At 42.4% G+C, this 244,424-nt stretch overlaps 3 protein-coding genes across 3 annotated transcripts; 2 read left to right on the top strand and 1 right to left on the bottom strand.

Annotated features, from left to right (window-relative positions):
* The first annotated feature begins 45,408 nt into the window (after positions 1–45,408).
* Positions 45,409–62,577, top strand: LOC121545953 (large neutral amino acids transporter small subunit 1-like). The gene is made up of 12 exons (XM_041856898.2): positions 45,409–45,865; positions 46,702–47,099; positions 47,243–47,414; positions 47,809–47,934; positions 53,061–53,166; positions 55,206–55,250; positions 55,658–55,781; positions 55,968–56,071; positions 56,244–56,340; positions 58,299–58,448; positions 59,856–60,030; positions 60,416–62,577. The coding sequence occupies exons 1-12, from the start codon at positions 45,787–45,789 to the stop codon at positions 60,523–60,525; spliced, it is 1,686 nt and encodes a 561-aa protein (XP_041712832.1). The 5' UTR covers positions 45,409–45,786; the 3' UTR covers positions 60,526–62,577.
* Positions 62,578–72,088: 9,511 nt separating this feature from the next.
* On the top strand, positions 72,089–73,350 carry LOC121546510 (ladderlectin-like). Its single transcript, XM_045209378.1, has 5 exons — positions 72,089–72,101; positions 72,309–72,418; positions 72,553–72,687; positions 73,062–73,176; positions 73,280–73,350. The coding sequence occupies exons 1-5, from the start codon at positions 72,089–72,091 to the stop codon at positions 73,348–73,350; spliced, it is 444 nt and encodes a 147-aa protein (XP_045065313.1).
* A 1,291-nt stretch (positions 73,351–74,641) lies between these two features.
* On the bottom strand, positions 74,642–175,256 carry LOC121546509 (thymocyte selection-associated high mobility group box protein TOX-like). Its single transcript, XM_045209415.1, has 9 exons — positions 174,643–175,256; positions 136,627–136,722; positions 122,981–123,040; positions 107,250–107,510; positions 90,816–91,043; positions 82,180–82,260; positions 78,747–79,118; positions 78,198–78,334; positions 74,642–76,301 (listed from the first exon to the last, which is right to left on the bottom strand). The coding sequence occupies exons 1-9, from the start codon at positions 174,730–174,732 to the stop codon at positions 76,259–76,261; spliced, it is 1,368 nt and encodes a 455-aa protein (XP_045065350.1). The 5' UTR covers positions 174,733–175,256; the 3' UTR covers positions 74,642–76,258.
* Between the last annotated feature and the right edge of the window lie 69,168 nt (positions 175,257–244,424).

The following is a 244,424-nucleotide window of genomic DNA, read 5'->3' as shown; positions in this document are numbered from 1 at the left end:
CCTGGATAAATTGAAATCTCCCTAATCCTGAATAGCTACTCTGGATTCAGCAACACAATGTGGGTGTGTTTCAATACTGGAAAGGGGCTTCCTTTCCTTCATAGCTATTGTTTTGGGATACTTTCAGATAGGTGCTTGTACCTTCTGTACCATGAAGGAAAGAATGTACAAGAAAATGACAATAGTTCAGACATTTTTGTGATACAGAGTACAGCCCCTACTACAGGAAACTACAAATGCAACATGCTAATTTCATTACGTGACATAAGAGTTTTGACTTCATTATCCCACAGTGTGTCCATTCAGACACTTCCAGAGAGATCCTGCTTCATCATGTATGAGTTCTGGCAAGACCGTTTCTCCTGGATGAGGTACATAATTTATTCTGTAGTCCCAACAGTGTCTCAAATGAATTAAGTCAAATTGGTGAATGAACTGTAATGGTCATCCATGTGAATGTTGAGTCAACTGCTTTCTGAATTGACTGAATGAAAATGGAATTGCACCTAAACCTTGTGAGAGACTATGATTTAGTATAGCTGTTCAGAATTCTTCCAAAATCAGTTTTCCTGCCAAAAGCCTTGATATAGATGGGATATTACTATGCTGTTGGGCTTGGCCATGATTAAAATACCTTCTACGAAGCCTTATTGACGGTCTGACAGAGCACTGACAATGCAAGGCCACCCAATTGACCCCTCCCTCCCCTTTTCCCATCCCTTGCTCCTACAGTTACTTGCAGTCCCCCATCAGCAAGACATTCCACCGCTGCATCATTGACGTACTGGAGGACCCGGAAATGGTCTCCACCATGCTCCTACCGGGTAAGTGTTGCATGGGCGGATGGGGTTTTTGGGGAGTGGATGGAGTGGGGATGGGCGGGAGAAGACATGATGAATGGCTATACAGTGAGGGAAAAAAGTATTTGATCCCCTGCTGATTTTGTACGTTTGCCCACTGACAAAGACATGATCAGTCTATAATTTTAATGGTAAGTTTATTTGAACAGTGAGAGACAGAATAACAACAAAAAAAATCCAGAAACACGCATGTCAAAAATGTTATAAATTGATTTCCATTTTAATGAGGGAAGTAAGTATTTGACCCCTCTGCAAAACATGACTTAGTACTTGGTGGCAAAACCCTTGTTGGCAATCACAGAGGTCAGACATTTCTTGTAGTTGGCCACCAGGTTTGCACACATCTCAGGAGGGATTTTGTCCCACTCCTCTTTGCAGATCTTCTCCAAGTCATTAAGGTTTCGAGGCTGATGTTTGGCAACTCGAACCTTCAGCTCCCTCCACAGATTTTCTATGGGATTAAGGTCTGGAGACTGGCTAGGCCACTCCAGGACCTTAATGTGCTACTTCTTGAGCCACTCCTTTGTTGCCTTGGCCGTGTGTTTTGGGTCATTGTCATGCTGGAATACCCATCCACGACCCATTTTCAATGCCCTGGCTGTGGGAAGGAGGTTCTCACCCAAGATTTGACGGTACATGGCCCCGTCCATCGTCCCTTTGATGCGGTGAAGTTGTCCTGTCCCCTTAGCAGAAAAACACCCCCAGTTCTCCTCTGAATCATTCAGATGTTCATTGGCAAACTTCAAACGGGCCTGTATATGTGCTTTCTTGAGCAGGGGGACCTTGCGGGCGCTGCAGGATTTCAGTCCTTCACGGCGTAGTGTGTTACCAATTGTTTTCTTGGTGACTATGGTCCCAGCTGCCTTGAGATCATTGACAAGATCCTCCCGTGTAGTTCCTGGCTGATTCCTCACCATTCTCATGATCATTGCAACTCCACGAGGTGAGATCTTGCATGGAGCCCCAGGCCGAGGGAGATTGACAGGTCTTTTGTGTTTCTTCCATTTTTGCGAATAATCGCACCAACTGTTGTCACCTTCTCACCAAGCTGCTTGGCGATGGTCTTGAAGCCCATTCCAGCCTTGTCCCTGATATCCTTGGAGAGCTCTTTGGTCTTGGCCATGGTGGAGAGTTTGGAATCTGATTGATTGATTGCTTCTATGGACAGGTGCCTTTTATACAGGTAACAAGCTGAGATTAGGAGCACTCCCTTTAAGAGTGTGCTCCTAATCTCAGCTCGTTACTTGTATAAAAGACACCTGGGAGCCAGGAATCTTTCTGATTGAGAGGGGGTCAAATACTTATTTCCCTCATTAAAATGCAAATCAATTTATAACATTTTTGACATGCGTTTTTCTGGATTTTTTTGTTGTTATTCTGTCTCTCACTGTTCAAATAAACCTACCATTAAAATTATAGACTGATCATTTCTTTGTCAGTGGGCAAACGTACAAAATCAGCAGGGGATCAAATACTTTTTTCCCTCACTGTATGTGACCTCAGAGAAATATTTTTATAACAATATATAAATGAAGAAAACAACTCTGAGGTACAGAGCCTCAAATCTACTGGAGAGGATGTGATAATGCATGCCACTTTTTATGATAATTTATTGTTGTCAAGGCCAAATATCTAAATGATCAGTCTATTTATTTTGTTCATTTGTTTTTTCAGCATCGTGGTGGATTATGAATAACAACTGACAGAAGTAAAGTTCCTATCAATAACAATAAGAGGAGAAAGTGTTACTTAATTTGACTGTTTTGTACTGGTATGTTTTACTTAATTTGTTTACTTCAGCATACTAAGGACTGTTTCCTAGACAATATGCTGTATTTACTGTATTGTAATATTTTGAGATACATTTATGCACGACTTGACTATTTAGTTAAATCAGTCAAAAAACCTAATGCGTTAGAAAGAAAGTTTTTAAATATTGCAATAACTATTGTGTTATTGAAATCCATATCATTATAATAAGTATTTGTTCCTGTGCATCTTTCGATACATTGACATGTCATGTATGATTTTAGTTGTAGAAATAGACGTACAAGATCAAAAATGTTTGCATGAATTTGAATGATTTCCCAATGCTACTTTGTTACTACTTTCTAAACAAACATGTCACGTGAGTTGCTTTAACATCCCATTATGTACTATGTTAGTTACCTCTAATGCATATACATATCGATTATGGTCTATGGTCATTCGATACTCATACTGCAACTAAAATAACAGCAGATAACTAACTAGAGGTAGAGTTTACCAGTGTCCAATTGTTCTACCTGTTGTAGTGTGCAATGTTGAACCTAGCTCATAGAAAATACCACAACAGTGATTTCCAATAAGATGGTTCTTATATAATTTACTCCAAACCCTGACTTGGATAGATTATATCGTATTTATAGTTACTGTATGTCACTCCTGCACTTTAGTTGTGAACAGTGGTTGAAATTAATGAATGGATCTATATGTTTATTTTTTTGATGCTATGTTGATGGTTAAGTATGTGAAGGGACAACATGGCAGGTTTTCAGTCACTCCAAAGTGTAATCTCAATCTAGTGAGATAGCACTAACTAAAGTAATATTCATAAAATAACAATATGGATATGGAACCTGTACTGCTATCCCTCAGCTAAAACAAGCTAATCTAAAGCCATCAGTGTTTGTTTATGGTAGATATTTTCCATGGTGAAAGGAAATGCAACCAACATTATATTATGAATGGAGAACAAAACAAAAGCAACATAGGAACATTGCTTACCCTGTAAGCAGTCTATGGACAACGTCAAACAGCAATCATTTTGTAATTTGGGTGAACTATCCCTTTAAGAATATAACAAATGTCTATAAGAATCTTCGTGAAACTATAGGTAATTCACAAATGGTAAAGGATCATTAGTAGATAGATTTGATAGCAGAGTGTTGATCATGTCAAATGGAGATGAATGAATATGTCCAATCTCTTCTGTACTGTAGTTGTTCTTCAGTGATCCAAATAATTTTTAAAATCATTGTTACAATATTTATGTGGATGCTATGTTTCTTTTTGGCATGAAATAAAATGTATGCCTTAACCATTTGACATCATTATTGATACATCATTATTGATTCACACTAATACAGCTAAGTGTATGTACTGTAGGCTATAGGTATATGGTGCAATTCACAGACAGCTGTAACTAGAATTTCAAAATGACTATAAATATACAGTACATAATGTGTCATATTACATGACATAATATCAAATTATGTCCTATGAGGTGACATACAGTATTTGACGTCATTGAGCTGTTTAGCTTACAGTGATGGTTTACATGATATCCCTGTCTGGAGGACTGAAGTACAGTACCAGTCAAAAGTTTGGACACACCTACTCATTCAAGGGTTTTTCTTTATTTTTTTACTATTTTCTACATTGTAAAATAATAGTGAAGACGTCAAAACTATGAAATTACACATATGGAATCATGTAGTAACCAAAAAAGTGTTAAACAAATCAAAATATATTGCACACTCTTGGCATTCTCTCAACCAGCTTCACCTGGAATGCTTTTCCAACAGTCTTGAAGGAGTTCCCACATATGCTTAGCACTTGTTGGCTGCTTTTCCTTCACTCTGTGGTCCAACTCATCCCAAACCATCTCAATTGGGTTGAGGTCGGGTGATTGTGGAGGCCAGGTCATCTGATGCATCACTCCATCACTCTCCTTCTTGATAAAATAGCCCTTACACAGCCTGGAGGTGTGTTGGGTCCTTGTCCTGTTGAAAAACAAATGATAGTCCCACTAAGCCCAAACCAGAAGGGATGGCGTATCGCTGCAGAATGCTGTGGTAGCCATGCTGGTTAAGTGTGTTCACTGACAGTGTCACCAGCAAAGCATCCCCACATCATAACACCTCCTCCTCCATGCTTTACGGTGGGAAATACACATGCGGAGATCATCCGTTCACCCACACCGCGTCTCACAAAGCCACGGCGGACTCCAGACCAAAGGACAAATTTCCACCAGTCTAATGTCCATTACTTGTCTTTCTTGGCCCAAGCAAGTCTCTTCTTCTTATTGGTGTCCTCTAGTAGTGGTTTCTTTGCAGCAATTCGACCATGAAGATCTGATTCGCACAGTCTCCTCTGAACCGTTGATGTTGAGATGTGTCTGTTACTTGAACTCTGTGAAGCATTTATTTGGGCTGCAATTTCTGAGGCTGGTAACTCTAATTAACTTATCCTCTGCAGCAGAGGTAACTCTGGGTCTTACATTCCTGTGGCGGTCCTCATGAAAGCCAGGTTCATCATAGCGCTTCATAGTTTTTACAACTGCACTTGAAGAAACTTTCAAAGTTCTTGAAATTTCTGGATTGACTGACCTTCATGTCTTATAGTAATGATGGACTGTTGTTTCTCTTTTCTTATTTGAGCTGTTCTTGCCATAATATGGACTTGGTATTTTACCAACTAGGGCTATCTTCTGTATACCCCACCACCCCTACCACCCCTACCTTGTTACAACACAACTTTTAAGAAGGCACACCTGTTAGTTGAAATGCATTCCAGGTGACTACCTCATGAAGCTGGTTGAGAGAATGCCAGGAGTGTGCAAAGCTGTCATCAAGGCAAAGGGTGGCTACTTGATTTCCTTTACGGTCTATTATCAACCTCATGTATTTAAGGAAATTTACATTTTACATTTTAGTCATTTAGCAGACGCTCTTATCCAGAGCGACTTACAGTTAGTGCATACATTTTTTTTTCATACTGGTCCCCCGTGGGAAACAAACTCACAACCCTGGCGTAGCAAACGCCATGCTCAACCAACTGAGCTACACAGGAACTCACGAATATCATGGATATATTGGAACTAGTGGATATATGGAGGCTTAAATATCCTGATCTATTGAGGCTCAATCAAGCTAGTCGTCTTGACTACTTTCTTATGTCATTCTCACTGGCACCAAATGTTTAAAAAGTGTTGATAGGGGACAGAACGCGGTCGGACCCTTACAGAATTTCCACGTTGGCAAGGACATTAGAAATGTAATCAAAGCCTATTGGATGACAACTTGTTTTTAACCAGGACAGAATAATTTATAACTGACATAGCATAGGTACAGTAGATCCTGTTATTGTATGGGACACTTTTTAAATGTGCCAATAGAGGCCATGCAAAACAAAAGCAATTTAGGTCATAATAATTCATATTAACAAAGGAAATAGAGGGACTAACAGTACAGATAGATAGCAATAAAAACTTAACCATAGAGGCACAGAATACGTTAGAGGAAAAACAAAAAGACATGGAGGTACTTATTCAAGAAAGATCAAGTGTGTACTATATAATGAAAATAAAGCGAACAGAATGGCACATGGGGGGAAAAGCAGCAAATTATTTTTTAAATCTTCAACATAGATATGCTACCAAAAGGAATTTACTGAAACTTGTTACAAATGATAGTCACCCATGATTCACCAAACAACATTTTGAAAGAGGAAGCAAAGTACTTTAAGCATATTTTTTCATTTCTGTCTCCTCCATCTCCACTAACCAAAGTTAATAGCAAGGATTTTTTTCCCATTAATAATGTAAAATTAAACAGCTGTACAATAACACTCATGTGAAGGCCAAATTACAGAGGAGTAACTTCCTGATGCAATTAAAGCCTTTAAGTCCGGGAAAACTTCAGGGCTGGATGGCATAACAGTTGAGGTATACCAAATATGTTTTGATGTACTCAGAGGACTGTATTAGCATGTTTTAACCACTCCTATAAAAATGGTAGATTATCAGGTACTCAACAAGAAGGTCTGATTTCATTATTACTGAAACAGGACCCAAGTGGTAAATAAAGTCCAGTCCATAAAAAAATTGGAGGCCCCTTACACTTCAGTGTTGTGATGCAAAAATTCTAGCAAAATGTATAGCGCATATAATTAAAAGGGTATTGTCGTATATTATTCATCCTAATCAGACAGGTTTTTTACATGGACGATACATTGGAAATAATATAGGACAAGTACTGGAAACAATAGAACACTGTGAATAATCGGGGAAACCAGGCCTGGTATTCATAGCTGACTTTCAAAAGGCTTTTGATAAAGTACAAATTTATATATAAATGCCTGGAATATTTCCATTTTGGAGAATCTCTTATACAGTGAGGGAAAAAAGTATTTGATCCCCTACTGATTTTGTACGTTTGCCCACTGACAAAGAAATGATCAGTCTATAATTTTAATGGTAGGTTTATTTGAACAGTGAGAGACAGAATAACAACAACAAAATCCAGAAAAACGCATGTCAAAAATGTTATAATTTGATTTGCATTTTAATGAGGGAAATAAGTATTTGACCCCCACTAGATCTGAAAGATTTCTGGCTCCCAGGTGTCTTTTATACAGGTAACGAGCTGAGATTAGAAGCAAACTCTTAAAGGGAGTGCTCCTAATCTCATCTTGTTACCTGTATAAAAGACACCTGTCCACAGAAGCAATCAATCAATCAGATTCCAAACTCTCCACCATGGCCAAGACCAAAGAGCTCTCCAAGGATGTCAGGGACAAGATTGTAGACCTACACAAGGCTGGAATGGGCTACAAGACCATCGCCAAGCAGCTTGGTGAGAAGGTGACAACAGTTGGTGCGATTATTCACAAAAATGGAAGAAACACAAAAGACCTGTCAATCTCCCTCGGCCTGGGGCTCCATGCAAGATCTCACCTCGTGGAGTTGCAATGATCATGAGAACGGTGAGGAATCAGCACAGAACTACACGGGAGGATCTTGTCAATGATCTCAAGGCAGCTGGGACCATAGTCACCAAGAAAACAATTGGTACCACACTACGCCGTGAAGGACTGAAATCCTGCAGCGCCCGCAAGGTCCCCCTGCTCAAGAAAGCACATATACAGGCCCGTCTGAAGTTTGCCAATGAACATCTGAATGATTCAGAGGAGAACTGGGTGAAAGTGTTGTGGTCAGATGAGACCAAAATCGAGCTCTTTGGCATCAACTCAACTCGCCGTGTTTGCAGGAGGAGGAATGCTGCCTATGACCCCAAGAACACCATCCCCACCGTCAAACATGGAGGTGGAAACATTATGCTTTGGGGGTGTTTTTCTGCTAAGGGGACAGGACAACTTCACCGCATCAAAGGGACGATGGACGGGGCCATGTACCGTCAAATCTTGGGTGAGAACCTCCTTCCCTCAGCCAGGGCATTGAAAATGGGTCGTGGATGGGTATTCCAGCATGACAATGACCCAAAACACACGGCCAAGGCAACAAAGGAGTGGCTCAAGAAGAAGCACATTAAGGTCCTGGAGTGGCCTAGCCAGTCTCCAGACCTTAATCCCATAGAAAATCTGTGGAGGGAGCTGAATGTTTGAGTTGCCAAACGTCAGCCTCGAAACCTTAATGACTTGGAGAAGATCTGCAAAGAGGAGTGGGACAAAATCCCTCCTGAGATGTGTGCAAACCTGGTGGCCAACTACAAGAAACGTCTGACCTCTGTGATTGCCAACAAGGATTTTGCCACCAAGTACTAAGTCATGTTTTGCAGAGGGGTCAAATACTTATTTCCCTCATTAAAATGCAAATCAATTTATAACATTTTTGACATGCGTTTTTCTGGATTTTTTTGTTGTTATTCTGTCTCTCACTGTTCAAATAAACCTATCATTAAAATGATAGACTGATCATGTCTTTGTCAGTGGGCAAACGTACAAAATCAGCAGGGGATTAAATACTTTTTTCCCTCACTGCACAATGTGTTAAAGTTATGTATAGTAATCCTAGGTGTAAAATAGTAAATAATGGCTACTTCTCAGAAAGTATTAAACTGTCAACAGGAGTAAAACAAGGTTGTACACTATCGGCATATCTATTTATTATGGCATTCAAAATGTTAGCTATTAAAATCAGATCCAACAATAATATCAAGGGCCTATAGATAAAGAGCTTAAAACCAAAGGTGTCATTGTATGCTGATGATCTTTTAAATCCACAATTTGGATCCCTCCACAGCCTCATAGAGGATCTAGATAATTTTTCTAACCTCTCTGGATTACAACCAAATTATGATAAATGTACGGTATTACGTATTGGATCATAAAACAATACATTACCGTGTAGTTTACCAATAAAATGGTCTGACGGTGAAGTGGACGTACTTGGTATTCATATCCCGAAAGAACGAAATTATCTCACCACAATACATTTGAAAAGAAAGTTAGTGAAAATAGATAAGATCTTGCTATCATGGAAAGGAAAATACCTGTCTATTTGTGGAAAAATCACCCTGATTAACTCTTTAGTCATATCCCAGTTTACCTATTTGCTTATGGCCTTGCCTACACCCAGCGACTTGTTTTTAAAATTATATGATCAAAAACTATTCCATTTTATTTGGAACGACAATCCAGACAAAATTAGATGAATATGAATTCGGAGGGCAGAAATTGTTAAATATTAAAGCATTAGACCTCTCACTAAAGGCTTCAGTCTCACAAAAGTTATACTTCAATCCGAACTGGTTCTCTAGCAGATTAGTAAGAATGTCTCACCCCATGTTCAAGAATGGCCTATTTCCCCTTTATTCAGATTACAACCTCTCACTTTCGGTTATTTGAAAATGAAATAATCTCCAAAATATCTCTATTTTTAAAAAAAGCAATAGAAAGTTGGTTGCAAACTCAAATATAGTAATTGATAAAAAAAAGAAGGTATAATCTTTGTAAATTATATCATAAATAGGACTGGTGTAGTTATGTCACACGTGCAGCCAACAAACATTTATGGAATTGTGTGCTCTACTCAAAACTACAACCAAGTAATTGCAGCATTATCGCAAAAATGGAAGAGGCAAGTGGAAGGGGGAGAAAGTAAGGAACTTGTCTGTCGGCCCTGCATTAAAGACCAACATTTGTTAAAGAAAATTGTGATAAATAAAACAGTATACCAGTTTCATTTAAAGACCAAAACATTGACAGCTGTGCCATATAGATTGCAAAATAGTTGGGAAGAGATTTTCGATGTACCGATTCCATTGCACATGGTTTATGAAGTCATACACAAAACGACACCAGATTCAAAACTTAGGATTTAAATTTAAATTATTATACAACATTTGTGCAACTAATAGAATGTTTTATATATGGGGGATACAACCATCCCAGCTCTGCAGATTTCGCTGTGAAGAGACAGAATCATGACATCATTTGTTTTGGTACTGCCATATGTAGCTTGTTTTTGATCGCAGGTTCAGGAATGGCTGAAGAATTGCAACATTTACCTGGAGCTAACTCTGCAAATAGCACTGCTGGGTGATTTAAAAAGTCATAGTCAATTAATCAATAATTTAATAATACTGTTGGCAAAAATGTTTATCTTTAATTTACAATCTGTAGAAACTATGAGAATAAAAAGGTTCAGAACCTTTGTGAAACATCACAGCACAGTTGAAAAATATATGGCTAATAGAAATCAAAACTGGATGGTGTTCAGAAATACTGTACAGCTAAGGCCCAAGCAACAATAGGGACTGCGCGGAAAATCCATAACAATTAGATACATTTGTTTGTCATTTGTGTTACTGATGGGTTTTACTCTGCTGTTTGGGTGCATCAGGTCTCATCGTTTAATAGAGACTTGCCTGTGATAGGTCACACAGCTATGGGGAATGTTGTGTTATGCCCGTCCTGTGGGGTGTTTTGTTATCATTCTCTCAATAACCAAAGTAAATGTCTTGGTACGGTTTTACTCCCCCCTTCCTGGTATAAATGTTTCGTTTTCTCTCTGCTTTGTTTTTTTGTTCTCTTACTGGATGGTTTCAAATGTCATCGCATCTGCTTGTAGAACATTATGGGACCCCTTAAGGTATTAAGCTTGAACTTGAAAGGCATTCATAGCCCAATTTTAAAAAAGAAAGTACTCTATCAGTTGTAACTATTTGGATGCGAGATTGCATTTCTGCAGGAAACGCACTTGTCAGATAATGAACATGAAAAATTGAAGAGAACATTGGCTAGTAAAATATTATAGTAATCACATATCAGGATGGATAAAGGGGGTTGTAATTCTAGTACACAGGTCAGTCAATTTCACTGCCAGCTCCTCTCATAGGGATACAGACAGTAGGTTCATATTAGTAAATGGAACTATAGATGAGGTGGATGTAGCCTTGCTAAATGTGTACGCTCCCATCGAGGATGATCCAGGGTTTATCAAAAAGATTTTCAACCTCATCTTGGAGAAAAGCTCTGGCTTACTCCTAATGGGGGGAGACTTTAATTTTGTTATGTCTCAGACTGTAGATAGATCTCCTGTACCATCAACTCCACCCTCTAGGATGAGCAAGTCATTGATTAGCCACTGTCTAGAAGTGGTATTGGTTAATGTATGGAGATATCTTTATCCAAGTGGGAGAAACTTCACATTTGATTCAAACCGCCATTTATACTATTCCCGCATTGACTACTTCTTTACCACTAAGTCTGAATGATAATGAATTGTGAGATACAATACACCAAAGTTATGTGGACATCTGCTTGTCGAACATCTCATTCCAAAATCATGGGCATTAATATGAAGTTGGTCCCCCCTTTGCTACTATTACAGCCTCCACTCTTTCCACTAGATGTTGGAACATTGCTGCAGGGACTTGCTTCCATTCAGCCACAAGCACATTAGTGAGGTCGGGCACTGATGTTGGGCGATTAGGCCTGGCTCGCAGTCGGCGTTCCAATTCATCCCAAATGTGTTCGATGGGGTTGAGGTCAGGGCTCTGTGCAGGCCAGTCAAGTTCTTCCACACCGATCTCGACAAACCATTTCTGTATGGACCTCGCGTTGTACACGGGGGCACTGTCATGCTGAAACAGGGAAGGGCCTTCCCAAACTGTTGCACAAAGTTAGAAGCACATAATCATCTACAATGTCATTGTTTGCTGTAGTGTTAAGATTTCACTTCAGTGGAAATAAGGGGCCTAGCCCAAACCATTTAAAACAGCCCCATACCATTATTCCTCCTCCACCAAACTTTACAGTTGGCACTATGAATTGGGGCAGTTAGCGTTCTCCTGGCATCCGCCAAAAACAGATTCGTCCATCGGACTGCCAAATGGTGAAGTGTGATTCACCACTCCAGAGAACGTGTTTCCACTGCTCCTGAGTCCAATGGCGGCGAGCTTTACACCACTCCAGCCAACGCTTGGCATTGCACATGGTGATCTTAGGCTTGTGTGCGGCAGCTCGGCCATGGAAACCCATTTCATTAAGCTCCTGATGAACAGTTATTGTGCTGATGTTGCTTCCCGAGGCAGTTTGGAACTCGATAGTGAGTGTTGCAACCGAAGACAGACATTTTTTACATGCTACGCTCTTATACACTCGGCGATCCCGTTCTGTGAGCTTGTGTGGCCTACCACTTCACAGCTGAGCCGTTGTTGCTCCTGAACGTTTCCACTTAACATTAACAGCACTTAAAGTTGACCGGGGCAGCTCTAGCACGGCAGAAATTTGACGAACTGACTTGTTGGGAAGGTGGCATTCTATGACGGTGCCACATTGAAAGTCACTGAGCTCTTCAGTAAGACCATTCTACTGCCATTGTTTTTCTATAGAGATTGCATGGCTGTGTGCTTGATTTGTATACACCTGTCAGCAACAGGTGTGGCTGAAATAGCCTAATCCACTAATTTGAAGGGGTGTCCACATACTTTTGTATATATAGTGTACTTCCAATAACTTTGTCAGACCATTCACCATTGATAACGACATGGGATTTAGGACAGAAATCTGTCTCACGAAGATGGAGACTAAACATGTCCCTCCTTAATGACACTACATTTGTGGACTTTGTTAGAAAAGAGCTGCAGTTCTATCTTGATCTTAACATAAGCCCTGAGGTCTCCCCACTTACGCTCTGGGACTGTGCAAAAGCCTTTCTAAGAGGTCGCATTATATCATTTGCAAGCGCAAAATAAAAGAGGAATGAATCCCAAGCATGTTGAATTTGAAAACAAAGTAAACCATTTAGAACAGCACAAAGCGAAATCACCCACAGCTCTGATGACATCCCTTAAGGAAACGCTCAGAGCTTTAGATAAACAGCCCTCTATATTTTCAGAGAGCAGGCTAAGGTTTGCTAAGCAGAGATATTATGAGCATGGCAACAGAGCAAGCCGCTTATTAGCATTCCAGCTAAGAAAGCCGCAAGCATCTAATGTAGATAAAGAAATAAAGTAACAGACGCCAAATCACTTCTTAACTAAACCAGAACAGATATCTGAGGCATTTGCTGACTATTATAAGGTTCTCTATAGATACTCTTGCTCAGATGGGGAACAGTTAAAATAATTTTTGCAAGGGGTGGGAATGACAGAGCTACCTGAAACAATGGCTAAATAATTAGAAGAACCTGTTGGGAAATTGATTAGGAAATTTAAAATCTTAAGAATAACAAAAGCCCTGGACTAGATGGTTACCATAACACATTTTTCAAAAACACTTAAAGATGTGCCACCTCCTCTTTTTTTCCAAGCCTATCACCACTCCCTAGAGACTGGGAATCTTTCCCCCTCCTGGATGGATGCAACCATTACAGTAATTTATAAAGAGGGGAAAGACCCAACCCAGTGTAGTTCGCATAGGCCTATTTCGCTTCTCAACGACGACCTCCAAAGTCTTAACAGCAATCCTAGCCAGACGGGTGAATAAAGTAATTACCTCTATCATACACCCGGACCAGACAGGCTTTATCACAGGCCGCTACTCGGGTGACAATATTCTTAGGCTCCTCAATGTCATAACCCTGGCCCGGGCTACTGGAGTGGAGGCAATGATCTTATCTTTACATGCAGAAAAAGCGTTTGACCGCGTGTTTTATATTGTATTTTTGTGTGATTTTTTTGGGTATTCTTTCTTAAAACTGCATTGTTGGTTAAGGGCTTGTAAGTAAGCATTTCACTGTAAGGTGTACACCTGTTGTATTCGGCGCATGTGACAAATCAAATTTGATTTGATTTGAAATTGCTTTTAAGTTGCCCAGCGAGGGCATTAAGTACCTGGTAATCTTTTTTCCGCCATCACTACAGAGTTTATATGGGGCGAACTATAAGATAAGATAATCCATTGCATTAAAAATGACCTAGACAGCTGGTCGACACTGCCCTTGTCCCTAGTGGGGCGAATAGAGACTGTGCGCATGAATGTCCTCCCCAGATTGTTTTATCCGTTTCAAATGCTTCCTGTACAAATCCCCAAATCTACATTACATTTGGTTGACCGCCTGATTTCCAGAATCATATGGAAAGGTAGACGCCCGAGAGTATGATATAAAACACTACAGCTTCCTAAATCAGTGGGAGGCTTGGCACTTCCAAATTTAAGGTTTTATTTTTGGGCAGCGCAGTTAAAACCAATGACTGCTTGGGTTAGTGACAGCATGGAAACACGCTGGCTAAGCATATAATTGTATGACTTTTATGAATATGTCTGTAAAGAACTATAGAATGAATGGACTGCACTTACTATTAATGTTTGGAAAGAGATACAGAAAAAATTTGGTCTGCCAAGGTCAATCTCAATCCTGTCTACTATTGGGTCAATTAAAGGATTTCAGATCTTCCCTTCTTGATGTGGTCTTCAGAAAATGGTCAGAATGGGGTCTTGTCTATGTACAGTGCATTCGGAAAGTATTCAGACCCCTTGACTTTTTCCACATTCTGTTACGTTACAGCCTTATTCTAGCCTAAGCAGGTAGCTTAGTGGGTAAGAGCGTTGTGCCAGTAACCGAAAGGTCGCTGGTTCTAATCCCCGAGCCAACTAGGTGAAAAATCTGTCGATGTGCCCTTGAGCAAGGCACTTAACCCTAATTGCTTCTGTAAGTCGCTCTGGATAAGAGCGTCTGCTAAATGACTAAAATGTAAATGTAAAATGGATTCAATTGTTTTCCCCCCTCCTTAATCTACACACAAGACTGCATAATAACAAAGCAAAAACAGTTTTTTTTTTTAAGTTGCACATTTATACAGATATTAAAAAACGGAAATATCACATTTTACATAAGTATTCAGACCCTTTACTCAGTACTTTGTTGAAGCACCCTTGGAAGCGATTACAACCTAGAGTCTTCATGGGTATGACACTACAAGCTTGGCACACCTGTATTTGGGGAGTTTCTCCCATTCTTCTCTGCAGATCCTCTCAAGCTCTTTTAGGTTGGATGGGGAGTGTCGCTGCACAGCTATTTTCAGGTCTCTCCAGAGATGTTCGATCGGGTTCAAGTCCGGGCTCTGGCTGGGCCACTCAAAGACAGTCAGACTCCTTCTTTGTCTTGGTTGTGAGCTTAGGGTCGTTGTCCTGTTGGAAGGTGACCCTTCGCCCCAGTCTGAGATCCTGAGCGCTCAGGAGCAGGTTTTCATCAAGGATCTCTCGGTACTTTGCATCTTTTCCTTGATCCTGACTAGTCTGCCAGTCCCTGCCGCTGAAAAACTTTCCCACAGCATGATGCTTCATCGTAGGGATGGTGCCAGGTTTACTCCACACGTGACGCTTGGCATTCAGGCCAAAGAGTTCAATCTTGGTTTCATGAGACCAGAGAATCTTGTTTCTCATGGTCTGAGAGTCCTTTAGGTGCCTTTTGGCAAACTCCAAGTGGGCTGTCATGTGCCTTTTACTGAGGAGTGGCTTCCGTCTGGCCACTCTAACATAAAGGCCTGATTGGTGGAGTGCTGCAGAGATGGTTGTCCTTCTGGAACGTTCTCCCATCTCCACAGATGAACTCTGGCACTCTGTCAGATTGACCATTGGGTTCTTGGTCACCTCCCTGACCAAGGCCATTCTCCCCCGATTGCTCAGTTTGGCCAGGCAGCCAGCTCTAGGAAGAGTCTTGGCGGTTCCAAACTTCTTTCATTTAAGAATGATGGAGACCACTATGTTCTTGGAGACCTTCAATGCTGCAGACATTTATTGGTACCCTTCCCCAGATCTGTGCCTCGATACGATCCTGTCTCGGAGCTCTACAGACAATTCCTTCGACCTCATGGCTTGGTTTTTGTATTGACATGCACTGTCAACTGTGGGACCTTATATAGACAGGTGTGTCCCTTTCCAAATCATGTCCAATCAATTTAATTTACCAAAGGTGGACTCCAGTCAAGTTGTAGAAACATCTCAAGGATGATCAATGGAAACAGGAAGCACCTGAGCTAAATTTTGAGCTCATGTAAATAAGGTATTTCTGTTTTTTATTTGTAATACATTTGCAAAAATTTATTAAAACCTGTTCTCTCTTTCATTATGGGGTATTGTGTGTAGATTGATGAGGGGGAAAACATGTTTAATCCATTTAAGAATATGGCTGTAACGTAACAATGTGGAAAAAGGGAAGGGGTCTGAATACTTTCTGAATGCACTGTACATCACTTATTCAGGGGATGCACCTTGAAGTCATTTGAGCAAATTAGAGAGGAGTTCAACCTCCCTAGAAGATCTTAGGTACCTACAGATTAGGAATTTCCTTAAACATAAGGAAATAGACAGGGTTAATTATCCAACTGCATTAGAGAAGTTATTTGTAAACCTGCAACATAGGAGGGAAGGTAATATCTTGCATTTATCAGACACTGCTATCCATGGAACTGAATAGCTCCCTCTATATAAAGAGGAAGTGGGAAGCTGAAATAAAGCAGGAAATACCTGTAGAGACGTGGGATGAAATCTGCTCTGAGACCCACCTAGTTGCCTGTTCAAACACTTGGAGGGAATTTAAATGGAAGATTAAAACACCACATATGACAGGCAAAATGGGTCCTTCATTCTCTAGTAGCTTTTGGAGGAATTGTGAGGAACAAGTAAGGAACTATGTACATACAGTGGGGAAAAAAAGTATTTAGTCAGCCACCAATTGTGCAAGTTCTCCCACTTAAAAAGATGAGAGAGGCCTGTAATTTTCATCATAGGTACACGTCAACTATGACAGACAAAATGAGAAAAAAAAATCCAGAAAATCACATTGTATGATTTTTTATGTATTTATTTGCAAATTATGGTGGAAAATAATTATTTGGTCACCTACAAACAAGCAAGATTTCTGGCTCTCACAGACCTGTAACTTCTTCTTTAAGAGGTGCATACATTATTTTATATTTTTCACACTGGCCACCCGTGGGAATCGAACCTACAAGCCTGGCGTTGCAGGGCAGTATGAAAAAATAATGAATGCACTCACTAACTGTAAGTCGCTCTGGTTAAGAGTGTCTGCTAAATGACTAAAATGTAAATGTGTTTACAAAAAAAATCTGATCATATACAATATGTTGTGTTTATATTACTTTTACAAATAAAAATATGTGAAAATAAACAAACAAATCTAAACTAACAAATATCAAATCATATTTGTCGCCAAGATGGCCAGTCAATTTGAGTAACGTTATTGTGTATTCTACATAGTGATGCAGTTTTACGTTATTACGTAATGACATCATCACGCGATGACATCACAACGTCATTTAGCAACTTTTAGCAACAAATCGACCTGCCTCTAGAAACTTCCCCTGAAAATTAGTTGGCAACAGTGGTTGCTACCAACCTTATTATAACACCAAAATTAAATATTTGTTCACAAATAATATTGTTCTCACACATTAGTGTTATTTAACACTGTAAATTAAAGGAATGGTTTTGGGTGGATTTTTCCTTTAACTGTTTTATAATCACCAGTGGCCTCTGGGACAGCTTAGTTAGGAAGGATGGCTGTATCTTTGTAGTGACTGGATGTATTGATACACCATCTTAAGCCTAATTTAATACCTTTACCATGCTCAAAGGGATATTCAGTGTCTGTTTGTTTTTTTACCCATCTACCAATCTTTGCGAAGCATTGGAAAACCTCCCTGGTCTTTGTGGTGGCAAAGAAATGAACTTAGTCCTGAATACAAAGCGTTATGTTTGGGGCAAATTCAATCACTGAGTACCACTTTTCATATTTTCAAGCATGGTGGTGGCTTCATCAAGTTATGGGTATGCTTGTCTAGCAATGATCAACAACCAATTTGACAGAGCATGAAGAATTTTAAAAATAATAATGTGCAAATATTATACAATCCAGGTGTGCAAAGCTCTTGGAGACTTGCCCAGAAAGACTCACAGCTGTAATTGCTCTCAAAGGTGATTACATTTACATTTTAGCAGACACTCTTATCCAGAGCAACTTACAGTTAGTGCATACATTATTTTATATTTTTCATACTGGCCCCCCGTGGGAATCAAACCCACAAGCCTGGCGTTGCAAACACCATGCTCTACCAACTGAGCTACATCCCTGCCGGCCATTCCCTCCCCTACCCTGGACGAATTGTGCGCCGCCCCATGGGTCTCCCGGTCGCGGCCGGCTACGACAGAGCCTGGATTCAAACCAGGATCTCTAGTGGCACAGCTAGCACTGCGATGCAGTGCCTTAGACCACTGCGCCACTCAGGAGCATATTCGGTTTTCTCCATGAGAAAATTCATTAATGTATTGACTCTATTGAAGATGTACTGTATGTAATACTTTCTGAAGGCAATGTAGGATGGGACATAAACCCAACAACTTCAATGACACATTTCTCAGAAAAAAAATATTATACAAAAAATATGGATGTTATGTAGTATAATTATTGAATATTATATGAATCCTATAAGTTAAAATGGACAATTTGGGTGCAATCAATTAGGTTAATTTCTCAGAGATCAAATTATATTTCAACAAAATAATGTTGCAGGAATGATAATCTTATCTGTTTCTAACAGAAATGATTTCAGAACAATCTGAGATGGTGGGTGTCAACCTTTATCTTGTGCTTTTTGAAATGGAACGACCCAGTAGCCTAATCAGATTAAAACATTGTGACTAGTTGTGTTTATGCCACACATATTGTAAGAGGTAATACATTTTCAAAGTTAAATTACAAAAATGTAGGCCATATTGAAGCGTTTTACGTTGAGTAATACAGTGGGGAAAAAAAGTATTTAGTCAGCCACCAATTGTGCAAGTTCTCCCTCTTAAAAAGATGAGAGAGGCCTGTAATTTTCATCATAGGTACACGTCAACTATGACAGACAAATTGATAATTTTTTTCCAGGAAAATCACATTGTAGGATTTTTAATGAATTTATTTGCAAATTATGGTGGAAAATAAGTATTTGGTCACCTACAAACAAGCAACACTTCTGGCTCTCACAGACCTGTAACTTCTTCTTTAAGAGGCTCCTCTGTCCTCCACTCGTTACCTGTATTAATGGCACCTGTTTGAACTTGTTATCAGTATAAAAAGACACCTGTCCACAACCTCAAACAGTCACACTCCAAACTCCACTATGGCCAAGACCAAAGAGCTGTCAAAGGACACCAGAAACAAAATGGTAGACCTGCACCAGGCTGGGAAGACTGAATCTGCAATAGGTAAGCAGCTTGGTTTGAAGAAATCAACTGTGGGAGCAATTATTAGGAAATGGAAGACATACAAGACCACTGATAATCTCCCTCGATCTGGGGCTGGGGCTCCACGCAAGATCTCACCCCGTGGGGTCAAAATGATCACAAGAACGGTGAGCAAAAATCCCAGAACCACACGGGGGGACCTAGTGAATGACCTGCAGAGAGCTGGGACCAAAGTAACAAAGCCTACCATCAGTAACACACTACGCCGCCAGGGACTCAAATCCTGCAGTGCCAGACGTGACCCCCTGCTTAAGCCAGTACATGTCCAGGCCCGTCTGAAGTTTGCTAGAGTGCATTTGGATGATCCAGAAGAGGATTGGGAGAATGTCATATGGTCAGATGAAACCAAAATAAAACTTTTTGGTAAAAACTCAACTCGCGTGTTTGGAGGACAAAGAATGCTGAGTTGCATCCAAAGAACACCATACCTACTGTGAAGCATGGGGGTGGAAACATCATGCTTTGGGGCTGTTTTTCTGCAAAGGGACCAGGACGACTGATCCGTGTAAAGGAAAGAATGAATGGGGCCATGTATCGTGGGATTTTGAGTGAAAACCTCCTTCCATCAGCAAGGGCATTGAAGATGAAACGTGGCTGGGTCTTTCAGCATGACAATGATCCCAAACACACCGCCCGGGCAACGAAGGAGTGGCTTCGTAAGAAGCATTTCAAGGTCCTGGAGTGGCCTAGCCAGTCTCCAGATCTCAACCCCATAGAAAATCTTTGGAGGGAGTTGAAAGTCCGTGTTGCCCAGCGACAGCCCCAAAACATCACTGCTCTAGAGGAGATCTGCATGGAGGAATGGGCCAAAATACCAGCAACAGTGTGTGAAAACCTCTCACTCTCCGCCACCCTGTTGCGCCCCTGGTCTGGTCTCGACCTCGGCGCGCTGCTTCCCCTCTCCTTCCTCCCACGATACGCCAGGCCCTGTCTGGACCCTGGTGTGGGAGACCCCGAACCTGGAGAGGGGCTGACGTCTGTGTCTGGACTGGAGCCGCTGACCGAAGCTGGATCAGGCACCGGTGGAGCGGACTGCTCTGGCTCCGGAGTGGAGCCGCTGACCGGAGCTGGACTGGACCCCGGTGGAGCGGACTGCTCTGTCTCCGTAGTGGCGCAGCTGACCGGAGCTGGATCAGGCACCGGTGGAGCGAACTGCTCTGGCTTCGGAGTGGAGCAGCTGACCGGAGCTGGATTAGGCACCGGTGGAGCGGACTGCTCTGGCTCCGGAGTGGAGCCGCTGACCGGAGCTGGACTGGACCCCGGTGGAGCGAACTGCTCTGGCTCCGGAGTGGTGCAGCTGACCGGTGCCGGACCAGGCACTGGTGGAACGGGCACGCGCCGTGCCGGACTGGACAAACGCACCACTGGTCTGGTGCGAGGAGCAGGCACGGGCCGGACTAGGAACACGCACCACTGGCTTGGTACGAGGGACAGGAACGGGCCGGGCCGGACTGGTGACTCGCACCACTGGCTTGGTGCGAGGAGCAGGAACAGGCCGGGCCGGGCTGGCGACGCGCACCACTGGCTTGGTGCGAGGAGCAGGAACAGGCCGGGCCGGGCTGGCGACGCGCACCACTGGCTTGGTGCGAGGAGCAGGAACAGGCCGGGCCGGCGTCGCGCACCACTGGCTTGGTGCGAGGTGCAGGAACAGGCCGGGCCGGGCTGGCGACGCGCACCACTGGCTTGGTGCGAGGAGCAGGAACAGGCCGGGCCGGGCTGGCGACGCGCACCACTGTCTTGGTGCGAGGAGCAGGAACAGGCCGGGCCAGACTGGCGACACGCACCACTTGCTTGGTGCGAGGAGCAGGACTGGAATCCTTTATTAACCCCCGCTCCTTCTGCTGCCTAACCAGCTCCTCTCGCCGTGCCTCTACTCTTTCCTTCTCCTTTTTAGCCTCCTGTAACGCCTACCTCTGACCGAATAACTCCTGCTCCCTCTGAGCCAACAGCCCTCGTAACATGGTGGCCTCCTCTCCTAACCTGCAGATCCGCCCTTTCACGGCCTCCTGCTGCCTTGTCGTCCACACCGTATGCCCCCACAATTTTTTTTTCTTGGGGTTGCCTCTCGGGTCTCCGTCGTCGGCACTGTTGGCGCCGTTTCTCCTCTCCTACCTGGGCATCCTCCTTGATCGCCTTCCGATAACGGACGGCCTCCTCCTCCGTAATTCTCCCCCAACCGAGGAGGACATCTACTAATGTAAACTCCTGTTGAGTCCCAGGCGTTTGCTCCTTCTCGGCACGCTGCTTGGTCCTCTTTTGGTGGGATCTTCTGTCACGTTCGTTGAATGACGGGTCAGACCAAGGCACAGCGTGATATGCATACATTTTTATTTAAACTGAATAAACACACGACAAAACAATAAACAAACTAAACGTGAAATCCTAAGGTTTAACACACAACAAACCTTACCGGGAACAAGATCCCACAACTAGACAGTGCCAATAGGTTGCCTAAGAATGGTCCCCAATCAGAGACAACAAGCGACAGCTGCCTCTGATTGGGAACCACACCGGCCAACATAGATCTATACATGCTAGATCCCACACATAGAAAAAGCACAACAAGGAATATACACACCCTGACTCAACATATAAGCGTCCCCTGAGTCAGGGCGTGACAGTACCCCCCCCCCCCAAAGGTGCGGACTCCGACCGCACAACATAAACATAACAGGGTAGGGGCCGGGTGGGCATTCCGCCTCGGAGGCGGATCCGGCTCAGGGCGTGACGACCTCTCACTCTCCGCCACCCTGTTGCGCCCCTGGTCTGGTCTCGACCTCGGCGCGCTGCTTCCCCTCTCCTTCCTCCCACGATACGCCAGGCCCTGTCTGGACGCTGGTGTGGGAGACCCCGAACCTGGAGAGGGGCTGACGTCATGGTCTGGACTGAAGCCGCTGACCGAAGCTGGATCAGGCACCGGTGGAGCGGACTGCTCTGGCTCCGGAGTGGTGCAGCTGACCGGTGCCGGACCAGGCACCGGTGGAACGGGCACGGGCCGTGCCGGACTGGACAAACGCACCACTGGTCTGGTGCGAGGAGCAGGCACGGGCCGGACTAGGAACACGCACCACTGGCTTGGTGCGAGGGACAGGAACGGGCCGGGCCGGACTGGTGACTCGCACCACTGGCTTGGTGCGAGGAGCAAGAACAGGCCGGGCCGGCGTCGCGCACCACTGACTTGGTGCGAGGTGCAGGAACAGGCCGGGCCGGGCTGACGACGCGCACCACTGGCTTGGTGCGAGGAGCAGGAACAGGCTGTGCCGGGCTGGCGACGCGCACCACTGGCTTGGTGCGAGGAGCAGGAACAGGCCGGGCCGGGCTGGCAGCGCGCACCACTGGCTTGGTGCGAGGAGCAGGAACAGGCCGGGCCGGGCTGGCGACACGCACCACTGGCTTGGTGCGAGGAGCAGGAACAGGCCGGGCCAGACTGGCGACGCGCACCACTTGCTTGGTGCGAGGAGCAGAACTGGGTTCCTTTATTAACCCCCGCTCCTTCTGCTGCCTAACCAGCTCCTCTCGCCATGCCTCTACTCTTTCCTTCTCCCTTTTAGTCTCCTGTAACGCCTACCTCTGACCGAATAACTCCTGCTCCCTCTGAGCCAACAGCTCCCGTAACATGGTGGCCTCCTCTCCTAACCTGCAGATCCGCCCTTTCACGGCCTCCTGCTGCCTCGTCGTCCACACCGTGTGCCCCCCCCCAAAAAAATTATTGGGGTTGCCTCTCGGGTCTCCGTCGTCGGCACTGTTGGCGCCGTTTCTCCTCTCCTACCTGGGCATCCTCCTTCATCGCCTTCCGATAACGGACGGCCTCCTCCTCCGTAATTCTCCCCCAACCGAGGAGGACATCTACTAATGTAAACTCCTGTTGAGTCCTAGGTGTTTGCTCCTTCTCGGCACGCTGCTTGGTCCTCGTTTGGTGGGATCTTCTGTCACGTTCGTTGAATGACGGGTCAGACCAAGGCGCAGCGTGATATTCATACATTTTTATTTAAACTGAATAAACACACGACAAAACAATAAACAAACGAAACGTAAAGTCCTAAGGTTTAACACACAACAAACCTTACCGGGAACAAGATCCCACAACTAGACAGTGCCAATAGGCTGCCTAAGTATTGTCCCCAATCAGAGACAACGAGCGACAGCTGCCTCTGATTGGGAACCACACCGGCCAACATAGATCTATACATGCTAGATCCCACACATAGAAAAAGCACAACAAGGAATATACACACCCTGACTCAACATATAAGCGTCCCCTGAGTCAGGGCGTGACAGTACCCCCCCCCCCAAAGGTGCGGACTCCGTCCACACAACATAAACATAACAGGGTAGGGGCCGGGTGGGCATTCCGCCTCGGAGGCGGATCCGGCTCAGGGTGTGACGACCTCTCACTCTCCGCCACCCTGTTGCGCCCCTGGTCTGGTCTCGACCTCGGCGCGCTGTTTCCCCTCTCCTTCCTCCCACAATACGCCAGGCCCTGTCTGGACGCTGGTGTGGGAGACCCCGAACCTGGAGAGGGGCTGACGTCATGGTCTGGACTGAAGCCGCTGACCGTAGCTGGATCAGGCACCGGTGGAGCGGACTGCTCTGGCTCCGGAGTGGAGCCGCTGACCGGAGCTGGACTGGACCCCGGTGGAGCGGACTGCTCTGTCTCCGGAGTGGCGCAGCTGACCGGAGCTGGATCAGGCACCGGTGGAGCGGACTGCTCTGGCTCCGGAGTGGAGCAGCTGACCGGAGCTGGATTAGGCACCGGTGGAGCGGACTGCTCTGGCTCCGGAGTGGAGCTGCTGACCGGAGCTGGACTGGACCCCAGTGGAGCGGACTGCTCTGGCTCCGGAGTGGTGCAGCTGACCGGTGCCGGACCAGGCACTGGTGGAACGGGCACGGGCCGTGCCGGACTGGACAAACGCACCACTGGTCTGGTGCGAGGAGCAGGCACGGGCCGGACTAGGAACACGCACCACTGGCTTGGTGCGAGGGACAGGAACGGGCCGGGCCGGACTGGTGACTCGCACCACTGGCTTGGTGCGAGGAGCAGGAACAGGCCGGGCCGGGCTGGCGACGCGCACCACTGGCTTGGTGCGAGGAGCAGGAACAGGCCGGGCCGGGCTGACGACGCGCACCACTGTCTTGGTGCGAGGAGCAGGAACAGGCCGGGCCGGGCTGGCAGCGCGCACCACTGGCTTGGTGCGAGGAGCAGGAACAGGCCGGGCCGGACTGGCGACATGCACCACTGGCTTGGTGCGAGGAGCAGGAACAGGCCGGGCCAGACTGGCGACGCGCACCACTTGCTTGGTGCGAGGAGCAGGACTGGGTTCCTTTATTAACCCCCGCTCCTTCTGCTGCCTAACCAGCTCCTCTCGCCGTGCCTCTACTCTTTCCTTTTCCCTTTTAGCCTCCTGTAACGCCTACCTCTGACCGAATAACTCCTGCTCCCTCTGAGCCAACAGCCCCCGTAACATGGTGGCCTCCTCTCCTAACCTGCAGATCCGCCCTTTCACGGCCTCCTGCTGCCTCGTCGTCCACACCGTGTGCCCCCCCAAAAATGTTTTCTTGGGGTTGCCTCTCGGGTCTCCGTCGTCGGCACTGTTGGCGCCGTTTCTCCTCTCCTACCTGGGCATCCTCCTTCATCGCCTTCCGATAACAGACGGCCTCCTCCTCCGTAATTCTCCCCCAACCGAGGAGGACATCTACTAATGTAAACTCCTGTTGAGTCCTAGGCGTTTGCTCCTTCTCGGCACGCTGCTTGGTCCTCGTTTGGTGGGATCTTCTGTCACGTTCGTTGAATGACGGGTCAGACCAAGGCGCAGCGTGATATGCATACATTTTTATTTAAACTGAATAAACACACGACAAAACAATAAACAAACGAAACGTGAAGTCCTAAGGTTTAACACACAACAAACCTTACCGGGAACAAGATCCCACAACTAGACAGTGCCAATAGGCTGCCTAAGTATGGTCCCCAATCAGAGACAACGAGCGACAGCTGCCTCTGATTGGGAACCACACCGGCCAACATAGATCTATACATGCTAGATCCCACACATAGAAAAAACACAACAAGGAATATACACACCCTGACTCAACATATAAGCGTCCCCTGAGTCAGGGCGTGACAGTACCCCCCCCCCCAAAGGTGCGGACTCCGTCCACACAACATAAACATAACAGGGTAGGGGCCGGGTGGGCATTCCGCCTCGGAGGCGGATCCGGCTCAGGGCGTGACGACCTCTCACTCTCCGCCACCCTGTTGCGCCCCTGGTCTGGTCTCGACCTCGGCGCGCTGCTTCCCCTCTCCTTCCTCCCACGATACGCCAGGCCCTGTCTGGACGCTGGTGTGGGAGACCCCGAACCTGGAGAGGGGCTGACGTCATGGTCTGGACTGAAGCCGCTGACCGAAGCTGGATCAGGCACCGGTGGAGCGGACTGCTCTGGCTCCGGAGTGGAGCCGCTGACCGGAGCTGGACTGGACCCCGGTGGAGCGGACTGCTCTGTCTCCGGAGTGGCGCAGCTGACCGGAGCTGGATCAGGCACCGGTGGAGCGGACTGCTCTGGCTCCGGAGTGGAGCCGCTGACCGGAGCTGGACTGGACCCCGGTGGAGCGGACTGCTCTGGCTCCGGAGTGGAGCAGCTAACCGGAGCTGGATTAGGCACCGGTGGAGCGGACTGCTCTGGCTCCGGAGTGGAGCCGCTGACCGGAGCTGGACTGGACCCCGGTGGAGCGGAATGCTCTGGCTCCGGAGTGGTGCAGCTGACCGGTGCCGGACCAGGCACCGGTGGAACGGGCACGGGCCGTGCCGGACTGGACAAACGCACCACTGGTCTGGTGCGAGGAGCAGGCACGGGCCGGACTAGGAACACGCACCACTGGCTTGGTGCGAGGGACAGGAACGGGCCGGGCCGGACTGGTGACTCGCACCACTGGCTTGGTGCGAGGAGCAGGAACAGGCCGGGCCGGGCTGGCGACGCGCACCACTGTCTTGGTGCGAGGTGCAGGAACAGGCCGGGCCGGGCTAGCGACGCGCACCACTGGCTTGGTGCGAGGAGCAGGAACAGGCCGGGCCGGGCTGGCGACGCGCACCACTGTCTTGGTGCGAGGAGCAGGAACAGGCCGGGCCGGGCTGGCAGCGCGCACCACTGGCTTGGTGCGAGAAGCAGGAACAGGCCGGGCCGGGCTGGCGACATGCACCACTGGCTTGGTGCGAGGAGCAGGAACAGGCCGGGCCAGACTGGCGACGCGCACCACTTGCTTGGTGCGAGGAGCAGGACTGGGTTCCTTTATTAACCCCCGCTCCTTCTGCTGCCTAACCAGCTCCTCTCGCCGTGCCTCTACTCTTTCCTTCTCCCTTTTAGCCTCCTGTAACGCCTACCTCTGACCGAATAACTCCTGCTCCCTCTGAGCCAACAGCCCCCGTAACATGGTGGCCTCCTCTCCTAACCTGCAGATCTCCCCTTTCACGGCCTCCTGCTGCCTCGTCGTCCACACCGTGTGCCGCCCCAAATTTGTTTTCTTGGGGTTGCCTCTCGGGTCTCCGTCGTCGGCACTGTTGGCGCCGTTTCTCCTCTCCTACCTGGGCATCCTCCTTCATCGCCTTCCGATAACGGACGGCCTCCTCCTCCGTAATTCTCCCCCAACCGAGGAGGACATCTACTAATGTAAACTCCTGTTGAGTCCTAGTTGTTTGCTCCTTCTCGGCACGCTGCTTGGTCCTCGTTTGGTGGGATCTTCTGTCACGTTCGTTGAATGACGGGTCAGACCAAGGCGCAGCGTGATATGCATACATATTTATTTAAACTGAATAAACACACAACAAAACAATAAACAAATGAAACGTGAAGTCCTAAGGTTTAACACACAACAAACCTTACCGGGAACAAGATCCCACAACTTGACAGTGCCAATAGGCTGCCTAAGTATGGTCCCCAATCAGAGACAACGAGCGACAGCTGCCTCTGATTGGGAACCACACCGGCCAACATAGATCTATACATGCTAGATCCCACACATAGAAAAAACACAACAAGGAATATACACACCCTGACTCAACATATAAGCGTCCCCTGAGTCAGGGCGTGACAGTATACAGTGGGGAAAAAAAGTATTTAGTCAGCCACCAATTGTGCAAGTTCTCCCACATAAAAAGAGGAGAGAGTCCTGTAATTGTCATCATAGGTACACGTCAACTATGACAGACAAAATGAGAAAAAAAAATCCAGAAAATCACATTGTAGGATTTGTTATGAATTTATTTGCAAATTATGGTGGTCAATAACAAATGTTTCTCGATACTTTGTTATATACGCTTTGTTGGCAATGACACAGGTCAAACGTTTTCTGAAGTATTCACAAGGTTTTCACACACTGTTGCTGGTATTTTGGCCCATTCCTCCATGCAGATCTCCTCTAGAGCAGTGATGTTTTGGGGCTGTCGCTGGGCAACACAGACTTTCAACTCCCTCCAAAGATTTTCTATGGTGTTGAGATCTGGAGACTGGCTAGGCCACTCCAGGACCTTGAAATGCTTCTTACGAAGCCACTCCTTCGTTGCCCGGGCGGTGTGTTTGGGATCATTGTCATGCAGAAAGACCCAGCCACGTTTCATCTTCAATGCCCTTGCTGATGGAAGGAGGTTTTCACTCAAAATCTCACGATACATGGCCCCATTCATTCTTTCCTTTACACGGATCAGTCGTCCTGGTCCCTTTGCAGAAAAACAGCCCCAAAGCATGATGTTTCCACCCCCATGCTTCACAGTAGGTATGGTGTTCTTTGGATGCAACTCAGCATTCTTTGTCCTCCAAACAAGACGAGTTGAGTTTTTACCAAAAAAGTTATATTTTGGTTTCATCTGACCATATGACATTCTCCCAATCCTCTTCTGGATCATCCAAATGCACTCTAGCAAACTTCAGACGGGCCTGGACATGTACTGGCTTAAGCAGGGGGACACGTCTGGCACTGCAGGATTTGAGTCCCTGGCGGCGTAGTGTGTTACTGATGGTAGGCTTTGTTACTTTGGTCCCAGCTCTCTGCAGGTCATTCACTAGGTCCCCCCGTGTGGTTCTGGGATTTTTGCTCACCGTTCTTGTGATCATTTTGACCCCACGGGGTGAGATCTTGCGTGGAGCCCCAGATCGAGGGAGATTATCAGTGGTCTTGTATGTCTTCCTTTCCTAATAATTGCTCCCACAGTTGATTTCTTCAAACCAAGCTGCTTACCTATTGCAGATTCAGTCTTCCCAGCCTGGTGCAGGTCTACAATTTTGTTTCTGGTGTCCTTTGACAGCTCTTTGGTCTTGGCCATAGTGGAGTTTGGAGTGTGACTGTTTGAGGTTGTGGACAGGTGTCTTTTATACTGATAACAAGTTCAAACAGGTGCCATTAATACAGGTAACGAGTGGAGGACAGAGGAGCCTCTTAAAGAATAAGTTACAGGTCTGTGAGAGCCAGAAATCTTGCTTGTTTGTAGGTGACCAAATACTTATTTTCCACCATAATTTGCAAATAAATTCATTAAAAATCCTACAATGTGATTTTCTGGATTTCTTTCTCTCAATTTGTCTGTCATAGTTGACGTGTACCTATGATGAAAATTACAGGCCTCTCTCAACTTTTTAAGTGGGAGAACTTGCACAATTGGTGGCTGACTAAATACTTTTTTGCCCCACTGTAAGAGATTCTCCAAAATGGAAATATTCTAGGCATCTATATATAAATTCTAGTCATACTTTATCTAAAGCCTTTTGAAAGTCAGCTATGAATACCTGGCCTGGTTTCCCAGATTTTTCATGGTGTTCTATTGTTTCCAGTACTTATCTTTTATTATCTCCAATGTATCGTTCATGTAAAAAACCTGTCTGATTAAGATTAATAATATCCAACAATACATTTTTTATAATATGCGCTATGTATTTTGCTAGAATTTTTGCATTACAACACTGAAGTGTAAGGGGCCTCCAATTTTTTTAACGGACTGGATATTTATTTACATCTTGGGTCCTATAATGAAATCAGACCTTCTTGTTGAGTACCTGATAATCTAAAATTTTTATAGGAGTGGTTAAATCATGCTAATAATGGTCCTCTGAGTACATCAAAAATGGTTTGGTATACCTCAACTGGTATGCCATCCAGCCCTGAAGTTTTCCAAGACTTAAAGGCTTTAATTGGATCAAGATATTCCTCCTATGTAATTTGGCCTTCACTGAGTCTTTCTGTACAGCTGTTAATTTTACATTATTAATAGGAAAAAAATCCTTGCAATGAACTTTGGTTAGTGGAGACTGAAACGAAAACATATGCTTAAAGTACTTTGCTTCCTCTTTCAAAATATTGTTTGGTGAATCATTGGTGACTCATTTGTAACAAGTTTCAGTAAATTCTTTTTGGTAGCATTTCTATGTTGAAGATGAAAAAATAATTTGGTGCATTTTTCCCCATATTCCATCAAGTTCACTTTATTTGATAATATATTACACTTGATCTTTCTTGAATAAGTTCCTCCATTTCTTTTTGTTTTCCTCTAACGTATTCTGTGCCTCTATGGTAAAGTTTTTATTGCTATCTGTACTGTTAGTCCCTCTATTTCCCTTGTTAATATGAATTATTTTGACCTAAATTGCTTTTGTTTTAAAGATGAGTACTGAATTGCATGGCCTCTAAAGGCACATTTTAAAGTGTCCCATACAATAAGGGTGTCACGCCCTGGCTCTGGGGACTCTTTATGTTGAGCCAGGGTGTTCGTTTCTATGTTTAGTTTTCTATGTTTCTGTTCTAGATCGTTGTTTTCTATGTTGGCCAGGGTGGTTCCCAATCAGAGGCAGCTGATTCTCGTTGTCTCTGATTGGGAACCATACTTAGGCAGCCTGTTTGGCACAGTTAATTGTGGGATCTTGTTCTGTATAGGTTTGTGTTGGTGAACCTGTATCGTTTTGTTGTTTTGTTGTTCATGTATTAAGTACTCATTCAAAGATGTACGCATATCACGCTGCGCCTTGGTCTGCCTCTTATGACGATCGTGACAGAAGATCCCACCAAAGAAGGACCAAGCAGCGTGTTCAGGAGCAAACACAGGGAAAGGAACTGGAGAAGTTGGCGATGTCCCAGGTGGGCGAATGGTGGTCTTGGGAGGACATGTTCGCGGGAAAAGGGCCATGGGCAAAAGTTAAAGCCCTGGCGAGAGAGGAGGTATGGCGCCAACCGTGCCGTCGTCGGACAGGCGAGAGGCAACCCCAATAATTTTTTTGGGGGGGCACACGGCATGGACGACGGGGCTGCTGGAGGCAGCTACAGGGCGAGTTTGTGGACTAGGAGAGGAGGCCACCAGGTTACGGGGGCCATTGGTCATGAGGGGGAAGGAGAGTGTAGAGGCACGGCGAGAGGTACTGGGGTGTGTTACCAGTCCGGTCCGGCCCATTCCTGATCCCCGCACAAGGCCAGTGGTGTGTGTTCCCAGTACGGTCCGGCCTGTTCCTGTCCCTCGCACCAAGCCTGTGGTGCGCGTCGCCAGCCCGGTCCAGCCTGTTCCTGTCCCTCGCACCAAGCCTGTGGTGCGCGTCGCCAGCCCGGTCCGGCCTGTTCCTGCTCCCCGCACCAAGCCTGTGGTGCGTGTCGCCAGCCCGGTCCGGCCCGTTCCTGCTCCCCGCACCAAGACAGTGGTGCGCGTCGCCAGCCCGGTCCGTCCTGTTCCTGCTCCCCGCACCAAGCCAGTGGTGCGCGCCGTCAGCCCGGTCCGGCCTGTTCCTGCTCCCCGCACCAAGCCAGTGGTGCGCGTCGCCAGCCCGGTCCGGCCTGTCCCTGCTCCCCGTACCAAGCCAGTGGTGCGCGTCGCCAGCCCGGTCCGGCCTGTTCCTGTTCCCCGCACCAAGCCAGTGGTGCGCGTCGCCAGCCCGGTCCGGCCCGTTCCTGCTCCCCGCACCAAGCCAGGGGTGCGCGTCGTCAGTCCGGCACGGTCCGTGCCTGTTCCACCGGTGCCTGGTCCGGCACCGGTCAGCTGCTCCACGCTGGAGCCAGAGCAATCCGCTCCACCGGTGTTCAGTCCAGCTCCGGCCAGCAGGGCCAGACCACGAGGGCGAGAGAGAGAGTGGTGGTCACGCCCGGAGCCGGATCCGCCTCCGATGCGGAATGCCCACCCGGCCCCTCCCCTGTTGGGTTTAGTTGGCGCGGTCGCAGTCCGCGCCTTTGGGGGGGGGGTACTGTCACGCCCTGGCTCTGGGGACTCTTTATGTTGAGCCAGGGTGTTAGTTTCTATGTTTAGTTTTCTAGGTTTCTGTTCTAGATCGTTGTTTTCTATGTTGGCCAGGGTGGTTCCCAATCAGAGGCAGCTGATTCTCGTTGTCTCTGATTGGGAACCATACATAGGCAGCCTGTTTGGCACAGTTAATTGTGGGATCTTGTTCTGTATAGGTTTGTGTTGGTGAACCTGTAGACTTCACGTATCGTTTTGTTGTTCGTGTATTAAGTACTCATTAAAAGATGTACGCATATCACGCTGCGCCTTGGTCTGCCTCTTATGACGATCGTGACAAAGGGGATCTGCTGTACCTATGTTATGTCGGAAAAAGTCAGTTATAAATTCTTCTTTCCTGGTTAAAAACAAATTGTCATCCAATAGGCTTTGATTAAAATGTCCAAAAGACTCGCCCACGTGGAAATTCTGTAAGAGTAATGTATATGCCAATTATTTGATGGTTCTGTCCCCTATCAACACTTTTTATTTTTTATTTTGGTGCCAGTGAGAATGACATAAGAAAGTAGTCAAGATGACTAGCTTGATTGAGCCTCAATAGATCAGGATATTTAAGCCTCCATATATCCACTAGTTCCAATATATCCATGATATTCGTGATTTCCTTAAGTTAATGAGGGTGATAGTGTGATTTCCTTTACGGTCCGTTGAGGTATTTAAAACCGTATTATAATCTCCCACCATTAATAATAGAGTCTTGTATTGCTTGTAGGATTGATACATTATTATATATATTTTCAAAGAAGCGCAGATCATCGTTATTTGGACCGTATAGATGAATGAGACAAATCTGTTTATGGTCCAATAACATATTTAAAATAATCAATTTACCTTGCGGATCTGTTTGAACAATTTGCACATTCGGATCAAAATTATTGTTAATTAATATCATCACCCCTTTTGAGTTTCTTTGCCCATGGGACTAAAATTGTTGAATGTTTCCTGGAAACAATAAATACTATATTCCTTCTCTTTTAGCCAGGTAAATACTGATCGTCTTTTCTTATCTGCTAAGCCATTACAATTATAACCGGCTATACTTATTTCACCATTTCCCATAATGAGATACAAGTTTCAATTCTGTTTAGCGTAATATATGTTTGCAAACTTATCATTAAAAAGTACCATAATGATTGGGTGTCCATATAGCTGTACCATGATATTTACACTGCTACTGAGTAAACCTCCAATTGTTCTCCACAATTCCACCCGCTAAAACCTCCCCCCATCCCAAGTTGGGTTGTCGTCCAAGTGACTGGCAGACCACCCCTGTCCACCTGGATCCTAGGGCCTTTTGAGAGATTGGGACCCATCCTTTAAAAAAAAGTACACAGTGCCACACACAGAACAGAAGCAGATTAACTGCCAAAAGCATTTCCAACGCCCTCACCTTGATTGTATTGTATATACAGTTATATATATAAAAAATATATATATATATCTTGTATATCTTAATTCATTTCCACAATTAATGAATAATATGTGTAATAATGTAGGCAGTTCAATACGGAGCATTGTTACCTATAACCAGGATTGGCATTACAAAAATTATGTTTTTGGCAAGCAATTATTATTTTGGCAAGCAATTATTGTGATTTATCCTGTATTGTCCCTAACCATCATTACCCCATAGCAACAGATGTGGGATACACCCACAAACAACCACAAGCTCAGTTGTTCCATCCCCGAGACCAACTCAAGAAAGGACTTTATGTGCAAATGCATATACAGTTGTAGGTGTTTGAGAAGGCATGCAAAATTGAGCAAGAATGGGGAGAATGTATTAACCTATGTCAAGTCCTAGCTGATGGAGCTCAGATACACCCCTTTCCCCTGAAACACACACACGCTGGTCCCCCGTTGTGACCATTTTCCCAAGCATCTCTGTGCAGTCAGACCTTTTGATTATTTTGTGACACCAGGGCCACAATAATTTGCCCCCTCTCTGATTGTCAGAGTGTGAACCCCTCCCCATGGGTTACTGCAGCTAGTGTTGCCAGCACTGTCTTTCCCTGGGTGGGAGCACCCCACCAGAATTCCCACCAGCTAGGTACAAGGTCGTCAAGGTTCTCATTAGCAGCTTTGAGAAATTCCTTGTATATTATGCTCACCCATCCGGGGACTTTGGCTTTGTTGGACCAACCCTGCCAGGCAGGCTCAGACTCTTGAGGGGGCAGTGCTGCTTTAGTGGGTCTCTGACCGCATTTATCTTTCGGTCTTGGCTGCGTATAGGCTACTTGCAGTAGGCCTATAAAACAGATAAGGACTTTACCTTAGTGTGTGGGTCGCTCAGGTGCGTGTCTCAGGTGGGTGTCTAGGGTATAGGATTGGGGAGCGTTCCATCATGATAGGACAATAAATAAATGGCATTTAGAACTTCGCACCATTCTGCAATTTCCTTTTTGGAACTTATCGTTCATGCCTATTTTCGTGCCCAGGCTTTTAACCATTATTTTATCCTTAAAGAATGCAAATCTGGCAACGATTGTGCGCTCGTATCGCTGTCCTCTCTGTCCAAAACAGTGTACACGTTCGACAGTATCGCCTGGAATCTGTAGCGCTTTAAGAATGAATTATTTCACCACACTTTCAGGATCTTCACCCTCATTTTCTTTAATACCAGTAAGTACAAGATTCTCGCATAGAACTAGTTTGTATTCCAAGTAAGACGTCTCTCAGAAACATGTTCTCCTTTTGAAGTTCTTTAACGTCCGTTTCAATAGTATTGACTGTACCCTTTAGCTTGTTTGTTTCTTTCACGCATCTCGAGGCTCGCCTTCAACTCCTTTATATCTTTCCTGACTAGTTCAAGAATGCCCATGTTATCATTTATCGACTTTAGCAAGTCTGTTTCTACACTTACCATTCCCGGTGGTGAAAAGCATAAATTGTCTGTGTCCATCGAGGAGTCTCACTTTCTTTTAGGGATTGGTTCTCCATGCTTACTCTCTGACATGTTTTGGTGTTGATTGAATTGGTGATATTGGTCGATACATTTCTGTAGCCTTATAATTTGTTTTGTTACCCAGATTGATGGTTATTGTCCACGAGTACATGGAGTGAAGTGCTAATATTTAGCCAAATTTACAGATATTGAATATTACGTTTTTATCTTGAGGCATTCTTAAGGCATTCTGCACCGCTGTCTTCTGTCTGCCATACTAAGCCAAGATATGGAATTGTTTTAAGATGGTCATACCATGATCATTAGCTATTTGATATTGAATTTTAGGACCTTTTTAGGTATAAAAAAGATCTATATACAGTACCAGTCAAAAGTTTGGACAAACCTACTCATTCAAGGGTTTTTCTTTATTTTTACTATTTTTTACATTGTAGAATAATAGTGAAGACATCAAAACTATGAAATAACAAATATGGAATCGTGAAGTAACCAAAAAAGTGTTAAACAAATCAAAATATATTTTATATTTGAGATTCTTCAAATAGCCACCCTTTGCCTTGATGACAGCTTTGCACACTCTTGGCATTCTCTCAACCAGCTTCTTGAGGTAGTCACCTGGAATGCTTTTCAATTAACAGGTGTGCCTTGTTAAAAGTTAATTTGTGGAATTTCTTTCCTTCTTAATGCGTTTGAGCCAATCAGTTGTGTTGTGACAAGGTAGGGGGGTATACAGAAGATAGCCCTATTTGGTAAAAGACCAAGTCCATATTATAGCAAGAACAGCTCAAATAAGCAAAGAGAAACAACAGTCCATCATTACTTTCAGACATGAAGGTCAGTCAATACGGAAAATGTCAAGAACTTTGAAAGTTTCTTAAAGTGTAGTCGCAAAAACCATCAAGTGCTATGATGAAACTGGCTCTCATGAGGACCGCCACAGGAATGGAAGACCCAGAGTTACCTCTGCTGCAGAGGATAAGTTCATTAGAGTTACCAGCCTCTTGCAGCCCAAATAAATGCTTCACAGAGTTCAAGTCACAGACACATCTCAACATCAACTGTTCAGAGTGGACTGTGTGAATCAGGCCTTCATGGTCAAATTGCTGCACAGAAACCACAACTAAAGGACACCAATAATAAGAAGAGACCTGCTTGGGCCAAGAAACACGAGCAATGGACATTGGACCAGTGGAAATTTGTCCAAATTGGAGTTTTTTGGTTCCAACCGCCGTGTCTTTGTGAGACGCGTTGTGGGTGAACGGATGATCTCCGCGTGTGTAGTTCCAACCGTAAAGCATGGAGGAGAAGGTGTTATGGTATGGAGGTGCTTTGCTGGTGACACTGTCTGTGATTTATTTAGAATTCAAGGCACACTTAACCAGCATGGCTACCACATCATTCTGCAGCGATACGCAATCCCATCTGGTTTGGGCTTAGTGGGACTATCATTTGTTTTAAACAGGACAATGACCCACACCTCCAGGCTGTGTAAGGGCTATTTTACCAAGAAGGAGAGTGATGGAGTGGTGCATCAGTTGACCTGGCCTCCACAATCCCCCGACCTCAACCCAATTGAGATGGTTTGAGATGAGTCGGACGGCAGAGTGAAGGAAAAGCAGCCAACAAGTGCTCAGCATATGTGGGAACTCCTTCAAGACTGTTAGAAAAGAATTTCGGGTGAAGCTGGTTGAGAGAATTCCATGTGTTTTTTCATAGTTTTGATGTCTTCAATATTATTCTACAATGTAGAAAATAGTAAAAATAAAGAAAACCCCTTGAATGAGTAGGTGTGTCCAAACTTTTGACTGGTACTGTTTATCTACATCAATTACCTCATACCCCTGCACATCGACTTGGTACTGGTACACTGTGTATATAGCCAAGTTATCTCATTGTGTATTTATTCCTTGTGTTATTATTTTGTAAATATTTTTGTAAAACTTGAAACGTAATGCCCTGTCCTTTGATGTTCCATTGGTATGCACGCGCACTGGTGCTGCCTAATAATGGTAGCCTACTTGGCAATGCCTTCAGGTTAGTCAGTGGCTGGCGTTATCGATATAGTTAATTGGTTCTGGTTGATAAAACTTTACTATTGCTCGAGTTGAAATTTTGCTGAAAAGCTGTGTGAATTAATATTAAGAGTAATGAATGGATTCGTTATTACTGCTCAATTCCCAACTATGTGTACAACATCTGTACTAAGCTTAGTGGTTAGAGCATTGGGTCAGTGCCCGAGCTGACAAGGTGAAAAATTAGTCGATGTTCCCTTGAGCAACCCTAATTTGCTCCACAGTCCTGTACTATGGCTGACCCTGTAAAACAACACATTTCACTGCAGCTATCTGGTGTATGTGACAATAATATATATATATTTTTTTACAAACTTTCCTAGCCTTGCTTGCGACCCCAGGTGGTGAGGTTAGGCAACATCACCTCCACCACACTGACCCTTAACACAGGGGCCCCACAGGTGTGTGCTTAGTCCCCTCCTGTACTCCCTGTTCACCCACGACTGTGTGGCCACGCACAACTCCAACACCATTATCAAGTTTGCTGACGACACAACAGTGGTTGGCCTGATCACCGGCGACGATGAGACAGCCTACAGAGAGGAGGTCAGTGACCTGACAGTGTGATGTCGGAGCAACAACCTCTCCCTCAACGTCAGCAAGACCAAGGAGCTGATCTTGGACAACAGGAAATGGGGGGGCGAGCATGCCCCCATCCACATCGACAGGGCGGCAGTGGAGCAGGTAGACTTCAAGTTCCTTGGTGTCCAGATCACTAAAGACTTACAATGGTCCAAACACACACACAGTCGTGAGGAAGACACAACAGTGCCTCTTCCCCCTCAGGAGGTTGAAAAAGTTTTGCATGGGCCCTCAAATCCTGGAAAGGTTCTACAGCTGTACCATTGAGAGCATATTGACTGGCTGCATCACTACCTGGTATGGCAATAGCACCACTCTCAATCGCATGGCACTACAGAGGGTTGTGCGGACAGCCCAGTAGCCGAGCTCCCTGCCATCCAGGACCTCTATATCAGGCGGTGTGAAAAGAAGGCCCGGAAAATCATCAAAGACCCCAACCACCCAAGCCATAGACTATTTTCTTTGCTGCCGCACGGCAAGAGGTACCGGTGCATCAAGTCTGACACCAACAGGCTCTTGAACAGCTTCTATCCCCAAGCAATACGACTGATAAATAGCTAACAAAATAGCTACACGGACCGAGTTTACCTTGTATCTTTATTGACCTTTTATTTCAGTATTTGCACTGTCTCTATGCACACTCACAGGACCCTACACACTCACACACACTGTCACACCAACACAAACACTCACTCCATAATTTTCTCACTCACACATAATATGCACATAATTTACATTTATACTGACTCTACACACCCACTCACATGCAAGCAGCTGCTACTCTGTTTATCTTATATCCCGTTGCCTAGTCATATTACCCGTATACATATCTTCCTCCATCACTCCAGTATCCCTGCACATGTAAATATGGTATTGGAACTGACTTTTAAAATATTTCCTGTATATAGTATACTTACTTACTTACTTACTTTATTGTGTATTTCATATTTCTTATTCTTATTTCTCATGTTTTTTTTGTTTTTTTCTAGTAATACATTGATTGTTGCATTGTTGGCTTTTGAGTTTGCATGAAAGGCATTTCACTGTACTTGTGCATGTGACATTTAAAACTTGAAACTTGAAAGGCTAAAGTAAACCATTTGCCATTACATATAGCTAATAATTCAGTTCAGACAGGTTTACTAAGTCAGGATCACAATATCCCCCAGTCTGGTCCCAGTTGAGAATAGCAACTTTGATATCAAGTCAATGTACACCGAGTGTACACAACATTAGGAATCTAATATTGAGTTGCACACCCTTTTGCCCTTAGAACAGCCTCAAATCGTTGGCGCGTTCCACAGGGATGCTGGCACATGTTGACTCCAATGCTTTTCACAGTTGTGTCAAGTTGGCTGGATGTCCTTTGGGTGGTGGACCATTCTTGATACACACAGGAAACTGTTGAGAGTGAAAAACCTAGCAGCGTTGCAGTTCTTGATACACTCAAATCGATGCGCCTGGCATCTACTACCATATCCCTTTCAAAGGCACTTAAATATCTTGTCTTGCCCATTCACCCTCTGAATGCCACACACACAGTGGCTTGCGAAAGTATTCACCCCCTTGGCATTTTTCCTATTTTGTTGCCTTACAACCTGGAATTAAAATGGATTTTATGGGGGGTTTGTATCATTTTAAGATGTATTTTTTATTGTGAAACAAACAAGAAATAAGACAAAAAAACTGAAAACTTGAGCGTTCCTAACTTTTCACCCCCTCAAAGTCAATACTTTGTAGAGCCACCTTTTGCAGCGATTACAGCTGAAAGTCTCTTGGGGTATGTCTCTATAAGTTTGGCACATCTAGCCACTGGGATTTTTGCCCATTCTTCAAGGCAAAACCTGCTCCAGCTCCTTCAAGTTGGATGGGTTCTGCTGGTGTACAGCAATCTTTAAGTCATACCACAAATTCTCAGTTGGATTGAGGTCTGGGCTTTGACTAGGCCATTCCAAGACATTTAAATGTTTCCCTTAAACCACTTGAGTGTTTCTTTAGCCGTATGCTTAGGGTCATTGTCCTGCTGGAAGGTGAACCTCCGTCCCAGTCTCAAATGTCTGGAAGACTGAAACAGGTTTCCCTCAAGAATTTCCCTGTATTTAGCGCCATCCATCATTCCTTCAATTCTGACCAGTTTCCCAGTCCCTGCCGATGAAAAATGGGATGGTGTTCTCTAGGTGATGAGAGGTGTTGTGTTTGCGCCAGACATAGCGTTTTCCTTGATGGCCAAAAAACTCAATTTTAGTACCTTCTTCCATATGTTTGGGGAGTCTCCCACATGGCTTTTGGCGAACACCAAACTTGTTTGCTTATTTTTTCCTTTAAGCAATGGCTTTTTTCTGCCCACTCTTCCCTAAAGCCCAGCTCTGTGGAGTGTATGGCTTAAAGTGGTCCTATGGACAGATCATCTCTAATGTGGAGCTTTGCAGCTCCTTCAGGGTTATATTTGGTCTCTTTGTTGCCTCTCTGATTAATGCCCTCCTTGCCTGGTCTGTGAGTTTTGGTGGGCGGCCCTCTCTTTGCAGGTTTGTTGTGGTGCCATATTATTTCCATTTTTTAATAATGGATTTAATGATACTGCGTGGGATGTTAAAAGTTTCTGATATTTTTTTATAACCCAACCCTGACCTGTTTTGTCCCTGACCTGTTTGGAGAGCTCCTTGGTCTTCATGGTGCCACTTGCTTAGTGGTGTTGCAGACTCTGGGGCCTTTCAGAACAGGTGTATATATACTGAGATCATGTGACAGATCATGTGACACTTAGATTGCACACAGTTGGACTTTATTTAACTAATTATGTGACTTCTGAAGGTAATTGGTTGCACCAGATCTTATTTAGGGGCTTCATAGCAAAGGGGGTGAATACATATGCACGCACCACTTTTCCGTTATTAATTTTTTTGAATTTTTTGAAACAAGTTATTTTTTTCATTTCACTTCACCAATTTGGACTATTTTGTGTATGTCCATTACATGAAATCCAAATAAAAATCGATTTAAATTACAGGTTGTAATGCAACAAAATAGGAAAAATGCCAAGGAGGATGAATACTTTTACAAGGCACCGTACACAATCTGTCTTAAAAATCCTTCTTTAACCTGTCTCTTCCCCTTAATCTCTAATGGTGCGTGTGTGTGCGTGCGTGTGTATGTGAGAGGGAGTGAGTGACATTTTACTCACATTAATTGAATATTCTATGAAAATATTTAAAATTATGGAGTTGTCATTCTCTCTCTTAATTCCTTTTACTGACAGAGAGAATGGGAGGAGAGAAAAAATGTTTTATGATTTTAGTAAGATTTGATTGTACTGAGACACTGGAAACCGTGTATCAAGTTAACCAGTGCTTTATTATAATAACCCCCGAAGCACCAAAGTACACATGTATCATAGCCATACTGTATTATAAACTTGTATTAATGTGCATCATTACAATAGACAAATGGGAAAAGTTTAGAGAGCAGGAGAGGGGGCAAATTAAGGAGCAGGTTCCAGAGGAGAGATTGAGAGGGAGAAAGACACAGGAAGACAGAGGTAGGGGAAGGAATAGAAAACATGGAGGAGGAGAGAAAGAAGAAGTACAGGAAGAGGATGAGGACAAGTCTGGATGGAGAGTGGGGAAAAAGAAAACCAGAGGTTGAAGTGAAAGAAAAGGAGGAGTCAGGAATGAGTAGAGGAGGGAGAGAGAGAGGAGGAGGGGCCAAATGTAGTTCAATATGGAAAACAAGATTATTATAATTGGGGTTTGAACAAATTGACTGGTATATTGATGTCAAATTCAAATCAATTCATCATCATCATCATCATCATCATTTTACTCTGAATCATTAATTAAGATAATTAGAATCAAAACAAATGAGGTGATACATGTTTGAGGAACAATCATTACAAAGGTTTTGAGTAAAAATCATTACAAAGGTGTTGGGAAATGCACTGAATGTGTTGATGTCTTCTGAAAAAAACTATGCCTGTCTCTTAAAAATTCCCAATTAACTTTTTCGTTTTTAATTCTGTGTTAAAATGCTTACATTCTTATTTGTGAGTAAATCTTTGCAATAAATGCTAAATGTTAAAAACAGGATACTATGGCCCTAAAAACATCCTACTTCGATAGTTGCACACTGTTAGTTAAACGTGTTTCCACTTCAGCGTTTGTAATGCATTTTGTCGCCAATTAACATCTGGCCATTCGGAAGACTTGTTTACTAGACTAATAGCTGAGAACAACATGTATTTATTCTCACCTAGTAGTCCATTGGATAAGAACCAAATATACCGGAGATCGTTCAACTTTATGTACAGTTGAAGTCGGAAGTTTACATACACCTTAGCCAACTACATTTAAACTCAGTTTTTCACAATTCTTGACATTTAATCCTAGTAAAAATTCCCTGTTTTAGGTCAGTTAGGATCACCACTTTATTTTAAGAATGTGAAATGTCAGAATAATAGTAGAGAGTGATTTATTTCAGCTTTTGTTTATTTAATCACATTCCCAGTGGGTCAGAAGTTTACATACACTCAATTAGTATTTGGTAGCATTGCCTTTAAATTGTTTAACTTGGGTCAAAAGTTTTGGGTAGCCTTCCACAAGCTTCCCACAATAATTTGGGTGAATTCTGGCCCATTCCTCCTGACAGAGCTGGTGTAACTGAGTCAGGTTTGTAGGCCTCCATACTCGCACACGCTTTTTCAGTTCTGCCCACAAATGTTCTATAGGATTGAGGTCAGGGCTTTGTGATGGCCACTCCAATACCTTGACTTTGTTGTCCTTAAGCCATTTTGCCACAACTTTGGAATTATGCATGGGGTCATTGTCCATTTGGAAGACCCATTTGCGACCAAGCTTTAACTTCCTGACTGATGTCTTGAGATGTTGCTTCAATATATCCACATAATTTTCCTTCCTCATAATGCCATCTATTTTGTGAAGTGCACCAGTCCCTCCTGCAGCAAAGCACCCCCACAGCATGATGCTGCCACCCCCGTGCTTCACGGTTGGAATGGTGTTCTTCAGCATGCAAGATCCCCCTTTTTCCTACAAACATAACGATGGTCATTATGGGCAAACAGTTCTATTTTGTTTTATCAGACCAGAGGACATTTCTCCAAAAAGTACAATCTTTGTCCCCATGTGCAGTTGCAAACCGTAGTATGGCTTTTTTATGGCGGTTTTGGAGCAGTGGCTTCTTCCTTGCTGAGCGGCCTTTCAGGTTATGTCAATATAGGACTCGTTTTACTGTGGATATAGATACTTTTGTACCTGTTTTCTCCAGCATCTTCACAAGGTCCTTTGCTGTTGTTCTGGGATTGATTAGCACTTTTTGCACCAAAGTACGTTCATCTCTAGGAGACAGAATGAGTCTCCTTCCTGAGCGGTATTGTCAACGGGTGCTGAAGGTGGGTGTGGTGCAGGAATCAAGCGCAGGACGCAGAAACTAAGTCCAAAAGACTTTAGTGAAATATTCACGTAGTACACGAGCCCAACAAGCCCGGAGGCGAAATAAAGGCGCACACAGGCGTCAAACAAAAGGCGCACTAACATGTGCGAAAAACCTCTCCAAACAACGGAGGGAAACACGTAGCACAGAACACCAAACAGAAGCGTAATCACACACAACACCTGACACACACAACGAGAACTAAATAGGACACTAATGAAGACTAACTAGAAACAGGTGTACAACATCAAGACAAAACCAAACGAACATGAAACATACAACGGTGGCAGCTAGTACTCCGGGGACGACGACCGCCGAAACCTGCCCGAGCAAGGAGGAGGAGCCGCCTCGGCCGAAACCGTGACAGGTATGACGGCTGCGTGGTCCCATGGTGTTTATACTTGCGTACTATTGTTTGTACAGATGAACGTGGTACCTTCAGGTGTTTGGAAATTGCTCCCAAGGATGAACCAGACTTGTGGAGGTCTACAATTTTTTTTCTGAGGTCTTGGCTGATTTCTTTTGATTTTTCCATGATGTAAAGCAAAGAGGCACTGAGTTTGAAGGTAGGCCTAGAAATATATTCACAGGTACACCTCAAATTGACTCAAATGATGTCAATTAGCCTCTCAGAAGCTTCTAAAGCCATGATATCATTTTCTGGAATTTTCCAAGCTGTTTAAAGGCACAGTCAACTTAGTTTATGTAAATGTCTGACCCACTGGAATTGTGATACAGTGAATTATAAGTGAAATAATCTGTCTGTAAACAATTGTTTGAAAAATTACTTGTGTCATGCACAGAGTAGACGTCCTAACCGACTTGCCAAAACTATAGTTTGTTAACAAGAATTTTGTGGAGTGGTTGAGAAACAAGTTTTAATGACTCCAACGTAAGTGTATGTAAACTAACGACTTCAACTGTATGTACCAATTACAGTATTTATGGAGATATGGCCATGTGAATTGTGTCCAATACGGCCCCATGCAGCTGGTTGGTGGCTGCACAAAAGCCCTCAGTGGAGCAGCATACTACTGAGATAAACTTGATCAACCGAGTTGATTTCACCTGTGGACTCTCTATCAATGCCACACACTTGTCACTAATTATCAGGACTGCCCTGATAGGCAATTTCACAGCTTTAGTTTGTATTTAAATCCTGTCTAGCCATTCCTCAGTTTCTTTCCAGTTGTGTGCGTCCATGTGAAGAGTGAGTTTGTTTCCTGTTTTCCATGTATATTTTAGTTAAGTCATAACATTAAGATGTCATGTACAGTAATTTCCTTATTTTACTTTTTTAAATATATTGGTTTAATAGATTCATCCTTATCACCTTTACCTTTTATGTTATGCAACCCGTCCAACCACAAGGCCATTATAAATATGTGAACTCTGGCACTATCTCTGTTGTCTGCTTGCTCTCTGACCGGAGCAGAGTACTCCTAGTGACATCTATCCAACCAGTTACCTATCTTGTGTTTCTTAGCCTATTTTTCATTGGCCATATTGGAAATTACTGCCAGTGGGGTAATGGGTAAAATCTGCAATGGCACTATAGCCAAAAATACTTATTTAGACATGCCCTAGCTGTGTGTGAAATTTGGTGACGCTATCACAAAGTCCACAATTGTTTCACGTAGCCGCTGGACTATGGTCAAAATGACCTCAATATGACCTCTAAGGTCTTAAGAGTACTTTATGATCAGAATTATTGTCTATATTATCTATGGGGTTTATTTAGTGGGTAGATAACAATACAAAGTTATTTTTATATTGTTTTGAATGACTTTAACCTATTTTCCTCTAACAGGAAATCCAGATGGCAATCATTTGATTAAAATGGCCACCCAGGCTTCCCAGATCTTTAAAATGTTCCTTAAGGTATCTAGTATTAGTGTACCAAGTTTGATACTTGTATCATAAAATGGAACAATTATTTCACAGATCTGCTGGACTATAGGGGAAAGTCCCTGAACACATGGCCCCTATAGCCCTGCCTTTGACCACAGTTACTCAGCTGGGGCTTTACCATCTGTAGATGAGATGTTCCATCATGGATCGAAGCTTGGTACTCACAAGTCGCCTTTGTCAGTGTGATAGGTATGCAAGTACTACTAGCGCATTAACAGAACAGGGCTCATTGTCAGAATGCACTTTTATGAAAATGCACTACTGGTTTGCGAAAACACTTGTGTGGTCAGCCTAGAACAAGTGTTCTGTATGTAGCAAAAAGGAATGGGCAGCAAGAAATCACAAGCCATAACCACTTTATCTCTCTGAATTCATACGTAAGAGTGCTATCTAGTGGAGATACGTTAGATACATAACTTGATGACTTAGAACGACAGCCATGCAGGGTTTCAACTTCATATTCAATCACAGGTATCCAGATATTAGGGCTTAAACGTTGTAGTTACTTCCATAGAATTGTTATTGGATATTATGACTTGCAGTCATTAATTAGGCCTAATGCTGGTCAAAGGATATATCCTCCTGGAAGGATTGTATCCCAAGGCAAATGCAGTACTCTCTGTATGTATTTGACAGTGAAATCCAAGATGGCTTTTTGGGGCTTTATACTCCGCCAAATTAGATTTGATGCGCTCTATTTGATCCATTCTATTTCCTCCAGTCATCTTTCACCATCGGAGAAAGAACAAAGACAATTGACTTCCCTGTCATGGCCACTAGGTGGAGTGCCGGAGCTTTTTGCATCCTTTGTCCGTGTGTCACGCTCGCATCAAAGCACACAGCCACACACACATCGTTGCCTCACACGGCACAAAAATATTTGTCACGTGGCTGCAGTCCCTCCAAAAGCTGACAATGACCTAGTTCCCCCCTCTCTGAGCTGAGCTTTCCATCTCTCCCATCATTCATCAGAAGTGGGTGTAGGCTAGGTAGCAGCATCACCATCACATCAAGCGCCACACTACGCCTGCTGCCACCTCTCCTGCACTCTCTAACACACCGGAGAGAGGGAGACAAGGGGGACGAGAGATAGAGAGAGAGCGTGTGCAGGAGAAAAAGAGGGAGACAGAGAGTGGAGGAGAGAAACAGAGGGAGGGTGTGTGTGAGAAAGACACAGAGAGTGTGTGAGAGATAGAGACACTGTGAGGGAAGCCTAGCTAGGAGGAAGAGAGCAAAAAAGGGAGGAGGGTGATAGAGAAGGGGGCGAAACAAACAACAGGATGGCAGAGCCGGAGCTGAAACCATGGAGCAGCCAGGAGAGCTTGAAGAAGGCAGCCGAGGACCAGGAGAAGATGGAGGGTAGGTACACCGCTACAGCACAACACACACATGCTGTAGCCTAGCTAAGACACCACATGGTGCAGAGTTGCATCAGTCACTCAGGCTACTGCATGATCTGGTGCAGCAATGTATGCATGCATTTATATTTGGATGTACATGTACTGTATATGTATTTGGTCATGGACAGATATCAGGCTATTACATCTTGAGGTGGTATGGGGGTTAGCTAGTGTTTTCTAATGCCGTGATTTGCTTCAGGGCTACTGAGAGGTTAAGAGCGGGGATATGTTTTGACTTGTGAAATTCATCTGTGTCTGAAAGGCCTATCACAGTTTATACACACACACACACACACACAACATCTCTGCATTGATGCGTTAATGAGGTCTAGTCTGTCTTGGTAAGCAGGTTCGAAGATACCCTGGTGTGGTATTAGTCAACTTGGCATTCATCTGATGGCATCTTTGTTATAAACCACAGATCTCCATAAGCATCCGATAGAAGTCATGGTGCTTGCATTATCCTACTTTCCCCTCATGGCATAGCTTATCAATTCCTTCCCCATAATATAATATGCCATTTAGCAGACGCTTTTATCCAAAGCGACTTACAGTCATGTGTGCATACATTTTTTTTGTGTATGGGTGGTCCCGGGGATCGAACCCACTACCTTGGCGTTACAAGCGCCGTGCTCTACCAGCTGAGCTACAGAGGTAAATGTGCTGCTCAACTCCTGAACTATCATCAAAAGGAGAGTGCCAGCAATCCCTTCTCATGAACTCTACCCTGTCCCCCTCTTTCTTTCCCACCCTGTCACTCTCTCCTCCCCCAACCTTTTCCCCCTCCTCCTGCAGCTGAGGCAGTTCCGGACAACCCTGACAAGCCTCCGTCGCTGGACAAGCCTCCATCCAAGCCTCCGTCTCCATCCACCCCTACCCCTACGGCTGCCGACGCCGTGGAAGCCACCACCCCTACCGCAGAGGCCTCCTCCCCAACCAAGGTGGCAGGCGGCAAGATTGAACTGAAGCGCAGCATCACGCTCTTCAACGGCGTGGGCATGATCATTGGCACCATCATCGGCTCGGGCATCTTCATCACGCCCACCGGGGTGGTGAAGGAGGCGGGCTCGGCCGGTCTTTCGCTGGTGGTGTGGGCCGTGTGTGGCGTGGTGTCCACCATGGGCGCCCTATGCTACGCCGAGCTGGGTACCACCATCACCAAGTCAGGAGGAGACTACACCTACATCCTGGAGGTGTGTGTGGGGGTGTGGTGGTTCTGTTGGGGGTTGTGTTTGTGTACGTGTTTGTGTGTGTCTGTGTGATATCTGGGGGGCTTGAGAAACGAGCAGAAGCCAAAACTGTTGTTCACAGTTGGACGAATAAAGTTGTATTGTAGGTGTACGGTGAGCTGGCTGCCTTCCTCAAACTGTGGGTGGAGATGCTGATCATCAGGCCATCCTCCCAGTACGTGGTGTCGCTGGTGTTCGCCACCTACCTGCTGAAGCCCCTCTACCCAAACTGCAGTGTGCCCGACAGTGCCGCCAAGCTCATCGCTTGTCTCTGCCTCAGTGAGTATAACCAGCATTACCTCCGGAATCGGGTGGCCTGTACATTGCAGAGATAATACTTTTACAAAAATTATTAGTGAACTATACAAATACTGACACATACTGCAACACACATCAACCAAACAGGTGTTTCTTAGCCAGCTGCGTGATTTAATATTTGTTACCGCTACTACTTCTGTATTCACAAAATTATTATTTTGCAGGCCTCCTTTTTGTGTTTATTTTTTTACTCTCCCTGCCGTTAAGGGACTGTTTTCCCCCACTGATGTTATTTCACTTCTACTGTATATTTATTTTTAAATAACAAATGACATCAATAAAATAATAATAAAAACATAAACATGCAATTTACATGAGGGACAATCATGTTCTACCCTGTGTTTCCCTCGGTCAGCATCGTTGACCTTTGTGAACTGCATCAGCGTGCGGGCTGCCACCAAGGTCCAGGACTTGTTCACTGCGTCCAAGCTCCTGGCCCTGATCATCATCATCATCTTCGGCTTCATTCAGATCGGCACAGGTAAGGCCACACACCAAGCACACACATGTACCGGTGTCTGTGTTGGTAAGTCTGACACATGTCTGACACATACTCTCATCCTGTCTATAGGTTAGTGCTTGTTATACATATTTCACCACGACTTAGCTAGTTATGTGTATTATCCAGTGTTTTCGTAATAATCTCTTTATAAAATACTAAAGTGAAGCTGAAAATTACTTTGATATTTTTATAGCCTACTATCTGCGATATAGCTAAACCGTCTGCACCCTCATGAATTCTTAGCAAAATAGCTTTGTATTTAAAGACAACCCACCCATCCGAGATACATTGTGCTGTCGTGGAAATTCTACACAGGGACACTCGAAGTCAATCTTAAATGAATAATTCTTTATTATCAGCGCACTGGAGAGGTTCCAACCAACTCAATGCACGAAGTACATATATCGATCAGGAGCTCCACCGGGGCAGTCCCGTTAGTTCTCTTATATACAGACAAGTTATATTTGCATGATTTAGCTTATTCATCATTCATAATTAATTAATCATAAAAGTTTGCTTCATTCATGTGACCGACCAATACTGGGTCATGCATGTGACAGACCAATACCTCTCTCTAAGCTGAGACCTTGAAATTTAGATATCTTTCGTTCTCAAAACAAGGGTCTGGGCGTACTGCCAAATTGCAGATACTGATAGTGAGGATTAGATTTTAGCTTCTATATCAAAATACATCATTATAATAAGTAATAATAAAGGTAATACTTCTATTAACGGGAGTGAATCTAATTTCATTCATAATCATCATAATAAAGCTAAATTCTACAATCAAAGTAGTATGTAATAAGTAAACAAAATCAACACTTTAAACCACAGACACTTTCAAACCCTTCATTCTGGCTTGTACAATCATTCTGGGTTGTACAATCATTCTGGGTTGTACAATCATTCTGGGTTGTACTTGTAAAACCATTGCAGTAGAATGTTTTAACTTAAGACCTTCGCTTCATACAGTTACACATATGCTTCATTACACAATTTCATTGATGGATTCTGGCAATGACATTTCAGCTGGAGCTTTTGTCACGAGTGGCATGTTAATGACAGATCTGTATCAGTGCATTCTTAGTCTAAATTACAATTTATTTTGCTGTGTGCAGACCTCCACAATCAACCTGATACCCCAAATAAACAATTTTGGATAAGCCTAAATTAATTACGGGCATGGTTGACCACCCCCCTCCCTGCCGGCACAAATGATTACTACTACCAATATTCTTAATACAGATTTCTAAGACAAATGTCAAAGAGAATAACACCACACAGTTGAAACCATTTCCCCCCCCCAAAATGTGCTTATACTCCCCTATCATCTTGGGGATCTCACCGCAGAGTTACAGGGTCAGGGAGTCAGAGGGCGAATCCTTAGGGATAAATCTCGACCATCCAGCAGACCCAATCTGGTGAGATTTGTATTGAAGCAAGACAAAAACAAACACAACAACAGCAATACACTTCTTCATATAAAACTAGAGGTGGGGAAAACTTCAATCCATTTGGAGTAACTGTCAACTATTACCAACATATATTTTTTCCTTCATCGATTTGCATATTTACCAAAGGGCCCCAGGGGACTGGTAATTCCCCCTTTGGACACATGACTATCATTGTGATTCATGCATCCCAAAAAACAACAACACTGCCTGTTAAATCAAAATAACAAATAAAATTAGAATTACAACCCTTGATGGGCCGTAATGAGAGCCCCTCTCTTGTAATCATTGTCATTTTGACCTGTTGCATTGACATACAGTTCTGTACAAACTGTCCCTGGGACATAAACTAGTAAAAATATGAAACCTGTTGTTTAACAAATCTGCTAGGGCCTTCAAAAAGTTGGTGCTGGCTTATTAGCTCAATATTCGGTACTAAAACATTTACTTGAATCTACTTCAATTCTGGACACAGTTCCACGTAATGGAAACAGATTTTTGTTTTAGATGACATTACTTACTTAAATCACTGGTGCTACCCAAACTATAGAACTATTGGTGAGAAGGCAACAACTGTTGGCGCAATTATTCTAAAATGGAAGAAGTTCAAGATGACGGTCAATCACCCTCGGTCTGGGGCTCCATGCAAGATCTCACCTCGTGGGGCATCAATGATCATGAAGAAGGTGAGGGATCAGCCCAGAACTACACGGCAGGACCTGGTCAATGACCTGAAGAGAGCTGGGACCACAGTCTCAAAGAAAACCATTAGTAACACACTACGCCATCATGGATTCAAATCCTGCAGCGCACGCAAGGTCCCCCTGCTCAAGCCAGCGCATGTCCAGGCCCGTCTGAAGTTTGCCAATGACAATCTGGATGATCCAGAGGAGGAATGGGAGAAGGTCATGTGGTCTGATGAGACAAAAATATAGCTTTTTGGTCTAAACTCCACTCGCCGTGTTTGGAGGAAGAAGAAGGATGAGTACAACCCCAAGAACACCATCCCAACCGTGAAGCATGGAGGTGGAAACATCATTCTTTGGGGATGCTTTTCTGCAAAGGGGACAGGACGATTGCACCGTATTGAGGGGAGGATGGATGGGGCCATGTATCGCGAGATCTTGGCCAACAACCTCCTTCCCTCAGTAAGAGCATTGAAGATGGGTTGTGGCTGGGTCTTCCAGCATGACAACGACCCGAAACACACAGCCAGGGCAACTAAGGAGTGGCTCCGTAAGAAGCATCTCAAGGTCCTGGAGTGGCCTAGCCAGTCCAGACCTAAACCCAATATAACATCTTTGGAGGGAGCTGAAAGTCCGTATTGCCCAGCGACAGCTCCGAAACCTGAAGGATCTGGAGAAGGTCTGTATGGAGGAGTGGGCCAAAATCCCTGCTGCAGTGTGTGCAAACCTTGTCAAGACCTACAGGAAACGTATGATCTCTGTAATTTCAAACAAAGGTTTCTGTACCAAATATTAAGTTCTGCTTTTCTGATGTATCAAATACTTATGTCATGCAATAAAATGCAAATGAATTACTTAAAAATCATACAATGTGATTTTCTGGATTTTTGTTTTAGATTCCGTCTCTCACAGTTGAAGTGTACCTATGATAAAAATTACAGACCTCTACATGCTGTGTAAGTAGGAAAACCTGCAAAATCGGCAGTGTATCAAATACTTGTTCTCCCCACTGTATATTGTGCACACCAGGGAGCAGTGATAGAGAGATCAGCAATCAGCACTGCATACTCAAATCAAATCAAATGTTATTTGTCACATGCACCGAATACAACAGGTGTAGACCTTACCATGAAATGCTTACTTACAAGCCCTTAACCAGCAATGCAGTTCAAGAAATAGATTTAAGAAAATATTTACTAAATAAACGAAAGTAAAAAATAAAACAAAAAGCAACACAATAAAATAATAATAATGAGGCTATATACAGGGGGAACCAGTACCGAGTCAATGTGCGGGGGTACAGGTTAGTTGAGGTAATTTGTACATGTATGTAGGGGTAAAGTGACTATGCATAGATAATAAACAGCGAGTAGCAGCAGTGTAAAAACAAAGGAGTGCCATGAGGTGCTACCACATGGCGCTCCGGTACCGCTTGCCATGTGGTAGCAGAGAGGTTGGTTGACTGGAGTCTTTGACAATTTTTTGGGCCTTCCTCTGACACCGCCTAGTATATAGGTCCTGGATGGCAGGAAGCTTGGCCCCAGTGATATACTGGGCCGTATGCACTACCCTCTGTAGCACCTTACGGACGGATGCCGAGCAGTTACCATACCAGGCGGTGATGCAACTGGTCAGGATGCTCTCGATGGTGCACCTGTAGAACTTTTTGGGGGACCATGCCAAATCTTTTCAGTTTGCTGAGGGGGAATAGGTTTTGTCGTTCCCTCTTCACGACTGTCTTGGTATGTTTGGACCATGATTGTTTGTTGGTGATGTGGACACCAAGGAACTTGAAACTCTCGACCCGCTCCACTACAGCCCTGTCGATGTGAATGGGGGCGTGTACTACTCTAAAGAACATGTGGTGTCTATTACAAAGCAAGTTAGTATATTTTGCACCACTTTTCTCCAAATATATGCTTGAAAATATGCAAAGTAGACTATCGTGTTGAGTTCAAAATCAGCACAAAACATTTTTTTTTTAAATCTTGATGAGATTGCCATTTTGCAATGTTGTAAACCCTCTTTTCATCTTATCGCAACTGCACCTTTGATGTAGGCCTGGATGACAACAAATAGCCACAACTCATACGAGTCTCATTGTTTGCCTCACGAGATTACGTTAATTTATTCCAACATGGTCAACAAGGACTAAACTCTTCCATGGTATGCAGCCTTCTGCTTGTTCAGGGACGAGCGAGAAAGAGAGAAAGAGAGAGAGAGAGAGAGAGAGAGAGAGAGAGAGAGAGAGATAGAGGGGAGAGGGAGAGGGAGAGGGAGAGGGAGGTAGGGAGGGAGGGAAAATACACAAAGCAGTTCTTCTCTGGCAATCCTAGCAATGGAAGCGCTGTCATTTACAACTAAAATGAACAGGTAGACAGTGGATTAGAAAACAAACATTTTCCATTTTCCAATCCTGACAGCATCTTCCCTTTCTGATGTAGGCCTCTATAGTAGGCTTTTCACTGGCCTGCATATTCGGTGAATAATTGAGTGGATAGATGTTTGTTATCATCGAAAAGGTCTCCCTCCTCATTTTAAAATGTAAACTCCCAAACATTATTATGTTCTCAGTGCATCAATGGCAGATGGACTAACCCAGGGTAAGGTGTTTGGAGGGTGCAGCCTGTGTCAAAAAAAGCTATTTTCTTTCATTTATTTTTCAAAATGTCATGTCTATCAGGCAAATGTAATCATACATAGCATGTGTGCAACAGCAAAATATATTAGGCCAAATCATCACAACAATTGTGATTTTATATGGCTTCATATTAAAACGTTGGGGAGGGGTGGGCACGCGCTCACGTGTGTGTGTGTGTACACGTGTGTGTGTGTCTACCATATTCCATGCAGCAAACATCCGTGCATATAATATACTGTTTATATTCTCAGTTCATTGTTCGTTGGAGTCAGTCCCTTTAGCCAAGTAGTGACATCTTATGCTGCTTTCTTGTATGTGTCTAAACAGGTGATGTGCCATACCTGACACCAGAATTAGCATTTGAAGGCAGCAAATGGGGAGTCGACAACATTGTGTTGGCTCTGTACAGTGGACTCTTTGCTTTTGGTGGCTGGTAAGGCCTTTGCAACACCACATAGGGCATGTTTACACCTGAGTCGTATTAGGTTCCAACATAGCAAAATGTTTCAAAGCCGTATGCAATGGAAAGTGTAAACAAGCCCTTCTTATTGGACAATTTCAGATAGTTTGCTTCCGTTTGCTTCTATTTTGTGCCTAGTGAATACGACCCTGGAATTATCATATGACTTTCGTTAATCAAGATGATCTGATGAGGGTTCGATGCGTCTACACATGGTATTAAAAACATGTCTATTACAGTGACAACAGTGACAGCATGTGTTTTGACTGTCTACCTACACAATCAGAATGTGGACACAAACTGATCATAGGATGCTAGTTATATAATATACACTGCTCAAAAAAATTAAGGGAATACTAAAATAATACATCCTAGATCTGAATGAATGAAACAATCTTATTAAATACTTTTTTCTTTACATAGTTGAATGTGCTGACAACAAAATCACACAAAAATTATCAATGGAAATCAAATTTATCAACCCATGGAGGTCTGGATTTGGAGTCACCCTCAAAATTAAAGTGGAAAACCACACTACAGGCTGATCCAACTTTGATGTAATGTCCTTAAAACAAGTCAAAATGAGGCTCAGAAGTGTGTGTGGCCTCCACGTGCCTGTATGACCTCCCTACAACGCCTGGGCATGCTCCTGATGAGGTGGCGGATGGTCTCCTGAGGGATCTCCTCCCAGACCTGGACTAAAGCATCCGCCAACTCCTGGACAGTCTGTGGTGTGGATGGAGCGAGACATGATGTCCCAGATGTGCTCAATTGGATTCAGGTCTGGGGAACGGGTGGGCTAGTCCATAGCATCAATGCCTTCCTCTTGCAGGAACTGCTGACACATTCCAGCCACATGAGGTCTAGCATTGTCTTGCATTAGGAGGAACCCAGGGCCAACCGCACCAGCATATGGTCTCACAAGGGGTCTGAGGATCTCATCTCGGTACCTAATGGCAGTCAGGCTACCTCTGGCGAGCACATGGAGGGCTGTGCGGCCCCCCAAAGAAATGCCACCCCACACCATGACTGACCCACCGCCAAACCGGTCATGCTGGAGGATGTTGCAGGCAGCAGAACGTTCTCCACAGCGTCTCCAGACTCTGTCACGTCTGTCACATGTGCTCAGTGTGTTCTGCTTTCATCCGTGAAGAGCACAGGGTGCCAGTGGCGAATTTGCCAATCTAGGTGTTCTCTGGCAAATGCCAAACGTCCTGTACAGTGTTGGGCTGTAAGCACAACCCCCACCTGTGGACGTCGGGCCCTCATACCACCCTCATGGAGTCTGTTTCTGACCGTTTGAGCAGACACATGCACATTTGTGGCCTGCTGGAGGTCATTTTGCAGGGCTCTGGCAGTGCTCCTCCTGCTCCTCCTTGTACAAAGGCGGAGGTAGCAGTCCTGCTGCTGGGTTGTTGCCCTCCTACGGCCTCCTCCATGTCTCCTGATGTACTGGCCTGTCTCCTGGTAGCGCCTCCATGCTCTGGACATTACGCTGACAGACACAGCAAACCTTCTTGCCACAGCTTGCATTGATGTGCCATCCTGGATGAGCTGCACTACCTGAGCCACTTGTGTGGGTTGTAGACTCCGTCTCATGCTACCACTAGAGTGAAAGCACCGCCAGCATTCAAAAGTGACCAAAACATCAACCAGGAAGCATAGGAACTGAGAAGTGGTCTGTGGTCACCACCTGCAAAATCAGTCCTTTATTGGGGGTGTCTTGCTAATTGCCTATAATTTCCACCTGTTGTCTATTCCATTTGCACAACAGCATGTGACATTTATTGTCAATCAGTGTTGCTTCCTAAGTGGACAGTTTGATTGACTTGGAGTTACATTGTGTTGTTTAAGTGTTCCCTTTATTTTTTTGAGCAGTGTAGATATAATTCCAGTGTGTAGCCTATAGAAGGTTGATGCTATGCTACTAATCTAAACGTATCTAATATTAGATGCTGTAATGTATAATATGTTGGAATATAAAGGATCATGTTCTGTTTCCTCTCCTTTAGGAATTACCTGAATTACGTGACAGAGGAAATGATCAATCCAGAGAGGTGACTTATGTGTGATGAAGGTTTTGTTGAGGATTGTACAGAGTTACTACAACTACCCTGTAAATATGTCTATCATTATGTGTATGATTCTCCTCTTACATTTTGATTGGACTTAATTGCACTTGATTGACTGTATGGAGGTGATGAAGCATGGGCTGAACCATGGGACATTTTAGATAGCAAGACAAATCACAGTACTACTAATCTAATATACAGTATTTATCAAATATCACACTCTTATAATGTAATAGTATAATCACATTGAATACAGTCATGAAATTGCATGAAATTAAAAACAAATATTAGATCAAGTCACACAGTTGACTCTGATAACCTCAAATTTGATTGGCTGACACATTATGAGAGCCCCCAATGACATGATCTTTAACTGATGACCTTGGTTCCAGAAACCTGCCCCTGTCCATCATTATCTCCATGCCCATTGTGACCGTGGTGTACGTACTGACCAACCTGGCCTACTTCACCACTATCCCCCCGAGTGTGATGGTTGAGTCCGAGGCAGTAGCTGTGGTAAGGATGGCTTTATTAAAGATCACGTTTTGGAGCAGGAAAACAGTGAGCTCATATTAGCTTAGTTCCTGCCATTTATTTTGCTAACAAAAAGGTAACAGGGGACAACATAATAATAGTAAAGATAATACATTGAGAGGTTGAATTGGAATTAGAGTATTCAATGGTAGTGCTTTCCCATTGTAGATCTTTGGGGAATACCATCTTGGTGTGATGTCCTGGCTCATCCCTGTCTTTGTGGGCCTGTCCTGCTTCGGAGCTGTCAACGGAAGCCTGTTCACCTCTGCACGGTCTGTATCTAATCAACACACAGATAACTTGACAAAGAGTGTGTGTAGTGTGTGTATATGTGTGTTTTTATTTCAGTCCTTTGATACTTTAATGAAAGCCTAGAGATTGTATCAAAATGCTGCACAACTGCACAACACTCAATCAACAGGGTTCGTCTGCCTCTTCTCATAGGCTGTTTTATGCTGGCGCTCGAGAGGGTCAGCTCCCTGCTGCACTGGGATTGGTCCACACTGACCTCTTCACCCCAGTGCCCTCTCTAATTTTCACAGTGAGTACTGCCATTGGTCCCTGAATTGGTCTCAAATGTAATGCCATCCTTGGTTAGACAGAATTTTACATTTGAGAACCCAGAATTGGGAAAGGCTATAATCATAGTCATCAACTCAAGTCAATCTGGCACAGATAATTAGTTTGTGGATACAGTGCATTCGGAAAGTATTCAGACCCCTTGACCTTTTCCACATTTTGTTACTTTACAGCCTTATTCTAAAATTGATTAAATAATTTTTTCCCTCGTCAATCTACACACAATACCCCATAATGACTAACAGAAAAACAGAAAATAAAAAATAAACAGAAATACCTTATTTACATAAGTATTCAGACCCTTTGCTATGAGACTCGAAATTGAGCTCAGGTGCATCCTGTTTTCATTGATCATCCTTGAGATGTTTCTACAACAGACTTAATTAAATTGATTTGACATGAATTGGAAAGGCACACACTTGTCTATATAAGGTTCTACAGTTGACAGTGCATGTCAGAGCAAAAACCAAGCCATGAGGTCGAAGGAATTGTCCGTAGAGCTGCGAGTCAGGATTGTGTCAAGACCCAGATCTGGGGAAGGGTACCAAAACATATCTGCAGCATTGAAGGTCCCCAAGAACACAGTGGCCTCCATTACATTTACATTTTAGTCATTTAGCAGACGCTCTTATCCAGAGCGACTTACAGTTAGTGAGTGCATACAGTTTTCATACTGGCCCCCCGTGGGAAAGGAACCAACAACCCTGGCATTGCAAGCACCATGCTCTACCAACTGAGCTACAGGGGACTTAAATGGAAGAAGATTGGAATCACCAAGACTCTTCCTAGAGCTGGCCGCCCGGCCAAACTGACAACCATCTCTGCAGCACTCCACCAATCAGGCCTTTATGGTAGAGTGGCCAGATGGAAGCCACTCCTCAGTAAAAGGCACATGACAGCCCGCTTGGAGTTTGCCAAAAGGCACCTAAAGACTCTCAGACCATGAGAAACAAGAGTCTCTGGTCTGATGAAACCAAGATTGAAGTTTTTGGCCTATGGTGAAGCATGGTGGTGGCAGCATCATGCTGTGGGGGTGTTTTTCAGCAGCAGGGACTGGGAGACTAGTCAGGATTGAGGAAAAGATGAACGGAGCAAAGTACAGAGAGATCCTTGATGAAAACCTGCTCCAGAGCACTCAGGACCTCAGACTGGGGCGAAGGTTTACCTTCCAACAGGACAACGACCCTAAGAACACAGCCAAGACAATGCAGGAGTGGCTTCGGGACAAGTCTCTGAATGTCCTTGAGTGGCCAAGCCAGAGCCTGGACTTAATAGCTGTGCAGGGACCCTACCCATCCAACCTGACAGAGGTTGAGAGGATCTGCAGAGAAGAATGGGAGAAATTCCCCAAATATAGGTGTGCCAAGCTTGTAGCGTCATACCCAAGAAAACTCGAGGCTGTAATCGCTGCCAAAGGTGCTTCAACAAAGTACTGAGTAAAGGGTCTGAATACTTATGTCATATTTCAGTTTTTTATTTTTAATACATTTGCTAACATTTCTAAAAACCAGTTTTTGCTTTGTCATTATGGGGTATTGTGTGTAGATTGATGAGGGGGGAAAAAACAATTTAATCAATTTTAGAATAAGGCTGTAACGTAACAAAATGTGGAAAAAGTCAAGGGGTCTGAATACTTTCTGAATGCGCTGTACATCTAAACATCTTACATAGCAACAGAATAGCAGTTATTCCCATTGCAATATATATTTTTTATCATCATCAAAGTGGAACATTTACAGCATTTTAATGGTAACCTTTCACTGAAAAAAAGTTGGGTGTGGAGTAAACGTTTAAAGTAAACGCTAATTTATAGTCTACGTACTTATTCAGCAGGAGAACACCAATTAGCTATCACAAAATGAGACTATGAATTAGGCTTAATACATGAGCCCAATGTCTATATGATTCCTCCCTCTGCAGTGTTTCCTGTCCATGCTTTACGCCCTGTCCAAGGACATCTTCTCGGTCATCAACCTGTTCAGCTTCTTTACCTGGCTGTGTGTGGGCATGGCCATCGCCGGCTTGCTGTGGCTCCGCTGGACCAAGCCAGAGCTCAGGAGGCCCATCAAGGTACTGTTACTGTACACAGCCCTATGAGCACAAGACATTGAAAAGACATTGGAAAAATATATAGGATACGGTAGAAAGAGTATGTGGCTTTTTCTGTAGCCTACAGGCTGGAGATCAAATGTATGACAATGTAATGAGATGGACACTTTTTACATCATGCAGGTTTCTTCGATCAGCCTAACCTAAATGGCGCTCAATCAAATAAAACATGTGCTGTCATGTTAACAAACAACATATCCTAAAAACAGGACAGGTCAAAGTAAAATGGACAATATGTAATGAACAATCACAGCTGTTGTCCAGGAGTTTCAACCCATTGTCATGATCAGTGGTTTCAAGTTTGGATCTGTAAATTTTTGACAAGCTGATCATAGTGAAAAATAAAATTACTTCTGCATTTCCCGCTGTGTAACCACACTGTAAATAGGCTTGCGATAACTCCTGATAAAGTTGGGTAGCTGATATTCAGTGCTTAAATAGCCAAATTGATTAGTCACAGGCATCAGGACTAAAAAAGCCAATGCAATGGCCTGTTTTACAAACGGTGGGCCTACCACATGGATGGGCATTCATAAAATTCCATTGTGGCCGACATGGTAAGTCACTCTGGATAAGAGCGTCTGCTAAATGATGTAAATGGAAATGTAAATGGTAGGCTAAACCCCAGTAAGCACGAGCCGACGTCTTTTGGGCATCTTTTGTTGGTCCTGTCCGGATGTCGTTTTTTGGTGTTTTACAAACGGTAGGCTTACCACATAGATGGGCATTCATGAAATAAAATTTCAGGCAACACTGTAGGCTACACCTCAGTAAGCACGGCCGACGCACGGCCAACGCCTTTTGGACATGTTTTTTTGGTGCAGTTCAGGACTGGCCTTGATTTCCACATACATTGGTTTTTGGTCCGGTCCGAACCAAATCTGAACCAATCATAGATGTCTATGTTTGGTTCTAATTTTGTCCGGTCTGGACCAGCCTTGATTTGACCCAAACATAGACGTCTGCAAATGAATTATTTTCAACTTTCATTCAGAACCAACAATTAGCTTGATTTCATCGTCCTGGAAAATATGTATTTCTTAACATACGGAAAAAACCTTTTCACCTTTAATGCAGAACCTAAATTGAACCTAATTTCAACGTCTGTAAAATACGTATTTTAGACGTATTTTCAACGAAATTTTGCTTATTGGGACTATTTTAGTTTTGTGGGGGGGCCATTTTTTGGTCTCGCCTATGGCGGCAGAACGGCCCTACTCAATTAAAATATGTTCCCGGAGGAAGTCGAAAATACATTTTTCCATCCGCAGCACAATAGCATGTTTTAAGTGATATGAAGCTTATTTTTGTTTCATCCAGTAACCGTTGGGTTTGTGTACATGAATCTTATCTTATTTTCCATGGCAGATTTGGTTGGTGGTCCCTGTGGTGTTTGTGCTGGGCTGTGTCTTCATGATCGTGGTGTCCTTCTGGGCAGCTCCCTTTGAGTGCCTGATAGGCAGTGGGATCATCCTTACTGGTATCCCCGCCTATCTCCTGGGGTATAAGTGGAAGAAGCCCCACGTTGTAAAGAAGATCCTAGGTGAGCTGGCTATGCACATAACTCTATATGTATGTACAGTACTGGGAAGTCAAGGCTGGAGATATTTGTGACCGTTTTTTTCTTTTTTTTGCATATAGCATTTGTGTTTTTGCACATAGTAACAAGCTGTTTTGTGTCTAAGGTTAATATCCAGTCAAATAGATTTGTATTACGTTTTTACTCAAATGCAAAGTTTGCATGTTTACCCCCAAATGAAATTTAACATACAGAGTAAATAAGGGTTTGAAAGAAAAACAATCGTACAGGTTAAGGTGATTTCAAATAGTCACACTTACACGTTTCTACATGTAATCTTTCCATTCCTGCAAATTAAATGTGGCCTTCAGAGTGTTAGACTACCAAAATGGGTGTTTTCTATTTTCAGAGATCTTTACTCTGTTCTGCCAGAAGATTTTTATGTCCGTTCCAGAAGAACGTGAAGAGATGGAGTCAGCCGAAGTAGCTGAAGAAGTCGAAACAACAAAGGATGACTGAGTCAATGTTGTAGTTGGAACATTACATGTTTACCCTCATTGTTGATTTTGTTACAGAGTTCTATGACTCTTGGTAAAGTAGGGGTTTATTCAAATTGCTTCGGTGTACATATTTTGTATTTTACATGAATTTTCTTACTGTATTGTCTCTTTTTACTCTCTCCAGCAATTCAATTCCAGTAATTCCACTTTCCAGTCATATTTTGCTTTCACACTTTTTCAAATGTGACCTAACCTAACCTTTTTTTTTACGTTTCATATGTTTTAACCTATTTTGCACGGTATTCAATAGGCCTGAATTAAGCTAACAAAAAGAGGAAAATCTATTTCTATCAACAAAGTCATATTTCCATCAAGTGTTGATATGTTCTCTAGACAATCATCCAAACATCTTTGATAATGCATACAATACCGTGTGCTTCGTCTTAATGGTCTTCATCTAACTAAAGATAATTACATATTTGACTTTTGAATTATATAATTATTAACCCCCACTTTAACTGAAGGTATGTATTTAACACAGTGTAGTTGCAGGAACTAGCTACTGGTTACTTAATGTGATTGCACAATGGCCATCAATCTATGAGAAACCCATTAATTTATTCAGGTAACTCATACAACACATTCTGTAAACTACCTTAATTTTGGAGTGTAATGTTCCTTTAACATTATTGCACTCATGATAACAATTTACAATTTTAATTTTAACATCTATTTATTTCTACACTGTATTGCTACAAGCAGTTTAAATCCGTTGTTTGGAACACATAGTTATTTCCCATTCTCAAATTCACTTTGAAACATTTTCAAATCATTAACAAATGTATTCGACAGATTACTATTTGAAGCACATTTGTGCAAAGTAGATTTCTGATGTGATTTCTGTTCTGATGTGTTGCCTTAAGATTGTTGTCACACAAGTCAGTTGCTTGTATTGATACCCAATGCCATGTATACCTCTCAGTTCCTACGTCAAACCATGCCTTTACGATATCTTCGTAAACATCGTTTTATGTCATTCGATACCAGCCGTTATGAATATGGCACTAAGCCTGTCAATTTTCTTTGTCTCAACTTGCTACCGGTTTCCATACATTTTAAACCATTATATTCGGCGAATACATTTGATAAATGTTTTTTATTTTTATTTGTACAGATACCTTGCAGGAAATGTGATATCAACATTCAGCCAACATACATTTTAAACCATTATATTCGGCGAATACATTTGATAAATGTTTTTTATTTTTATTTGTACAGATACCTTGCAGGAAATGTGATATCAACATTCAGCCAACATGACAATTTTGCTACTGATGCATACCTTTGTCATGTTGTGAGCATCATAAGTGGACATTGAAGGGTCTTTTCTCTTTCAAATGAGCGATTACTGTAAGTACAGATCTAAGATCAGCTTTCCCCAGTCCAAACCTTCTCTGACCCCGAGCCAGACCAGTTCAAGCCAAAACACGAAGAAAAACTAAAAACACCTAAGGGCTCTATACAATCCATATCGCTGAAGCGTTACAGATTTCGCATTAGAAATGTGAAGGTAATTTCTGATTAAGCCGACATATGCAGCGTTTACCGTGAATGCCATCTTTGCCAATGTGGGAATATTGCCTTTAAATGTTTGTTGGGCTTTAGCACTACATTTCCACGATATGGATGGAATAGAGCCCTAAATGAAATTCTGGAGGGTCTTTAGCACAAAATATTAGCACAAACATGTACATGTTACTGAATTAGGGACACAATGCAGTGTAGAATGTTAACTGCTCCTATTATTATAAAATATGGAGAAACTGTCGGGGTACCTTCATATTTTTGTGGCCCAAAATGTACCGCGCAACATAGTTCAGGTGTGTACAAAGTCTTGCCTATTATGTACGGTAAAGCCTTTGGTTGTATTGAATGTTATGGTAAAAAACTTGTTTGTAATTTGAAATCGGAAGAAACAATTGTACCTCTGTCAGCTATTGTAATTTAAATGTCAGTGACCATGGCGGGTAGGGTACGTACATGTACCATTAAACTATTTTTGTTCAAAAGGCCTGTGTCTTTGTTGTGAAATTAATAAACTCATTTTTCTTTCACATATTTCACACATTTTATTGTATTATCATTCTAATTTTTAAAGCCTATCTAGGGAGTGATGATGGAAATAACTGCAAGCTAAAGCATGATGGTGCAATGCATTGAATGTGTCAACAACTTTATTGCATTTGTCTAGTTCAAATAAATAAGGATTTGTATTATTATGCACAACTTTCTTGGGAAACAAAGTCAGCTATTGCAAAGCTCAGCAGCCACTGGCTGCATACAAACATTCCCTGAGCGTAAGGGACCGTTAAAAAAAAATTGTTTTGCTCTTATCCAGAGCAATTAGGGTTAAGTGCCTTGCTCAAGGGCACATCAACAGATTTTTCACCTAGTAGGCTCAGGGATTAGAACCAGCAACCTTTCGGTTACTGGCACAACGCTCTTAACCACTAAGCTACCTGCCGCCCACACTAAAATAATTTTAAAAAGCATGGCACAACAAGATAACATATCTCCAAACAACAAAATTGGCTATATGAGGGTCTCGGAAAACAACCACGATACCCAGTATTCCATGACCATCATCTGATATGAAGTGTTTGGATAATATTAGTCTAGACTCTATGTAATATGCTCCCTTTTGCTATTGTTTCTGTGTTGATTTCCAAAGCTAGTATCTAAGGCATGGTGCAATGAACTCTATGTTCATTGATTCCCAAACGGTGATAAGATTGAGGCATGTTCTGGGAGAGGAGTTCATATCCGCTAGGAAAGGAAATGAGGATGCTGCCTCTGTGATTTGAAGCCAGTCGCAGATCCACTGAGGATCATATTAAAGATGGTAGATTGTCTTGGTTCATAGATTTGGATAGTGGGCCCACTTGCTACAAAGCCTGTTTTAGCATGCCCTGAGCCATTGAGGACTTTTACCATTTTGAATTAGTCAAATGGGTGGGACTTCCTATGGGTTAAGGAAGGATACCATAATTCCAACCTCCTGAGGAAACATTTGATAACTGCAGGTGGCAGTAAATCACCATATCTGGGCTTCATGTCTGTTCAGACAACACACTCCAGGTGGTGGTATGCACCCTTGATTACTGACTGTCAATAAACTTATGGAAGTAGAAGAAGAAGAAATGTGCTACTTTAAAATAGATATTGTCCTCAATGGCACTGCTCATGATGTCACGGATGCCATTATGGCAAAGATGCAAAGGTGTGGCCTCTCCAACTCTATGGCCTGGAAATACAGCTATGCATGGCGCGACGCCTTTCGACCAAAGGTCTTCCTCAGGCAGCATTGAGATGGAAGGTTAATGTGTCACTAAAATCGAGGTGGAGCTTAGGTGGAACGTCAACATTAGATGATAGCAATAACAATATCTACACAATGTGTAATACAAATAAATTATATAAAGATAAAGTGCTTGGGTAAATGTATGTTCGGCATAAAGATCAAAGAAAATAAAGACAGGACTGTCGAAATTGAGAGTGAATTTGTTCCATCAGTCCTCATTACAGAGGGACTGTTTATAACTTTCACTTTTAACATGATACACAACTGGAATTTTTCTCCTGACAAATACCAACAGACCAAACAATTACCAAGAGATACTTTACCATCCAAACGGTAAATTCCAAGTGCAGCTGTTAAAAGTGAAAGTTAAAAGTTTACTACCTGTAGTCTAGTTTCTGGGTGATCTACGATGGCGACACCTGCTCCTGTCCCTGAGCTGCTGCTGGCCACTCTGGATGGCTTGGTCTCAGATTACCTGAAGAGATTTCAGTGGCACCTGACTATGAACGTGTTAGATGGCTTGTCTCCCATTCCTAAGAGCTGTCTGGAGAATGCTGACAGGCAAGATACTGTGGAGAAGATGGTAAACACCTATAGCCATGAAGGAGCTGTGAAGATCTCACTGGAGATCCTGAGGAAGATCAACCAGAATGATCTCGCTATGAAGTTAGAGAGAGAGACACTCTAGGAGAGGATCTGGCACTAAAAAAGACTGCATTTGATCAAAAAGAAGAACTTTAATACAACTTAGAGAGTCTTTGAAAGAATCAAGAAAACTACTAAAGCATGGAGGTCCACATTAAGAAGCAATGTGTGGACATAGCGAGGCAGATGAGGGAGTAGTTTGAGAAGTTCCACCAGTTCCTTAGAGAGGAAAAGGAGGCCAGACTGGCTGCGCTGAGGCAGGAAGAACAGCAGAGGAGAAAGAATATTGCCAGAGAGATGGAGAGAATTCAGGAGCAGATCTCCTCTCTGGAACAAGACCTGTAGAAAGACGACCTTACATTACTCATGAGCTACAAACACACCCAGAACCAGTGGCGGCTCCTGAAAAAATTCTCAGGGGTTGGCAATTTTTCTGATGATTTAGGTGACCTACACACATTTTAAAAAAGATATGTCCAGCAACAACATGAAGACAGGGGCAGCATATAAGTCAATACCAGAAGCATTTATTGACTGATCTCAAAAGAGTTGGCTTACCAGGGTTGGTGGAGCCCTCAGTTTCATCTTTGCCTCGCAAAGCTAACTCAAACACTCCGCAAAACTTCACACACTGGATTAGCCGGCTGAGGATGTGGCGGTTCTTGCTAATGTCGTAGTAAATATATTTGTTATAGTGAATATGGAATATGATATGTTGAGTAAAATGTTGTGCTAAGATCTATTTAGGTCAGGAGCTGGTTATAAGTTCTGTTCCTATCCAATAACAATGGACAAAAGGGTCCTATCTTGTCAGCCAAGGACAACACCCACGCCATAGGCCTCTCAGTTCTTCCAACTCACGAGTTCTTGCTCTGAGGACACACACACACACACACACAAACACACACACACACACATCATCACTGTTAAACACACACACACACACACACACACACACACACACACACACACACACACACACATCATCACTGTTAAACACACACACACACACACACACACAAAAATCCCCTCTCTTAGGCTGAACATTTGAAGACAGAGAACCCGACTCAGAGCCAATGCAACAGTGACAGTAGCCTGGAGGGGACCTCGCCCAACTCATCAGGACCAATCAGAAGATCAGAACTACTAGATTCAACCTACTTCATTTATTGCATAAAATGTCTGCACACAATGTTTCGGGGCTCTCTTCAGATAATAATAATAATAATAATATGCTATTTAGCAGACGCTTTTATCCAAAGCGACTTACAGTCATGCGTGCATACATTTTTGTGTATGGGTGGTCCCGGGGATCGAACCCACTACCTTGGCGTTACAAGCGCCGTGCTCTACCAGCTGAGCTACAGAAAGTGGATACTCATGGATGCGCATCGCAATTGTCAAATGTCAACACAATTGGAGACACCACGTCATTTTTGGAGACATGTTATTGACAGTAAACTATTGTAGATGCGACTGCTAACTAAATAAAACATTTTAGCTGGCTAGCTAATCATCTTAGCTAAATGTGGGGCAAACAATTCAGTTATTTACCGTTAATTTGAGGGATTGGGGTGAAAGAAATCGAGTTACATAGTGATACTTTACGATATACTGTATTGACAATATCGCAATATTTTAGCGCTAGTTGGCTGTACCTGCACCAAAACACCATTATTGTTCCTTCATAGCTTGTTCTCAATCTTTTCACATTGGGAGCCAATTTGTTTTCAGCACTTTTATTTCCATGACTGATCAAAACTCGTTCTCATGGCTTTCTGATCCCTCTGCAACAGACATATGGTGCGCAATAAAATCACAGTATCGAATCGCAATACGTATAGAATCATGAGACTCGCAATGCATATATCTTATCGTGAGGTTCCTGGCAATTCCCAGCCCAAGTTCATTTGCCACAACAAATCTCTTCGCTAGCAAACGCGATGTCTTCTCCAAAACGGCAATGTGTCTCCAGCAATGTTTACTTTTTTGACGTTCTATGGCATCTCCACTTTCCAAGCATATATGACCACATGTAATATTTTGGTAAGTGATGCAAATAGTGAACTATGTAGGGCCAGGATGTAAAATATATGTAGCTGCAGCAATTTCTCTTATCTGATATGGTAAGTAATGGGGCTTAATGTATAGCTCCCTAAGAGTTTGACGAACGGGTCCGTGCACGCGATTCCAGATATCTTTACCTCTGAATAAACTGCCTTTATTATACCATATCCACCCTGTCCAAAGTCTCTACTTGGTCTCAGTTCTCCAGTAAACTTGTGATTATCAACACTAACCTCATCGTTGTGGCGGCGGACAGCTAGCCTGTATCCCTCATCCAGTTGAGTGGCAATGTTCTTTTTTCGTTAGTACCAATTTTTGGAAAATCCTCGGGTGTAGGACTTTCCGCCTTTAGTAGAAACCTGTTGAATTATTAAATTTGGTCTGGGAGGTCCTAATTGTTTCGTTGCCAATTTATCTTGATTTGTTCGCCGACAAAAAGGAACTTCTTTCAAAGACACAATCGAGTTGCACTGAAGGCTAGCCATTTTTACAGTAGTAGTGAATTGATTGAGGCTGCTACCCGGTCTTTTCTTAGTTACGTTCATGGTTACGTTACGTATGACGAAAGCGCGTAAGTGCAAGCCCTCAGACACCCATAGAGATTGTATTGAAAGCTCTGAAATTTGAAAAAATAGATTTTACATGGGAGTCTATGACAGACTTCTGGGCGATTTTCAACCTGACTGAAATCGCCCAAAAAGGGGGTGGCCATTTGAAGCACGACTTTAGCCTGATTGGACATTTAGTGGCAGATCAGACCAGACACGTCTAGATTACAACACTGATAACTACTGTTGCCGTGATATAATTGATTAGAAAAAAAATCCCTTCCTTTTCCCATTTGGCAGTGCGTCGCCCATATCGCCCTATTGAACACACCGCCCCTGCCCAGAACAACACACTCCCGGGTCCACAGCTAGTATCAGGAGCGCTTATCAAAGTGGCCAAACCCCTGGGAAACCTGCAGTTCAGAGTCTGGGAGAAGATGAAGATGGTCCAATACACTCCTGTGATTCTAAACCCCAACACTGCCAACCTCTGTCTCTCTGTGTCTGATGATCTGACCAGTGTGAGATTTGAGTGTAGCTGGACTTCACCAGTGGGGAGGTGTCCTTTTACGACCCCAAAGATATGACACATATCTACAATCACAAAGACACGTTTACTGAGAGACCGTACCCATACTTCCTTGTTGGACTGGCTGTTGATGACAAAAACCATGATATACAGTGGGGGAAAAAAGTATTTAGTCAGCCACCAATTGTGCAAGTTCTCCCACTTAAAAAGATGAGAGGCCTGTAATTTTCATCATAGGTACACGTCAACTATGACAGACAAAATGAAAAAAAAAATCCAGAAAATCACATTGTAGGATTTTTAATGAATTTATTTGCAAATTATGGTGGAAAATAAGTATTTGGTCAATAACAAAAGTTTTTCAATACTTTGTTATATACCCTTTGTTGGCAATGACACAGGTCAAACGTTTTCTGTAAGTCTTCACAAGGTTTTCACACACTGTTGCTGGTATTTTGGCCCATTCCTCCATGGAGATCTCCTCTAGAGCAGTGATGTTTTGGGGCTGTCGCTGGGCAACACAGACTTTCTATGGGGTTGAGATCTGGAGACTGGCTAGGCCACTCCAGGACCTTGAAATGCTTCTTACGAAGCCACTCCTTTGTTGCCCGGGCGGTGTGTTTGGGATCATTGTCATGCTGAAAGACCCAGCCACGTTTCATCTTCAATTCCCTTGCTGATGGAAGGAGGTTTTCACTCAAAATCTCACGATACATGGCCCAATTCATTCTTTCCTTTACACGGATCAGTCGTCCTGGTCCCTTTGCAGAAAAACAGCCCCAAAGCATGATGTTTCCACCCCCATGCTTCACAGTAGGTATGGTGTTCTTTGGATGCAACTCAGCATTATTTGTCCTCCAAACACGACGAGTTGAGTTTTTACTAAAAAGTTCTATTTTGGTTTCATCTGACCATATGACATTCTCCCAATCCTCTTCTGGATCATCCAAATGCACTCTAGCAAACTTCAGACGGGCCTGGACATGTACTGGCTTAAGCAGGGGGACACGTCTGGCACTGCAGGATTTGAGTCCCTGGCGGCGTAGTGTGTTACTGATGGTAGGCTTTGTTACTTTGGTCCCAGCTCTCTGCAGGTCATTCACTAGGTCCCCCCGTGTGGTTCTGGGATTTTTGCTCACCATTCTTGTGATCATTTTGACCCCACGGGGTGAGATCTTGCGTGGAGCCCCAGATCGAGGGAGATTATCAGTGGTCTTGTATGTCTTCCATTTCCTAGTAATTGCTCCCACAGTTGATTTATTCAAACCAAGCTGCTTACCTATTGGAGATTCAGTCTTCCCAGCCTGGTGCAGGTCTACAATTTTGTTTCTGGTGTCCTTTGACAGCTCTTTGGTCTTGGCCATAGTGGAGTTTGGAGTGTGACTGTTTGAGGTTGTGGACAGGTGTCTTTTATACTGATAACAAGTTCAAACAGGTGCCATTAATACAGGTAACAAGTGGAGGACAGAGGAGCCTCTTAAAGAAGAAGTTACAGGTCTGTGAGAGCCAGAAATCTTACTTGTTTTTTAGGTGACCAAATACTTATTTTCCACCATAATTTGCAAATAAATTCATTAAAAATCCTACAATGTGATTTTCTGGATTTTCTTTCTTCTCAATTTGTCTGTCATAGTTGACGTGTACCTATGATGAAAATTACAGGCCTCTCTCATCTTTTTAAGTGGGAGAACTTGCACAATTGGTGGCTGACTAAATACTTTTTTTCCCCACTGTAGATTGCAAAATAGTTTGGAAGCGATTTTTGACGTACCGATTTCATGGCATAGTGTTTATGAATTGATATGCAAAATGACACCGGATTCAAAACTTAGAATTTTTCAATTTAAATTATTATATAAAATTCTTGCTACCAATAGAATGTTATTTATATGGGGGATACAGAATCATTAGATCGTTTGTTTTGGTACTGTCCATTTGTAGCTTGTTTTTGGACACAGGTCCAGGAATGGCTGAAGGATTGCAATATTTACCTGGAGCTAACCCTGCAGATAGCACTACTGGGTGATCTGAAAAGTCATAGGTTATAGGTTGAGAGCTTTTGTGAAAGAGCACAGTTAGAAAAATATGGCATATAGAAGCAAACCAGATGGACATCATGAAAATGATCGGAGGAAGTTCAGGAGTAAAAACAAACAAAATATAATTATTGTAGAATTTGACTGTGTCCATAAAATGTATATAGTATGTATGGGCTGGAAGTAGAGGCCTAAGCGTTGTTGTTCACTAGTTTACTCCAATTGGGTAATTGATGGTGGGGTTGGAAAGTAATGAAGGGAAATATAATTTAAAAAAGGAAAAAATTTAAAAGATTTAAAAAATAATAATAGTAAAAAAAGATTATTTCATTTAAAATCATCATCCCAAATGGTCATTTTTTCTGTATAAGATTCTAGCTGTTGAATTTTTTTTATAAATGTAAAATAATGTTTAGCTAATCCCTCTGTATGAGAAATGTGATGTTAACAGTTCTGATGTGAATATGGCACTAAAGTTGACACTTAAGTATAACAAATGGAAGGCAATCAAATCAAATCAAATGGAAGGTCAAATCAGTGAACTTCAGGAAATAGTAAGCATCATTGTGCATTTGTGTTTTCTTCTATGATCTTTAAATTAGCCAAAGAGTCAGAAATTAACAGATTAATTCTCATTATTTTTTGCCAATGCCTTATGTTGTTATTTATTGGCATTATGGCAATATGTTATTGATTATAATGTGCTTGTGCACAACCTTATCAAACCACTTTTAATCTAGGGTATGGAAACAAGGGCAATGGAGATTGTAAGTGTACATGGCCATTAAGGCCAGATCATTCTTAGATGACCAGCAGGGTCAAATAATAATCACAGTGGTTATAGAGGGTGCAACAGGTCAGAACCTAAGGAGTAAATGGCCGAGCATTCAGAGGCCGAGACAGCAGGTGCGGTAGAGAGACAGAGAGAGAGAGAGGGAGAGGGAGAGGGAGAGGGAGAGGGAGAGGGAGAGGGAGAGGGAGAGGGAGAGGGAGAGGGAGAGGGAGAGGGAGAGGGAGAGGGAGAGGGAGAGGGAGAGGGATAGGGAGAATTAGAGGGAGCATACCTAAGATCACACAGGACACCAGATAAGACAGGATAATTATACCAGATATAACAGACTGACCATAGCCCCCGGCACATAGACTATTGCAGCATAGATACTGGGGACTGAGACAGTGGGAGTAGGTGGAAAACTTCTTCTTCTTCTTCTTCTTCTTCTTCTTCTAATTCTTCTTCTTCTTCTTCATCACCATGATCATCATCATTATGAACATCACGTGAAGAAACACATAAGTTCATCAGAGGTGGTTCCCTGCTGATCATAGCACTTGTAACGTTTTCAAATGTGTTTTTCTTCCTGTAATGTAATAAATCAACTAGTCACCTGAAGTAGTTGCTCCATTCCCCCCTTCTGTCAGACCCAACAACAACCTTCTAATGACTAGGTTTATCAGCCAGGTTACTGATTAAGTATGAAAATAAATGTGTGTGTGTGTGTGTGTGTGTGCGCGCCCGTGCATACGTGTGTGTGTGTGTGAGAGAGAGAGAGAAAGAGAGCGAGAGAGAGAGAGAGAGGGACATGTATGGTGCCCACTCAACAATCCACATCCATAAACGTGCCATGAGAAGGAAATAGATATGATCCTGTTGTTTTGTACATTGATAAATTTCTACGGGAATAGCTACCCAATAAACAAATCAGCATTAGTTAATAATTGTTGCTTCCTTGTGGCCAGGTGTATAAAAGTTATCCTCTTTCTCCAGCTGAACAGAACCAACAGCTGATTACCTGAACAGAACCTAGAAACTACCTGTGATTCACTCTGAAAGGTATATTATTGGTCTACAACTACTCGTCTGAACTACTCACTGAACTTGTCTTTGCCGCCTGTCTCTGTCTCACTCGATGTCTCCCTCTCCCTCTGTATTTCTCTCTCTTGCTCTGTCTCTCTCGCTCTGTCTCTCTCTTGCTCTCTCTCTCTCTCTCTGTCTCTCTCTCTCTCTCTCTCTCTCTCTCTCTCTCTCTCTCTCTCTCTCTCTCTCTCTCTTTCAGGTGACTATTACCATGGTGATGTTGTTGACCATCCTTCTGCTTCTGTGTGCTGCCATTGCTCCGGGTGACACAAGTGAGACTCCTCACACTTTGCATCACTTTACATGATTGATTAATTGTGTGTGTGTGTGTGTGTGATTCGTTGTGTGTGAATTGACCTCTTCACTGAATTCGCTAATACTCCATCATCATCATTATTGATACGATATCTCCCTGTTACAGAGCCCTTACTGCAGACTAACCTTGAACAGATTCCTCCTCTGGGTGAGTGTTTTATCTAACAGTAAGGCTGGGATTCAATCCAAGGTGTGTTATAGAGCAGCGCACTGGACAGCTGTCAACATGCCTTTTCGAGGTAATTTACGCTTGAGCTGACATTCGCAGCATTTACAATGACTGCAATCTCTGTGAATGTCGGCTGTCAGTGCGCTTCTCTGTAATGGGCCTTGGATTGAATCCGAGCCTAAGAAGAAGTCTGTCCCAGCCAGGCTATGTAACCTATGATGAGGTGTGGTGTTTGTATTGAGTGATGTCACACTTCCTGCGTCTTTCCTCCCTACAGAGGCTGAGGAGGTGGAGACACAGAGCAGGTCATGTCCTTCCGGCTGGACCAGATACGGATCCCGCTGCTTCATGTTTGTCAGTACGCAGAGGACATGGCTTGAGGCAGAGGTACACCGATATGTTGAAGCGCGTCTTCCACTCGGAAAGATTCCATTGTCTACTCTATATTGAGTCTAAAATATATACAGTTTTGTAACAAACTCACTTGTTGGTACTGACTCTCTCTCTCACCCCTCCTATAGCGATACTGTGTGCACTTTGGGGCGAACCTTGCGTCCGTACACAGTTCAGCAGAGCATCACTTTGTGCAAGAGTTGGTGAGACGACATACGAATGATTTAACCTATGCTTGGATCGGAGGATTTGACCATGTTCAGGTACAGTGCTCGTGAATTACGTCACACCTTGCTATACAGTAGGTTTGGGAATACTTAGAACAGAGCCACTAAGGCCCCGTACACACTCAGGTTGTACAACTGATGTACAACACATTTGACACAATGGTTGTGATACAACTGATATTTTTGTGATACAATATAGAGTTTGTATGTACATAAATATTTACACAACCATTGTCTGGTGTATCCACAAAGCTTGTGTAATTGTTTCCAAAAAACTCTTTGTTGTATCACAACCGTTGCCAAATGCATTGTACATCAGTTGTACAACTTGAGTGTGTACGGAGCCTAATTGTGTGGCTTTAAAGAGATTTGCATGTGCTCTGGTTGAATAAATGAAATGTTTCCTACAGAACCGGGTGTGGCTTTGGAGTGACGGGTCTAGATTGGATTACACTAGCTGGCACACAGGAGAACCCAACAATTACAATGGCAAGAGGGAGCCTTGTCTGATGATGAACTGGGGAGGTACAGTAAACTTACTATCATCTGATCCTAATCACTCACCTCACCTTCAAATTCAATTAATTTCAATTGGAGAGGTGATTTTTTATCCTTGTTTCCCCTATAGGCGAGAAACGCTGGAATGATGGAAATTGTGGAGACAAATATTCTTCTGTGTGTGTTAAAAGAATCTGTTAATAAATCCTGAGAAACTTCAACTGGAATGAAAAATGAAACTTTATGTAGTCCATATCCCTGATACTGTATCGTAAACATGTTTTCACTCAGTGCTCTTCAGAATCTTTCTACAGCATCACTGCTGTTGTCTGAACTACGTGATGATTCATGACTGAAATGAAATGTAAATATATTTTTCTTTCATCATTAGTATTTCCCTAATGTTGCCTTTAATGCAAAATGTAATTGATGTCACTGCTAATAAATGCATGATATTTCTTGCTTTCCTCATTCTATTTTATACAGACATTTTGTCAGACAAGATTAAAGGGATAGTTCAGCGATTTCCCATATTTAGATATTTGTTGCCTTACCTTGAAAGCAGTCTATGGACAAGGAGTGACTGCAATCCACACTTCGGTCTCTGAAAAAAGTCACAACATTAGCATTTTGGGATGAATTCCTCATGACATTGAATTGTCCCCGTTTAGGATTCGGACACATTCATTTTACAGCAGAGTTATTGTTTAAAAACATGTTCCACGCTAACACTAGAGGGCACTATATTATCATGTTTTCCAGGCAGTGTGAGTGAGTGAGTGAGTGAGTGAGTGAGTGAGTGAGTGAGTGAGTGAGTGAACGAGCGAGAGAGAGAGAGAGCGAGAGTGAGAGAGAGAGAGAGAGAGAGAGAGAGAGAGAGAGAGAGAGAGAGAGAGAGAGAGAGAGAGAGAGAGAGAGAGAGAAAGAAAGAAAGAAAGAAAGAAAGAAAGAAAGAAAGAAAGAAAGAAAGAAAGAAAGAAAGAAAGAAAGAAAGAAAGAAAGAGAGTGAGCGAGCGAGAAGAGGGGAGGGTTGATAGATTCCATTTATTTTCTACCTCTAATCCAACTGTGAAATTCATGTGTTTTTTAAACATTATTTCCAGGTAGGCCTAGCAGTACCGCTCACACTGCATTAACTCTCATAGTCTTCTCATCTTCATAGTCTAACCTGATGAAAATGAAAACATGCTGTGTGAACAAAGATGTCTACATTGGTTCAGACAATCAGCAGCTACATAACTGATATACAGTATGCTCATAAAACTGTACAGGATTGGTGTACTGTAAGAATTGGTTGGAAGAAGTTTCCAGCATTGTAAAATCCTTGAGAGAAAGTGTGTAAATGCACACTTTTCAAGAAGGGTGAAGAATTTGGATGCCTATTACGTGAGGCAGCCAAGCCTTGAGAGGAAGTAGCCTTCCACTCGCTAGCCTCACCATATAAACGTGATAAACCCACTAAGAACAAGTCAAGATAAACAGAGACACAGAGTTTATTTTCCACTTACATTTTATTACTGACAAAAGAAAACAAAAGAAGCATCGCCACACAAAATGAACCAAATGCTGGAAAAAAGCCAATGCACCAGAAACAAGTGATGTACAAATAATAATTATTCAAATTACCATGGAATTTAATAATAATAATAATGCACCCTGATGAAAACAAGCCAAAACGTTACTTCATATCATTCATAAATAGATGTGAAACCAGTCAACCGAATTAAATAGAATGACCATATTGCGAAACATGTTAATCAACAAAACAAAATGGGTTCTTTCATTGCTGGCTTTACAATTAAAATAAGTACATTTCGCAGGTTTGTACACAAATGAAATATCTACCGGTGACCATTCCTTAGAAACTTAAATTGTGCTACAGTGAAAAACAAAATTTTAAAGAATTAAATGCATTATAATATTATTTTTATCTTCACAAAAAATTATAAACATGAATTCAACACAATTTCTAAAACACCTAATAAAACTAGTCAAAAACTTTAAAACCCACTTTTATGCTTTTATCTTTAGCAACATTTCACATTTAGCAACTATTTTTTTTATTCACCTATACAAGTGGCGCTGGGGAGTGGGGGTGGTGTGGTCCGCTGGACCAGGAGAGGTTTAAACTAAGGGAGAGGTTTCACCTTTGACCTCTTCAGTCCAGTCACATCCTGAGGACAGTGCAGAGGGTGTCCAAAATGGCTCCCTATTCCCAACAGTCTTTGTATTTCTCTCTCCATTAGAGAGAAGCTAGCCTGGTTCCAGATCTGTTTGTGATGTCTTGCCATCTCCTATGGTTATTGTCACCATAGCAGTTGCAAAGGCAGCACAAACAGATCTGGGACCGGGCTAGAAAGTAGCATGACCAGTGAACAGAGCTTTAACACAGGATTTAGTGTGTGTATTCCATCACTGAATCCAGCCCGCACAGAAATCACATAACTAAACAAAATAATGTAAAAAATAGAAGAAAAAAGCAAGGGACTGTGGCTAGATACACACATCTAGGCATAGGGGGCCAGGTTCCATCTTGGTAGATATTTACAATCACTCAGAGAAAATAAAAATGGGAAAGCTCTCAATTAGAACTGGGTTGACGTAAGGATGTTTTCTTTTTCTAATTACGCTTTGTGTTTTTGCTTTCTTTGCTGAAATAGTTGTATCCTCCCTTAGTGAGGTGACTAGGTTCAAGGGTCCTGTATGAGAATCTTAACATAGACCCTACAATGAATATGCTTACAGCATTGTTTCGCCCAAAAGTGGGCAGTCCATGGGAAAACTGAGTAAGAGCAAAGGAAAGCAAAAGAGGAGAAAAATTTAACATTTGGGAAAATGTCAAAACAAAGCCAGAAGACGTTTTTTAGTCTTCATGTACAGTATGTTGACGTGAGCTTGAAGCTTAACCCCCCACAAAATGGACATTCATGGCAAAAAGAAGCAAGGCTCCTGTCCAGTCTAAGTGCTTGGCAAATAGGTGAAGTAGTAGCAGTCTTTGGGATTTTAAAAATCCTTCAGAAAAAACAAGGAGGAGAAAGATACATTGACGTTGTTGTTGATGAATGTTGGAAAACTCCCTGGAGTCTTGACTTTTGGAGGTCCTTCAGCTTCAAGTGAGGTAGAGAGGCTTGTCCCGGGCTCCCATGCCACTGCTGATGAAGAGAACACAGAAAAGATGGCATCAATATAGGCACATTTTGGTCCAGAATCCAATTAATTGAATGCCACTCAAAAAACATATATTTATTCTATTCAGTACTATTTATTTGGCAGAGAAGGAGAGCTGTGTGTCACTAGCATAGCAGTGGCAGTGAATGAACACCATGATGTTGCATGATCTTGTCCAAGGGTGGGAGGTAGATTGAGTGGATTCAACATTGACCCCTGAAGGACACCTTGTGTGACAGCCACACACCCTGAACAGTGGTTTTTCAGTTGGACAACCTGTTGCCGGTCAGTGATATAATTATTCAATAAAATACGGAGCTACTTACAGTTTTTTTTCACAAGTATGTGGTGAATTTTCAAAGTAGTACAAAACTCCAAACTGGTAACACTTGTAACGCAGTCAGTCTTACATTCAAAACCTTTCATTGTTCATTCATTTGTCTGTAGACATCTTTCACCACACAACCATTGATCCAAAATATAAGTTTACTCTGAAATATAATGAGTACATAGGTTTAATCACCAAAACACAACATAATGATATATTCTCAATTAGTTATTTTAACAACAAGTTAATTCAATAGCAAAAAATGTAAGATGCATGTTTAAACATTTCCCTTTGAATGTGGTATGCTACAGTACTGTAAACTACAGTACATTAAACTGTTTTCACATTAGGCAATACACTTGCACTCCCCATTTAAGGTGTGATCATCGAAGACATCTTTCACAATGCAATCAAATGAAAGAAATGAAAGGCACTAGTTTGCATCAAGCCTGTCTTTAGCATTTGGCCATAGGTTCTCATCAAAATTGCAGTAAATATCCTAATTGTTCATGCACCTGGGGAAAACCCTTTTTGCATGGCGAATCCAAGCCTGACATAGGTCTGGACTGAAATAACTGCATGCCTCATCCATGGCCTGAAGGAGGGTGTTACGCTCATGGGGATGGCAATCATACATCTTCCATCGTGTTTTGTATTTTAAAGTATTGTATTGTACATAATTGTTGTAGTGGTCCTGTAAGTGGCCCAGTTCATAAGAGCATGGCACTAGCAACACCAGAGTTATGGGTTCGATTCCCACTGGGGTCACATACCCCACTGCGTGAACTGTTGTCACTTTGGATAAAAGTGTCTGATATTGTATTACTGCACTGTAGGAGCTAAAAACACAAGCATTTCGCTGCACCTGCTAACATCTGCTAATATGTACTGTATACACAACCAATACACTTTGAATTGATTTGTTACATACAATACATCTCTGATTTTGTCAATATCAGATTGTTTAAAAATGTACTGTGAAGTAAAATCATAATAGTCATCATCATAGTAGTACATTCGAGTATATATGATACTTTTTGTGTTTCTAAAAATCTGTAGTAGACAAACCCGTTTACATGTAAAATCTATAGGTTTACCAAACGTTAAGAGCAGTCGGATTAAGTACTAGCAAAATTACCTTTAACAAAAGAGGAGAGAATCATATCAAAAGTACTTTGAGCATTGCATTGTGAAAGGCAATATATATAAAAAATTTTTTTAGCATGTTCTATTTATTTAATGATTTATTTGTGCTTAGAGTTTTGAAACAACCTTCTTTTTAGTTTTGTACTAAGAGTTGTGAACATTTACCACACAATTGTGAAAATTGCACGGAAGCGATAAAGAAAACAGTAAGTAATGTTCACAATTTACAGTGTAAGGAAAAGTGTTATTTCACTACTACTGCTTTTACTGCTTTTACTGCTTTTACTGCTTTTAAATAAACAGTACGGTGTCCATTTTAGGACACCCTCACCCTCAAGCCTCACTCTGGCAAAGGACTGTTGATAAGACTGTTACTCGTCCCAGTAGGGTCTCAGGGCATGCTCACCCGCAATGGTTGGGCCCACAGTCCCGGTTGCAGTACTCGCCGTCCCAGTCGGGGTTCTGTCCGTGCCCTGGGTTGGGCGCCCCCGGGGACTGGGACCCCCCCACACTGTTCTGGTAATCCTGAATGTGAGAGAACCCCTGGAGCACAAGAGGAAATAGAAGAGTGCTCTGTTAAAAAACGCTACCACTTCAAATGCTCCAATGTGGTTGGTGGGCTTCCCAGTAGCATGACGTTCACGTCTACTGCAGGCAATGTGGGCAATGCTCAACTTATTTTAAGTTGGGGAGTAAGTGGACACTGGCTTAAATTCAAAGTGACCCTTAACTCTGGTGCAGATCTAGGATCAGCACGGATACCAGGTCTTTAAGGTGCTTCCTTAGTCTAAAAAGCTATGTTTGAACTTATGATCAATAATAGTTAAATTACCCAGTGTCATGAGATCATTAATACTCACATTATATAACAGCTCTATCACCTTTTTCTAATGTTTCCCCACAACTCTGAATGGCCAAGCAGGGCTGAACGCTGGAGAACAGAGATTGGACTAACCTGTTGGCTGAGAGGAGGTGAGTGCAGAGACCCTTGGAGCCCCATTGAGTGCGACTGGACCTGCTGCATGCGCAGGGAGCTCTGGTGCAGGGCGAGCTGGGAGGGGTGGAGGGGCGGGCTGATCTGGAAGGGGGAGGGGGGTGAGGCACTCATGCTGGGCGGCAGCATCTGGGATTGGCTGAGGGTCCGGGCCAGGGCGTGGTGGGGCGGACCGGCGAAGCTCTGCAGGTCTGACAGGGGGAAGGAGCCGGGGCCCAGACCGTAGGGGGAGGAGGCCTGCGGGGGCACACTGTACAGGGGCTGCTTGGGGGGCAGCATGTGGGAGGGCTGGCTGCTTTGGGAGCTTTTTGGTTCGACGGGGTCATTGTAGGGCTGGAGGTGAGAAACACAAAACAAAGAATGCCTAATGAATGCGACCAAGTAGTGCTGGGTCATGAGTGGTGCGCAGGGTTGCAAAGCTACCGGTAGTTTACCATAGTTACCGGAATCTTCAGTAATTTTGGTAATTAACAGAAAATCTATGGCAATCTATCGCAACTTTGGTAATTTATGCTTGAATAACTTTATAAAAAGTAATTATATATAATATTTTTTATATCTGTGTCCATATTGTCCATTAATTTCTAGTAGACAGACCATATGGTTCAAGAGATAATAGCCTAATTAATGAAAAAAGCAACTAACCAACAATGGCATTATTTTCAATTAACTCTGCAACTCTTCCAACTATTGACTTTTTTCACAACTGCCATCAGTTTGAAGCCAAAACATTGACAACAAATACATACTGACATAGTAAAATAAATGATTGTAATTTTTTTTTATAGAGGATATTTCATGCTTACCCCCTCAGTAACAATTTACTTGACACCTAGCGTCATAAAACGTTATGACACGGTCATTACCATAACATTATATGTTATAACTATGCTTTTCCAACAGTTTTGAAGGAATTCCCACATATGCTGAGCACTTGTTGGCTGCTTTTCCTTCACTCTGTGGTCCAACTCATCCCAAACCATCTCAATTGGGTTGAGGTCGGGTGATTGTGGAGGCCAGGTCATCTGATGCAGCACTCCATCACTCTCCTTCTTGGTCAAATAGCCCTTACACAGCCTGGAGGTGTGTTGGGTCATTGTCCTGTTGAAAACCAAATGATTGTCCCACTAAGCCCAAACCAGATGGGATGGCGTATCGCTGCAGAATGCTGTTGTAGCCATGCTGGTTAAGTGTGCCTTGAATTCTAAATAAATCACAGACAGTGTCACCAGCAAAGCACCCCCACACCATCACACCTCCTCCATGCTTCACGGTGGGAACTACACATGTGGAGATCATCCGTTCACCTACACTGCGTCTCACAAAGATACAGCGGTTGGAACCAAAAATCTCCAATTTGAACTCCAGAGCAAAGTACTGATTTCCACCGGTCTAATATCCATTGCTCATGTTTCTTGGCCCAAGCAAGTCTCTTCTTATTATTTGTGTCCTTTAGTAGTGGTTTCTTTGCAGCAATTCGACTATGGAGGCCTGATTCACGCAGTCTCCTCTGAACAGTTGATGTTGAGATGTGTCTGTGACTTGAACTCTGTGAAGCATTTATTTGGGCTGCAATTTCTGAGGCTGGTAACTCAAATGAACTTATCCTCTGCAGCAGAGGTAACTCTGGGTCTTCCTTTCCTGTGGCGGTCCTCATGAGAGCCAGTTTCATCATAGTGCTTGATGGCTTTTGCGACTGCACTTGAAGAAACTTTAAAAGTTCTTGACATTTTCCGGATTGACTGACCTTCATGTCTTAAAGTAATGATGGACTGTCGTTTCTCTTTGCTTATTTGAGCTGTTCTTGCCATAATATTTTTTACCAAATAGGGCTATCTTCTGTATCCCCCCCCCCCGCCCCCACCTTGTCACAACACAACTGATTGGCTCAAATGCATTAAGAAGGAAAGAAATTCCACAAATTAACTTTTAACAAGGCACACCTGTTAATTGAAAAGCATTCCAGGTGACTACCTCATGAATCTGGTTGAGAGAATGCCAACAGTCATCAAGGCAAAGGGTATATATAAAATATATTTAGGTTTGTTTAACACTTTTTTGGTTACTACATGATTCCATATGTGTTATTTCATAGTTTTGATGTCTTCACTATTATTCTACAATGTAAAAAACTGTAAAAATAAAGAAAAACCCTTGAATGAGTAGGTGTGTTCAAACTTTTGACTGTTACTGTATATCATGGGTGCATCATTCAGAGCAGGTGCAGCCCTCACCTTGCTCCCCCCCCCCCCACCCAACCACTATGATGAGCTGTCAAATTGCTTATCTGAACCTATCAGTGTTGATTACATGGGCAATGGTGTCCATTTGTATGAATTGTTGCCTGGCCACCGGATAATGATCAATGGACACCTTGACAGATGGATGGGAATGGAGAGGGCCTACACACACACACACACACACACACACACACACACACACACACACACACACACACACACACACACACACACACACACACAGGGAAATGAGACTGTTTGCCAGGAGAACAAATGGAATGACAAAAGGAATCTCCCCGACGCTACATTCTGAGCTGTTAACGCGACCCGGCACTAAACAATACAATTCCAACATTCCTTCCTTCCTTCCTTCCTTCCTTCCTTCCTTCCTTCCTTCCTTCCTTCCTTCCTTCCTTCCTTCCTTCCTTCCTTCCTTCCTTCCTTCCTCTCCATGTTGCTGCATAAGAGATAGGACGCCATCACTCATAGGAAAAAAGGAGAATGCCATACATCTAAATTAGCAGCAAGGTGTCACAATGAAGAAATGCGACAAAATCCCAATTATGTGTAGCGTTGAATTGGATGCGCACTCCCAAGCAATGCAACAGAAGACACAATGGATGAATCAATAACAACAATAAACCAAGAGTTCCATTCATGTGTCTAGTATGAACAGCCATAGACCAGATGTGAATAAACATAGGACTATGTCTGGACAGACCAGAGAGAATTACTAGTGGAACACTTCCTATAAAGACAGATACAGATATTGGCCTAATTGAATATATTTAAATAAAATTAAATACAATTGTATTTGTCACATGCGTCGAATACAACAGGTGTTGACTTCACTGTGAAATGCTTAATATATTGTATACAAATAGAGGGCATACATATATGCCCTACAATCAATAACATCAACATACAGAAGGGAATAGTATGACATTCCCTCTATCAGAACGACTGTCCCAACCCCAACCCCAACCCCAACTCCAACCCCCAACCTATGGAAATAAGGTATTGTCCCTCGTATGCTATAGTCTTGTTGCATCACCCCACCTCCACTCTCCGTTAGCCCCTCCCCCACCATTAGCTGAGATTTTTCATCAAATCCATCATCACTTTAAGCAAGCCTGGCGTGTCATAAGCGTTACCTTGGAAACCAGACTGGCTCTGTACGTGGCGAGGGCTTTCAGGTACTCTTTCTTGGCCGCCTCGGTTTTCCTCTTGTACGCCTGGAAATCAAAGGAAAAGAGAGTGAGATGAGGTCTACCCACATACAAACACAGAAATGTGCACATAAACACACTCTCTCACATGTTTCCCTTTACATTGGAGCCAATGGAACAGAACCCTTCCATTTCCACATCATACTACCTTATTTCAAGCAGACTTCCTCCATATACTAGAGAAATGAACTGGAACTCTCCATCATTTTAACACTGCAACAGCCATTGCATCACTCTACAAAAATAAAATAATTGTTTGTGAGTGCGCATGCGTGTGGTGTGTGTATGTGCACCCACGTGTGTGCACATGAGTGCCTGTGTATACATGTGTGTGCGAGTGTGTGTGTGTGCATGTTGGCATGTGTGTATGTTGAGGGGGGTTGTAAATAACAAGCCTAGTAAGCCCCAAGAGACCAGGGTTGTGGGGTAGATAACACTTAAGTCCTGATGCACCATTGGTTGCTTCCAGTGAATACATCATAATGGATTCTAATGCCAGATGGACAGCATTGCAGCATTTTAATTGACAGTTGATTCTAAAATGTATATAAAAATATACAGTGCATTCGGAAAGTATTCACACCCCTTGACGTTTTCCACATTTCGTTACGTTACAGCCTTATTCTAAAATTGATAAAAAAAATTTTTTTTACACATAATACCCCATAATGACAAAGTGAAAACAGGTATTTAGAAATTAAAAAAAAAAACAGAAATACCTTATTTACATACAGTGGGGGGAACAAGTATTTGATACACTGCCGATTTTGCAGGTTTTCCTACTTACAAAGCATGTAGAGGTCTGTAATTTTTATCATAGGTACACTTCAACTGTGAGAGACGTAATCTAAAACAAAAATCCAGAAAATCACATTGTATGATTTTTAAGTAATTAATTAGCATTTTATTGCATGACATAAGTATTTGATACATCAGAAAAGCAGAACTTAATATTTGGTACAGAAACCTTTGTTTGCAATTACAGAGATCATACGTTTCCTGTAGGTCTTGACCAGGTTTGCACACACTGTAGCAGGGATTTTGGCCCACTCCTCCATACAGACCTTCTCCAGATCCTTCAGGTTTCGGGGCTGTCGCTGGGCAATACGGACTTTCAGCTCCCTCCAAAGATTTTCTATTGGGTTCAGGTCTGGAGACTGGCTAGGCCACTCCAGGACCTTGAGATGCTTCTTACGGAGCCACTCCTTAGTTGCCCTGGCTGTGTGTTTCGGGTCGTTGTCATGCTGGAAGACCCAGCCACGACCCATCTTCAATGCTCTTACTGAGGGAAGGAGGTTGTTGGCCAAGATCTCGCGATGCATGGCCCCATCCATCCTCCTCTCAATACGGTGCAGTCGTCCTGTCCCCTTTGCAGAAAAGCATCCCCAAAGAATGATGTTTCCACCTCCATGCTTCATGGTTGGGATGGTGTTCTTGGGATTGTACTCATCCTTCTTCTTCCTCCAAACACGGCGAGTGGAGTTTAGACCAAAAAGCTATATTATTGTCTCATCAGACCACATGACCTTCTCCCATTCCTCCTCTGGATCATCCAGATGGTCATTGGCAAACTTCAGACGGGCCTGGACATGCGCTGGCTTGAGCAGGGGGACCTTGCGTGCGCTGCAAGATTTTAATCCATGACGGCATAGTGTGTTACTAATGGTTTTCTTTGAGACTGTGATCCCAGCTCTCTTCAGGTCATTGACCAGGTCCTGCCGTGTAGTTGTGGGCTGATCCCTCACCTTCCTCATGATCATTGATGCCCCACGAGGTGAGATCTTGCATGGAGCCCAAGACCGAGGGTGATTGACCGTCATCTTGAACTTCTTCCATTTTCTAATAATTGCGCCAACAGTTGTTGCCTTCTCACCAAGCTGCTTGCCTATTGTCCTGTAGCCCCTCCCAGCCTTGTGCAGGTCTACACTTTTATCCCTGATGTCCTTACACAGCTCTCTGGTCTTGGCCATTGTGGAGAGGTTGGAGTCTGTTTCATTGAGTGTGTGGACAGGTGTCTTTTATACAGGTATTGAGTTCAAACAGGTGCAGTTAATACAGGTAATGAGTGGAGAACAGGAGGGCTTCTTAAAGAAAAACTAACAGGTCTGTGAGAGCCGGAATTCTTACTGGTTGGTAGGTGATCAAATACTTATGTCATGCAATAAAATGCAAATTAATTACTTAAAAATCATACAATGTGATTTTCTGGATTTTTGTTTTAGATTCCGTCTCTCACAGTTGAAGTGTACCTATGATAAAAATTACAGACCTCTACATGCTTTGTAAGTAGGAAAACCTGCAAAATCGGCAGTGTATCAAATACTTGTTCTCCCCACTGTAAGTATTCAGACCTTTTGCTATGAGACTCGAAATTGAGCTGAGGTGCATCCTGTTTCCATTGATCATCCTTGAGATGTTTCTACAACTTGATTGGAGTCCACCTGTGGTAAATTCAATTGATTGGACATGATTTGGAAAGGCACAAACCTGTCTATATAAGGTCCCAAAGTTGACAGTGCATGTCAGAGTAAAAACCAAGCCATGACGTCGAAGGAATTGTCCGTAGAGCTCTGAGACAGGATTGTGTCGAGGCACAGATCTGGGGAAGGGTACCAAAAAATGTCTGCAGCATTGAAGGTCCCCAAGAACACAGTGGCCTCCATCATTCTTAAATGGAAGAAGTTTGGAACCACCAAGACTCTTCCTGGGCTGGCCGCCCGGCCAAACTGAGCAATCTGGGGGAGAAGGGCCACAGTCAGTGAGGTGACTAAGAACCCGTTGGTCACTCTGACAGAGCTCCAGAGTTCCTCTGTGGAGATGGGAGAACCTTCCAGAAGGACAACCGTCTCTGCAGCACTCCACCAATCAGGCCTTTATGGTAGAGTGGCCAGACCGAAGCCACTCCTCAGTAAAAGGCACATGACAGCCCGCTTGGAGTTTGCCAAAAGGCACCTAAAGACTCTCAGACCATGAGAAACAAGATTATCTGGTCTGATGAAACCAAGATTGAACTCTTTGGCCTGAATGCCAAGCGTCATGTCTGGAGGAAACCTGGCACCATCCCTACGGTGAAGCACGTGGTGGCAGCATCATGCTGTGGGGATGTTTGTCAGTGGCAGGGACTGGGAGACTAGTCAGGATCGAGGGAAAGATTAATTGAGCAGAGTACAGAGAGATCCTTGATGAAAACCTGCTCCAGAGCGCACAGGATCTCAGACTGGGGCGAAGGTTCACCTTCTAATAGGACAACGACCCTAAGCACACAGCCAAGACAACGCAGGAGTGGCTTCGGGGCAAGTCTCTGAATGTCCTTGAGTGGCCCAGCCAGAGCCCGGACTTGAACCCGATCGAACATCTCTGGAGAGACCTGAAAATAGCTGTGCAGCGACGCTTCCCATCCAATCTGACAGAGCTAGAAAGAGAAGAATGGGAGAAACTCCCCAAATAAAGGTGTGCCAAGCTTATAGGTCATACCCAAGAAGACTCAAGGCTATAATCGCTGCCAAAGGTGCTTCAACAAAGTACTGAGTAAAGGGTCTAAATACTTATGTAAATGTGATATTTCCTGGGTTTTTTGTTAGTTTTTTAAAATAAATTAGCAGACATTTCTAAGAACCTGTTTTTGCTTTGTCATTATTGGGTATTGTGTATAGATTGATGAGGGGGAAAAACATTTTAATCCATTTTTGAATAAGGCTGTAACGTAACAAAATGTGGAAAAAGTCAAGGGGTCTGAATACTTTCCAAATGCACAGAACATGGGGCATGTACACTGAGTATACAAAACATTGTCACGCCCTGACCTGGAGAGACTGTTATTCGCTAGGTAGTTTGGTCAGGGTGTGAAACTCTATGTTTTGTATTTCTATGTTTGGCCGGGTGTGGTTCCCAATCAGACGCAGCTGTCGCTCGTTGTCTCTGATTGGGGATCATACTTAGGCAGTCAGTTTTCCTGCCTGGGTTGTGGGATCTTGTTTGTGTTTCGGTGTGTTTGGCTTGTTGGTGTATAGCCTTCCGACGTCACGTTTTCGTTGCCTTTTGTTGTTTTGTCAGTGTTTATCCAGTTTAATAAACATGTTTGCATACCACGCTGCACCGTGGTCTGACCCGTCTCTCAACGATCGTGACAGAAGATCCCACCAAAAACGGACCAAGCAGCGTGCCCAGGATCAGCAGACACCCTGGACACAGTTGGGGAAGAGTTTTTGGACATGGGAGGAGATTTTGGCAGGTAATGGACCCTGGGCGAAGGAGGAGGCCCAGGCAGGAGAGGAAGACAGAAGGTGCCGGCCTAGGAGGAAGCCCGAGAGACAGCCCCAATAAAACAATTTTGGGGGGGGCTAAAAGGGTGGTCGGGGATCGATAGAGAAGAGCCCCGACCACTGCACTCGTGGGGGCTCAAGGAGGAGTCCTCACTGGAGGAGGACTGGGCGCGGAGAGTAACGGACTGGTACAGTCGTAGACCTCCAGCGCCGGTTCCCAGTCCGGTACGCCTTGTGCCTGCTCCTCGCACCAAGCCAGTGGTGCGTGTTCGCAGTCCGGTACGGCCCGTGCCTGCTCCCTGCACCAAACCAGTTATTCGCTAGGTAGTTTGGTCAGGGTGTGAAACTCTATGTTTTGTATTTCTATGTTTGGCCGGGTGTGGTTCCCAATCAGAGGCAGCTGTCGCTCGTTGTCTCTGATTGGGGATCATATATAGGCAGTCAGTTTTCCTGCCTTGGGTTGTGAGATCTTGTTTGTGTTTCGGTGTGTTTGGCTTGTTAGTGTATAGCCTTCCGACGTCACGTTTCCGTTGCCTTTTGTTGTTTTGTCAGTGTTTATCCAGTTTAATAAACATGTTTGCATACCACGCTGCACCGTGGTCTGACCCGTCTCTCAACGATCGTGACAAACATTAAGAACACCTGCTCTTTTAATGACATAGACTGACCAGGTGAATCCAGGTGAAAGCTATTATCTTTGATTGTTGTCACTTATTAAATCCACTTCAATCAGTGTAGATGAAGGGGAGGAGACAGGTTGAAGAAGGATTTTTAAGCCTTGAGACAATTGAGACATGGATTGTGTATGTGTGCCATTCAGAGGGTGAATGGGCAAGACAAAACATTTAAGTGCATTTGAACAGGGTATGGTAGTAGGTACCAGGTGCACCGGTTTGTGCCAAGAACTGCAACGCAGTGGGGTTTTCACGCTCAACAGTTTCCCGTGTGTATCCAGAATAGTCTACCACCCAAAGGACATCCAGCCAACTTGCCACAACTGTGGGAAACATTGGAGTGAACATGGGCCAGCATCCATGTGGAACGCATTCGACACATTGAAGAGTCCATGCCTTGATGAATTGATGCTATTCTGAGGGCAAAAGGGGTTTCAACTAAATATTAAGAAGGTGTTCCTAATGTTTGCACACTCAGGGTACATATATACACTACATGGCCAAAAGTATATGGACATCCCTTCAAATGAGTGGATTTGGCTATTTCAGCCACACCCGTTGTGACAGGTGTATAACATCGAGCACACAGCAATGCAATCTCCATAGACAAACATTGGCAGTAGAATGGCCCGTTCTGAAGAGCTCAGTGACTTTCAATGTGGCACCGTCATAGGACGCCACCTGTCCAACAAATCAGTTCATGTAAAAATCATCTGTCCTCGGGTGCAACACTCACTACCGAGTTCCAAACTGCCTCTGGAAGCAATGTCAGCACAATAACTGTTCATTGGGAGCTTCATGAAATGGGCTTCCATGTCCAAGCAGCCGCACACAAGCCTAAGATCACGAAGCGCAATGCCAAGCGTCGGCTGGAGTGGTATAAAGCTTGCCGCCATTGGACTCTGGAGCAGTGGAAATTCAATCTCTGCAGTGATGAGTCACGCTTCACTATCTGGCAGTCCAACAGACGAATCTGAGTTTGGCGAATACCTGGAGAACGCTACCTGCCCCAATGCATAGTGCCAACTGTAAACAATGCCCCCCGCTCAGCCCAGTCAAAACTGTTCGCTGCTCTGGCACCCCAATGGTGGAACAAGCTCCCTCACGACGCCAGGACAGCGGAGTCACTCACCACCTTCCGGAGACATTTGAAACCCCACCTCTTTAAGGAATACCTGGGATAGGATAAAGGAATCCTTCCCCCCCCAATTGTAAAGTGGTTATCCCACTGGCTATAGGGTGAACGCACCAATTTGTGAGTCGCTCTGGCTAAGAGCGTCTGCTAAATGACGTTAATGTGCCCTTGAGCAAGGCACTTAACCCTAATTGCTCCTGTAAGTCGCTCTGGATAAGAGCGTCTGCTAAATGACTAAAATGTAAATGTAAATGTAAAGTTTGGTGGATGAGGAATAATGGTCTGGGGGTGTTTTTCATGGTTTGGGCAAGGCCCCTTAGTACCAGTGAAGGGAAATCTTAATGCTACTGCATATAATGACATTCTAGACGATTCTGTGCTTCCAACTTTGTGGCAACAGTTTGGGGAAGGCCCTTTCCTGTTTCAGCATGACAATGCCCCCGTGCACAAAGCGAGGTCCATACAGAAATGGTTTGTCGAGATCGGTGTGGAAGAACTTGACTGGCCTGCACAGAGCCCTGACCTCAACCACCGACTGCGAGCCAGGCCTAACACCTTTGGGATGAATTGGAACACCGACTGCGAGCCAGGCCTAATCGCCCAACATCAGTGCCCGACCACACTAATGCTCTTATGGCTGAATGGAAGCAAGTCCCCGCAGCAATGTTCCGACATCTAGTAGAAAGCCTTCCCAGAAGAGTGGAGGCTGTTATAACAGCAAAGGGGGGATCAACTCCATATTAATGCCCATAATTTTGGAATGAGATGTACGACGAGCAGGTATGTAGTGTATTTTAGATGGGTCTGATTGCAATGTGTGACTTAGAGGTATTCATTTGTGTGGCCTTTACATTCAAACTTGTAAGTAGCAATACAGTTCTAGAATATTTGGCTATGGGTTAATTCGTCATACCTCCCTGATACCTAGTATTCCATTTTATTTTTAAACAAAATAACTATAATATTAAAGACACACGAGACCAAATGCATGGTGAAAGGTAACATCTTCATTAAAATCCCTTAATGAAATCTTCATTTTGCAATTTGCTATTGAGACTGTGGGGTGGAGATAAAGATGAACAATGCAGCTTATTCTCCTGAATAGACCGAGACAGATAGATGCCCTTGAGGCAAATTCAAGGACAAAAAAAAAGATGATTCGGTATTCTGGGCAGTTTCAAAATGCCAGACAACAGATATAAATAAAAATGGCCGGAAATGAGAACATCACATTCTTGGCTGTCAAGAGGGCAATTAAGATTCATCACAGAAGAAGAGCTGAGACCATAGCGGCTCCAGTACAGTACAACAGACTGCCTGTACTAATATACCTCATATAACTGTACTGTATACTGTAGACAAGACCAACATAATGTCTTATACAAGAACACTGTACTGTCCTATACTTTACACAGTACTGTACACTGACTGAACACAAAACACTGTACGGCTGTCCTATACCTTAAACCGCAGGAATGGTGACAAGAGGAAGGGAATGCTTCCTTCCTTCCTCCTTTCCTTGGAGTAATCGTTGATCTAACGTGACTGGATCGGTGAAAACAAGAGTTCCACTATTTCGCTTTCATCGTCCAGACAGATCCCTGATCCATGTCAGATCAGTGATTACTTCAAGAAATGTGGGGAAGAAGGAAGGATGCACTATCCTACCCCTCCCCCCATCCCTCCTTCTCCGATCTTTGTATCCTACTAAATACAATTGAGCTTCAACTGCTTTCAATTGAACATCCAGGGGACAACAACAGCTGTGGATGTCACTTCAGGAGACTTAATTAGCGCCCTGCCCTAAAATACAGTACAATATCAGGGAAACATAATATTCCATTCTAGATTATAACATGATTGGCCCTGCACCAGCTGTTGTCATGACCGTTACTTTTACGTCATTTAGCAGACGCTCTTATCTAGAGCGCCTTACAGTTAGTGAGTGCATACATTTTCGTACTGGCCCCCCCATGGGAAACGAACCCACAACCCTGGCGTTGCAAGCGCCGTGCTCTACCGACTGAGCTACAGGGGACTGGTTAGAAGGGGGTCCTCCATTGCTAAATAAACAGTGGGTGTTTTTCGACATTGGCCAGGTTTGTCTGTCAAATTACTTTTCTACAGTTGCTTCTACACATGGAGGCTCTTCTCGTGTTTCCTCCTTGGCTCGAATAAAATTTAGAAAAATAAAATTATTTTAATGAGAGCCAAGGGACCGGGGATAAACGGATAGATTATCTTTAGAAATAGCAGAACTAGCTCATTAAGGTGAGTTCTATCTCTGTGCACTGTGCTCTGGTAATTACTACAGATAATGGCTTGGATTGTCTGCTAGTGCACTTGCTCCATCTACTGGTAACTCAGCAATGTGTGTCTGAGTGTGTGTGTCTGAGTGTGTGTGTCTGAGTGTGTGTGCGTGTGTGTACGTGTGTGTGTGCATGCATTCATGCAGACACACCCGTGTGCGTGTGTTTTTTGTGCGTGTACCTGTTTCGCCTCCTCTCCCAGGCTGTCCCACATGGAGGCAACTAGCTTGGACACGTCCCCGAAGGTGGCGTTGGGGTTTGAGCCCTTGATGGCCGCCTGGGTGTCCCTGAAGAAGAGGGCGTAGGCCGACACGGGCTTCGACGGCTCGTTGGGGTCCTTTTTCTTCTTCTTCTTCTGCGGTTTGGGCTTGGGCTTCATCATCTCCGAGGAGGGCCGCTTCTCCCCTATCTGGAAGGGAGAGAGAAAAGGAGCGACGGAGGGAAAGAAGGAGAGGAGGAAGGAAAGTGGGAGAGAGGGAGAGGGAGGATTGTAAGCGACAATGGACATAACATTTTCCCAACAAATAAGGATTTCAATGAAAGCGGTTGTTGGTTCCACCTATTGTAATTCTATGGTTAGTCATTCTAAAATAATAACACACACCTGTGGAAGCTCGATTTATGTTGTTGTTGTCTAGGTAGAAGGGGGGGTGCTGTAATTGTGAAAGGTCAACACTACTGAAAGAAACTAAACTATAGAACCGACGTCCTCACAATGGTATCCCCATCGAGACAGTGGAGAGACAGGTAAGATCACCTCTTGTAGGGAAAACCCTCGACAAGGAAAGAGAGCAACACCGTCTTTTTATTGACAAATACGACATGGATGGAACAGGACTACTCGATTTCCTCCACAAACAAAAACACATAATGAGCGGAAGAGAGAAGGAGGGTTCTGAGAAAAGCAACAGCCTCTTCTTCTGAGAAGAGAAAGAAAAGAAATCAATTTGGCTGAGGAAAGAGAGAGAGAGAGGGAGAATGGAGGCTGACAGATAGAAAGCTGCCGCTGGTACGGAGCACATTTTAGGACACCCTCACCCTCGGCCCAGTGTCTCTAACTCCCCAAAGTATGGTGAACATTTTAGGACACCCTCTGAGGGAGAGAGACTTGGCAGAGTACTGTGGTCTGGAGGAGGGGGAGGACACTAGGCAGAACCTTATAACAACGAAATGTTGTTTTATACTACTCATTCGCACTACATGCTGTTTTATACTCGACTTTGTGTGTGTATTTGTTGTTTTCAATGTTTTGGTTTTGTCCGTTGTTTTTAATGTTTTACATTTTTGGGAGAGGAGAGAGGATGAGCGAGCCAATTGAAAGCTTGGGATGATTAGGTGGCTATGATAGTATGTGGGCCAGATTGAGAATTGAACCAATAAAAATATATTCCCGGGATGAGATTATCTAAAGGATTTGAGTAGACAAATTCCAAACCGCAGCATTAAATAGTCATTTGTTGGATAAATAAAACCATATTAAAATGTATTGCAAGGACTATCAGCTGGGTTCTTTAAGAATGATGATAAATGGCCATCATACTATATTTTTCACAGTAAAGTACAGCTTTTGTGCTTATATTTGACATTGACGTGAATCAAATGCATATGAATACATCTGTCATTTTGCACATAAAGCTTCGGAGAAGTCAAATCCAGGTCAACGTAGCCTCGGTGTGATTGTTTATGGAAATTACATTCCTCCTGATGTGAGTAGAGCCCATCAACCATTTGAGGAGAGGGAGGCAATTCAAACATTTAGTGGAAAGAGGCTGTAGCTAACGGAGAATGGAAGGGAGAAGTGACTGCGATGATGTGCCATTAAGAGCACCGCAACCTGAGTCCTGGGGAACATAAAGAAAAAGAATCACATTTGATAGCCTACATAATGACTGAAAATATAATGATCAACTACAGTAGATGATTGAAAGATGGAATGAGGCCTCCTGAGTGGCGCAGCGGTCTAAGCCACTGCATCGCAGTGCTAGAGGCATCACTACAGACCCGGGTTCGATCTGGGCTGTATCACAACCGGCCACGATCGGGATTCCCATAGGGCGGCACAGTGTCGTCCGGGTTAGGGGAGGGTTTGGCCAGAGGGGGGCTTTACTTGGCTCATTGCGCTCTAGCGACTCCTTGTGGCGGGCAGGGTGCCTGCAGGCTGTCGTCAGGTGAACGGTGTTTCCTCCGACACATTGGTGCGGCCGGCTTCTGGGTTAAGCCGGCGGGTGTTAAGAAGCGCGGTTTGGCGGGTCATGTTTCGGAGGAAGCATGACTCGACCTTCGCCTACCGAGCCCGTTGTGGTAAAAAACAAAAACAAAGATGGAATTAAAGATGCCTGCATTCAGAACGTCTCATGACTCAAGGGGGCCATTTTTAGGGCTTTTTTCAGGTGGTATAGTCACCATCACATTAGTCTATACAATCCATTTATCTCCAAATGCCATGTTAATGTTAGATTTTACTAAATAAAACTACTTTGAAAATGTTCAGAAAAAAAACCATGTGAAAGAACCATGTGAAAGAATTCTGAATGATCACTTGACTAGCAACTATCAAACGGCAACTCTAGGATGTTTAAAATCATTTCCTTTTCATACAGTCATCATGCATACTTATGGGATTAAGAGCCGGGGGTTGTCTTGCTTTTAACTTTGCTTTCTTAACAGAAATGACTGCCTTTGAAATGTCATTGTTTAAGAAACCATTTGAAGCCGAAACAACATCTTCCAAACAGCATGAAATTAGCTCTTCAGAATCGGAGGCTCCCGAATATTTGGGTATAAGAAAAGGGGTCACTTGAATATAACTTTGGATGTGATATGGATGCGGAATTGAAATGAAAGAAGATTCCCCTTTTCAAAATGAAAATGCACCCATGCCTTTTTTCTCTCTCTTATTCTCTCTTATTCTCTCTTATTCTCTCTTATTCTCTCTCTCTCTCTCTCTCTCTCTCTCTCTCTCTCTCTCTCTCTCTCTCTCTCTCTCTCTCTCTCTCTCTCTCTCTCTCTCTCTCTCTCTCTCTCTCTCTCTCTCTCTCTCGTCTCTCTATCTCTCTCCATTCCACAGACTGGTTTGGATAGTATTTATTTTTTCTCCATGAGTGTGTGGTTTCATTAAAAAATTATCATCTCCCACGTTTATGCAATGAGGCAAAAAAATAAGTGTTTGAAATGACATCTGTTCCCCTCTGCCTTTGATGTGAAGGCTGAATAAATTGGAGGAGAGCTAATGGAATGACAAACTGAAAAGCAAAATAATCTCCAGGAAAAATCATTTATATTTATAAATTGCAAAGCGCGGCAAAACAAGCGAACCGCTAGAGAAAAAAATGAAATTCTCTCATTGCACCATTTTCCCTCTGTATACAGTATGATAGTTGGCTACACTAGATAGACAAAAAAAATTCACTTCAATGGAACATAGACCGAGATGGAATACAATACTGATGAATTGGAATGGATGAATAGCATTTGTAAAGCTGGATAGCCTATACATTCAAGTGTCAGTACAGTAAAATATGCTTACTGAAGGCATAAAGCAAGATGGTCTTTCAAATTTACTGAACCTGCAGTTATATCCATTCTTGTTTACAGATCTAAATAGAAATAGCCACTCTGCAACCACTACACCACACAGTCACCAATTGCTTATTACACTTTACTATAAACATATAACAAAATGGTACATAGATGGTAAATAGATTTTCAGTTCGCAAGTCAAAGACTGGATTTGAAAGTGTCAGGCCTAGGCCCATACCATAAGCATGGCTGTTGTCATAAATTTGAAGAGGGAGAGAGGAGAAGAGGGAGAGGGAGATGGGGAAGAGGGGGGAGGGGTTGCTGTCATTCTGAATGGACAGCACTGCACAGAGAAGATGAGATTAGATTTGACAGCCTGATGCCTGCATCACTATCAAAACAGGAGAGAGGGGGGAGAGAGAAAGGGGGAGGGAGAGAGAGCGAGAAGGATAGAGAGCGAGAGAGAGAGAGAGAGAGAGAGAGAGAGAGAGAGAGAGAGAGAGAGAGAGAGAGAGAGAGATGGAGAGGGAGGGAGGGAGGGAGGGGTTGTTTAATCAGAGGCCCCAGCACATACCTATATTTACACATAAAATGAAAAGCAAAATGAAACCCAAAAGGGTAAGGTTATCTCTAAAACATTTCCCAAGTGCTGCATATCGATTTCAAATGGGTGGGAATGTATACACGCCACGGGCAGCCTACAGAGCTGACAAATAAGATCTATTGCTCTTTGGAGTGAGTGGAGTCAGTGAGGTACTTGATGCCAGTGGGAGCTATACAATGCAGCCAGCAAGACTGGTTGAGCGGTACAAGCATAGCTCAGCAGCTGAAATAAAATTCCTCGAACATCAACTAAAGATTGGGGGAGGGGAGGGGAAAACTAAAATCTGTGACCTGTTCTAGCAAGATTTCCTATGGACAGAGGAAAGTAATAGCAGTAACCAAAGCTACTGTACGACCTCATCTCCATGGAAAATTGACCCTTCCAACAGTACACTCTATAAGAGGAGTGCTTCATGCAGCTGTTGTCCAAGCCTTTGTTGGTCCATAAATAGCCAAATGGGCATGGCTTTACTGTGGTGACCGATCGCAATGTGTTTAAATTTACACAGGAATATACACATCAAATCCTGATGCTCCCAATGTGCGTTCTACAACTCTACATTATCTAGTTATTGCTGGTTATAGATAAGGTCCAGAGTTTTTCCTAGTCACGTCACATGGTCACAAGGAAAACCTCCCAGCCCTACCTATACCAACAAGAGACTGACGTTTATGCTTTAACTATAAACCACACACATCTGGAAACCGTTACAACTCTTGTCATACTGTCCATCTGTAAGTAATAAGTCTGACTGAACGTCATAACCCTGAGTATATCCAGGCATATGTCCAGAGAACCACACAAATCAAATGGAAATACTGTTCAGCCCACACAATTATGAAAAGGAAGTGTAAATGCACATGGTATGCTATTGGCTCAGGAAATTGCAACCAAGGCAGGCATCCCGCAATGGAACACCTCAGAACTTTTGATGATGTATGGAAAAATATTGACATTGTTTTTCTCAAACATACAGTATACAGACTTAATTTGCACACCGGACATGACATCTACCAATAACCTCCCATGAAGGTGATAATAGAACAGGTAAAAACGTCTCACGTCACTACTTCACAGGAGAGGCATTTGAACGTAAAAAAAATAAATATATAATAATCAAAATGCATTTTGGGGCAGACATGCCTTCTGGAACATGTGAACTTTCATGTGCCTTAATAACAAAGTTGTATTGCATCTGCAAATATGAATAAAATGTGTAAATTACATGCCTATTTGGTTTAGCCACGGAAAAAGACAGGAACCTATCTGCTAGCCATGATTGTCTAAGATAATGGATGGGCTGGACATGCCGGGAGATGAGTTTGGATTGGTCTGCCATGTAGCATGCTTCTGTCTATAACGTGAGTATGTGTTGATAGTCCTTTCTACCGCAGTGTTTTTGAAAGATATAACATTAGCCATCGAGAACTACAAAAGTTTTGCTACTTTTCTCAACAACATTGATGCCCTGAATTTAGCAGGCGCTATCGACAGATCCGTTGGAAAGAGTTGTGATGGGCTACTTTCTGCACACGCCAAGGTCAGTGTGAACCGGAGTGACTTGACACAATGGCCAAACATGTACAGTACCAGTCAAAAGTTTGGACACACCTACTCATTCCAGGGTTTCTCTTTATTTTCTACTATTTTCTACATTGTAGAATAATAGTGAAGACATTACAACTATGAAATAACACATATGGAATCATGTAGCAACCAAAAAGTGTTAAACAAATCAAAATATATTTTATATTTGAGATTCTTCAAATAGCCACCCTTTGCCTTGATGACAGCTTTGCACACTCTTGGCATTCTCTCAACCAGCTTCACCTGGAATGCTTTTCCAACAGTCTTGAAGGAGTTCCCAAATATGCTGAGCACTTGTTGGCTGATTTTTCTTCACTCTGCCGTCCGACTCATCCCAAACCATCTCAATTAGGTTGAGGTCGGGGGATTGTGGAGGTCAGGTCATCTGATGCATCACTCCATCACTCTCCTTCTTGGTCAAATAGCTCTTACACAGGTGTGTCTGAGGGTGGTTATAGCATCTCTTTCACATGACCCAACAATTTAGAGAAGTGTGTCTTGGTAAGCATCATCTAATAAAATATTTTTATCTGGAGACTTTCTGGTTTTTATATTGCTAGTAACTATTTCACTGTACTGTTTACACCTTCTGTATCCTGTGGATGTGACCAAAAAACATAGATTTTATTTGATATACTATAGTGTGTGTTTACGGTAATGTGAAGAACAACATGACCTGCAACAAAGTCAGATTACAATATAGGCCAAGGACTAGATAAAGTGTATTTTTACCTGGAGTTTTTCCATATTGTAGGCTACTACTTTTGTCACTTTTAGCCTTGAAATCGTTGGTTGTTTACTACGCTACTCATTCTGTTTAGCACATGGCCTTAAAGAGATGGGTGGGACTAAGGTTAGGTCCACTTTTATCCAATGTAAAAAACACGATTTCAAATGTTGCTACATAGGACCGAATCCAGGTGGTGGGTCTCATATTTCGAATGTCTCGCCCAGCGGTGCACCTAACTAATCAGCACAAATTGCTAAAGTTGAGGACTCTTATTTGGTAATGTGGCGAAAACAGTCCTAAGTGAAAACTAATTACATGAACACTTCGCTAACGAGATGTTGGAGAGGCCCCTGCAGGTCGACTCTTTATAAAGAGTGGCAAAGCATCAGCCACACACTTCCTGGCTCCGCTAGTGTTCTAATTGGCCCCAGTGGGTTGCTGTAGACACAGCCGTGCAATTTAAAGGGGGTGGGGGGAGTAATTCTTGTTTTCAACTCAAAATGGTATTCAGTCCGAAAAAAAGTCCAAAAACATGAGTATTTTCTTTGTTTTATCTGACATGGTCCTCTGAATGGGGATTTGCAGACTGAGAGGCAATACAAGAAGAGAAAAACAATTAGTCAAACATGAATGGTCTACCGCGGCTGGGTTATTTCCATAGCAACAGCCTGAGGGAACAATTCAGACCCTTTATTGGCCGTTTGCTATGTTTCTCTGTAAACATCAGACCAGCAGGAGAGATGGCCGGCAACAGAAAGTCAGGCAACAGAGGCATCACAGGGCCACAACCTCTTGATATAAATCAACCCTTACAAAAAAAGATTGCAGTTTTGAAACTGCAGTAAAAGTGCAGCAACTGCAGTCGACTGTGGTATTTTGGACGCAGTAATTGCAGCATTCTGCAGTTATACTGCACTCTAACTGCAGTTATACTCGTAGGGGAACCTTCGTGTTCTATTGGAGAAAGAAAGGAAAAGCACTCCGCAGAGCATTCTACTGCATTTTGAGATTACATATCTGGAGAGTGCCTTACCACTTTAAAGGCACAATATGTAATTTGAACAGCCTAACCCAGCCACTGTGCTGAATGGGACTGGGTAACTAGTCTTACAGTACATACAGTGCATTCAGAAAGTATTCAGACCCCTTGACTTTTTCCACATTTTGTTACGTTACAGCCTTATTCTAAAATGGATTTTTAAAAAAGTTTCCTCATCAATCTACGCACAATACCCCATAATGGCAAAGCGATAACAGGTTTTTATACATTTTTGTAAATATGTAAAAAATGTAAAACAGAAATACCTTATTTACATACGTATTCAGACCCTTTGCTATGAGACTCCAAATTGAGCTCAGGTGCATCCTGTTTCCATTGATCATCCTTGAGATGTTTCTACAACTTGATTGGAGTCCACCTGTGGTTAATTCAATTGATTGGACATGATTTGGAAAGGTACACACCTGTCTATATAAGGTCCCACAGTTGACAGTGCATGTCAGAGCAAAAACCAAGCCATGAGGTCGAAGGAATTGTCCGTAGAGCTCCGAGACAGGATTGTGTTGAGGCACAGATCTGGTGAAGGGTACCAAAACATTTATGCAGCATTGAAGGTGTCCAAGAACACAGTGGCCTCCATCATTCTTAAATGGAAGAAGTTTGGAACCACCAAGACTCTTCCTAGAGTTGGCTGCCCGGCGAGGGGAGAAGGGCCTTGGTCAGGGAGGTGACCAAGAACCCGATGATCACTCTGACAGCGCTCCAGAGTTCCTTTGTGGAGATGGGAGAACCTTCAAGGAAGGACAACCATCTCTGCAGCATGCCACTAATCAGGCCTTTATCGTAGAGTGGCCAGACGGAAGCCACTCCTCAGTAAAAGGCACATGACAGCCCGCTTGGAGTTTGCCAAAAAGGCACCTAAAGGACTCAGACCATGAGAAACAAGATTCTCTGGTCTGATGAAACCAAGATTGAACTCTTTGGCCTGAATGCCAAGCGTCATGTCTGGAGGAAACCTGGCACCATCCCTACGGTGAAGCATGGTGGTGGCAGCATCATGCTGTGGGGATGTTTTTCAGTGGCAGGGACTGGGAGACGGATTGAGGGAAAGATGAAAACCTGCTCCAGAGTGCTCAGGACCACAGACTGGGGCGAAGGTTCACCTTCCAACATGACAACGACCCTAAGCACACAGCCAAGACAACACAGGAGTGACTTCAGGACAAGTCTCTGAATGTCCTTGAGTGGCCCAGCAAGACCCCGGACTTGAACCCGATCGAACATCTCTGGAGAGACCTGAAAATAGCTGTGCATCCAACCTGACAGAGCTTGAGAGGATCTGCAGAGAAGAATGGGGGAAACTCCCCAAAACCTGTTTTTGCTTTGTCATTATGGGGTATTGTATTGATGAGAAAAAACAACAATTTAATCCATTTTAGAATAAGACTGTAACGAAATGTGGAAAAAGTCAAGGGGTCTGAATACTTTCCAAATGCACTGTACTGCAACTACCCTTCAATTCAAATGTAACTACTCCTAAATTCATAGACAATAGATGTAAGGACTGACACTCCATGATATCAACATGAAGCTATGCATTGTGGTTTACTCAATTTATTTGGGTGAACCATATGTTGCGATAACACTAAGATGCAAATGATCAGGAGGTCCTTAGAAATCAACAATGGTTTCCCTACTAAACATGGTTTGACATATGCCAATGTAGGAGCTAACTGCTTGCTACTCCCTACTGCTGCAGAAAGCCGAGCTGATTTGAGCTTCTGCCGTAACCCATTAATTCAAGTTAAGGGTTATGTTCAACAAAAAAAGTATTATTCTCCTGCGAAGAGCATCAGTGAGCTTAGTCACAACCATAATCTCCTCCATGTGCACACCTTATGCAACATGCTCTGCCAGTAAGACTAATTCCTAACCTCTTTCTCTCAGCGCTTCCTGCTGAGCCATGAGATGGTACAGCGATGGTGCGCAAACATAACGAGACAGGCTATTATGATGGCAGCTGGTTGCCATAGGTACTATATGCTAATTGTGAGGAGGGGGTGGGGTGTTGTCAGAGCAACAGGCTCTGTTTGGCCGCTGACGTGCATTGTCTCATGCGAAAAGACTAGATGATAAAGAAATGTCAAATTCACTTCACTAGTGTAGCACCACACCAAACATTTGGATCCCTTTCAAACACGATTTCACTAAAGAAAGAGACATTTGCGAGTTATAAATTATAATAAAAAATTATATTGTAAGACAGTATCTAAGAATAACATTTCAGTCTGTCTCAATGTTCTTTGGCTAAGACAGGAAAATGAGCAACTGGTTCTGTGGCTCAGAGTTCAGGCCTGTTATTCTCTCTCTATAAACTTAACTTGTGCTCCCCAAAAGATGTGCAAGACAAGTGACGTTATTGCGACATCAAGAAAATATTAACTTGCGGTTGTTGGCATAAAGAAATGCTCATGCACTGCTAATGATGATGTTATGTATGGGTTATGAATGTGTTATGAAGTCCTTATGAAGTCCCTTCAAATAAAGTGTCACTGGTTTTACTGTAGGCCTATGTATGCTACACCGTCTCTTGCTTGCAGGCCTACAACAGCTGTGTTAAGCGAGCGCTACTGCTGGAGAAAGTAGGTAGTAGGGCCTAATCCTGAGAACTGACTCTTAACCCGAACCACAGTCGCTCCCTGGGTGAGAGTAATGGCTTCCTTGTGCATGGGGCCGCGACTGCTATTGTAAAATCACAGAGAGTTTAATTGAAACAAATGACTCTAATAATGGGACATTATCCCCACAGGTTCGCTGTGTGCTGGGCTTAATTAGCGTCGCCACAGCGATTGAGGACGAGCTCGCCACGCTGATCCTTCAAAGGAAGCAGCGTGCCCCTTTTACGTGGGCAGAGGGGCCATTTGTCCCACTGTCCATGTGTACTGTAAGCAGGTTCCCCTCTTCAGACGAGTGTAGAAAAGCAACATGTTTAGTCTGTCTGGGGTGCGTCCCAATCTGGTAAGTCCCTGCCTTCCTTCTGCCTAGATTGCTGGATATTGGTATTAGCAACGTCTGAGGTTTATGTTAGTTATACTAAATAGTGAGTACTCCTCTCCTTGTTCTGCTTCTTCTCTCTATGATAAAATATTAGTACTTTCCTGTACTGGAACTATTATGCACTGCAACCTGAAACAGCAGAACTATTTTCATCATGATTAAAAGCGGTTCTCCAGATTCAATTGTTTACTCTTGTACATCTTAGAAAGTCAGCTAATGCAATGTTCAAAAACTCTACGACCATGCTGTTTTAAATATTCATTAGTCTTAACAGTCGCCTAAGGTTATTTGAATTAGCAGCATGGATATTCATGAGCTGCAATGATTGCTCATTTGTTTTTAATGTTCAAGCCTTTAACACACTTCTTCATTACGTCATTCTCATCTATGCATAATAAACTTCTCAAAGCAAAGCTTTACTTTTATTAAACACTTTCTTTAATAATATATTTGTTTTTATTCTAAGCGAATCATAGTGCCCTGACATGCATTATTTTGTTGTTGTTTCTGGGACAGAAATACATATTGCTCACACCCTGTTGTCTGGAGAATACCATTGATGGACATCCATCTTTTTGTCAAATGAAACAACCACAACAGAAAACATTCCACCTGTAGCTAAGAAAGTGATTTATATAGAAAGTGAAACAAGATGTCACATCTATTCCAGTTGAAGGCAACAGTGCAGGCAGGTCATATGAGATGTGTCTCAGGCCTGCCCAGACTGTATGGAAGAGACTTCATTGCTTATTTAACTTCAAACAGCAGAATTCGTCCATTTTAGCCACATATGTAATCAGTATGGTCCTCTGTAGCTCAGCTGGTAGAGCACGGCGCTTGTAACGCCAGGGTAGTGGGTTCGATCCCCGGGACCACCCATACGTAAAAATGTATGCACGCATGACTGTAAGTCGCTTTGGATAAAAGCGTCTGCTAAATGGCATATTTATTTATTTATTTTTATTATTGTTCTTGAGGTTATGCTCTTTGAATATGACCATTCATGTTTTTAAGATCACATACTGATTTGAATAATATGTTGATTGGCTAATTCTGACCATAAACATTTGATTCATCCTCATATACTCACTATGATTCTGTCAATAACAGCAGCCAACAATAGGCTTTTTATGTTGCTGCTTTTAAAATGGTGGTGCTGTTTTATCCTGTCTATGTCTAAAATGCCAAGTGATGTAAAACACATGTCCTTTAACAGATGAAATTAAGCTCACATAACATTGTAACAATCAGCGAGTCCGACAAAAACGTTTCCTGAAAACACAAACAAACAACCACAGACAGTTTCAAAACTAACACTTTGTGTAGATCTAAAACTGGCTATAAAGAAAGTCTAGAACTACTGTATAACATCGAACAGATTTAAAGTGATATTTCATCCAAATGTAAGAATTGCTTACCTGTTTTCTTACCCTGAAAGCAGTCTATAGAGAAGGAGAGAGAGTTATCCATGCTTGGGCATGTAACTTAAAACATTGTGAACAATGACTTCCATTGATATTTGGTAAGAAAAAGCTTATGTTAATGGTTGGTTACAGGGGCCAGGTAAACACACCCAAATCGTGGATTGCTGTCTCTCCTTGTCTCCTAGACTGCTTTCAGGGTTATGAGTAATTTTGTAATAAGGGTGAACTATCCCTTTAATGTGTTATTACTGCAGAGGAGCATAGTCAACAGTTTTTTATATTGATCAAGCAAGTATGGCCTTCAACAGTCTGAAGATAACATTACCTTTGCATCACAACAGTAATGCACAACTGGACACTATTCATAATCTTTTTTAATTTGATTTATTTTGTATTTATTTGTTTACCTCATTTCTCACCTCAATTTCGTGATATCCAATTGGTAGTTACAATCTTGTCTCATCGCTGCAACTCCCCAACGGGCTCGGGAGAGGTGAAGGTCGAGACATGCGTCCTCCAAAACATGACCCACCAAGCCGCACTGCTTCTTAACACGCTGCTCGCTTAGCCCGTAAGCCAGCCGCACCAATGTATCGGAGGAAACACTGTTCGACTGAAGACCGAAGTCAGCTTGCAGGCAGGCGCCTGGCCTGCCACAAGGAGTCGCTAGAGCGTGATGAGCCAAGGAAAGCCCCCGGCCTATGGGGCACCCGGTCACGGCCGGCTGTAGTGACGTCTCAGCACTGTGACGCAGTGACTTAGACGCTGCGCCACTCGGAAGCAACCTGGTCACTATTCATATTCTAACAATAACCCACATTGACAGTATCTAGACAACAGAAAGAGTCCTGAATATGGCCAGCCTGCGGTCTAGTGACAGATGCACCGTGCCAAAAATAACTATGTAGCGCCACATGTTTAACAAGATTGAACAAATCCCCCAATTCGGATAATGTGACGGAGTGCTACATGAACTTGCAGATTTGGTAGAGCTTTTTTGGCGGTGGGCTTTTCCCCAAACCACCCTCATTACGCTTGTAATGAGATGTCGGCAGGCGTTCAGTTTCCAAATGTAAACGTGCCGGCGTCCTCCTCGGCACTGTGCTCGGCCCCCTCCTCGACCCTAATTACCACCTGCCAGGGAATTCCCCCCTCTTTTTCAAAGAGACAAATCTCACTCCCATCTCCCCTCTCGCAAACATGAGCCAGACCAGCCAGGCTCGGGGATCTGGGGGCCTGTCAAACATGAAGCCCCCCACAGTAGTACACTGGGGAGCAGGCAACATTGACAGTGAGGGCTAGCTGTGATAGGGTTTTTAAATGCAGGCATAATGAGCGCTCCATCCAACTTGGAGAAATTATGCATTGTTCAATGTCCCATCCAAAGTTTGTGTCTGTCTGGCCTTAGACAACAGAGGGCAGGGGGTGGGTTGGGATATCACACTTGGCTAAACACCTAACAATCTTATTAAACACTCTCCAGCCAGCAAGCACCTATCGGACCACTGATGGCTATGAGGCTATGAGCACACCACTGTAAGCTGATATTGGACCCATGTCGATAGCCTATACTTTTTAAGTAGTGTTGGCTACTGCTGTCTGAACTCTGGAAAGCCCATCAGCCAAATGAGTAGTGGGCCGCTGTCTTTACCAATAGCAAGCCACTGTATGTTTCTAATCAAGGATAACATATCCAAACCATTCCCTCATGTTATGGGAACTTATCTTGCTAGCTGTTTAACCACATGTGATATGTCATTATTGTATTTAGCAATAAAGGCAGTTTGGTGTCAGCTATCACATACAAATGCATTGTAGAAAGGCAGGCTTAGATTAAAAGTCTCTAGATGAGTTAAATATTCAGATTAAACATACAGTATCTGGATGTAATATGAATTTCTTTGAACCATCATAAAACATACCACTACTTTTATATCTAAGTCCAAGCTACATATATCAACAATTCATATCACATCAACACTGCTTTTAAATACCCAAACAGAACCATTTCTCATCATTGCTTCAAGCCCATTTTTCCATCTACTGCACATGTCATCCTGTGATTTAGCAGCTAATACTTCTGCCTTCGGAGCAGTCAGAATGAACTGAGAGGGAGGAGGCTGTCAAAAATTAGATGAATTCTGAGGAAAAAATAAAAGGGTTCTGATGGAGAGAGGAAGGGTATTATTAGTATCATGTGCTCCACCAGTGATCAGAGATGTAGGATATTTGTTACATACTTTACTCTCAGTAAAACAATATATGCTACTTCAGACAACTACAACAAGAACTGAACAACGTGCATTTCTAAAAATGATATTGATGGTCATGGTCAGATCTACTGCTCACAATATTGTATTGCCTTAAAGGTATATGTAGATATGTATATATACAGTATAATGGCTAGGATGGCGGATCACTCCTTATCCAAAATAATGCTTTCAAGGTAAGACAACAAATATTAAGAGAATGTAATTTCTCTGAACAATCCCTTTAAAACGGTTTACTGTGTGATTGGAGACCATGAAATACATGGTGGAAAAGAGTATCCCTAGGCAGAGAGAAGTTTCTGAGCTTTAGCCTTAGGCTAAATGTTGTACTAAAACCAGTAACATCATCCCCGGAGATGAGCAATATCTATTGCTCCAGCTGAGCTTGTATTTGTAAGGGAGTTTACATACAGCATAAGATAGTTATCATTGCTGATATAAACTGTATCCTTGAGGCATTGTTGTTGAATAAAAAAGTACAGCTACAATGAAAGAAAACAATTGACACAAAATAATGTTTTGCATCATATTATGATCACTGTATTCTTTCATCGAATGCTAAGGGTACCTTTATTTTTGTGCATTTCCCCACTTTGCAAAAACCTCACATTCTGTCTTTTTTATACAGTACGTCCCTAAAACACAAATACTATGACAGCTCAGTTGGTAGAGCATGGCGCTTGCAACGCCAGGGTTGTGGGTTCGATTCCCATGGGGGGCCAGTATGAAAATGTATGCACTCGCTAACTGTAAGTCGCTCTGGATAAGAGCGTCTGCTAAATGACTAAAATGTTAAATGTAATCTGTCTATTATGCCTTTATTTGCATGAAATTAAGGTTAATTGACATCATAGGAAAAATGTCAAATGAAACATCCTTTCTTAATGGAATGAAATTGAAAATAACCTCATCTCCAATTCCTTTAAGATATTTCAGCTTACTTTTCAATGCCTCAGCCTGAGAAATAAGCTCCTCTTGTCCCCAGAGATAATAAATGAATTGAATTTTTTCCCTTATCGGTCATCTATTTTTCCAGAGTAAGCTATTACTTGCTCAGGTTGCTAGGCAACAGGAAATATTAATAGTCACTATTATTAGCCAGGCTCCAGTAGAGTAGTACTAAAATGAGGAAGTGGAAAACATGAATGTGTTACATAAATCTTTGGACCTTTCACGGTGTGTGCAAGTCTCTGTTTGTGCAGTGATTTATGGCGATGAAGGTTCATTTATGAGAAAAGGGGGTGTGAAATAAGAATATGGAACATTACCCTGAAGGACTATTTGAAAATAAATAATTGCAAAGGTGAATCGAAAGCTGTTTAAAATCCGGGACTCTCTTTCTTACGGAAATCTTATTGGCCTATTACACCAAGAAGAAAAGGGAGCTGCTTTCTCCCATACATTTTTGAGCGCTTAAACACGTACGTACGGCATGAACATGAACACGCCCAAATGCACGCACACACACAGACACCTCCCTCAGCAGCCTCACCCCAATTGTATCAATTAAAGCTGTATTTGCTATGAAAAATAGTAGCCAGAGCACTTTCTGACCACTGCAAAATGTATAACTAAATAAAAAAACACATAAATACTCTTGCACATTATGTAGCACATTACTGTACATCCCTATGGCACCAGTTCTATTTAGCTCACTAGTATGTTCAACACAGTGACTTAAGCCCAAGTCTGACTTTAAATGGCACACTCTCTGCCACACACATAAAATGTACAACTTATGCACTTTGATTCTGAAATCACATAAGACCTGATTAACCAAGGATAAATGACACGGATGCTCACATTAAAGCATGAATATGTATGACCCAGAAGTTATATTTGTGTCAGATGAAAGTATATAACGCTGAATTATTCACACGTGGGCAATTTATAATTAATCTCCTTCGATTCTATGATTAAAGGACTTGAATTTGTACGCCAGGGGTGTTTGCTCAGTGTGAATCATGTTTAACACATGAAATAGTCGCTTACTGAGGTTGGAATGGACGTCCTCTGCATCATTTTGAAAGATAAAAGTAGCTGACAAGGGAGAACCCTTCTCTTTTCTCCTCCAAGACCCCCTTTTTCGTTTTACCAATCAGAGAGCAAATGAAAATGTGTACTGCACAGCTCCTTGCTCTCTTTCTGTGCTCACTTTGAGGGAATCAAATATTTTTGAGTGTGGTGATTGAATAGATATGATGGAGTCTGTCACAAAGGTCTGGGAGTTAAAAAGCAGTATGTGTAAAAGCATAAATGGTGCATGTGTCTGCTGGGGTCTCCTTAGCCCGTTAGAGTCCTACTAATTAAAACAAGTGTGTTTCCCTGTTCTAAGACAAGAACATGTCCCTTATGAAGCCACACTGAAAATAACAACACATTGAATTGAATCCTAGGAGAAGTACTGTAACTGGTGAATCTTACCGAGTGCATATTATGCCCTGAGAGAAGATGGCTATCCTGGCCCAGCATATTGGACATCATGAGGGCAGCAGGCAGCTCCGGGTAGGAGTAGGGGTTGATCAGGCTGTTGTGGGACAGTGAGTGGAAGGTGTAGCCCGACTCGGGGTCCATGAGGTGAAGCAGAGAGGGGTCAGCGTGGTTGGGGGGTGTGATGGGAGGGATCTCGTAGTCTTCATCCCCTCCTCCTCCACTGTTGCTTCCTCGGCCCTGACTGGAGTAGTTCTGAGAATGGAGACAAGATGACAGGATGGGTTTCAAGTTCAAGGTTCACATTTTTTCGTTTATTTACCATTTGTGATGAACACATTGGAAATCTTGCTCACTCGAGCTCTCAAAATAAAAATGAGTGAGATGGTAAGTGTGTAGACAATAGGAGTTGAGATATTGAAATAAAATATATCAGCAAAAGCCATCATACATGAAGCCACACATTATAGTAATCTATTAGGAGATTAAACTAGAATTAATTAACCTGAAACTAAAACTGCATATGCTTCTCTATGTAGCAAAACAGTAATATATTAATCCTGGTTTAATCACCAATACTAATATGCTCAATCAGCTTTTAAAATCAATCCTATCGCATGTTGTAATGCAGAATGTAAAGCTCTCGCTGCCTTGGGTGCCTCCGTGTCAGTCCAGAAAGCAGGAGCATGTACAAATACAGAAATGTGTTTGTGATGAAGAAACTCATTTCTGTTAAAGGTTAATGGCTTATTAATGAAGAACCCAAACAAAGCTTTACTCATAGAACACTGGCAACACCGGTTGGGGTCTATTCCTTTTAACTCATTAAATTTTAAATAGAAATTCCTCAATGTTATGATTCATATTGGGATTTCAATCAAATTCCTGAACTGAATTGGGTTGAGATGGAATTGACCAAATCCCCCTGACATAGTCTCTGTGTTATGAGCTGTATCTAAGGTCAATAAATGACCTCTTCTCTCCCTCCATCACAACAAGGTGAAATACTTTCTTATGATTCTGCAAATGCAAATCAGGTGGTACAGGAGGAAGCCTCACTGTGGTACCTTCAAGGGCTATCTTGACATAATATTGTGCTGAGAAATATGGTTTTGCACTCTCAAAAGCACACCAAGGGTATTCACCAGGGAATATAAAGCAATTTTTTCAGAGGCAATCTGATGCTGACTCCCTTTATAATGACTGGGGGAAATTAATCATCACAAATAATATTCCAGTGTCAGCCATTCAAGAGCTTTTTAATAGAATTTGTATGATTCATGTCTCACGGTACACATCAAGCAGTCCGTTCTGCAACATTTCAGAAATCAATTCAATATCATCTTCGTGTAGGCTGTCATCTCGCCTGCCAGAGCAGCCATTTATCTTGCAAACAAATACTTTCAGCAAACAAATGGTAAGAAATTCTGAGGAAAATCAGGCATGGAACCAAGATAAAACTCTCATAAAATAGAACATTGTAAGCAAAGAAAAAGAGACATAAACCTGAGGCTGAAATGTTTTCGCTTTCCTTTCAATGGGAAATTGAGTTTAAAATATATATACACTTTACATTAAGATTATCTTGATGCGGATGTGCTTACAACACTATCACTACTATTACTATATCCAACGTCAGTGAGAGCTTGTTTTCGCACATAACAGGTTATTATTAACATACATTACAGTGTAGCTATAGTTATGTCTAATAAGTGAGATAAATATTGTATGTTCTTGTAATATATATCTTAGGATTTCTTGACAAGAGACAAATATGTAACTTGGCAAGCATTTTCAAGGGTGTCATTTGGCCAGACCATACCTTCAAATAACTGCCTACAGAACGCCCTATACATTATTTTAGGCTCTATTCAGTTCTATTGGCCTACGATTGTGTCTTCCAGTAGGCCTAGTTGGTATTGCATATAGCATATTTATTAAGACACTTTTATGACCATTATCTATTTTCCTCAAAGCATCAATGAGATATTTGTGTCTCGGTTATTGGATGTTGTGTTGGTAAGACATTACGAAACATTACGAAACACTTATTTTCTTGCATGGATTCACCACTTTTTAAATGCTCAACAAAACTAGCTTTCCATGCATTTCATCTAGCTTTGATCCGAACAACATCATGTAATTCAGACAATTCCTTCTCCGAGATAAAACATAACGGATGTAGGATGCATGTTCGAAGATTTGAATGCTGCGTGAGGCGATTTTACAACCAGCCCTTCCATTGTTTTAACAAGTCATTTCATGCCCTTGGGGATAGAATGTGGAACAAGGACATAACAAGTTTAATATTTTCAAACGCAGATAAATAATTCATACATCTACTGGCTTTCAGGTCAGGGCGGCATGTGGATAAAACAAAACAGTCAAAACTAAATGTCAAATGTTGATTCAGCCTCGCTCCACCACCTTAGCCCTCCCATGATAGGTGAAATTTAAGCAAATCTTTCATATTTATGGAAAGAAAACGCTTGCAAAGCTCTGATGACACTACCAATCTCCCTCCTCTCTACAGTTCCATTATATATGTCGGCTGTCCACATGAGATAATCTAACACTAGTGGTTATATGGATTAATGTCTATGTTGAATCCTATCGGATAAACACACTAACGATAGTTTTCGACAGCATACATTTACAATAAATGCTCTGATTTGATATATTCCAATACTGCATTCCATTTGCTTAATCAAACACCATCTACCTTTACTAAAAATAGCATCTATTGAACGACAGTCCAGTAGCCATATGCCATGATGAAGAAACGACAGATCGGCCTTGTTCTGGCGATGTGCAGCAGCTTGTGATGCATAAACAGAAATGTCCGCCATCTCTAGATAAGATAAGAGATAGATATAGGAAGATGACAGTTGGGTTAGGATAGGTTACTCAAACACAACACAACATTCTAGGACTAGTGCCAACTGCCAAAAAGAGCCTCTTGAGCAGAGAGGACAAATAAGACACCCATCAACTAATGGCGAGGACGAATGGCTGAAGGGTATTTTAGAACGATCGTCAAATAGACGAAGGACAGTGCGTTGAAGCGCTTGACCTAGCCACCAAGCTCTGAAATGACAAGAAACTCCATTGGGGTGATGCATCAGCAGAACCAGCCAGTGTAATACAATAGATGGCGATGAATGGTCCTCGATTGAAAAAGAGCAGAAGATAGATTTCAGAGCTGGCTGACTGACAGCCAGGTAGAACTGGGATAAGTGGATTGAAAAAGGGGCTGTTTTCTCCGTCCAATGCCGTGTCAGGGTCACAGGTGATGTCCGTCATAAAGGACAGGTGAGCTTGGGGGGGGGTGGGGAGTGAGCTATCCTCCATTCTGCACCCCCACTGGCAATTCCCTCAAATGTCACATCAAAATAGATCTAATTTAGTTTGGTAGAAGACCCGCACACATACTCCATTACAGCTGTGTGTGGCCTATTTGAGTTGAGCTTGAAATCGGACCAAAAACACACCAAAAACGAAATGTGAGAAAGTATTTTGACCAGAGCGGAAAAGGAAGTACATCCTTAACTCTTTCTTAGTTCAGTTAAAACCTAGAGGTTGTCAATGAAAGAGCATGTATAAAGAAATAAAGCACTGACAGACTCCTACAATAGTTTAAAACAGAAAAGCATGCTCTTTGGTGCTGGACAAATCTGGACGTATTTGTGGGGTTAGTCTTGTGGTGCACCACATTTCCCTATTTCATCCATTCATTATGGCTGAAATAACATAAATAAATTAAAGATGTCAGTCTGTAGTCACTCTGTGGAAGCCCCGGTAGTCACATATGGCACAATAGCCTAGCCATAATCCCCCTTTAATTTTATTTTTCTGATGTCATTCTCTTTAAGCCATGGCAAACGGAGGGAGGGGGGAGGAGGTAGGAGAGAAAAACAAATGGTGTGGATCCCTCGTTGTTCTCTCTCTATGCCCTCATTCCAGTCAGGGTAATAAGAGAACGTTGTGATTTACTGTCACTGAACCGCGAGGAGTGCATCAGAGAGAATCCGCTGCAGCAGGGCCATTAAAATAGATTTAACTTCCCACAGTATTATACCAGATGTCTACACTTCTATTATATTTCAATCAGGCATGACCTTGGTCTCCATATGATGAGAAAGATCACTGGGGACGACAGAGAGAGAGAGAGAGAGAGAGAGAGAGAGAGAGAGAGAGAGAGAGAGAGAGAGAGAGAGAGAGAGAGAGAGAGAGAGAGAGAGAGAGAGAGAGAGAGAGAGAGAGAGAGAGAGAGAGAGAGAGAGAGAGAGAGAGAGAGAGAGAGAGAAAAAAAATCCACAGAAAACCAACAGAAATATCAAACTACTTAGTCCTCTCTAAATCCCTCTGTAGCAGCAGTAGTGCATATAAAGCGGAGCCCAAAATAGATCCATGGTTTCAAGTTCTCTTAAAAGAGCGTATGAATCATTCAGTGTACTCTCACTGCTGATAGATTCTGTTTTGGGGTGGTTTTAAGGTTTCAGCATGATGTACATTTAGTTGAGGAGGACCAAGTGGCTCACAGACATAAGAGGGCCTTCTCTGGATAATCTTGATGCACTGTTCTCCAGACCTGGGTTCAAAATGTACTATTTTAAATTGTTTTCTTTAGCCTGCCTGGATTGCCTGATCTTTTGCAACTAAGCTGTTGATTCCATTGTGCCAGGCAAGCTCAATCAAGCCCAGCAGAAATATTTCAAATAGTATTTTTCAACCCAGGTCTACTGTACTCATGACTATTTTGTGGTAGGCCGTTATTGTAAATAAGAATTTGTTCTTAATTTACTATTGGGATAGTCTCGTATCGGTCATGTTGTTTAGTCTAGTAGAACCTGGAATATGAAGAGACATCGTGGATAAAACTGGAACTTACTCATAGAGGTAATGCAGACCCTAGGCTTCTTTATTCTTGCATTTCTTCTCTTTCAGAAGCTGTTGATAATTGGATTTATTGTCTGACATAGACTGACCTAGATAGGACGTCCCTAACAAATACTCTCAGCATGGGTGTGGGCATCCTATTCCCTCAATGTTGTTTCAACGTTGTCTCAATGTTGTTTCAATGTCGAATAAGAATATTTCACTGTGAAACACCATTAGAAAGTATACAGTTAATCTTCAACCGATATAACTAGATGATTAGGTTATAATCTAAAACAGAAGAAGGCACTGTGTGCCAAAACGTTGGTTAGGTTTACCCATTCAATTGTTGGGAGCATACAGTGCATTCGGAAAGTATTCAGACCCATTGACTTTTTCCACATTTTGTTACGTTACAGCCTTATTCTAAAATTGATTAAATCGTTTTTCCCCCTCATCAATCTACACACAATACCCCATAATGACAAAGCAAAAAACAGGTTTTTATACATTTTTCAAATGTATTAAAAATTAAAAACTTCAATATTACATTTACATAAGTATTCAGACCTTTTACTCAGTACTTTGTTAAAGCACCTTTGGCAGCAATTACAGCCTTGAGTCGTCTTAGGTATGATGTTACAAGCTTGGCACACCTGTATTTGGGGAGTTTTTCCCACTCTGCAAATCCTCTCAAGCTCTGTAAGGTTGGATGGGGAGCGTTGCTGCACAGCTATTTTCAGGTCTCTCCTGAGATGTTCAATCGGGTTCAAGTCCGGCCTCTGGGCGGCCAGCTCTAGGAAGAGTCTTGGTGGTCCCAAACTTCTTCCATTTAAGAATGATGGAGGCCACTGTGTTCTTGGGGACCTTCAATGCTGCAGTAATTTTTTGCTACCCTTCCCCAGATATGTGCCTCGACACAATCCTGTCTCGGAGCTCTACGGACAATTTCTTCGACCTCATGGCATCGTTTTTGCGCTGACCTGCACTGTCAACTGTGGGACCTTATATAGATAGGTGTGTGCCTTTCCAAATCATGTCCAATCAATTGAATTTACCACAAGTGGACTCCAATCAAGTTGTAGAAACATCTCAAGGATGATCAATGGAAACAGGATGCACCTGAGCTCAATTTCGAGTCTCATAGCAAAGGGTCTGAATACTTATGCAAATAAGGTATTTCTGTTTTTTATTTTTAATACATTTGGAAAATTTTCAAAAAACCTGTTATTCGCTTTGTCGTTATGGGGTATTGTGTGTAGATTGATGAGGAAAAAATCCATTTAATAAATTTTAGAATAAGGCTGTAACGTAACAAAATGTGGAAAAAGGGAAGGAGTCTGAATACTTTCTGAATGCACTGAGTGTTTGATTTTCTTTCTTTATAATCTGAACTTTATCACATTTTCTATGCATCGCACAAAGCTTTCTAGTTGTGCTCGGGAGAGGGATGCATGCTTTCCATGTACATGATTAGTCACCTGCTCTGGCAACTTTCACATGACCAAAAAGGAAGAATGATGAGAAGAGACCTATCCACTGAAAATGGAAGGGGAGTGTGTGTGTGTCTGCGCACGCGCATGTGTGTTTCTGTCTGTTGTACTCAGAGTATTTTGGCACACCATTACGTAACTTCGCCATCGCCCACATGTGGTGAGTGTGGTACCAGTGTGTTCTGAGGTGTCTCTGCTCTCTGATATAACTTTTTTTATATTATATATGAATACTTTTTTTGTTTGTTATTAAAGTATAAATTACCAAAGTTAGCATAGATTACCTGTTAATTACCAAAATTACTGAAGATTCCAGTAACTTTGGTAAATTACCAGTCGCTTAGCAACCCTAGACTTGACCAAGCTATTGTATGGGTCTACCTGGAGTGTAATGTGTGTGTGTTAGTAAGAGGGGGGAGAGCGAGAGAGAGAGAGAGAGAGAGAGAGAGAGAGAGAGAGAGAGAGAGAGAGAGAGAGAGAGAGAGATACAAATTGATGGAAAGTGGGGTTGGGGGAAAAACATACGACATTATAAAATCCATGTACACAAACAACAAGTGTGCGGTTAAAATTGGCAAAAAACACACACATTTCTTTCCACAGGGCCGTGGGGTGAGACAGGGATGCAGTTTAAGCCCCACCCTCTTCAACATATTTATCAACGAATTGGCGAGGGCACTAGAACAGTCTGCAGCACCCGGCCTCACCCTACTAGAATCTGAAGTCAAATGTCTTCTGTTTGCTGACGATCTGGTGCTTCTGTCACCAACCAAGGAGGGCCTACAGCAGCACCTAGATCTTCTGCACAGATTCTGTCAGACCTGGGCCCTGACAGTAAATCTCAGTAAGACAAAAATAATGGTGTTCCAAAAAAGGTCCAGTTGCCAGGACCACAAATACAAATTCCATCTAGACACCGTTGCCCTAGAGCACACAAAAAACTATACATACCTCGGCCTAAACATCAGCGCCACAGGTAACTTCCACAAAGCTGTGAACGATCTGAGAGACAAGGCCTTCTATGCCATCAAAAGGAACATAAAATTTGACATACCAATTAGGATCTGGCTAAAAATACTTGAATCAGTTATAGAACCCATTGCCCTTTATAGTTCTGAGGTCTGGGGTCCGCTCACCAACCAAGAATTCACAAAATGGGACAAACACCAAATTGAGACTCTGCATGCAGAATTCTGCAAAAACATCCTCCGTGTACAACGTAAAACACCAAATAATGCATGCAGAGCAGAATTAGGCCAATACCCGCTAATTATCAAAATCCAGAAAAGAGCCGTTAAATTCTATAACCACTTAAAAGGAAGCGATTCCCAAACCTTCCATAACAAAGCCATCACCTACAGAGAGATGAACTTGGAGAAGAGTCCCTAAGTAAGCTTGTCCTGGGGCTCTGTTCACAAACACAAACAGACCCCACAGAGCCCCAGGACAACAACAACAACAACACAACTAGACCCAACCAAATCATGAGAAAACAAAAAGAGAATTACTTGACACATTGGAAAGAATAAACAAAAAAACAGAGCAAACTAGAATGCTATTTGGCCCTAAACAGAGAGTACACAGTGGCAGAATACCTGACCACTGTGACTGACCCAAACTTAAGGAAAGCTTTGACTATGTACAGACTCAGTGAGCATAGCCTTGCTATTGAGAAAGGCCGCCGTAGGCAGACCTGGCTCTCAAGAGAAGACAGGCTATGTGCACACTGCCCACAAAATGAGGTGGAAACTGAGCTGCACTTCCTAACCTCCTGCCAAATGTATGACCATATTAGAGACACATATTTCCCTCAGATTACAGCGATCCACAAAGAATTCGAAAACAAACCCAATTTTGATAAACTCCCTTATCTACTGGGTGAAAAACCACAGTGTGCACAGCTGCAAGATTTGTGACCTGTTGCCACAAGAAAAGGGCAACCAGTGAAGAACAAACACCATTGTAAATACAACCCATATTTATGTTTATTTATTTTCCCATTTGTACTTTAACTATTTGCACATTGTTACAACACTGTATATATACATAATATGACATTTGAAATGTCTTTATTCTTTTGAAACTTCTGAGTGTAATGTTTACTGTTAATGTTTATTGCTTATTTCACTTTTGTTTACTATCTACTTCACTTGCTTTGGCAATGTTAACATACGTTTCCCATGCCAATAAAGCTCTTAAATTGAAATTGAATTGAGAGAGAGAGAGAGAGAGAGAGAGAGAGAGAGAGAGAGAGAGAGAGAGAGAGAGAGAGAGAGAGAGAGAGAGAGAGAGAGATGAGACACTTTATCCAACAGGTGAAGATTCTATTCTAATCTAGACCATCAGCAACTGCTCCCCTGTGGTTGTGACTAAATCAATAGAGGCCCACGTTGTCTCCTCACATTCTCAACAACAAAAGAACCAAAGGCAGAAACACAAAGAAGCTAAAACTATCTGGTTCTTAAAATACCCTGGGTTTCTTACTACAGCAAGGCAGGGTCAGAACAAAAGTAAAAAACAAGAGGTAACAGAGAGAAAAGTATTTCTCTATTGTTCTTTCTGTCCTTCTGCCTCTGCCTCTGGCTCTTCACACCAGATCTGGGTTCCAATACTATTTTAAATAATTTCAAATACTCTGTGTTTGATTCAGCATGCCTGTCACAACAGAACTAATAGAAAAGTCTAAAAGGTGCAAACCCTACCCTCTTGACACTCCAGGCAGGCTAAAGCAAACGCTCAGTATTTGAATGAGTTCAAATAGTATTTGAACCCAGGTCTGCTCTCTGTACAGTGACTGATAACATAATAGGGAGGAAGTTGTAAATCCCATCAGTTAAAACTGTATTGTAAATGAAACCCCAGTGAGATAAGGACTGTAAAAACAGAGAGGAGGGCGACGGCCACGTAAACACACACCGGCTCCAGTCTGCAATGAACCAAACGTATCACCCTCACCGCTGATTGACAGACCAGTCCCAATCAAAGCATTTCCTGTCCATCACACTGGCCTGATCCCCAATCAGCCTGGTTATTTGGGGCACCACTGGACACTCAATGCGCTGGGCTTGAAAGAGGAGACTACACTACCCACAAATCCCACAAGATAATTTCCTGCCTGTCACACTTGCCTGATCCCCAATCAGCCTGATTATTTGGGGCACCACCGGACTCATAACGCGCTGGATGGACACAGGCTAGATAAAGGCTTGAATGGGACACTACACTACTACACTACCCATAATGCCACATAGAATATGGTGGCCATGTTTGTTGATGTTAACACACAATGCGTACTAAATGTACTTTACATGTATGTATAGCAATGAACATTCTTGCACTTTGAGATGAGTGTGTGTGAACAATGTGCATCCAATGACAGATTGAAAACATCCAATGATAGATTTGTGGTGAGGAATATATCAATCAGCATTATTGAACAAGCTTATAAAACTCTTATTAAGCCTATATTTCAGATAAATCCCAGATTCTAATGAAATGCGGGACACAAACGAAAATCGATAGGGTGAATTACTGATATTATTAGTTTACTGGTATGCAGTAGAAAAACACATTCAACACTGATCAAATTAGGTCACCCACAAGAATTTCAGATGGAAAACAAACAAAAAATGTCCCTTCCATATACTGTAACAACAAACAAATGAATACCTTTTGGAAGAAGCCACTGAGTGACTAGACCTGTTTCCCAGCTTAGAATCAATGAAAGCTGTTTCTGTTTAGTGGCTTTCTCTTGAAAGGGCCTGAGATGGCATGTATAATGTAATTTCCTGACTGTGCTGAAGTGTGCTAGCTAGACACAAGAAGCCCTGGACACTCACAAAGGTGACTCTATAATAGACTTTGCATTTTTGGGCCGGTGGGACATCAAAAGTCTATTGGTATACAGTGGGGAAAAAAAGTATTTAGTCAGCCACCAATTGTGCAAGTTCTCCCACTTAAAAAGATGAGAGAGGACTGTAATTTTCATCATAGGTACACGTCAACTATGACAGAAAATCCAGAAAATCACATTGTAGGATTTTTAATGAATTTATTTGCAAATTATGGTGGAAAATAAGTATTTGGTCACCTACAAACAAGCAAGATTTCTGGCTCTCACAGACCTGTAACTTCTTCTTTAAGAGGCTCCTCTGTCCTCCACTCGTTACCTGTATTAATGGCACCTGTTTGAACTTGTTTTCAGTATAAAAGACACCTGTCCACAACCTCAGACAGTCACACTCCAAACTCCACTATGGCCAAGACCAAAGAGCTGTCAAAGGACACCAGAAACAAAATTGTAGACCTGCACCAGGCTGGGAAGACTGAATCTGCAATAGGTAAGCAGCTTGGTTTGAAGAAATCAACTGTGGGAGCAATTATTAGGAAATGGAAGACATACAAGACCACTGATAATCTCCCTCGATCTGGGGCTCCACGCAAGATCTCACCCCGTGGGGTCAAAATGATCACAAGAACGGTGAGCAAAAATCCCAGAACCACACGGGGGGACCTAGTGAATGACCTGCAGAGAGCTGGGACCAAAGTAACAAAGCCTACCATCAGTAACACACTACGCCGCCAGGGACTCAAATCCTGCAGTGCCAGACGTGTCCCCCTGCTTAAGCCAGTACATGTCCAGGCCCGTCTGAAGTTTGCTAGAGTGCATTTGGATGATCCAGAAGAGGATTGGGAGAATGTCATATGGTCAGATGAAACCAAAATAGAACTTTTTGGTAAAAACTCAACTCGTCGTGTTTGGAGGACAAAGAATGCTGAGTTGCATCCAAAGAACACCATACCTACTGTGAAGCATGGGGGTGGAAACATCATGCTTTGGGGCTGTTTTTCTGCAAAGGGACCAGGACGACTGATCCGTGTAAAGGAAAGAATGAATGGGGCCATGTATCGTGAGATTTTGAGTGAAAACCTCCTTCCATCAGCAAGGGTATTGAAGATTAAACGTGGCTGGGTCTTTCAGCATGACAATGAGCCCAAACACACCGCCCGGGCAACGAAGGAGTGGCTTCGTAAGAAGCATTTCAAGGTCCTGGAGTGGCCTAGCCAGTCTCCAGATCTCAACCCCATAGAAAATCTTTGGAGGGAGTTGAAAGTCAGTGTTGCCCAGCGACAGCCCCAAAACATCACTGCTCTAGAGGAGATCTGCATGGAGGAATGGGCCAAAATACCAGCAACAGTGTGTGAAAACCGTGTGAAGACTTACAGAAAACGTTTGACCTGTGTCATTGCCAACAAAGGGTATATAACAAAGTATTGAGAAACTTTTGTTATTGACCAAATACTTATTTTCCACCATAATTTGCAAATAAATTCATTAAAAATCCTACAATGTGATTTTCTGGAGAAAAAAATTCTCATTTTGTCTGTCATAGTTGACGTGTACATTTACATTTACGTCATTTAGCAGACGCTCTTATCCAGAGCGACTTACAGTTAGCACATACATTATTTTTATCGAACCCACAACCCTGGCGTTGCAAACGCCATGCTCTACCAACTGAGCTACACCCCCTGCCGGCCATTCCCTCCCCTACCCTGGACGATGCTGGGCCAATTGTGCGCCGCCCCATGGGTCTCCCGGTCGCGGCCGGCTACGACAGAGCCTGGATTCGAACCAGGATCTCTAGTGGCACAGCTAGCACTGTGATGCAGTGCCTTAGACCACTGCGCCACTCGGGAGATTTGTGTACCTATGAAGAAAATTACAGGCCTCTCTCATCTTTTTAAGTGGGAGAACTTGCCAATTGGTGGCTGACTAAATACTTTTTTCCCCCACTGTATGTGCTTGAAGTTGCCCATTTTGCAACCCATAAATGTCATGTTACAACAAATAAAACATGACATCATCCCCAAAACATTACCAAGAGATTGGGAGGGGTGGGGGTGGGGGTAGTTTTCCTGGGGTCCGCCTGCGTGGGGGGCGGTGGATGGGGTCTTCCTGGGGCATACAGTGCCTTCAAGTATTCACACCCCGTGACTTTTTCCACATTGTGTTGTGTTAATTGTCATTTTTTTCCAACGATCTACACAAAATACTCTGTAATGTCAAAGTGGAAGAACAATTATAACATTTGTAAAAATAATAATAACACTAATATATCTTCATTAAATAAATATTCAACCCCCTGAGTCAATTCATGTTAGAATCACTTTTGGCAGCAATTACAGCTGTGAGTCTTTCTGTGTAAATTTCTAAGAGCTTTGCACACCTGGATTGTACAATATTTGCACATTATTATTTTTAAATTCTTCAAGCTCTGTCAAGTTGTTGATCACTGTTAGACAGCCATTTTCAATTATTGTGATTTAAGTCAAAACTTTAACTAGGCCACTCAGGAACATTCAATGTCGTCTTGGTAAGTAACTCAAGTGTATATTTGGCCTTGTGTTTTAGGTTATTGTCCTGCTGAAAGGTGAATTCATCTCCCAGTGTCTGGTGGAAAGCAGACTGATCCAGGTTTTCCTCTTGGATTTTGCCTGTGCTTTGCTCTATTCCATTTATTTTTATCCTAAAAAACTCCCTAGTCCTTGCCGATGACTAGCATACCCATAACATGCAGCCACCACCATGCTTGAAAATATGAAGATTGCTGTTCAGTGATGTGTTGTGTTGGATTTACCCCAAACATAACACTTTGTAATCAGGACATAAAGTTAATCTCTTTGCCACATTTTTTTGCAGTTTTACTTCAGTGCCTTATTGCAAACAGGATGCATGTTTTGGAATATTTTTATTCTGTACAGGCGTCCTTCTTTTCACGCTGTTATTTAGGTTAGTATTATGGAGTAACTACAATTTTGTTGATCCATCCTCAATTTTTTCCTATCACAGCCATTCAACTCTGTAACTGTTTTAAAGTCACCATTGGCCTCATGGTGAAATCCCCGTTTCCTTCCTCTCCGGCAACTGAGTGAAGAAGGACGGCTGTATTTTTTTTGTGACTGGGTGTTGATACACCATCCAAAGCGTAATTAATAACTTCACCATGCTCAAATGGATATTCAATGTCTGCTTTTTTATTTTTTATTACCCATCTACCAATAGGTGCCCTTCTTTGCATCTTTGAATCTGTGTTTGTAATTCACTGCTTGACTTAGGGACCTTGCAGATAATTGTATGTGTGTTGTACAGAGATGAGGTAGTCATTAAAAAATCATGTTAAACACTATTATTGCATACAGACTAAGTCCATGCAACATATTACGTGACATGTTAAGCACATTTTTACTACTGACCTTATTTAGACTTCCCATAACTAAGGGGTTGAATCCTTATTGACCCAAGACATTTCAGCTTTTCATTTTTCATTAATTAGTAAAAATGTCTTTAAACATAATTCCACTTTGACATTATAGGGTATTGTTTTGTAGGCCAGTGACACAATATCTCAATTTAATCCATTTTAAATTCAGGTTGTAACACAACATAATGTGGAAAAATTCAAGGGGTGTGAATACTTTCTGAAGGCACTATACATCTATACATCTACATTATATTAACACAAAATATAGAAAAACAATTGGGCGGTGCACCGCTGCTAAATGCATATAGGTGACATCAATGGCTAATCACCATCACAGAAATGAACGCAGCGAAGATCTGTCACGCCCTGGCCTATAGAACTCTAGCTAGTTTGGTCAGGGTGTGAATTTCTAGGTTTGTATTTCTATGTTTGGCCGGGTGTGGTTCCCAATCAGAGGCAGCGGTCGCTCGTTGTCTCTGATTGGGGATCATACTTAGGCAGCCAGTTTTCCTGCCTGTGTTGTGGGTTTTTGTTGTGTTCCTGTGTTAGGCTTGTGTGTTAGCCTTTGCACCGTCACGGTTAAGTTTTGTTATTTTGGTTACTGTGTCGTGTGTTTTTTCTTTAATAAACATGTACGCCTTTCACGCTGCACCTTGGTCCGTCCCGTTCCTTAACGTACGTGACAAGATCCAGTAAAAGAAGCCCCAGTTTGTCTCATTCATCTTCAAAGGCCATGATTATATACAGCAAGTAAATGCACATCTAATGTAAATAATTAGATGTCAATTAAGCAATAATTGCCTCATCTTCCAAACACATGCTGTAATGTGTTCTGTGTGGAACGGAGGGAAAATACAGATGTCACAAGCGTGTGGAATCTTTGAATGTAATTACGAGGCAGTGCAATTATTTTGAGATGAGAGGTAGGCTATGCCTCGAGGCAGTATGCTCTGAAGAGTATTGGGAATGGGCAGCTTTCATAAACTCAGCTCTAGATTTCATGTTTTGGAAAGCCACAAGGTCTTAAGTTCAAAGAGATGTCAGTTGAGACCTTTGATCACTTAAAGTAGGTGTTGATTGACATATCACCAGCCTGATGGACAACAGTGCTTGACAGTTTGCCCAATTAAAGCAACTAATGTGTGACCAGTGATGTCGTCAGAGAAACGCATGTAGCCAACACGGTAGACCTTGTGATTCTGCAATGAGCTATGAGCAGCCAATAAACTGCTAAATCTATCCCTCGACCCCTCATTATACGGAGTCAATCCAGACATCAAAGAAAATACAATCTTATTAGGAAAGGTGGAAGGGGGCTCTACTCAGCCTCTTGACTTCTGCACTTTGCACTCATGCTCTCTCTTTCTCTTTCCCTCTTCTTCTCCCTCCCTCCCTCTCTGTTGGCAAGTGCTAATTGATGAGGAGTTGGAACCATGTCATGTTTTGTTAAAGCATCAAGGTTTGCCGCTGTATCAACAAATCCACCCATGTGTTCTAACTCTAGCTGTGAGTACTCTGCTCCCCTCCCTCCAGTCCACTGGAGTGAGTGTCGGGTCAGCTCCTATCTCAGCTACACTCCTAAGCTCCCAACAGGCTAGTTAGACACAAATCTAACAACACCTTATAACACCTTTTAATACTGTAAAACCTCAAAACACCAAGTCTGCTGGAGGACGTTTGTGGATGGCCTATGCTCTCTATGGAGCGAAAGGGTTTGAGACAAGTAAGTCAGTGAAAACTGTTTTGGTAAAAACAAATCCACACCTTACCTTACCTGGACTAGGTCACACAGTCATGGGTTTTGGGAACTCCATAATAACTACACAATAAATAAGCATGGAAAGTTACTCGCAATGTTAAGAATAGTTTAGAGTCAAACTTATAGAAGAAGAGAAAACTACAACATGTGGATGACCAGAAGGGTGGTAGCTCTGAAGCAACATTGTTCAATTGTTTTTGCTTTCCATACTTTGCTATTAGACATTTAAATGCTTCAGTCTAGCTGATGCAGGCGCCACAGATAGAATGGCATTTGACCATATGAAGGTAGAACCTGTTAGTTCAAACTTTAGTATTAGTTACTACTCACCTGGCTTGGTGACCGAAACTCCTGGTTATTGTCATTCATGTACATGTTGTCACCATCAAACTGTAAACAGAAATAGAAAGAAAACAAACATTATGTGAATAAGAGTTCTAAACAGAGAGAGAGAGAGAGAGAGAGAGAGAGAGAGAGAGAGAGAGAGAGAGAGAGAGAGAGAGAGAGAGAGAGAGAGAGAGAGAGAGAGAGAGAGAGAGAGAGAGAGAGAGAGAGAGAGAGAGAGAGAGAGAAGTGGCAATGGCTCTACGGGTGGCCTGAAGCACGAGTCTAATGACTTTGTCACATTCGCTAAACCTCGTTGTGGCATTGTGGGTAATTACTGTTCATCAGCGGGTTGGTAATTAGGCTAGTTGAGCTGAGTGACGAGCGATGGGCTTTCCCCTGTGGGGTCGAGAATACCCTGTGTGTATGTGTATACTGTGTGTGTGCTCGTGCGTGTGCATGCGTGTGTGTGTGTGTGTGTGTGTGTGTGTGTGTGTGTGTGTGTGTGTGTGTGTGTGTGTGTGTGTGTGTGTGTGTGTGTGTGTGTGTGTGCGTGCGTGCATGCATGTGTGTGTACGAGTATGTGGCTGTTGAAGGGAAGGGATGCCATGTCTCTCACATGAGGTATAGGCAATGAGGAGTATGCTAACCAGGCATGGAGATAAGAGAACACTTGATGCTAACCCTGTTTTCATAAAACACTAATAGGCGAGGGGGCGTGCCTTTGCTATGGTTTTAGAAGGGTTGTGCTCCAATCAAATTGTGTGGCTGAACTAACTGTTTTATGACATGGCCCTGAAACTGGACGAACTACAGCGCTATGCTGTTTTAGCTACATTGCTATGGTTAGCTTGACTTACTGACTGGCCACTACTTAACAACCCCTAGGAAAGATTCCTACTCAGACAGAGGCCCCTTTGAGGGCTCAGGGGCCATATCAAGCATCCCAGTACTGATTTAAGATCAGTTTAGCCTTTTAGATCACAATGAAAAAGGTTACATGGACAGGTGGGACCTGATCCTAGATCAGCAATCCTACTCTGAAACGCTTTATGAATCAGGCCCAGATCTGAAGCAACACAGAATTTCATGAGGAGTACCACTTTTAAGTTGGAATCCTCTTGACTGATAGTCATCTAACATCTTAACATCCAATTTCTTAAGAATGAGGAAAGTTCACAAAGTCCAAACTGAAGATACTACAAGAGAATAACATGAAGCCATTGTGATGGAGAAAAAGTGTTATGGCCCAACAGAAAGCAATATATTGCCGTACAACCTTGGACTCTCCATAGCACTCAGCTCTGTCATGAAGCGGTTTATTCAGAAAACGGGATTAACCTTGACAGTGCCCTCACCGTGCATCGGGTAATACAGAACGTTCATAGACATATATCAATACCAGCTCTCAAACCGCTGTGGAATTATTTAAAGGCATGAAGGAGAGCCAATGTTTTCTTGTTTGTTGACAAAAGTAATTATTGGCATAGCGTGGGCGACATCACCTAGATCTGTGGGTTTAGGAAGGGGAACAGACAGACGGCAATGAAAACATGATCAAATGGCATTCTATTTCAAATTCCACAGATGGGGAGATACAGGGGGATTCAATGGGTGATCTTTTCCGATCTAGAAGAAATGGATTGAAGGTTTGCTAGCTAGATAAACACAGGTAGAATATCAGTGAACACAGATGGGCCACTGTGATTGGCTAAGAAATGATGACCTGAGATGACTAATGGATACGATCCCTGAGGGTGAAAGAAAATATCCCCAATGGAAGACATCAAAAAGAGGGAGAGAGAGAGAGATAGAGAGATAACGAGAGATAAAGCGAGAGCGAGAAAGAGAGGGAGAGAAAGAGAGAGATTCACAAATTACACCAGATTATTAGTATTAGGTAGTAATGACTGGGGAATGAGCAGTGGCCCGAGGCAATGGTTGGTTAATGATGCATTTCAAGGAAACCTTGTGAGGATCTACTTGCTTATTCTAACGAATACATTACTATTCCTCCCTATAGATTTACCACCCAGACACATAGATAAGACGTCTAAATGACAACTCAGTTTCCTGTCTCCAAGAATATATTCAACACATTTAATTATTTTTTGGGGGGCAACTACGCTACTTCAAGAGAACTATACTGAACAAAAATATAAACGCAACATGCAACAATTTCAAAGATTTTACTGAGTTACAGTTCATATAAGGGAATCAGCCAATTTAAATAAATAAATTAGGCCCTAATCTATAGATTTCACATGACTGGGAATACAGATATGCATCTGTTGGTCACAGATACCTTTAAAAATGTGCCTCACGATCTTGTCACGGTATCTCTGTGCATTAAAATTGCTGTCGATTGCCCGTAGCTTATGCCTGCCCATACCATAACCCCACCGCCACCATGGGGCAATCTGTTCACAACGTTGACATCAGCAAACCGCTCGCCCACACAACGCCATACACATGGTTGTAAGGCCGGTTGGACGTCCTGCCAAATTCTCTAAGACGAAATTAACATTAAATTCTCTGGCAACAGCTATGGTGGACATTCCTGCAGTCACCATGCGAATTGCACGCTCCCTCAAAACTTGAGACATCTGTTGCATTGTGTTGTGTGACAAAACTGCACATTTTAGAGTGGCCTTTTATTGTCCTCAGCACAAGGTGCACCTGTGTAATGATCATGCTGTTTAAGCTTCTTGATATGCTACACCTGTCAGGTGGATGGATTATCTTGGCAAAGGAGAAATGCTCACTAACAGGGATGTAAACAAATTTGTGCACAAAACTTGAGAGAAATTAGCTTTTTGTGCATATGGAAAATGTCAAGGATCTTTTATTTCAGCTCCTGAAACATGGGACCAACACTTTACATGTTGTGTTTATATTTTTTGTTCAGTGTATATAAGGATAGTTTAAATACTGAGCATCAACTTTCTGTTTGCTTTGAATAAGTAATATATTGTCAGACATTTAGCTTGGTAAGATCATAGGCCTATCTCCTTTTAAAACCACACGACATACAGTATGTGAACAACAACTTGATCAATGAGTGGTACAGGGTGATAGAATGGTTTCATATGAAAGCCTCTACAGTACGTCCACATACTGTATTTAGACTACTGTATTTAATTTAATGTATCAAAAACCCCTGTCATGTCGGCGATTACATAAAGTGAGATAAAGAGGTAAGGCTGGAACAGACTCTCTCCTGGGTCTCATGACATGTTTCACAGTACAGTCAACAAATACACAAATGTTTTTATATTTTACCCTCTTGTTTTAAAGCCTTGCCATTGAACAAAATGGATAAAGAATTAAAGTGTTTATTTGTTGTCATAGTCTTGTCTTTTCAACACTGAGGTGGGATGAAAATCTGACATTCAAATTGAAACCAACCAACTACCAATCAACCACCAAGACAACAGATAAAGGTCAGACATTTTGTCGTTCAACTTGGCTGCGCATATATTCCAATGTAAGGCTTTTCCTATGCTCTGCTATAGCTCTCCTTGCACTGCCTCTCTCCCATTTAAAATGTCAATTTATCCTCGGCTGAATGCTATCAGCGCAGCCATTACTCCACATTCACTGCAGAAACCATCCTCTTTGCCTCCTCTCTCTCTCTCTCTCTCTCTCTCTCTCTCTCTCTCTCTCTCTCTCTCTCTCTCTCTCTCTCTCTCTCTCTCTCTCTCTCTCTCTCTTTGCCTGTCTCTCTCTCTGCCTCTCTCTACCTCTCTATCTCTGCCTCTCTCTCTCTGCCTGTCTCTCTCCTTGCCTCGGTCTCTGTCTCTGTCTCTCTTTTTCACTGTCTCTGTCTCTCTCTCTCCAGTGGGCACTGGCAGTGTTTTCCCATTGCTGGTCTAATTGTGCATTCTGACTAGACAAGGGGCTCATTAAGCAGTAATTACACACATGTTGTTTTCGGCAAACATCTCTATTTGGATTGCATTGCATGGTAATTGTTCAGCAGGGACCGCCTCTCGCAATGTTTCCCAGTGTGACACGTGGTGGAGAGAAAGAGAGACAGGGAGAAAGAGGGAGAGTGTGTGTGAGAGAGGGAGAGAGAGAGGTGTGTGTGAGAGAGAGAGAGAGAGTGTGTGTGAGAGAGGGAGAGAGAGAGTGTGTGTGAGAGAGGGAGAGAGAGAGTGTGTGTGAGAGAGGGAGAGAGAGAGTGTGTGTGAGGGAGAGAAAAGGGGGGGGTGGCCCAGAACTAGGTCAGGCCTTGCCATCATCGACGAGCGTGGCGCTTCAAAAATAATGAACCCACAAGGTGGAAGTAATGCTAACTAGCGTATCTAGTGAATACATGTAATATTTAGTGCTAATGGTAGAATACAATGTTGCTGTCTTTTCATCTTGGCTTGCGGGATTGTTCAATGCTGGATTTGAAAATTACAGGTTGCATTGAAGAAACCCTTTGATGGATGGGGTAATATGTCTGCCATAATGCTACCATGCTACTATGGAACATCTGGGGGGCTGTATGTCCTTATACAACTATCCCACAGACCTGGGTTCAAATACTATTTAAAATAATTTAAAATACTTTATCTGGGTTTGATTGAGCTGGCCTGGCGCAATGGAACCAAAAGAGTAGTTGCAAAAGTGCTAACAAAGATGGTGGATAAATAAAGATATCCCACTACGTTTTAAAAGCTGTTTACCATTGAAAAAAAATTACCATTCAAAAGAATGGTCAGTTCCGGTCTGCTTAACGGGGTGGTTCTCCCATAGGCAACAATGCATTAGTAGCTGGGTCTGGTCTGCTTAGTTCATTGACTGTAATGTAAACAGAAAAAAATTAAGGAGTGGGATGTCTCGCTTCCACTTCCGTCTCTGGTGCAAACCTTTGGAACTCCAGGCAGGTTAAAGCAAATACTCAAAGTATTTGAAGATTTCAAATAGTATTTGAACCCATGTCTGCTATCCCACCATTACACGAAATAATCCATTCCCCTTGGTGGGCTAGCCAAGGTTAAAACACTTCAAACACTTTACATAGGCCTGACTTCACATTTTACCTTGCAGCATCGGCCTACTGGTGAACGGCAGAAGGGAAACAAACAGTCTGATCAATCAGACCAATCCATTGGGTTCTATTCACTAGGCACCAAAAGGGACTGACGAACTGAAGGAAATAAAATGTAAGGTCCAATGCAGCTGTTTTAATCTCAATATCAAATAATTTCTGAGTAACAATTAAGTACCTTACTGTGATTGTTTTTCAATTAAAATGGTCAAAAAAACACACAAAAAAGCTTCTTAGCAAAGAGCAATTTCTCAAGCAAGAATTTTGCTAGAACGTTTAAACGAAACAAACATCCCTAACTGGAAAAAAAGTGTTTTTATAAAAAAAATTATGTTGATGCAGAAAGTAAACAGCATAGTGGCTCAATAGTGTGACTGTGTGAGAGAGAAGTCTTGCATCTCGCTCATCTCAATATCCTAGCCTATTCTTTGATGATAGGCCCTACTTTACTGAAGTTGCGAGACATTGCAAGCCAAGAAATTGCGAGATACAGCATTCCGTGGCTGGTGAAATAGACATTCTTACCAATGACAAAATCTACCTGTATTTGGCGGGTGGTGGGTGTTAATTTCCAACCCTGCTCGTAGTGTGGAAACATATATAAAACACATGAAAATCATGTTTTTGACTGCACTGGGCCTTTAAGTAAAGTGAAATCTCAATCCCAGGGGAAGTGGCCTCGGACCCATACACATTGGTGGCTACGTGTCACTGTGTACCATGGTAGAAAGAAACACAGCGATTTATTTTTTGTCAATTTATATAAGAGAATCTATAAAGAGAGAGTGTATAATACTTGTGACTTTAAAAGCTTTTGCCAGTACAGTACACTAACTCTCACTCAAAATAATTCTCTCACCAAGCGGAATTAACAAGCACTGCTCAGCCATTCTGTAAAGAAAAGGGTGCAGGAGAAGGACTCATGCAATATGCATGTTTGTTTGAGCACCCTACTTCTCCATCTCCCCCTTCTCCCTCTTACTTTCTGTGCAATTAACTGAAGAAGGTCCTCGCCAACCTCAACTTGAAACAATTCCTGAAACAATGTGCGACTGAATTTTGTGAGGGCCCTACCTGTCACAAAGAAAGAAAGAAAGAAAGAAAGAAAGAAAAAAAGAAAAAGAGAATGGGAGCAAGAAAAATGGCTCTCAGAGTTAGAATGGAGACAAGGAGAGGAGAGTGTCTACTACAGTGACAGTTCTGATGTTTTACCACACCCGGAGCAAACAATGGCCATGGCGTGCACACACACACACACACACACACACACACACACACACACACACACACACAAGCCCATAAAGAGCGCAGCCTGTGGCCATGGCAACACGTGCTCTGTTGTCGTTAGATAAGGGGAAACAGGGCCTCTTCCTGGTTCTGACTGCTTGATCCCAACTACACAGACAGAGCTGCTTGCAGCTGTGCTAGGTCACATCCACCACTAGTGCCTCACATCCACCTTTTGTTTCTCCCTCTCTACCACATAATTCATCTGCACATGCAAATATGTCTTTATCTATACATAGTACACAGATCTATATTCCAGATATGATTATCTCTATGGCTAGCAGTCCACACGAGCTAGAAGGGTGAGTGTCAAACTCTGTGGCATTACACCTGAATGAATCCCACTACAAACTGTTATGAAATACTCCCCGTTTGCCAGTCTCATTAGTTTACCTTAGGGCCTAACTACTACCATTAAGCTTAGCAAGGTAGGCCTAACGCTCCAAAACACTTAAAGACAACAAGATTCAACTCTATAACAATAAATACAGAGAGTCGGAGAGAATATGTTCTGTTGGTATTGTTATTTGGTCGAGGAATCAATGTAGAGTGCCATTATTATAAAAATATATACATATATTCTAATATGAATAGCAAAAGAAGGATGGATTCAACTTTTGACAATCTATGGAGGCATGTTTTCAATGCAAATATGTATTGGAGGTAAAAAGAAAATGGCAGCCGGCTGAGATGGTTGTCATCCATCCACTTTCTGTTGCAGTCAAACCACTACAACACAGCCGAGGTTGAACAACAGAGAGATTGAAAGAGAGATTGAAGAGAAAGGCGCTGTGGAATGGGGTTGGGTGGGGTGGTGCTAAATAAGGTATTGTTTTCACTGCAAGATTGTACAATAGAATACAAATCTTGCCGTCGATGCGACGCACAATGTCCCATTCAAGCAATGCTCACAGGTCAATAGTTGAAAGAAAGATTGAATCTGTTTTTAGCAGGGGCGTCATACACCCCAAAAATCTGATGCGGCACAAAGTACGTGAGGATGGCTGGGGTGTGGTCCGAAGTGGGACTAGTCCCCCAACCAGAAGAGAATTTAGCATTTTTCAAACACCTGAAACAATCTAGAGTCATAATCATTATGCTTAATTTCTATCTAAGCATACCTCTTGAGCTGTCCTCCTGACTTGTGGTTCTTTTTAAAAATAAACTAAATATGCTTCTCTACATCTCTGCTAAAATCTGGGTAAACGATTGAAAGGAATGTGATTCTTGTTCATTTAGTTGTTGCTTGCTTTTCTAAAGTCTACCAACCTTGCTAGCAGGAATGCCAGCTAAGATAGTTAGACAAGCTAGCTACTCTAACTTGATTGATCGCCTGAAATGGTTTCTTGGTAGCTAGTTATGAGGTTGGGAGATTGGGAACCTATCTGGGCTAGCTAAAGCCAACTTAATAAAATTGCTAGGTGGTTAGTAGTATTACAGAGAAACAACAACAACAACAACAACAACATATGTATTTATTTTTTCACAGGACTCATCTGAGAATGCACGTGCCCCTGTTCCCCTATGGGCATGATGCCCCTGGTTTTTAGACATTTACCCATGTTTCTTTCTTTTCGCCGCAATTTGATTTGGCAACTATGACCAATCTCAACCTTAACTTTCAACTCACTTCCAATATAAAAATAATCATTTCACAATACTGACAGATAGAGTTTGGAGTTAACTCAACATGGCCTTTATTTTAGAGCCAATGCCAAGACAATAGTAGAGCAACATACAGTATGCTCAAACACAGTACTAGAAAAGATTGAAGCGTAAAGAGGAATCTAATTCAAAACTACTGCCATAGTAAACTAAGCAAAAAAAGAAATGTCCCTTTTTCAGGACCCTGTCTTCCAAAGATAATTTGTAAAATTCCAAATAACTTCACAGATCTTCATTGTAAAGGGTTTAAACACTGTTTCCCATGCTTGTTCAATGAACCATAAACAATTAATGAACATGCACCTGTGGAACAGTCTTTAAGACGCTAACAGCTTACAGATGGTAGGCAATTAAGGTCACAGTTACGAAAACTTAGGACACTAAAGAGGCCTTTCTACTGACTCTGAAAAACTCCAAAAGAAAGATGCCCAGGGTCCCTGCTCATCTGCGTGAACGTGCCTTAGGCATGCTGCAAGGAGGCATGAGGACTGCAGATGTGGCCAGGGCAATAATTGCAATGTCCGTACTGTGAGACGCCTAAGACAGCACTACAGGGAGACAGGACGGACAGCTGATCGTCCTCGCAGTGGCAGACCATGTGTAACAACACCTGTACAGCATCGGTACATCCGGACATCACACCTGCGGGACAGGTACAGGATGGCAACAACAACTGCCCGAGTTACACCAGGAACACACAATCCTTCCATCAGTGCTCAGACTGTCCGCAATAGCCTGAGAGAGGCTGGACTGAGGGCTTGTAGGCCTGTTGTAAGGCAGGTCCTCACCAGACATCACCGGTAACAACATCGCCTATGGGCACAAACCCACCGTCGCTGGACCAGACAGGACTGGCAAAAAGTGCTCTTCACTGACGAGTTGCGGTTTTGTCTCACCAGGGGTGATGGTCGGATTCGCGTTTATCGTTGAAGGAATGAGCGTTACACCGAGGCCTGTACTCTGGAGCGGGATCGATTTGGAGGTGGAGGGTCCGTCATGGTCTGGGGCGGTGTGTCACAGCATCATCGGACTGAGCTTGTTGTCATTGCAGGCAATCTCAACGCTGTGCGTTACAGGGAAGACATCCTCCTCCCTCATATGGTACCCCTCCTGCAGGCTCATCCTGACATGACCCTCCAGCATGACAATGCCACCAGCCATACTGCTCGTAATGTGTCAGTGTTCTGCCATGGCCAGCGAAGAGCCCGGATCGCAATCCCATTGAGCACGTCTGGGACCTGTTGGATCGGAGGGTGAGGGCTAGGGCCATTCCTCCAAGAAATGTCCGGGAACTTGCAGGTGCCTTGGTGGAAGAGTGGGGTAACATCTCACAGCAAGAACTGGCAAATCTGGTGCAGTCCATGAGGAGGAGATGCACTGCAGTACTTAATGCAGCTGGTGGCCACACCAGATACTGACTGTTCCTTTTGATTTTGACCCGCCCTTTGTTCAGGGACACATTATTCAATTTCTGTTAGTCACATGTCTGTGGAACTTGTTCAGTTTATGTCTCAGTTGTTTAATCTTGTTATGTTCATACAAATATTTACACAGGCTCTGTCGCAGCCGGCCGCGACCGGGAGACCCATGGGCGGCGCACAATTGGTCCAGTGTCGTCCAAGGTAGGGGAGGGTTTGGCCGGCAGGGATGTGGGTTCGTTTCTCACGGGGGGCCAGTATGAAAAAATAAATTATAATAATAAATTTTAAAAAACATGTATGCATTCACTAACTGTAAGTCGCTCTGGATAAGAGCGTCTGCTAAATGACTAAAATGTAATGTAAATGTAAATGTTAAGTTTGCTGAAAATAAACGCAGCTGACAGTGAGAGGAAGTTTATTTTTTTGCTGAGTTTATAACAAAAGTTTAATTGACCTGGTCTCTTGTATAACATGGTCTAGTCATTTACATTACATTTTACATTTTAGTCATTTAGCAGACGCTCTTATCCAGAGCGACTTACAGGAGCAATTAGGGTTAAGTGCCTTGCTCAAGGGCACATTTACGTCATTTAGCAGACGCTCTTATCCAGAGCGACTCACAAATTGGTGCATTCACCCTATAGCCAGTGGGATAACCACTTTACAATTTTTTTTTGGGGGGGGGTAGAAGGAAGTCAGCCCACAACATGGGATATGAAATGTGAAATGTGAAATAGCTTTATAATAAACACTGTTTATACGCAGTGAGTCTTGGCCTATATGTTTATGTTTGCAAGTATTTTATGTGTGTGAGGGTGCCTCTTCATGAACTTGAGTGTCTGTTGGTTTGACAGCGTGACGAGGATGTGTGTGTACATCAGACAAAGTGTGAGTCAAAGAGCCCATATGTGTGTGTGCATGGGTACATGTATATACAACTCGCTCACACCCCTGGAAAATGTGTCCCACCCACACAGTCTTCCCCCTTCCTCTCACTGTGGCCCCTGACAGCCCACCTATTAACCTGTGTCAGGGGAAACACTTCCTTAGAAATGAACAGCATCGTATCAAATGAATGAGCAAAATACAATTAGCCGGCCACCTTAGAGGGGATATTAGGTTAAACTGTAGGCTCATACGATTTGGTTAAAAAGCTAAGATATCAAGTGGGCTTCTTTTTTTAGAAATAGGTCTTGCCTCTACCTAAATAGCAGGAAGCAGCAGATTGTACAGTCAACTTTCTTGACATTGGTAACACCACTTATCGGAATGCAGCAGCCACTACTCTTAAATCTTTGGATGCTGTCTACCATAGAGCCCTTCGCTTTATCACTGGTGACAGTTTTAATACACATCACTGCATCCTGTATCAAAAGGTTAGCTGGTCATCATTAAAGTCCCGTAGGTCACTTCATTACACGCTCTTTGTTTACAAAGCTCTACTACACACGCTTCCAACATACCTCACTTCATTGTTGAAGTATAAAGACATGAGCTACAAAACACGTTCGCAGGGTTGGTTAACTCTTGAGGTTCCTCGGGACTCCACCGAATTGGGTAGATGTGCTTTTAGTTTTGATTTGCCCCACTGCTGGAATAATCTGCAGATCTGGTTGAAATTGGATGTTCTGGTGCCGCTCAGGCAGTTTAGGGTATTGATTATAGACCTGGTAGCTGAGAGATGTAGATGTTATCTACGATTGTATTTGAGATTTTTGTGTATTTTAACTGTTGCTTGTATTCTAAAATGTGTAAAGTGTAAAATGCAGGGCTCCCTTGTAAAATAGACCTTGGTCTCAATGGGACTCCCTGTTGAAATAAAGGTCAAATCAAAATAAAGTATACCGTAGTGTAGGCTAACCTGTGCACTGGCAGAAACCTAAACATGAGCATACATAGGGTAACAAGTGGAGAAGTTGACAAGAACTGAACACAGGCACAGAGACAAGCGCACACAATTGCGCACGCACGGACACACATAAACAAACAAAAGGTAGACTACATGACCAAAAGTATGTGGACACCTGCTTGTGGAACATCTCATTCCAAAATCATGGGCATTAATATGTTGGTCCCCCCTTTAATGCTATAACAGCCTACACTCTTCTGAAAAGGCTTTCCATTAGATTTAGGAACATTGCTGCGGGGACTTGCTTCCATTCAGCCACAAGAGCATTAGTGAGGTCGGGCACTGATGTTGGACGATTAGGCGTGGCTCGCAGTCGGCGTTCCAATTCATCCCAAAGGTGTTCGATGGGGTTGAGGTCAGGACTCTGTGCAGGCCAGTCAAGTTCTTCCACACCGAACTCGACAAAACATTTCTGTATGGACCTCGCTTTGTGCAAGGGGGCATTGTCATGCTGAAACAGGAACGGGCCTTCCCCAAACTGTTGCCACAAAGTTGGGAGCACAGAATCGTCTAGAATGTCACTATATGCAGTAGCATTAAGATGTCCCTTCACTGGTACTAAGGGGCCTAGCCCAAACCATGCCAGATAGTGAAGTGTGATTCATCACTCCAGAAAATGAATTTCCACTGCTCCAGAGTCCAATGGCGGCGAGCTTTACACCACTCCAGCCGACGCTTGGCATTGCGCATGGTGAACTTAGGCTTGTGTGCGGCTGCTCGGCCATGGAAACCCATATCATGAAGCTCCCGACGAACAGTTATTGTGCTGACGTTGCTTCCAGAAGCAGTTTGGTACTCGGTAGTGAGTGTTGCACCCGAGGACAGATGTTTGTTACACACTACGCACTTCAGCACTCAGCAGTCCCGTTCTGTGAGCTTGTGTGGCCTACCACTTCGCGGTTGAGCCGCTGTTGCTCCTAGACGTTTCCACTTCACAATAACAGCACTTACAGTTGACCGGGGCAGCTCTAGCAGGGCAGAAATTTGACAAACTGACTTGTTGGAAAGGTGGCATCCTATGACTGTACCACGTTGAAAGTCACTGAGGTCTTCAGTAAGGCCATTCTACTGCCAATGTCTGTCTATGTAGATTTCATGGCTATGTGCTCTATTCTATACACCTGTCAGCAACGGATGTGGCTGACATAACCGAATCCACTAATTTGAAGGGGTGTCCACATACTTTTGCAAATATACCTCACCCATCCACCCACAAATTACACCAAAGAGCATACTGTACTGTAGACACATACACAAAGACACACACGCATTCAAATGTAATGGTAAGGTGTAGCCGTGGAGCGGGGAGGGGAAGGAGTTTGTGTGTGTATGAGTGTGTGTGTGAGTGTGTGTGTGTGAGTGTGTGTGTGAGTGTGAATGTGTGTGTGAGTGTGTGTGTGTGTGTGTGTACGTGTGTACGTGTGTGAGTGTGTGTGTGAGTGTGTGTGTGAGTGTGTGTGTGTGAGTGTGTGTGTGTGTGCGCCCGTCTGCACGTGTCTGTGCGTACGCATGTGTGTGGGTGTGTATGTGGGGTTTCTCTGGCGAGGGAGAGGATGCAGAGCAGAACCCACTTTTAACTGAATCTGGTAAACAGCGTTGGGGAGATAAAGGGCAGAGTGAATGTCACATTACCCCAGACCTTTGCCTCTGCTCACCGCAACATCAGATAACGGCAGTGGAAAAAAAAACGTCTGGTTTCCTCTACCATATAATTGGTTATCTTAATGCAATCTACTGCTCTCTTGCCTCCCTGCACCATATGAATGTATGAAAGAGAAAAGGAAAAGAAAAAAAAAGATTTATAAAAGTGCGGCTGAAGTTTTGACTGTTCTGGCAGTGACAAAAATAAATAATTACAAGCAAAGGAAACGTATCAGTCTATTTACATCCCTGGCTGTTTCTTCCCCCCTGCATAGTTCCGTGTCAAAAGGTAGACTGTTGTGTTGCTGCCTTGTGTGACTTATTGAAGAGTGCAGTGTTGTCGATGTTTATTATGTGGGATTGGACGTACGGTGAGACAGACTGCCATGGAGGAAACACAAGGGATGGTTTCATTAACTACTAGACTATAGTCGCGCCTATATGGAGCCTTGTCGATGTGTGTGTGTGTGTGTGTGTGTGTGTGTGTGTGTGTGTGTGTGTGTAGCTGCCCTTCTGGGTTTCCTTGTTGGTATGTCGGAGGACCACTAATGCAGCTAACTCTAGAGAGTGTTAATTCGTGGATCACAACCTTCTGAACCTACAAGGGGCTCAGCACCGACCCTTGGGGAACACACTCTGGGGCTTAGTATAGAGGAAGGAGGTTAGGGGGGCCTTAGCCATATCTCACCCCAGCAGTGGGCAGTCTTTTCCCAGCTGGGTTGGAGCCTGGGGGTGGGGTACCGTGGAGGAGCCGAACCCCTCGTTCACCCACACCGTACCGGGCCTGTGGTGAGAGAGACAGGAGGGAGAGAGAAGAGAGAGAGAGAGACAGGAGAGCGAGAAGAGAAGGAGGGGGAGGAAATAAGAGGGAGGCCCTTTAGATTCGGAGTTACAAGCAGGGCATTTTCAAAAGGAACATTTCAATCCGCAAAATACCATCCCCTCTCTCACCCTTCCCTCCCCACGCGTGCAGGGGGAGGAGTAATGACATGGATCTCAAACAGTGGTTCTATACAGTGCAACGCTGCACAGGGAAGAATGGAGCTTAATGAGCTGACATCCTTCTCCACCCACTTACCGCCCACTCCCCATGCCCCTCAACCCCCAGGAGAGAGTGGTGCTGAACACTGGCACAGAGCCAAGGCTCTGGAGACTAGCAAAGAACCATAGAGCTCTCACGCCTCATAGTAGTTGCTGGCTAACCTAAACTAGAGCAATCTATACCGCACTGGAGGCTGTTAACGGCTCATAATAACAGCCGGAACGGAACAAATGGAATGAAATTAGCAAAGATTACTCAAACCTGTTTTTGCTTTGTCATTATGGGGTATTATGTGTAGATTGATGAGGGGAAAAAACTATTTAATCAATTTTAGAATAAGGCTATAACCTAACAAAATGTGGAAAAAGTCAAGGGATCTGAATACTTTCCGAATGCACTGTACAAGCACCACATGTTCACACGTTTCAGAACGCATGCATACCTCTGACACCACACTTAAAACATCTACCAAGACAACTGTACAGCAGTTAGGAACACAGCATGTGCAGCCGAGGCACACGCACCGAAACCAAGGCCTCAAAGCGTTGTGGTGTGGCTGTGGCCTATCACCTTAAAGGACATGGTGAAATAACCAATCAGGCCATTGACAGCGCCCCCATTTCTCGTTGGTCACATGGTTTGTGGGTGAATAAAAAGTTAAATAAAGCCTCAGCAACCTTTTATGTTGCATCACCGGAAGCCAGTATGAAGATGCTTCCCACACATGGGTAGCGGAGAGTGGGGTAAGGTGAGCCTTGTTTCTAGGAAACCATACACAAAATGTATCATTTTGACCAAATATTTAGGAAGAGGTCATCATTTCATGGAGTCTATGAAGGAAGAAACCACATGGAAAAAGTGATAAGCGAGTCAAATGTATTGTGTTCGTTTTTTCATGATGCTTGTATCTAAACCAAAGTAAATCATTTAAAGATTGTTCTATACATCAGTTGGGGTCTCTATAAGCTTCAATATGAGGTCCTAAACCTAGCATGAAAGTGCATCCTTTTAGTTGTGTGGGCCAATATAATACAAATGTTAGCCTTGGTGTAAGTTGAGCCAATGGCCATGGGGTAAGTTGAGCAAATGGCTGAGCCAATGGCAAGTTGAGCAAATTGTAATGTTTTCTTCTCAGATGTAATGCAAGGCATTATTGCTGGGATATGGGGTAACAACAGGGCCTGGCATATGTGATTATTATTATTATTTTTATTATTATATTTAAGTGCTAAGTGTTTGTTAGGTTTTAAGACAGTGTTAAAACATGCTTAAAATAATTAAAAGACAAAAAAGCTTGGGAAATAATGATAGACATGGTTTGAAAAAGGTAGCAGTAATATTTAATTCAGTACAGAAATGTGTAGGTGGCTTAACATACCCTGTCCCCCAGCTCAACTTACCCCATAGACGGGGTAAGTTGTGTTTTCAAAACTGTAATGCTTACATTAATTCTGATTATTTCCAGGGATACATGACATCCTGAAATATATATCTTTGTTAGATAGAATACTATATTTCCCTTGATGGAGTGATGCTGAATGTAAAAATGGCTCAACTTACCCCACTCTCCCCTACTACTGAGACCCAACTCAAAGTACAATGGTAAGAGAAAGAGAGAGAGAATGAGAGAGAAAGACAGAAAAAAACGAGAGGTAAAGCAAGGTTAAACCGTCATAAAACTTAAATGGGTTCGCAAACAGATGAGAAATGAGCCTGGTGCTAGCTACTGTAAACAAACTACATTTGCAAGAGCCTACCTATGGTACAAAATAACAGAAAAAAGACCCTGCTTCCCTCAGCGTTGGCACAGGGCAGATGTGTTTGTTTGCCAGTGAGACTTCCCCTAGGAGAGCTGGTGCGTGTAAGCCCTGGCTACTCATCTACCGGCCTGCCGCCAGTCTGGCTCAATGAGGAGCTCCATTACCCCCCTATTGGGAGAACAAGTTGATCCATCCAACCCCACTGATATGGAGATATGTCTCGGGCTGGGCGGTCACAACAACAAGAGCTACTCACTTGGGGATGTAGGGGTGCGGTGGGCATGGTTCTGTATTTCCTCATAATTATTTATCCATCTAATGCTACTGTATGTGTTTGTTGGTCGTCAGGCAGCTTCTATTTTGACCTGTGGGTAATGTCAACTCCATGGCAAACATGTTGATGATTCAAAACTAGAAAGAATGTAAAAGTTAAGAAATTGAGGACAAAGGATTAGGTAGGTAGTTGACAAAGTGTTCTTGTGCACAAATAATAAGACAGTTGTGCTCAACGTATTTTCCTTTAGACATTCTCCTTGCCATAGCCTATGGCCCCAAATGGAAATGACATTTTTAAGAACCTCTGCAAATACAATTCTTTGAACATTTGACGAAGGTTTTACTTGCAATGTTTGTATCAAACGATTATTTCAGTCTCATTATTTGAAAATTATTCTGTCTCGAATAATGGGTGTAATTAGAAATGTAAAAAGCAGAGAAGATAAAGGATATACCAAGCTATCCGCCATACGGGAAAAGACGAGACAGAGGGAAACATCTAATTTTATCAATTTGAAACAATGTGGAGATGAATGGTTAGTTATTAAGGCCAATAGCAAATCTGTCCAGTGAGTAATTTGTTGGAGTTGTACATTTTTAATACTCCTAAATGGAGAGCACTAGGAACACTAACTTTATAAAATAATAGCAGGCTAATTTCACCTTGGCGCTACACTATCCAAGCCGCTTAATTATTTACAGTTAAAGAATATTGCCTCGGGCCACATTTGTTTTAAAATATTAAAGATCCCACTGAGACAGTGAATCATCTCTGTAAAATACCCGCTGTAGCAAATATGACTACCATGAGGAGATGAGATTTCATCTAATTTCTATTCTATACCAGACCTGGCTAATACACTATTGGAAATCATTTAAAATACTTTATCTGTGTGTGATTGAGCTTGCCTGGCTTAATCGACCAACAGAACAATCCCAATGACCAAAACAACTTCAACTAGAGAGGAATCCAGCTCGTGGACCAATGAAGTAAATGATGTCTTACAGGATACTTGCCTTTGGGGACTCTGCTGCTCTCTTCACTGACATTTTTGTAATATGTCTGCAATGTGACATACTGTATATTTAACATGGCATTATAGTGAGTGACATAAAGTAATACGTCAGAATTGGTGACATATAACTAAAACTTCAGCATAGGTGACATACACTGAGTGTACAAAACATTAAAAACACCTTCCTAAGAATGGTCCACCACCCAAAGGACATCCAGCCAATTTAACACAACTGTGGGAAGCATTAGAGTCAATATGGGCCAGCATCCCTGTGGAACGCTTTCGACAACTTGTAGAGTCCATGCCCCGACGAATTGAGGCTGTTCTGACGGCAAAACGGCGGGGTGCAACTCATTATTAGGAAGGTGTTCCTAATGTTTGGTATACTCAGTGTATACGGTAGTGTTAATAATGTTACCTCCTCAGGATAGCGTCACATCTCGCCTCCTCTTTACCATTAGCAATGGTGCGGAATGTCATTCACCTATTAACTTCAGCCAATGAGCATGGCACACTAAGGCAATTCCACCACGCTTGCTGATTAGCCTATTGGCTCACTCGTGCAATAATCACTTCCTCTTCTGTCAACCAATGGGCATAAATCTATGGGAGTATTTATATGTCAACTCACCCCTTGTCTCTCACTTGATGTTTTGCAGCAACAGTCTTCCAACGACCTTCCACCTCCCCACCACCACCACCAGCATAATAACCTGAATGCCCATCATCAGAACCCTGTTCTCCAAGCGATACCAGCTGCCCAGCATAGGGCAACCTTTCATCAGCAGCTGGTTCTGAGGATCATTCCTCAGAGACGAGGCCTACCCCAAACAATACATTAAAATTCCATATTATATTCTGTCTCTGTTGTCATTCAGTTAAGCCTGTACTCAATTGAACTGTAGATTGATTCCACAATGTAATCACAATCATCATTATCATCACTGTAAAATAACATTTGAAAAAGAGTATTCATTTATCCACGCATAACATGTATGGTTTTGACCCAACTACACTACATGGCCAAAAGTATGTGGACACCTGCTTGTCGAACATCTCATTCCAAAATCATGGACTTTAATATGGAGTTGGTCCCCCCTTTACTGCTATAACAGCCTCCACTCTTCTGAGAAGGCTTTCCACTAGATGTTGGAACATTGCTGCAGGGACATGCTTCCATTCAGCCACAAGAGCATTAGTGAGGTTGGGCAATGATGTTGGGCGATTAGACCTGGCTTGCAGTCGGCGTTCCAATTCATCCCAAAGGTGTTCGATGGGGTTGGGGTCAGGGCTCTTTGCAGGCCAGTCAAGTTCTTCCACACCGATCTCGACAAACCATTTCTGTATGGACCTCGCTTTGTGCACGGGGGCATTGTCATGACTGAAACAGGAAAGGGCCTTCCCCAAACTGTTGCCACAAAGTTAGAAGCGCAGAATCGTCTAGAATGTCATTGTAGCGTTAAGATTTCCCTTCACTGGAACTAAGGGGCCTAGCCCTAACCATGAAAAACATCCCCAGACCATTATTCCTCCTCCACCAAACTTTACAGTTGGTACTATGCATTGGGGCAGGTAGCGTTCTCCTGGCTTCCGCCAAACCCAGATTCGTCCGTCGGACTGCCAGATGGTGAAGCGTGATTTCCACTGCTCCAGAGTCCAATGGCGGTGAGCTTTACACCACTCCAGCCGACGCTTGGCATTGTACATGGTGATCTTAGGCTTGTGTGCGGCTGCTCGGCCATGGAAACCCATTTCATGAAGCTCCTGATGAACAGTTTTTGTGCTGACGTTGCTTCCAGAGGCAGTTTGAAACTCGGTAGTGAGTGTTGCACCCGAGGAGAGACGATTGTTACGTGCTACGCGCTTCAGCACTCGGTGGTCCCGTTCTGTGAGCTTGTGTGGCCTACCACTTCGCAGCAGAGCCGCTGTTGCTCCTAAACGTTTCCACTTCACAATAACAGCCCTTACAGTTGACCAGGGCAGCTCTAGCAGAGCAGGAATTTGACGAACTGACTTGTTGGAAAGGTGGCATCCTATGGCGGTGCCACCTTGAAAGTCACTGAGCTCTTCAGTAAGGCCATTCTACTGCCAATGTTTGTTTATGGAGATTGCATGGCTGTGTGCTCGATTTTATACACCTATCAGCAACGGGTGTGGCTGAAATAGCCAAATCCACTAATTTGAAGGGTTGTCCACATACTTTTGTATATATAGTGTATGTCCATTGCATGTTACTTTGCAGTATAACTGCGCCACAGTGGAATTAAAGTGCAAAGGATCACATTCCTAGACAGCTGGTAGTTGTAAATTCCTATCAGGAAAAAAGGGGGAGGGGGTTACTTTGAAACCTTTCATACTGCTTTAGGGATTAGAGATTTAGCACTAGAAAAAAATCATTAAAATAATCCACAATTTGCATGTTTTATCTTCACAAAGGGAGCTCAAAACGCTAAGTCCCACACCCTCCCTCCTCCTCCTCTCACCCCCTCCCCCAACAACACAGACATGCATGTTCCATCCTCAAACACACACACACACACATGCATGTTCCATCCTCAAACACACACACACACACACACACACACACACACACACTGTGTAAAATCCTAGCAGAATACATTATTCACCACAATATATCACATCACAGAGATGCAGTCTATCTGTATCGTGGGAGATAGATATGGTTTTGGGTGAAACCAGTTCGTCAGAGAGGGGTCTACCTGTTATAGCTAGTGGGCAAGATGGAAAAAAACAAGAAAGTAACAATGGATGACAATGGGTAATGACAATATGTAACAATGACTCAAAAATGTTTACCTGGAGCAGGAGTGTGTTTTTGTGTGTGTGCGCGAATGTGCGCACGTGCGTGCATTTTCATTCGTTTGTGGGAGTGTAGCAAGGGGACGAATAGCTACCTCACCCATACTTTACATTATTGATCTGTTTTGTATCCACCTGTTAGTGAGCTGACCCAAATATATTCCACTGGCTGCGTGTAACGCATTTGTGAATCTGCCCATTGGTGTGTCAGGTGCAACATTCAAACCCTCAGTCGTCCTCTGCACTGAACCACACTCTACCCCTTCATTGCATCACAACAAAACATCAATGATAATAACAAACAAGGGGGTACCCTAGAACCATAACGGGTTCTTCGGCTGTACTTGGCTGTCCCTGTAGGAGAACCCATTTTGTCTTGCAGGTAGACGATTTTCACCAAAGGGTTCTTAAAGGCTTCTTTCAGGATTCTTCATTGGGTGAAAAGGTTCTACCTGGAACCAAAAACAGCCCAAGAACCTGTACTTGGTGCGGTGAATTTCTATCCAAAGTAATATGATCAATCAATCGTAAACATATGATTCTGCCGCCCCACATCCAAATCCACTTCAATGGTATGAGGTTGATTTATGAAAGCTTCACATAGGACATAGATGGCATCCTTAGCAAAGTAAGTAATAAGCCACAGGAGTCCATTGAATTAGTCATTTGACTGTCTAAATAACGATTTGAATTGGAGAGAAAGTTGCTGTGCCAGGCTGTTCGCTTACTCGGTCCTCCCCTCCCTCCTCTCCTTCCCTCTCTTCTCTCCTACCTATCATTTTTTCCCACACTCCCTCCTTTTTTCCGCAGATGCTCTCCCAGCACTGGCTCGTGTATGGGTTGCGACAGTGAGGGGTCACCGGCTAACTTGTTCTCACACGTGGAGCGTGTGTGTGTGTGTTGGGGAGTCTGCTATCTCAGTGCCAGGTCTCTCTAATGAGTCTGTCAGGCACTGTTAGCGACAGCGTGCTCCCCTGGCTCACTGTGCTCCTACAGACAGACTATGATTAGCCAGGCCAACGGCACGCCACTGGGCCAGATTAATCAGTCACTGTGCACACACACACACACACACACACAGCTATCATCTCCCATTAGCCTGCTTTGATATAATAACTCACACTTGCCCGCCAGAGTAAGGAAAGGTGATGATGTCACTAGAGTTATGGCTGGATGTAATATATGCAGGGTAAGGCAGGCAGCGCATGTACAGTACTGAAGCTACTGGGCCTAGCTTACATTTCATGGAAAACCTGCATGGAAGGACAGGTTAGAAGGTGTCTACTGAGAGCAGTTTAGAGAATATGTCTATGGGGATCAATGGTCTGTATCCTCAGTAGGTCAAATGCTGATTGAGTGCTGATTTAGGATCAGTTTTGCCTTTGAGATCACAATGAATACGATTACATGAACAGGGAAGACCTGACACTAGATCAGCACTCCTACTTTGAGAGATTTGATACAAAAGGCCCCTGATGTGCATGCAAAACAAGTGGCCCACTCTGGCTTCATTTAATTTGAGTCGTGCACCGTCTTGCACATCATTCCAAACCTGGACTGCTCCTTCTGGCAGCTCTTAACATCCTCATTAACATGACATGATTCACTAATTACAGGTAATTACCCATTAATGAGGAGCGCAGATGAATGGGAAGATCTGTGGAGGAGGATGCATCGCTTGTCATCACTTCTATCTGGGCCATGTGATTACTTTCCCTGGGGGCTACCTGTTTGACCATTATTACATGTTCAGTAATGACCAGACCGTGACCAGTCCGTGACCGGACCGTGACCTCTGTGAAACAGTACTCAGATAGGTGAGCGTTCATAGCCTGGTTCCAGATCTGTTTGTGCTGTATGGCCAACTCTTATGGTCGTTGTCATCATGCCATAACAGTGAGTAGGCAAGACCGCAAAAACATCCGAGACCAGGCTAAGAGAGTTGCTTTTGCAAACATGGCAACTCCCACACAATATTTTACGTACCCCGCCTTTTTCAAACCAAGGGTTATGACTAACACTAGGCCTTGATAAACCGAACAACATTCTTGAAAAATGTAGAAGACAATAAGACAAAGATGAAAGATTGAACTGAAAGCCCACACAGACACCAACGTGTTAAGTTTCTTAGCTCCCCAGAACAAAGTCCCCCAGTAGAAGCCACTGTCCACTAACTTCCTACTCCTCTTGCCAAGTGCCTATTTTTACTCTCTGCTCTACTGTGTGCTACTGACAGGGTTTTCCTTGTCACCGACTAGTTTCCTGTCATTTCAGTGTTGGCTCACGGTACAGTAGATGCACTAACCCAATTCAGTCTCGACTACTGACTACTACTATGGTAGCTATACCGCTCCATATACATTATATTGTACCTAAAGCAAGTTCATTAGTAACTCATCTAACAATAACCCATGGGAGGAAATACATTTAGAAAATATGCCCCTGATGGTGCAGTTACATGCACCTATAGTTACATCCACTTTGAAGGACGTTTTTACCTGCACTGCAGTACAAGCGAAGTTATGAGTGCCCCCCAACTGTTCTATCAGCAGCATAGAGTACATTGTGGACTACATAGTTTGAGTTTCTGGTTTGAGGCATAATAGCATTCCTTACTCACTGCAAGATAGTAGTTTGGGATGACTGTTTGGAATTGTTGTTGAAATACTGTATCTATCTACTACATATCAGCATTCCCAAATTGACTAAATAATGATCGAATCAAACCAATCTCCTATATCGCAAATATTGTTCAGGTGATTTTTTTCAGTTCACCTCCATTTAATATAGAAACACCCTAACTGGAGTGTCTAAAAAAATAACCCAATGTTTACAATATGTTAATCCAATCACCACACTATAGTTCGTTAAATGTATGCCCTGACAGTGAACCCCCCCCCCCCCCCCTCCCTCCTCCTCCTCCTCCTCTCAACCATATTTATCATGATGCCATATGCCACAAACAACAGCGTCTCTGTTCTCGGACTGAAATGTGCAGAATGTGATATACTGCACAGCACAATGGGGTAATTGTGTTTTTTTCCTTTGAGGGAAAATGTGTGTGTATGTGTGTGTGTGGGGACGACGACGACATAACTGTGAAGTATGTTTGTATTGCAGCCTCATGGCTACTTTATGTGAGTGTGGAAACTCGTTGTGGAAATACATTATGAACTACTTCATTTCTGCACTAAATTATATTGTGCTGTCAATAATAGATATTCTTGAGGTCCATGGGCTGCCTTTAATATCAATTGGGACATCAAGCAATCTTAGATTCGTATGTCAGATTACTACGATGACTCTTAATAGACACATTGCTGTAAGGCAAAACTTAAGTCTATATTGCCACCTCTGAATCTGCTTAAAAGTTTGTCAGTAAAAGTCTGTCATTACTGTATACGGTTTGTAGTGAAGAGCCTATCTAGAACATATTTCTCATCACCATGTAGTGATACGCTAAGGGTAAACTTGTGGTCTATTCTTTGCACGTATTTATTACACATGCTGTTATAGATCACTAATGTCACACAGATCAATCTCACACTTTCCATTTCAACACAATGTGCTGACATGCATTGAAACACATTTGATCCTTTGATATCAATCTTAAACAAAGTTCCATTTAGTGAAATGTTCACTGAGAGCTGAGGACAGGTTACATTGGTCACTCAGTCCTAAAGTCATCCTATAACAACAAAATAACTACATCTGTTATATTGAGGGTCTTTGCTTACAGTAAGAGCACACGAATGATCCCTCTCATTTGCCTCAAAACAAATATCGAAACATAACATGGACTACTGTATGTCCTTATATAGGAACATGAGTCAAAGCTACTCTTTTTGTAAAATAGACACATATACATCTGGCATCAGGTTCATATCAATCATGTTGACAGACAAATATCAATGCCAGCACAGAAAATGTCTCTTTATTGTGGAAAACAATGACCAGGTCTAACTGGTTTAAAAAATACAACTGTTCCAAAGCAGCAATGAAGCGATAAAGGTCATAAAACATGTTAATATGTCAATACAACGATACGGCAAAAAATACATGAATAAGATATCAAACAATGAGAGCTGCCCACCAGTCTTGAAAAAACAATGCGGCAAAAATCTATTTCCTTCCCGATAGGATGTCCACCTCATGCTAGCATTCTTAATGACCACAGCAGCTGAAAGGTGTAAAAACCTACCATGTTTCAACTGAGAAACTATTAATCAATTTAACAAATCTACCTTATCTAAGTGTGGTCCTGTGTGGCTCAGATGGTAGAGCGTGGCATTAGAAACGCTAGGGTCATGGATACGATTTCAGCTGTGGTCACCAATTCGAAAATGTGCACTCAATGTTAGTCGGTTTAAATACAGTAATAGCATCTGCAGAATGGCATATATTTTCTTTATATTATAACAAGCCATCTGGTATGACTTGGTACATAATGAGTGTAGAGTCATGACAAAATGCTGTTGGCAATATGTCATCAGACCTACGTTTGGAAAATTAGCTCAGTTATTTTAAATGTCTGAGGTGAATTTTATTTTTATTTTATTTTACCTTTATTTAACTAGGCAAGTCAGTTAAGAACATATTCTTATTTACAATGACGGCCTACACCGGCCAAACCCAGACGACGCTGGGCCAATTGTGTGCCGCCCAATATGTGTTGGATGATAGGAAGAAAATCAGGGTAACACTTTACTTGACACCCAGCGTCATAACAAGTTATGACACAGCTGACACAGCTGACATAACTGACATAACTGTCATGAAACATATATTAAGACCTGCTGTGACGTATACTGCGTTATTTTATGGCTGGCTATGACAGCTATATAAGAGTTTCAAAACCTAACACACAAGGCAAAACATTCCATTACACCATAGCCTATTGTCAACAGTAGGTTTATGTATGTTTCTAGATTTTTAAATGTTTATTGACCATATAAAATTATCATTATAATTGCGCACATACTGATGCCAGACATGCACCTACCGCAATGCTCTGTTGCTGATGACTTGGATAAATGCAGGAGCAGATTTCAGGAGCAAGACACAATCTTTTTGACCGATGACTGATTTAAGGACATGTACGTGATAGACGTATCTGAATCATAGGATTATGATGGTCATTATGCTTCTTGACAGTCTCATAAAGTGTATTTTCTTAGTCCAAGTAAAGTGACACAGGATGGTCATAATGCTTCATGATAGTGTCATAAAGTGTATTCTCTACAAATTATTTTAAATATACAACAACAAAGGAATTAAGAAACACATTTTCAAACGAAAGAAAACTTATTCGCAGGGAAAAACTAATTTGAATGAATGTGGGTTTTGACACTTATGTAGGTGTCATAACCAGCCATAAAATAACGCAATATACAGTACCATTCAAGTTTGGACACACCTACTCATTCCAGGTTTTTTCTTTATTTTTTACTATTTTCTACATTGTAGAATAATAATGAAGACATCAAAACTATGAAATAACACATATGGAATCATGTAGTAACCAAAAAATTGTTAAACAAATCAAAAATATATAGCCACCTTGATGACAGCTTTGCACACTCTTGGCATTCTCTCAAGCAGCTTTTTTATTTTTTTTATTTTTATTTTTTAGTCATTTTTTAGCAGACGCTCTTATCCATTTACATTTTAGTCATTTAGCAGACGCTCTTATCCAGAGCGACTTACAGTTAGTGAATACATTTTTTTTTGTTTTTTTTTGTTTATACTGGCCCCCCGTGGGAATCAAACCCACAACCCTGGCGTTGCAAACGCCATGCTCTATCAACTGAGCTACATCCCTGCCGGCCATTCCCTCCCCTACCCTGGACGACGCTGGGCCAATTGTGCGCCGCCCATGAGTCTCCCGGTCGCGGCCGGCTGCGACAGAGCCTGGATTCGAACCAGGATCTCTAGTGGCACAGTTAGCACTGCGATGCAGTGCCTTAGACCACTGCGCCACTCATGGAGGAGGAGGTGTGATGGTGTGAGGGTGCCTTGCTAGTGACACTGTCAGTGATTTATTTAGAATTCAAGGCACACTTAATCAGCATGGCTACCACAGCATTCTGCAGCGATACGCCATCCCATCTGGTTTGCACTTAGTGGGACTATCATTTGTTTTTCAACAGGACAATGACCCAACACGCCTTCATGCTGTGTAAGGGCTATTTGATCAAGAAGGAGAGTGATTGAGTGCCGCATCAGATGACCTGGCCTCCACAATCCCCCGACCTCAACCCAATTGAGATGGTTTGGGATGAGACGGATGGCAGAGTGAAGAAAAATCAGCCAACAAGTGCTCAGCATAGGTGGGAACTCCTTCAAGACTGTTGGAAAAGCATTCCAAGCTGGTTGAGAGAATGCCAAGAGTGTGCAAAGCTGTCATCAGGGCAAAGGGTGGCTACTTTGAAGAATCTTAAAATCTAAAATATATTTTGATTTGTTGAACACTTTTTTGGTTACTACATGATTCCATATGTGTTATTTCATAATTTTGATGTCTTCACTATTATTCTACAATGTATAAAATAGTAAAAATATAGAAAAATCCTTGAATGAGTAGGTGTGTCCAACACTTTGGACTGGTACTGTATGTTACACAGACACACACCTGCAAGAAACATCTCATGCATTGGATGGCCGCATCACGACGAGCAAAATCAAGTAAAAATAAAAGTGTATTTCCTGCAATTGAAGCCCTCTTAAAAAATGTCACCCTTCTTAGTTCTTCTAAAACCATGCCATCACTTTCCTCAAGAGGAATAATCTCATTACCTTGTCTTCCTGGCAAGAGGGAAAACATATTAATTTGAGTGTGACAATCGGCGGGGGGAAAAATTCAATCACACATCCCCGTTTAATTTTCCGTGTAATTAAATCAGTTAAACGGTATAAAAACATGTAAACTCGTCAATGACTTAAAGCCATTTGCATTTTTAATCAGGCCAGATTAATTGTAATAAGCGAGTCAGTATGTGACAGTGATAAAGCAGCCTATTGTCTGTCTGTCACAGGCGTTTAATTCTGCCATTACAATCTCTATCCTATTAGGCTAATTGGCCCCTCTTTATTATGGTTTATTTCCTCAATCAACAACCAGCCGAGGCTATTAAATAACCATCTCCGTGTAGTGTACTTTTCACCTTCAACACCTTTGACTTCATGTCGTTTCAAAAGGAAAACAGGGTGTGAGAGTGACTCAGTTTGTGTTAATGTTAAGCCACGAATGCAACCGGAAATGCTTTAAAACTTTTGCAGCGTAAACATTTGTGTTTTTTATTGGAGTCCAGATAGTCCATCCTGTTTTAGTCCGTTTTCTTACATTTGCTGCCTAATGAACACCACCTAGATCTACAAAGCACTCCTGTTCCACCATCTTCCCTTAATAAATTACATGAAATATACATTGTGAGATAAACAATGCAAAAGCACCAAAACATGTGATACATGACCAATGCCCCTAGAATGCTAAGTGACCATGGAAGTTATATTATGTCTAATGTGTTCAGACTCTTTGGAGTCTTTCAACAGTTCCATATCAGACATTTCGATTCTTATCAGACATGAAAAAGGGGGAACTGGAAGTATCTACAGATTACAGTACACCAGACATACTGTGTAGACTTTCCAATTCAATGAACACAGCGGAATACTGTTTTAAATTCAGCACCAGGAGGAGAACATTTAGCAAAAGCCATTGTGCATAAAGCCATCCTAACATGACCAGGTTTGACTAATATAGGCTACAGTACACTCACACTGTACAAAGCCAATGGTATAAACAGAGGTAGTGTAAACATATGTGCTATGGTATGGTATTTCTTCAAATTTGAGTTGATATTCAACTAGAAATCTTTTTTTTTTTCGGAACCACATGTAAGTGTCTATATGAACTGAGTTAATATTTTCCAACAAGAGGGTAATCAAAACTAACCATGAACATAGGAGGAAATGAAGCATTTTCAATTCTAATTTGCCTATAAAAGTGAGATGAGAAGCATGGCTTGCTTCTTTTGCATATTTTACCACTATACTGAAACCACAGTCTGTAACTTTTTCAGTATTTTTATATAATGAAACATATCTCTTGACTTTGAAGAATATGACAATGACACCTTACTGAGATAAGTACAAAGATAAAAGGACCAGGCGCTTAATTTATATTTATAAATGCTGCGTACGTACAAAATAAACCCTAAAACGTGCGTGCGCCAGTTTCCACGTAAAAGTTGGCATTTATAAAAATGTTACGTGACGTGAGAATGTGCTTAACTTCCCGCAAACTTTAGACTAAGCGTGCGCACAATTTCGGGTGGTTGAAGTATTGGATTGCAAGCAGGCAAGTAGTATTTTGTGCAAATGGGGGATATGATGACACGTTTAATCATAAAAATGAAAAAAAATGAAAATATAACAACATGATTAAATCAATTTGCCGTTAGTGAGAACAGCAAAATGTGATTTATTTTATCTGTGCAATCTAAATAAACTTTAAATAGGAATCTATTTCCTGGTTCTTTTATTTCAATGATCATTGCAGAATAAATTCCTTACCTTTTCTGACTGTGATTGGTTCATACTCCCGAAGTAGCCTATACAACAAATTAGGATACAATTCGTCCCATCTCTCATTTAATTGGACCTACTTCACAGTGTAAATAGATAAGCTATTTCAAGTATTTTGCATATGATCTGATCCAGAGCGCGGTAAAAATTGTGATCTTTTTTTTTTTCTTCAGAAATATTCACCATCCTTTGCTGAATAATACAGCAAAAGTTATTTTAGAAACTGCTGTTGCCTAATTCCAAAAATGTCCAAATCAAACAACAAATAAGGGCGTTATTGTCACCATAAAAGGTAAATGATGGCCGTTTTCCAGGAGGAATTATAATGCTCGTTCACGATTTGCACAGTTTACGACAGGTCTGATTTATAACGGGAAACATGCGCATATATGGCGTGTGCCAAGTTTATGAATCTCAATCTTTTTTGACATACGCAGACTTTTCAGAAATGGTGCATGCAGATATTTAAAGTGAAATGTATGCAACGGTTATAAATGAGGCCCCTAGAACTCCATTGTGTTATGTTGTTGATGTGATTGGAGAATTTGCAAACAAATAAGCTTCAAATTATATTTCTAAAAAGTAATGTTGCTCTCATGGAAAGTCATTCCTTGAGAACAGCAAAAGTTTGATAGAAATCAAGTACTATTTGCCCGTGAAAATATCATGGGATGCAATTGCTCCATTTGTAACATTTTTGTGTGTGGCCCACTTAGAGGGTATGCACAAATTAAGAAGTCTGGCTATAACTTTATATAAACATGAACATCTTAATTAAAATCTAAATGAAGCCTCGATTGAGAGCATTCTTAATCCAATCACTTAAGTATACAGTCGTTATGAAAACTGCTGGTGCAGTTTCAAGTTTAAAAAATATATTGTCACGTGCACTAGTAAAGTGAAACGCCTTTCTTGCTTGCTCTTTCCCAACAATGCAGTAATCAATATCAATAGTACTATAAAAAATGTATAAAAAATTCAAGTAGAACAAAAACACACGTGAAATAAGAAGAACATGAGATAGCAAGTCAGCAATTTACAGGGTCAGTTCCATTGTCAGTGCCAATACCATATTTACAGTGTACAGGGATACCGGAGAGGTAGGGTTAGATATGTATAGGGCTAAGGTGACTAGGCATCGGGATATATGTTATAACACAGAGTAGCAGCAGCGGATATGATGATTGTACAGTTGAAGTCGGAAGTTTACATACACTTAGGTTGGAGTCATTAAAACCAGTTTTTCAACCACTCCACAAATGTCTTGTTAACAAACTATAGTTTTGGCAAGTTGGTTAGGACATCTACTCAGTGCCTCTTTGCTTGACATCATGGGAAAATCAAAAGAAATCAGCCAAGAACTTTTAAAAAATGATTGTAGACCTCCACAAGTCTGGTTCATCCTTTTGAGCAATTTCCAAATGCCTGAAGGTACCACGTTCATCTGTACAAACAATAGTACGCAAGTATAAACACCATGGGACCACGCAGCCGTCACACCGCTCAGGAAGGAGACGCGTTCTGTCTCCTAGAGATGAACGTACTTTGGTGCGAAAAGTGCAAATCAATCCCAGATCAACAACAAAGGACCTTGTGAAGATGTTGGAGGAAACAGGTACAAAAGTATCTATATCCACAGTAAACAAGTTCTATATCGACATAACCTGAAAGGCCGCTCAGCAAGGAAGAAGCCACTGCGCCAAAACCGCCATAAAAAAGACAGACTACGGTTTGCAACTGCACATGGGGACAAAGATCGTACTTTTTGGAGAAATGTCCTCAGGTCTGATGAAACAAAAATAGAACTGTTTGGCCATAATGACCATCGTTATGTTTGGAGGAAAAAGGGGATTGCTTGCAAGCCGAAGAACACCATCCCAACCGTGAAGCACAGGGGTGGCAGCATCATGCTGTGGGGGTGCTTTGCTGCAGGAGGGACTGGTGCACTTCACAAAATAGATAGCATCATGAGGAAGGAAGATTATGTGGATATATTGAAGCAACATCACAAGACATCAGTCAGGAATTTAAAACTTGGTCGCAAATGGGTCTTCGAAATGGACAATGACCCCAAGCATACTTCCAAAGTTGTGGCAAGATGGCTTAAGGACAACACAGTCAAGGTATTGGAGTGGCCATCACAAAGCCCTGACCTCAATCCTATGGAAAATTTGTGGGCAGAACTGAAAAAGCGTGTGCGAGCAAGGAGGCCTACAATCCTGATTCAGTTACACCAGCTCTGTCAGGAGGAATGGGACAAAATTCATCCAACTTATTGTGGGAAGCTTGTAGATGGCTACCTGAAACCTTTGACCCAAGTTAAACAATTTAAAGGCAATGCTACCAAATACTAATTGAGTGTATGTAAACTTCTGACCCACTGGGAATGTGATGAAAGAAATAAAAGCTGAAAGAAATAATTATCTCTACTATTATTCTGACATTTCACATTCTTAAAATAAAGTGGTGATCCTAACTGACCTAAAACAGCACATTTTTACTAGGATTAAATGTCAGGAATTGTGAAAAACTGTAAACTTCCGACTTCAACTGTACATATATTTTGCATTGACAATCTCTCAACTCAGAAACATATGAGTATGTTTTCACTCTTCTTTCAACTCCGTATATTACACTACAGTCACTTAGCTAGTACACAGTCATTCATACAAACAATTTAAAGTCTGTACTTATGAAGAACTATTTTTGTGGCCTGTAGCTAGCTTAACCATTTACATTACATATCACTCTATCCATCTCTGTTGACCTCAGTTATAAGTTCCCCCGGATGTAGAGAGAGGGTGAACGTTACTATGGGGAGTGTTCCACTTCTCTGTGGCACAGTGAGGCTGTTCCGTTGTAGAAAGAGAAAGAGAGAGAAAGAGAGAAAGTGAGAGAGAGAGAGAGAGAGAGAGAGAGAGAGAGAGAGAGAGAGAGAGAGAGAGCAGCTGTCTTTACCTTTGGCAGGCAAACAGGCTCATTAAGGGCAGCCATGTTTGTTTTTGTGCCCGATACCTAGCCCTGAGCAAACACTGCCCTATCTCCTCTCTGCAGCCCTCACAGTCTCAACATATCCTTTCCTATTGTGTGAGGCACTGGCAGTTCGGAGCCAACCACACGTTTCCCTGCAAGTTCCTAGCTAAGCAGGCAATGCCTTTCAAAGAATGTATGGTTAATTGAGAAATGTGTCAAGGCAGACGATCACTGAAAAATCTATTTGATGTATTGCTTTGCAGAGTGGATGTGAACTGTTGTATGGGCTTTATATGGAACGTCAGAGAGTAGATTATGGTATGCGATATCAATGCAACCATTGTGTGATGTAAAGTTAGTAGAGGTGTCTGAATGCCTTTCCTTTGTTTGCTTGTGTTTGCAGATGACGTCGGTGTGTATCTTTGGATTGATTCATATGTTTCAGCTTCTCTGCACTGCCAATGCTTTTACAAACAATTTTGGTTATATTCACAATACTATAGTACAAATGGTCACACTAAAGCTATTGACTTGAAATTATTTGACAGAAATGCATGATGTATGATATATAGTTTACATCTATATACTGTATGTACTCCTGAGTGGCGCAGTGGTATAAGTCACTGCATCGCAATGCTAACTGTGCCACTAGAGATCCTGGTTCGAATCCAGGCTCTGTCGCAGCCGGCCGCGACCGGGAGACTCATGGGCGGCGCACAATTGGCCCAGCGTTGTCCAGGGTAGGGGAGGGAATGTCCGGCAGGGATGTAGCTCAGTTGATAGAGCATGGTGTTTGCAACGCCAGGGTTGTGGGTTTGATTCCCAGGGGGGCCAGTATAAAAAATAAATAATGTATTCACTAACTGTAAGTTGCTCTGGGTAAGAGCGTCTGCTAAATGACTAAAATGTAAATGTAATGTGCTTCTGACTTGTATAAACCCCCCAAGCAAGCACAAGCCCCCTTTTTCTATCATGTCCATGTCTTGGGAATATATTTTCAGCCATTTTCCAGAGTATTCCTCCAAAATGAGTCCACCCCACTTATTTGATTTAGTCTCTTTCCACCGTTCGTCAAGCTGCCGAGTCACAATGCATTCTGAAATGAGTCCTTAATGTGGAATAATGAGGATATCATGGCGGAGCAATCTCTGCTTGTTTGAGTTTGAGTCATGTTGTAGATTCAATTAAATCAGCCGAAGTCAACTTGGCCTCAGGCCAAATCGGTAATGGATGACCTCATTCAAACAATGCCTCTGACATATTGAAACAATAAGAGGAAGGGCCTTGAGCCAGTTGCAAAAACTTGACTCAAGGGCACACAATAAATGACAGTACATTCACTAGTCTTTGTGGAATAATTAATTTGGTGGGGCAAAACTATCGGCCGTGGATTTAGATTGTGTTAGGCTTCATGAAGAAATATAGCACACAGTATAGGCCGAGTCAATCCTTTAAATTGCCCAGACCTGGTCTATACAATTCAAAAGGTCTGGACTGAATGGAAGTTTATATGAAGATTTAGAAAAAGTCACATTTTGGTAAAAAAAAAAAAGCATGGCTCTGTTCCTTGCCTCAAATACACACGCTGTTCATCAGTATCTTCATTCATCATTTGAATATAGGCTATTAATAATATTGTCACACATCTGACTATTCTCAATTTAAATCTTTAAGTTTACATCTATATACTGTATGTGTACACTGCAATTAGTTCCGATGATATCCTGGACGGGATCCAGTAAAACTGAGAGGCTGCTGAGCCTATTGTGAACTGTGCAATGTCATGGCATTATGATCTAGTTCTAGCCTTTCGTTTATTGTGTATTGTGTAGGCTGTGAGTCGCTTGTGAAATGCAAGAGACATGAATTTACATTGTAAATAAATGATTGTTTGGTGCATAGCACAGTAGTAAGGTGGCCTATATGCTTTTAATGATAATTCAATAATGATTTGAGTGCTTCAATTTCGGCCCACCCACATTTCTGCAGGTCCACACACCAACACATTTCTGGCTACATTACTGTGTGATAGAGAATCACCTTTAGACTCTGACTTTTACAATTGTTCCCATTTGAAAGCTGCAGCTTTAGTACATTAAACTCTTTTTTTAAATTTGTGAAATACTCTTCATAACTTTAACTTCTCTTAATGCTTTTGATAGGCTATTTTAATTAGTAGGATTTGGCTTTCTTTTATAATAGACTAAGCTTTGCTCAACTGTAAGGTTTGTTCAAACTACTCGTTAGAGTTTTCTAGCTTGCTATTGTTTGTTCTACCTCTCTCATTATTACCTTATGAAAACTGGAGAGAAAAGACAACATTTGGCTTTTTAAATGATTAGACACTGGAGTGTCCGCTTAAAAGAAAAATGGCCCAGATCCTCCGACATTGTACTTTTGACATTTAAAAGTGTTTCCCCTGCCATTCAATTACTAAGGCGGGGCAAGCCCACCTTCCTTGCCCTGTACACTTGTTACTACTGTAGCAAAGGAAATAATTCAACACAGTTGAAAAGCACAACAACTAAGACAACTAAGAAATTAGCTTTGGAACAACTAAAAAACATTATATTGAAAGGAACTATCACTGATAATGGAATTCAAGTTCTTGAACACAACAAATACACATATTAAAAATAATTCAGAAGTCTAATAAATAAATAAAAAGTTTTTTTGTGTGGAATTAAGACGGATGATGAAGTAGTAATGAAAGTAATACCTTAAAGTACTGATATGGAGTCAGTCGATCTTAAGCTCTGGAGCAGTTAAACAGATAAGAACACAGAACAGTGAAATAAAGACCCAAGACACACACACAAACGCACAGACTGCACTTCATTAAGCTCTGTTCCCTCTGGTCCTTATTCCATTAGAAATTAAAACTCAGGACAATTAGCGCCAGATTGGTCTCAGCTCGGTGCGCGAGTCGTGCGCTCCAGGATCTGAGATGACTTAATTACAGTCTCATGTGGAAATCACACAGTCAGTGGCACCGCACTGGGTCACAATGAGAATAGCTGGCAAAGCTGCATCATCAATGGCACCACACCGGGTCACACTGAGAATACCTGGCAACGCTGCATCATCAATGGCACCACACCGGGTCACACTGAGAAGACCTGGCAACGCTGCATCATCAATGGCACCACACCGGGTCACACTGAGAATACCTGGCAACCCTGCATCATCAAGTGTCCATTCACAGCTTGGGAATGGGGAACAACAAGGTTAGCTAGCAAGCCCAGCAAACATTGAAGGTTCCTACAACGTTAGATGACATTAGGTATTATTATTTTGCCTAGTTTATGTAATTCTTGACTTATCTTATCTTCAAGCAAGCAATAGCTGCACATAGCCTAGTAGCCATGAGTGGTCACATGACTCCATCACATACCATTATATATTCCTATGTTGTCAGAGCAGGGAAGAGGAAATGGAGTGCCTTGCAGCACTATGGTGTGTGTGTGTGTGTGTGTGTGTGTGTGTGTGTGTGTGTGTGTGTGTGTGTGTGTGTGTGTGTGTGTGTGTGTGTGTGTGTGTGTGTGTGTGTGTGTGTGTGTGTGTGTGTGTGTGTGTATATATATTAGCACCATAAATACTCTGTGTTGTCCTGCAGGGTCTCACTGTTTGTCTGAAATGTACAGTTCTAATTGGGCAACCTGTGAAATCGTATTAACTCTATCGTGCTCTAACAGAATAGCCCCCTGTGGCCCTTAACATGACCGGTTTCTAGTAACTTTATACAGATTCGACAAGGAGAGAAAAGAGATAGCTAGGCCCAAGTACTCCTGAATATATAATGCATTAGGAATACTGTGTGATGGTAATATTTTTAGGTGAGCGTTTTAAGCATTTCCCTAGTGTGTTTGTACTATAAATGATAAGTCAGCATTTTGGTAAGAAAGCAACAGCGGTCTGATGTCCTATGTGAAAACCAAGGGCACACTGTATCAAGTGCCATTGTTTGGGTAAGAGTGAACGCTGGGCACTTGCCAGAACGCATTAGTCATTCATCTAACAAGTTACACAAAACAAACCACAAGTGTTCTACTGCCACTTCCTCTAGTTGAATTGTGTGCACGTAGGCAAATTTGCAAATATCTTCTTGCAATTAACTCATATTGTACACTGTACAGCCACTACTTTTGAAGCGCCTGCAGGTACATGGTTGTTTGTTTGTTGTTGGTGTCAAACGATGCCAGCTTATGGGAAGCATGCCGTTCAATGAACAGCGGAGGGAGGTGGATGAGAGAGAAGGGGGAACGAGATTAGGGAGGAGAGGGGTGTCATTTTTCAGCGAGCCAGGCGTACAACATGATCTCTAATTACCCACAAAGCACTGGGTAACCTGAGCCAGAGATTAGCCCGCGTTATCTCATTTAATAAAACATGACGACAATCCCTCTGATGGCTCTGTTGGCTCCAGTTCAGTTTCACATGATATCACATGACCTGTGGGACCGCAAACATTTGCTCCTGTTTACGACACGAGCCACTTGGGACCATATTCAAACAGCGTCTCAGTGTAGGAGTGCTGATCTAGGATCAATTTTGTCTTTTAGATGACAATGAATAAGATTATATCGACAGATCTTAGATCACCAATCCTACTCTGAGACACTTTATGCATACGGGCCCTGGTGCTTTATTTTCAATGAGGGCCTGACTACAGCATTGGAGAGAAAAGGCCAACCAGTAAACAAAGTGCCTTCCTATTTTCTGACAATATTACCATTATTGACTTGCTATTTCCGATTAAATGCCAAAGTCAAACACTCTTATTTCACGGGCCCTCCGATTAGCTTCGCTCTTCATTGAATCATTGATACTCAACGAGCCAAAATATGACGGTTATTATGTTTTTATAAGCTATTTTTAGCCATGCTGACAATGTACCCTCAAGCCTCTAACAACTCTATATGGGGATTTTAGAAAATGGTAATCTACAGTAAGAGTGAAGAGGTCCAATTCATCACCAGCCTATTTTCGTCTATAGTACACTAAGCTTGACAGAGCCAGTCTTCCGTGTATTTTCAGACCTGTGCAGTCTAGCAAATCCCACCAAAGATCATATTGACTTCAGGCATCATGGTTAGAGTGTTTATGAAGGAAAGGAATCAAGAAAGTAAGACGAATGTTTGCCATATGATTACTGGGTACCATATAGTTCAGTAAATTCAATTGAGAGAGTTGGACCACCCCCACCCCCACCACACACACACACAACTGGGCCCTGTTCACGTGGGTTATGCCAGTAAGTGCAGCTCCAGACAGTGTTGATTCACTACTGTCTTCTGTTCTATAAAAAGAAGATGCTTGATGTTCTCTTTCCTGTGTTTGCAGTGTTAACAACCTTACTAAGTTGTCATGCTGTTGTTCAGATAAAACAGAGTCAGCCACTAACATCATTTTCAAAATCATACTTTATTTCCTCTGTTTGTTTTTCTTGCCACTCAACAGGATGGCTTGTGGCCAACCTGAAACTAAATAGCCGGACAAAACAAAGACAAAGAGGGCCTCTCTCTCTCTCTCTCTCTCTCTCTCTCTCTCTCTCTCTCTCTCTCTCTCTCTCTCTCTCTCTCTCTCTCTCTCTCTCTCTCTCTCTCTCTCTCTCTCTTTCTTCCATTCTCTTTCATTCTCTCTCTCTCTTCGTCTCCATCTCTCTCTCTCTCCCTCTCTCTGTCGCTCTCCGTGTGTGTCTCTCTCTCCTCTCCTCTCCTCTCGCTCTCTCTCTCTCCTGCCACACCACGTCATTATAGCAATGCAGTGAGAAAAAGATGGCTTCAGCTCGGTTCTGCCATACACTGTAATGTTTCTCTCTGCCCATTGTGAATGAATCTCATCATTAAGTCTCAATGAGGAAGAATGAGCCACAGATTTGATCTTGCTGTCGCGCTGCCGGTGCCCGTCTCCAGTGACTACATTGGACGCGGGCTATCATCACCTCGCACAGGCAATTATATCTGCTAGCTAAATATAGTACACACAATAATCAGGCATTCCTGACAGACGAGGGACAAGGTAAGAGACACAGACCCGTATTAGAGGGAGGCACAACAGTCTATCAGGTCCATCTCCTACCTACCAACCAACGGGATCGATAAACCCAATGGATTTCCGAAAGAGACTGATACTAAATATAACACACATCCCAGCAAGCACATAACGTTCTGAGAACCATATGTTTCTTAGCGCTTGGTGAGAGTGTGGTTGCCCTATGGTTATTTTGCAACCTTCCCACAACTTTCTGGGAATGGTGCAGGATAGTTGCTTGGCTTTGGAACATTCTCAGCACATTTAAGGAACTTGACAAAAAAAAATCTTAATATTTCATTACTTTAACAGAACGTTATCCTAAAAGTTCAAACATGGTTACATTTCATTTACATTTTGGTAATGTTCTAGGAAAGCTCTCCAAATGGTTTGACATTGAGAATATTCTCAAATAGTTCAGAGAATGTTAAAAAACAAAGTTCTTCTGTGGGAATTTCAGTATTTCAGCATGACATTTCCTACAGGTTTCTTCATGGTTCTATTGAAAATCATGTTCTTAAATTGTTCCAAGAACGTTAACAAACAACGTTCTTCTGTGGGAATTTCAGTACTTCAGCATAATGTTTCCTACAGTTTTCATCAAATCAAATCAAATCAAATGTTATTGGTCACATACACATGTTTAGCAGATGATATTGCGGGTGTAGCGAAATGCTTGTGTTTCTAGCTCCGACAGTGCAGTAATATCTAACAAGTAATATCTAACAATTTCACAACATATACCCAATACACACAAATCTAAGTAAAACAATGGAATTAAGAACATATAAATAAATATATGGACGAGCAATGTCAGAGCGGCATAGACTAAGATACAGTAGAATAGTATAGAATACAGTATATACATATGAGATGAGTAATGCAAGATATGTAAACATTATTCAAGAACATTATCATAGTTCTATTTAAAGTAATGTTCTCAAATTGTTCCGGGAACCTTAAGAACTTTCCATTTATGCCACAAGAAAACTTTTGTAAAGTTTGGAGAACGCTCTAATAATATCTTTTTTAAACATACGTTCCATTCTCAGAACGTTAAGAAAATCTTCCATAAAAACCACAATAAAATGTTTGTGACGATCAGAGAACATTCTAAGAATGTTATTTAAAAACATATACATTCTGTTTTCAGCATCAACAAAACTCTCTCTATCCTCTCTTGTTAAGTGATCTTAATGAGTGCTGAAATGGGTTCTGTTGGAATAGACTAAAATGAACAGCTTTGTATGCATAAAAAAACATGGTATGCTAGCTCCATCCTGGTGTTGCAGTGGACTAATTCCATGGATAGAGAACAGATGATTATAGGTTCAAATCTCACTGATGCTGTGTCACAATAAAAAATTTAATGTGTTTGCATGATTAATGCCTAAGGAAATGCATTTCCATGTGCCCTATCTGTGCTTGGAGTTCAAAACATGTGAACCCAAAATATACTAGCAGTGTTATTAAAATACTTATTGAAACAAGTTTTTTAGGAAGTTATTCAAAAACCATTTCCCTTAATAAACGTTAATAAAACCTCCTAGGAAAATTTTAAAGGAACCCGAGTAAATGTACTCAGAACCTCCCTGCAACCTAAAAATAAACGTTCCCAGAACAGGCAAAATGTTCACTTCCATTGTCAGAAGGTTGAAATTTTTTTTAGGTGAGGACATTTATGGCTTCGTTCCCAGAACCAATGGGAAACCAAAACCGTACATTCCCACAACTTCCAAGGAACCAAATGTGCTAGCTGGGATTATAAGGCATTGTGATTGATTGCATGTATAGTATCGTGGGCGCCATTTTTTAGTAGGCTTGGTTCGAATACCCAAGCTGACAAGGTAAAACTTATTTCGATGTGCCCTTGATCAAGGCACTTAGACCTAATTTGCTCCAGGGGTGCCGTACTGCTAACACATTCCACTCCACCTATCGGGTGTATGTGACAATAAAACATACTTAATTTTTTTACACTTAGATAAATTACTAGACTGGCTCCTCTTCCAATCTCTAGTTGTTTGTTGGTTTGCATTTGGAGCTAGATCATTAATCAATCAAACCTTTTTTCGGTGATACCATCCCTCTAGGTCATAATGCAAACACGGCATTGATACCCGCCCGATAATGTTCGTAAAGGATATTCCGAAAAAACAAGTGGGGGTGGGGAAGCTTTTGAGCCAGACGAAGAGCTTGCCATCACTGATACTATTTGCACAGGACATACTGTACCTCAGGAGGCTGAGACAAAACTGTGGATGTTTGTCCAGCTCACAGACTCTTCCATAAATGCATACAGCCCAAGCCCAGCTCGCATTCCTCCCCATTCATTCATTTCCACCCTCGTATTATCTGCCTCGTTGGTTGATCACCTCAAAGATGAGGAAAGGAAGGTCTAGAGGGGCAGCCCTCACTCAAAGACCATACACTGGTACATATGCTTCTTTGACTTTGAAATTGACTACATTGCAGTCGGACTGTGCAGAATCACTGATCTACACAACACCTAACCTCGAAAGCACAGGCTTCGCTCACGAAATAGCCCAATATTCCAGATGTCAAGTCAATGAGACACGATTTGGAAGGTTGGCTTCATGAGACTACAAAACTCCTTGGCTGCGTTTACACATGTAGCCCAATTCTGATTCTGAACTTTTTTTCACTAATTGGTATTTTGACCAATCAGATTGGCTCTGAAAAAGATCTGATATAAAAAGATCTAATGTGATTGGTCAAAAGTCCAAAAAATATCAGAATTGGGCTACCTGTGTAAATGAAGCCCTTGCATCCCTAATACCTACTTATTATGTGATCAGGAAAATCACATAGAACAACAGGATCACATTAGTTTATCCTTGTGATGCTAAGACACCGAAGTTTGTCCATGCGTCTGTCCTCCTGCAGCAAGAAGTTGAACCGATGTGATGGATGTACATCGTTATTAGCGCATCCATTTTAACAACCCCAGCTTTTGACTTCTTGGCACTCGTAACCATTAACAAACATAATCAACGCTTAATAGAACACCCAGGGGCCTACTCCACAGCAGGTGCTGGCACGGCGTTCTTTCTTTTCTGCAGGTAAAATTAGAGTGCAGTGGAGTTGCCCCATGGGAGGCTTGTTCTGACTAACGCAGTCTTACTGGAACAATCCGACTGGTCCTAATTATGCCAACAGCCTCTCAGAGGAACAGACTACTCTCTCTCTCTCTCTCTCTCTCTCTCTCTCTCTCTCTCTCTCTCTCTCTCTCTCTCTCTCTCTCTCCCTCACTCACCAACAGGCAGCAATCTCTGTCTGCCAGTCCCACTAATTAGTGCACAGGCATCCCTTTTTCTCTCCCCTCTCTCTCTCTCGCTCTCTCTCTCTCTGAATCTCTCACTCCCGCTCCCACTATCCAACACAGAGAGAGAGAGACACTCAACACAAACACTACATACACAGTACTGACTGAGGAGGCCTCCATTAAAAAGGAATCTTCCATTAGTTGGCTGTTATTTCTTGGCTTCATTCGCTCTTAAATAGGAATAATCCTTAAATAGGAACAATCCCTGTTCTCAGATGAGCTGGATGGAGAACTTCTATGCTGTGAATACACTGCCCAACATTTTTTTTACTTGTCAGTTTTACATTTAAATGGATGTCACACCAAGAAAAACCACTAGGTCAGACAATTTGGCAAAAGAATGGGGGCTCTCTTAGTTTAATTTACAATCCTACAACAAACTGCACCCACAGAACTAACACGATACCCAATAATGTGTGATGATGATGATGATGATGTGTATTGAACAGCTGATACTGGACATTTCCATGTAAAAATCCCCATGGGCACTAACATGTGAAGTTCATAGGTACACATAAAATTTGGTATCAAATGAAACCTAAAACACTATATATTTTCAACCATACAATACCTCAAGAGGGCCCCCAACCCAAAAAACTGACCTGTTGGCCCCCCTGCCCTGAAGGAGTGTCACGCTCTGGCTCCGGGACTTTGTATTTTGAGCCAGGGTGTGTTCATTTGGTTGTGTTTGGTATTGGTTGTGTTGTATTTGGTTGTGTTTCCTTGTTTGGTCGTGTGACTCCCAATCAGTGGTAACGAGTGTCAGCTGTCGGCTCGTTATCTCTGATTGGGAGCCATATTTAAACTGTCAGTGTTCACCTTAGTGTTGTGGATTTTTGTTCCGTATCAGTCATTGTAACTGAGGACTTCACGATTCGTCATTGTTTGTTGTTTTGTTTTGAGTACTTTAATTAAATAAAGTCATGTTCGTATCGCACGCTGCGCCTTGGTCCACTCACTTAGTAGACGTTCGTGACAAGGAGCTGTGGGGGTGTGTGGTACGCCTGTGGTCAGAAACCAAAGTTAGGTCACCTGCTACTGTCCTCCCTTCCACTGGCATACTGTTATGTTCTGCTCAATGTTATGTTCAATTCTCACCCACTGAGCACCGACTGACACCGGACATCCATGGACGTTGAAAAGTAGTTGAATTCTGGTCAGTCCAAATCTGAACCAATCATAGATGCCTGTTTCACAAGTTCGGACAGCACAGTACAGTACAGTAAAGTAGAGCACAGTACAGTACAGTAAAAAAAAGTAGAATACAGTCAGGTATAGGTCAGTACAATACAATACAGTACAGGAGAGTGGGGTAAGTCATGCCAAGGATTAGTTGAGCCAAGTGGTATAGTGGAGGGTATACACAGGTATACGCCGTATACCCACTTATTTTTCAGTAGGCATTGTGTATACTCACTTCTTAATCTCCACTGATAGTATCACGATGCGTATCAAAGTAGTGTAGTGGAGGTATACACTGTATCAATTAATAAGGCTGATGGAACAGATCAGAATATTTCTTCACATTTTAAGTGCAGCAATGTGCACACAGCGGTAGGCCTAATCGCGAATGTTTCAAAATGAAATTAGCAGGAAAACATATTCTACAATGCACACCGCACTTGCGAGCGGTTTCATAGACATTGCGAGCGGTTTCATAGACATTTAGAAAGAGAGGAGATCTAAAGATGCAACAAATATCATGGGTTGCTAATATGATCTTTGGCTGCTACACAATGAAAGAAAGTTGAAAGAAAACCAATAGAACAGGAGAATGCATATGAGGAAGTCTTTATAAAATAATTTCCTCCATGTTTCTATGGTGAGATTTTGTCTATAGGGTACTTTGAAGCAAGGTAAGACATGCTCCATAATATGAAGGAAAACCTCTAGCTTTCAAACAAATAAGGAACAGGAAAAAAATGTGCGATGCTAATGATAGGCCTAACCATCTTCTGGTCGACAGAAAGGCTTTCCCAAAAACCTCCTCAATTAAATGTTAACTAGCTACAAAGTAGCCTATGCCTACCTGGCAGAATGATATCATAATTATTTGCATCAATATAGTGGCCATTTTATTTGCTAACTCCCTGTCATGTGCTAGGTGCCTGCAAACTAAACTTCTTAGATTTTTCCCTGACCTCAAAAGTGGTCTTCTGATGTGGGTTAAGCATTATTGTGAACTTAGAACATCCAATTTTGTTGTTTTGCTATTTAAAAAGTTTGACTTTCAGAGCGAAAACCTGAGGAAGAAAGAAATCTGAGAATTTCTAACTCAGTTGGCAGCTTAATTTATTTTTCAATAATAGGCCTACTATTTGCCTACTTGTACAGTACAGCTTAGGTTGGCCTGACTGTGAAAGACCAATATGGGATTCATCATTTTAGGTCATTCAGAGTGTATGTCACTGTTTCTCATATTATTTTTCACACAGCACCTTTGTTTGGGAATTTTTATTAATTTTTTTTACCTTTATTTAACTAGGCAAGTCAGTTAAGAACAAAATCTTATTTACAATGACGGCCTACACCGGCCAAACCCGGACGACGCTGGGCCAATTGGGCGCCGCCCTATGGGACTCCCAATCACGGCCAGTTGTGGTACAGCCTGGAATCAAACCAGGGGGTCTGTAGTGATGCCTCAAGCACTGAGATGCAGTGCCTTAGACCGCTGCGCCACTCGGGAGTTTAGCAAATTAGAGTATACCCACTTCTCCTGGCACCACTACAAAATGAATCATGTGACCAAATATTTAGGAAGAGGTCATAATTTCATGGCATCTGTGAAGGAAGAAACCACATGGAAGAAGTGGTTAGCAAGTTAGGTCCAAAAAACAGATTTTCACAAAGTCAAATGAATGTGTCTTATAGGTTTCATGATGCTTGCATCTAAACCAAAGTCTATCGTTTTAAGACAGTTTAATATACTGAACAAAAATATAAACGCAACACGCAACATTTTCAACGATTTTACTGAGTTACAGTTCATATAAGTAAATCAGTTAATTGAAATAAATTCTATGGATTTCACATGACTGGGCAGGGGCGCAGCCATGGGTGGGCCTGGGAGGGCATTGGCCCACCCACTTGGGAGCTAGGCCCACCCACTAGGGAGCCAGGCCCAGCCAATCAGAATGAGTCTTTCCCCACAAAAGGGCTTTATTAAAGACAGAAATACTCCTCAGTTTCTTCAGCTGTCCGTTTGGCTGGTCTCAGATGATCCCATAGGTGAAGGAGCCGGATGTGGAGGTCCTGGGCTGGCGAGGTTACACATGGTCTGCGGTTGTGAGGCCAGTTGGACGTACTGCCAAATGCTCTAAAACAACTTTGGAGGCAGCTTATGGTAGAGAAATTAACATAAAATTTTCTGGTGGACATTCCTGCAGTCAACATGCCAATTGCACGCTCCCTCAAAAACTTGAGACATATGTGGCATTGTGTTGTGTGACAAAACTGCACATTTTAGAGTGGCCTTTTATTGTCCCCAGCACAAGGTGCACCTGTGTAATGATCATGCTGTTTAATCAGCTTCTTGATATGCAGGTGGATGGATTTTCTTGGCAAAGGAGAAATGCTTACGAACAGTGATGTAAACAAATGTGTGCACAAAATTTGAGAGAAATAAGCTTTTTGTGTGTATGGAACATATCTGGGATCTTTTATTTCAGCGCATAAAACTTGGGACCAACACTATACATGTTGCATTTATATTTGTGTTCAGTATACATCAGTTGGGGTCTCTATTAGCTACAATATGAAGTCCTAAACCTAGCATGAAAGTGCATCCTCGTAGCTGTGTGGGCTAATAGTCAAAATGGTTGCTTTGGGGTAAATTGTGTCATTTGGCGAGGGGCAAGTTGATCCAATAGCTCAACATGTCCCATACAAATTATGATGACATGTTGTCAGTTTTATGCATAATATTTTAGTAATTTGTCATGCATATGAACTCAGGATAGTGCATTTTAATTGTTACAGAGCCGACATGAGCCTTAAGGTACTTGAAAAAGCAGCCAATGAAGTGAGAGAAGGGAAGAAAGTCCATTCGAGCAGCAGCAAGGGATAACAAAATAGGCTGAATGACCCTGAAGAAGTACATTGACAAAAAATGTAACTAACATGTACCTGTCCGAAAGAGAGTCTATGATAGAGTACCCTGACAACTCACACTAAATTCTTCCGCTATATACTTTAGTCTGAGACTGCCATCATGGAAGTCGTTTGTGGTGATGAGGGGCACGAGGGGTGTTGTGCAAAACAAAGTAATCAGCGATTGGATAATATCTAACCAATCAGTGTATCAAAGCCAATAAAGAATGTTCAAACCGCCGCTTTATCCTTGTGTTTTCTGGCTCTGGCCCAACCCATCGGTTTCTGGACTAATCAGACTCCCCCCCATTGTGTTCGCATTCGGTGAAGGGTCGTATCCGGACTCATTGCCGAGACTGGGCGTGGCATAGCGTTTGGCCGGACCGAGGAGTCTGGGTAGCCAGGCAAATGATAGAGTAGCAGAGGCACACAAGGTGTTGTCTAGATGACATGGAGTCTGCCAAACAAAAACCATTGATTTCAAAGTTTAACAAACCATACAACTCTATGCACAAGGATGACTGGAAGAACTGTCCAGGTGCAAAATTTGGTAACAGAATTATGCTAAAATCTCCCTCAGTTTTTTATGCGACCACGTTTTCCAAGAAATCTTAAATATCTGCTCAGAATTAAGATTCAAAGATGCTGAAAGAATGGGGGTGTCGGCTATGAAATGACACCTTGAGTTTGAACATTTTTATTTTGGTTATTGAACTACAGTAGGTGAAGTGGATTTACATCCGGTAACGGAATTACAGTGACGGAATTACATCATGGGTCCCTGATCTGTACTATACAGAAATGCAAAATTATGGATATGAATATCATTCTCGTCATGGTGATGTATCCTGAATAGGTACACAAAGGTAGAAATATACAATATCCTTTTTCATATTTGGGTATTGTTCTACACAGTGGCTGTTATTGTAATGAGCTGCGCCCCCAAACAAGACCACATTTGGATGGTCCGGACCAGACCAAATCTGAAACAATCATAGACGTCTAAGTTACACAAGTTTGGGCATCACAGTACAGCACAGTAGAGTTCAGTACAGTACAGTACAGTAAAGTACAGTAAAGTAAATATGTTCAGTAGAGGACAGTACAATACAGTACATTTGAGTCATTTATACTGTACTCTACTCTAGTGTGCTCTACCGTACTGTACTGAACTCTACTCTACTGTACAGTACAGTACTCTACTTTTCTTTACTTTATTGTACTGTTCTGTACTGTAATGTAATGCCTCTGATTCAGAGTGGTTGGGTTAAACGTGGAAGACACATTTCAGTTGAATGCATTCAGTTGTACAACTGACCAGGTATCCCCGAGGATGCTTATTACTGTCAATGGAAATAAGGTAGGTGGTAGGTGTCATAGAAGGTGTCAGTAAGAGCCGGGAGAGGTGACATTAACTGGAGAAAGAGAGAAGAGTGAGAGAGAGAGCGGCAGAGAGAGAGAGAGAGGGAGCGTGAGAGGGAGGGACTCTTTTCAGAGTCTTGCTTTGAACACCAGATGATAGAAAGAGAAGAAAAAAAACAGTTATGAGCTGAACATAACAGTATCCAAGTGGAAGGGAATACAGTAGCAGGTGACCCAACTGTGGTTTGTGACTACTATCAATTGCAGTCATTCCGTTACAGATTTGGTAACAGAATTACGAGTTTTAATCACATAATAAAACAAACTTGATATCAGTAAAAACACTATAGCTAATTGGTAGGTCTACCTTTACTTGTTACTACTGTGAACGTTCATTATCCTCCCTTCTCATGAGGGAGAGAAATTAGAAAAAATATGAGTGCTTCAAGGTTCTATCTATCTGCAGACAGATGATTGTGAGGTAGTTGGTTTGAATGGTGGTTTTTGCTGTGCATGCCGTCATTCTGTGACTAAACTTTGCATCTGCACTGTTCTTCAAGTAAATGTGTTTTTGTAAAATGTTCTGTGGAAATTCTTAAAAGTAGTCCTTGTGCATAGAGTTGTATGGTTTGTTTAACTTTGCAATCATTGGTTTTTGTTTGACATACATTTTAAATTTAAAAATCTTAGTCTCAGTGTAGCTCTGTGTGGAATTGCCTTCTATTAACAGTAACAGGTTCATAATGGGATGGGGGACTAAAGACATTCTTGCACATAAAAAACAATACAGTGGCTCCCGTGCGCAAAACATCTGCCCCATTGATGATTTCAAACGGTAGGAATTCCCATTAACATCTCCTCAGAGCACAGTGTGTGATTTACTGCATGTTGTTCCTACTGTGCTCTCTGTGTCCACACTGTGGTATGTATGGCCTTCCCCTTCACAGGCTAGAAAATCAATTGTGATTGTGATGCCGTAGTCAGCAAAACCAGTAAATGGCTGAAGTCGGAGTGAGCACACACTACCTACGTCCCAAATGGCACCCTATGGGCCCTGGTCAAAAGTAGCGCACTATTTAGGGCATTGGGTGCATTTTGGGACGCACACACTGTCCATGTGCTGTGTGGCACTGATTACTTCAACCCATTCTGCTCACTCTCCCTCTGCCACATAACACGGAGCTTGTCATTAGCTAATAGCTACATTACTCTGTTGCCCTAGGATATAAAGCCTTACCGTAGCTTGTATTTTTCATGGATTTCCTTCAAGGACTAACATCTAATGGAATTGACAATATTGCAAATGCTTCTGATCAACTAGTTTAGGTGTCATGTATACAGTATATTATGGAATGATATGTATACTTTGCTAAAGAAAAATATATATCATATAAGCCATCCAGTTTTAAAATAAACAGCTCACTATTCATGGCCCATCAACGCAGATATCAGTTGTCTGAAAATATAGGCCTGGGGTGGGGCCTTGGAAGCCAGACACAGCTCCACTTGAAGCATTCGACATACTGTAGAACAGAAAGACAGCTGCACTGTTTGATTTAGGTATACAAACAGTGTATTTCCATTGTGTACCTTTATTTCCCAGAGCAAACTGAACGTGCTGGATGACAGAATATACAGCCATACATAATGACATCTGTAGAAGACGTCTAGAAGTGGCAGTAGAGGACAATAGAAAAAATACAGTTCAATTCCATACTAAAACGTGATACTGTTTAATATTTCCAAAGCAGCACAAAGATTGCAGTAATTACAAAGTTTGATGTTATTTCTAGGCTGCAGGAGCGCCACAGAGTATGGGAGCGTATTATCACAGACATGTCTGAGTTATTCATGAGCATGTGCAAGTCGATTGAGGAGCTTGAGCTTCTCTGCACTTGTACAGTATCTTAACTCTTTTGCAATTCCCCTTTTCATCCTCCAACAGCCCCTTTCGTGATTATTTCACAGAATTCCATTTTCCCTCAAATGTGGATAGTTCAGCTCCACCAAGTCAAATGGCTACCTATAGGATGTAAGAGACATTATGGAGGAATCGACATGCAACACTATGGGGCTATATTGAAACGAAATCTATTAAAATACTTCAAATCTTCTCTTATCAAGACATTTCAACCAATAATGGAGAGTGCCATGGTCAGTTGAACTGAATCATAAGGACATTAATTAACCTGTTAGGGTAATTAATTACCTTTAAATACCTTTAAAATCTGCAAGAGCAGTCACACTAAAACGAACAGTTTTATGCTGAAATAGTACCATGCCATTCTTGTTTCTATGGATGTCTCGTCAGCATGCTAACTAGTTACCAAAACAAGGTTTGTAACCCTTTGCGGGTTTACCTTTTTGACTATACCAGCAATGTGCACTTTTAATTCAAATCACCTCACCGTTCAAAGGTTTGACCAGGGATCACAATGTCTAATTATAAAAATGTCACACACTCACAGGAAGTGTGCAACAAAAAAAAAAAAAGCCACCTGTGCACCTGTGTGGCTTGGTAGAGCATGGCAATTACAACGTCAAGACCGTGGGTTAAATTCCCGCTGGGGCCACCCATACCAAAATGCATACACGCACTACTGGGTGTTGCTTTGGATAAAACGTCTGCTAATGGCATATATTACCTTTTAATGGAAATATGAGCATGCATGAGACTCATTTGCCTCCTTTCCATCTCTGAAAGGGTCTGTGGCAACATTTCTGAGGAACTCAGCAGCAGAGCCCGCATAAGACTATTAGCCACTGAGAGATTAGAAATACATTAGAGGCCTACATTAGAGAGGCTGATACAACTTTTAAAAGCTGCAATATGTAACTTTTTGGGTGACCCAACCAAATTCATAATTCTCATTGAAAGCAAGTCTAAGATGCGGTAGATATGTTCCATATTGCTCTTTTTCTATGTTCTTAAGTTTCGTTTTTACGTCTTTTACTTTCGGTTTTGTACACCAGCTACAAAGTGTTGAAAATACAATATTTTTGGTTATTGAAAATATATTTCACAGCGGTTTAGATTCTCTACACTACACATTGCTTGTTTTGTCACATAAACTGAAATTAGGTGAACTATTAGAATTTTTACAACCAGGAAATGGCGTAGCGATTTCTGCATATTGCACCTTTAATGGGACAACCATTTTGACAATGCTTTGAGGATAATAAACTGACCCTATGCACCTAATAAACTGGACCCAATGGCCTCCATCTCATTTGCATCGCCAGTGAAGGTAGCTAGTGTTACCTGTGGGATGATTGTAATCTCGCTTTGTGAGATTACAGCCCAGAAGCATAGGCCTACCTCATGAGTTATTTGACAAAGTTTTAATATTTCAAATAAGTACCTGAGATTCAAGGGACTAAAGACACATTTGGGAGCATTCCAATGTAGCCTAGCCAACTTCATGTGCTTTCTTTCTGTGATACTCAGCTTCACACCACAGATTATTTTAAAACCAGCAGTCTTGTTAGTCTACATTCAGGCATAGCTTTATCAGTACATGTTCTTTTTTTTTTTTACAACAAATGTAGAGACTAAGTAATTCCACAGGTTTTCATCTGTGAACTGCCTCTCAATGTGACTGGATTGAATTCTTGGTAGTGGGCAATTCCACAGTAACGGAATTACGCTGAAACTTTTCACTATAAAATGCATGTCAAACAAAATAAAAAAAATTCTCCAAGTTTAACAAACCATACAACTCTACAAAAACACATTTACTTGATGAACAGTGCAGAGGCTAAGTTTGGTAACAAAATGACGGCACAAACTGTCAATCTGTTACCAAGATTTGCATCTGCACTGTTCTTCAAGTAAATGTATTTTTGTCCAATTTTGTGTGTACATTTTTTTAAGTAGTCCTTGTGCATAGAGTTGTATGGTTGGTTAAACTTTGAAATCAGTCTCAGCGTAATTCCATTAACGTGGAATTGCCCTAGTGCAATTCCCAAATGCTTATCCAAAGTTTCAACCACCTAATCTGGATTTAATAGTTATGATGACTCAATCCAGATATCGGATTGATTGCGTTCCCTTCCTCTTTCTCTTATCTGCAGGAGTGTTGCGGCGCTACAATGGCCCATCTCAGGGTAACCTATCAGGCAAACTGACGAAGACAGTATTTCTTTCAGATCCACAAATAATTGTTGTTTCCATCAGCCATAGTAGGCTTTAGGCTACCACTACGTTGTCGCTGTGGATGTGATGAAAAACGGACAGATTATAACTTTTCCCAGCATTATCACCCACAGGACCAGACCTCAACCGGTCATGATTTTCTGAAAATGGAAGCTATAGTAGGCCCGTAATGTGACTAAAGACAAAGCAGTATAGGTCAGTGTTCTGCAGCAGACAAAACCAAAAGCAAAAAGTATATACATGAACTGTCTGATTGTACATTTGACACAGGCTTTTTATTATTTTTGATAATGAATGACCACTAGTTGCCATAATATGCATATTCATGGAACATAGGCTGCCACTGGCACACTTGTCTGTGATTGTGAAGAGTCAGAGCAGGGCCATTTGAGAACTGAAGCAGTGAGGTGTGAAAAGATGCTTCTAAAGATGCGGCTCTAAAACCATTTTAGTATTCATCTCACAGTGGGACATCATGTTTGCGACTCAGAATCATCAAAGATATGGCAATATTGACTAATAGCCTATATAGCCTATTTTAATCCAACATGCTAATTTAACTGACGGGATAGCCTCTCAGAACGAGATCAATAGCCTACTCTACCAGCTGATTAAAAAAGAAGGTTAGCCCTCTAAGAAGGTTAGAACAAGAAAAGTTGTAAATGTAGGTAAAGTCAAAGTGCATGGATGCAAGAGCAATGCATTAAGATACCAGCAACATAGTTTATCAAACGCCGCCTAGACTGGTTCATGGTAGTCTAACAGCACTCATGTAGGCTAACGTTACATTGTAGCAGTATATTGTAGCAGGTATCCAAATTGTAGCAGGTATGCAAAGTATGTTACATTATAGCCTTCATGTAAGCAAAATAGTTATGTTATAGCCTAGAATACTTATATTATATGCCCAATATGTTGACTGAAAAAAGAGATAGAGATAGAGAAGAAAGTAGAAGTAGAAGAAGAAGAAGAAAAAAACGTGGTTCAGGCTATGTGGAGGTGTGGGTTGTCAGAGAACCCCATCTTAAAACGTTTAATTGTTGTATTAAGGGATGGAATCACATGGAATGGAAACACGCGTTGGTGGAAACACATGTATCCAGTTTCAGATAAACACCACATTCCATGCACGTCTATTGCGCAAATGTTGCAGGCTGCTGAACAAGAAGCGGAGGCAGGTGAGAAAATGTGTAGACTTCAATCTCAAGGCAGTAACGCACTATGAGGACTGCACTTTGTATTTACCTTGTTCGCGTGGTAAAAGTCCAACGAGCTTAGACAACTTGGATCAGAACCCACACTTGACGGGTGCGCAGGATAAAATCTCACGTCCATATCAGGTTCTTCGAGACTGACGGCATGAAATCTGTTTCAGTGTCTTTGACTCACTCTATTGTTTAGCCAAACAAAATAAGAAAGAAGTAGAGAAAGAAAAAGAAAAAGGGGTTGAGTTTTCTGTGCACTCTTCCCTCACATCCGTTTGCGGTCGAACTTCTGCACCAACTCGCGTCCTGGTGATGAACAGTCCTTTTTTTCGCTTACTAGAGCGCGTCCGCTTTGGAGAACCAAAACAGTTATCACTTAACGGTAGAACAGAAATAACTGCACATATGCAGATTAGTTATACCATCAAGTTAGGCATACTCCAGAACAAATTAAATAAAAGATTCCCCCTTGGTTTATTTTAAAAGCATAAGATGAGCCCTCTGAATATGTTGCTTGTTTTTTTCCCGCTGTTCTCATACTCCATAGGCTTTGTCACGGAGGTGCATATTAATGCATTGATTCCAGGCAATGGTTCCAGGACAGAGAAGTGGTTGGACTGTTCTTCACCATATGCCATGCGACCTCTGCTGATAATAAATGGGAAAGAGAAATGGAGGGAAAGGGGGAGGGGAGATTGGTGGCTGCCTTGGCAACCGCTCTCCTTTCTGCAGCTGCGCGTTTCAGATTAGCAATGTAGTAGTGTGCACGGCTGTGCATTATAAAGCACACGCAGTTTAGCCTATACTGTGTATTGCTTTCTAAACGTTCGATTTAGTTTATTTAGTGTACCAAGCCGAAAGGAAGGCATGAGGATCCACAGTCTGCATTCAATGCATGGTTTCGTCATGGTTTTTATTTTCATACATGTTAACTTAAACACAAACCTATTCAAATCACAAATCTATATAGAAATATAGAACTATGAACCTATAGAATTCCAAGCAGTGCACAAACATAAAGGATTGCGTATAAACATCAGCTATTACACATAGACCTATAATTCCGAGGACACGAACAGCTGTAATGAAACCTGCAATAATGGCATAGTAATCCATGCCATTTATGTTACAGCAAAAAGCTGATTGAGCTCTTGGCATTCTTTGATTTTTATGTAAAAGTTAAAACAACGTTGCCTTAAAGCATCCAATGTTATTTCAGACAAAGAAGAGGAGGAATGGAGTTTGCATGCTTTCCCATTTTAGCAATGATTATGAAGTTACCAATTGTTATATGGTATATAGAGGCTATGTCTAAATCCATCGCAACAAAAAGGCGTCATAGGAAATGACATTGGAATGTTAAAAGTGTTATAAAATTACGCTAATATGAATGGTAATTGGCTATTATTATGCTTTATCTAAGATCAACATTATTTTTATATAATATTTTGCCTATGCTGCTTGCATTTATACAGATAATGTAATGGCATAGCAATTGGCACCACTTTTATCAAAACAATAAAAGATAGACCTATGTTTAATGGCTAGCATTTATGAATTTAAATACAGAGATTATTAGGTCTAGTTGCTGATTACTGCCATGAGTTGTGATAAACATTGTACATTCTCAAAGGAGTGCAAAATATGCACAGGAGCTACATATTATATTGCCAATTGAGTGCAAATGTATAGGGAAAGGTTGAGAGAGCTAGCTCCCTTTGACAGCTCACTGAATTTGATGGATAGCGCTCCCTTGCCCTGTGATGTGCATGCACATTTGATGTTGAAATTGCTTATCCATGGGACCATTGTCTTTCAATCATGTCAAGGCAAAGTACAGATTACACTCTGCAGTGTTGTGTTATTATCATACCACTGTAGATAACATGCACCATGCACAAAATTGTTTATATGTTCATATAAAGTAGATACATATTTCAGATGCCCATTGTCAATGTATTGTTGGTTGCAGCATTCAAAAATAATCCTTCCACACTAGTCCTTAGAATTATTATGATTTGCATTTACTGATAGTAAAAACATTGAAAGAGTATGGATCTGAATAAACATTTTATTTGTAGTAGGCTATATGTCATAATGTTGTATTGACAGGATAAATGGCATATCATATTATATATTATATATCATTATATTATATTATATAAACCTACAACAATGTACTTGTAAACTATGGATATTCCTCCTATAAGGTAACCTATGACTGATCATGTTATTGTGACAGGAGACATCAACAATATATATCTTATGATTGGTTGTGGACCTGTTCCGTTCTGGACCCAATAGTGCATGCCCGTTGTTTAGTATGGACCTGACTGCATAGATGTGCTTTACCACTGTCAGCACACACAGGGTTAACCCTGTGGCCCAGTGCCATAGCTTCATGGGAATGGAATGTGGAGTGCTGTATGTATAGGGCTCCCTTCCCAGCAGCCTTCACTGCCCACCGAATGCTAATGATCAGTATTATTGAAGCACAATTGATGGGCTAGCAACCAAACAAGAGAAAATAATTACTGCAAAAGCTTTATTGTTCTTTAATTACTGAATGCTCAATGGCAATTAATGGAACAAACAACACTAGCCACTTTAATGCTAAATAAAATGTGATGTGGATGGAAGAAAACAATAGTAAAGATGAAAGCTGGATAACATAATCTCGCTCGCAATACTGCTTCTGCCGAATAATGAAAGAATATTCATCAAGTTGAGATCTTCACTGAGACATGTTATTATAACACTACATTTTATTCATTAAGCAGATGCTCTTATCCAGAGGGGTTAAGTGCCTTGCTCAAGGGCACATCGACCAATTTTTCACTTAGTTGGCTTGGGATTCAAACCAGCAACCTTTCGGTTACTGGCCCAACGCTCTTAACTGCTACTCTACCTTCCTTCCCATAATATGCCACCCCATACTATGTCCCATTATCTCACACCACTGTCTGTATAATAATTTTGTAACTAGTACATTTATTGAATGCAAGTATCTTGCAAACTGCTGCACTCTTGCTTCAACATTTTGTTTTTCAGTTACACTTTACACAAACTACAACTTATAATAGATTTATAGGATATTTATGAAGTGTTAATTTGCTAGAGCTGCATAACGGATGCCTATGTAGTGTTACTTTAGATCTGCATAAAGAATGCATAGCCTATGTAGTGTTACTTTAGATCTGCATAAAGGATGCATAGCCTATGTAGTGTTACTTTAGATCTGCATAAAGGATGCATAGCTTATTTAGTGTCTACTTTAGATCTGCTTAAAGGATGCATAGCTTATTTAGTGTCTACTTTAGATCTGCTTAAAGGATGCATAGCCTATGTAGTGTCTACTTTAGATCTGCATAAAGCATTAATGGACAGTGTGAAAAGAGAGGCACATATTGTGAGTGATATAATACTGTATGGACATTTCAGTGATGCCCTGAAAATGTTATTACACTTAATGTTCTGGATAAGCACAGTGCACATTGGCAATTACATTTAATTGTTTGTTTTCTGTCTGTGTCTATAGCTTGCACAAGAACATCAGGACTCGTGATTTCACTTATCACAGTGCAATTAGTTGATGGCAACATCAAGCTGCCCTTGACGTCTTTTCAAGTTACTGAACAGAATAGTCTTCTATTTAATTTCCCACTGAGTTCTATATTAAGGATGGTTTGTCACCTGAACGGTTTTGGAGTAACAAGTAGTTCATAAAATCCATCAAAAACCTCTGGAACGAGGAAGCTGTTCTAGAAAGCAGGATCAATTAGTTAGCAAGCTAATTTTATTTAGATCCCAAATAAACTCAAAATGTCCTGCTCCTGTTCAAAATATATAAACTACTTCAGTATAAACCCTTTACAAACCCTTTATAAGGGGTGCCGTAAAAAGCTAGACTCATCTATACGAAATTAGCATTAGCAGGGGAACGAAAGTGTACCCAAACGCGCTTCAGCCCAGCTTGAATAAAAAGGGAACCAGGTGCTTGACTGAGGAGTATTAGCAGTATTGGGATGACTTCCGCAATAAAAAAGAGCGCAAAGCAAGAGGCTAATCTTCTCTGATTGCACATGCACAGATACTTTTAAACAGTATGTGTGGGTGCTGATGAGTGCAGCCTTTTGACTCAAACTCTCCCGACAATATCATTATCCAATATCTCTAGCCGCACTGATGCTCGTTTAATGCAAAGTGTTATGAGGATGTCAGTATTGGGGATGCATGGTGCCAAGAAATATTCCGACATATCTATCTCTACAAACTGTAAAATCTCTCCATCAAAAGTTTTTTTTTTTTGCACTTCAGCTAACCTTAACCTAACCCTTTTTTTTTTTTTACCTTAACCTAATTATCCTAACCTGCTACGTTAATTCTCCTAACCTGCTGCATAATTAATTTGATAAATGCTGGATCCCTTCTAGCCATGACCGGAGTCCTGGGAAGAGTAGAGTAACTGACCTTTGATCCCAGTGTAGGAGGTCATGGGTTACCCTGTGTGTTCTACAGGGGCATGGGAACCAATCTGAAGTCTTCAGTGAGTCAACATTCTGGTCACATAGTATAAACAAGGGCTGAAATAACTCATAACTCTGCAGTTACATGTCCATGGGAGGAGAAGAGGAGCATTTGTGTCTCTCAAGTCAACTTTGGATATTGTGTTTCCTCTACACGTTGATATCTATATCAATCTGTCCTTCCTCTGTCTGCTTTCTATCGGACCCCGTCATACACCAGTGGAGGCTAGTGAAGGGAAGACGGCACATTACAATGAGCCAATACAATGAGCCAGTCCTCCGATTTAAAGTGACACTAGCCACCACTGCCTTACCACTGCCATATACCCAGGCAACTCTCGTTTGGGCTCCATTCACAAGGAGGTCACGCACTACATCCTACAGAGGTCAACAACAGCTCCCATCCTCTTTTGCAGGAGATGTAGGTTTAGGACTTAATGCCACTGACATCTGAACCACCAAGATATTCAATCCAGTAGGGGTTTTACCCCTGATACATTGTGTAATTCTACATGAAAAGGAGAAGTAGGTCAAACTGAAAATGATCTGATACAACTAACATCCATGAACATTACAGGGATGACGTAATTTCTCATTGTGGCATCCTCATCCACCTTGAAAACTATCTTCAATACAGGCAAATTTAGGCAAATCACAGATCATGTATGCAAATACTCTTTATTTGATAAAATAGGGATGCAATATCTGCCTCTGCATGCAGGATAGACTGAAGAAAGACAGAGGAGCCCCTTTAAAAAATTACCCAGTTTGTCAGTCCAACCACGTTTCATTTACTACTTAATTTGAAGGAAATTCAAGAGACTACGTTAATTGCTTAGTTTTTCAGCTCTCGTTGGGGAGTGTGTATTACCAGTCTGAATGTTTTCACATATTAAGATGCCAACTTGTGAAAAAATAGTATGGTCGTTTTTTTATCTACTAAACCAGAACTCCAGAAAATAACCTGAGTCACAACGCAATGTTATGACATTAGCTTGTAAAAATGATGACACCAATCACGCTTAACCCTGGATTTGTTAAGTTGAGAATAAATTATAAGATAACATCTGAACATGTTTTCTATATGTGCCAGCCTTTTACCGTCAGTACCTTGTAAAGCACTTGGGATTTTTCGCATGAGAACACAACATTATTTCAGCAGTGGAACGATATAAAGAAAGCCGTACATCTATATAATCATGCCCCTTTCAAGTGAGCAATTAAGAGCACTTTTGAGGGGCCAGAATCATAGATGTTTCCATCCAGAGAAAAAAACACTAAGGTACTTTGGATGAACATGTTAATATCTAAAAGCATTGTGTTATAGATGTGAATATTTTGATATAGGAATACACTTTCTGCTATTACTCTAACCAAATGCTAATGGTTTAGAGTGTAAGTACTTCATTTTTGTCAATGATTTATGTTGACAAATGATTGTGAACAGATACATACAGCCCAAACACCAAAACTATCAATTGTTAACCACTTTCCTTGCTTCCATCCAGTTTCATTGGGCAAAAACAGGAGAAATGTATAGGGACATGCAAATGGAGAGTGATGCTTTGGGCAGTGTTCTAAAATATATGCTGTATTTAATCTAAATATCCTGGATATTAACCTGAGGGGCTGCATGTGGCACATCTGGTCTTTGGTCATGTCCTGGGCTTAATTCAATTCCCTCTACCCTGGTTAACTCCCCCTTGCAGACTTGCTATGGCTGAATAGTTAAAAGCAATACAGAACAAAACCACAATTATATATCAATTCATCTAATGAGCATGTTGTCAGTGTGACTTTTACAAAGATCCAAAAAACAGAAATGTTCTACAAGGTTTAACCTATCATGTTTTACCTACAATGTTCACAAATACAAAGGGTGTGGTCAGTATGAAGAAATAGAGCAGTGAGGGAGTGTCTTACATACAGTATATCAGGGGTGAGTGGTTTGGAGGGAGTTTTTATTTGATTTTAAGACATGTTTAGCCATAGGAACTTTTAAAATGGTTACACAAAGGATTTCCAAATTCTTGCATGTACTGTAATACATTGCTTGACATAAAAGCCTGTAAATTTGAATCATTTTAACCCAATGAGTCCAAATGTAACGCCAGTGCACTTTGGACTTCTAATCCCTTTTAAACATTGTGAGTTTGAGCTACAGAATTCTGGGTTATACCATATGATTTTTCTATTTATTCTGCATCCGTCGGTACCAACCAGTAGTCTGTGTGATTAACAGGGGCTGTGTTAGAGTGGTGTTTGTGAGACAAGGGTGGATCCCGAAGGGGCCCGGGCCGGGTCTTGTAAACAAAAATGTCTGTAGAGTCCGAATGGTTTGAGCTACAAACTATTAAAAGCTATCACGAACACGCACATGTAACATGTTTTGCTCTATGATGCTCACAAGCTACAGAGCCATTAGAAGGTAAGGGGTTCTTCATCATAGAAGATCATAGGAAATCCCAGGACATAGTGTCTATTATACTGTAATAACATAATTGCTGTTGCAAACTCAAGTCAGATAAATGAAAAGCAGATTTTTTCTGGAATCTCGGGACTGATAGGGTTGAAAGCCTGTAAAGTGAAATAATTTAAGGAATCTATTTGAAGGACAATACATTGGATTCAGAGTTTCAGGGTAAAACCTGTGAACGTGCATGGTTATAGAATGGAATGTTAACCTTGTATACATTGTATCGCTCTGATGCTAATATGACTGGAACTATTCTGAAAGGTTCATAAAATTGAGTCTTTTGAACACAGATAAACATTCATATTGAATGGATAGATATTACATTCCAATAACATACTATAGAGCAAGCCCACAAACTCAACCTGCTTTGAACATTTCAGAGAAATATTTTCCTGTGATATCATAATGTACAATCACTTTCTAATCCAAGTCCATCAGTGTATTAAAATGGCCAGCACTTACAGTGACAGAATAGAGGCTATTGAAACCGATGAAGCACTAAAATGGCCATGGTCAAGCATTGAATGCTAAAATACAAGCCCATTCCTGTGGAATCGTATCACAGTCAATTAGTGCAAATTATTTTGATTCCTTTCCAGTGTTGTTCACGCATGGAAGGAGATTTCTACATCAAAAGCCTTGTGCATTACATAATAAACTTTGTCTTGGTGAATGGTCTGTTTATCTGTCCATCATGTGGACTAGTCCAAGTTCCGCACCTAGTTCAGGATTCACACGTGGAATAACCTGCAGCCATATGCTATTTCTTTCTCTTAATTTGTCATGTTTATTACATTTTAGTCATTTAGCAGATGCTCTTATCCAGAGCGACTTACAGTTAGTGAGTGCATACATTTTTCATACTGCCCCCCGTGGGAATCGAACCCACAACCGTGGCGTTGCAAGCGCCATGCTCTACCAACTGAGCTACAGGAGATCCATAAAGGTTTATAAAGGTTTGTAATGTGCAAAAGTCCAATGTAAGTCTTATTACATTGTTAAATAAATGTTTCATCAGTTTTATGATGATCTTGTAACATTTATTGACCGAGTTGGTAAATGTGTTGACATTATACCAGTGCTTAGCTACTGCAGCTCGCTAGCTACATTAGTGAAAAATAGGGAAATGCTAGCTAGCTAGCTTTACCACCCTGTGTTAGGATGTTTTACTAACTAAAATAGTTATTGCTTTGAGTCTGGAATGGGAAATTGAATTTGAATAGTTTTAATATAAATCTTTGTCAAATCCATTAAAGAAAAGTCAAACAGAAAAATTTTCTCCTGTCTCCTTATTTCTCCTGACTAGCCTATATTCTGCAAAGGTTATTACATTGTAACTACAAAGTTTTAAAAAAGAGAGTCAATTCCCTATACATTAAGTTGCATTGTAAACACATGTATATCCTTTGTAACAACACTGTAATTACAGAGTTGGTTATTAAAGATTGGTACATTGTAAGTAGAATGTAACTAAAAGGGTTATACCTAATGTTCTCCTGTCTCCTAATTTCTGATGGTTAGCCAATTGTCTGCAAAGGTTGTTACATTGTAACTATATAGTAATTATAAAGGTTATACCCTACTTGGTTTCACTTTACAATAAGTTGCTTGCTTTTGGATAGGTACATGATAATTACAAGTATATCCTATGCAACTACATTGTACTTAAATTACACTTGATTCAGTATAGCCTTTGAGCCAGGTCATCGCATAAAAGTAAACAAATTGAAAATGACTGGTAGTTAATGACAGAGTGTACCCAACATCATTGGGTGTGCCTTCTTACAATTGTTGTTACCAGGTCCTAGTCTATTTATCAACCCTGGTAATACATGTGTATTCAATGGTAGTTGCACCTTGTAGTTATATGTAGCAAGGTCAGATTTTAGTTCAAATTATTAATTTGGTCATTCACAGGTGACTTTTAAATGTGTAATTACAAAACATTAGTAACATAGTGGAACAAGAAAATGTGTAATAACATTGCGTAATAATTGACAGCACTACAACCTTATTACCATGTAATTACATAGTAACACCTATGTAATAATAATTAGGTGGTTCTTATATTTGTCCTACTTCACACATGTACAAGTGTGTGTTAATATGCATGCTTGAATTGGAAATGTGTTTTTTGCATATCCCACTCTCCCTGAGTCTGCCATTATGAACGGCGACCCTGGAGTAATTAGGGTTAAGTGCCGTGCTTAATTTTCCACCTTGTCGGCTAGGGGATTCGAACTAGTGACCTTTCGGTTACTGGCCTAACGCTCTAACCGTTAGGCTACCTACTTTCCCACTACCAATTAACTACTATGTTGTTACTACAGTTATTACTGTGTAGTTACATAGTAATAGGGGAAACAATGTAAAGCGATGACTTTTTTTGGCAAACTAATAAAGCTACTGTAGATCAGGTTTCTGCGTTTGAAATATCACGTTGCTATGAATGGCCATTACATGCTAGGCGTTGTATCATTTTTATCTTAGCATTATGCTTGCAATATGATGCATACATACAGTACTGTAGATCCATGAATTCAGTTTAGTTTCAGTTAGTTTTCAGACTTGATTTACTCATTTTTATTAAATTTCAGTTTGATAAAAACATTTACAGTTGAAGTCGAAAGTTTACATACACTTAGGTTGGAGTCATTAAAACTTGTTTTTCAACCACTCCACAATTTTCTTGTTAACAAACTATAGTTTTGGCAAGTCGGTTAGGACATCTACTTTGTGCATAACACAAGTAATTTTTCCAACAATTGTTTACAGACAGATTATTTCACTTATAATTCACTGTATCACAATTCCAGTGGGTCAGAAGTTTACATACACTAAGTTGACTGTGCCTTTAAACAGCTTGGAAAATTCCAGAAAATTATGTCATGGCTTTAGAAGCTTCTGATAGGCTAATATACATAATTTAAGTCAATTGGAGGTGTACCTGTGGATGTATTTCAAGGCCTACCTTCAAACGCAGTGCCTCTTTGCTTGACATCATGGGAAAATCAAAAGAAATCAGCCAAGACCTCAGAAAAAAATTGTAGACCTCCACAAGTCTGGTTCATCCTTGGGAGCAATTTCCAAACGCCTCAAGGTACCACGTTTATCTGTACAAACAATAGTACGCAAGTATAAACACCATGGGATCATGCAGCTGTCATACCGATCAGGAAGGAGACGCGTTCTGTCTCCTAGAGATGAACGTACTTTGGTGCGAAAAGTGCAAATCAATCCCAGAACAAGGACCTTGTGAAGATGCTGGAGGAAACAGGTACAAAAGTATCTATATCCACAGTAAAACGAGTCCTATATCGACATAACCTGAAAGGCTGCACAGCAAGGAAGAAGCCACTGCTCCAAAACTGCCACAAAAAAGCCAGACTACGGTTTGCAACTGCACATGGGGACAAAGATTGTACTTTTTGGTGAAATGTCCTCTGGTCTGATGAAACAAAAATAGAACTGTTTGGCCATAATGACCATCGTTATGTTTGGAGGAAAAGGGGGTGACTTGCAAGCCGAAGAACACCATCCCAACCGTGAAGCATGGGGGTGGCAGTATCATGCTGTGGGTGTGCTTTGCTGCAGGAGGGACTGGTGCACTTCACAAAATAGATGGCATCATGAGGAAGGAAAATTATGTGGATATATTGAAGCAACATCTCAAGACATCAGTCAGGAAGTTAAAGCTTGGTCGCAAATGGGTCTTCCTAAAATGGACAATGTCCCCAAGCATACTTCCAAAGTTGTGGCAAAATGGCTTAAGGACAACAAAGTCAAGGTATTGGAGTGGCCATCACAAAGCCCTGACCTCAATCCTATAGGAAATTTGTGGGCAGAACTGAAAAAGCGTGTGAGCAAGAAGGCCTACAAACCTTACTCAGTTACACCAGCTCTGTCAGGAGGAATGGGCCAAAATTCACCCAACTTATTGTGGGAAGCTTGTGGAAGGCTACCCGAAACATTTGACCCAAGTTAAGCAATTTAAAGGCAATGCTACCAAATACTAATTGAGTGTATGTAAACTTCTGACCCACTGGGAATGTGATGAAATAAATAAAAACTGAAATAAATCATTCTCTCTACCATTATTCTGACATTTCACATTCTTAAAATAAAGTGGTGATCCAAACTGACCTAAGACAGGGAATATTTCTAGGATTAAATGTCAGGAATTGTGAAAAACTGAAATGGCTTGAGTGCATTATATAAGCTCACTTAATGTTAAAAAACATACAGATTGCTATTCATAGAATGGATATTGGACGGGAAAGGGTTTCATTGCACAATGTAAAAACCGGACGGAGAAAATAGTTTTCCGTTGGATCAAGTTACCTTGAGTGTAAAAATGTAAGCTTTATCAACACTATCTTCAACGGTAAGGCTATGCCATGAATTGTCTCATTGAAAAGAACAGGGCGGACAGAGCATGTGTATGCTGAACATCACTGCGTGAACAATGAATACAGAGTGCGATTTATACCGTGACATTTGGGGTAGTCTCTATTTTTATCATGGGACCTCACTTATTATTATTTAACAGTAACAATTGATTACCTTTCAATGTGGCATGAACAAAACCAGTCATGATGTTTTCATCTGATTGTCAAACAAATCACTTCAAAAAGTAGGCTACCTGCTCACGTTTGTCCACTCTTAAATAATTACAGCATCCAAACAGTGCACAGTGCACCCACCAATAAATGGTTCAAACCATGACAGAGAGGTGGGGGTCTTTAATTTGGAATACGTTTTTATTTTCATACCACTGTAGCAGCACAAACTTGCATTTTAAACAAAAATGAGAATGGTTCAAAAATGTACACTGAATGAATACATTAATAAAATAAGGCAATGAGAGGTGGGAACAACAATATCCTTTTAAGAGCAATTTCCCTCCCTCTCTCTCTCCCCCCCCCTCTCTCTCCCTGTCTTACACACACATATACACAGACACAGGCACACATTTTCAAGGGTGAGAGTGTTACAATGCCATTACCACTGAACACAGAAGCTGGGGGAGGGAGGGTAAATGGTGATGATGTAATGTTCTCTCCCACCACAGCTTCGAGAAAAGAGACCACATCAACACTATTCACCATTCTCTACACACAACAACCACGGCATACACTTGTCTAACATTTCTCTTTACGTACATAACACCCAATCAAATTATTTTAATCATGAAACCCCTCTCTTTGACATTCATATCGGGTTGATTGCTAAACAAATACACATTACTAACACACAGCCCCATTCACATTATTTAACTATTTTTGATCTGTTTGCTCAAATATCACACAAAACCGTTGAATGCCACGGTAATGTACTGCATAGAAAGGTATGAAAACAAATGATTCCCATACAGGAAATATACATGGATTTAAGGTCTGAAAGCCACAGCTGCTTGGCAAGCACAAGCAGCTCCTTTTGTCTTTTATCTTCTTCTGTAATGTGCACAGGTGCTGCTTAATTCAATTGGAGAATGTTGCCATGGTTTTACATTAATATATTTCCATGTTACCATTACGACTGTTGTCATGGAGATCATATGACCTATTTGAACCAAAAGCAGATGTCACAGTTCCCTCAGCCAGAACCCAAAAGCAGACCAGGACAAGGAGAGTTGAACGAAGGTGAGGGTTTATTTGATACGACAAAAGGTGCAGAATAATCCAGGGACAGAGCGGGCGGCGTGGTTGAGTAGTTGGGGGTGCAGTACTGGGTCCAGTGATGGCTCGGCAGCCGCCGACCATCAGGCAGAGGTGGGGTGAAGGTTCCGGACGTGTGACTGCAGGTGGAACAAAAACGGAGGTAAGAACACAAAAACTCAACAAAGTACAAAATAACAAAACTCACGCTAGAAAACTCTAAACTGATACACAGAACACCTACTGTTCATGGCTAACGATCCGGCAGGGAATGGATGTTAGGCCAGAGCCTAAGAAGGGTGATGATCAGGACCAGGTGTGCAGATTGCTGATGGGATGCAGGTGCGGAAATCAAGAGAGCTCCCCGGAGCGTTCCAGAACCCTCGGGAAACTGGAGATCACGAGCAGAAAAAACTAGTCCACAGACAGGACCCGACTCAGACTGCCGGGATCGTTACAGCAGAGATGATTTGTATGGGGTATTGCATTCTCCCTGTCTTCATGTCAAGTTACATGATTATATTTTAATCATATTAAAATATAAAATCATATTGTTCCTCCATCAAATCATGCAGAAATATGTTCTTCCATCACTAAAAACACATGTTCAGCACTGCAATTATATGACCATGTTTACCATCTCAATGTTCACTCTCCCTCCATTGTTATTGGAATCACCAAACAATTTTCACAAATTTCCCATATTGTTCAATATTACCCTACTAATAAATACTTTACTGGATTTTCAGTATGACCATGAATTAATGCATTTGGATCAGCACTGAATAAGAGACCTCAACAAAAAATGAACAAGCTAATCATGTAAAAAGGGTTTTCTAAAATGATATCGAGGCTTCATAAAATGAAGAATCATTATGTTGATCTTTATGCTTTTTTTAACATCCCCTATCACTACACACAATAAAGACAGATACATTGTTTAGACAATTAAAGTAATAGTATATTTTTGCTAAATCATTACATCTCCACATACCATTATTGGTTATTTCAATCAATTTAATGCATTTTCAGGAACAATGTTATGTAGGAGGATATTTTAAAAAGATCCAGCATATGGAGGTTGATGAAATGCATTTATTGGTTATTAAGGCATTGGATTCTTTTCACTCTTTGTGTACCCTCATGGAATATCACCCTTGCTAGATTCAAAGTCACCTCGTTATCTCTTTCTGCTTTGTTCACCATGCACTGTAACTCATTATATTTGTATAGAAGATAAAACAGATAAGTACATTACCTTTTCATATATATATTTTAAATGTTGAAATTCCAGAGTGACTTACAGTCAGAGTACCCACATACATTACTGCTTGCTCAGTTGAACGATTGCATAGGAATCTCAGTAACTGTGTATTTGAACATATTGGTAGTGAGTGGAAACGTGGCAAGCGTTATACATTAAGTATAACAGCAAGTGGCAGCAGGTTGGTAGCTAGGTTGGGGGTAAAATAGGACCAGGGTTCAAACAATGTAGCATAAACTTGTAGCACAGGAAGTCAGTAATACTGTTGTGCAGGTCCCAAGTCTGGGACTCAGTCCCATCTAGAGTACAACAGCGCAACCGAGGCATCCAGCAATTCCACTGCTAGGGTTACAGGGCTGACTGGGTCCCCTAGAGTCTAAGCATCTAGACAGTGATATCTACTGTACTAAGCTAACATACTGTATGGAATTGTTTTAAGATGGTCATACCATGCACCATTTAGCTATTTGATTTTGAATTTTAGGACCCCTGTAGGTAAAAAAAAGAACATATAGATTTTTTTTTATGAAACATTGAATTTGGCCTTACTAGTATTAGCCCATAGATCCACATTGAATAACACAGTCATACATAGCAAAACAGATAGTAAAAAAATCAATCAAAAGGAAGTATGTTTTGAAGTATGTTTCCTATATCTGAGAGATATAAGAAAGCTCAGGACGTGGAAAGACCCTATTCACCTCCAGTACTTTTTACCGCACAATCACCTGATGACCTTCTGACCTTCCTGTGAAACTTGTGGGTGTCATAGAGCAAAACGGATGACACGTTCGTGTTCGTGAGAGGACCTGTGCAGAGTTGGCACATCGACGGGACTGACTGCAGTTGATTCCTGGGAAGCTTGTGGGCGTCGTAGAGTAAAACCAGCTCAAACCGACTTTACAGATGTTTTAGTGAAAAGACCTGTTTCCTGGGGCCGGTTACACCAGTTGTGTGTAAAAACGTTGGTCATAAATGCTAGTGATAGCCATCCAGCTAATTATGAGCGATTGGCTAAACGAAAAGACAAGACCTTACCTCTTCTGAGATGTTGGAGTCCGTTTCCCGGTGCTTGACGAAGGAGCTCAGCCAAGATAGCATGAAGTAAAAAGTCTGCACCATTTTCCCACCTGCATCTCCATCCCGAATCTCCACATTGCCCCCCAGCAAAATTAGCCTACATTTAGGTTATTGTTTATATGTGTATTTCACACTATGTTGAGGTAGAAATCGGAGTATAACGCTTGTATGGATGTCAACCCCAATACATGTTCATGTCATCGTCATCAATCAACCGCATTACAGTTAAAAACGACTTAACTACCACCACCGATTTCTGCATGCTAGCTATGCTACCAGCGTATACAAACGGGAGTTAGCATTTAGCAGTCACTTCTTCTAAACCTGAAAAGGGACAACTTCTAAAGCAGTTGTAGCAGGAGGGGTAAATCACAGAATAAATGGTTTATTGGGCAAATACAGCGGTACGCTGGGTCCCCACGACCATGGGAAGAGGAGTGGGAACATTATTATACTGAGGAGTCGGAGGATGACGACGACGACGAGTTTCTGTTCCCTACCTCGTGGGGGCTCCCGGAGGAGTCCTCACGGGAAGAGGAGTGCCGACGACGGAGACCCGAGAGGCAACCCCGATAAAAAATGTTGGGGGGGCACACGGTGTGGATGACGAGGCAGCAGGAGGCCGCGACAGGGCGGATCTGCAGGTTAGGAGAGGAGGCCACCATGTTACGGGGGCTATTGGTTCAGAGGGAGCAGGAGTTATTCGGTCAGAGGGAGGCGCTACAGGAAGTTAAAAGGGAGAAGGAAAAGGTAGAGGCACGGCGAGAGGAGCTGGTTAGGCAGCAGAAGGAGCGGGGGTTAATAAAGAAACCCAGTCCTGCTCCTCGCACCAAGCAAGTGGTGCGTGTCGCCAGTCCGGTCCGGCCCGTTCCTGCTCCCCGCACCAAGCCAGTGGTGCGTGTTCCCAGTCCGGCCCGGCCCGTTCCTGCTCCCCGTACCAAGCTAGTGGTGAACGTCGCCAGCCCGGCCCGGCCCGTTCCTGCTCCTCGCACCAAGCCAGTGGTGCGCGTATGCAGCCCGGCCCGGCCTGTTCCTGCTCCTCGCACCAAGCCAGTGGTGCGCGTCGCCGGCCCGGCCCGTTCCTGCTCCTCGCACCAAGCCAGTGGTGCGCGTCGCCAGCCCGGCCCGGCCTGTTCCTGCTCCTCGCACCAAGCCAGTGGTGCGCGTTGCCAGCCTGGCCCGGCCTGTTCCTGCTCCTCGCACCAAGCCAGTGGTGCGTGTCGCCAGTCCGGCCCGGCCTGTTCCCGCTCCTCGCACCAAGCAACTGGTGCGTGTCGCCAGTCCGGTCCGGCCCGTTCCTGCTCCCCGCACCAAGACAGTGGTGCGTGTTCCCAGTCTGGCCCAGCCCGTTCCTGCTCCCCGCACCAAGCTAGTGGTGCGCGTCGCCAGCCCGGCCCGGCCCGTTCCTGCTCCTTGCACCAAGCCAGTGGTGCGCGTCGCCAGCCCGGCCCGGCCTGTTCCTGCTCCTCGCACCAAGCCAGTGGTGCGCATCGCCGGCCCGGCCCGTTCCTGCTTCTCGCACCAAGCCAGTGGTGCGCGTCGCAGCCCGGCCCGGCCTGTTCCTGCTCCTCGCACCAAGCCAGTGGTGCGCGTCGCCAGCCCGGCCCGGCCTGTTCCTGCTCCTCGCACCAAGCCAGTGGTGCGCGTCACCACTCCGGCCCGGCCTGTTCCCGCTCCTCGCACCAAGCCAGTGGTGCGCGTCGCCAGTCCAGCCCGGCCTGTTCCCGCTCCTCGCACCAAGCCAGTGGTGCGCGTCACCAGCCCGGCCCGGCCTGTTACCGCTCCTCGTACCAAGCCAGTGGTGCGCGTCGCCAGCCCGGCCCGGCCTGTTCCTGCTCCTCGCACCAAGCCAGTGGTGCGCGTCGCCAGTCCGGCCCGGCCTGTTCCCGCTCCTCGCACCAGACCAGTGGTGCGTTTGTCCAGTCCGGCACGGCCCGTGCCCGTTCCACCGGTGCCTGGTCCGGCACCAGTCAGCTGTTCCACTCCGGACCCAAAGCAGTCCGCTCCTCCGGTGCCTGATCCAGCTCCGGTCAGCTGCTCCACTCCGGAGCCAGAGCAGTCCGCTCCACCGGTGCCTGATCCAGCTCCGGTCAGCTGCGCCACTCCGGAGCCAGAGCAGTCCGCTCCACCGGGGTCCAGTCCAGCTCCGGTCAACGGCTCCACTTCGGAGCCAGAGCAGTCCACTCCACCAGTGCCTGATCCAGCTCCGGTCAGCGGCTCCACTCCGGAGCCAGAGCAGTCCGCTCCATCGGTGCCCAGTCCAGCTCCGGTCAGCGGCTCCAGTCCAGGCGGCATGACGTCAGCCCCTCTCCAGGTTCGGGGTCTCCCACACCAGGGTCCATACTGGGCCTGGCGTATCGTGGGAGGAAAGAGAGGGGAAGCAACGCGGCGAGGTCTAGACCAGACCAGGGGCGCAACAGGGAGGCGAAGAGTGAGAGGTCGTCACGCACTGAGCCGGATCCGTCTCCGAGGCGGAATGCCCACCCGGCCCCTACCCTGTTATGTTTATGTTGTGCGGTCGGAGTCCGCACCTTTGGGGGGGATACTGTCACGCCCTGACTCAGGGGACGCTTATATGTTGAGTCAGGGTGTGTATATTCCTTGTTGTGCTTGTTCATGTTATAGGATCTAGTAGGTCTAGATCTATGTTGGCCGGTGTGATTCCCAATCAGAGGCAGCTGTCGCTCGTTGTCTCTGATTGGGGACCATACTTAGGCAGCCTATTGGCACTAGTGGGTTGTGGGATCTTGTTCCGTGTGAGGTTTGTTGTGTATTACCTTTGGACGTCACGTTTCGTTGGTTTATTGTTTTGTCATTGTTTATTAAGTTTAAAATAAACATGTATGCATATCACGCTGTGCCTTGGTCTGACCCGTCTATGAACGAACGTGACAAGTGGCTAGAAGGCCGGTGACGATGAACGCATAAGCCTGCCGGAACAAGGAGAGGAGGCAGCTTCGGAGGAAGTCATGACAGCAGTGAAAACATCCAAATACACTACTGGTCAAAAGTTTTAGAACACCTACTCATTCAAGGGTTTTTCTTTATTTTTACTATTTTCTACATTGTAGAATAATAGTGAATAAATCAAAACTATGAAATAACACATATGGAATCATGTAGTAACCAAAAAAGTGTTAAACAAATCTAAATATATTTTATATTTGAGATTCTTCAAACAGCCACCCTTTGCCTTGATGACAGCTTTACACACTCTTTGCATTCTCTCAACCAGCTTAATCTGGAATGCTTTTCCAACAGTCTTGAAGGAGTTGCTGAGTGCTGAGCACTTGTTGGATGCTTTTCCTTCGCTCTGCGGTCGCACTCAACACAAACCATCTCAATTTGGTTGGGGTCGGGGGATTGTGGAGGCCAGGTCATCTGCTGCAGCACTCCATCACTCCATTTCCTTCTTGGTAAAATAGTCCGTACACAGCCTGGATGTGTGTTGGGTCATTGTCCTGTTGAAAAACAAATGATAGTCCCACTAAGCCCAAACCAGATGGGATGGTGTATCGCTGCAGAATGCTGTGGTAGCCATGCTGGTTAAGTGTGCCTTGAATTCTAAATAAATCACAGACAGTGTCACCAGCAAAGCACCCCCACACCATAACACCTACTCCTCCATGCTTTACGGTGGGAAATACACATGCGGAGATAATCCGTTCACCCAATCCGTTTGAACCAAAATCTTCAATTTGGACTCCAGACCAAAGGACAAATTTCCACCGTTCTAATGTCCATTGCTCGTGGTTCTTGGCCCAAGCCGGTCTCTTCTTATTATTGGTGCCCTTTAGTAGTGGTTTCTTTGCAGCAATTCGACTATGAAGGCCTGATTTACACAGTCTCCTCTGAACAGTTGATGTTGAGATGTGTCTGTTACTTGAACTCTGTGAAGCATTTATTTGGGCTGCAATTTCTGAGGCTGGTAACTCTAATTAACGTATCCTCTGCTGCAGATATAAATCTGGGTCTTCCATTCCTGTGGCGGTCCTCAAGAGAGCCAGTTTCATCATAGCGCTTGATGGTTTTTGCGACGGCACTTGAAGAAACTTTCAAAGTTCTTGACATTTTATGTCTTAACGTAATGATGGACTGTCATTTCTCTTTGCTTATTTGAGCTGTTCTTGCTGTAATATGGACTTCGTGTTTTACCAAATAGGGCTATCTTCTGTATATCCCCCTAGCTTGTCACAACACAACTGATTGGCTCAAATGCATTAAGAAGGAAATAAATTCCACAAATTAACTTTTAAGAAGGCACACCTGTTAATTGAAATGCATTCCAGGTGACCTAATGAATCTGGTTGAGAGAATGCCAAGAGTGTGCAAAGCTGTCATCAAGGCAAAGGGTGGCTACTTTGAAGAATCTCAAATATAAAATATATTTTGATTTGTTTAACACTTTTTTGGTTACTACATGATTCCATTTGTGTTATTTCATAGTTTTGATGTCTTCACTATTATTCTACAATGTATAAAATAGTAAAAATAAAGAAAAACCCTTGAATGAGTAGGTGTTCTAAAACTTTTGACCAGTAGTGTATCCAAATTGAATTTCAGTAACCACAGTGACAGATTTGAGAAACGTGACTCGTTTCAGGAAACTAGGCGTATGTCGCGTGTCACTGCTTCACAGGAGCGCCATTTGAATGTAAACTTTTTTTTTATGAAAATGAGTTCATGTGCCTTAATAACAAACTTGTACGCCATCTGTAAATACGAATACAATTGTTAAATTAGGAGCCTAGTTGGTTTAGCCACGGAAACAGACAGCAACCTTCCCGCTAGCCATGATTGGCTGAGATAATGAGTGGACTGGAAATGCCGAGAGATGAGTTCGGATTGGTCTGCCATGTAGCACTCTTCTGTCTATAATATGAGCTGGTCAGTACGTGTAGGTAATCCTTTCTAAGGCGGCTTTTTTAAAAGATATCACGTAGTAGAACTGCATAAGTGTTGCTCTCCACTTTCTGGAGGACCAAGTTTTGAAATCAGTGGAATTAGAGTATGATAGCTAAGGAGATGGAGAAAATTCTGGCATTCGATTGCAAATATGCAGACGGAGTCGAAAAGAGAACAGAACGCTGTTGTATAAAACACCTGTCTCCGGATTACATCTTCAAACTAAGGGCAATCATGGCATCCGTGACAGAGAGGGAGAAGCGTCCGTCCATGTATGCTGGTAAGATAGTCTAACTAGCTAAATTTTCAGATATTACACATTTCTAATTTAGTCAGAAAGGCATTTTCATTTCAAGTTAAAGTGTACTGTTAGCTAGCTATGCCTAAATCGGCTTTAAGACTCGGGGTAAGCAATGGCTGTTCATGAGATTTGATGCTTCATAATGATGGTTGCTAGGCAGCGCCCATTACTAGGCTGTTGCGAGGCATGTCAGTTCGCCCAATCATTTCGTAAAGCCCACCACTATGCATGCACGTTTTCTTAACCACAACTGGATGGATCAATCAATAATTACTGTGGGAATGAATACCACTGAATTAAAAAAATATTATAATAAAGTAGGCTAATGCCATTGAAGGCATTTCTCATTATGTTGCTTACAGAAACTCCCAAAGTCATCCAACCGTTTTAAATACTTTAAAGCAATAGCCGTGTGTGGTCAACCATAATTTCAGCACCGTTATGATTGGGACAGCGTGGGAAATTGAGTGTTCATTATGATAATTTTTTGTCTAGTTTGCTCATCTGGAGGCGAAAGAAATGCACACCTGTTAAGGCGAGGTGCTGGCTAGCGGAGTAGAACACCTGAAAAAGAAAAGGAGAGCTGCACACTCTAGGAGCTCAGATGCAATAATTTAATAACCTAATAACCAACGTTTCGACAGACAAGCTGTATTTATCAGGGTATTAAAATTAGGCTGGGAAATTGAGTGTTCATGATGATAATCTTTTGTCTAGTTTGCTCATCTAACAGTGTTGTCAGAACATTTAGCTAGCATTTTAGCTAGCTATGTAGCGTACGTTAGCCTAGTATAACAGGTGGATTATTTTGCTCTTCACTTGCTTAGTAGCCTAGTCTACAACCCAACTAAAAGCCCTTGACTTGATCTCTGGCTGGGCAAATAAGTGGATATGGTAGTTCATCTTTCTAGGGCCTATTGTCTGTGTTGATGATGTAAGGATAACCCCAGTGGGCCAAGGGAGTCCATCAAAGCCCTGGTTGTGAGTCCACTTGGACTGTCTATGGGCTTTAGAATCGGCTAGCTAGACTTCCTAAAACCAGGATGGGACTTCCGCTTCTGCTTCCAGTTAGGTGGTGAGACAAATTTGCTCTCCTTTTCCAGACACTCCTGGCCAAGGCATGCAGTGCAGTGCAGTAGCAAAGTTTCACACTGCTAAGAAGAGGGTAGTAGATTCTTGCCATCCTAAGCTGCCAAACATTTTGAATAAGTTTGAAAACGCTCAGTCTCTTTCCTTCTGTTACTCTTTTGTACACACACACACACACACACACACACACACACACACACACACACACACACACACACACACACACACACACACACACACACACACACACACACACACGCACACTCCAAAAGTGTTTCAGACCAATATCTTTCTCTCTTTCCATAATTTTGCTGATAATGAAAAATCTCTGAAATGAAACTGGAGACTCTGAAACAGAACAAACAGCATTCTGCTATTCTTATACAAACACAATGTGACAAGATGGTTACTCTCCCTCTGCAGTGACAGTTCATTCCAGACTAGGGAAAATGTCAAAAATGTTTAGTCACGCTTCAATGGAGTTAATTACAGTCTTCTAGGCTGCCTCCAACTCTGCCACTAATGGTACTGAGCTAGATATACAATTCCATTTACAAGAATGTTTTAGATACAGATCTAATTTGCACAATATTAAATATTTATGCTGATGTACTTACAGTGACAATGTTTATCTTCGAAAAGAAGGGCAATTCTGCTCCAGTTTAGATCACCGTTCTCTTAAAATGTATAGTATCGTTGTTGGTGTTGTTGTTGATGATGATGATTTGTTGTAGAAGTGTTTGTAGTAGCACAATACTTACAGCACTTTTAGCAGAAGCAATCAAATCTGCAAATAGTCCGGGTAGCCATGATTAGCTGTTCAGGAGTCTTATGGCTTGGGGGTAGAAGCTGTTAAGAAGCCTTTTGGACCTAGACTTGGCGCTCCGGTACCGCTTGCCGTGCAGTAACAGAGAGAACAGTCTATGACTAGGGTGGCTGGAGTTTTTTTAGGGCCTTCCTCTGGTATAGAGGTCCTGGATGGCAGGAAGCTTGGCCCCAGTGATGTACTGGGCTGTACGCACTACCCTCTGTAGTGCCTTGCGGTCGGAGGCCGAGCAGTTGCCATACCAGGCGGTGATGCAAACAGTCAGGATGCTCTCGATGGTGCAGCTGTAGAACCTTTTGAGGATCTGAGGACCCATGCCAAATATTTTCAGACTCCTGAGGGGAAATAGGCTTTGTAGTGCCCTCTTTACGACTGTCTTAGTATGTTTGGACCATTATAGTTTGTTGGTGATGTGGACACCAAGGAACTTGAAGCTCTCAACCTGTTCCACTACAGCCCTGTCGATGAGAATGGGGGCGTGGTCAGTCCTCTTTTTTTCCCCTGTAGTCTACAATCATCTCCTTTGTCTTGATCACGTTGAGGGAGAGGTTGTTATCTTGGCACCTCACGGCCAGGTCTCTGACCTCCTCCCTATAGGCTGTCTCATCGTTGTCGTTGATCAGGCCTACCACTGTTGTGTCGTCGGCAAACTTAATGATGGTGTTGGAGTCGTGCCTGGCCATGCAGTGTTGAGGATCAGCGTGGCAGATGTTTTGTTGCCTACCCTTACCACCTGGGGGTGGCCTGTCAGGAAGTCCAGGATCCAGTTGTAGAGGGAGGTGTTTAGTCCCAGGGTCGTTAGCTTAGTGATTTGCTTTGAGGGCACTATGGTGTTGAACGCTGAGCTGTAGTCAATGAATAGCATTCTCACATAGGCGTTCCTCTTGTCCAGGTGGGAAAGGGCAGTGTGGAGTGCAATAGAGATTGCATCATCCGTGGATCTGTTGGGGCGGTATGCAAATTGGAGTGGGTCTAGGGTTTCTGGGATAATGGTGTTGATGTGAGCCATGACCAGCCTTTCAAAGCACTTCATGGCTACAGACGTGAGTGCTACGGGTCGGTAGTCATTTAGGCAGGTTATCTTAGTGTTCTTGGGCACAGGGACTATGGTGGTCTGCTTGAAACATGTTGGTATTACAGACTCAGTCAGGAACATGTTGAAAATGTCAGTGAAGACACTTGCCAGTTGGTCAACGCATGCTCGGAGTACACATCCTGGTAATCCGTCTGGCCCTGCGGCCTTGTGAATGTTGACCTGCTTAAAAGTCTTACTCACATCGGCTACGGAGAGCGTGATCATATAGTCATCCGGAACAGCTGATGCTCTCATGCATGCTTCAGTGTTGCTTGCTTCGACGCGAGCATAGAAGTTATTTAGCTCGTCTGGTAGGCTCGTGTCACTGGGCAGCTCGCGGCTGTGCTTCCCTTTGTAGTCTGTAATAGTTTGCAACCCCTGCCACATCTGACGAGCGTCAGAGCCTGTGTAGTACAATTCAATCTTAGTCCTGTATTGACTCTTTGCCTGTTTGATGGGTCGTCGGAGGGCATAGCGGGATTTCTTATAAGCATCCGGGTTAGAGTCCCGCTCCTTGAAAGTGGAAGCTCTACCCTTTAGCTCAGTGCGGATGTTGCCTGTAATCCATGGCTTCTGGTTGGGGTATGTACGTACGGTCACTGTGGGGATGACGTCATCGATGCACTTATTGATGAAGCCAGTGACTGATGTGGTGTACTCCTCAATGCCATCAGAAGAATCCTGGAACATATTCCAGTCTGTGCTAGCAAAACAGTCCTGTAGCTTAGCATCTGCGTCATCTGACCACTTCCTTATTAACCGAGTCACGGGTGCTTTAGTTTTTGCTGCTTTAGTTTTTGCTTATAAGCAGGAATCAGGAGGATAGAATTATGGTCAGATTTGCCAAAAGGAGGGCGAGGGAGTAAAGGTGGTCTAGAGTTTCTTTCCTCTGGTTGCACATTTAACATGCTGGTAGAAATTAGGTAGAACGGATTTAAGTTTCCCTGCATTAAAGTCCCCGGCCACTAGGAACACTGCCCCTGGATGAGCATTTTCCTTTTTGCTTATGGCGTTATACAGCTCATTGTGTGCAATCTTAGTGCCAGCATCGGCTTGTGGTGGTAAATAGACAGCTATGAAAAAGATAGAAGAAAACTCTCTTGGTAAATAGTGTGGTCTACATCTTATCATGAGATACTCTTCCTCAGGCGAGCAAAACCTAGAGACTTCCTTAGTATTACATTTCGTGCACCAGCTGTTGTTTACAAATATACACAGACCGCCACCCCTTGTCTTACAGGAGTCAGCCGTTCTATCCTGCCAATGTAGCGTATATCCCACCAGCTGTATGTTATCCATGTAGTCATTCAGCCACGACTTGGTGAAACATAAGATATTACCGTTTTTAGTGTCCCGTTGGTGGGATATCCTTGATCTTAGGTCGTCCATTTTGTTTTCAAATGATTATACGTTGGCTAATAGTACTGATGGAAGAGGCATATTACTCGCTCGCCGTCGGATCCTTACAAGGCACCCCGACCTACGTCAACGATATCTCTGTCTCTTTTTCATGCGAATAATGGGGATTTGGGCCTTGTCGGGTGTCTGTAGAATATCCTTCGCATCCGACTCGTTGAAGAAAAAATCTTCGTCCAATACGAGGTGAGTAATTGCTGTCCTGATATCCAGAAGCTCTTTTTGGTCATAAGAGACGGTGGCAGAAACATTATGTACAGAATAAATTACAAAATAACGCGAAAAAACACACATAGGGTATGGGATGGTTTCAGCTGTAGGGTAGGGGAGGGTTTCAGCTGTTTTCAGAATATGGGCAGGGACTCTGCTGTCCTAGCTTCAGGGGGCCAAGAGACCAGAAGTGGCAGAACGGAGTGCTCGAGTTGGGGTGTAGGGTTTGGGCATAGCGTGAAGGTTTGGAGGGGCATTACCTCTTGCTGCTCCGTAGGCAAGTATCATGGTCTTGTAGTGGATGTGAGCTTCGACTGGAAGTCAGTGGAGTGTGCGGAGGAGCGGGGTGACATGGGAGAACTTGGGAAGGTTGAACGCCAGGCATTATGGATAAGTTACAGGGGTTTGTTGGCACAAGCGGGGAGTCCAGCCAACATTGAGTTGCAGTAGGCCAGACGGGAGCTGACAAGTGCCTGGTTAAGGACCTGTGCCACTTCCTTGGGAGGTAGGGTCGTACTGTAAGGATGTTGTAGAGCATGAACCTGCAGGAGCGAGTCACTGCTTTGATGTTTGCAGAGAATGACAGGGTGTTGTCCAGGTTCACGCCAAGATTCTTTGCACTCTGGGAGGGGGACACCGTGGAGTTGTCAACCGTGATGGAAAGGTCTTTGAACGGGCAGGCCTTCCCCGGGAGGAAGAGCAACTCCATCTTGTCAAGGTTAAGCTTGAGGTGGTGGAACCGACATACAAGCTGAGATATCTGCCAGACACGCAGAGATGCGTGTCGCCACCTGGGTGTCAGAAGGGAGGAAGGAGAAAAGTAGTTGAGTGTCATCCGCATAGCAATGATAGAGAGACCATGTGAGGATATGACAAAGCCGAGTGACTTGGTGTATAGAGAGAAGAGGAGAGGGCCTAGAACCGAGCCCTGGGGGACACCAGTCGTGAGAGTATGTGGTGCAGACACAGATCCTCTCCACGTCACCTGGTAGGAAAGGCCTGCCAGGTAGGATGCAATCCAAGAGTGTGCAGAGCCTGAGACACCCAGCCCTGAGAGGGTTAAGCGGAGGATGTGATGGTTCACGAAGGCAGCGGAGAGATCTAGGAGGATGAGAACAGAGGATAGAGATTTAGCTTTGGCAGTGTGGAGAGCCTCCGTGACACAGAGAAGAGCAGTCTCGGTTGAGTGACCCGTCTTGAAGCCTGACTGGTTAGGGTCAAGAAGATCGTTCTGAGAGAGATAGCAAGAGAGTTCGTCTGAGACAGCACGCTCAAGTGTTTTGGAAAGAAAAGAAAGAAGGGATACCGGTCTGTAGTTTTGACGTCAGTGGAGTCGAGTGTTGGTTTCTTGAGGAGGGGAGTGATTCGGGCCATTTTGAAGTCAGAGGGGACGCAACCAGTGGTCAGGGATGAGTTGATGAGGGAACTGAGGAATGGGAGAAGGCCTCCAGAGATGGTCTGGAGAAGAGAGGAGGGGATGGGGTCAAGCGGGCAGTTTTCCCCACAGACGACAACCTTGAGCATTTCTGTTTCATGCTCTTCAAGCATTTGTCATTTGAACATTAGTGGAATGCTACATGCATCACTGGTAGCACAATGGTGGAGGAGAAGCAAGTAAGGCATTAATGAAAATGTTTGCCATTAAAAACTTGTCTGAACATGGAGTGCGTGGAGGCAGCATTATTTATTTATAGAGTGTTTTTAAGTGACTAACTGTTGATGGTGGAGCTATTTTCATACTGTTTCTATTCAGTTCTCCGTTCAAGTCGATTTTTCTACCACTTCACAGTTGTTATGCTTTTTATATTGCTTGAGAACAAATCAACTTTATCCTTGAGGCTGGTATGTTGTAGAAATAGGGAAGGTACACATGCTGGTGTATAATAATGACTATTAGGTATTTAGTATAAAATTATTCAATTATGGACTATATCTCTTCACAATGTCATTATTATGAAGCCTTTACAACTTACACTTTTATAGTGATTCCAGTGTTTACTTTATACTCAACATTTGAGAAATGTTATAGCAGATTTTAGTCCAAATAAAACACTTTTTAGGAGTGGGGGACTGACCTAGAAGAGACAATAGATACAGTACATGGGTCTGGCAACATGTTAACTAAAGGAAAACAGGTTTAACAAGTTTATAACATAGATAAACATAGTCCCATATGTTGCCAATGGGGGATATTAATGTGTTCATGGACAGAACTGTGTTTGGGACAAAGCATGGGAGCATGGGACAAAAAAAATAGTATTACTTCTCCTTCCATACAATGTATTTATAATTGAAGAACACTACAGCGTAATTACATTTAATTCAAAGTTAGCATTTGTACTTGTTTCTGGCATGAATCTGCTTCGATAATTCTCAGTCCTACCTTTACCAACCCTAGCTGGTACTATACCAGTACATGGCTCTATAGATGCCTCATGGGAATACCACATGAACCCCCTATTGTGCAATGTCTCCAGACCTTCCGCCTCTCTCTGGCTCATAACCTACATTCACTAGGGCAGTGTCTAATCGATCACGGGGAGTAATTTTTTTCATCCCAGCAATTTTCTACTGAGGATAGAGGGGATAATGTGAGCTAACAGTGTGGAAACTAGCATAGAATAATTTAGTAGTCTCCCTGGCAGACCACAGGCTACATGAGATAAAGCCACCCAGCATCTCATTTTGTCTGATAGAGGCCCCCAGCCAGACTGGTCTCTCAATAGCAGGTTAACAGCTTTTTATTCCACATATCCTCGCTTCATGAGGTGTACTATACACTGATGCACATGGGGACAGTATGCTGTGTGTGTATGTGTGTGTGTGTTTGTGCATATATATATACTTATATGTACGCTGCTGACACCTCCCTCCCCCCCACCTCTCACAAATTACAGCGTCATTAATTTAATGTATTTCATTACTGTTGTCTTCATTTAGGATTCTAGCAGGACTTTGTCATACATGCACACATGATTAGATAGAGGACACACGGAACCTCTGCTCAAAAGTAGTCCAACAAGTCATCACACTAGGTGTAGCTTCTAACCAAGTTATTTCAGCAGAGTCATCTACACACTGTGCAACCTCAACGCTGCATAAGGCATTGACTGTGTGAAACCATGTTATGATAAATGATCATTGTGGCTGACACTTATCGGAAAATGGTAACGTGTGTGTGTGTGTGCATGCGTGCGTGTGTGTGTGTCTATGTGTGTTTTATTGCCGGTTCTTGTCAACCTCTCTTTCACACCACCCACGTTGACCCCAAAGCTAGCCCCAAACGTACTGGTATTACTCACAGTAAATGAGTAATACCAGGAAACACATTGACAGAAATACATTGGGTTTGTCTCTGTGTGAGTGAGAGTGTTGAAAAAAGCAGCCTCCTCAACAGTTTCAGTACTTTCAGTTGCCTCTGCCCTAACAGTCTGTTTAGTTACAGATAAACAAGCTGTGCTTTTGTTTCAGGCTGTTTGCCAAGACAAAACAGAAACCTAAAAATCATTGTGTCAACTTATTGGCCTGTCATGACTTCCTCTGAAGCTGCCTCCTCTCCTTGTTCAGGCAGGCTTCGTCGTTCGTCGTCACCGGCCTTCTAGCCACTGCCACTCCTCATCTCATCATTCCATTTGTTTTGTCTTGTTTTATTACACACCTGGTTCATATCCCCTCCTCAGTACCTGTATAAGTATTCCATCTGCCCCCCATGTCTTTGTGTGTGATTGTTTATTGTGGAGGTGACGATAGCTCGGTGGAGCTTTATATATTTGTATCGCCGGGATATTCACCCGTGTGCTTTGTTTTCTCCAGTGCGCCGTTATTACCGCACTGTAGTTGTTTTACGCATTGCTGCGTACCGCTGTATTTGCCGAATAAACAATTTATTCTGTGATTTACCCCTCCTGTGCCTGACTCCGTCCAAATCACCCGCTACAGAATCACACACCCAACAGCATGGAGTCAGCAGGAGCGGGGAATATGCCTGGAGTCTTTGAGCGGGTCCGGGAGCATTCCAACATGTTAGCCAGCTTGGGCGAAGCGATGGGATCGGGTTCTCCAGGTCATCCAGCGCCTGGAGAGGAGAGGACCCGACCCTTCGGAACCAGTTGAGGGACCGGATCCAGCCACCCACATCCCAGCGCCCAGAGGTATTCACCTAACTCTACCGAGGGAGTACGACGGGACAGCGGCCCGCTGCCAGGGTTTCCTCCTGCAGCTGGACCTCTATTTTTCCACCATCAGCCTGGCTCCATCGGAGCGGGAGAAAGTGTCCGCCTTCATCTCCTGCCTCTCGAGAAAGCCCTGGAGTGGGCCAACGCGGTCTGGCGTTCGCTCGCCTCTTCCGGCCAGTCTACGATCATCCCCCCGAAGGAAGAGAGGCGGGCGAGCATCTGGTCCATCTGAAGCAGGGGATGAGGACCGCGCAAGAGTTTAGAACTCTAGCGGCTGGGTCTGGGTGGAACGAGTGGGCCCTCATCAACCACTTCCGATGCAACCTGCTTGAGGATGTCCGAAGGGAGCTAGCCTGCCGGGATACCACGTTGACTTTCAACCAACTGGTGGACATGGCCATCCGGTTGGACAACCTGCTGGCTTCGAGAGGACGTCCTGGAAGGGGCCTGCCCGTTTCACCCCCCTTCAACCCGGATCACGTTCTGATGGAGCTGGGGGGTGCTGCGATCCGGGAGAATGGAGGACGACATATCCAGTATCACTCTTGTGGCAAGCGAGGACATTCTGCTGCACGCTGTCGTCAGAGTTCTTCTGGGTCTGGAGGCGGCAGGCAGGGCACTCTCACGGCACCCCAGGTAGCGCAAACCCACACTCGTTCAGAGCCCTCTGCTGCATACTTCACCATACACGTCACCTTCCCTGATTACATGGTAGTTCCCCAGTGTAAGGCGCTGGTCAATTCAGACACAGCTGGAAACTTTATGGACAGGTAGTTTGTTAATAGTCTATGTATTAGATTGGTTCCCCTATCCATTCCATTGCCCATCAACGCACTTGACAGTCGACCATTAGGGTCAGGTTTTGTTAGGGAGGTTACAGCACCAGTCACGATGATTACGCAAGAGACCCATAGAGAGCAAATCAACTTTTATATTATTGAGTCCCCTGATTTCCCTGTTGTGTTGGGTCTTCCCTGGCTCGCACTACACGACCCCACCTTTTCATGGCCGCAGAGGGTTCTCACGGGGTGGTCGCGAGAGTGTCAGGGTAGGTGTTTAGCTGTTTCCGTTGGTGCAACCAGGGTGGAAAGTCCAGACACTACCTCCACCGTGCTCATTCCCACCGAATACCTAGACTTGGTGCATGCATTTTCCAAAACGAACCCCATCGGGCGGGGGATTACGCGATAAACCTCCGGTTAGACTCTGTGCCTCCCAGGAGTCATGTATATCCCCTGTCGCAGGCTGAAACGGAGGCTATGGAGACATACAGTGGGGAGAACAAGTATTTGATACACTGCCGATTTTGCAGGTTGTCCTACTTACAAAGCATGTAGAGGTCTGTAATTTTTATCATAGGTACACTTCAACTGTGAGAGACGGAATCTAAAACAAACATCCAGAAAATCACATTGTATGATTTTTAAGTAATTAATTTGCATTTTATTGCATGACATAAGTATTTGATCACATACCAACCAGTAAGAATTCCGACGCTCACAGACCTGTTAGTTTTTCTTTAAGAACCCCTCCTGTTCTCCACTCATTACCTGTATTAACTGCACCTGTTTGAACTCGTTACCTGTATAAAAGACACCTGTCCACACACTCAATCAAACAGACTCCAACCTCTCCACAATGGCCAAGACCAGAGAGCTGTGTAAGGACATCAGGGATAAAATTGTAGACCTGCACAAGGCTGGGATGGGCTACAGGACAATAGGCAAGCAGCTTGGTGAGAAGGCAACAACTGTTGCCGCAATTATTAGAAAATGGAAGAAGTTCAAGATGACGGTCAATCACCCTCGGTCTGGGGCTCCATGCAAGATCTCAACTCGTGGGGCATCAATGATCATGTTGAAGGTGAGGGATCAGCCCTCAACTACACGGCAGGACCTGGTCAATGACCTGAAGAGAGCTGGGACCACAGTCTCAAAGAAAACCATTAGTAACACACTACGCCGTCATGGATTAAAATCCTGCAGCGCACGCAAGGTCCCCCTGCTCAAGCCAGCGCATGTCCAGGCCCGTCTGAAGTTTGCCAATGACCATCTGGATGATCCAGAGGAGGAATGGGAGAAAGTCAAGTGGTCTGGGGACAGGACGACTGCACCGTATTGAGGGGAGGATGGATGGGGCCATGTATCGCAAGATCTTGGCCAACAACCTCCTTCCCTCAGTAAGAGCATTGAAGATTGGTCGTGGCTGGGTCTTCCAGCATGACAACGACCCAAAACACTCAGCCAGGGCAACTAAGGATTGGCTCCGTAAGAAGCATCTCAAGGTCCTGGAGTTGCCTAGCCAGTCTCCAGACCTGAACCCAATAGAAAATCTTTGGAGGGAGCTGAAAGTCCGTATTGCCCAGCGACAGCCCCGAAACCTGAAGGATCTGGAGAAGGTCTGTATGGAGGAGTGGGCCAAAATCCCTGCTGCAGTGTGTGCAAACCTGGTCAAGACCTACAGGAAACGTATGATCTCTGTAATTGCAAACAAAGGTTTCTGTACCAAATATTAAGTTCTGCTTTTCTGATGTATCAAATACTTATGTCATGCAATAAAATGCAAATTAATTACTTAAAAATCATACAATGTGATTTTCTGGATTTTCTCACAGTTGAAGTGTACCTATGATAAAAATTACAGACCTCTACATGCTTTGTAAGTAGGAAAACCTGCAAAATCGGCAGTGTATCAAATACTTGTTCTCCCCACTGTACGTCTCTGAGTCCCTTTACCAGGGGTTCATACGTCCCTCCACTTCGCCCACCTCGAGTTTCATTTTTGTGAAGAAGAAAGACGGAGGTCTGCGCCCTTGCATTTATTACCGTGCACTTAATCAAACTACCATTCGCTATAGTTACCCTCCACCCCTCATCTCCTCTGTTATCGAATCAATGCATGGGGAGCGCTTCTTCACGAAATTAGATCTCCGGAGTGCGTACAACCTGGTGCGTGTCCGGGAAGGGGACGAGTGGAAGACAGCATTTAGCATAACCACAGGGCATTATGAATACCTGGTGATGCCGTACGGGTTGATGAATGCTCCATCAGTCTTCTAGTCCTATGTGAACGAGGTGTTTCGGGACATGTTTGGTCACGGTGTGGTGGTCTACATCGATGACATTCTGGTGTATTCCGCTATGTGCGCCGAGCATGTGTCCCTGGTTCGCAGAGTGCTGGGCCGACTGTTGGAACATGACCTTTATGCCAAGGTAGAAAAATGTCTGTTCTTCCAATAGTCCGTCTCCTTCCTCGGATACCACATCACCACCTCAGGTGTGGAGATAGAGGGAGACCGCATTTCAGCCGTGCGTAATTGGCCGTAAAGGAGGTGCAGCGCTTTATTGGCTTTGCCAATTACTATCGGAGGTTTATCTGGGGCTTTGGCAAGGTCGCAGCTCCCATCACCTCTCTGTTGAAGGGTGGGCCGTCCCGTCTCCACTGGTCTACTGAGGCTGACAGGGCTTTCAGTAACCTGAGGGCTCTGTTCACCTCAGCCCCGGTACTGGCCCATCCTGATCCATCATTGCCGTTCGTAGTGGAGGTGGATGTGTCTGAGGTAAGGATAGGCGCCGTCCTATCCCAACGCTCGGGCACGCCACCCAAGCTCCGCCCCTGTGCCTTCTTCTCTAAGAAGCTCAGCCCGGCGGAGCAGAACTATGACGTTGATGATCGGGAGCTGTTGGATGTTGTCAGAGCCCTGACCGCATGGAGGCACTGGCTCGAGGGGGTGAAACACCCTTTCCTCGTCTGGACTGACCACTGTAACCTGGAGTACATCCGGGCAGCGAGGAGCCTTGTTCTTCTTTCGGTTTGATTTCACGCTGTCCTACATACCAGGCACAAAGAACGTGAAGGCAGACGCACTGTCACGGCTGTACAAAACCGAGGAGAGGCCCATAGACAACACCCCCATACTCCCGGCCTCCTGCATTGTGGCGACTGTAGTGTGGGCGGTGGACGCGTACATAGAGCGGGCATTACGCACAGAGCCATCTCCACCTCAATGCCCAGCTGGGCTGCGGTACGTGCCGTCTCTTGTCCATGATCGTCTTATCTATTGGGAACACACGTTCCCCTCCTCTGGTCACCCAGGTATCGGCCGTACAGTGCGCTGCCTGACCGGGAAGTACTGGTGACCTACCTTCGATAAGGACGTGAGGGTGTATGTCTCCTCCTGCTCGGAGTGCGCCCAGAGTAAGGCACCCAGGCACCTTCCAGTGGGTAAGTTACATCCCTTACCAGTTCCACAATGGCCATGGTCCCACTTATCAATTGACTTCCTAACTGATCTTCCCCTTTCTCAGGGTAACACCACCATCCTGGTCGTTGTGGGCCACTTTTCTAAAGCCTGCCGCCTCCTTCCTCTGCCCGGTCTCCCCACGGCCCTGCAAACTGCGGAAGCCCTGTTTACTCACGTCTTCCGGCACTACGGGGTGCCAGAGGACATAGTGTCTGACTGGGGTCCCCAGTTTACGAACAGGGTCTGGAAGGCGCTCATGGAACGTCTGGGGTTCTCGGTCAACCTGACATCTGGGTTTCACCCCGAATGTAATGGGCAGGTGGAACGGGTGAATCAGGATGTGGGTAGGTTCCTGGCACCGTGGCATCAGAGCCAGACCGAAGCTCCTGCGGTGGACGACTGGTTTCGGTACGCGGAGGAGACGTCACTGGCCTTCTAGCCACTGCCGCTCCTCATCTCATCATTCCATTTGTTTTGTCTTGTTTTTTCACACACCTGGTTCATATCCCCTCATCGGTACCTGTATAAGTATTCCCTCTGCCCCCCAGGTCTTTGTGTGTGATTGTTTATTGTGGAGGTGACGATAGCTCGGTGGAGCATTATATAGTTGTATTGCCAGGATTTTCACCCTTGTGCTTTGTTTTCTCCAGTGCGCCGTTAAACCGTACTGTAGATGCACTGACCAACTGGCATCCAGGACCTCTATACCAGGCGGTGTCAGAGGAACGCCCTAAAAATTGTCAAAGACTCCAGCCACCCTAGTCATGGCCTGTTCTCTCTGCTACCACACGGCAAGCGGTGCCAGAGCGCCAAGTCTAGGTCCAAGAGGCTTCTAAACAGCTTCTACCCCCAAGCCATAAGACTCCTCAACATCTAATCAAATGGCTACCCACACTATTTGCATTGCCCCCCCCCCCCACCCCCCTTTTACGCTGCTGCTACTCTCTGTTTATTATCTATGCATAGTCACTTTAATAACTCTAGCTACATGAACATATTACCTCAATTACCTTGACTAACCGATGCCCCCGCACATGGACTCAGTACCAGTACCCCCTGTATATAGCCTTGCTATTGTAATGCTTTTATTATAAAGGTGCATTTTTATGGTGAAAATTATCTTCCCCAAACTTGAAACTCACGCGCTGCTTATGTATGCTAGTTAGGCCCTACACCCCTTTTAAAGCGGATTCATGTGCTTAATTTTAAGAAGTTATATGGCCACTTTAGTTTTGATACAAACCTTATCAAAACATATAGGCCTATGGGCTAGGCTACATGAGGTGTGCGACTATGATTAGAAAACGTTTTTTAAAAGGCTTTGTTTCTTGCGTTAAGGTGGGCATCATTCACAAGTGATAATATATCATTCACAAGTGATAGGCTAATATTGTCACCCATCAGACTATTCTTGATTTCATCTTGTCTTTACATATACTAAATAAAATATGTGTGAAATTCATTTTGATTTAGAATGGACCATTATCATGCACCTGTCTTGAAACAGGGGGAAAAATACATGTCATCTCTGCACTTAAATAGCAAATGGAGGACGCTTTTCCTGTGGTTCATTTTCATGCCAGCCAGGTAGGCTATACTCCTGTTGTAAAGATAAGCAACGTGCTTAATATTTGCTTAATGTCATGAAAGTTGAGAAATAAATATAATAGACCCAGCCTATAGAAAGCTGATGGGATGCTCCTCTTTTTAATAGAGTCTATCACTTCTCACGCAATTGTTTAGCCTATAGAAATGTTGCGCAACATGAGCTCATGGGCTCTCAAGAAGTGTTTGATTAGATTTTCCATTACATTTGCATTGATGTCATAGTGATTCACGGGACAATAGAGTGCTGAGTACGAGGCAGTTAGCAAGTTTGGTAGGCTACTAATGACCATCAGCAGAATCAGAGATTGGAGAAGCCTAATTACCGTGACTAAATGGTCACATGAAATTTGACTGCCTTCATGACTCGTGACCGCCGGTGTGGCGGTAATAAGGTCATCGCAACAGCCCTAGCCATGGCATATAGTCAGTATTATATTAACAAAATTAAGTTTTTGTCATAAACATAAAAATTATCCAAACCACAAGCTAGAAAGAGCATATTTTCATTTCACTGGTAGATTCAGGTTTCGACTTCCTATGTATTTGTCTGCTCATCGTGAACCACAAAGTCCGGCATTCATAGCAAATGCAGATACCGCCCTGCTAGGTAGATGGGGCGTGCCCACAAACTTTGAACGAAAAACACACAGTAATCCCAGAACTTCTCTGGTTAGTTGGTTCTCAGCTGGCTAGCCATCTTTCTGCCAATTAAGTGACGCTAGCTAACAGCAAGCTGATAATATTGAAATGTCCATGTTAGGTGTGCTAAGCTAGCCAGTGTAATAGAGATCAATACAATTAGTGGGGTGGTTAAATTGTGTATTGTTGTGTATTTTGTTGTAGGTGGTACAGGATCTGATTCCACCCGCATGTGCTTCCAACCCCTAGCTCTGCACAAGGTGAAGGTAAATTGGCAAAAATGTTTACAAGCTGACAGCTAAGATTTAATTTACAGTAAGCATGGCATAAACATTAATTGGGTAGTGTTTGTGTTTGTGTTTCAAGGGGTTAGAGGTAGACTGAGGACTACTGTAATCAATTTAGTCTGCCCCATTTCTCTTTTACCTTTACTCTTTGTAAAACACAGGTTAGTTGAAGTCCTTCCACAGTGCCCTGCTAAAAAATACTCCAAAGCGCCTGCAGTTTGGATACACAAGCATGAGGGAGCGGACACACCTTGCGGTTATGGAGCACAACAAGATTGTGGGACAGAAACTAGCAATGGACACTTTATTTTTATTTATTTTTATTTTTATTTCACCTTTATTTAACCAGGTAAGCCAGTTGAGAACAAGTTCTCATTTACAACTGCGACATAGCCAAGATAAAGCACAGCAGTGCGATAAAAACAACAACACAGAGTTAAATATGGGGTAAAACAAAACATAAAGTCAAAAATACAACAGAAAATATATATACAGTGTGTGCAAATGTAGCAAGTTAAGGAGGTAAGACAATAAATAGGCTATAGTGCAATATAATTACAATTAGAATTAACACTGGAATGATAGATGTGCAAGAGATGATGTGCAAATAGAGATACTGGGGTGCAAATGAGCAAAATAAATAACATTATGGGGATGAGGTAGTTGGGTGGGCTAATTTCAGATGGGCTGTGTACAGGTGCAGTGATCGGTAAGGTGCTCTGACAACTGATGCTTAAAGTTAGTGAGGGAGATAAGAGTCTCCAGCTTCAGAGATTTTTGCAATTCGTTCCAGTCATTGGCAGCAGAGAACTGGAAGGAATGGCGGCCAAAGGAGGTGTTGGCTTTGGGGATGACCAGTGAGATATACCTGCTGGAGCGCATACTACGGGTGGGTGTTGCTATGGTGACCAATGAGCTAAGATAAGGCGGGGATTTGCCTAGCAGTGATTTATAGATGGCCTGGAGCCAGTGGGTTTGGCGACGAATACGTAGTGAGGACCAGCCAACAAGAGCGTACAGGTCACAGTGGTGGGTAGTATATGGGGCTTTGGTGACAAAACGGATGGCACTGTGATAGACTACATCCAATTTGCTGAGTAGAGTGTTGGAGCCTATTTTGTAAATGACATCGCCAAAGTCAAGGATCGGAGTTTTACGAGGGCATGTTTGGCAGCATGAGTGAAGGAGACTTTGTTGCGAAATAGGAAGCCAATTCTAGATTTAACTTTGGATTGGAGATTCTTAATGTGAGTCTGGAAGGAGAGTTTACAGTCTAACCAGACACCTAGGTATTTGTAGTTGTCCACATACTCTAGGTCAGACCCGTCGAGAGTAGTGATTCTAGTCGGGTGGGCGGGTGCCAGCAGCGTTCGATTGAAGAGCATGCATTTAGTTTTACTAGTGTTTAAGAGCAGTTGGAGGCTACTGAAGGAGTGTTGTATGGCATTGAAGCTCTTTTGGAGGTTTGTTAACACAGTGTCCAATGAAGGGCCAGATGTATACAAAATGGTGTCGTCTGCGTAGAGGTGGATCTGAGAGTCACCAGCAGCAAGAGCGACATCATTGATATACACGGAGAAAAGAGTCGGCCCAAGAATTGAACCCTGTGGCACCCCCATAGAGACTGCAATAGGTCCAGACAACATGCCCTCCGATTTGACACATTGAACTCTATCTGAGAAGTAGTTGGTGAACCAGGCGAGGCAGTCATTTGAGAAATCAAGGCTATTTAGTCTGCCAATAAGAATGCGGTGGTTGACAGAGTCAAAAGCCTTCGCCAGGTTGATGAAGACGGCTGCACAGTACTGTCTATTATCGATCGCGGTTATAATATCGTTTAGGACCTTGAGCATGGCTGAGGTGCACCCATGACCAGCTCGGGAACCGGATTGCATAGCGGAGAAGGTACAGTGGGATTTGAAATGGTCAAATCAGCTGTCTGAATTTGTGTGAAGGAGAAGCAGGGTGGGGTTGGGGGGGGCATGGGCAAGTTGCAGCAGAGGGTGCAGAGCTGGTGGCCGGGGTAGTGGTAGCCAGGTGGAAAGCATGGCCAGCCGTAGCAAAATGCTTGTTGAAATTCTCGATTATTGTAGATTTATCGGTGGTGATAGTGTTTCCTAGCCTCAGTGCAGTGGGCAGCTGGGGAGGAAGTGCTCTTATTCTCCATGGACTTTACAGTGTCCCAAAACTTTTTGGAGTTAGTGCTACAGGATGCAAATTTCTGTTTGAAAAAGTTAGCCTTTGCTTTCCTAACTGCTTGTGTATATTGGTTCCTAACTTCCCTGAAAAGTTGCATATCGCGGGGGCTATTTGATGCTAATGCAGTACACCACAGGATGTTTTTGTGCTGGTCAAGGGCAGTCAAGTCTGAGGAGAACCAGGGGCTATATCTGTTCTTAGTTCTGTATTTTTTGAATGGGGCATGTTTATTTAAGATTGAGAGGAAATTACTTTTAAAGAACAACCAGGCATCCTCTACTTAAAAATCATACAATGTGATTTTCAGGATTTTTTATTTTTTTTAGATTCCGTCTCCCACAGTTGAAGTGTACCTATGATAAAAAATTACAGACCTCTACATGCTTTGTAAGTAGGAAAACCTGCAAAATCGGCAGTGTATCAAATACTTGTTCTCCCCACTGGATCTAGACGGAAAATATTGTAGTTGGGGATGGACATTTCAGAATTTTTGGTGGCCTTACTAAGCCAGGATTCAGACACTGCTCAGGGTTGGCGGGGTGTGCTAATGCAGTGAATAACTCAAACTTAGGAAGGAGGCTTCTGATATTAATGTGCAGAAAACCAAGGCTTTTACGGTTACAGAAGTCAACAAATGATAGCTCCTGGGGAGTAGGAGTGATACTGGGGGCTGCAGGGCCTGGGTTACCCTCTACATCACCAGAGGAACAGAGGAGGACTAGAATAAGGATACGGCTAAAGGCTTTAAGAACTGGTCTTCTAGTGCGTTGGGTACAGAGAATAAAGGGGGCAGATTTCCGGGCGTTGTAGAAAAGGTTCAGGGCATTATGTACAGGCAAGGATATGGAAGGATATGAGTACAGTGGAGGTAAACCTAAGCGTTGGGTAACAATGAAAGAGATAGCATCACTGGATACGTAAAATACAAAAAAAATACAAAAAACAGTCTATTTACATGGACACACAAGAGAACACGACCGCACTGCTACGCAGTATAAAAAGGTATAAAATCAAGACTACAACAGTAATGACACAACCACCTCATTTTTCTCTCTGCAGATTTTCAAAACACAATACAAAGACATCTACAAAAATCCCCTGATCTGTCAAAGTCAATGGGCTGGGGGATGTTTATAGACAGGTCTTTGAAATGAGTAAGGGGGTTTTGGTTGTGTAGGGTTGTGCTTAGAGATAGCAAATGTAAAGTGTATGAGAGCGGTTGAGAGGTGCTACAGTGGCTTGCGAAAGTATTCACCCCCCTTGGCATTTTTCCTATTTTGTTGCCTTACAACCTGGAATTAAATGGATTTTTGGGGGGGTTTGCATCATTTGATTTACACAACATGCCTACCATGTGAAACAAACAAGTAATAATAGAAAAAAACGGAAAACTTGAGCATGCATAACTATTCATCCCCCCAAAGTCAATACTTTATAGATCCACCTTTTGCAGCAATTACAGCTGCAAGTCTCTTGGGGTATGTCTCTATAAGCTTGGCACATCTAGCCACTGGGATTTTTGCCCATTCTTCAAGGCAAAACTGCTCCAGCTCCTTCAAGTTGGATGGGTTCCGCTGGTGTACAGCAATCTTTAAGTCATACCACAGATTCTCAATTGGATTGAGGTCTGGGCTTGACTAGGCCATTCCAAGACATTTAAATGTTTCCCCTTAAACCACTCGAGTGTTGCTTTAGCAGTATGCTTAGGGTCATTGTCCTGCTGGAAGGTGAAACTCCGTCCCAGTCTCAAATCTCTGGAAGACTGAAACAGGTTTCAGCCATCCATCATTCCTTCAATTCTGACCAGTTTCCCAGTCCCTGCCGATGAAAAACATCCCCACAGCATGATGCTACCACCACCATGCTTCACTGTGGGGATGGTGTTCTCGGGGTGATGAGAGGTGTTGGGTTTGCGCCAGACATAGCGTTTTCCTTGATGGCCAAAAAGCCCAATTTTAGTCTCATCTGACCAGAGTACCTTCTTCCATATGTTTGGGGAGTCTCCCACATGGCTTTTGGCGAACACCAAATGTGTTTGCTTATTTTTTTCTTTAAGCAATGGCTTTTTTCTGGCCACTCTTTCGTAAAACCCAGCTCTGTGGAGTGTACGGCTTAAAGTGGTCCTATGGACAGATACTCCAATTTGCAGCTCCTTCAGGGTTATCTTTGGTGTCTATGTTGCCTCTCTGATTAATGCCCTCCTTGCCTTGTCCGTGAGTTTTGGTGGGCGGCCCTCTCTTGGCAGGTTTGTTGTGGTGCCATATTCTTTCAATTTTTTAATAATGGATTTAATGGTGCTCTGTGGGATGTTCAAAGTTTCTGATATTTTTTTTATAACCCAACCCTGATCTGTACTTCTCCACAACTTTGTCCCTGACCTGTTTGAAGAGCTCCTTGGTCTTCATGGTGCCTCTTGCTTGGTGGTGCCCCTTGCTTAGTGGTGTTGCAGACTCTGGGGCCTTTCTGAATATATATACTGAGATCATGTGACATTTCATGTGACACTTAGATTGCGCACAGGTGGACTTTATTTAACTAATTATGTGTGAAGGTAATTGGTTGCACCAGATCTTATTTAGGGGCTTCATAGCAAAGGGGGTGAATACATATGCACGCACCACTTTTCCGTTATTTACAAGTCATTTTTTTCATTTCACTTCACCAATTTGGACTATTTTGTGTATGTCCATTACATGAAATCCAAATAAAAATCAATTTAAATTACAGGTTGTAATGCAACAAAATAGGAAAAACGCCAAGGGGGATGAATACTTTTGCAAGGCACTGTATTTCTCCTCAATCTCCATTACTGAACAATACAGACTGTTTAAGAACTGCTCTCCTAAGACTTTTCACACTTTCTACAGCCCCCAGCCCATTCACTTTGTTGACTGATCTTTCCTCTCAAAATGTCCAACAATGTGTACACCTCCATCTTGTCTATTTCAAGTCTTCTCTCATTGATCGAGATGTGGGTGTCAACCCCAAAGTGCCACATGTCATGAAGACAGACACCAGTCTCGATCAGTGAGAGAAGACTTGAAATAGACAAGATGGTGTTGTTGGATTACTTCATGGAGCAAAAAAAATATTTATTTTAACAACAGAGAATTTTCTCAATTCAAACTGGCCCCCTGCAACTGGACACAGATATTTTAGGAGACTCCTGTTTCCCACGAATCGAGGATGAAGACAGCATTGCTAAGGTTGGTCAAAAATGATCTGTGCTACACCAAACAGTAAATGATGGGAGGGATGATGGGAGGGATGTTGTCATGATCAAACTACCATTCAGCTCCTCTTGTGTCATCTACTGCTTGAAATCCAGCATAATGTCCAATCCATTGAGAGGAATACACTTCTGCTACAATGACACATGCAGGCAAAGGAATTATTTTTCTCTCCATATAGAATCCACTCCAGGAAGAAACCTGATATTGTCTGGAAGACAAAAATGTATAATAAATTATACTCTATTTTACAGTTTAAACTACAGTTGAAATGTGCCAGCATAACATCAACATTAGGGTAGGCTAGTTGAACATGCATACATGTGCACAGGCACAGAGATTACAATTATAACAATATCTAACTTAATAGAAAGAAATATGGCATAACCCTCAACTTTTGCATTGTGACCAGATGTACAAATGTACCTAGGTAGGTAGGCAGACAGTATCTAGCTACAGCCATGTCAATCAGGAATGCTTAGGCAAAAAAATATATATAGTAAAACCAGCTTATCAGTTTTTGAGATTTACAACAGTAAATTGTTGTATTATTGTTTCTCCTCACTGTTAGTAAATTTAGCTAACTAGCTTGCTGGATAGCCAATAATTGTTATTTAAATCAATTTGGAATCCTATCTTGTGTCATGCCTATACTTTTGGGAGATTGAAATGCATCAACGGTCATAATCATAACCAATGTCAACCCTCGTCAATTATGTTACATAGCTAGCTATTAAAATTATTTACAGTTGTTGATGTTACACAAATCTGCTAACAAGTTACAAATGCGAGTTGTGGCGAATAGCAAGTTAGCAGGCGTCAGGCTAAGAAGCTAGCCAACTACAGTCATGTGCTAATGTTTGCTGGTAAACCTAGCTTTAGGTGGCTGGGTGTAACATTGTAGCTTGCTGTTTAGTAGCCATATCTACGACTAAAAAGAGAAGAGGTTTTACAATCGAGATACAATAGATCTGATTGTAAAACCTCTTATTTTTACATATGGCTACTGGTAGTTGTTTACCTAACTTAGCTACAGTAGCTAGCTACCTAAGGTAGCAAACATATATATATATATATATATATATATATATATATATATATATATATATATATATATATATATTTTTTACAGTAACAAAGTAGTATATTAGCCAGCAATACACAATATGGGTTTCAGTAGATAAACTACATTTAGCTAGCTAGCTAGGTGGCTTGCATGAAAAATAACTTACTTAGCTAGCCACCATATGTCACGTTCATTGTGTAAAGGATCAGACCAAGGTGCAGCGTGGTATGCGTACATAGTCGTTTATTTTAATAAACACCTACAAAATAAAAAAATCCAACAGAACGTGAAGTTCAAGAGGCTAAACATCAAACAAGCCAAACAGAAACAAGATCCCACCACTAAGGTAGGCAACATGGCTGCCTAAGTATGATCCCCAATCAGAGACAACGACCGACAGCTGCCTCTGATTGGGAACCACACCCGGCCAACATAGAAATATATAAACTAGATTTCACACCCTGACCAACTCAACTAGAGTCAGGGCATGACACCGTATTTGTCATCTGCCTTCTTGGTGCTGACATCAGCTGTAGCTGAGTTTCTAGCCAACTCCAACTCTTTGCTTCGTCGAATCCTCTTCGCTACATTCCGGTTGAAACATGTATGGTTAAATGTTACCATGTAGCTAATAGAATATCAAAAAATTCTCCATCGTCGAATTCGCATTGATGAGAGGAATCACTTGAAGCCTTGAGGTCTGGTCAGTTCTTTCAGTTTTGCCCAAAAGATTTTGTGGTGTTAGTGTCCGCCTCCCTTTCAAAAAAGCCCGCCTTGGGAGAGGGATGGGACCAAAGCACAGAGCACTGCCCCACACAAGTTGTAGTCTTTCAGAGACTGGAAAAAAATGTGTCACCTTCTATATTTAGCAATGAATCCGCCGATAGGAACATAGCTGAAAGACGTCCAACAAGGACAACCATATCTACAGTACACACCAAAAAATGTACAGTGCGATCAGTATAACATAGATGCTTCGCAAAATGCCACAAAGCAGGACTACATTTATTTTCAGATCTCAATACACCAACAGTCATCATAGGGTATATCGTTCAAAGCCCAGTCCCGCCCTTTTCGTGGACAATTATGTGTGAAACACATCTCATTAACTTAGGAATCACTCGGACATGATCAAAACAGGGTGAAATTCCCCTTTAAATCAATTACATGATTATGTAAATCCAGTTGTAATATGCTGACAACAGCTGTCATTGCTTTGTATTATATGCATGTCAATTATGATGGCAGCATTATCCAGGCCTTGACAGAAGTTGCAAGTTAAATATAAACCCACTGGGCACAGATGTCAGTTCAACAACTAGTTTTGATTTACATTTGGTTGAGTTGTCAACTAACGTGAATTCGACGTGAAATCCAAAAAAACAATCACGATGTCATTGGACTTAGGTTAAAAGTTGGGTGAAAACCCCCTGACTTTTTTCAAATCCAATCAGTTTTCCACATTGATTCAACGTCATCACATAGATTTGTTTTAGGTTGAAATGACGTGAAACAACATTGATTCAACCATTTTGTGCCCAGTGGGAAGCCTTCATAGATTATGTCATTTCATTACAAGTCAATCTGTAGCAGTGTTAGATAAAAGTATTGAACACAATGTCATCAAGCCAGCAGCACCAGTGACTGACTCCTCTATTCATTTAAAATTCCATGTGGAAACAAAACCTAGCTTAGATCCGAAAGGGAAACACCAGTACCTCTCTGTCACATCCCTGCTTGGCAATTACAGATTGCATGATTCCTCCCCTAAATTAGGAATTAGCTGAGATTAAAAAATGTTCTTGGCATGTTGAGAGAATTAATTAGACAGCGAACAAATGAAAATATAATTCATGTGTGTTTTAATCCACTGCTATCCAGAGAGGAATAAATCATGCTGACGGACATTATTTGGCCTTTGAGATATGTCAACAGGAATCAGGGAGGAAATGGTGTCATATAAGAGTGCTCAATGACCATTCATAAACCATACGTAGACATTTATAACCACTTATGAGTGCTTTTTGAGAAGGGTGACACAGGTAAGCAATGAATATCAATGCTGGGTTTACAGGCTTTCTTTGAGGCTACATGCATAAAGCATTCATAGAACATTCATAACATATTCATGAAGGTGTAAGTAACATTCATAAAGAACTTCATAGTGCATAATGCAGCTCATAAATGAAATAAGTGTTGAATAGTATGTCACATGAGAGGAGAACATAACTAGTTTATTCCCTTATGTTACAGCATTGGTTCACTGAAATGCATTTTCTTCGTACACTTTCCAAAAGCCCTACAGTCTTTTATTGTAAATCACTCAAATCTATAATCATGAATATTGTGTAACTGTCATACTTTTATTACATATTACTACATAGTTTCTAGTAAATACTAGGCAGCTGAAACAGAGCTGTAAAATAAAGCAGTACTGTTTAAACTAGCAATTGCAGAAATGTAACCTTACTTAAACCAAACAGCTATCATCAACTTTTTTTAAATGCATTTGATATGCAGAAATGCACAACACAATCAGATACAAAATACATTTTTTAAAGATAACTTAGATATGTATGCACCCTCAAATTTGAGTTCATGGAATACCAGTGAAATAACATTACCATAAGCTTGGTGCAATGCATGCATAATAAATTGTTGTTTTCACTGTGCATATGGTAGGAGCTGGATTAGCTTCAAAGTGCACCAAATTTGCATGATTCAATGTGAGGGATTCTGGGATTACAGAAAACACCACTTCCACCCCCCGTTCACTGTGCTACAGAAAGGTATCACATCCCCACAGATGGTGACGAGCACTGTGGAAATATTGCCATTATGATACAAAAGAGTAAACACGTGCAATGAAAACACGTAGGCGATTTTGACCACATTTGTCATTTGTTCTGAGATCTCAAAAGGGTAAAGCACATTATTGAACCAAATATTAAAATCTCCTTTGGTTATAGGTAACTTTAAGGTATTGCCAATTGTATCAACATTTTTGATTTTAGTTCATATGTATTAGAGAAAACTGTCACAGGGATAATGATCAATGCTTTTGGACACTTCGTCTAAAAAGTCATTGAGGGCAGAGTTCTAACTAGAGATACGCACACTTAACTTGACTATCAATGCTAGATATCCGTGAAAATTCAGGTTACGCACACTGATCTCAAGTTTGAATTCCATCCTTAGAGAACCCCTTTTATCAGATGTATATGTGGCAGTCATTTTGCATCTCAGTGTGATGACACCTGAGATGTAATTTAAAGCAAGCTGCTGCACCTTTATTTCGATGGGTTACAAATGACTGAATGACCAGCACTGCCCCCAATAGATCTTGTTCATTGTCCCTCTCGATCACATTCAATGTTGATAAGGTATCTAACAAGTCTGATGACCGTTCAAACATAGTTTAACTTACTGTTCTAATAAGTCACAAAAATAAGGACCAAATACAAAGTGATCAACAACAATAAAATAAATGGCACAAATGCATCTCTATCACATTTTCATGAATGCAGAAGGTTTGTTCCTTTCCGTGTGACTGTTGTCACCCTCATCTTGGTTCCATTGTGGTGATCTAGACTGGGTTTAAGCCATATGTCTCTGCAATGGGATTTTCACAACAGTGTGTATACATACGTTCATGCAAATGTCATGCCTGTCAATTTAGAGCTGTCCCTCTTCTCATTGGATAACCAGATTATAATTTAGATCAGGTCTTCCATCTGTTTGCACACTCCCACACGGAGTGCTGTGTATGGAGGAATAGTGCCACCTCATCATTTTCCCGAAATCCACTCCAAACAATGTGAGAGAATGGCATTCAAAAGGTTTATTATGCCTTCCTTTCATGGTTATGCTTTTCATTTATGTTCATTTGTGTTTTTTCTTTCCAATATGAATGGATTTTTCACTGAAATGACACCTTTGAAAATTACACAGGCCCGCAAAACAATATTTCTAAAGAAACCATAATACCGCAAATCCATTTTAATCCATTTTGTATTTAATGTTGAAAGAGACCTTTCGACATGGATGGTGTGCAGCTGTATGCAGTGTTTGACTGAAAAGCAGCATATGTTCAAAATGTGTCAAAATCAGCAAAGAACCATAGAAAGGACAATAGAAATATAAGGGATTACATAATGTATGTTGTCAAAGACCAAGACATACAGTGCTTGGAATTCTGCCCTTGAATTTCTTATTTAACCTTTATTTTAACAGGGAAGACGTATTGAGACCTAGGTCTCTTTTCCAAATGCAACCTGTATAATACAATATAAATATGCACATTATATGCAAACATTATATATATATATATAGTACCAGTCAAAGGTTTGGACACACCTACTCATTCAAGGGTTTTTCTTTATTTTTAATATATTCTACACCGTATTATAATCTACCACCAATAGATTATTATATATATTTTTGAATCATCATTATTTGGACCATATTGATTAATTAGCCAAATCTGTTTTTGGTCCAATAGCATATTTGAAAGGATCCATCTTCCTTGAGGATCTGTTTGCACAGTTTGCACAATCGGATCAAAATTGTTGTTAATTAACATAATCATCCCTTTTGAGTTTCTTTGCCCATGACAAAAATATATGTCTCCCTCCCAGCTCTTTTTCCACACAACCTCATCTATAGCTGTAGAGTGAGTTTCCTGTAAATGATAGATATGATATTCTTTCTCTTTTAGCCAGGTAAAAATGTATCTTATTTTTTATGATCTGCTAAGCCATTACAATTGTAACTGGCTATATTTATTTCCCCACTTACCATAATGATACCCATGTTTCAGTTATACTTACCACAACCAATGTTTGTAAACGTACCATCAAAAAGCACCATGATGATTGAGTGTCCATATATATCTATTAAGCATACTGTAGCTGCAACTGTGTAAACCTCCAATTGTCCTCTGATATTCACCCACTAAAACCTCCCCCCCTACCTATGAGGTCTGTTGTCCTTAAGACCCTCAGACCACCTCCCTGACGCATTTGCGTCCTAAGCAAACCTTTGGCCGCCAACTGGCGTAGGCCCGAGGGAAATATGGGCAGTCCCATGATAACCTAATTCGATAATGCCCCCCTTCACTCACACATTCAAAGCCCCATAGGTCTATTGCATGTCTATGAGGGTGCTTCTTAAGAACTAGCCAAATAACATGGAAAACAGTCAGAAAAATGAAATAATAACAAAAATAATAACAATAATAATAATAATAATAATAATATAAAATATAAATGATAACAATAGCACAATATTATAGATGTATGCTCAAATTAAGAAAATCCTAGCAAAGTCTGCTCAGTTCATTGGATCCGATTGTTCGAAAAAAGGAGAACAAATAAATAATTGAAGAAAGAAAAAAGGTCCTTCTATTTAATATCGCAAGACCAGTTCTTAATGTCAGTTCCATGCACACTGCCTATGATTCCTCAGTTGCTTAAAAGCTTGCCAGTCCGGGCCTAAGCCTGTGTTCCTGGCCTTGAACCAAGCGTCATCTTTTTTATGAATGACTTCTGATCATTCCGGAGTATACCAGGCATTCGATCTACTTTTAACCCTATCCACAATAGTATTGAATACATCTACAAAAAGTCTTAAAGCTAAATCAGGTTCAGGGATAGCTGAAATACAATCAAGGTCACTAAAATAAAGATAATGTAAGAAAGCCTATTCACTGAAGTTTCTAAAGTTCCTCTTTGTGATGACACGAGGTTTAGATTGCTGTATTCTCACATCTCTAACACAAACAACTGGGCAATGGTCACTAATGTCTTGGGCGAAGACACCAGTAGAAATATATTTCTCTGGTGTATTCGTTAAAAGAAGACCAATCAGAGTTGACTTTGGAGGATCTTTAGGATTGGGCCGTGTAGGCTTAGTCACCAGCTGGTTTAGGTTTAGATCATTACACGTCTTTTAGATTGTCTGAAGCCTGCATTTCCCAATCATAATTCAGGTCACCCAGGATAATAACTTCTGATTTCATAAAAGAAGACAACAAACTAGTTAACTCCTAGAGTGCACAAAGGTTAGCAGAGGGAGGACTGTAGACCCCTATAACGTTATCGATACATCTTTACTGGATTTCAGTAAAGAGACATAGAAATTTAAAAAAATGGCCACTCCACCATCTCTACCCTGTCTGTCAGCTCTGAACACATTATAACCCTCAATATGAATATACGAGTCCAGAATGTCCCCAGAGATCCAAGTTTCAGTCAATACCAGAATGTCCGGATTGGTCTGCATACCCCAGATCTTGATGTAATCCAGTTTAGGAAGTAAGCTCCTAATGTTCAGCTGCATCAACCCAAGTCCTTTACAATTTTTTAAGTCACATGGAAACTCCTATTCAAACAAGCTACGTTCAATAGGCAGTTGCAGGTCCTGTCTGATGGTTGATATCGATGTAGTTACTTTGGCTATAAGACTGCATAGAACTTCACAATTTGGTCTATCCCTATTAGTAATAGAGGAAGGAGTAGAAATTGGAATGACTTTTCCAAGCTTAGCACCATAGGGCCTGAGGCCACAGCCAATGTCAATATGAGGAACTCTCAGAGTAACCAATGATGGAATGTTATAAACTGACTTACATGGGCTTTGTTTGCTTTCGTGCAACAGCCCAAGCCCTCTACGTGATTTGAAAACTGAGGGGGTATTCAAGTTTATGGAGTTCACATTTGAACTAAAAGCACTGGGTGAGCAGACTACAGTGAGCTTCTCTTTTGAGCTAACAACACATCGATGGTGTGCAACTGTAAAAATCAACAAAGAACCATAGAAAGGACAATAGAAATATAAGGGATTACATAATGTATGCTGTCAAATGCCAAGCCATACAGTGCTTGGAATTTTGACATTGAATTAACTACCAGGGTGCAAAAGAGATGCTAAACTCTTGAGTTTGTCATTAGTAACACAGCCTATTAAAACAGCGTAAGCCATATCCTTACTTGAGCTTGGAACGCAACTCCAAGCAATGGAGTCGATGGAGGATCCGAGATGTGTGCATAATGGATAATTCAAAACAAGTCCAGAGCCATACATTTCCAAGCAGAGCTGAAATGTCAGTAAAATTCATTTGAGGAAATATGGCCAGTGGTTGCAGATTCAGATTGATTGTTTTGATAAAGGAGATATTCTTAGATCCCTTTTGTTTTCTCCAACTTTCATTCGGATTAAATGTTATTGAAATGTAATTCAATGCAATGCAGTCTCTCTTAAAATTGTGTCTGGCCTTAAAGAGACACATGAAATAGAAGTGAGGCAAACTGGCAAGCAGCTGGGGTTTACAGACCTGAAGTAATACTAATCAGCAGTAGTTATCGTGGTTGAATCTTGTGAGTGTGCTTCTGGCACACAGGTCTTGTGATGCTCCAGTCCAAATATGGCCGGGGTCTTGTAAATCAGCTGATGATCAGGTGCTTGTAACGTTTTGAAGGATGAGGGTTTCCTGCTCTGACAGGGGCCTTCATCCTCCTACCTTGAAGCTACTCTCTCTCTCTTTCTGTCTGTCTCTCTCTCTCTCTCTCTCTCTCACTTTCGTTAATTGACACTTTGCAACAGCTTTGGTAACTAATGAACAGAACATACTGTATATTCCTGGGTTTCATTACACTAAGGGCTCTATTTTTGGCTGCCGTTAAGGCGGTGCTAGTGTCAAACGCACGTTAGTTTGCAATTTCGTCTTGTAAAAACTAGCGAACTGGCATTTTCCAGCTCTAATGCCAGGTTTGGCGATTTACCTGTTTTATATCAGCTCACTTGTGCTCAGATGGGCGGGGTGGAAATATTTGAGGTGTGTCCTTAACACGATCCAAAGTGCTAATTTCAGGCTGCGCTGATAGGGATATTTAAGACCAACCAAAAGCTGTTTTAGCAGTAACGCAGTTGGTTATGGCATGAATTTTGACGGCAGAGACGCAGCCTATCCAGCCATGACGCACACTGCCCATATGCGCATGGAACAAGAGTAGCATAATGTGCTTTCGATGTCTGTATACTTATTTAGAAACATATAAAAGTCATGTTTTTTCCCAATTGGTTTTATTTGATTTAAAAACCAAGCATAGCCTCCCCTCCTCCCAATTAATGATTTTTTGTCAGCCCAATGTAATCGCAAAGTAGTCAAAACTGTAAACGTTTGAGAGGAGTAAAACAGTGAGCTGACATACCCTTTTTATCTATGAATTGTAGGCAGTCCCACATTATTTTAGCCATGCAGGTACCGTTTTGGACGTGCGTAAAACCCCCTCCATGATGTAGGCTACGTGTCCATGCCCATCATGAAACGAGAGATGAGGAACTCGGTGAATACCGGTGAACCTCGTATTTAGAAGTTATCTGTAACCTGTAAAATTGCTTGTTTTTTGTTTCATATGTTCAAAACCCAAGCCCTACCTTAGGCATATTATAAAGAAAGCTGGTTCAACAGCATTGTGTCTTTTTTATCCTGGCGATTTTATGATATCATTACATTTATTTATTTATTGTTGTTGTTTACAAAAAAAAATGGATTGCTTGTTTTTCGTGACATTTTATTACAACCAAACTTATTAGAATTATTCACCTGGTATTCTGGTGACAATGTCCGTGGCGCGCTTGCAATGCAACTTCTGGAAATGTGTGGATGCGATCTGATCTGTAAAATGGTCTGGATTATGTTCATAAAACATAGGGCTATCTGGGAGCAGTATAACGGTGAGTGGACATTCTCCCTTATATTGGATCTTTGTCCAGCTACTGTGAAAAATGTGGATGTGTGTGTAAAACCCTCTATAGTCTGCATTGTTTTATTATTATATGCCCACGGGGAGAAATTATGGTGCCTGTAAGTGTGACATAGCCTATTTAAAACAAGTTGCTGTTAAGTTTTGATTATAATTATTTGTTCTCTTTTTAGGCCTTATCAATAATTAATTGAATCTTGTTTATTGACAACGTTTGGCATGTCCATGCTCAGCCATAACGTAATTTACAGTAGGCCTAGCCCCTACATCAGTGCGAATTCTATGTGCATATTTTCACATTGAAGCCATGCAATTACTTAGAACAATGAGGACTGCAAATGGGTTCAAGTTAACGTATTTAGCAAAGATAGGTTTACATTTTGTTATTTTGTTTCTGTAAGCCATTTAACAAACTATAACGGACTTACATTGGAATTGGAGTTGATTCCAAGGCAATACATAAAATACTGTAAATACACAACTAGGAAGCAACCACATATTTCGCCATTGAGCACGTTCTGATTGGCCAGTGAGCGGCCAAGCCTTCGACAACCCTCAACTTGTTTATTCATCAAAACCCAACCCTTTCACGCCAACGCCAGCAAGTGCGTCAATAATTGTGATAGTGAAAATAGCAAAAATATTTCTGACACACCCCTGAACCTATAGCGCTACCGCCTGGGCTTAGATTTACCATTGCGTTATGTTAAAATAGAGCACATATTGTCAGACCTGGCTTCTCATCCCATAATTGAATGTATTCTACAGACTGCTGGTCATACCTGAACTAATGCATCAGCACATTGCTGAAAATCCAAACAGAATAATTTTCATGATAAATGATTCCCTTAATGAAATGCAAGCAATTAAAATAAAAGCCCTAGTCAGTCAACATAGTGACATGTCATTGAAAATGTCCCCTTTCTCTGCTCTCGGTTCGCTCTGTAATACGAATCCATTTCAAAACAGATCAGGTTGCCAGAGCCCATGGGACGTAGATGAACTTAATCAACTAATTGACACAGCAAAGACCTTTTCTAATGTGTGTGTTCAATTAACGCTTATGCAGAATTTAATCATGTCTGGGCATCTTGTGTTAATGCTGAATAATTCAAGAGGAAGACCTGTATATCCAACTAGACAGAATTTGGCATTTTAGTGTTGATTTGTTGATATTTGGTTTTGAAAGCTGAAGACTGTTATGGCGGCAAGGGTAAAGGCAACTAATATCCAATATGACCTATTGTACGCTAAAATATATATGTACTTATGTGTTGAAATTTGTGTACGCACATTGATTGACAAATCAAAACATGACTGGGGGTCACTTTATTTGGATAGTAGTCTACAGATGATCTCTAGATGCTCAAACTATCAACAAACATGTTTATTTACAGTCAACTTAAAGGGACATTACACTCCAAAGTTTGTCAGACCTCAAATGTAGTCTAATATCAAGATTAATCCACATCCCATGTCATCGATTGTGTAGATCCAGCTACGTGCCACAGACCCCAAATGAATGGAAAGGATAAGCACCATATAAGATACTTACTTATCTTTTCCATTCATTGTGCTTATCTTTTCTATTAATTTAGACTAGTGGCATACAGCTGTATCTACAAAATACACCCAGACTTGGATTTATCTCGGAATGAGACCACATTTGAGATTTTGGAGTGTAATGTCCCTTTAAGCTAAAGATATCTTTTTTTGCATGGGCTGCGTCTCAATCCACTGAATCCGCTTATGTCAGCCTTCCGCATCTGCGGTGAAAGGTGGCTGAGCTACAGATCTGTTTGTCAGACTATGAAATCCAGATAATTGGTCTTCTCACAAAAAACCTCTGTAGCATCCGAACGGGTTGGCCTAAAAACAAATATGACTACTCTATTGAAAGATGAGACATGTACATGTTGTTTTGCTCTTGGACGCCCACAAGCCTCACAAGGCTTTCTGAAGGTAGCCCGGTACCAGTTTACAAAATGAATGGAAGTACTGTATACACTGACAACTCAATATTAGGAAGGTGTTCCTAATGTTTGCTATACTCAGTGTGTATAGAAGTAGTTTAGTGCCAAAAATAATTTGTTAAATATGGGTAAAACATTTGTTTATATCTCTCAGATACAGGACAGACGCTTAATAAAAAATACATTTTAAAAAAGTATATTTTGACTATCTGTTTTTCCATGTATGAATATATTATTCAATGCATTTCTATGGGCTAATAACAATAAGGCCAAATTCTCTACATCTGATAGAATAGGGGTTCCCAACCTTTTTTTTCACACCAAACGGAACAGACAGACATATTTTCACAGAAATTACTTTTGAACATTTTCTATACTTTTTCTTTCACTTTTGTAGATCTGTATGATTTTTTTTTTATTTAGTTCCTTTTTATATTTAATTTTAAGGCAGCAAAATGTGACAACTGTGCAAGGGATGTGTAGACTTTCACTTGGCACTGTATATATTTTTATGCCAAGGCCAGGCGGCCCGGTACCAAACTATCCGTGGCCCGGTGGTTGGGAAACCCTGTGATAGACTAATAATAATAATAATAATATGCCATTTAGCAGACGCTTTTTATCCAAAGCGACTTACAGTCATGCGTGCATACATTTTTGTGTATGGGTGGTCCCGGGGATCGAACCCACTACCTTGGCGTTACAAGCGCCATGCTCTACCAGCTGAGCTACAGAGGACCACATAGGGGTAAACAGTCACTGTAATTGTAAAGGTTGATGATGAATATAATTTCCTGTACAAAGGCTGCCTGGACAACTCATCATGAAAAGGCCATTATAAAATGGTTGAAGGGCATTTGGAGTTGTTGACATTACATTTTAGTCATTTAGCAGACACTCTTATCCAGAGCAACTTACAGTTTGTGAGTGCATACATTATTTTATTTCACAACCCTGGCATTGCAAACGCCATGCTCTACCAACTGAGCTACATCCCTGCCGGCCATTCCCCATTGTGCGCCGCCCCAAGGGTCTCCCGATCGCGGCCGGCTACGACAGAGCCTGGATTTGAACCAGGATCTCTAGCGGCACAGCTAGCACTGCGATGCAGTGCCTTAGACCACTGCGCCACTCGGGAGGCCGACTGTTAGGTATTGATTCACATTTAGATTTATAAAAAGAGAAGCATGATGAAAGTAATAAAGGTTCTATCGGCTCTTGTCCTTTATATGACAAACAACTTCAAATAAAATAGTTTAATTGCGCTGAGATGAAAGTGGCCACAATTATTTCCTACCACAATGACACAGATGCATCCATTTCAAAGAGAGGCTGCAACTTCAGATGAAGTTTACTTGATTAATCGTAAGTGGAGCGAGTGTTCACAAGTGTGGAGCGCGTGCATTTGGGTATGGGTGTGTGTGCAAATAATAGCTTACATTTCTCTTCGTTACATATCAGTGCCTTCTGATTAAAATCATATCAGGATGCCATTGGTAAATTCCTCTTAGCTGAATTGAAATAGATTGTGAAGCCTACCCTATGGTTCACTATACAATTCAACTGTTTCTGCATGATTTCTGAACGAGGTGAATTTTATTGTTGACATAAACCTTATTCCGTTTGTATATGGGTGTTATGTATAGTCAGTGAGTCACTTTCTCACTGACTATATCAATGCTGTTCCTCCTGCCATCTGGTTAGGGGAAAGGGAAAGTGGTAGAGCAATCGGAGACTATGAATCATACACTAAGTCATTCAATGAGCTTGTCAATTCAATTCAACTTGTCATTGTCAAGGATTGTGGTTCTCCCTGTCAAGTCTTTTTACAAACAGACCTTGTGCTCCCAGATGACGGCACATCTGTTCGATATTATAAAGGATGCCTGCACCATGGCAAAGCGTCCCAGTTTTAGTACATGGCGTCACATGCCGTCACAAAGATAAAGCATGCCAAGGATACAATATTTCAACATATTAATAGTTTCCATTGTTGTGGGTGTCTGACTAGGAGCCCAGTATTTGTAATCTAATGATTTTGCACCACTTTTGAAATTCGATTTTCGAACAAGAACAGACCATGAAATTATTACAGCTATGGATTTTGGGGTTAAGAGTACATTTGGTCATCAGCTAGGAAGAGCTTGACATTGGCAATTGTGCCAAAGGAAACAGAAAGCATGGTAAATATGCATTCTAGTCAAATATATTGTTATGAAACCAGGCAGCTAAAGGGGTGCTGTATCAATGGATATCAAATGAAATGCTGAAAACCTGTTCTTGCCTTCAGTTCTTGCTAATACTTAACTATGTCTTATATGTCTTTAATTAGGATTACACTACATGTATTTACCTGTTCAAGTTTGATAATTTCTGAAAGAACAGAACAAAACACATGGTTAGAAACATCTTGTGATTCAGTAATGGTTAGCTGAAACAGACGTTACCACGGTGTTGGCAGTGCCAAGCCAAAAAAGTATAGCATTAATTCAGTGTACTTGAAACAGCTCATACCAATCAACCAGTTCAACACGGCCTGTATTCTTGTGTTTTCTTTAAGAGGCAGTGCATTGTGGGAAAAGGATGGGCCAATGTACTGATTACTTGTTATGGTAAGCGTTTCTATTGTTCCTTGGAACCCAATTATAGAACAAAGGCATGTCTATTGAAAGCATTTGAGCTCAGGAAATAGTACAACGCAAGGAAGCACAATGTTAATGTGCGCTGCACTTTCAATTGTATATGGCCTACACACACACACCTTACATTGTATAATATGCGAGTGCACACTGTGTATGTTTGCACTTTTAAAATACCTTTGGGAAAATGAATTTTCTGAGTCACTGCAAGGGGAAATGCATAGCTTTAGATAAATAAATAATGCATTTTAATCTCGAAATAGTGACTGCAGTCCACACTTTGGTTTTGTTAAATTAGCCACTGCCAACAAATGCTAATATTAGCATTTTGAGACCAAAACCCCATTTACTCAAATCTCCCCCATTTAGCATGTTTGAAATATCATGCTCAAATCATTCCAAAATAATTTTAAACCAAGTCATTGAGCAACAAAATCCATTTAAGAGACGATCCTAGTTCAGCACTCTTACTCTGAGACACTTTACGAATACGGGCCCTGGCATAGACATTGGTGTCCTTCCACTGAATTTAAGAAACACTTGATAATTTGCCTCCGGTTGATCATTTGTAGTGCACCCAATGAATCTCGATATACTGAATCTATGCAACGCGAAAACAGACATAGCTACAGTGCCTTCAGAAAGTATTCACATCCCTTTACTTTTTCCACATTTTGTTTTGTTACTGCCTGAATTTAAAAATGGATTACATTTAGATTTTGTGTCACTGATCTACACACAATACCCCATAATGTCAAAGTGGAATTATGTTTTTAGAAAGGTTTACAAATTCATAAAACATTCTAAGCTGAAATGTCTTGAGTCAATAAGTATTCAACCGCTTTGTTATGACAAGACTAAATAACTTCAGGAGCAAAAATGTGCATAACAAGTCAGATACGTTGCATGGACTCACTCTGTGTGCAATAATGGTGTTTTACATGACTTTTTTAATCATAACCCCATCTCTGTACACCACACAAAATAATTATCTGTAAGGTCCCTCAGTCGAGCAGTGAATTTCAAGCATAGATTCAACGACAAAGACCAGGGAGGTTTTCCAATGACTCGCAAAGAAGGGCACCTATTGGTAGATGAGTGTAAAAAGCAGATATTCAATATCCCTTTGAGCATGGTGAAGATATGAATTACACTATGGATGGTGTATCAATACACCCAGTCACTACAAAGATACACACGTCCTTCCTAACTCAGTTGACAGAGAGGAAGGAAACTGCTCAGGGCTCTCCAGAGGGTTGTGCGGTCTGCCCAACGCATCACCGGGTGCACACTGCCTGCTCTCCAGGACATCTAAAGCACCCGGTGTCACAGGAAGGCCAAGAACATCATCAAGTACCTCAGCCACCCAAGCTACGGCCTGTTCACCCCACTACCATCCAGAAGGCAAGGTCAGTACAGGTACATCAAAGCTGAGGCCGAGAGAATGAAAAACAGCTTCTATCTCAAGGCTATCAGACTGTTAAATATTCACCACTAGCCAGCCTCCACCCAGTACCATGCCCTGAACTTAGTCACCGTCACTAGCCAGCTACCACCTGGTTACCCTACCATGCACCTTAGAGGCTGCTGCCCTATGTACATAGACATGGAACACTGGTCACTTTAATAATGTTTACATACTGTTTTACACACAATATATACTGTATTCTAGTCAAGGCCCATCCTCTTTAACTACTGCTGTACATATACTATTCTTCAGATATACTACATATTCTATCCATATACTGTCCATATTGTCTATACATCCCATCACAAATATACAGTACCAGTCAAAAGTTTGGACACACCTACTCATTCAAGGGTTTTTCTTTATTTTTACTCAATTGGGTGGAGGTCGGGGGATTGTGGAGGCCAGGTCATCTGATGCAGCACTCCATTGCTCTCCTTATTGGTAAAATAGCCCTTACACAGCCTGGAGGTGTGTTGGGTCATTGTCCTGTTGAAAAACAAATGATAGTCCCAATAAGCCCAAACCAGATGGGATGGTGTATCACTGCAGAATGCTGTGGTAGCTATGATGGTACCTTGAATTCTAAATAAATCACAGTGTCACCATCAAAGCACCCCCACACCATAACACCTCCTCCTCCATGCTTTACGGTGGGAAATACACATGCGGAGATCATCCGTTCACCCACACCGCGTCTCACAAAGATAAAGCGGTTGGAACCAAAAATCTCAAATTTGGACTCATCAGACCAAAGGACAGATTTCCACCGGTCTAATGTCCATTGTTCGTGTTTCTTGGCCCAAGCAGATCTCTTCTTCTTATTGGTGTCCTTTAGTAGTGCCTTCAGCAATTCGACCATGAAGGCCTGATTCACACAGTCTCCTCTGAACAGTTGATGTTGAGATGTGTCTGTGACTTGAACTCTGTGAAGCATTTATTTGGTCTGCAAATTCTGAGGCTGGTAACTCTAATGAATTTATCCTCTGCAGCAGAGATAACTCTGGGTCTTCCATTTCTGTGGCGGTCCTCATGACAGCCAGTTTCATCATAGCGCTTGATGGTTTTTGCGACTGCACTTGAAGAAACTTTCAAAGTTCTTGACATTTCCGTATTGACTGACCTTCATGTCTTAAAGTAATGATGGACTGTCGTTTCTCTTTGCATATTTGAGCTGTTCTTGCCATAATATGGACTTGGTCTTTTACCAAATAGGGCTATCTTCTGTATAGCCCCCTACCTTGTCACAACACAACTGATTGGCTCAAACGCATTAAAAAGGCAAGAAATTCCACAAATTAACTTTAAGAAGGCACACCTGTTAATTGAAATGCATTCCAGGTGACCACCTCATGAAGCTGGTTGAGAGAGTGCCAAGAGTGTGCAAAGCTGTCATCAAGGCAAAGAGTGGCTATTTGAAGAATCTCGAATATAAAATATATTTAGATTTGTTTAACACTTTTTTGGTTACTACATGATTCCATATGTGTTATTTCATAGTTTCAATGTCTTCACTATTATTCTACAATCTAAAAAATAGTAAAAATAAAGAAAAACCCTTGAATGAGTAGGTGTGTCCAAACTTTTGACTGGTAGTATATATATTTATACTCCGGACTCTGACATTGCTCATCCTAATATTTATATATTTCTTATTTCCAATCTTTAACTTTTTAGATTTGTGTGTATTGTTGTGTATTGTTAGATATTACTGCACTGTTCGAGCTAGGGACGCAAGCATTTCGCTAAACCCGCAATAACATCTGCTAAATATGTATTGTTAAAGGTTTTGGTTTTTCTATTTATATTTTGAGGTAGCACGTTAGCATGTAGGGTGCACCGATTGGTGTCACCTCGTTAGTAAGTATGTGTTACACCTGTGCTGGCTTGTCCATCTCGTTAGTCGGAAGGTGTTTCAACTATGCTAGCACTGGTGATATTTAAGAGTGGCTGGCTCAGTGCTCCAGTGGCACTTGTGAATGTTGGGAGAGCTACACGTCACATCAGCTGAGGTTCGATTTTGAGCTCAACCTTTTAAGTTTGAAAGAAGCCAGATTGTTTGTTTTGCTCCATATCCTTTTTATGCCCTATCCTAAGTTGTTGTGGGTTTTTCTTTTAGTTTGACCGTACGTACATACCCCAACCAGAAGCCATGGATTACAGGCAACATCCGCACTGAGCTAAAGGGTAGAGCTTCCACTTTCAAGGAGCGGGACTCTAACCCGGATGCTTATAAGAAATCCCGCTATGCCCTCCGACGAACCATCAAACAGGCAAAGAGTCAATACAGGACTAAGATTGAATCGTACTACACCGGCTCTTATGCTCGTCGGATGTGGCAGGGCTTGAAAACTATTACAGACTACAAAGGGAAGCACAGCCGCGAGCTGCCCAGTGACACAAGCCTACCAGACCAGCTAAATCCCTTCTATACTCACCCATGACTGCATGGCCAGGCACGACTCCAACACCATCATTAAATGTGCCGACAACACAACAGTGGTAGGCATGATCACCGACCATGATGAGACAGCCTATAGGGAGGTCAGAGACCTGGCCGTGTGGTGTCAGGATAACAACATCTCCCTCAATGTGCTCAAGACAAAGGAGATGATTGTCTCCTGAGTGGCGCAGTGGTCTAAGGCACTGCATCGCAGTGCTAACTGTGCCACTAGAGATCCTGGTTCGAATCCAGGCTCTGTCGCAGCCGGCCGCGACCGGGAGACTCATGGGTGGCGCACAATTGGCCCAGCGTCGTCCAGGGTAGGGGAGGGAATGGCCGGCAGGGATGTAGCTCAGTTGATAGAGCATGGCGTTTGCAACGCCAGGGTTGTGGGTTTGATTCCCACGGGGGGCCAGTATAAAAAAAATATATATATATATATGTATTCACTAACTGTAAGTCGCTCTGGATAAGAGCGTCTGCTAAATGACTAAAATGTAAATGTATTGTGGACTACAGGAAAAAAAAGAGGACTGAGCATGCCCCCATTCTCATCGACGGGGCTGTAGTGGAACAGGTTGAGAGCTTCAAGTTCCTTGGTGTCCATATCACCAACAAACTAACATGGTCCAAACACACCAAGACAGTCGTGAAGAGGGCACGACAAAGCCTATTCCCCCTCAGGAGACTGAAAAGATTTGGTATGGGTCCTCAGATCCTCAAAAGGTTCTACAGCTGCACCATCGAGAGCATCCTGACTGGTTGCATCACTGCCTGGTATGGCAACTGCTCGGCCTCTGACCGCAAGGCACTACAGAAGGTAGTACGTACGGCCCAGCACATCACTGGGGCCAAGCTTCCTGCCATCCAGGACCTCTATACCAGGCGGTGTCAGAGGAAGGCCCAAAAAAAACTCCAGCCACCCTAGTCATAGACTGTTCTCTCTGCTACCACACGGCAAGCGGTACCGGAGCGCCAAGTCTAGATCCAAACGGCTTCTTAACAGCTTCTACCCCTAAGCCATAAGTCTCCTGAACAGCTAATTATGGCTACCCGGACTATTTGCTTTGCCCACCCCACCCCAACCCCCTCTTTTACGCTGTTGCTACTCTGTTTATTATTATTTATGCATAGTCACTTTAACGCTACCCACATGTACATATTACCCCGACTAACCGGTGCCCCCGCACATTGACTCTGTACCGGTACCCCCTGTATATAACCTTCCTACTGTTATTTTATTTTACTGCTGCTCTTTATTTATTAGCTTCTTTTTTTTTCTTAAACTGCATTGTTGGTTAAGGGCTTGTACATTTACATTACATTTACGTCATTTAGCAGACACTCTTATCCAGAGCGACTTACAGTTAGTGAGTGCATACATAATTTTTTTATTGGTCATACTGGCCCCCCCGTGGGAATCGAACCTTTGTTGTCAGCGACATATTGAGTTTGTCTTGTGGGAATGTAACAGTGAATGCGACCAATAAAATTATATTTGATTTGATTTTAAAACAGTTACAGAGTTAAATGGCTGTGATAGGAGAAAACTGAGGATGGATCAACAACATTGTAGTTACTCCACAATACTAACCTAAATGACAGAGTGAAAAGAATGAAGCCTGTACAGAATAAAACATATTCCAAAACAAGCATCCTGTTTGCAATAAGGCCCTAAAGTAATACTGTATAAAATGTGTCAGATAAAAAAAAAAATCCTGAATACAAAGCATTATGTTTGGGGCAAATCCAACACAACACATCACTGAGTACCACTCTTCATATTTTCAAGCATGGTGATGGCTGCATCATGTTATGGGTATACTTGTCATCGGCAAGGACTAGGGAGTTTTTTTGGATAAAAATAAAAGGAATAGAGCTAAGCAGAGGCAAAGTCCTAGAGGAAAACCTGGTCCAGTCTGCTAAAACGCAAGGCCAAATATACACTGGAGTTGCTTACCAAGACAACATTGTATGTTCCTGAGTGGCCTAGTTACAGTTTTGACTTAAATCGGCTTGAAAATCTATGGCAAAACTTGAAAATGTCTGTTGATCATTGCTAGACAATCAACTTGACAGAGCTTGAAGTGTTTTTAAAAGAATAATGGGCAAATGTTGTACAATCCAGGTTTGCAAAGCTCTTAGAGACTTACCCAGGAAGACGCACAGCTGTAATCGCTTCCAAAGGTGATTCTAACATGGGTTGAATACTTAATTAATCAAAATATATTTATTTTCCATTAATGTACAATACCAGTCAAACGTTTGGACACACCTACTCATTCAAGGGTTTGTCTTTATTTTTACAATTTTTTACATTGTAGAATAATAGTGAAGACATCAAAACTATGAAATAACACATATGGAATCATGTAGTAACCAAAAAAGTGTTAAACAAATCAAAATATATTTTAGATTTTAGATTCTTCGAAGTAGCCACCCTTTGCCTTGATGACAGCTTTACACACTCTTGGCATTCTCTCAATCAGCTTCATGAGGTAGTCACCTGGAATACATTTCAATTAACAAGTGTGCCTTGTTAAAAGTTAATTTGTGGAATTTTAAAACACAACAAAATGTGGAAAAAGTCCAGGGCTGTCAATGCTTTCTGAAGGCACTGAATTAAGTTGAAAAAGGAAAGCTACATTTTGTAATAGAACAGTTATGTTTGGATATTTTGTCCCTTGCCTTGTATCTTTTCCATTGGGAATATATATGTAGCACAGCAGAAAAATGGGATCCTAATATTGATATTGGAGAGCTTTATTGCTGTTTCTTGAAGACGTGGCGGTGGGTGGGTGTACAATGTTAATGCTACTTAAAATAGTTGATTCTCTTGGTAGTTCCAGGTCAGTGACTTTCATCAAATGTGATGAGGATGGTAAATTATGAATGAAGAAACACTCTGAAGATGAGCAATTGAGGATGAGGATTAACTTCCTTCAGCCTCCGGCATAAGAACAAAAGGATTTTACACTTGAGGATGAAGGCAGAATTACCCACAAGTGATGACTAAGTAGTAGATTATAGTTACAGGCAGGGACTATTATCTGTGGCAAGATTATAATTCTGATGATAATAATGATGATGATGATGATGATGAGTGTTCCGCCCATTTTGGAGATGACAGGAATCCATTTTGCACTAGAACAACATTATTGGGTATGTTTACATGCACAGTAATAATTAAATATTAAACTGATTATGGCACTAGGCAGATTATGTAATAGTCATGTGAACACCTTACTCTGCTTAATCGGCGTAAAGTCAAAATTGAAGTAATCATAGGTTGATTAAAACACCTGTTTTTTTTAGCAATCTTTCAAATTATTAGGGCATGTAAACACGTTTTAAAGGGCGTTTCAGCTGTGTATTTCATCTGTGCATGTGCTAGCACCAGCCGAGCGAGCCTCCCTCTTTAGCACGAGTGAAGTGAGTTCGGAACAACTGAATGTATGCGTCTCATAAATAGTTTTACAAACTTTATATGTCCGAACTCAGAATCAATGATGCTTCCCAAAAATAACATGGTCGCTGTGGTAGAACAATTCTTTTGAATGCCGATTTTCTGCATTTATCAGAGTGCCATCAGGTAGCCTGATTTCAGATGTGTCCATGTAAACAGGATTATTAGGGAAATTGTCTTCTTGCAAAGCATGTAAACGTTTTAATCAAACAACTTTATTAATCTGACTATCCATAATAATCGCATTATTGTGTGCATGTAACCGTACTCATTATTGTCGTACCGAAATGGGAAGGATGTTGTGAATTCTAAGATGGCTGTTTTACCGCATCCATGATAAGATGACAAGTATACAGAAAATAGCCTCCTGTTTTTGTTTCCTTTTTGAGTGGCAGCTTAACGTGAGTAATGCTGGAATTCAATCAAACCCATCGTAGCAATATTTACAATGTGTCTTTGATTGAATCACAGGTTTCATTGAACTGACCCTCAGTAGTAAACACCCCTTCAACGTTGCCAAAGATGAATCATAAAACAAGAAAAAAGTATATGTTTTCTTGAATGTTTGCAGTGTGGAAAACAAAGGACAATTCAACCATGGCCAGGCCTTACTCAGATGACCTAATGACCACATTGAACTGATTGATATCTCAGTCATCAAAAATGGTTCGGAGGCTTTTCGTGTCTCCCCTAATCTTTTCAGAGCACATGACTGAGAAAGTGTGTCAGGGATCGGGGAGCTGAGAGGGCTGAATACGAAACAAGTCACTGATGGATCTTCAAGTCACTGCAGAATCTCCCTCTCTCAGCCTCTGATCCGTCTCTGAATAGTTTCTACTGCCTGGCTGGCAGGACTGGGTAGAGGAGGGAGGGGTAGAGAGAAAGGGTTCTGAAAGGGTCTAACTCTAGCATAAAAGTAAATTCCATTGAATAATTTATGGCTCTCGGTGTCAAAATATAATTTACGTGTGATGTTGACTCATGGCTCGTAAAATGAGAGGGACATGAAAAGAAAAGGGGGAGAAAAATAAACAACTTGGTAGCTCTGTCTTTTCCTGGCCTGGAAAAGGCTGTGGTATGCTCCCTAGACTTATTTTGTATCAATTATTTATTGTGCGTTTACTGTTTACAATTCTTTATCTGTGTAATAAGTAGGCTCCTTGTTAGGGAGCTTTTGCGTCAATCTTCAAAGTCTGTTGCTTTGAATGGAGTTGAATGGGTTTCGTAACCACCAGGTGTGACTACTACAGTAGAAGTACTATTCGAGAGAGAATAGAAACCAACTCTAGTTAGTGTTGACAAATTCTACACTGCCTGATTCACATCTGTAAAAAATGTGTGCCCTTATTCCTAACTCCTCAGTTTCCTTCCTTATGTGTGATAGCCATTGCTGTTGTTGTTTTAGATGAAAACTTTATTTTATATGAATTATTGTATAATATGTTAAACACTTTTTTATTAAAAAGTAAAACAAAAACTTTAAAATGATTTGATCAAACATTTTCCTCTGTTTTGGAGTGCTTGTCTCATTATGGTACAATTACACAACAGTGGCCCTTAGAGGATCATTGAGGTACTGTACTAGTGAAAGGGAGCTTGTTGTTCTCACTTTATGTTATACATCTTGGTTGTATTGATTAGGCACCAAACGGAAGAGAACAGACTGAAACCTTTTAGTTTTCTGATGCACGACATGTTTTGCTACATTGGTCCCTGTGTTCTCTCTCTCTCTCTCTCTCTCTCTCTCTCTCTCTCTCTCTCTCTCTCTCTCTCTCTCTCTCTCTCTCTCTCTCTCAGATTACTTTTATACTATTTCAGGTATTCCTTAAAGAGGTATTGTTTAAGTGTTTCCGGGACGGTGGTCATTGACTCTCCTGTCTTGGCGTCATGGGGGAGCTTGTTCCACCATTGGGGTGCCAGAGCAGCGAATAGCTTTGACTGGGCTGAGCGGGAACTGTGCTTCCGTAGAGGTAGGGGGGCTAGCAGGCCCGAGGTGGATGAACGTAGTGCCCTCGTTTGGGTGTAGGGTCTGATCAGAGCCTGAAGGTAAGGAGGTGCCGTTCCCCTCACAGCTCCGTAGGCAAGCACCATGGTCTTGTAGTAGATGCAAGCCTCAACTGGAAGCCAGTGTAGTGTGCGGAGAAGCGGGGTGACATGAGAGAACTTGGGAAAGTTGAACACCAGACGGGCTGCAGCGTTCTGGATAAGTTGTAGGGGTTTAACGGCACAGGCAGGGAGCCCAGCCAACAGCGAGTTGCAGTAATCCAGACAGGAGATGACAAGTGCCTGAATTAGGACCTGTGCCGCTTTCTGTGTATTTACAGTGTTATTTGTGCTCCACGGGTTGCCCTCTTCTCATGGCAGCGGGCCACAAATCTTGCTGCTGTGACTGGACATTGCAGTATTTTGCCCTAACATATATGGGAGTTTATAACTGTTTCATTTGTTTTCAAATTCTTTGTGGGTCTGTGTGATCTGTGGGAAATATGTGTCTCTAATGTGGTCATACATTTGGCAGGAGGTTTGTAAGTGCAGCTCAGTTTCTACCTCATTTTGTGGACAGTGGGGGCACATCCTGTCTTCTCTTGTGAGCCAGGTCTGCCTAGGGCAAGGATTTTCTTAAATTTGGCTCAGTCACAGAACCCATTTTGTGAATCTTGGTTGGTGAGTGGACCTCAGACCTCACAACCATAGAGGGCAATGGGTTCTATAACTCATTGGAGTATTTTTAGCCAGATCCTAATTGGGATGTTCGAGTTTTATGTTCCTTTTGATGGCATAGAAGCCCCTTCTTGCCTTGTCTCTTAGATCGTTCACAGCCTTGTGGGAGTTCCCTGTGGTGTTGATGTTTAGGCCGAGGTAGGTATAATTCATTGTGTGCTCTAGGGCAACGGTGTCTAGATAGAATTTGTATTTGTTGTCCTAGCAACTGGACCTTTTATGGAACACCATCATTTTTTGTCTTATTGAGATTCACTGTCAGGGCCCAAGTCTGTCAGAATCTGTGCAGAAGTTATAGGTGTTGCTGTAGGCCCTCCTTGGTTGGGGACAGAAGCACCAGATAATCTGCAAACAGTAGACATTTGATTTCCAAGTCCAGTAGGGTGAGGCCGGGTGCTCCAGACTGTTCTAGTGCCCTCGCCAATTCAATATATAGGTTGAAGAGGGTGGGGCTCAAGTTGCATCCCTGTCTCACTCCACGACTATGAGGAAAGAAATCTGTGTGTTTATTGCCAATTTTAACTGCCACTTGTTGTTTGTGTACATATATTTTTATAATGTCATATGTTTTTCCCCCAACACTGCTTTCCATCAATTTGTATAGCAGACCCTCATGCCAAATTTAGTCAAAAGCTTTTTTGAAGTCAACAAAGCAAGACTTTGCTTTTGTTTTGATTTGTTTGTCAAAAACGGTATGTAGTTTGTCGTATAATATTTTGGTAAGAAGACAATTTGACATTTGCTCAGGACATCGTTTTCACTGAGGAAATGGTGGAGTCTGCTGTTGATGATACGGCAGAGGATTATTTCCGAGATTGCTGTTGACGCACATTCCACAGTAATTATTGGGGTCAAATTTGTCTCCAGTTTTGTGGATTGGAGGTGACTAGACCTTGGTTCCAAATATTGGGGAAGATGCCAGAGCTGAGGATAATCTTGAAGAGTTTAAGAATAGCCCATTTGAATTGTGGTCTGTATATTTTATCATTTCGTTTAGTATATCATCAACACCACAGGCCTTTTTGGGTTGGAGGGTTTGTATTTTATCCTGTAGCTCATTCAATGTAATTGGAGAATCCAATTGGTTCTGGTAGTCTTTCATAACTGAGTCTAAGTTTTGTAAATTATCATGGATATGCTTTTGTTCTTGGTTCTTTGTTATATTTCCAAAAAGGTTGGAGAAGTGGTTCATCCATACATCTCCATTTTGGATAGGTAGCTCTTTATGTTGTTGTTTGTTTATGTGTGTTCCAATTATCCCAGAAGTTATTTGATTCTATGGATTCTTCAATCACATTGAGCTGTTTTCTGACATGCTGTTACTTATTTATTTTCGTACTGTATTTCTGTACTGTTCTAGTGTTTCCCCATAGTGAAGGTGTAAGCTAAGGGTTTCTGGGTCTCTGTGTTTTTGGTTGGATAGGTTTCTCAATTTCTTTCTAAGGTTTTTGAATTCTTTATCAAACCATTTCTCATTGTTTAGAGTTTTGTTAGGTTTTCTGATTTAATTTACATTTGATATGTTAGCTGATAGGTTAAATAAACTATTCAGACTTCATACTGCTAAGTTTACACCTTCACTATTGCAGGGAAACATTTTGTCCAGGAAGTTGTCTAGGAGGGATAGGATTTGTTGTTGGCCAATTGTTTGTTGGTAGGTTTCTACACTACCCTCCTTCCATCTATAGCATTTCTTAACAGCATACAGTTTGTTCGGCTTCGATACTTCATGGTTGAGTATTGTTCTGTTAAAGTATATTGTGATTTTGCTGTGGTCTGATAGGGGTGTCAGTTGGCTGACTGTAAACGCGCTGAGAGACTCTGGGTTGAGGTCGGTGATAAAGTAGTCTACAGTACTACTGCCAAGAGATGAGCTACAGGTGTACCTACGGTAGGAGTCCCCTCGAAACTACGTGCAGACCCAGCGTGCGACACAGCTGCAGGAGTTGTGACCCGTTTTGTTTTGTCGTAGTTGTATCTAGGGAGGAATGCTATCACCTCCAGGTAGGTGTTTGTCCCCCTGTGTGCTGAGAGTGTTAGGTTCTTGTCCGTTCAGGCATTTAGGTCGCCAGAGACTAGTACATGTCCCTGGGCCTGGAAATTGTTGTTTTCCGCCTCTAGGGTGGATAAGCTGTCGTCGTTAAAGTATGGGGATTCTATTGGCGGGATATAGGTAGCACACAGGAGGAAATTTTTCTCTGTTAGTTCCCTATTAATTTCTAACCATATGTGAAATGCTCCTGTTTTGATTAATGTAATAGAATGATTTATGTCTGCTATATACCAAATTAGAATACCCCCTGAGTTCCTTCCCTGTTTTACTCCTGGTAGTTTGGTGGATGGGACTACCAGCTCCCTGTAACCTAGGGCAACTAGTGGGTCCGTCTCCCCTATACCATGTTTCTTGTAGGATAACAATGTCTGTATTTCTTTGGTGACGTCTGGGTTCCTGCTCTTTAGGCCAAAGGCAGTTGACCTCAAACCTTGTATATTCCAGCATGAGATGGGAAACTCATTGTGTTCCATAGTGTCCAGTTTTTTTATTTGTGTGGTTTAGTTTTGGACCATAAGGCTGAGCAGAGCATGCTAAGCATCTGGTGAATGCCTCTTAGGTCGATGGATGGGGCTTGGTTGGGTGTAGGAGTTGCTCTGCTCACAACCTGGGCATATGTGTGGCTGTCACGTTGAGGTCCTTGCTGCTCTCTCTCTCACCAGATAATATTCCCACCGGTGTTGTAGTCGGGGGAGATAGGATCAACTCCAGGCCCCTTCTTATATGCACCCAATATCTGTATGCATGCGGGAGGCGGAGGAGGCCAATATGACCTGCTCCACTTTTATTTTGATTTATAGGGGCGGTGGAGAGCATCATCACGGAATCGCTTCATCTTCTCAACTTTATTACACCACATTTGTTTTCATTTTACTCCCAAGGCTTGTGCTGAATACATTAGAGATTTCCCAAGGGATCTAGGGGTCCTCGTACATATAGAAGACTATGGGAAGGATTTCAAAAAAGCATTGTTATTATCACCATCGTTATTATTATCAGCATTACTATTGAATATGTATTATTATTAGTAGTAGTGGTTGTTGTAATTGTAGTAGTAGTAGTAGTAGTAGTAGTAGTAGTAGTAGTAGTAGAAGTACAGTAGTAGTCGTAGTAGTAGTATTAGTTGTCATAGTATTAAAGTATAAGTATATACAATAAATAGTTGTAGTGGCAGTAGTGGTAGAACAGTAGAACAGTACTAGTCATTGCATTTGAAACGCATTCTATTCAAGGTTTCTAACTGACAAAGGGCCCTACTAGCCATACGACATGAACAGAGTAACAACAAACAAACACGGTATAAGGCTACTTTTATCCTTCAACAAGCTCCATCTCTCACCTCCCAACAATGGGAATCATGTTTCCTCCTAAACCAATCACAGCCGATCCCTTACATCCCCTGCATGCGCTATATCCCTGAATTCCCTATGGGCTTGTCAGATTGATATGACAAGCCCTTTACCCTTCATGTGCCTAACAGTCATTTGAAGATGCCTCAGGGCCTCAGGCCATTCTAGGCACCAAATCTGATTCTCTCTCTGCGATATGACTAGGATGAGAGGAACATTAGAGTGCAGATAATGTGGCAATTGGGTTTAGCATGGGGTTCAAATCCAGGACATGTACAGTGCTATTCAGAATAGTATAGTGTGTGTGTGTGTGTGTGGGGGGGCATTCTCAAAGGTCACATTCAGACTTGTTTGGGTCTGTCGAAAGACAATGGATCCACAAAGGATTCAATAACAAGAAGTGCTTGTTATTACAAGCAGAATATTACATATACAGTGCCTTCGGAAAGTCATCAGACCCCTTGACCTTTTCCACATTTTGTTACGTTACAGACTTATTCTAAAAATGATTAAATAGATTTTTCCCCTCATCGATCCACACACAATACCTCATAATCACAAAGCAAAAAGCAGGTTTTTAGAATGTTTTGCTAATATACATACATTTACAAAAGTATTCAGACCCTTTACTCAGTACTTTGTTGAAGCACCTTTGACAGCGATTACAGCATCA

The sequence above is a fragment of the Coregonus clupeaformis genome, chromosome 30 (genome assembly GCF_020615455.1).
Source record: "Coregonus clupeaformis isolate EN_2021a chromosome 30, ASM2061545v1, whole genome shotgun sequence".
NCBI classification, from domain to species: Eukaryota; Metazoa; Chordata; class Actinopteri; order Salmoniformes; family Salmonidae; genus Coregonus; species Coregonus clupeaformis.
This window is presented reverse-complemented; position numbering and strand designations above follow the sequence as displayed.

Coding starts and splice junctions, on each gene's coding strand:
- LOC121545953 (XM_041856898.2), top strand. CDS start 45,787: ATGGCAGAGCCGGAGCTGAAACCATGGAGCAGCCAGGAGAGCTTGAAG. Junction 47,100..47,242: donor ACTACACCTACATCCTGGAG/GTGTGTGTGGGG, acceptor GTTGTATTGTAG/GTGTACGGTGAGCTGGCTGC. Junction 56,341..58,298: donor TGCCCTCTCTAATTTTCACA/GTGAGTACTGCC, acceptor CTCCCTCTGCAG/TGTTTCCTGTCCATGCTTTA.
- LOC121546510 (XM_045209378.1), top strand. Junction 72,419..72,552: donor GGACATGGCTTGAGGCAGAG/GTACACCGATAT, acceptor CCCCTCCTATAG/CGATACTGTGTGCACTTTGG. Junction 72,688..73,061: donor GAGGATTTGACCATGTTCAG/GTACAGTGCTCG, acceptor TGTTTCCTACAG/AACCGGGTGTGGCTTTGGAG.
- LOC121546509 (XM_045209415.1), bottom strand. CDS start 174,732: ATGGACGTGAGATTTTATCCTGCGCACCCGTCAAGTGTGGGTTCTGAT. Junction 78,335..78,746: donor CACCTCCTCTCAGCCAACAG/GTTAGTCCAATC, acceptor CTTGTGCTCCAG/GGGTTCTCTCACATTCAGGA. Junction 76,302..78,197: donor TGTGGGCCCAACCATTGCGG/GTGAGCATGCCC, acceptor TCTCTTCATCAG/CAGTGGCATGGGAGCCCGGG.